Source organism: Microcebus murinus, chromosome 13 (genome assembly GCF_040939455.1).
Source record: "Microcebus murinus isolate Inina chromosome 13, M.murinus_Inina_mat1.0, whole genome shotgun sequence".
Classification (NCBI taxonomy): Eukaryota; Metazoa; Chordata; class Mammalia; order Primates; family Cheirogaleidae; genus Microcebus; species Microcebus murinus.
Genome location: NC_134116.1, coordinates 82,274,326 through 82,550,456, shown reverse-complemented (window position 1 = coordinate 82,550,456; position 276,131 = coordinate 82,274,326). Strand labels below are relative to the sequence as shown.

General features: G+C 56.3%; 11 protein-coding genes, 1 long non-coding RNA gene and 1 other non-coding gene across 18 annotated transcripts; 7 read left to right on the top strand and 6 right to left on the bottom strand.

The window, feature by feature from the left end:
• The first annotated feature begins 36,548 nt into the window (after positions 1 to 36,548).
• On the top strand, positions 36,549 to 46,773 carry LOC105878814 (putative butyrophilin-like protein 10). 4 transcript variants are annotated; one of them, XM_076009584.1, is made up of 9 exons: positions 36,562 to 36,623; positions 36,873 to 36,998; positions 37,782 to 37,974; positions 38,515 to 38,868; positions 39,573 to 39,854; positions 42,095 to 42,301; positions 43,099 to 43,125; positions 46,166 to 46,328; positions 46,510 to 46,672. In XM_076009584.1, exons 2-9 carry the CDS (start codon positions 36,966 to 36,968, stop codon positions 46,571 to 46,573), a joined length of 1,323 nt encoding a protein of 440 aa, XP_075865699.1. In that variant the 5' UTR covers positions 36,562 to 36,623; positions 36,873 to 36,965; the 3' UTR covers positions 46,574 to 46,672. The 4 variants fall into 4 exon arrangements, with proteins under 4 accessions (XP_075865698.1, XP_012634016.2, XP_075865699.1 ...); XM_076009583.1 differs by having other exon boundaries at positions 36,549 to 36,623; positions 42,161 to 42,301; positions 46,166 to 46,773; XM_012778562.2 differs by having other exon boundaries at positions 36,554 to 36,623; positions 46,166 to 46,770.
• Positions 46,774 to 60,707: 13,934 nt separating this feature from the next.
• On the bottom strand, positions 60,708 to 68,406 carry RNF187 (ring finger protein 187). Its single transcript, XM_076009398.1, has 5 exons — positions 68,250 to 68,406; positions 67,290 to 67,858; positions 65,749 to 65,841; positions 62,707 to 62,928; positions 60,708 to 61,757 (listed from the first exon to the last, which is right to left on the bottom strand). The coding sequence occupies exons 1-5, from the start codon at positions 68,404 to 68,406 to the stop codon at positions 61,755 to 61,757; spliced, it is 1,044 nt and encodes a 347-aa protein (XP_075865513.1). The 3' UTR covers positions 60,708 to 61,754.
• Positions 68,407 to 73,893: 5,487 nt separating this feature from the next.
• LOC142874929 (uncharacterized) lies at positions 73,894 to 77,645 on the top strand. Its single transcript, XR_012922513.1, has 2 exons — positions 73,894 to 74,172; positions 77,364 to 77,645. It is a non-coding gene; the product is annotated as an uncharacterized LOC142874929 (long non-coding RNA).
• A 2,234-nt stretch (positions 77,646 to 79,879) lies between these two features.
• Positions 79,880 to 80,482, top strand: LOC105878819 (H2B.U histone 2). The gene has a single exon (XM_076009582.1). The coding sequence runs from the start codon at positions 79,929 to 79,931 to the stop codon at positions 80,307 to 80,309; it is 381 nt and encodes a 126-aa protein (XP_075865697.1). The 5' UTR covers positions 79,880 to 79,928; the 3' UTR covers positions 80,310 to 80,482.
• A 3,213-nt stretch (positions 80,483 to 83,695) lies between these two features.
• Positions 83,696 to 83,839, bottom strand: LOC142875263 (U4 spliceosomal RNA). Its single transcript, XR_012922662.1, has one exon. It is a non-coding gene; the product is annotated as a U4 spliceosomal RNA (small nuclear RNA).
• A 1,863-nt stretch (positions 83,840 to 85,702) lies between these two features.
• On the bottom strand, positions 85,703 to 86,228 carry H2BC26 (H2B clustered histone 26). Its single transcript, XM_020290500.2, has one exon. The coding sequence runs from the start codon at positions 86,178 to 86,180 to the stop codon at positions 85,800 to 85,802; it is 381 nt and encodes a 126-aa protein (XP_020146089.2). The 5' UTR covers positions 86,181 to 86,228; the 3' UTR covers positions 85,703 to 85,799.
• Positions 86,229 to 86,414: 186 nt separating this feature from the next.
• On the top strand, positions 86,415 to 87,352 carry H2AC25 (H2A clustered histone 25). The gene has a single exon (XM_012778573.2). The coding sequence runs from the start codon at positions 86,497 to 86,499 to the stop codon at positions 86,887 to 86,889; it is 393 nt and encodes a 130-aa protein (XP_012634027.1). The 5' UTR covers positions 86,415 to 86,496; the 3' UTR covers positions 86,890 to 87,352.
• A 15,295-nt stretch (positions 87,353 to 102,647) lies between these two features.
• H3-4 (H3.4 histone, cluster member) lies at positions 102,648 to 104,658 on the top strand. Its single transcript, XM_076009581.1, has one exon. It carries the CDS (start codon positions 104,211 to 104,213, stop codon positions 104,619 to 104,621), a length of 411 nt encoding a protein of 136 aa, XP_075865696.1. The 5' UTR covers positions 102,648 to 104,210; the 3' UTR covers positions 104,622 to 104,658.
• Positions 104,659 to 111,485: 6,827 nt separating this feature from the next.
• Positions 111,486 to 117,997, top strand: TRIM17 (tripartite motif containing 17). 3 transcript variants are annotated; one of them, XM_076009580.1, is made up of 7 exons: positions 111,486 to 111,607; positions 112,679 to 113,112; positions 114,081 to 114,176; positions 115,223 to 115,453; positions 116,672 to 116,694; positions 116,779 to 116,876; positions 117,300 to 117,997. In XM_076009580.1, the coding sequence occupies exons 1-7, from the start codon at positions 111,598 to 111,600 to the stop codon at positions 117,851 to 117,853; spliced, it is 1,446 nt and encodes a 481-aa protein (XP_075865695.1). In that variant the 5' UTR covers positions 111,486 to 111,597; the 3' UTR covers positions 117,854 to 117,997. The 3 variants fall into 3 exon arrangements, with proteins under 3 accessions (XP_075865695.1, XP_075865694.1, XP_012634019.1); XM_076009579.1 differs by having other exon boundaries at positions 111,487 to 111,607; positions 116,817 to 116,876; XM_012778565.3 differs by having other exon boundaries at positions 111,489 to 111,607; positions 116,782 to 116,876.
• Positions 117,998 to 118,945: 948 nt separating this feature from the next.
• Positions 118,946 to 128,145, top strand: TRIM11 (tripartite motif containing 11). The gene is made up of 6 exons (XM_012778570.3): positions 118,946 to 119,456; positions 122,959 to 123,054; positions 123,416 to 123,646; positions 124,823 to 124,845; positions 124,931 to 125,031; positions 126,523 to 128,145. The coding sequence occupies exons 1-6, from the start codon at positions 119,049 to 119,051 to the stop codon at positions 127,068 to 127,070; spliced, it is 1,407 nt and encodes a 468-aa protein (XP_012634024.1). The 5' UTR covers positions 118,946 to 119,048; the 3' UTR covers positions 127,071 to 128,145.
• On the bottom strand, positions 127,981 to 149,358 carry LOC109731350 (obscurin-like). Its single transcript, XM_076009397.1, has 35 exons — positions 149,227 to 149,358; positions 148,831 to 148,915; positions 148,370 to 148,645; positions 147,604 to 147,798; positions 146,382 to 146,456; positions 145,793 to 145,982; positions 145,338 to 145,456; positions 144,809 to 144,921; positions 144,391 to 144,655; positions 144,131 to 144,209; positions 143,856 to 144,056; positions 143,231 to 143,291; positions 142,750 to 142,827; positions 142,295 to 142,467; positions 142,062 to 142,088; positions 141,412 to 141,564; positions 141,288 to 141,333; positions 140,816 to 140,893; positions 138,612 to 140,559; positions 138,010 to 138,090; positions 137,605 to 137,715; positions 137,326 to 137,493; positions 136,380 to 136,502; positions 136,053 to 136,223; positions 135,481 to 135,565; positions 135,132 to 135,371; positions 134,816 to 135,039; positions 134,588 to 134,663; positions 134,301 to 134,450; positions 133,789 to 133,957; positions 133,263 to 133,491; positions 131,649 to 131,722; positions 131,233 to 131,457; positions 128,924 to 129,025; positions 127,981 to 128,094 (listed from the first exon to the last, which is right to left on the bottom strand). The coding sequence occupies exons 1-35, from the start codon at positions 149,356 to 149,358 to the stop codon at positions 127,981 to 127,983; spliced, it is 6,636 nt and encodes a 2,211-aa protein (XP_075865512.1).
• On the bottom strand, positions 148,952 to 265,713 carry OBSCN (obscurin, cytoskeletal calmodulin and titin-interacting RhoGEF). Its single transcript, XM_076009578.1, has 85 exons — positions 264,714 to 265,713; positions 263,938 to 264,207; positions 263,569 to 263,829; positions 262,900 to 263,208; positions 262,173 to 262,439; positions 261,477 to 261,758; positions 260,953 to 261,228; positions 259,541 to 259,816; positions 258,016 to 258,291; positions 243,812 to 244,087; positions 242,467 to 242,742; positions 241,157 to 241,432; positions 235,964 to 236,239; positions 231,445 to 231,720; positions 228,594 to 228,869; positions 227,343 to 227,618; positions 226,827 to 227,105; positions 226,449 to 226,715; positions 226,022 to 226,291; positions 224,957 to 225,223; positions 224,476 to 224,742; positions 224,191 to 224,300; positions 223,927 to 224,080; positions 223,631 to 223,792; positions 223,456 to 223,560; positions 222,346 to 222,612; positions 221,810 to 222,079; positions 221,242 to 221,508; positions 220,882 to 221,148; positions 220,533 to 220,799; positions 219,582 to 219,854; positions 218,672 to 218,938; positions 218,256 to 218,522; positions 214,917 to 215,189; positions 214,215 to 214,481; positions 213,487 to 213,753; positions 213,126 to 213,389; positions 212,578 to 212,841; positions 209,998 to 210,261; positions 205,891 to 206,154; positions 205,261 to 205,524; positions 204,556 to 204,819; positions 197,977 to 198,240; positions 197,419 to 197,682; positions 196,790 to 197,053; positions 196,219 to 196,482; positions 195,593 to 195,856; positions 194,762 to 195,025; positions 194,072 to 194,338; positions 193,689 to 193,961; positions 193,098 to 193,370; positions 191,757 to 191,953; positions 191,505 to 191,580; positions 185,405 to 185,677; positions 184,679 to 184,954; positions 183,835 to 184,122; positions 183,429 to 183,707; positions 182,388 to 182,761; positions 179,035 to 179,908; positions 177,688 to 177,966; positions 170,904 to 170,982; positions 170,634 to 170,758; positions 170,194 to 170,391; positions 169,572 to 169,604; positions 169,293 to 169,391; positions 168,912 to 169,130; positions 168,456 to 168,516; positions 168,091 to 168,161; positions 167,299 to 167,421; positions 167,027 to 167,166; positions 166,005 to 166,205; positions 165,779 to 165,861; positions 165,282 to 165,455; positions 164,363 to 164,519; positions 164,042 to 164,158; positions 163,792 to 163,956; positions 163,494 to 163,652; positions 163,184 to 163,361; positions 162,828 to 162,941; positions 157,306 to 157,473; positions 156,967 to 157,069; positions 156,551 to 156,680; positions 155,275 to 155,386; positions 152,453 to 152,495; positions 148,952 to 150,529 (listed from the first exon to the last, which is right to left on the bottom strand). Exons 1-85 carry the CDS (start codon positions 265,696 to 265,698, stop codon positions 149,398 to 149,400), a joined length of 21,048 nt encoding a protein of 7,015 aa, XP_075865693.1. The 5' UTR covers positions 265,699 to 265,713; the 3' UTR covers positions 148,952 to 149,397.
• LOC142874966 (myosin-binding protein C, cardiac-type-like) lies at positions 234,431 to 235,770 on the bottom strand. Its single transcript, XM_076009629.1, has 2 exons — positions 235,714 to 235,770; positions 234,431 to 234,919 (listed from the first exon to the last, which is right to left on the bottom strand). The coding sequence occupies exons 1-2, from the start codon at positions 235,768 to 235,770 to the stop codon at positions 234,575 to 234,577; spliced, it is 402 nt and encodes a 133-aa protein (XP_075865744.1). The 3' UTR covers positions 234,431 to 234,574.
• Positions 265,714 to 276,131: the final 10,418 nt, after the last annotated feature.

Below are 276,131 nucleotides of genomic sequence, written 5' to 3'. Positions count from 1 at the left end.
GGGCACGGAGCGCGTCCCGCGGGAACGGCTGGGCGGGAGGGGCGGGAGGAGCCCGCGGCCGAGGGCGGCGACACCGCGGGCAGAGGCGTCGGGACGGACGGCGTCTGGGGCGGGGGCGCCGGCGCGAGCGCGGGGACTGGGGTCGCGAGGCCGCCGCCCACGTGCGAGGCCGCGGCGGGACCCGCCTGGGGTGGGGGCGCAGCGCCCGCCCCGCCCGTTCGGGGCTGACCTCGGCCACAGCCAGGGGGACCTTCGGAGGGTGGGTGTGACCCGACCGGCCGCGGAAGCCGACCCCTGACCCCAGAGGCGGGAGACCAGGCGACGCCCTCTGGCGCCACCATCGGCCCACCCTGTTCTCGCGACCGGGCGGACTTAGGGGTCTGCCCTGGGGGTGCGGGCACCGCCCGGCCGAGGTGACAGGGCGATGTCCGGGGGTTGTGGGGCCGCTGGCGGTCCAGGTCCGCGGGAAGTGCGGGGTCTAGCAGGGGCCGCAGGGCTGGTGGGGGACGGTCCCTAAAGTGCAGCTCCCGCGGCCCCAGCCAAGCCGGGGGAGCGCTTCAAGTGCCAGCCGCCGGCCGCGGGGCAGAGAGGGGTGGCCAGGCAGGTGGGGCCCGCCAGCTCCCAGCCTGGCAGAGGGGGCGCAAGCCCCTCCAACGCCATCGCGCGGGAGGCCCCAGCGTGAGGAAGGGGGCTGGGGGAGGGCCGGGTCCCACCTGCCTGAGAGGCTCGGGAGGGACTAAGCTGGGACTGGAGCCGCCTCTGGTGGGGTTGGGGGGTCTGCCCAGACCTCCGGGGTCTCCCGGGTGCCAGCTGCCCGCCCAGGCTCTGGGTGTCCTCCTGGAACCTCAGTTTCCTCACAAGCCTGAGAGGCCTGTGATGGCAGCGCTGTTTCAAACATTAGACTGATAATCCCCTTAGACCCTCAGCCTGCCTGCCTCCTGATCTCTCTCTCTCTCTCTCTTTCTTTCTCTCTCTCTCTCTCTCTTTCTCTCTCTCTCTCTCTCTCTCTCTCTCTCTCTCTCTCTCTCTCTCTCTCTCACACACACACACACACACACACACACACACACACACACACACACTTTGTTAAAGTCTCCCAGTGGGGAAGACAGGTGGGGAGGCAGAAAGGCATTTGCCTTGGGTTTCAGGGACCCTTCCCCTTATCCTCCTCCTCTTAGGCTCTTTGAAAATACAAATCTGGCAACACGTCATATACCCCAGAGAGCTAATACTTCTTATGTTTCCAAAACCCAAACGCTTTGTTCCCTGACCAAAGGTCCTCAGCTCACCCCCAAACACAAATGCCTTGGGGTGCCCAGCTTCAGACCTGAGTCAGAATTTGCTGCTTGTTCCCTGGAGTTCACTTAGGCCCTCATGATGGAGCATTGCTCCTCCTCATCCCACCCCTGTGCCTCTGCTCTAGTGACCCAGCACTGGGAGCAAAGTTCCTCAGGAAGGGGACATGGCCCTCCCTGGCACCCTGTGGCCTAATGGACGTCAGTCCTAGGGCAAGAGACCCAGGGCAGGAAATGTCTCTCTCCTTCCATTTTCACATGCTGCAGCCACTTAACGTGTTGGGGTGGGCTTTCTGGGCCCTCAGCCTTCAGGCTGGGATTTTGGCCTTGTGCTGCAGTGGGGGAAACTGAGGCATGGGGCCAGTAAGTGGCAAAGTCAGAAAGACTCTGTGATTGGGAAAAGCCCCCCAGGCCCAGCAAGGCCCCTCCAGGACTCAGCACCCCTTGGGCTGCACAGTGAGCTGTTCTTGGCATGTGGCACCTGGTTAAGGCCAGCACCTTGGGGGGAGGGGGGAGTGCTGGCAGGAGCAGAGGGTGTGGGGCTCAGGGAGAGAAAAGGGACACTTTCCATGCACTTGTACCCTCTCCAGCATTGCCTGTCTCCATCCTCTGGAGGTGAGGAAGTTGGGAGGACAAGGCTAAAGACACAGGTGAGACCAGATTGCAGGCAGTCAGGGATGGCTGGGGTGGGGCCTGCTCCCCACCTACCAAGCCCTGCCCTCAACAGGCAGGTGAGGGACGAACGCCTGGGGAAAGACCTCCCTGGAGTTACACTGAGGATGAGGGTCTCCTCAGGATTGGAGTGTGTGTCCATTCATTGGACATTTTAATCAGTAATCATATTCTATGGCCTTTTATCTCCAATTAATATATTCAATTTCATCACTATGAGTGTCTGGGCTAAATATTGTACACAAAGAATTAAGGTTAGTCAAACAAAATCTCTTGTGGCTGTAGTCCCCTAGAATTTCAATCACAAACATTACTGAAACTGAGTTTTTATTTATTATAAAAAATGTATATTTTGTTAGGTGTGATAGCAATATTTCCAATAATGTTTTTAACCATTAAAAATAGGTATAGAAATACCTACAGACTAAATTATGTGATCTGTCATATATGCTTTAAAATGCCAGTAGGATAGCTGGAGTTGGTCATTGAAAATGATTGCAATATTATGAAAAATTTTTAAGATTTTTATTGGTACTATTTGTGACAGGTTTTATTATATAACTATCTCTTCTATTGTGCAAGATGTTTGAATTTCATCATAATATTTAAATAAAACACATAAGCATTTGAATAAAGATGCCTAACATAGTGCACATCAGTCCCATTCCTTAAGACTTCTCAGCTGCTGCCAGGAGGCCGGGTCCCCACAGCCGCTTCCAGGGGCACCCACCAGCTGCGCCCCCTCCGAGCAGGGACCTAACACTCACCCTGTCCCAGCTTACCCATAGTCCTTAAAATCTTCCAGCAGCACCTCTCAGACAGTCATTAATATCCCAAGAACCAAACTTTAAGAACACAACGGAGATTCAAAATGTATTTTCCTATTCCACTGACAGGACACCGTTTTAGGGTAAGCTTGGTGGTATTTCCCAGTGGTGTGCCCACTTAACAAGACTGCCCCAGTCACTCATTTCCTTTCCTTCTCAGCCAATTGGCCTCCAGCCTGAGAAGGGGACCCGAAATAAGAAATAGCAGACAGCAAAGCAATCTTAAGTGTCAGAAAACTAGGCGTTTTTTCTTTTTGAAATAAATGCATGCTAATAGACCTGGAAGCATTTCTGATTTGACAAGTGCTCTAAAAAAGCAGTGCAATTCTACATAGAAAGGTAGCTGTCACCAGGATAGTGCTAATAAAGCTAACAAAAGGGGGAAAAATGCCTTTATAAGAGCATATGTTTTGTCATCCAGAAAAATACAGAAATACGACGTATTCAAAAAAATCAAAATATCACGCCTGTAATCCTAGCACTCTGGGAGGCCGAGGCGGGTGGATTGCTCAAGGTCAGGAGTTCAAAACCAGCCTGAGTGAGACCCCGTCTCTACCATAAAAATAGAAAGAAATTAATTGGCCAACTAATATATATATAATATAAAAATCAGCCGGGCATGGTGGCGCATGCCTGTAGTCCCAGCTACTCGGGAGGCTGAGGCAGGAGGATCGCTTGAGCCCAGGAGTTTGAGGTTGCTGTGAGCTAGGCTGACGCCACGGCACTCACTCTAGCCTAGGCAAGAAAGTGAGACTCTGTCTCAAAAAAAAAAAAAAAAAAAAAATCAAAATAATACAGCCACATATAGCCATGTTTGTGAAGTCTACATTTCCCTTGTCTTGGATACACACAAACACACATACACACTTCAAGCAGTTGTTTGTTTGTTTGTTTGTTTGTTTGGTTTTTGAGACAGAGTCTCCCTTTGTTGCCCAGGCTAGAGTGAGTGCCCTGGCATCAGCCTAGCTCATAGCAACCTCAAACTCCTGGGCTCAAGCAATCCTGCTGCCTCAGCCTCCCGAGTAGCTGGGACTACAGGCATGCGCCACCATGCCCAGCTAATTTTTTCTATATATATATTAGTTGGCCAATTAATTTCTTTCTATTTATAGTAGAGACGGGTCTCACTCTTGCTCAGACTGGTTTTGAACTCCTGACCTTGAGCAATCCGCCCGCCTCGGCCTCCCAGAGTGCTAGGATTACAGGCGTGAGCCACCACTCCTAGCCTCAAGCAGTTTTAAATAAGGGTAATCATTGAGTTTTCCGGTAACTGTAAAGTCACCAGTCTCTCTTTTTTCACTTGCACACCTCCAACAAGGACAGCTGCAATATCCTCCAGCAAAAAAGGCCCCGGAGTCTCTGGTGCTCACAAGAAGGCATTTTTCCCCACTGAGGCCATAAACATTTCCAGAAGCTCCCTGCTGTTCCATGCTTTGCCTGGAGCAAGGGAAGCAAAACCTGCAGGAAGGCACAGTTGGGCACTGCACAAGGGGCGTGTCCTCCAGCCTCCGTGACAGAGGGTGCAGCACAGGGGAACACTGGCTGCCAGAGAGGAGTCTGGGAGGCTTGCACGGTGCCCTGGCTCCAGCCCTCCTGTGCTGCTTCGTCCCCCACCTTTCTGGGGCCCCGCCTGCTTTGCCTCCTAGGGGACAGAGGGCAGACTGTTGCTACTCCTCCTGGTAGTGGAGTGAACCTGGTTCTCATCTTCTCAGGCATGAATGACCCCTGTATTGTGTGCTGTCAAGTCAGGACTGCGATGGGCAACTGGCCATTCTGGGCCACCCCAGGGGGTGTGGTCCAGTTGGAATGGGGTGAGGCAGTGGGTGGTGGAGACACAAGATGTAGGAGCCATGGGGCTCTTGAGCCCTTCTGTGGATGGGACAGCCATGGGCCAGCCTCTCCAGTGATCTTAGAGGGCTGGACTTTACCTTCTGGTTCCAGAAAGGGCTTCCTTTTCCTCACTGTTCTTGCAACTGCGTTAGACCTGTTGGCCCCATTGGCCTCCAAACCCAACAACCTGCTGCTGCCTCGTTAGGGCTGCCTCCCGCTTTTTTTTTTTTTTTTCAAAAGTCACAGTCTTGCTCTGTTGCCCAAGCTGGAGTGCAATGGCGCGATCCTAACTCACGGCAGCCTCAAACTCCTGGGCCATCCTCCTGCCTCAACCTCCCAAGTAGATGGGACTACAGGCACGCACCACAACACTGGCTAATTTTTCTATTTTTAGTAGAGACGGGGTCTCGCTCTTGCTCTGGCTGGTCTCTAACTCCTGACCTCGAGGAATCGCCCGCCTCGGCCTCCCAGAGTGCTAGGATTACAGGTGTGAGCCACCGCGCCCGGCCTGAATATCATATATGTCAATATTGCTCATAATGGATACAGCCTTATATACATGGCTAAATGCGAATGTCCTTCAGGCAGCGCCAGGGCCGGGTAGGTAGAGGAAGCCCTGTTTGCCGCCATGAATATATGGGACCCCATCACCTGTCACTCAGGGGCTTAAGGGCGGGGCCTGGGGCCCTATCCAATCGGGGGGCGCTGGAGAGCGAACTGTCCAATCGGGCTCCAGTGGGAGAGGAAGGGGCGGCGCCTACGGTGTGGCGCGGCGTTTGTTTCTCGGCGTTCGCGGCTTTCTCCTCAGCTGTGCGAGGGCAGGTGGCCGCGCCGCAGCGTCTGTCGCCCTGCGACCTGCGGGGACTGGAAGGTCTGTAGGGAGGATGCCGGGGCACCGCGGAGGCCGGGAGATGGTGAGCACGCGGGGCCGGGTGTCGGGGAGTCTGGAAGCGGCCGGAGTGGCTGAGGCGGGCGGGCCTCCCGCGTCCGTCCCGGCGCGTGAGGACTCAGTCCCCGCTGGCGCTGCGGGCCTCGGGGTCGGGCTGGAACCGCAGCCACACTGGGGGCGAGGGTCCTGGCTGTCCCTGCCACGTGACTTCGCCCCCCGGAGCCCTGGCTGGGCCGCACCGCGCCCGCAGCCCCGCGTCTCCCCGGAGTGCGCGGTGACCACGCGAGGGTCCTCGGGGAAGAATGCCCCCTCGGTGAGCGGGGCTCCCGCGTGGAAGGAGCCGGGGTCCGTGGGGTCCCCAGTCTGCCCTTTCTTCTTTGAAAAATTAAACTAAGGCATGGTTAAAACATCAAAGAGTTTATTAGAGGAAACAGCAATGATTTAGGAATCGGGGAGCACCGAGCCAGGGTTTGCGTTTGGGGGTCCGCCAGAGGGGCTCGAAGGCAAGGCTTTTTTTTTATAAGGTGTATGAGGAAGCGAACCCAATTCAGTAATTGCTTGGGTACAGTGACGTAGTTTCCTTATTTGGGCGATCCAGGTGGCTACCTTCTGATTATGTAATTGGAAGTTAATTGGTTAAGCCTAAATTTTGTTTCTAAGTTGGTAATTTACCAAAAAAAATATGCATTGAGTTAAATATTGGTATTATTAGGTAGGAACCCAGGGCACTAGAGTCAGTTCGGTCTATTTGGCTCCTATTTAGTTGCTTTTAATACTCTACAGAGGGACTTGTGTTCCCCTGCGTTTTCCAAATCCACCACCCTGTTCCCACAGCCTAACTCTTCTAGGGCTTACAGTAAAATTGTAAATTTCCAGTTCCTTTTTCACATTCCCAAATGCCAACTTCCCCTCACCAATTCACATTATCCACTATTGTTCCTTTATCGTATTTTTTTTTTTTTTTTTTTGAGACAGAGTCTCACTTTGTTGTCCAGGCTAGAGTGAGTGCCGTGGCGTCAGCCTAGCTCACAGCAACCTCAAACTCCTGGGCTCAAGCGATCCTACTGCCTCAGCCTCCCGAGTAGCTGGGACTACAGGCATGTGCCACCATGCCCAGCTAATTTTTTACATATATATATCAGTTGGCCAATTAATTTCTTTCTATTTATAGTAGAGACGGGGTCTTGCTCTTGCTCAGGCTGGTTTTGAACTCCTGACTTCGAGCAATCCGCCCGCCTCGGCCTCCCAGAGAGCTAGGATTACAGGCGTGAGCCACCACGCCGGGCCACTTTATCGTATTTTTCAAAGAGACACAGTGCCTTAATTTTTAATCATGTTTTATGGAGCAGTGGGTGGCTCTTTTTAAAATGTGTTTTCTGTTTCTGAGCATTTCAAGTAAGAGTAATGCAGAGAATATACACTTTAACATTCCTTGTGAAATATCTTTGTGCCACTCCTCCTTTTATCTTCCCAAAGCACACACTGCTTACCAGAATGTCTTTAGGTCAAGTTCTCCTTTGGATACTATACAGGACAATGTATCCTTCGCCATCCTTCTGTCTTTTCATGGTCTTGGGCTTCAGAACTGTCTGGGAGTGACCAAACGTGCCCACAGTGGCCATGTCTTTTGGAGTGTGTAGAGAATATCAGCTCCTGGGTCATCTCCCAGAGGAAAGCCTGAAGTATGGTGGTGGATCCTCTCAGGGGAGCAGCTATATACCCTAGGGCTGAGAGGAATCTCCTGGAGGCCCCTTCATCTAAAAAGCTAACTTTTGGTGACATTACAGTTTTCTTCCCCAACCCCAGTTTTCATTTCCTGAAGGCATAATGGTGATCAGCCAGTTGGATGCTGGTACGAAGGGGGAAAGAAATGATTCTTTCCCTCCTGAAGGGAAAAAAATTATACCAAGCACAAGGAAAACACACCCCAGTGAGGTGGTGTAAGAACTTCCAAAGCAAAATGCACTTGGGGGGGTGGGGGGGGCGGGTGCAGTGTCTTCTGGGAGAAGGGTCGGTCATCTAGTACTTCCGTGAGCAGGATGGGGGTGGGAGGATGTCCCAAATAATAGAATGGCCTGACTTGGCACTTGAGTCAAACACATCTGTGTTCCTGTCACCTGCCCCGCCCAGGGCTTGTCACCTTCAAAAGATTTATTCCAGCCGGGGGCGGTGGCTCATGCCAATAATCCTAGCACTCTGGGAGGCCGAGGCTGGAGGATCTCAAGGTCAGGAGTTCGAAACCAGAGCTCCAGACCCTGTCTCTACTAGAAATAGAAAGAAATTTAATTGGCCAACTAAAAATATATAGAAAAAATTAGCCGGGCATGGTGGCGCGTGCCTGTAGTTCCAGCTACTCAGGAGGCTGAGGCAGGAGGATCGCTTGAGCCCAGGAGTTTGAGCTTGCCGTGAGCTAGGCTGACACCATGGCACTCTAGCCTAGGCAACAGTGAGAATCTGTCTCAAAAAAAAAAAAAAAAGATTTATTCACTTATTTCAAATTAGTTTTTTTTCTATCAGCTTTAAAATGAATTTTAGCTGTAGAGCTTGAAAGATAAGAAAATATTTTCAAACAGACATGGAAAATGTAGATTTCAGGGAAAAAGTTACTCATATATTTCATTTGTTTAAAATTCTTGTTTACCTTTTTTTCCCCCAGACTGAGTATAGTAATTTTCTCAGGTTTGTTCTTTATTTGGAGGTGATTTTAAATGGAATTCCAGGGCTTACCTTTGGGAATGCTACCCAGGAAAGGAAATAGGAAAGATCTCTCTTCTGTTTTGTTTGCAGAAAAATAAATACATTTCCATAAGAAAGTGTGGTAGAAAAATTAGTGAATGACAAAGATTCACCAAAATGTTCATTCCTTTCTTTTTTGCAGGGTGGAGAATGTTATAGTAAATAACTCTGTTAAAAAATTAGTGAATGACAAAGATTCACCAAAATGTTCATTCCTTTCTTTTTTGCAGGGTGGAGAATGTTATAGTAAATAACTCTGTTAAAAAATTAGTGAATGACAAAGATTCACCAAAATGTTCATTCCTTTCTTTTTTGCAGGGTGGAGAATGTTATAGTAAATAACTCTGTTTTGTATACTGTTATCTGGATGTTAGAATTTAATGCTAAATCCTAGGAGATGGGATTTGGCAACTCCTAGATGTGTTTAAAAAATTATTTATCATAGAAATAATAATTAAATGACATGTTTATTATCTAAAAGGGATACTTTTGCTTTTCCTGTTGAGGTATAACGTTTAAGTTCCTTACAATTTCAGTGATATTATGACACATATATTTTGTTTTTTCCCATGATTCTTGTCCCTCATCTCCTATAAGCCTTGTTATTTCCTAAGTGACTAGAGCAGTAAGAATACTTTTGTTAGGCCAGGCGCGGTGGCTCACGCCTGTAATCCTAGCACTCTGGGAACTCTGGGAGGCCGAGGTGGGCGGATTGCTCGAGGTCAGGAGTTCGAAACCGGCCTGAGCAAGAGCGAGACCCCATCTCTACTATAAATAGAAAGAAAGAAATTGGACAACTAATATATATACAAAAAATCAGCCAAGCATGGTGGCCCATGCCTGTAGTCCCAGCTACTTGGAGGCTGAGGCAGAAGGATCGCTTGAGCCCAGGAGTTTGAGGTTTCCGTGAGCTAGGCTGATGCCACGGCACTCACTCTAGCCTGGGCAACAAAGTGAGACTCTGTCTCAAAAAAAAAAAAAAATTAAAAAAGAATACTTTTGTTAGATTATTTGGTCTTTTTGTCCTTTGATTCTGAAGTACCATGTTTCCCTGAAAATAAGACCTACCCATATAATAGCCCCTAGCAGGATTTCTAAGCATTTGTGCAATAGAAGCCCTACCCAGAAAATAAGACCTAGTGATGGGCGTGGCTATGCAGCGCATCTGCACAAACTGCATTTTATCTCAGAGTGGTAAAGAAGGTGAGCAGCACTTCTCATCTGTCCCATCGTGACAGCTACTATCCCAGAGGTGACCTGAGAGGTGCGGGCAGCCCCACCAACAAGGTCAGCTCCTGCTGTCAGGTCCCGGGCATCCTGTGTGTGCTGCAGGCTGAGGCTTTGAGGGGAAAATAACACATCTCCTGAAAATAAGCCCTAGGATGTCTTCTTGAGGAAAAATAAATATAAGACTCCGTCTTATTTTCGGGGAAACACAGTAGCTCCTGACTGGTACAGGTGAAAGATAGTCTTGTTATTTACAACAATCCCTTTTAAACACTTGCCCTTATGTTAATGAGGGGATTTTTTGAAAGTCCCTAGAAACAACTTGATAGGAGGCTGGTTTCCAGGGGCACCAGCCACATACCCAGAGGGATGGAATTTTCAGTCCTACCCCCAACCTCTGGGGAAGAGAGAGAGGCTTAAGGTTAAGTTGATTAGCAGTGACATATGGTTTAATTATGTGAATGAAATGAAGCTTCCATAAAAACCCAAGGATGGGGTTTGAGGAACTTCCAGGTAGCTGAACACATGGGGGTTCTAGGAAGGTGGTGAGTCTGACAGGGCATGAACTGGTACCCCATTCCCCATCTCCAGGTAGATAATGATGGAATCAAACTGGCTTTGAGGACATCTAGCTGGTGTCTCTTGCAACATTGCTTACTTGTTGAGAGGGAGAAGTCCCCACACCTTTGGTCACAGAAATCTTCTGGGTTGATTGTTATGGTGTGAGAGCAGAGGAAAAAGAGTTATGGTTTGAATTTTTTCCCTGTCAGAATTTCCTTTCATCCTATAAACACAGACACTGAGTTTGAGTTATTTTGCTGGCTTCTTTAAACACTGTGCATTTTCTCATTTAATATTATGTAAAGAACCCTGACCAAAAAGCAGAGGCCTGTGCCCAGTGACTACAAGCTAAGGCCAGTCTTGAGCCTTTCATAGGAGGTCATTGGAGGCCCAGTTAGTTCTTCCCGGGGAGCCTCCACTGCAGGTCTCCCAGCCTGCTCACAAGAAAGGTGGAAGGAGCACTTTATAAAATCTTTGCCATATAATTTCTGTTTGTCTAAGTATTTAAGATTTTTATTCCATGATTTGAGTTTAAGACTTTTATTTTCTTGGTTGGAAATATGGATGAATTGAGTGATATTGTCAGAAGAAACAGAGATAACTTTTGAAGTAAGTTTGTTTTATGCTGAGTTTAAAAAATAATATAATCCCTCATGGACTCACCATCCCGGCAAATAAATACGCACTGGGCAATTCTGGTGTGTCTCCCTAGCAGTGACCACACTCCTGATTCTTTTTTGTTATTCTCTGTAACTTAACCATGTGTTTATGATAAAAGAAGTATTTTCCTTGGGTTTGCCTCTTGAGTTTTCATTAACTTAATGTTATCATTAATATACCATGAACATTATGCTGAAAAGGTTTTTTATGGTTTCTGTGCTTCATTCTGTGGCACATGTGCTGCAGTCTGAGTCTGGGTCACCAAATTTACTCACCTATTCCACCGCTTTTGGGACTTGAGTTGTTTCAAGTTTATTTTATGATGTTTTTGACAAGGTCATTCTTGCTTTTGTTTTCAAGTGCTATCACTTTATAAATTTGTCAACCTAAAGAAAGAAACTGTGGCAGAAATTGCAATTTCATTTTATTTTTTATTTTGTTTTTTTGAGACAGAGTCTCACATTGTTGCCCAGGCTAGAGTGAGTGCTATGGCGTCAGCTCACAGCAACCTCAAACTCCTGGGCTCAAGCAGTCCTACTGCCTCAGCCTCCCAAGTAGCTGGGACTACAGGCATGCGCCACCATGCCCAGCTAATTTTTTCTCTATATATCAGTTGGCCAATTAATTTATTTCTATTTATAGTAGAGATGGAGTCTTGCTTTTGCTCAGGTTGGTTTCAAACTCCTGATTTCGAGCAATCCGCCCGCCTTGGCCTCCCAGAGTGCCAGGATTACAGGCATGAGTCACCGCGCCCGTCTAGAGTATCAGTTTTAATTAAGTGAACTTTTTTTTTTTTTTTTTTTTTTTGAGACAGAGCCTTGCTTTGTTGCCCAGGCTAGAGTGAGTGCTGTGGCGTCAGCCTAGCTCACAGCAACCTCAAACTCCTGGGCTCAAGCGATCCTACTGCCTCAGCCTCCCGAGTAGCTGGGACTACAGGCATGCGCCACCATGCTCGGCTAATTTTTTCTATATATATTAGTTGTCCAATCAGTTTCTTTCTATTTATAGTAGAGACAGGGTCTCGCTCTTGCTCAGGCTGGTTTTGAACTCCTGACCTCGAGCAATTCGCCCGCCTTGGCCTCCCAGAGAGCTAGGATTACAGGCGTGAGCCACCTCGCTGGCCTTAAGTGAACTTTTGATTATAGAGCTCTTAAAAAAGTTTATCAGGTCTAGATAAATAGCAAACATTCATGTTTCTTGGCTTTTTGCTTCTGAAGTTTGTACCAAGAAGGAGTTGTGGAGATAGGGCATATTTGTTTATTACAGGTCTAATACAATCACTATTTAAAGTTGTTTTTCTTTCTTTTTTTTTTTCTTTTTTTGAGAGAGAGTCTTGCTTTGTTGCCCAGGCTAGAGTGAGTGCCATGGCATCAGCCTAGCTCACAGCAACCTCAAACTCCTGGGCTCAAGCAATCCTGCTGCCTCAGCCTCCCAAGTAGCTGGGACTACAGGCATGCGCCACCATGCCCAGCTAATTTTTTCTATATATATTAGTTGGCAAATTAATTTCCTTTTATTTATAGTAGAGATGGGTTCTCTCTCTTACTTGGGCTGGTTTCAAACTCCTGACCTCGAGCAATCCGCCCGCCTTGGCCTCCCAGAGTGCTAGGATTACAGGTGTGAGCCACTGCACCCGGCCTTCTTTGAAATGTTTTAATAAACTGTTTCCTGTATTTCTGAATATATGATTTCATTGGCTTAGGAGAGAAGGCTAAAGAAATACAAAACAAAAAAAGTTCCCACCACACTCTAAATATAAACCAATGTTTTAAATCAAAAGCATACCTGAATAAATAACTCAAAACCAACACAAATGAACATGCATGAAAACAAAACCAAGAAGTTGGTTTTGGCTTTAACCCAGGTCTCCAAAGAGAGAGCAAGCAGTTGTAGACCTTCTAAGATCCACACCCCTTCCAATGACAGCTTAAAAAAAGTTTGGCTAGGTGTCTGTGAGGTGCAGCCCACATCTGCCGGCCATATTTTCTAGGGTCTCAGCTTCTCACCTGACCATCACCCTACAAGGGCCAGAGGGAAAATGGAAAGAGATGGTGAGTAAAACAGGAAAACAAAAGCTGTCCGTGGAATCAAAAAGATTACAAATGTAATATCCTGATTTGGAAGTTAAAAAAATTCACCTAGATTAGGTAAGTGATAAAACAATAATGATAAGAATATGCCAGTTATTGTACTGGATGAATTAATAGTTCATTTAGTAGGACTGTCAATATTTTAATCCCACAACAAATTCAATATACATCTACTTGAATACTCTTTCTGTAACTATTCAGTCACTCACCATTAATACTAAAACCTAATCAGTGCTGCCTTCCTGGGTTCACTTAAAAACTAACGGTCCTTAACCACATAACCACACTCCCAGTCACCCTTCCACCTTTGTTTTATCTTGGCTGGTGTAAACAATGGTGCTCTGCTTGTCTTTAAGATACCTGCCTCCATGTCATTCTAACCAATTATTTGAGATTTTCCTCAAAACCTACAAATTTTGTCATTGTTTTCTTATTTGAAATGTCCCATATGTTTACTATCTTGTGGGCACACTATTGGACTAGTCATTTCTAAAAAATGTATCTTAGGTAAAAAATTTTATAACACAGTCAACAAGTAAAAATTGTTGATAGCATAAATATTAAATTACAATTTTGTGTTGAGTAAGAAACACTTTAGATATCATTTTGAAAGATTCAGTGCTCTCAAAGTATATTTGAAAGTAGATTTTTTTTCAGTTTATCTTAATACACTTTTAAAAAGAAAATATAATCACTTAAAAAGGGTATATTTTACCACAATTGATAGAAAACATGCACACAAACTAAGCAAAAACAACAGAATTATATCTTTAACGATGCTCTGATCTCCCTTATTTCCCTACATGGAGCATGATGTCCTTCATGTAGCGTCACATGTGCACCGTGACATCATTAGGGCTTCCGTCCATTCCCACCATGCATTGTTGACCCAGGCTCCACTGCTGCACATTTCTTCATTTTCAGACAAAGCGGGGTGAAAACACCTTTGTTTTTATGCTGTAATAATTCTTGATGATATGCCCTGGGAGATACCCAAAACAAAGGGGCTAGTTTGTGTGCTTGGGTTTCCCAGGACAGAATCTCACTCAGCATGAGTCAGGCAGGGCTGGAGGGCCTCTTTTGAAATTTAAATAACCAGGAAGATAGAGCCCTATCCCAAAGTTTTTGTAGGAAAGTAGGAGCCTACTTTCACCAAGCACCTGGCTCCAAGTTGCAATCTACATCCTGTCATGAAGACATAAGATGTATTTTTTCCTTTGAATATAGCCAAAACAGATAGCTTCCCCATTACCAGGTGAACTTAGGATATAGAAAATATGACAAATGGTGATGTCATGTCTTCTGCTTGAGATGTAATTATGTTACAGAAACAACCCTGTCTCTACAAAAAATAGAAAAATGAGCCAGGCATGGTTGCATATGCCTCTAGTCCTGGCTACTCAGGAGGCTGAGGCAGGAGGATTATTGAGCCAGGCTTTTGAGGTTGCAGTGAGGTATGATGCTGCCACTGCACTCTAGCCTGGGCAAGGCTTAGCCAAGAGGTTCTCAGCCCAGGCTTCCAGTTAGGATCACATGGCCAGTTTGAAGACACACCATCACCTGTGCTGCCCTCCCAACAGATTCTGTTTTCTATGACTAGATTCAGATTATTGTTTAATTTTCCTCACTCATATCACAGTAATTATGGTCCATCTGTGCTCATTGACACTTGATACCAGTTTCCCATTACAGCTGATGGTCACTTCATTTGCTTGATTAAGGTGCTCTCTGCCAGATTCTTTCACTGTAAAGTTAATCATTTTTCTCATTGTCATTAGTGCTACCTTGGGAGAATTTACTGAATGTGTATAAACGCATTTAATCCAAACATTCCCTTTCTTCTTAGTTTCCATTTCCTTGTAGCTCTCACATTTGCTGAATGGAGATACCACTTTTGAAATTGGAAGTTTTAAAATGCCTCAGTCTTGTAGCTTTCCATTTTATTCTACCCTCCTGTCACAAACATGCTTTTTTATTACTTCTCTGTGTTTTCAGATAAAAGGAATAAGAATTAACATATAATTAATATATTTAATTAAACATCATAAAACTAAAATATAACAGGGCATAGAGAATAAATAAAACAAAAAATTGAAAAACACACAAGGCTCAGGAACAATAATAGTTCTTTAGTTTATATCATTATATGTGCTGTTCTCCATAGTAGGTTTTAAAAAATCAGCAAAGAGATTTGTCATTTTTTTTACAGTGAATTCTATTTCTTTATTTACATAAAAACATTCTACTGTATCACTTTTGTGTATGTAGTTACCATTTCTATGTATTTGTGTACATAAAATGTAAGCATTATTTGATCAAGTGTTGCTGCCTTTGTAACTGTCCTCATTACTCTTCTCAGTTAGGAAATATGCTCTGAACATTCCACTGGGGTTGTCTCTGTAGAGTGGCCTGTTTATTCCTTTGAGATAAATTCAAAGTCAGACAAACTGGGGTAAAACCCAAGCTCTATTGTTTACTTGATAATTAGCAAAATATCCTCATAAAAGAGGAAGACCACTATTATTTTTCTCATAGATTATTTTTATTGTTTTATGCATTAATAAATGAAAAACTGGTGGAATGACATCTAGTGTATAGTGAATGTTCAAAAAGGATTGCTACCATTCTTGCTATTATGTTATAACCTGTATATTTCATAAAACTCTCAATTCATGTCTTCCATAAATTCTTCCCACAGAGTTCTACCTCTGTACTTTTCAAAGGTGTGGCTTTTAGACCTGAGGCATTGGTGTCACTGGTGAGCTTGTTAGAAATGAAGAATCTCAGGCTTCACCCAGATCTCCTGAACCACAATCTGCCTTACAACAAGATCTCCAGTTCATTGTTCCCAATAAAATTTGAGAAATATGCTTCTAACTCACCATGGCTTTTTTTTTTTTTTTTTTTTTTTTGAGACAGAGTCTCACTTTGTTGTCCAGGCTAGAGTGAGTGCTGTGGCGTCAGCCTAGCTCACAGCAACCTCAAACTCCTGGGCTCGAGCGATCCTACTGCCTCGGCCTCCCGAGTAGCTGGGACTACAGGCATGCGCCACCATGCCCGGCTAATTTTTTATATACATATCAGTTGGCCAATTAATTTCTTTCTATTTATAGTAGAGACGGGGTCTCGCTCTTGCTCAGGCTGGTTTTGAACTCCTGACCTTGAGCAATCCGCCCGCCTCGGCCTCCCAGAGAGCCAGGATTACAGGCGTGAGCCACGGCGCCCGGCCACCATGGCTTTTCTATTTGAGAAATATATACAACTGATTCTATATAATGTAAATATAGCACTCAAAAATGTTTATTCTAGGCCAGTGTGGTGACTCACACCTGTAATCCTAGCACTTTGGTAGGCTCTGGCAGGAGGATTGCTTGAGGCCAGGAGTTTGAGGCCAGCCTCAGCAAGAGCAAGACCCTGTCTGTACAAAAAAATAGAAAAATTAGTTGGTCATGGTAGTGTGCACCTGTATTCCCAGTTACTTGGGAAGCTGAGGCAGGAGGATCACTTGAGCCCCGGAATTTGAGGTTGTGTGAGCTATGATGACCCACTGCAGTCTAGCCTGGACAACAGGGTGAGATATTGTCTCAAAAAAAACATGTATATTCCTGTGTTGATACTTTAGTTTTATATGTTATATTCTGTATAAGCCCAGTGTCTACACTAATTTTGTGGATCTTTTGCCATTCTGTTTCCACAGAGGTAGAGAATATCTTGAAGACTATTAGTGTATTAAAATGTATATTTTTATGTAATTCAGGTCACTCATATGTCAGAGCCAGTACTCTTAACTTTCATTTTATCTTGAGTTAAATTAAGAACTCTGCCCATGGTAGAATTATTTATTTGTTTGTTGCTTGTTTTTCAGGGACTGCTGACATTCAGGGATGTGGCCATAGAGTTCTCTCCAGAGGAGTGGGCATGCCTGCACCCTGCTCAGCGGAATTTGTATGGGGATGTGATGTTGGAGACCTATGAAAACCTGGTCTTTCTGGGTGAGAATAACTTACCTCCATAATATCTAATACACCCCAAGGGTTTTATTTCTTTCCTTTGTAGAATGTCTCTTGGGAGCTTGTGCTTTTTATGAGTGAGTTTAAGATTTCTGCTTTTAGGAAAACAAATGGGGGTTTGTTTATGTATTAACACAAAAAAACACCTTTATGTTTGACCTCAATATTTGCCTTCTTTCTTGATATGATTTTCAAGTTTCACTGTAGTTTAGTGGTGGTCCAAGAAATTCAGTGGCATAAATTATTATTGCCTACACCTTAAAATCCAATTCTTCCTCTTTATTTTTGACTCAGTCATACTGGAAAATGAAGCACAGGATCCACAAATTTAAATACTTCCTAAATTCTTCCTACAGGGTCTGTCAGAAAGTAGTATTTAGGAAAATAATTTTCTAGAGTCTTCTATAATATTCTCTTCTACTGAGTACAATACTATGTTGAACATTGAAGAATGTCAAGCAAAACTCTTGTGATTCTTTCTAATAAAATAGAACATACTGTCTCTAAGTTGGACCTGGTCACCTTTTTGAAACTAATGAAAGAGGCCTGTAATGTAAAAAGAGACAAAACAGTAGCCAACACCCAGGTAGGTGGGAGTGCATGAAGCAGATGACACAGGTGAGAGGTTGAAAGTTCAAGGAGGAAGCCAGACCTTAAAAGTGTGGATTCAGAAGCTCTGGCACATTGAAACTACTTCTTGAGAAGCCTAGGTTTATTTCTCTTGCTGTCATACAAGAACATCTTTGTCATGTTCTTAAATTATCTGAGAATTGATTCTCCTTAAGATTGTGAAAAACAATCATCTGAGAATTTCTTCTGCCCTTCAGTGATCTTCCGTCAAATTCAGTTAGATGGCCGGGAGCGGTGGCTTCACGCTTGTAATCCTAGCACTCTGGGAGGCCGAGGCAGGCGGATTGCTCGAGGTCAGGAGTTGGAAACCAGCCTGAGCGAGAGTAAACCCTGTCTCTACTAAAAATAGAAAAGAAATTAATTGACCAACTAAAAAAATATATATATACATACATACATATACATACACACAAAAAAAAAATTAGCCGGGCATGGTGGTGCACGCCTGTAGTCCTAGCTACTCCGGAGGCTGAGGCAGTAGGATCACTTGACCTCAGGAGTTTGAGGTTGCTGTGAGCTAGGCTGATGCCACGGCACTCACTCTAGCCTGGGCAACAAAGTGAGACTGTGTCTGTCTCAAAAAAAAAAACAAAAACAAAAAAAATTCACAGTGAGAGCCAAAGTCTTCCTCCCATTGGCCTGTGAGGGCGTACACAATCTGACTGTTCTTCCATTCCTTTGGGGGCCCTGGGAAAAACTTCATATTTCTGACTACCTCTCTGTTAAAGCAAATTTTAAGTTCTGTTTTTGCCTCATGTCAGAAATGTGTAAACATAGTGGTGGGCTTATTAATAGTAATATTTGGTTCAGAAATCCCAGGAATGGTATAGACATGTCAAATATTTTGTTTTATTAATTTCCATTCCTATGGAGGTTTCAAAGGTAATTCTACAGAGATTGAGGCTCTGTAATTTCATCAGAATACAAAGCATCTTCCTTTAATTAAATTACATATTAACTATTGAATTAGATATATAATCTTTAAATATTTATTTAAAATCTAATCATCTATTTTACATCAACAGTTTCTTTTTTCTAGCCTGAACTAAGATTACAAATTTAAGCTATATATCCACAATTTCTGCATCTGTAAAATACTTTAATATACTATTTTCTGTATAGAGGTGTTTTTTTTTTTTTTGAGACAGTGTCTCAGTCATCCAGGTAGAGTGCAGTTGCATCATCATAGCTCTCTACAACCTCAAACTCCTGAGCTCAAACAATCCTCCTGTCTCAGAATCCTGAGTAGCGGGGACTACAGGTGCATGCCAACATGCTTGGCTAATATTTTCTGTTTCTGATAGAGACAGGGTGTCACTGTTGCTCAGGCTCATCTTGAACTCCTGACCTCAAGCTGTCTTACCACCTTGGCCTCCCAGAGTGCTAGGATTACAGGCATGAGCCACCACACCTGGCCTCATAAAGAGTTCTTAACTAAAAAAAAGTTTATGGGAAGCTTACAACATTGTCCACTGTATAGTAACCTTTTTTTTTTTTTTTTGAGACAGAATCTCACTCTGTTGCCTGGGCTAGAGTGCCGTGGCGTCAGCTTAGCTCACAGCAACCTCAAACTCCTGAGCTCAAGTAATCCTTCTGCCTCAACCTCCCGAGTAGCTGGGACTACAGGCATGTGCTACCATACCTGGCTAATTTTTTCTATATATTTTTAGTTGTCCAGCTATTTTCATTCTATTTTTAGTAGAGACAGGGTCTCGCTTTTGCTCAGGCTGGTCTGGAACTCTTGAGCTCAAATGATCCACCTGTCTTGGCCTATCAGAGTGTTAGGATTACAGACGTGAGCCACCGTGCCTGGCCTCTGTTTCGTTCTTTTTAATCTCCTCTATTTCTGTATTAAAATTGTCGTTTTGTTTATGTATGGTTTTATGCTTTCTTTAGTTATCTTTGTGTCCTTTTGTATCTCAATGAGATGAATTCTGTGTCAGCCAGTTCTTATATCTTAATTTCTAATCATCCGGAGATGACTGGTGGAGCTTTATTAGTTTCTTTTACTGGTGATCATGTTTGCCTGATTCTTTATTATGTGGAAGCCTTATGTTTCTGTCTCGGAATCTGAAGGAGCAAGCGTGTCTTCCAGTCATTGTAGACAAGTATTGGGAGGTAAATACCTCCTCTTATTGGGTCCCTGTGCTGATGAGATTTTTTTCTGAGATTGTAGTTGAGTGAGGTTGAAGCCAAGTCATATGACTGTTACTGGGTCTGCAGTGTGTCCCATGATTGGCAGACTTGTTACCAAGGCATCAAACGGTTGTGGATTCTGCCTGTTCCCTAGGAAGACTGAACTTCTTTTTCATGATCTTCATCAGCAGGACTGGTGCTGAGGAAGGGAATTGCAGTTGTTTCTGCAAATGGAGTGCTGATATAATGGATGTGGCCTTGTGTGGCTCCTGCTGGGTCTCTGGGAGTGCTCTCACTCAGCCATTGGACAGGTCCAGCCGAGAAGGTCTGGAACTGATGTGTAGGGCTGTTTTATGATACGTAACTGAGAGCAAAGCCATCAGGTCTGTTTCTTGGTCCATAGCATGTCTCCTCCCAAGTGTCTGGGTGAACAGGACTGCTTCAAGACCCTGGCTGGCAGAGACTGGAGCTGGGTAACAGGGCAATTTGAAGGGTCATGGTGAGACTAATGTTTGCAGGCCTGCCACCATAGGCATAGATATGTGTGCTTCTAGACATGCCTAAGATTAAGCAGAATTGGTCCTGCACTCTGCCCAAGGCCAGGTTACAGTGTCAGTTCAAGATCAACTTTCAGATCAATATTGGTGGATCTACATTCAGAAACAAAGACAGATATTCCTCCCTGCGGTCCCTGTGTAGGCAGGATTTTTCCCATAGCATGGCTGACAAGTGAAGATGTGGATTTTAGGCTAATTCAGGGGCCAAAAGTAGGACCAAGGTCTTCATGCCTGTCGCCTGACACACAGGTGGATTTGAACCCTCCTGTGCATTTTGGCAGATGGTGCTCGTGGCAGGACTGAGGTTAAATGGGCTATAGTTAAGCCTACGGCAGAATGTGGTCATTTTTGTTCTATAGACAGGACTGTTATTGGCCGGTCTGCCACCTGGTTGTGGTTCTGCCTTCTCAAAATGATCCTCCTCAATCTTGGGCTCCACCAGGCTGTCACAAACTCTGACCTGCATCCTCAAACTCCAATGAAGGCTGCTTTATTTGTTTGGGGCTGTCCCATTATGCTGTGGGGACATGAGTGGGAGACCTCCTGTTCTGTCATCTTGCTCATGTTACTCTCCTATATGTTTCACTTTCTGAAATGTATGAGGGCTGTCTGGAAATTATCCAGCCATGTAATATGAAAAATCATATTAACAATAGCTGGATACTTTTCACATAGCCCTCAAGTGTTGAATTTGTCTGTGGTTTTTAGATTCAAAAGTCCTGAAATAAAATGCTAAATTTACATGTCATGCAAGAAGTAAATTAGATTATGGGTGGGCACCACATAGTTATTAAAATGTTTGTAAGTTCAAGTTTATGGCAGGGAACAAGGCATCATTAAAATTTATATCCATTTTTCTCAGCCTATATTTAAACAATGGTATAATTTAATCCCAAATGTTTACTTTTTATTTCAATAATTCACACCATATTTTACAACATTTATTTTGTCCTTCATTTGGAAATATCAAGCTTTTCTTAGAAAAACTATATTATTGCTGCTATAGTTTGTGTAAACACGGCACCAGTCCTCATGAATACACACAATGGAAAATTGTAGACATCTAAAGTATGATATTTTTAGACAGAGTCTTGCTTTGTTACTCCAATTAGAGTGCAGTGGCATCATCACAGTTCACTGCAACCTCAAACTTCTGGGCTCAGGTGATCCTCCTGCCTCAGCCTCTTGAGTAACTGGGATTAGAGGTGCGTGCCACCACACCCAGCTAATTTTTTTCTATTTTTAATGGAGGCTGGGTCTAGCTTTTGTTCAGGGTGGTCTTGAACTCCTGACCTCAAGTGATCCTCCCGCCTTGGCCTCCCAGAGTGCTAGGATTACAGTGGTCAGCCACTGCACCTGGCCAGGTTCATTATTTTTCAGTAGTGTATTTATGTTATCTTCAGTATTTTATGCATCAAAATTTCTGTTCTTCCTTAATACTATGTTTCTTTTTTGAGTGTGTTCCCTTAGATGAGTTAATTGTAGTTTTGATTTTAACCTTAATATCATGAATTCGATGATTACATTGAACTCTCTACATTTTAAGATGATATGGTATACAATTTATATATGCATTAGGCACATGTCTATTACCTATAAAAATATGCATGTGTTTTTGCCTATATAAATATTATAAATATTACCCATACTAGGGTAAGCCGTGTGTGTGTGTGTGTGTGTGTGTATATAAATAAAATGTTGGTTGTCAGTGATTGTTCTATCCTGTCTAGGTGAGTAGTGAAGAAAATAGTCTTAAAGTCACAATATATTTATTGTTCAAATCTGCATTTTGAGAGAAACACTTGTTATTTGATGGTGATTTTTAAAATGTTTTATAATTATCTTATTTTTTTTTCTTCTTTGAGACAGAGTCTTACTTTGTTGCCCAGGCTAGAGTGAGTGCCGTGGCATCAGCCTAGCTCACAGCAACCTCAAACTCCTGGGCTCAAGCGATCCTCCTGCCTCAGCCTCCCAAGTAGCTGGGACTACGGGCATGCACCATCATGCCCGGCTAATTTTTTCTATATGTATTAGTTAGCCAATTAATTTCTTTCTATTTTTATAGTAGAGATGGGGTCTCACTCTTGCTCAGGCTGGTTTTGAACTCCTGACCTCAAGCAATCCGCCCGCCTCAGCCTCCCAGAGTGCTAGGATTACAGGCATGAGCTACTGCGCCCGGCCCTATAATTATCTTTTAGGTAGTCAAATTTTTAGTTGTGGTAAAAAACGTGAAATTTTCATCTCAAACATTTTAAGTATACAGTTTAGTAGTGTTAAGTGTATTGATATAGTTTTTCAACAGGTTAATAGATCATTTTTATCTTACAAAAATTAAGGTAAGCAACCATTAAACAACAAATTGTCCTTTCCACCCCTCTCTGGCTCCTGAAGAACATCATTTGACTTTCTGTTTGTGTGAGTTTGACTACTTTAGATACTTTACGTAAGTATAATAATACAGTTTCTGTTTCTTTTTGACTGTGTTATTTTATGCAACAAAATATCCTCAAGGTTTGTCCTTACTATATAGTATATGTCCAGATGACTTTCTTTGTTAGACAGAGTCTCGCTCTGTCACCTGGGCTGGGGTGCAGTGGCATCTCATAGCTCATAGCAACCTCTAACTCCTGGGCTCATGTGATTCTACTGCCTCAGTCTTCTTTCTGAGCAGCTAGGCCTATAGGCACATTACCACACTGGCTAATTTTTCTATTTTTATATACTCATTTGTAAAGGGACATTTGGATTGCTTCCAGGTACTGTATTTTGTGAATAATGCTGCAGTGTACATAAATGTGCAAATATCTATTCCATGTTTTGCTTTGAATATGTTTGAGATATTTTGAATACACTGATGTAGTACCATGTGTATGTTCTTACTTTTGTTGCCTAATCATTTGATGGTATATCCAAAACCTCATTGTAAAGACCAGTTGTCATGAAGCTTTGTGTATTCTCCTAGGAGTTTAATTGTTATAGATCTTACATTTAATTCTTAGTCTGTGGGTTTTTTTTGAGACAGAGTCTCGCTCTGTTGCCCGGGCTAGAGCGCCTAGCTCACAACAACCTGAAACTCCTGGGCTCAAGCGATCCTCCTGCCTCAGCCTCCCAAGGAGCTGGGACTACAGGCACATGCCACCATGCCTGGCTAATTTTTTCTATTTTAGTTGCCTGTATAATTCTTTTTTCTATTTTTAGTAGAGACGGGATCTTAGTCTTGCTCAGGCTGGTATTGAACTCTTGAGCTCAAATGATCCTCTCGCCTTGGCCTCCCAGAGTGCTGGTATTATAGGAGTGAGCCACCACGCCCGGACTATATTTTTAATTGACACATTGTAATTGTGCATATTTATGGGGTACAATTTGATGTTTCACATATGTTGTAAAATGATTAATTTAGTATATCCATTACCTCATGCATTCATTAGTTTTGTGGTAAGAGCATCTACAAGCTGCTCTTCTAGCTATTTTATATATATATATTTTTTTTTTTTTTTTTTTGAGGCAGAGTCTCAATTTGTTGCCAGGCTAGAGTTAGTGCCATAGCCTCAGCCTAGCTCACAGCAACCTCAAACTCCAGGGCTAAACCAATCCTCCTGCTTCAGCCTCCCAAGTAACTGGGACTATAGTTGTGTGCCACCATACCCAGCTAAATTTTTTCTTTTTTTAGTAGATACACAGTGTCTTGCTCTTTCTCAGGTTGGTCTCAAAACTCCTCACCTCAAGCGATCCTCCCACCTTAGCCTCTCAGAATGCTAGGATTACAGGCATGAGCCACCATGCCCGGCCAATAATCTCAGTTTCTTTTTGCATTGTTTTCCTCCTTTTATTTATTTGTCTGTGTTCTTATTTACCTGATTGAACATTTTTAAGATAGATATTTTAAATTCGTTTAAAATTACTTCATAGATATTCACTTCTTAGGATCACATGAATATTTTGTCTTTTTATTGGACTTTAATTTCTGGGTTTTTTGATGTCTTGTAATACCTGTTCTATCCTTTATGGAATGGCTTTGACAAGGGCAAATTTGGCACCTCACAGCCACAGCAGACATTCTGGGCACTTCTTCAAACTGTGGGCGGAGTGCATCTTCTCTTGAGTACTCTGTGATTTTTCCCATTATAAAGGTTTGCCTGTGTCTTCTTAAGAGCCCTTAATCTTTATTAAGGTAAAGACCTTCCGTGATGAATTTCATATATTCTGCAATCTCTCTGTTGCTGTAATAGTTATTCATCTTTGTGCTCATTTGACTCAGCATCTCTTTAAACTCTATCTGCATTTCTTTTTAGCACTCCATATTAAAAGAAACAATGAGAAGTCTTTGAAAAGCCCCAAAGAAACCCAGGACTTTGATAATAGAATTGCATTAAGTGTTGAGCCAAATATTTCTGAAGCCCAGAGATTTAAGAAGGAAGACAGTAATTCTAAATGTGATCAATTTTATGGGTCCTTTGTTAAAACTTTATTATGCTTTCACAAAAAAATAATACCATCTTGTGCAAAAATCCATAAATGTGATCCGTATGATAAGGTGTGTGCCCAGTCATCCTTGGCTAACCAATTTCAAAGAATAGATAATTGGGGAAAATATTGTATATCCAATAAAGCTTTGATATCCTTTATCCAGGATTCTACCCTAAATAATTACCAGGATATTGACATTGATGAGAAAAATTATCAATGCAATAAACCTGAAAAGACCTTGAACCAAGACTCATACTATAGAAAATATCAGAAAGTTCAAGATCCAGAGATCCAGTACAAATCTAAAAATTGTGAGAAAGTCTTTCATCAATGTTCAAAGCTTTTTAGCCATGAAAATATCTGTGTTCAAGAGAATTCCTGTAAACATAGTGAACGTGTAGAAGCTTTAACTGAATCAGGGAAACATTCTCAATATCAGGAAATGAATATTGGAGAATACCCATACAGGCATAAACTCTATAAATGTAAAGAATGTGGCAAAACCTTCCAGCGTAGTTCATGCCTTACTCAACATCAGAGAATTCATACTGGAGAGAAACCCTACCAATGTAAAGAATGTGGCAAAGCCTTTTACCGTAGGTCACACCTTACTGAACATCAGAGAATTCATACTGGAGAGAAACCCTACATATGTAAAGAATGTGGTATATCCTTTACTCAGTTTTCAGCCCTTAGACAACATCAGAGAATTCATACTGGTGAAAAACCCTACAAATGTGAAGAATGTGGCATGTCCTTTTCCCAGTTGGCAAGCCTCAGACAACATCAGGGAATTCATACTGGAGAGAAACTCCACAAATGTAACGAATGTGGGAAAGCCTTTAACCGTAATTCACGCCTTACTCGACATCAGAGAATTCATACTGGAGAGAAACCCTACAAATGTCAAGAGTGTGGTTTTTCCTTTACTCAGTTTTCAAACCTTAGACAACATCAGAGAATCCATACTGGAGAAAAACCCTACAAATGTGAAGAATGTGGCATGTTCTTTATCCAGTCATCAAGCCTCAAACAACATCAGAGAATTCATACTGGAGTGAAACTCCACCAGTGTAAAGACTGTGGCAAAGCCTTTCACCGTAGTTCACGCCTTACTCAACATCAGAGAATTCATACCGGAGAGAAACCCTACAAATGTCAAGAATGTGGCATGTCCTTTACCCGGTCTTCAAGCCTTAAACACCATCAGGTAGCTCATACTGGAGTGAAACCCTACAAATGTAAAGAATGTGGCAAAGCCTTTAACCGTAGTTCACACCTTAGTGAACATCATAAAATTCATACTGGAGAAAAACCCTACAAATGTAAAGAATGTGGTATGTCCTTTACTTACTTTTCAATCCTTACGCAACATCAGAGAATTCATACCGGAGAAAAACCCTTCAAGTGTGAACAATGTGGCATGTCCTTTACCCAGTCATCAAGCCTCAGACAACACCGAGTAATTCATACTGGAGAGAAACCCTACAAATGTGAAGAATGTGGCAAAGCCTTTAGCCGTACTTCATACCTTAGTGAACATCGTAAAAATCACACTGGAGAAAAACCCTACAAATGTAAAGAATGTAGTATGTCCTTTACTTACTTATCATTCCTTATACGACATCAGAGAATTCATACCGGAGAAAAACCCTTCAAATGTGAACAATGTGGCAAAGCCTTTACCCAGTCATCAAGCCTCAGACAACATCAGGTAATTCATACTGGAGAGAAACCCTACAATTGTAAAGAATGCGGCAAAGTGTTTACTTGTAGATCACAACTTACTCAACATAAGAAAATTCATACTACGGAAACCCTGTAGATGTAATACATGTGAAAAGAGTTTTATATAAAATGTGCAACTTAGAAATTACCAGAGCATTCATAGGAAAAGAAACTTTACTGGTGCAATAAACATAAGGAAGTATTTAACCAAAATTTAAGTCTAAGTGCATTAGAGGATTCACTCAATTCTGTTACTCAAGTAAAAACTAAAGCACACTTTCAGATTTTACATTGTGGAGAATAATGTAAAGCCAAAGCAATTACATGATTTATCTGATCACATTTTTCAAAAGAACAAGAACATTGAAGTTTGGACAGGTATAATTATATTTCATCCATACTTTATCTTGATAGTGTTTGAAATTCTTCAAAAGCAAATATTATTGATATAATTCAATTCTCAAATTAAGTTGATGCTATCTTTGCCTTAAACCCTCATGTTTATATGAAAATATTTGGACTGTTCTTTCTGCATCAGAGCTATGAGAGGTTATTCAGTGTTAGGTGACTGATTAATATCAATTTTTCCATGATAGCTCTATGACAAATGTAAAATTCATTAAGAATATATAGTGAAAGATGCTTTTTTAAATTATACAACAGTGATGTATATGAGCACATGGTGTATATTCAGGACAGTTTTCTTCTATATTAAAGTAAGAAACATTTTGAATTTTCAAAATAAGTCATTTTGTCAATTGCTACTTAAGTAGGAGAAAACTGACCAGTTAGTTAAAATACTGACATCTCTACATTAAATTTGTTTCTCGCTTATAGTACAATGAAATGGAAATCTTGAGTATTATGTGATATGATAGAGGGCATAAAAATCTTGAATGCTATTTGATGTGATATAAATAAAAACATCTTCACAGATATTAGAGGAAAGTGAAGATAACTCTTGTGTGATAGGTTGTATATGTATCCCAACCAATGTACGCTAAATAATTAGCCTCACTCTAAAAGTGAAGAAAGCATCACTCTAAGATCACTGTATTAGACAAAATATAATGCTGCTTTAGTACTTCTGGCTATATTTTGACCAGGGAGCAAAATGTTTTACTTAGCCTAATTTGCTTAGGTTAATTAATTTGATTAATAAAACTAAATGTTTAATGTTTTAACACTGGTGTAAAATGAAGAAATTACCCTGCCACTAATGTTAAGCTATCTTATTGTGTCCAAGATTGTGGTTAGCAGATGAACATAATGTACTATTTATTTGGTAACACATTGGAATAACTTCTCTAGTAATCTCTTATTCCTAAGGACTTAAACTTCCAATAAATTACACAATATTGTTTTCATAGTTAGCATTTTGTATCCTTTTCTCCTTTTTGTAACTGTGGAGGTATTATGATGGTTATAGTAAAGACAATATAGGACTAAAATTCAAAGCCATAACTTTAAATTCTAAATCACTATTCATAAAATTTTGCTAAATATATTTCTTTGCACATGGCTCTTTTCTGGGCCAAGTGAACACATAGAAATTTTTTGTTTTGATTTATATTGAAAGCAATATGCAAATATATCAAACTGAAAGTAAACTTTGTGTCAGAACCATAGAGGAAGAACTATCTTCAGAAGGAAATGGAAATAGTGGATCAAAACAGATAATTTCAAAAGAGTTGATGATTTACTAGCATACTAGACTTTACAAATTCTTAAAGCAAGCTTAGTTTCTGTGTTGTACATTAAATTTATTTCTCACAAATGTCATGTCTCCGGTGTGCAGAATCTCCCCATATCAATCTTTCACTTGTTGCCAATTCAATTAGAGTAATTATGTGATTTTCTTGCCCTTCATTTTGTTGAGTATAGATGGGCTGTCACATGTTCACACCTGCAGCTGGAGCAGCTTCTTCCCTTCCAGCTGCACGAAACAGCAGGATAGAGTTTCCAACTGCAGCTCCTCAGTTTCAAAGTTATCCACAAAGATAGCTGCTAACTTGGATGTGGAAGTTTTCATATCCTTTTCTAACTGTATTTTTTAAATCTAGCTTTTGTACCTTCACTTTAGCTGCTAATGATGCTTCTGTGGCCACTTGCAAAGCTCCTAATAGTGGCCAGTCCACCATTGATGCCACATGGTGACCTTCCTTACCCTAGGAGGTAATGCAGTTTTCTCCTAACTAGTTCTCTAGGCACTCAGGCATTTTAAAGACATCCTTATATTAGCTTAGTAGTTCACAGGCATCTAACAAATGGACACCGCCACTCCAAATAGATAAGGAACACCCCAGATTTTCCACTCCAATACTTCTTCCCTTTGCCCATACTTTGGTTACTGAACTTGTCCTGGGTAGCTCACCACTCGTTTTGTAAAAGGGGCCATATGTGAAAAGTGATACCCAAATGCAAAAGGAGCCATGAAACCAAAGAAAGAGGCAGGCAAATTGAGGTTGTCAGTAGAGGGTGATTTATTGAGTTATTTATGAACAGGAGTGTGGTCATGTGTAGCCACAAGACAGGTAGATCTCCATGGTGTTATATCCCAGATAGCTTATATACTATAGAAAAATCATATACATGTTAATATATGGGACAATTAAAGTTGACCTTCCAGGAAAAGGCAAAAATGCCAATACTATTTACATCATAGCCTGTACTTTGTGTGATAACATCAAGGTTGTTTTGACCTAAGGGTAGGATTTACACTATGTTCTTACACAAGGAACAGTTGATAAAGTAAAATCTGAGAGGCATTCCCAGAGCAGGGGTTAATGAGAAGTCAACATGGCATATTAGCATCCAAGAGGGAGTTGCTTTAGCCTCCTCCAAGCTCCCTCCCCTGTGCCACAGAACCCTTAGGCTTCAGAGGAACCTAGTGGAAACTCTCATCCAGGCAGGTTAGTTCCATTTGGTTCTCAAATAAAAGGGAATTAAAGTTATGTACCTCCCATTATTCCCAGATTTATTCTTGTTTCCCCTCTTCACAGAAAAAGTTCCAGAAAATTAAAAAATCTTCACAAAACACATTAGGCAGGATCTGCTCATCAAGGAAAAGTAGAGGATGGGAGGTGGGAAGCAAGTATTTCGGGGGGACAGAGAAAGAAAGGGGTGAGGTTGGGAGAGGTAAGGGGTCAGGGGTGTTTGTGTGTGTTTACTTTTTCACTGAGTTTACTTGAAAAACATAAAGTCACCAGTCATTTCTAGTCTGGACTAACGGGAAGAGAGGTGTGTTCATCCATGGGCTGTTTAGAAGTGTGGGACTCCAAATTGCTGGGCTGTTTGGCAGACGGGAGGAACTGGCAAAGTCCCCGGCCCCGATGCTGCACCATCCTGTTGTCAGGTAGCTTTCTCCAGGCTGTTGGGTAGATCCGGTAGAGGGGCTTGCTTCCTTCTCCACATTAGCCCAGCATCTTCTCAGGGAGCCAAACCCTTTCTGCTTCTGCTTATACTGCACCTCCACAGGGAGGGCTCCCTGCCTGCACCAGGGCTGGGGATGGCAAAGGAACCCGTGAGACAGGGGGTTCCGATGGGTATACATAGGGCAGGCACGTGTTTGCTGTGACGCCTGCTCTGCTCCTTCGCAGACACTGCAAACCAACATAGTCACAGGATTCTGAGCCCAGAGCCCGGTTAGCATTGACATGTGCTCCAGACACACTCACCACCTTCCTGCCCGGGCTCCCGAGAAGCCTAGAACGGCCATGCCCTCAGCCATGGCCCCACTCCCACAAGGAGTCCATCTGTGTCCATCTGTCTGTCTGCAGTTTTGGGGCACAGATGTCTCCCCTATGATATCAGCTGATCTAAGAAGAGTTATTAATCTTTAGTTTGGATTTTTTTCTTTTTTTAGCTTTTTATTGATTGATTGATTGAGTCAGAGTCTCTGTTGCCAGGACTAGAATGCCATGGCATCAGTCTAGCTCACAGCAACCTCAAACTCCAGGGCTCGGCCGGGCGCTGTGGCTCACGCTTGTAATCCTAGCTCTTGGGAGGCTGAGGCGGGCGGATTGCTCAAGGTCAGGAGTTCAAAACCAGCCTGAGCAAGAGCGAGACCCCGTCTCTACTATAAACAGAAAGAAATTAATTGGCCAACTGATATATATATATAAAAAATTAGCCGGGCATAGTGGCGCATGCCTGAGACAGCAGGATTGCTTGAGCCCAGGAGTTTGAGGTTGCTGTGAGCTAGGCTGACGCCACGGCACTCACTCTAGCCTGGACAACAAAGTGAGACTCTGTCTCAAAAAAAAAAAAAAAACTCCAGGGCTCAAGCAGTTCTTCTGCCTCAGCCTCCTGAGTAGCTGGGATTACAGGCATGTGCCACCATGCCCAGCTAATTTTTATATATATATTTTTTTAGTTGGTCAATTAATTTCTTTCTATTTTTAGTAGAGATGGGGTCTCGCTCTTGCTCAGGCTGGTTTTGAACTCCTGACCTTGAGCGATCCTCCCGCCTTGGGCCTCCCAGAGTGCTAGGATTACAGGCATGAGCCACTGACTGCGCCCAGCCCAGATTTTTTCTTGAGTGGATGGTAATGATGACTCCTAAGATCCTTACCTGGTGGGAGAGAAACTGAGAGTGTCTGACTCCATTCTCTGCAGCATGACAGCTGACACCCTTTGTGCCCCACTTGTATACAAGGTGACAAGAAAGCCTGGGTGCTCCTCCTTTGGTGCCAGCAGTAGAGCCAAACTGTGCAGCCCCTCCTGAGCACATGTGCATGAAAACTTTCACACGGGCCCCAAGCCACATTAAAAACTTAAGCTAGTCTCCTTTACCTGTTCCCTCAGGCCATTCTGTAGCCACTTGAAAGTCCCACCCTCTTCTCAGCTGCTGCAGTCACAGACAGTACCAAGCATTCTCATACCCTCTTGGTGTGATCAGCACCATCAGTCTCAACGTCTGGCCCAGACTTTCTGTTAGGGGCCACCTGGCTCTGTAGACGACCACAGCAGTGACACAAAGGTGACAATGGCGCATACGTTGCAACACACTTTCCCTCTTGTTCCGCTGTTCAAGCCTGTAGGTCTTTTCACATCAGTAACAACTGGCCTTGTTTTTATACAGGTGTGTGAGTCGATGAGGTTATGTAACCATTTTTTTAGGCACACACTCAAATTATTTCTAATCTGCTGCTTCTAAAACTGTTAACCAAAACTCAGATTGTTACTTCATAGGATAAGCGGTAAAATTGTATTATTTTCCAATTTAATTAGCAATTTAAATATATTAAAAATGAAAACACATCTTACCAAAATTTATGGATACAAAGAAAGCAATGCTTAGAAATTTCTAGTATTGAAACAAAGAAAAATATAAATCCCATAATGTAAACTTCCAATTTAGCACATTAAAAATTAGAACACGTGGCTGGGTGCAGTGGCTCACGCCTATAATCCTAACACTCTGAGAGAACAAGGCGGAGGATCGCTTGTTCTCTTGAGGTCAGGAGTTTGAGACCAGCCTGGGGTCTCACTCTTGCTCAGGCTGGTTTTGAACTCCTGACCTCGAGCGATCCTCCCGCCTTGACTCCCCCAGAGTGCTAGGATTACAGGCGTGAGCCACCGCGCCTGGCCTGTGATGTCTTCTTGATAGGTGGCTGCCAAACACAGGTCAACCCTGACTACATGTCATGCTGGGACATAGTCAACTAACCGTTCATGTCTAGTGGACGAGAATGTGTTAGTGTAGGAAGAGATGGGAGCAGGTGGTAACAACCACAACGGGCCGTGTAGGCCCACGTGAAAGCCCATCAACAATCCCCTGACCCAGGGGACTTTCAATGTATCATGTAACCAGTCAGCCATGAGCAGTTAAAGTTGACCAGATGTCATGGCTCATGGCTGGTCCATCCTGTTGCCAATCGTTTTAGTACCCTCCAGTCCGCCCCACTGGTGAGGGCTGAATTAGCACTCAAGGGCCACTGGGGCAGCCAAACCCATGATGCCTGTCACTGGAAAGATTAGGACAGCAGTTATTTGTGACACATACAGTCAAGGGAGGAAGGGTTCTGTAGGTTGTGGGCTGAAGGCTGTGTAGTGTCTAGAAGGTGAGATTGTTTCCTTGTACAAGAAGTGGAAATCCACTGTCCAAAGACCCTCTTTAAGAATGAGCTACAGATAATAACAATATATGTATAACTGGCACACTGTTTCATCCGTGAGAATTTTTTGAGCATTATACCATAATGGACTTGCTTCAGACTTTCCAGGTTACTTACATTTATAAGATTTCTTTCTACCGGGAGGTTTTACATAACTTTTGAAATAGTTACACTTGAAAACTTTGCTTTATTTTGCCCGGTAGGGTTTAAATCCAGTGTGCGTTCTTTTATTTATAAGGTCCATCTCCACTATTTTATTACGAGTCTTTGAATGTATGTGAGAGAAATGAAGGTATTCCCACATTCTGTACATTTATAGGGCTTTTCTCAGAAATGAGTTCTTCCAGGATTTCAAACAGAACTGGAACAATGGAAGGCCTTACTACATGTTCTCAAAAAATGGGAGAATTAAAGGTTTACTTCTTATGGTCAAAGGGCATTTCATGTCCTTGAAAGCACTGGGAAAATTGAATCCTTTACCACATTTCTTACATTAAAGGAGTTTCTTTCCAGCATGAATCCTTCATGTTTTCGTACATTACTGGAAAAACTGAAGCCCTTGCTGCATTGTTTTAAAATTCATAGGGTTTTTCTCCTGCAGGAGTTCTTTCATGTCTTTGAAGGGAACTTGTAATATCGCATGCTTTATCACATTCCTCACATTCATAGGGTTCTCTCCAGTGTGAGCTCTTTCATGTGTTTGAAAACAACTCAGAAAAAGGAATAATTTCCCACATTCCATAGGGTTTCTCTCCACTATGAGGTTTTTTTATGTTGAGAAAAAGACCTAGAAGATGTAAAGGCTTTTCGTGGGCTTTTTTGTGCACCATGAGTCAGTTCATGTTTTCGAAGGTAACAGGAACACCTGAAGAATTTACCACAGTTTTTACACTCATAGGGTTTTTTTTTTTTCCAGTGTGTGTCATTTCATGGCTATAAAGCTGACTGGAGCGGCTGAAGGCTTTCCCACATGCTTCACATTCATGGGGTTTATCTACAGTATGAATTCTTTCATGTCTTCGAAGGTCATGGGAACATCTGAAGGCTCGATCACATTCCTCACATTCAAAGGAGAGAGCTCCAGCATGAGCTGTTTCATGTGTTTGAAGACAACTCAGAAAACAGCAAATAGGATAGTGTTGATGAGGTGGACAGGTGTCTAGAAGATACAGTGTATCAAGACTTTAGATATGAAGAAATAGAAAATTTAAACAGACCTACCATTATAGCATACTGATGTAGTAATCAAAGCCACCCCCAACAAATAAAATCCCAGGGCCAAATAATTTAGAGAAGGAGGAAGAGAGAAGCTCCTGAGGTCAGAGGTATTTTTGTTGACTTTATTCATTAGTGCACTCCAAGGGACCTGAATGCCTGACACAGAGATTGTTTTGGATGAACAACCACTGTTGGGAATGAAATAACCCAACCCCATATATTTCGTTGAATTTAATTATTTTTTTGTCCTTACCGTTGGATGTATGTCACTTTCTCTTTTTCTCCTGAGGTTATAAAGCCCTCCTGTCTCCTGTTGAACTTCCTCCTTATCCTAAGGGACCCAGAGTTCCCTCTTCCTCCAGCTGGATCCTGTCCCAGGAGCGGCCAGCCCAGGGCTTTTCCAGTGGTCGTGCACAAGGCAACGCTGAAGTGCCCACAGAGGAGGTGCTGGTGACAGACCTGCTCATAAGGAGGCTCTTCCGGCTACATTTATGTAGCACTTTACAAAGTATTGAGAAAAATTAATGTTTTGCATCAGGAGTGGGAGGCCTGGGGAAAACATGAGGAGGTGATGGTTGCTGCAAGCCACCCCTGGGGCCTGAGCCAGGCAGCGTGCAGAGCTGTAAAGCCTTGAGGAGCAGGTTTGAGATCCAGGGGGGGAGCTGAGTTCTCCATGCTTTGGGTGGATACCATTTTACATGTGTAGAGGATCCGCAATACCTGTGCACGCAGTCCCGGGGACCATGGGAAGTGGAAAGTTTGTGCAGGGAGTGGGGAGGAGGGGCAGAGATGGAAGATAGAGTGATTTGTCCTCAGAGCCTGCTCCCATGGAATCGGCTGTTTGTAGGAAGCGGAAACCCTGGTCTAGCTGTTTCAGAGGAGTTTTGAGAGAGCAGAACACAAGCCAGCCTTCTCGGGGCCAGGGCAGCAAAGCTGTCCCAGGAACAGGAAGGGGACAAGATGCAGGAGGACTTGCTCCAGACACAGAGAGCCTCAGAAGACACTGGAAGAGGGGCTGGTGTACTGACACGCGCCTTCCTGCAGAGGGCGCCAAATGCCACAAAACACCATTTTCACTAAAGTTGCTGAGACTTTGGTTCTACTTTTTTTTTAATTTCATCCATCCACTAGAGGGCAGAAGTGCAGCTCTTTTTTTTTCCCCTTTGTTTTTGTTCGTTTTTCCTCCCCCTTTTCTGTTTTTATTCTTTTTTTCTTCATTTTTTCTATGTTCTTTTTTCTTTCTTATTCTCATTTTCAATTGAGGTAAAATTGACATAGCATAAAATTGACCATTTTAAAGTATTACCCTTTGGCAGCAGTAGTATGCTCACAATGTTTTGCAACCACCACCTCTATTTGGGTCTGAAATATTTTCATCACCCTAAAATAAAACCCCCAGATTGTTGAGCAGTTATATCTCATTTCCATTTCCCCATCACCTCAGCCCCTGATGACCACAATTTTTTTTTTTTTTTTTTTTTGAGACAGAGTCTCACTCTGGGGCCTGGGCTAGAGTGCTGTGGCATCAGCCTTGCTCACAGCAACCTCAAACTCTTGGGCTCAAGAGATCCTCCTGCCTCAGCCTCCTGAGTAGCTGGGACAACAGGCATGCACCACCTTGCCAGACTAATTTTTTCTATTTTTAGTAGAGACGGGGTCTCGCTCTTGCTCAGACTGGACTCTTAACTCCTGAGCTCAAGTGATCCACCTGCCTCGGCCTCCTAGAGTGCTAGGATTACAGGCATGAGCCACCGCACCCGGCTCGACAATCACAATTTTCTTTCTGTCTCTCTGGGGTTGCCTCTTCTGGTCATTTCAGATGAATGGAATCGTGCTGATGTGGCTTCCGTGTCTTTGGACTCCAAACACCTGAGGCAGGTGGCCCGAATGTGTCTGCAGCGAAAGGCTCTGGGCCTCGCCCATCTTGGCAGGGCCACCCAGCTGGTGGCCGGGAGCCCACTCCTCCAGAACAGCGTTCTTTTATTTTATTTTTTAAGAGGCAGGTCTCGCTCTGTCACCCACTCCTCCTCCTATGGCAAGTGTCACATCTGGCTTCTGCTACCATTCGCCCTCTCTCGATGGTTGAGATTGAAGTCTCCCTTCCTGACTCATAAGGACAAGTGAGTTGAGTTTGAGGTCACGTCCTTGTCTGGAAAAATGCAAATCACAGGACAGTAAACGGACAGGCATAAATAACCCTTCCATTTCAGTACGGAAGGAGGAGCACGGGGCTCGCCAGAAAGACCCGAGCCTGAGGAGGGACGCAGGGGGCGGTCGGCGGTTGGATTTCCTCCACGGCCCGGCCCAGGGCAGGTGCCTGGGAGCCCTCAGTTCCTCTCTGTGGAACCAAATGCCACTCCACCCGCCAAGGGAGCGAGAGAGCCCTTCCCTGGAGCCCTGCCCAGCAAAACCATTCAGGAAAATGTCCAGATTGTCCATCAACAGAGGAAGGCCAGGAGGGACCAAGGCATGACCACTCAGTGCGGGGAAGTCAGGGACAATGTCCTGAGCCCACTGGGCAGGGCTTCCAGTGGAACAGAGTCTCGGACCCCACAGACACGGGGCGCTGGGCAGGGCTGGAGGACGGGCCCATCCGAATTTCTGGACAGGGTCTCCAGGGACAATGCCAGAATTAGGCCCATTTCAATGTGATTATAAACAACTGTCCGGAAGGACCTGGGTCCCTCATGGCCAGGGTGAAGGTCTCAGAGAGCCGAGGAACTCTATCTGAGTCCCCAGCCGCTGCGTCTGGCCTGGATCCCAGCCCTGCCGACCGAGTCTCCTCCCTGGGGCGGTGGGGGGGTGAGGGGGGAGCATCGTGCTGGCCCCACAGGCTGTGCTTCTGGGGTACCTCACTTGGCCTCTGTCCCTCCCTTATCTCCCGCTACCAGCCTCAGTGTGTTCAGTACCGATGATCACGCCCCTCAGGAAACGTTTTTTGGTTGATGCAACTGACAGAAAAGCACAGCTGGTATTTTTGCAAAAAAAAAAAAAAAAAGAGTAATAGGGGAACCTGTTGGAACCGAGGGGCTCGGCTGACTCCAGATTTCCAGACTCCCCTTTTCTCCCACTGCCTGGTGGTAGCAGTTCACCTGGATTACGCTCCACCCGGAGTTGGCCAAGAATTGATCGGCTCCCCCAGAACCACCGGAATTCCTTAGGAAGCCTGCAGCCGCTCTTGGCGTTGGGTGAGTATTTTCTGTGTTTTCTATTCTTTTAGAGACCGGGTCTTGCTCTGTGGCCCAGGCTGGAGTGCCATCATCACAGCCTTGAAATCTTGGGCTCAAACGATCCTCCTGCGTCAGCCTCCTGAATGGCTGGGACTACAGGTCCGCACCTCGCTCTGGTAATACTTTTTGTTTTTCTTTTTAGAGATAGAATCTTGCTATGTTATCCAGGCTGGTCTCAAACTCCTGGCCTCAAGCGATCCTCCTGCCTCAGCCTCCAGAGTGCTGGGGTTACAGGCGAGAGCCGCTGAGCCGCGACGTGTCTTCCACTTTGAGAGCACTCACGGTGTCTTTGCTTTCTGCTCTCTCTCCCCGTCCTCAAGGAGCGGGGAGACGCCGAGGGCTTTCCTCAAAGGCGAGAACAGAACCGGGCAGAGCCTTGTCCAACACGACACCTTGTCACGCTCGTTAGTGCCACCCCTGGGAGGCTGTGCGGGCCCGCATGGCCAGCAGACCTGTCTCCAGACACTTGCTCTCTAAACGAGGTCACAACAAGTGCTGACACTTACTCAGTGTCGTGGCGCCCCATCCTCGCCAAGGAGCCCTGAGGAGTTGTGTCCCAGCCCCTCTCTGTCGAAGTCCTGTGGGCAGCCAGGAAACAGAGGACATTAAGGGAATGCCTCGATGTGGTCCTGGACTCGGTTCGGGATTTCTTCACCAGCGTTCTGGTGTTCCATGACAGTAAACAGCTGGAGATTGGTTGGTAACTCTTTCATAAGTAGGTGCGAAAATCAAACCTGTGTCGCTTAAGGATGTCTTTGTGGAATTCTGCAGACAGACGACAGCCAGAGGCACGTTATTCCAAGGAGACGAGGCAAGAGCGGATGAGGCTTGTTGTGCCTCTTTCCAGGGTTAATACCTTGCCAGGGTGTGAGAGTGAACTAAGTTTTTCTTCTTCCAAGGTGGTGGTTCCTTTGCACCTATTAGTTTCCTGGCGGTGGCTGTGGTCCTGCAAGTCCGAGGTGCATCCTGGCCCGTGCGTCTCTCCGGCCCCGGCAAGGATGGCAAAGACACGCCCTGGAGATGCCTCTGTGCCCACCTGCTTCCTGTCCCTGGTCTTCCTGCACCTCCTGCCTGCTGGCTGCTGTAAAATCGGTAGGAGACCCCTCCCGTCCGCACGACGCGGCTGCCCTGGCACAGGAAGAGGTTTCCCGCGCAGAATGGTGCTGGGAGGTGGCCGTGGTCGCACAGCCCGTGGGGCCAGCACGGTTCCCCCTGTCCCCCGGCAGCCCCAGGGAGGAGACTCGGTCGGCAGGGCTGGGATCCCGGCCAGATGCAGCGGCTGGGGACTCAGACAGAGTTACTCGGCTCTCTGAGACCTTCACCCTGGCCACATGGGACCCAGGTCCTTCCGGACAGTTGTTTATGATCGCGTTGAAATTGGCCTAATTCTGGCATTGTCCCTGGAGACCCTGTCCAGAAATTCGGATGGGCCCGTCCTCCAGCCCTGCCCTGTGCCCCGTGTCTGTGGGGTCTGGGACTCTGTTCTGCTGGAAGCCCCGCCTGGTGGGCTCAGGACATTGTCCAGAGGCCCTTCCATGGCAGCCTGGGGTCCAGGGGCCCCACACACAAACCAGGGCAGCAGTGGGAGCCCCCAGGTCCTTAGCCTGGTGCCTTTGGATCTGCTTCCCCAAGGGAACGCCGATTTCAAGGTCCTTGGGCCCGACGGCCCTGTCCAGGCCACAGTGGGGGGAGTCGCCGAGCTGTGGTGCCGCCTGTCCCCCAACATCAGCGCTGAGAACATGGAGCTGAGGTGGTACAGGGACCAGCCCTCCCCGGCCGTGCACCTGCACACGCAGGGACAGGACATCCCCGGGGACCAGCTGGCAAACTACTCGGGCAGGACGGCCCTTGTGAGCGACCGCGTGGCCACGGGCGAGGCCGGCGTGAGGATCCTCAGCGTCACCGCCTTTGATAACGGGACGTACTGCTGCCGCTTCAAGGATGGCGTCATCTACAGCGAGGCTGCCCTGCACCTGCAGGTGGCAGGTGAGGTCCAGGCGCTCGGACACCTGGTTAACCCAGAGCCACTCTCTCGGTGCCAAGCCCAGGGCCAGACTGTTGTCTCCAGGGCCCAGAGGGCTCAAGGCTGGGGACATTTCAGGGCACACACCTCCCAGCAGGTGCATCTGCCCAAGTGTGCTGCACGGTGGCCCACACGCGTCTCAGCGGAGTGTGGTTCCCAGTGCGGGACTGTGTTCTCTCGCCTTCCTGCCTGGTCACAACCGCTGAAGTGGAAAGAGGCAGAGAGAGAGAGAGAGAGACAGACAGAGACAGAGAGGGAGAGAGACGGAGAGGGAGAGATAGAGATAGAGGCAGAGAAAGAATGAGAAAGAATAAAGAGAGAGAGCAAGGGAGAGAGAGACAGACAAGGAGTGAATCAGAGACAGGCAGACACAGAAGGAGAGCTAGAGACAGAGATATAGGGAGACAGGGTGAGGGAGAGAAGAGTGTTTCTGGCATAAGGGAGTTTTCCTGGGCGACTCAGAACTTGTACTTTGGAGTCAGACAGACCTGGGTCTGTCCTGTTCGCCCCACTTACTTAACCTTCCCTACCTTTTCCATTCTGTCCCCTTTCTTCTGGGGGGTGGGGGTGCTCTGCTAGGCACTCACAAAAATGTCACCCCAGTGGGCGGTCTGAGAACAACAGCTACACCTGCTGAAATCCTCAAGACGTCTTTGTTTCAATCTAGGGCTGGGCTCGGAGCCCAGAGTGCAGGTGGCGGAGGAGCAGGGCAGAGGCGTCAGAGTGCAGTGCACCTCAGAGGGCTGGTACCCGGAGCCGCAGGTGGAGTGGACGGGCTCCAGGGGACAGGCGATGCCTTCTGTGACCAGTCTCTCGGCCTCGGCCACCACTGGCCTCTGGACTGTGGCGTCCAGCGTGACTGTTGAGGACAGGACCTCGGGGAGTATCTCCTGCTCCATCTCCAACCCCGTCCTCCGGGAGATGAAGGTGGCCCAGAGCCACCTACCCGGTGAGTGCTCGGTTCAGTCCTGTCCCCACAGTCAATGGGCACCGGACTTCAGGACGACAGCTGCGGGGCTCATAGCAAGAGGGGACGGGAGGCAGGTCCCTGTCCTCAGCCTGGCCGGGGGATCCCGGGAGGTGTAGTTTGTGTGCTGGTGACTAGGTTGGGACAGAGGTGGGGCACAGAGAGCCCCAGGGGAACTTTGCTTTCAGGGGAACAAGGAGGATGCACCCCAATTACCAGCTTTGTAAGTTTTTTTTAAAATAGACTTTATTTGGGGGAGCAATCTAGAAAAGTAAAAGTGGAAGTTTTTTGTTTTTTTTTTTATGAAAAGTTAAATTTGAAAGCAACCAAGACGTCCTTCCGCACCTGAGCGGATAAATAAGCTGTGGTTTGCTTGCCCAGGGCAAATCCCAGTGAGGAGTGCAGAGACTGCCCACGTCCCCCCGACACACAGACACAGTTTCCCCCGGACAAAAGCCCTGCCCGGGGGCACAGTGGTGACACTCAAGCAACCTGCGCAGACGCACCATTGCCACCCAGAGGGCATGGTTCACGTGGGGCCTCACTCTCCGTGAGCATTTTGGGGGTTTGGATAAATGTACAAGGACTTGTGTCCCCATTACTGTGTCACATGAAGGAGTGTCTCTGCCTTCCGAGTCCTCTCTGCCACACCTGCTCATCCCCCCTCGACCCCCACGCCGCCAACACCAGACCTCTCCCCTGCCCCCACAGAGCCACGTTTCCAGAACGGCCCGTGGTTGGAACCAGGCAGCATGCAGCCTTGTCTGACAGGCTCCTCTCACTTAGTCACATGCAGTTCGGGCTCCTCCTTTCTTTTCATGGCCCCAGAGCTCCTGAATTTTGAGTCCTGAACAACATTCCACTGCCTGGATGGGCCACAGTTTATCTGCTCAGGTACAGAAGGACATCTTGGGTTGCTTCCAAATTTAGCTTTTCATAAAAAAAACTTCCACTTTTACTTTTCTGAATGATGTTGTTGGGACCAGGGGAAAACTTGCCCTTCCCTCTCTGAAGGTTTGCTCAAAATCACTGACAAGAGGCAGATGGATAGCAGAAAAGGCACCCACACTCGTTTGATCATCACATGACACGGAGCCTTCGGAATGAAGGCCCAAAGGCACAGGGCAATCACCCGTCGTTATGCTTGAGTTAAACAAAGCACGGACAGCCGTGCGGGAATACGGTTGGAGGAAAAGGATGTGACCCGACGCTAGCAGGCTGAGGGGGAGCCCAGCGAGGCCTGTCTGGATTCCTCTTGGCCTCCCCGAGCAGCACCCTTCTCCTGGGTGTGGGCAGGGCCCGCTCTGGGATGAGGGTCTCAGGACCTACAGTCAAACAAGGAGGGTCACGGAATCTCTTTATGGCCAGGTAGGGGGGCAGTTAGAGCCACATTTTTAGGTTTTATGTCTGGCTTTGGGGACAAAGGGTTCTGGTTTCTATGACCCACCGTGGGGGAGAGGGACTCTAGTTTCTGTGGCTAGCCCGGGGGAAGAATAGGGCTGAGAACAATTTTGCTTCTGAGGCTGATCTGAGGCCTTCATTGGGGGTATTACTTTCTGAGTCCCAGCAATGTCAAACTTAGAGAAAATTTGCAAGAGTAATAGTGAATTTCCCTAGATTCACCACATTTCCCCCATTTTGCCACATTTATTTTGGTTGCTTCTCTCTGTCTACAAATAGGTAGACATCCAGTATCTGTCTCCTTTGCACATCGCTATATCCAGCTGTCTGAGCCCGTGTGGGCTGCTGTCACACAGCGCCCGCCACTCAGAAACAGCAGGTGTTTAGTGCTCGCAACTCTGGAGGCTGGAAGTCCAAGCTCGAGGTATGGCAGGTTCAGTGTCCCGTGAGGCCACACTTCCTGGTCCATAGATGGCACCTCTTGCCGTGCCCTCACGTGGCAGAAGGGAGATGCAGTTTGTGTGTGTGAGAAAGCTCTTTTATAAGGACAATAATCCCATTCATGACCTAATCACCTCCCGAAGACCCCACCACCTAGCACCATCACCTTGGGGGTGAGGATTTCACCCTATGAATTTGGGAGAGTCCAACCATTCCGACCATGGCACTATCTATATAAATACATATTTTTCCCCGTGAACTACCTCAGAGTAGTGTGTAAAGATCTCACCCCTTGACCCGTAAGCCCCTTAGCAGGTGTGTCCTAAGAGCAAAGAAGCTCTGTCACCCCAACTTCCTTGACTCCCTGAAACCCTCTTCAGGTTCCTTCTCCACAAGGTCCCCGTTCTCAGCGTGGAAAGTATCTGCGCCTCTGATCTTCGCTGCAGTGGGACTCGTGACATCCGGAGTCATCTGCCTCTGGTGGAGATGTTGGCAGAAGAGCAGAAACCAGCTGGAAGAAGAGAGAGAGCCGAGAGAAGAGGAACAGAGACAGCAGGCCAGCAGGGACGGGGCCCAGCCATGGCCAGGTGAGCAGGGAGCCGACAGAGCACGTCCTGCCCCTCACCCCTGCGGCCGCTAAGCAAAGCCGAGAGCCAGGCCTTCTTCCGTGTTCCCAGACACGGCAGTGAGGGGATGGCCCGCGGGATTCCAGCTCTGGGCCTGCAGTCACCACCTACCCAGTGAAAATGTCTACCTCTTGGTGATCTCTGGGTTGTTCTAAACCACGTGATCCTGGGGGGGCCGGGGGGCCTCCCACTTGGAAACAGATCTGAGCTTGAACCCCAAGTCCGTGCTGGCTGAGGGACCTGGGTGTGGACCCTGAGTTAGTCTGTCTGCTGGAGGAGATAACGCTATCCTGAAAGGTCGCCGTGGCGACCACTGCAGCAGTGTCACAGCAGGGCCGCCACGCGGGCGGGCTTGCCGTTGGGAGCATTGTGATCATCTTCAACATCCACTGTTTCTTCCTTCGTTCATTCCACTCGCTTCCTCGGGTGTCAGTTAGGAGCGAGGCACTTGCTCCTAGACTCCAGACCCCTGTGTTGGGAGTGGAGATTGTCCCTGGGCTGGTTAGGGAGACGCCGTCCTGACAGGCTCAGGAAGGTTGGAGGAGGTGTGGGCCGAAGGGCCATTGTATATAAACGCTGTCCTCGGGAATTAGACCCCTTCCTGTGTCCCTGCGCACTGAGGAACACACCTGTTCTCACTTCACAGGGCGACCTCCAAGAGCTCAGCCAGTTCCGTTTTGCCTGAGCTTTCCGGAGTGTGAGCCGTGGCCCGTCCTGCTGTGCTGACCCCACAATCTCGTCTCTCTGTTTCATTGCAGGCCGGACGGAGAGTGGCTTCCTGCACGGTGAGGGCCCCGTTTAGAGGCTTGGACCCTTTGCATCCCAGCCCCCCGAGACTCTGACAGGCAAAGGGAGCCAGACACACAGACCTAATTCCATCGCGTGGGGACAAAAGGATGGGGCGCTTGCTCTGGGGACCCTCAGATCAGAGCTGGTCTCAGAGGACAATAAAAGGGCAGGAAGTTCTTGCTGTGGCACATGGGTCTCACACACTCATTTCTGACAGAGATAAGCAAAGCCCAGAGGTGCTCAACAGGCTGGTGAGAGAAGGACGGATGAAAGCAGCAGGAGGCAACTCCAGAGCATCTCTGGCTTAGTCTGCACACAGATGCATGTTCCTGCATGTGTGTACACATGTGTGCATCTGTATCTGTGTACCTGTGCATGCACACACACGTGAGTGCACATATGTGTTTGCACGTGTGGGTATATGCATGTGTGCACGCATGTGAATGCATATGCATGTAGGTGTATGGCTGTGTGCATGTACACATGTGTTTCCATGTGCCTATGTGTTGTGTGTATATATGTGTGCTCAAGCACAGGTATTCACGTGATTGTGCGTGTGCATGACTGTGCATGTGATTGTGTGCCTGCATTGTATGCATGAGTATATGTTCTTATCTATTCCAGAAAGCAATAAAGCTGTGTCAAATGCTGGTTCATGGCAGCCATGTCCTTGTAAAAGTCCTGTCTTAGCTGTCACTAAAGGCTTCCTTTTTTTTTTTTTGAGACGGAGTCTTATTCTGTTGCCTGTGGTGTCAGCCTAGCTCACAGCAACCTCAAACTCCTGGGCTCAAGCAATCCTCCTGCCTCAGCCTCCCGGCATGTGCCACCAGGCCACGCTAATTTTTTTCTATATGTTTTTAGTTGGCCAATTAATTTCTATTTTTTTTTTTGTTTTTTTTTGAGACAGAGTCTCACTTTGTTGCCTAGGCTAGAGTGAGTGCCGTGGCGTCAGCCTAGCTCACAGCAACCTCAAACTCCTGGGCTCAAGCAATCCTGCTGCCTCAGCCTCCCAAGTAGCTGGGACTACAGGCATGTGCCACCATGCCCGGCTAATTTTTTCTATATATATTAGTTGGCCAATTAGTTTCTTTCTATTTATAGTAGAGACGGGGTCTCGCTCTTGCTCAGGCTGGTTTTGAACTCCTGACCTCGAGCAATCCACCCGCCTCGGCCTCCCAGAGAGCTAGGATTACAGGCGTGAGCCACCGCGCCCGGCCTAATTTCTATTTTTTTTAGTAGAGATGGGGTCTCGCTCTTGCTCAGGCTGGTCTCGAACTCCTGAGCTCAAACCATGTGCCTGCCTCGGCCTCTGAGAGTGCTGGGATCACAGGCGTGAGCCACTGCGCCCCGCCGAGCTCCTTTTTTGTTTTCTGAGACCCTTAGAGAGGGAGGTGTGCAGAGCCAGCGCAGCGACTGTCCTGCATGTGGGAGAACCCGGGGAGTCTGCTTTGCTAACACGGGGGGCTCTGTCACATGATCAGAGAAGAATCAGTGGCTGCCCCTTGGACGTTCCCTCCAAGTGTGGCATGCAGAGGAAGGGCTGAGGAGGGCCGGGGGCCAGGAGAGGCAAACCCGCCCCAGCAGGAGATGGGCCAAGGGAGGACCTGGAGGGGACAGTTGGCAGAATTTGAATAAGGTCTGCAGATTACGTGACAGTTGTTTGTGTGTCGTGTCAACATCAGTTTTCTGGTTTTGATCATTTTACTACGGCTGTGCAAGATGCTATCACATGCACCTTCTGCACGCTATTTTGGCAACTTTTTTGTAAGTCTGAGACAGTATTTTTTAATGTGAGTAAATAATTTCTTTGAATGGCGAGAGCGTTCGGGTGGAGGGAAACCGTTGTTCTGTGAGGAGAGAGGCTGCCGGGGGTGGCCGTGGCCACGCTGGAGACGGGATGGTCACAGCTCCACCCACTGTGGCCGGTGGAGGAGGCTCTGGGTGAGGAAGAGGAGAAGAAAGGGAGGAAGAACAGGGATGTCTCTGGGGGAAGCAGCTAACAGTCTCTGCTGGAAAGCGAGGGGAGCGGGGTTTCCCTTCAGGAAGGAGATAAAGAGGCATTGGGGGAATGCCGGGGTCTTGAGAACAAGGCTCACGGATCTGGTCAAGTCGACAGAGAGGAAGGTGCAGGGAATGACGGATGCCTGGGCATCCACCCAGGACGCGGGGCACGACGGCAGCTCGGGGAACAGCAGCACGGGCTCTGGACGCCACTGCAGCTGCTGCGCTGTCGGGAGGGAGGGAACCGCCCGGCCCCCGGCCGTCCTGGCTGCCTCTGGCTCTGGGACAGTGGGACAGAAAGGGCCCGTCTGGGACGGTGGGGACATGAGGACAGGGCCCACGGGCTTGGGGAGAAGGGCTTCTCGCAGGCGGGCTCTTTGGGAAGACATTCATCTCAGCATCGGGGGCTGCGGGGCCCCTCTTGGGGTGTCTGGCCATTGCTGACTCCACAGCTGGGGACAGCGCCCAGATTAGTGAACAGGCTGTGTCCCCACGTCCTCCGCCAGTGTGGCCCCGCTCGGTCTCCAGCTCTTCTGCTGTGTCTCCATCTCTGTCTCTCTCCGTCCTTGTCTGCGCCTCGCCCGATGTCTCTGTGTCTCTCAGTCCTTCTGTCTCTCCATCTCTGTCTTTGTATCTCTCTCAGTCTCACTGTCTTTATCTCTTTTTCTGTCCCTGCCTGTCTCTCTCTGTCTCTATCTCTGCCTCTGTAGCTCTGTCTCTGTTTGTCTCTGCCTCTGTCTCTCTTTGTCTCCTTCTGTCTCTCTGTCCGTCTGTCTCACACACACCCCACCAGCAAGCACTTCTGTGAAATAAGCCCATTTTCCACCTGGGGGCGGCCCCAGGCCACCCCAAGAGCCCTTCTCCCCAGCCCCCCGCCTCGTGTCTTGGTCACTTTGGGACAGGTTGTTTGTACGGGCTTGGAGCACAGGACACGGGGACAGTGAAGAGATCCCCAGAGACGAGGCTGCCCCAGTATGGGAGACCAACCCGGGATTCCCAACTCCACTGATGCCTGGCCCTCTCCTCTTCCCTCAGTGAGCCCGTCGCTGGACCCGGACACCGCCAGTGCCAAACTCAGCCTGTCTGAGGACGGGAAGAGCGCCACACGGCTGCTCCTCGCCCGGGACCTGCCCCCCAGCCCTGGGAGGTTCGACCCAGACCCCTGTGTCCTGGCCCAGGAGCGGTTCAGCACCGGGAGGTATTACTGGGAAGTGGAGGTTGGGGACAGGAGCGCCTGGACCCTGGGCGTGTGTCGGGAGGACATGGGTCGGAAGGGAAGGATCCCCAAGTCCCCGCAGCAGGGGCTCTGGGCCCTGGAGCTTCACAGGAAGAGGTTCCGGGCTCTCTCCTACCCGCGGACCCGCCTGCGTCCCTCTCAGCCCCTCCGCCGGGTGGGCGTTTCCCTGGACTGTGCCGCCAGAGAGATCTCCTTCCGCAACGTGACAGACGGGTCCCAGGTCTACAGGTTCTCTGGGCTGTCTTTCCTCGAGCCCCTAAAGCCGTTCCTCTGCCTGTGGACACTTGACCCCCGCCCGGTGACCTTCTGCCCAGTGGCCCAAGAGACACAGGAAGAGACTGGCCCTCCTGGAGGCCCGAAATCACACCCTTAGAGGCCTCTGGCCTCGCCCAGGGCACTCCCCCCAGGCGGAGAGCAGCACCATCCTCGACTGACAGGGACCCGCTCAGAGAGGCTCACACTCCCTCGCCAGCCCAGCTCTGCAGGACAAGCCCCCAGTCCCCAGCCCTGCTGGACCGTCCAGCGGCGCAGCTCCGGGCCCGTGACCCGTCACCCTTGCCTCGCCCGTCCTCCTGGGGGAGATGAAGACAATGTGTTCTGCGCCGAACCACGTCCGCAGACGCGCCCAGCAGGGACGTTTCACCGCTGCCTGGGCATCCCTGAGCCAGTCGGGTGGACACAGATCACCCGCCACAGCCGGCGTCTTCCAGCCTCGGTGGGGGGCAGGAGCCTGACTTCCCCAACCACCCTGAGCACGCCAGATGGGTTTCACGTGGGCCAACGCCCCCTCCCCACTCTTGTAAATTTTCACTTCCCTGACTCTATTAAGTCCCCTAGGTTCTCCTCCCTATACCCTACATTCTCTAATTTTTTTTCCCAAAAATTTATTATAATTATTATTTTGGAGACAGGGACTCGCTCTGTCATCCAGGCTGGAGTGCAGTGGTGCCATCATAACTCACTGTAACCTCGAACTCCTGGGCCCCCCACCATGTCAGGCTAATTTTTAAATTTGTTGTAGAGACAGGGTCTTGCTATGTTGTTCAAGTTGGTCTTGAACTCCTGGATTCGAGCAACCCTTCCAACTCGGCCTCCCAGAGTGCTAGGGTCACAGGCAGGAGCCACCACACCTGACCTCCTTCTCCCTTTAAAACGCCCAGTCATCTCTCTACAAATCAAAATTGAGTTCACTTCACATTAGACTTTTCTCTGTTCCAACAGATATTCCTGATTAAAAATCTATCTTTACTGTTCAAACTAGTGTCTGGCTTTATCTTTGACAGGGGGAAAAGGACATAGGCCCCACATTTTACCAGGCACTCATTTCAAAGAACCCTGTGATTTTGTGGCCCTGGGGGAAGAGGTTCATGGCATTTCTTCATGTCCCTATGACTTTCGTGAGTCAGGCAAGATTAAGAAGCAGGTCAATCCTTGCAAGCAAAGGCTGTCTAGGACTGAAAGGACCGCGTTAGCGCCTGGTGGGGCCACACGCATTCGTGAGGACCACCAGCTGTGTCTGTGGGTGGCCTGATGCCCAAAGCTCGTCCCCTGACTGAGCTTTGGAAATGTTTCAGTTAACAACAGATACTGTCTGAAGGAAAGAAAGAAGACTATTGTTTTATTTTAAAATTCAAAGGGAATGTGACAATATGAACACACATTTATGTATGCCATTTTCATTTCCTACTATCCATTGTCATTACCTGAGCCACATATATATATGTGTGTGTGTGTGTATACACACAAACATACACATATATATTTCCTCAATTTGGATATAAATTGTAAATGGAATAGCAAAGAACACACCATAGTACGTGCGCTCTCTGCTCACGCTTGGAGATAGGTGGCTTTTCTTTTAAATTGTGATGTTAGGCCTTGGGGACTTTGCATGTCTAGTTGAGTCTTTCTGTTGGAGGGGCCACTTCTGGTTCAGACCTTAAAATAGTGTAATTTCACCTAGAATGATGTTCTTCGAGCCATTTACATTTGCTCTTTGGGCTGAGCAGGAGCAGATTTCTCCATCTAGGGTTTGACAGCACAGGCCCTGCCCGCGGGCCAGCTGTGGACCGGGCGTGGTGTGGTCAGTGTAACTGCTCGGGCTGTCCCGGTCCCATCGAACAAGCCGCTCTGGGACCAGCTGGTTTGGGATTCCTACACTAATAACGTCTGCAGGAGTGGATATAAGTTTCAAATAAAAGTTAACCCACCAAAGGGAAAAGCATCCTTTTAAATGTGTGGATGCAGAAGCAGATGTTTCAGCAATGTTTCAAATTTAACACATGAACACAGGAATTTGGGAGGACACGAATATACAGTCCATAGCAGACACGCTCTGGGGAGCTGCCTACCTGCTCCTGAAGAAGCCACACTTGACTGATAGAACGAAGTACCCAGGGAGCTCCTGGACTGGGCCAAAATTGTGATGGAGACTGTTTGGGGTCCATAAAACAGTATTTTGGCCAAAGCTTTTTGGGTCCCAGTTTTGGCTGATGGCCACCGTTCTTGTGGTTGAATTTTTCATGGTCTCAGAAGGAAGGAGCCTGGGGCTTCTCAAACTTGCATTGGCAGACAAGTTGGGGGGTGGGGGGAGAATGTGTTGAGATACGGATTCTGACTGGGTGGTCTGGCGTGGTGGGGCGCTGGGGTGCAGGCTCTGACCGGTGGGGGGCGAGGGAAGGTGTGGATGCTGTGTTCCCAGCAACCTCCAGGGAAGATGTTTCTAGTCTTCCTCTGGTCACACCAGGATGGCAGGGGTATTAACAGGTACCAGGGAAGATGGGATTTTTTTTTTCCTCCTACCAGCATGAAAAATCAGCAAAAGCACAGTGACCTCCACAGACGTCTCCAGAACCCAGGTGGGAGTAAGCAATGCCTCTGACTAGAGGGCCCTGCACAATCCTCTCGGAATGCTGTTTTTAACTAAATAAGAAACATGGGACTACTTTATGCTTTATTGAAATGCAGTTGTCAAAATACTTTACAGATAAAATATTTTAGAGTGATAAATTTCTAAGAGTGATATTAGTACCTCTCTACGTCTGCACTAACCTCTACTCACTGCCATAATTCTGCAGTGGTGGTGGGCAGCAACAAGGTTTTGAGATCTTGACAAACACTGTCACACAACATGAAAACATCTACAATTTATGTCCTACTGATACTGTGGTTTGTTGTCTGTATTCAGACTGGGAGGAAATGCTGAATTATACCTAGTTAATGAAAATAAAGATGCAATTTCTCCTCATTCGGGTTCACAGAATGTTTGAATTAATCTGGGTTAGGCAGCCCTGCCTGAGAAGTGGTCTGTCCAAATCCCACCTTGTGTAGTGAAGCGGGCTGGCCCGCAGACACGGGAGAGTTCCAGGATGGCGAGGGCCGTGGAGAGAACCAGGGAGGCTGGGCTCCGCGTGAAGGCCAGAGCCCAGGGCTGGTCAGCCCCTCAGCTGCGTGGCTCGGGTGTCTCACTGCACAGCCATGGTTTCCGTCACAGACATTGGACCAGTGCTCCTACTGCCCTAGCGTGTAACGGCTGGAGGGTGCAGTGGAGCACACCTGGCCCCCAGGTGGGAACTCTCAGAGTGGACCGACCCCGACAGACTTAGGCTCAGTCAGAGTCACCACCAGGCCTGGCCACATTGATGGGTCAAATAACATCTCTGAGCTCCGATGGCCTCTTATATAAAATGGGTGGAGAAATCACTTCGGACAGCACCCTTGGAAAGCATGAATAAAATATTTGCTCAAGGATTCTGGGAAAAGTGACTAAAATCCACATGGCAGGTTTTATTATTATTGTATTGCAAAGGGTAACCAATGCAGAATGCAAAACTAGGGCCAGTGGTAGCTGGGTCAAAACCACGATGGGGAAAAAATAAAATATGTAACTTTTTAAAAAACATTAGACGAAACCTACCTGGGCAGGGCATCTGGCTGCTTGCAGTTGAAACACAGGTGAGCTGAAACCACTCAGAAAGTTCCGGGTCTGGGCGCCTACCTGCAGGGTGCAGAGGGCATCGGGCCAGAAGATGAGATCAACAGCAGCGGAGAGAACCTGGGAGGCCAGAGCGGCAGCAGGATGAGGCCTCTGAACTATCTGCTTCTTAAAAAGCGCTCTTAAAACAAACAAACAATTAAAAAATGGGCAAATGATCTGAAGAGACATTTCTCAAGAGAAGTTACACAAATGCCCAACAGGTATATAAAAAAAGCTCAACATCACTAATTACTAGGGAAATGCAAATCTAAACCACAATAAGATAATCATCTCACCCCAGTTAAGATAGTTTATATCGAAAAGACCAAATAGCAGATGCTGGTGAGGATGTGGGAACAGGGACTTCATATACTCTGTTGGTGCGAATGTGAATTAGTACAGCCAACAGTATAGAGGTTCTTTAAAAAACTACAAATAGAACTGCCATATTATCCAGCAATTCCACTACTGGGCATTTATCCAAAGGATAGGAAATCTGAATATCAACGACGTATCTACACCCCCATGTTTATTGTAGCATTATTTACAAGAGCCAAGATACGGAAGCAACATAATTGTCTATCAATAAATGAATAAAAAAAATGTGGCCGGTGTGGTGGCTCACGCCCACAATCCTAGCACTTGGGAGGCTGAGGCGGGAGGATCACTTGAGGTCAGGAGTTTGAGACCAGCCTGAGCAACAGCAAGACCCCATCTCTACAAAAAATAAAAAAATCAGTCAGGCCTAATGGCGTACGCCTGTAGTCCCAACTACTGGGAGGCTGAGGCAGGAGGATTGTTTGAGCCCAGGAATTTGGGGTTGCTGTGAGCTATGATGACACCATTGCACTTTAGCCCAGGCGAAAGAGCGAGACAGGGAAGGAGGGAGGGAGGGAGGGAGGGAGGGAGGGAGGGAGGGAGGGAGGGAGGGAAGGAAGGAAGGAAGGAAGGAAGGAAGGAAGGAAGGAAGGAAGGAAGGAAGGAAGGAAGGAAGGAAATGTGGCAGACATACATAATGGAGTATTATTTAGTCATAAAAAGAATAGAATCCTGTCATTCTCAGCAACACGGATGGAGCTGGAGGACATAAAGTGAAATAAACCAGGCACAGAAAGTTAAACAGCACATGTTCTCACTGATATGTGGAAGCTTAAAAAAGTTAATCTCATAGAAGTAAAAAGTAGAACAAAAGATCCTAGATGCTGGGGGGGCAGGGGGAAGGGAGAGATAGGGAGAGATTTGTTAAAACAGCAGTCTCCACTTTTTTGGCACCAGGGACTGTTTCATGGGAGACAATTTTTCCCCAGACCGGGGGTGGGATGTGGAGCTCAGGCGGTGGCGCATTTCCTAACAGTGGCCTTCGGGGTTGGGGACTGAAGTGTTAAAAAACGACACAAAATGGCCGGGCGCGGTGGCTCACGCCTGTAATCCTAGCTCTCTGGGAGGCCGAGGCGGGCGGGTTGCTCAAGGTCAGGAGTTCAAAACCAGCCTGAGCAAGAGCCAGACCCCGTCGTCTCTACTATAAATAGAAAGAAATTAATTGGCCAACTGATATGTATATAAAAAAATTAGCCGGGCGTGGTGGCGCATGCCTGTAGTCCCAGCTACTCGGGAGGCTGAGGCAGAAGGATCGCTCGAGCCCAGGAGTGTGAGGTTGCTGTGAGCCAGGCTGACGCCAGGGCACTCACTCTAGCCTGGACAACAAAGCGAGACTCTGTCTCAAAAAAAAAAAAAAAAAAAAACGACACAAAATGACAGCTAGATAGGAGGCATCCGCACTGTTATTCTACAGCACTGTAGGGTGAGTACAGTTAACAATACATAGTTTCGAATAGCGAGAAGGGAGCTATTGAATGTTCCCAACACAAAGAAATGATAAATGCTTGAGACGATGGCTATGCTATTAATAATTACTTTGATCTGATCGTTATACATTATATGTATCAAAACATCACCATATACCCCATAAATATGTGCAATTATTATGTCAACTAAAAAATAAATATAATCCATAAAAATAAGAAGCAGCCTATCCAACATCACTGTGTACCTCATAAATACATACAATTATATGCCAATTAAAAAATAAAATAAAAAAATTTAAAGAATTATAAAGTCCTCTTTTTTGCAGGCTGGTTAGCTGCTGTGTGTTCCTAGGATTTCTCAGCTAACCCCAGGACTGGCTGATGCTCAACTTCTCAGCCACTCTCCAATTCGGACCTGGCCAGCAGGCATCTCACAGGCCAGAAAGACGCCGGAAGAGCTCAGAGGTTTGCTTGATGGGAGATCGGCCGTCAGCCGTAATGAGGGAGGTGACTCGCACAGCAATTTCTGTCTCCTGCTAAAAACAGTTGTGACTCTTTTGCACATGTACACACACACACACACACACACACACACACAAATCCTCGAAGCTGACAAATGTTTCAGCCTCCCTTTCTCTTCCCTGGACTTTGCCTCTCTCGTCCCTACCAGGGCACACTGACCCTAAAGGTCCTCACCTAAAATCCCGAGATGGAGCAGCCACTACGGCTAAGACCTTAGGTCAATTGTGCCACACTTCATTCAGGCCATGGCCACTTTGAAGGACTGAGAGCTCCATCTAGCGAGGGTTCCTAGTTGTATAGTTCAACATGCAACATGGAGAAAGGAGGCGAGTTGTCAAAGTGCTTCATATCCTACACAGGGGTTAAAAGAGGCTTTGGTGGGAAAGTCTGTGTGAACCAGGAGTGGGGTCCTGAAGAATCCAGCACCGAGCCCTCTTTTTTGGAGGCTGCGGTTTGCCCTGTGTTCCTAGGATTCTTAGCTACTCCCAGCACCGGCTAACACTCCCCTATAAGCTGGCTAGGCCACCCTGACTCCCAGGGCATGGCATCCACTCAGGAAGCATTCCCCTGGCAGGGAGGTGATGCGGTGCTTTCCTTGGACTGCAAGCAAAGCACTCCAGGAAAATTCATTCACTGTCCCTGTGGCAACATACCCACCCACGGCCCAGCACCATAGGGGAAAGATCGCAGAAGACCGAGGCACACAGCTCATGCCTGTGGCCCAGATCCCGATGGCTTGCTTATGCCGGCATCAGTTCCCCTTTTGTACCTAAGTGCCAGTTCAACCGCTAACTCAGGTCCCCATGTCCCCTCAGCCTTCGGATGCACCATGGCACAGAAAGCCGGGGGTGGGGGGGTGTGGAGGAGACACAGCAGCTCTTTTCCCGGCCAGGGGTGGCTCTAAAAAACAGCCTCTGCAGCTGTAATTTTGTATCCTTTAACAAATCTGTCCCTAGCTCCCACTCCCCCCCCCTTTCCAGCCTCCAGTATTCTGTCCTACTCTTTGCTGCTATGACATCACCTTTTTTGGCTTTCTGCATGAGTGAGAACATGTGGTGTTTAAATTTCTAAGCCTGATTATTTCAAATTAACATATGTCCTCTGTTCCATCCACAGTGCTGAAAACAGCAGGATTCCATTCTTAGGCTGAGCAGAGCACTGTTCCACACCTTCTTCACCCATTCAGCTGTGTTGAACTCTGGGAGGACTCCAAACCTTCGCTGTGAATTCCAGTGCTCTGTAGTGCTTGAGGATGACCATGGTTAACGACAATGTATTTTACAGTTTCTTTTTTTTTTGAGACAGCGTCTCACTTTCTTCTTGCCCAGGCTATGGTGAGTGTCGTGCATCAGCCTAGCTCACAGTAACCTCCAACTCCTGGGCTCAAGCGATCCTCCTGCCTCAGCCTCCCGAGTAGCTGGGACTCCAGGCATGCGCCACCATGCCCGGCTAATTTTTTATATATATATTAGTTGCCCAATTAATTTCTTTCTATTTATAGTAGAGAGTTCTCGCTCTTGCTCAGGCTGGTTTCGAACTCCTGACCTTGAGCAATCCACCCGCCTTGGTCTCCCAGAGTGCTAGGATTACAGGCGTGAGCCACCGCGCCGGGCAGTATTTTACAGTTTCCAATAGCTGGAAGGATACCGACATTGCCCAACACAAAGAAATGACAAATGTCTCAGATGATGACCATGCTAATTACCCTTGCCTGAGCATTATACATTATATGTATGGAACCGCCACTGTGCGGTACCCCATAAATATGTGCAATTATTACGTGTCGGTTTTAAAATACAAAAAGAGCAAATTAAGACAAAATCCAGAGGTAAAAACAGAACCTTCGATATTGTCCCTCAAAGGGAGGCGGGGGGCAGCCGCACTCGGCCTCGCGGCAGCTCGGGGCCTCCTGTCTCCTCTGCAGTCCCGCCGGGTGCTGGGCAGGACGCCGCGCGCGGCCGTCCCGGGCTGGGCAGCTCGTGGAGCTCCTGCACGCTGCGGCCGGCCGGCTGCAGGCGGCAGCAGACGATGCGCGTATTCCGGCGACGACGTCTTCCTGCGGTTGCGCACCGCGCCGTCGCCGGCTCCAGCCCACGTAGACCGGGTCGCCTGCGCGCCTCGCCGCCCTGCGGCCCCTACAGCCGCCCGGAGTCGCCTGCACCGCAGTCGCGGCTGGGCGCGGCGAGCAGGCTTTTATACCGCGGGCAAGCGCTTCCGGCCTCTGCACCCACCAATGGCTGAAGGCGCTCTGCAGCCCGGCAGTCCCATTGGCTGCTCCCTGGAGCGCTTCGCCCAATCAAAAGAGACCTGGAAAGTCACCTTATTCGCATACTGCTCCGGCGCGCTGGAGCACAAAACCCGGCTCCGACAGAGGCCTCTGTGCGCTTGGTCCTGGCGTCCTTTGCAGCCTGGTGGGGGCTGCGGTGGGTCAGTCGGTCGCTTCCCCGGATGCCCAAGCATCGCTCTGTCGGCTCTGCGGGCTGGAGGGCGGAGGAACCGGCCATTGGGCCCACTGTGCCTCCACCCCCAGGTTGGACGACCAGGTCTGCGGAGCGGACGGACTGCAGGCGCACCCGCAGGAGGAAGGCCGCAGATCCGCGCGCACTGGGGCAGCGAGGGGTGGGGCAGAAAGTGAACTCCTGAAAAATGCTGAGAGTTAGGAGCGCTGTGTAGGAGAGGGGAGAGTGGCGGGGTAGGCAATTCAGGGGAGAGTAAATGATGTTTAGGAGAGAGAAATTTGGCAGAATACACGGGAGGTGTGATAGTTCGTGCCAGTTTGAGTGTGGGGACCAATTCCATTCTCCTTTCCAGTGAGAAGAGGTCATGTTCCCTGGTTGGTGAAACTCCCTGGGAGGGGCTTGATGACAGCTGAGTTTCTTCCCTTTCTTATTTTGTCATAAAATTGGCATTTCAACTGAGTTTCTTTTCTTTCTTTCTTTCTTTCTTCTTCTTCTTTTTTTTTTTTGTCATAAAATTGGCATTTTAACTGAGTTTCTTTTAAAGCAATAGTCCCCACCCTTTTTGGCACCAGGGACCGATTTCATGGGACACAATTTTTCCACGGGGGTGGGGGGTAGTTTCCGGATGAATCAAGCACATTACATTTATTGTGCACTTTATTTCTGTTATGATTACATTGTAACATATAGTGAAATAATTATACAACTCACCATAATGCAGAATCAGTGTGAGCCCTAAGCTTGTTTTCCTGCTACTAGATGGTCCGGTCCGGGGGTGATGGGAGATGGTGAGGGATCTAACAGGAGGCGGAGTTCAGGCAGCCATGCCAGCCATGGGGAGCGGCCCTAAGTGCAGGTGAAGCTTCCCGGGCTGATCACTGCTTACCTCCCGCTGTGCGGCCCAGTTCCTAACAGGCCACAGACAGGTACTGAGCTAAAGGCCCAGGAATTGGGGCCCTAAGTATCAAAGGATCTGTCTTTAGGCAGATAAGGGACATTCAGAGAACGCCTCTCCCTGCACTTGGTGTTTTTCAAATGACTTCAGCTCAAAATAACCAATGTACCAAAGCAGTGTATTTGGGGTGTCACGCCCTGAACTCCCTCACGTGTGGAGCCTTGGTTTCCTCCAACGCTGGTGGCCCTGAGCAACCGCAGGCAGAGAGAGCCACATGCCCCAGAGTAGGGGCCCAGGGCCATGTCCCCTTAGGGTTGTAGGCAGGTGCTGAGGTGTGCCTGTCACATCCAACCCTCCAAGTGGGAGGGGACGCCACCACCCCCACCCTGAGGCACTGCAGAAATGCCAAGCCCAAGACAAAGTGGCCTTTCCCAGAGGATCCTAATTTGTCTAAGAAGAGAAGTCATAGTCATTGTTACTGACCCCCTACCCCAGGAAGTCACCAGGCATCTGGGAGCCCAGGGCCAGGCAGAGGCAAGTGTCTGGGGGGCAATGGCCCCAGGAGATTCCACTGGACCAGGAAGGAGAGTGCTCCAAGGCCTGCGTGGTTTCAGGAGGCTAAGGAGTGGGACCCCGGAGTCCAGCCATGACGCTATCAACCTTTGTGATTAACGAAAGACTCCGGAGAAGGTAACCGGAAGTTGCTCGTGCAAAGGTCACCCCTCTTAGTCACAAAGGAATTCCGTGGCTGATCCAAGGTGTGGAATTGAAGACTTTTACCAGAGCATAGTCTTGTTCTGTTAGGAGTCCCTTCTAGCTATTACCAACATGTTTGGCTTTCTTTTGATTTTTTTTCGAAGTTTTTAATTATTGTGGGTACATAAGAGTTGTATATTTTTATGGGGGTACTTGTGTTTTGATACGGGCTTGCAGTGTGTAATAATCAAATCAGGGTAAGTGGGGTATCCATCACCTCAAGCATTTATCATTTCTTTGTGTTAGGAACATTCCATTTCTACTCTTTTAGTTATTTTCAAGTATACCCTGACTTATTGTTGACTTTGGGCACCCTGTTGTGCTATCAAATGCTAGATCTTGTGCATTCTGTTTTTGCTATATTCTAACTATATTAACCATCCCACTTTATTCCCCTCTCCTCACTACCCTTCCGAGCTTCTGGTAACCAGCAGTCTACTGTCTCTGTGAGAACAATCGTTTTTATTATTTAGCTCCCACATATGAGTGAGAACATGCGAGATTAGTCTTTGTGTGCTTGGCTTATTTCACCTAACACAGTATTCTCCAGTTCTGCCCATGTTGTTGCAAATGCCAGGATTTCATTCTTTTTTGTGGCTGAATAATATTCCATTGTGTATGCACCACATTTTCTCTATCCATTCATCCACTGATGGACACTTAGGTTGCTTCCAAATCTTGACTATTGTGAATAGTGCTGCAATAAACACGGGAGAGCAGGTATCTTTTTGATATACTGATTTCCTTTCTTTTGGATATATACCTGGCAGTGGGATTGCTGGGTCATTTGGTGTGATTTTTCTTTTTAATCTATAGACTCTCATGTGTACAAAAATGTCTTGTAAAACTCTCCAAAGACTGTAGAGATTGTTACTTTGGCCTGTGAGAGTTTAATTCTGCCTGCCTGACTTACACATGTGCTGTATTGCTGACAGTTGGCATTTCTTCATTTCTTGATGTTTTTATAGACACTGAGATTTATTTGTCAAGTAGAAGTGGCTGGCCAACACAGCCCTCTTTGTGGACACAGGTGTTATAGACTTCAGGCCAGGTGCAGTGGCTCACACATGTAATCTTAGCACTCTGGGAGGCCAAGGTGGAAGGATCACTTGAGGTCAGGAGTCTGAGACCAGCCTGAGCAAGGGCAAGACTCCTTCTCTACTAAAAATAGAAAAATTAGCTGGATGTGGTGGCACACATCTGTAGTCCTAGCTACTCAGGAAGCTGAGGCAGGAGGATCCCTTGAGCTCAGGAGTTCAAGGCTGCAGTGAATTATGATACCACCACTGCACTCTACCCAGGTGACAGAGGGAAACCCTGACTCAAAAAACAAAAACAAAACAAAGCAACAATTCAGTCTTTGTCTCATATGAATTATCCACCTGAAGCGAATGAGATTCCTGTTGAGAAATGAAGCATCTCATCTGTGTACCCTTGGAGGGATGTGATTTGTAGAACACAGGGGCTGTGGGTGATTCCCTTTGGCCCAGTGTGAACCCTACTTTCCCAGTAACTTCAGCAGGTCTCTAGTGATTTTGCTACCTTGCAACTCCTCCTTGAGAAAATGCTCATCAGATGCTCTTCCAAAAAGAGGAGTCCTGCACCAGGATAACCCCTACATAGACCAAGGAACAAATGGCCACCACCCCCTTGCCCACCACGCAGTCCTCTGATTCCTTCTTCCACCGTCATTCCCGATGCTGTCCCCCATTCCCCACCCAGAGGCAGCTACTCCGCTGGGTTCCATTTGTTCTATCTGTGTGAACTGTCCTTCTAAACTGCAGGGGTCCTCAAACTTTTTAAACAGGGGCCGGCCCAGTTCACTGTCCCTCAGACCGTTGGAGGGCCAGACTATAGTTTAAAAAAAACTATGCACAAATTCCTATGCACACTGCACATAGCTTATTTTGAAGTACAAAAACAAATGGGCAAAAACACCCGCATGTGGCCTGCAGGCCATAGTTTGAGGCCGCCTGTTCTAAAGACTGAGCAGTTGTTTTGTGGGCAGGCACTTTAATTTTGGGTAAATGGCCCTGTGTTTTGTATTTCACTCACCCACGTGGTGGTGTGTGTGGCTCACCTGCCTCTTCCAAGAGCTGTGGCGTATTCCGTGGTCTCCATCTGCCCCGTCACCTTCCACCCACCACGACGCAGCCGTGTGCGAGGGGGTGTCTTTGGAATATAACCCCCAGGGATGGACCTGCTGGGTCCTCAGGTCACTATGTCCTCAGTTTGACAAAGTTGGCCAGATGGTGCTGCAGAATGAGAGGGCTTGGGGTGCGGGAGGTGGGGGGCAGGCAGCTCATCCCCACCAATCTAATAGTCAAGGCCTCACTCCCGCGGGTGTACCCTTTCGCTGCGCCAGGCCTTTCTGGCTTCTGCTATAGACTGAATGTTCTGTGTCCCCCTAAAATTCCTACATTGAAACCCTCGCCCCCAAAGGAATGGTACTGGGAGATGGGGCCTTTGGGAGGTGATTAGATGATGAAGGTGGGGCCCTAATGAGAGGGGCTAGTGTCTTTAAAGAGACCCCAGACAGACTCTCACCCCTTCCACCACATGGGGACACAGTGAGGCTTTCCAAATGAACCAGGAAGGGGGTCTCACCGGACACTGACTTTGCCATGCCTCGATGGATCTTAGACGTCCAGCCTCCAGAGCTGTGAGCAATACATCTCTGTGGTTTACGAGCTACCCAACCAATGGCACTCTGTTATGGCAGTCTGCAGGGACTAGGACAGCTTCCTCTCTCACAGTGCCATCTTCAAAACCTTGCTCATTTCTTTTCTTAATTCCTTTTTGCTTCTCTGGACCTGCAGGAGTTCCTTGCATCGTCTAGTGTTAACCATGTTGGTTTGGACACTGCAAATATCCTCTACAACTCTCTCTTTATTAACTCTGGCTGTGGGATCCCTGGTTGAATAGAAGAGGGGATGTTTTTAACAAGCCTGACCACTTCGCTGTGGAGACCAGGTGGTGCCAGCCTGTCTGCTGGAGGCAGGAGAGGGTGACACCAGCGGACAGCCTGGGCACCACCTGGTTTCCACAGGCAAGGTGGCGCTCGGCAGCTGTGGATAGCTCTTCCGCGTGTTCTGGGACCCCACCTCCCCACGGCAGAGCGGGGCTGGGGTGGGTGGCAGTCTGTCCACAGGTTTGCAGAGAGGTGAGCCCGGACAGCAATAGCCTGTCTGTCCGCCCCGCCCTCCTCTGCATGCTGCATCTGGAAGGGAGCTGCCTCTGCATCCAGGAAACCATCAGCCGGATGGGCTCTTCCTGGAGCTCTCCGGTAAGTCTGGCACGTGCACACCAAGCCCCGGACACCATGCGAACATCTCATGTGCACACCTCTTGTCACGGGCACCCTGAAAGTGTGCCTTGTGGCAGAACAATTTCTGCTGCCCCGTTCCCCACGGAGGCTCCCGCCATCCTCACCCTTCCACCCTGTCAGCTACAGCAGGCAACGGCTCTGTAACCGTCCTTTGTGTGTCTCCCCAGGGAACACTGTTGGCATTGTCTTGGCCTATCAACCCAAGGGTGGAACTGCTATGTTTCCAAATGTCTTAGTCCATTCTGGCTGCTCTGTCACCCAGGCTGGAGTGCAGTGGCGTCGTCATAGCTCACTGCAGCCTTGAACTCCTGGGCTCAAGCGATCTTCCTGCCTCAGCCTCCCGAATAGCTGGGACTACAGGCATGCGACACCATGCCAGGCTATTTTTTTTCTATTTTTTGTAGAGATGGAGTCTGGCTATGTTGCCCAAGCTGGCCTCAAAACTCCTGGCCTCAAGTGATCCTCCTGCCTCAGCCTCCAAAAGTGCTGGGATTACAGGTACAAACCACCAAGCCCAGATGGATAATTTTTCCTTAACACTGGAGACTGGCAGGCAGAGGGAAGGGGTGCTGCGGACACAGAGACTCGGAGCACACAGCCTGGAGCAAACCCACTTTATTTGGCATCGGGAGCCCGGCCCACGAGCCGGGCAGCTCAGACTCCCAGCCATCACGCCAAGGCTGGGGGCTTCTGAGGGCTGGGAAATGGGCCCCGACCCCCATGGCCTGGTTACCGCCCAAAGCCCCCAAGTCTGCATGTCTGTCTGCATCCATGTTCCCGACCTGGCCACGCTGCCTACCCTGCGCTGAGCTTTGCGAACTGGACTCGTTACTCTACACACGAGGATGCCGCGGGCAGCTGCGCTACTGCTACGTCATGAGTTTCGAGAGATTCACCTACCAGAGAAAACATGAAGAACAAGCCAAAGATACAGCGAGATGAAATGCCACGGCAGGGCCCGGGGCCCCTGGAGGGGAGCCAGGAAAGGGACCCTGCAAGAGAGGGGGACCAAGCGTAGGGAGGGTTCCTGGGTGGCCACATGGGCCAGGAGGGGCGACGGGGAGGAGGGAGGTGGACAGGGCCACCGGGACGAGGCACCCTGGACCCACCCCACCGCAAGGGCAGGAGGGCCCCTCTCGGGCATCGAGTGCGCACTTGCTTTCCCGTCCCCGAGGGGCTGGGTTCCAAGCGCACCCCAGGACTCTTCCTGTGCTCCGTCCCCCAGACCCTAACCCCAAAGCCAGGCACGCTCTACACTCTGGAAGGTGTGGGGTCTGGGTCCCTTGGTGCCAAAGTGACGTCCCCATGCACAGGCACTGAGGCCGCTGGGTGACGGGAGGAAAGTGTGGGCCCAGGCGCCGGGTGAGTCTCTGATGGAGGAGTGAGCCCTGACCAGGGCCCGGGGAGGGCCGGGTGCAGGCGGGGGAGTGACCAGCCGCTAGGGGATGTCTACAGCCCCGAAAACACTCGCGCCTCAGGGAGAAGGGAAGGGACAGTGTGGAAACACGGACGATCCGGAACGATCCGGAACAGCCGCAGGCGGAGGCCCGGAGACGCTTCTCCGCCTCTACAGCTGCCGGGTCCCTCGGAGGCGGATCTGTCCCCTCTGCCTCGGGCTCCAGGGGGACCCTGCGGGGTCCGCGCCATCACTGCACGGGAGGGGAGAGGAGCAGAGACAGAGACAGAGTGAGAGACACAGAGACAGATAAAAAGAGAGACAGAAAGATGCAGAGACACACAGAGACACAGAGATGGAGACAGAGAGAAGGCAGAAAGAGAAAGTGAGAGAGACAGTGAGACAAGGGGTCAGAAAGACAGAAAGAGAAACAGAAACAGAGACAAAGATAAAGAGACAGAGACGAAGAGAGAAACAGAGACAGACAGAGATACAAAGAGACACACAGAGACAGATACAAAGAGAGCCAGAGAGAGACACAGAAATAAAGACAGAGACAGAGAGACAGAGACACAGAGAGAAGAGAGGGAGACAAACAGATGCAGACACAGAGACCAAAAAAGAGAGACAGAGATCTCTACCGTCCCAGGCATGACACACCCAGACTCAGGAGACCTGACGTCCCCACCTACACCAAGCCCCAGCCTCTGTGTCCCCAAGGCCAAAGCCTCGTCCCCTACAGCTGGCCCGGGTGACTGGGAGGTCGCTCGGGCAGGGGGCTGCGGGTTCTGGCATCGCAGCCCCAGGTGCAAAAGGCCCAGCGTGGGTCGCTGAGGGCCTCGGGCCGAGGGTGAGAAGAAACCCCGAGGACCAGAGCCCCAGGCAGGGGTTTCCTGGCCGAGGCCGCGGCCCTCCAGGCTCTGGCACTCAGGGCCCAGACGTGCCCTCCTGCGCAGAGACCGCAGGCACCTGGGACCGGCCTCAGCTGGAATGCCCGACGTCACCCTCCGTGATCACCTGCTCACACCTGAGACTCACACCTGAGACTCGCCCGTGAGGCCGCAGTGCCCGGGGTCAGGCTGTGGCTTCTGGCAAACTACCCCTGGCAAGGGCTCCCCGCCAGGACGCCAGCCAGCCAGCCAGCCAGCGAGGGCGGCCCTCCCCGCCCCCGCCCCACCTGCACGCCCCGCCCCTGCCCCCACCTGCAGCAGCATGCTCAGGCCCAGGTTGCGGTGCTTCCTCTCCAGCTCCGACACGGCCTGCAGCAGGGACCGGAACCGCTCGGCCGGGTCCGCCAGCTCGTCCTCCTGGACGCCCTCCTCTTTCTCAGCCTCCCGCAGGAAGTGCTCCTCCTCCTCAGCGAAGAAGGCCCGCAGCTTCTTGTAGTCAGTCAGGGCCTTCTTCCTGCGGTCCATCACGTGTCCCTACGGGGCGGGCGGCAGGAAAGGACACGTGTGTCCTTGGGCCCCAGCTGGGCACCTGGGGCCACCTCCCCACAACCATCACCTGTCCTTGGGGGAAGAGAAGGCATTGAGAATATGCCACCCCAAGACGTGCTGCTGTGGCATATGGACTTATTTGGGATTAAAAGCATTAAAAAACAACAACATAAAAAAAGAAAAACAGCAGGCACAAGAATGTCACTCTGATGTTCATTCTGCTTCTTAAAAGCAGATGAAGTTCCCACATGGGCCAGGCATGGCAGCCTGTAATCCTGGTGCTTTGGGAGACCAGGCTGGGAGGATCACTTGAGGCCAGGAGTTCAAGACCAGCCTGGGCAATATAGCAAGACCCTATCTCTACAAAAAAATAAGAAAAAATTAGCTAGGCACAGTGGGTGGTGTGTGTCTGCACTCCCAGCTACTCAGGAGGCTGGGGTGGGAGGGTCGCTTGAGCCCAGCAGTCTGCAGAGGCTGCAGTGAGCCGTGATCACACCCCTGCACTCCAGCCTGGGCAACAGAACAAGACTCTCTCTATAAACATGAAAGAAAGAAATTCCCATGTGAAAGATGCCCTCCCTGTACCAACAGAAATGATATTCTTATCAAAGACAACAGGAAGTCAGGGCTCATGGAATTTGCTACAGATTTTGCTAAAATAACATTTTTTTTTTTTTTGAGACAGTCTCACTCTTGTTACCCAGGCTAGAGTGCCATGGCATCAGCCCAGCTCACAGCAACCTCAATCTCCTGGGCTTGAGCAATCCTCCTGCCTCAGCCTCCCTAATAGCAGGGACTACAGGCATGTGCCACCATGCCCTGCTAATTTTTTCTATATATTTTTAGTTGGCCAGCTAAGTTCTATTTTTTTAGTAGAGACAGGGTCTCGCTCTGGCTCAGGCTGGTCGCAAACTCTTGAGCTCAAACGACCCTCCCGGCCTCAGCCTCCCAGGGTGCAAAATAACTCTATCTTTTAAGCCTCCATATAATGTAGTTGTTTTTGTTTTTTACAACTTTCATTGGTCTTTGTCCAGCTTGGTATATAAGCCATTTGACTCTGACTGCCTTTCTTCAGGAGGGATCCGTGCCACGCAGAACTTGCGTTAAGTAAATCCACACGCTTCTCTCCCGGGAGTCTGTCTCGCGCCAGTGGGGCTCCGAGGCCCGCCCTGGGACCTAAGTGGGGAGCCCCGGTGTTCTCTCCCCTGCGCTGCCGTTAACGTGCTCGGCTGTGCATGAAGGCCCTCCGCCTCCCAGCAGCCGAGGGGAAGGCACGTCCCTGAGAGTCTCTGCCGGGTCCAGGGCCTGTCAGGCACGTGACTGTTGAATCACAGCACACAGCCACTTTTCCACCCACCTTCCCTGCCGCACCCCCACCGGAACTCCGAGGGCTGCAAACCATCCCGTCAGCCTTCAGCTAAAAGGGACGTCCACCTGTGCTGCCTCCTCGGCCAGCCTCCAACGCCTGCCTGACCTTACGGACAGGAGACTGTGGCAAGGTGCTCCTCTGACTTTACTCAGGTTCACCAGTGTCTCTGACCTGGTCCCCGGACACCCTGTGCAGGGCGTCACCGAGGCTCATGCTTTTGTGGCTGACAGAGAAATGCAAATGACAGCGGGTCCCGCTGCTTGGCTGACCGTGGCACGCCACTGATTTCTTCCTTCGAATTTAGAAGGCTTCTCTCTTCTCAGGGTCTCCGCCGCCACCCCCAAAACCAGGTTCCATTAAAAGCCCCAATCTGCTAAAATCTGTAGCCAAAACAAGTCCTTCAGGGTAACACGGGGTTACTGAAAACTGAGAGGTGCCCAGAGCCCCCCAGCAGCACCTGCACTCGGCAGTGTGTGCCTCTCTTAGAAGAAGCAGGGGGAAGTTCAGAGGAGCCCCCAAGGGCAGCGTGGGCTGCCAGGGGGCCAAGTAGCACTGTGGACCCAATGTGTCACCTCTCTGCCACTGTCTGAGGGAGGCCTGCACTTCAGGCCTCTGTGGACTGGGCCAAGGCTGGGCTGGACCAGGAGCGCAGAACACCCCAACACGGGGTAGGACCGGCCGCCTCAGCCCCAAGGTGCAGGCCCACAATCCGAGAGCTTCCATAGTTTTTAAAAGTACTTTATGGCCGGGTGCAGTGGCTCACGCCTGTAATCCTAGCACTCTGGGAGGCCGAGGAGGGTGGATCACTTGAGCTCAGGAGTTCGAGACCAGCCTGAGTAAGAGCAAGACCCCATCTCTACTAAAAACAGAAAAATCATGAGGGCGTCATAGTGGCATATGCCTGTAGTCCCAGCTACCCGGGAGGCTGAGGCAGGAGGATCGCTTGAGCCCAGGAGTTTGAGGTTGCTGTGAGCTATGATCACACTACTGCACTCTACCCAAGGTAACAGAGCAAGACACTGTCTCAAAAAAGAAAAGTGTATGTGAGAGCCGCCCAAACACACTAAGACACTGAGCAAGTCCTCCGGGCACACAGACGGTTCTCCTGGGAAATAAAGGGCAGCTCTCGGATCAGAACCAAGAGCACTACAAAAAAGAGCTACACACGTGTTTAAATAAAACACAAAAAGGAAACTGGATGAAGCGCATTACCTACAAATGTGGGGAGAAAAAGAGGACCCCACCCACTTTAGCTAGATTCTACCTGGGAAATACAAACACATCCTAGAAAAAATACCCTGGAGCTCATTAAAGCCCAAAGGTCCCTCCCACAACCAACCAGCCCAGGGTTCGGTAACCGAGCCCTTGGTCTAGAGCCCCGAGACAGAGATCGGGAGTTTCCCCAGACCCCGAGGCGGCCACAGGCCCCCACTTGCCTTCCACACGGCAGCCGCTGACTCTGCCTGGCCGTGCAGGTCCCGGGCATCGTTCAAGTCTTTTTTCATGATTTCCACGGACCCCTTGTTCTCCTGGAGAGAGAGGTTGGTTACTGAGGGTGGGCAGAAGGCCTGGGTCCCCCGGCCACCACACCCAAAGGGAGATCACACCAGCTGCTTGTACTAACAGTCCAACTGTCCCAGAAACAACCCCCAAGCACATGCTCTTTGTCTACTGACAGCAACATGTACCCAGTTAAACGGCTTCCAATGGTACGGGTGCCGGAGCTAAAGCGGCCATCCAGGTGGGCTCTGGAATTCCGTGCTCCTAAGCGGGCCCTGTTTGGTGTGCGCTCTGCCCAGTATCAAAGGCCTGCGCGGCCTTCTCTGCACCCCGCCTAATTGGGACGTGGGTCACTCTGCCCGTAGCAGGAGCCCGGAAGGCAGGAGTGCCCAGTGGCACGGGCTGGCTGGGCACCTGCTCTGGGATCCAGTGGGAGCTTATCTGCCGAACCCCACCTCTCTGGTGTCCACAGGCAGTGACCCTAGGGCACACACCCTATCCCTAAGGTGCAAGGAAGGGCTCACAGCGCCCGGCACTGGCGGGTGCACGAACATACCAGGTAGGCTTTCCCGCTGGTGCGCAGGGTCCAGGCACCACTGCCTGGGTGCCCAGGGACCCAGCTGTTCTCTCGGAAATAAGTGTCCCCTCGACCAAGCCCCCATGAGCGCGATTTCAGGCCTCCCAGGACTCAACTGCAGCCGGACCCTCAAGGCAGGTTTCTGCCCAATGGCAGAACATCGGGGAAGATTCCAGAAGGGGGTGGGTGAGGGGACCCAGGGGGCGCCAGGCAGGCTGAGCAGTGGCTCAGAGAGTGGGCCAGAACGTGGAACAGGCTGGGTGACACGCCATGAACCAAAGGGGCCAACAGCATTGTTCCCAGGACACAGCCGGTACCAGGGTCCAGGGGTCGGGGAGGGAAGGCGGGGCTGAGGCCAGCCTCCGAGTGACGTCACACCCGAGGGACCAGCGAGGGGGAGGGGCCAACCTGCGGGAGCTGGAGGGGGCCTGCAGGGCACATTGGGGTGGGGACCACGAGGATGGGGGAGGGGGAGAAAGACGTGTAAGAGGAAAAAGCACACGACTTCGCAGGGACAGAGGGGGAGGGGTGCGGACGGTGGAGACGAGATGGAACGGGGCTCTGCGGGCCAGGGGGTGGGAAAGACCCAGCGCAGGACGAGGAAAGACCCAGGGAAAGACCCTGGGAAAGACCCAGGGGAGGAACGGTGGAGGTGCGGGAGCACAGGTCCGTGGGCGGGGCCAGGGCTCTGCGGGGACCTTGGGGCGGGGCGCAGGCGCGGCCAGGGACTGGGACGGCGGAGACTGGGAGACGGAGGGCGCCGCCGAGACCCCCCACCCCCAGGGAGGGCACCAGGCTTCCCCGGACGGCGGAGACGGGAAGGGCACAGGCGCCGTGTCCGGGCGGGGACAGGGCTCCGCGGGGGTCAGGGCGCAGGACCCCCGCCCCGGGCCCGCGCACCTTGCCGCGCAGCGCCTTCCTCCAGCGCGGCTCCCACTCGGGCGGCTCGGGGCCCGCGGCCATGCGGCAGGCGGCGCACAGCGGCCCGGCGTCGGCGCGGCACAGCAGCTGCAGCGCGGCCTCGCTGGCCGGCCCGTCGCGCGCGGGCGCCGCGGCCGCCTCCTCGAGCGCCAGCAGGCGGCGGCTGAGCGGCGGGCGGCCGGGCTCCACGGCGCGCTGCCAGCAGTCGTCGGCGCACTCGGGGCACGGGAACGGCCCGTCCTCCTCGGCCCAGAAGCGCACCACGCACGCCCGGCAGAAGCGGTGGCCGCAGTCGGCACGCACCGGCTCCCGCGGCGCGCGCTGGCACAGGGCACAGGCGGCCTCGGCGGGGCCGGCGGGGAGCGCCAGGGCTGCGGGTGGCGGGGCCGGCGAGGGCGCGGGCGGAGAAGGCCGGGGCGGCCGGAGAGCTGGCCGGGGACGGGGACGAGGACCCGGACGACGACGACACCAACGCCGGGGACGCGCGCGCGGGGCGGGGTCCTGGCGGCGCGGTGCGCTCCACCCCGCAGGTCCTGGCAGCTTTGTGCCTCACGCAGGTCCTGGCAGCGGTGCGCCCCCGGACCGGTCCTGGCAGCTTTGTCCAACCGCCCCCCGCCCCCAGCAAGGTACCGGCTGCAGCGCGCCGGGCTCAGGGCCCTGGCAGAGGCGCGCTCCACCCACAAGGTCCTGGCAGCGGTGCGTTCCTCCTACTAGGTCCTGGCAGCCGTGCGCGCCACCTCTCAGATCCTGGCAGCGGTGCGCTTCACTCTTGGCTCGCCTGCCGGCCTACGTCCTAGTACCCTGAAATTTTACTGGGACTATCACTTCCTGTATTCGTGACTCATGAGAAAGGGGGAAACAAAGTATTTTTTATTATTTGGAGATTCCATTTCTAAAAGTATTTTTTTGTAAGCTGCTAGGATCTGAGCTGTGGGTTACCCGCCTCCTCCGCTGAGTGGCACGCCCACGTGGGTGGGGTCGGGGCGGGGCTGGAAAAGGCCTGCGCGTGCCTTCCCTGCGTGGACATCCGTTGCGTGCGCGGATTCCCGCGTGCACTACCCTGCGTGGACGTGCCCCTAGTGCACTCGTCCTGCATGGACCTTCCCTTGAGTGGGCCCTCCGCGCGTGGACAGTCCTTGCATACACCCTCCCTGCTTGGGACCTTCTCGCGTCGGCCTTCCTAGCATGCGCCGCTCCGCGTGGGCCTTCCGCGCATGCGCTCGTCTTGCGCTGGCCTTCCCTGCGTGGACACCCTTGCGTGCTCGGGTTCTCGCGTGCACCCGCCCCGCATGCACCGCCCGCGTGGACGCGCCCCATGTGCACTCATCCTGCACGGACAGTCCCTTGCGAGGGCCCTCCGTGGTACATCGCTTGCATACACCCTGCCTGGGACGCCCCTGTGGCCTCCTGGCCCCTGGGGAGCCAGCCTGGAAGTGGAAGGACTCTGGAAGGGAGGATGCTTTCGTGGACTCAGTCGTGAAGCCTGTCAGAGGTGTATTTGTTAGCGCTTCTTTAAAAAAAAAAAAGAAGGGAGGGAGGGAGGGAGGGAGAAAGGAAGGGAAAGGAACCTTTTTGCAAGAGCAATCTTTTTATTTTGAAAACAAGCATTCGCCTGAAAAAATGTAATTTAACACTACCCAATTTTTAAATTTTAAAAATGTTATTCCATTAAAGGGCAAAATCTAATGAGGCATTACGTTTTGGTTCTATGAGAGCTATTTAATAGACTTGGAAGTGCACTCAATGTGCGGCAGGAAGAGTGACAGGTAGCCTGGGGTTGGTTCTGTGGAGTAGTGGTTAGAGGCCTTCCAGCCCAGCCTAGGGGATTTGTTGGATAAACTAGGAACGTGGTGGGAGGAAAGAATAAAAATGAGCAGACGTCATAATGGACTAACGGCTCTGCGTGAGAAAAATAATCAAGAATGATAGGCCGGGCGCTGTGGCTCACGCCTGTAATCCTAGCTCTTGGGAGGCCGAGGCGGGCGGATTGCTCGAGGTCAGGAGTTCAAAACCAGCCTGAGCGAGACCCCGTCTCTACTATAAATAGAAAGAAATTAATTGGCCAACTGATATATATATATAAAAAAATTAGCCGGGCATGGTGGCGCATGCCTGTAGTCCCAGCTACCCGGGAGGCTGAGGCAGAAGGATCACTCGAGCCCAGGAGTTTGAGGTTGCTGTGAGCTAGGCTGACGCCACGGCACTCACTCTAGCCTGGGCAACAAAGTGAGACTCTGTCTCAAAAAATAAAAAATAAAAAAAAATAAAAAAAAAAAAAGAATGATAATGAGGGTGGCCCGGTGGCTCAACCCTGTAATCCCAGCACTGTGGGAGGCCTAGGCGGGTGGATGTTTGAGCTCAGGAGTTGGAGACCAGCCTGAACAAGAGCAAGATCCCATCTCTACTAAAAATAGAAGTTAATTGGCCAACTAAAAATATATATAAAAAATTAGCTGGGCATGGTGGCGCATGCCTGTAGTCCCAGCTACTTGGGAGGCTGAGACAGAAAGATCGCTTGAGCTCAGGAGATTGATGTTGCTGTGAGCTAGGCTGATGCCACGGCACTCTAGCCCGGGCAACACAGTCAGACTGTCTCAAAAAAAAAAGATAATCAAAGCAGCCAAATGAGGAATATTTGAGCCACAAATATACAGAGTTCATAAAATTTGGTAAAGAAAGGTACAATGGAAAAATATGCCTGCTCAACAACACAAAGGATTGAATAGACATGAGAAAAAATGTACACTCTGACCAGTTAAGATATGAGAAAATAAAGCAAGACTCCTTTTTTCACTATTAAGTAGGCAGACAAAAAGGATTGGAGTGGTCCATGAGTTATCGCTCAGTATTAACATTTCATAGACATAAAAAAAAAATACAGTAAAATATTTACTGGCCTTGGAAGTTTTAGGCTCTTGAATTCCTATCACTTTGGTATCAAAGAACTAAATAAGAGCATGTCTCACCACAAAAGTGGTTCTTCTTCTCAAGATAGTATTTTTTTTTTTTTTTTTGAGACACAGTTTCGCTTTTTTGCCCAGGCTAGAGTGAGTGCTGTGGCGTCAGCCTAGCTCACAGCAACCTCAAACTCCTGGACTCAAGCAATCCTGCAGCCTCAGCCTCCCAAGTAGCTGGGACTACAGGCATGCGCCACCATGCCCGGCTAATTTTTTCTTTCTATTTATAGTAGAGACGGGGGTCTCACTCTTGCTCAGGCTGGTTTTGAACTCCTGACCTGGAGCAATTCGCCCGCCTTGGCCTCCCAGAGTGCTAGGATTACAAGCGTGAGCCACCATGCCTGGCCTAAGATAGTATTTTAAATTGATTAATGTGCTCACACCTGTAATCCTAACACTCTGGGAGGCGGAGGTGGGAGGATCGATAGAGGTGAAGAGTTCGAGAACAGCCTGAGCAAGAGCGAGACCCAATCTCTATTAAAAATAGAAATTAGCTGGACAACTAAAATATACATATAGAAAAAATTAGCCGGGCATGGTGGCACATGCCTGTAGTCCCAGCTACTCGGGAGGCTGAGGCAGGAGGATCGCTTGAGCCCAGGAGTTTGAGGTTGCTGTGAGCCAGGTTGACGCCACTGCACTCTAGCCAGGGTGACAGAGCAAGACCCTGTCTCAAAACAAACCCTACTTTATCACACTCTTATAGAAAATACTCTGTTGTCCGGGCTAGAATGCCATGGCGTCAGCCTAGCTCAGGCAGGTACCACCACAACGCCCTGCTGATTTTTGTTTTAGGTAGAGGGGCGTCTCACTCTTGCTCTAGATGGTCTTGAACTCCTGAGCTCAAGCAATCCTCACACCTCGGTCTCCCAAAATGCTAGTATTATAGGCATGAGCCACCACACCCAGCCAATACTATGTGTTTTTATCCACTATTGAATACATGAATAAATAAAATGAACACCAGCCAGAGATAGAGTGCATACTGGGCAAGGCCCAAACACACTGAGCCCTGCGCTAGTCAGGGGTGCTAATGGAAAAAAGCAAACCCAAACTCTGTAAAATAATTTAAAGAGGTTTATTGAGCCAATGTGTGTGACCTCAACCTGGGAGGGCACCTAGGAAGACTTGAGCAAATGTGGTCCCAAGGTGACTGGGTTATAGTTTGGTTTTGCACATTTTAGGGCAACAGGAATTGCAGTTAAAATCATACAACACATAAGGGAAGCATTGGTTTTGCCAGAGAAGGCAGGACATCTCAAAGTGGGGCTTGCAGGTTATAGGTGGGTTCAAAGATTCTTTGATTTGTAATTGGTTAAAGAAATAAAGCTTTGTCTAAAGGCCTGGATTTTTCTTTTCTTTTTTTTTTTTTTTGAGACAGAGACTCTTCGCCTAGGGTAGAGTGCCGTGGTGTCTGCCTACCTCACAGCAACCTCAAAATCCTGGCCTCAAGCGACCCTCCTGCCTCAGCCTCCCAAGTAGCTGGGACTACAGGCATGCACCACCATGCCCGGCTAATTTTTTCTATATATTTTTAGTCGTCCATCTAATTTCATTCTATTTATTTATTTTTAGTAGAGACGGGGTCTCGCACTAGCTCAGGCTGGTCTCCAGCTCCTGACCTCGAGTGATCCGCCCACCTCCGCCTCTCAGAGTGCTAGGATTACAGGCGTGAGCCACCACGACCAGCCTCTATATATTTTTAGTTGGCCAATTAATTTCTTTCAATTTATAGTAGATTTGGGTCTCACTCTTGCTCAGGCTGGTTTTGAACTCCTGACCTTGAGCGATCCTCCTGCCTCGGCCTCTCAGAGTGCTAGGATTACAGGCATGAGCCACAACACCCGGCCATGGAATGTTTTAAGGTAGATAAGAAAGTCTGTTGATCAGGGACAAGCTACACTGTACAGACTCAAGTGATCTCTTAAGCAAATTGATAGCCTGCAGAAATAACTTTCGCAAAATGAATGATTAAATTTAAAGATGGTGAATATTAAGTTGCCTTTGATATCCGATATGGATAACAAATTTGTACAATATGTTAACCTTTTTGACATAAAAAAAATCACATCACAACCAGTGTCTCGATTTTTCATTTTGTCTTTTTAAAAAACTTATGGTGTAACACCACCGCAGGAAAGGGAGTCAATTTTTCATTTTAATTGCAATTATAATGCTAATCTTTTATTTTTATTTTATTTTATTGAGACAGAGTCTCACTGTGTTGCCTGGGCTAGAGTGAGAGCCGTGGCATCAGCCTAGCTCACAGCAACCTCAAACTCCTGGGCTCAAGCAATCCTCCTGCCTCAGCCTCCCGAGTAGCTGGGACTGCCTATAGGCATGCGCCACCGTGCCCAGCTAATTTTTTCTATATATTTTTAGTTGCCCAATTAATTTGTTTCTATTTTTAGTAGAGACAGGGTCTTGCTCTTGCTCAGGCTGGTTTCAAACTCCTGACCTTGAGCAATCCACAGGCCTGGGCCTCCCAGAGAGCTAGGATTACAGGCATGAGCCACTGCACGAGCCTAATGCTAATCTTTTAAATATGTCAGATGTCAAAATTCCTCGAAAACCACAAGATTCTGAAAATCCAAATATACCTACGATATTTCTAAACTGAAAGTAATCATAATAATTCCAAGGGTTTGTGTCACTATGCGTAATTCTAAAATGAGCCCGAGATCCTGACCCAAGCAAATTGGGGTTTCTTCCCCGGGTACTGGAGTGAATGAATGATAGTGATCCTGGTCAGATCCCAGCACCTTGGTCTCCAGCCTTAACCTGGATGTTACCAGAAACCCCGACTGGAACCGAAAAGGGGCTTGCTCGTCAGATGCAAGTTACCGCTCTCTGCTTTCTTCCGTCTAAAACCTCCCTGACCCCATGGTTCAGGCCGCCCTAACACAATGCCAAAGACTGGGTGCCTCAGGGGGCCTCAAACGGCAGAAATTTATTTTCTCACAGTCCTCGGAGGCTGTAAGTCCAAAATCAAGGGCTGGCCTTCCCCCTGTGTCCTAGCAGGGTCGTCCCTCCGAGTGTCTCTGCGTCGGTCGTAATCTCCTCTTCTTAGGGGGACCCCAGGCCTGTGGGATTAGGGTCCACCCCAATGAACTCGTTTACCTTGATTTCCTCTTCCATGGCCCTATCTGGGAACACGGTCACATTCTGAGGTCTGGGGGACAGGGCCTGTGAAATCCGGAGGGACACAGTTCAGGCCAACGCGACCCCCGCCCCGCCAGCGGCCTGAGCACCAGGGCCTTCCTCTGGGCCCTTCCTCTCAGCCCTTCCTCTCAGCCCTTTCTCTCAGCCCTTCCTCTCAGCCCTTTCTCTCAGCCCTTCCTCTCAGCCCTTTCTCTCAGCCCTTCCTCTCAGCCCTTTCTCTCAGCCCTTCCTCTCAGCCCTTTCTCTCAGCCCTTCCTCTCAGCCCTTCCTCTCAGCCTGGAGCTGCGCCCTCCGCTTTCTCAGGGCGCTTGGAGTCTTGCACACACTGAGGGTTCGTGTGTCTCTGAGGTCACAACGGAGCCGTTGTCAACGACGGCCATCTCTCTAGACGTGGGACACCTAAGGTGACGTGGGTGGCTTGTCACCAGCATCGCCCTCTGCCCACGACCGCCTCCGCGGCCGGCAGCATTGGGCCCAGGGGAAACTTCCCTCTCGCCCCCTCCCCCAAGGTTCTCTGAAACATCCTGCTTTTAGCCCCACAGAGGGCGGGCGGGGACTCTCCCGCCGCCGTTTCTTACTCGCCCTCAGCTCTGCAGCCCGTCTTTGCGGGAGGCGCGTTCTGCCGCCACGCCAGGGAGACGCTGCGCGCGGGCCCGGAGGCGCACAGGGAGACCACAGAAGGCGCGGACCGGGCAGCGAGCGCAGTCATCGTCTGGGCCCGGGAGAGAAGTCGATGGGACCGGGTGTGTGTTGGGGGTGGGGGCGCCGCGTCAGTGAACCGACATCGTAGGTGGCTCGGAGAAAGGCCTCTCCGCGCAGTCCCGGTGCCCGGGCCTCCACCTCCAGCCGCGCGCCTCCGCCAGATGCGGCGCAGGTGCTGGGCATCCTCGGGCGCACGGTGACGCGCTGGCCGAGGCTGGCTGGCCAGCTGGGGACCGTGGAGTCCCTGCAGGCCGCCCAGAGGCGCCATCACGGAAGGGCTGGGTCTTGGGGTCCCGCGCCATGGGGCACCCACGGACGCTGGCCGCGTGACGCCAGGGTGCCCGCTGCAAGGATGCCAGGGTGCCTGAGCGCAGGAGTGCTAGGGGTGGGGGCGGTGCAGGGGTGCTAGATGCGGGGTGCTGTGGTTACCAGGGTGCAGGCGGGCCGCGGTGCGCGGAAGATGCCTGGATACGGAGGGGAGCCGCGGCCCCCCCTCCTTTGCACAATCCCGGCCGAGCCGCCTACGCAAACCGGGAGGGAGCAGCCGTTGCTAGCATTTGTCCCAATTGGGCGGTTTTGATTGGTCCAAATTCAATCCTACCCGCCCCTTACCGCAAACCGATTGGCTGATGTGCCCTCTCCAAAGCTATCCTTCATTCCGTCACCCTTGCGGCGTCCCATCTTTGTTTCTGAGTTTGGAATTTGTGGTATTTTATGCACGTCTGTGCCTTAATGTTTTCTCCCCTGTGCTTGGACATCGTCGTGATTTCCTGACTCGCGTGTGACGCAGGGATGCGACTGCTTTGGAGTGAAGAGTGGCGGTGGGGACCAGCCTGGGATGTCCCTCGTGGTATGCCCGGGTCGTAGCCAACTGGCCGCCCACCCCCACACTCCCCTCCCTGCGCCCGGCCCCCAGCCCTCGGGCTCGGGTCCCTGCGCTCCTCCCGCCTGCCTCTCCTAGGGTGGAGGCCACTTCTGAAAATGTACAAATTCTTCCCATCAAAAGAGCCTTCTGATGTGTGCGTTGTCTGGTTTCCATATCTCCTCCAACCCCCGCTTGAGGCCACTAAATTCGGGAGCCCTTAAAATATCTAATTACCGTGCTTAGGAAATGTAGAAACCTGGGGCGGGGAGCTCACTCCCCCTGGAAAACGGTTCACCAAAATCTACTGGAGAGCCGAGCGGCTGGGCGGGGTGAACGGGGCGGCCGAAGGCGCTCGGGTCGGGAGGGCCTCAGCCCCGGGCAGGAGTGCGCGGCGCGCTGGGACGCGAATGGAGTTTGCGCATTCACCGTGGTGCTCACAAATTTGCTTTCGCTCCTGTTTCGCTCCCGCCGGCACATCCCCTGTCCTTCCTTCCCACCTGCCTCTGGTATTCGCAGCTCTTTCCTAGTTGCTGAAATGCAACGGAAATGGGTACAAAAGCTGCGTCGGAAACGTGGGCGTTGGGAATCCTGCCGTTTTACCGCCTCGCCTTGGTCCGAACGTGGGCGCTTCTGGGCGCCAGGCCGCGGTGAGCACCTGCCTTCACCACGGGAGCCCCAAGGTGCCGGCCCAGCGCGAAGTAGTGCCTTTAAGACTGGGGTCTCCCCAGCGACACAACCCTGAGCCACAGCAGACGTCCGGGTGGAAATGCTCCCCGGCGGGGGCAGGAAGGCCTTTGTACCCGGAATGCCAGCTGGAAGCTGTGCGGAGGACAAAGGCTGCGCAAAGCCTCTTTTCCTTCTTTGCAATCTTGCAAGCATTAACCCAGGTCCCATGGTCTACTCTATGGCACGCCCTGTCATTTCAGCCTCTCCGGCTTCCTCCAGCTCTAAATCTCCAAATGTTCTCATTAGTCCTTTTCCCATCTGTAGGGTGCTGCTGGCCCCAGGCAGATGCCCACCTCCCCGTGGGGTCTGGATGTGGCCTGCTTTTCTTTAGCTATTCCAAGATAGACAGCACTCTCTGGGGGAAAATAACACCACAAAACGTGTCACGTGTCTGCCATTGCAATGTGCCATACCATTTCTATTAAATGCTTATTTGTGAGAATTTTAAAGGGACCTGGCCTCTTGGCTGGGGGATGAAGGGAGTGGAGAGCACTCACTGCAGGAAGTCTTTATGCTAGTAGAAAAGGAAGCACTGTCTGGGGCTGCACAAAAATCTAAGATGTTAAGATGGGCTCATTTCTTGCATTCAGTCATTCATTCAATGCATTTATTGACTGGCTTCCAGCACAAAGGACTCTGAACTCTAGAACCATTAAAGAAGGGGGGAGGAGGTGTTTTTTAAAATAATCCAAACCTCTTTTTATTTTTATTTTTTTCGGAAACAGGCTTTCCTTCTGTCACCCAGGCTGGAGTACAGTGGCATCCTCAGAGTTCCCTGAACTCCTGGGCTCAGGCAATCTTCTTGCCTCAGCCTCTGAAGTAGCTGGGATTACAGGCACACAATCCAACACCCCACTAACTGTTAAACTTTTTGTAGAGACAGAGTCTGGCTATGTTGCCAAGGCTGGTCTCAAACTCCTGGCCTTAAGCAGCCCTCCTGCCTGGGCCTCCCAAAGTGCAGGTGTGAGCCTCCAGGCCAAGCCCTAACCTAACCCTCTTTAAAATTAGTCTTCTGGGCCATTACTCACCTGCTCCTGGTAGCTAAGCTGGAAGCCACTGCTTCTTTTTTTGTTTGTTTTTCTTTTCCTTTCCCCTCTCCTTCCCTCCCTCTTCTTTTTTTCTCATGAGGAAAATCTCAAGTTTATCCCATAGAGAGTGTCCCACCTGTCAAAACATCATGTGGTCTCCATCCCAAAACACTGTCTCAGTGGGCTAAGCTTGCTATAACAGAATACCACAGACTAAGCGGCTTAAACAACAAAAATTTATTTCTCACAGTCTTGAGGCTAGAAGTCTGAGATCAGGTTCCCTCTTCCTGGTCCAAAGGAGGTCCCTCTTCCTGGTCCGAAAGACAGCCACCTTCCCACTGTGTCCTCATGTGGCAACTGTAGGAGCTCAGAAAACAATGCCCCCAAATAAAGGCCTCAGAAGCAGCCTCTGAAGCAAAATTTGCTCTCCTACCTTCTCCTGCCCTCCTGTCTCTCAGTCCCATCCTCCCCGCTGTCTAGCCAGAGAAACCAGAACCCCTTTTCCCTAAAGCCAGACACAACACCCAAAAATATGACTCTAACTTTCCACCCTGCCTTTCTGTATAAAAAGAGGCTGTAGAGAAATTCTGTGACCCACCTTGTTTGACCATAGGTCCTGAAACACTCAACCCAGAGTGGGCCCTGCCCACACCCAGAAGGAAGGATGCTGCTCACAGAAGCCAAGAAGAATCCAGACAGACAGGACTTGCACTCAGCCTGCTAGCATCAGATCATATCCTTTTTGTCCAATCATATTTCTGCACAGCTGTCCATAGTTTGTTTAATCTAAACACAAAAATGGAGTTTCCCCTCTATCTTTGGATCTTCATTCTACAGGCTCCCATGTCATGTAAAACTGTGATCAAATACAGGTGGATGCCTTTTCTCCTATGAATCTGCCTTTTGCAGTTAATTTTTCAGTGACCCTTCAGTGGGTGATAGGGAAATTTTCCCTTGGCGCCTATAGCAGTGAGAAAGAGCAAAGTGAGCTCTCTTGTATCTGTTCTTCTACAGGCACTAATCCCATTATGAGGGCTGCACCCTCATGATGTAATCACCTCCTAAAGGCCCCACTGCCTAACACCATCACCTTGGGGAAGAGGGTTTTCGGCCTGTGAATTTGTGGGTGACACAAATATTCAGTCCATAGCAATGACCCATGAGAAGCTGGGCTGATCTCCTGACACTACCAAGCAGCCACTATATGGGGGGCAGAGCAACTCCTAAATCTTAGCGGCTACACTGAAAGACAACTTCTTCCCCAAAGACCTTCCTGGAAGCACCTGCCATCCTACTCAAAGTTTTGTTCCAAACCTACCCACCCCAGTAGGAACCCAGGATGGCAAGTTCTTGTCAAGCTAATTTACTAGGGCTCTTGGTAACACTGATTTTCCAAGGAAGTGCACGGATGGGCCTAGCAGGAGGACCAGGAGGAGCCTGACTACAGTTTGGCCAAGCTGAGACTCTGACATAGAGCATACCCTGCAGGGCCGTTAAAAGAACTAAATTGAATTAAGCATTTATAAGTATTAAGTCGTTACCTAGCTTCTAGCAAGCACTCTGGAAATGTTTGCTAAACCCATTGCATATTTGAAAAGGAAACATTTTTTAAAATGGTTAAAGATTAGTATGTCCAAAGCAGCTCAGGGAACTCTGAGATTACACAGCTGCAAGTGTGCAACAGGCCTCAGAAGAGAGACTTGACTGCAGAGGGCACTGCCTCGGTTAACAGGCTTATTTACTTGACAAACATTGACTGGACCTTCACTAGGTGCCAAGTTCTTTGCTGGGCCCTGGAGATTCAGACTTGAAAGCCACATCCTCCTTGCCCTGTGCATTACAGCTTAGTCCTGCTGTGGTGGGAGAGAGAAAGGCTCATGCCACACAGTTATGTGATGGAGCTGTCCAGGGCATAAACAGAGCTCAGCTGAGGTAGCCCAAGCTGCTGTGGCTGGGTCAGTCCTAAGGAGGAAAGGAGTTAAGAGGAATTCGGCACAAAATATGTTCTGGGCACCCTGCCAGTTGCTTCACACACATCAGCTCTCCAGAAACCCTGTCAAGGTTGCACTTCCAGCCTCGTTTTACAGATGAGGACATGGGGGATCCAAGAAGGTAAATAATTTGCCCAAGGTAGGGCAGATAAATGACCTCCCAACCAGGACTTCTCAAATTGCAAAGTGCACACACACACACACCTTTTAAAAATGCAGATTGACTCAGCCCTTTTGGAATGGGGCCCAAGACTGCTTTTCTAACCAGCACTGCAGGTGATGCTGAACTTCTTTATACCTTATGTTTCTTTGTTGGAAGTTAATAGAACAGGGGAGGCAACTCAGAGACTAGTGCCTTCCCTAAGCCTGTGTCCTCATGGGTGTAATTGCAGAGCAACACTAGTACCTACCTCTCTCGGATGTATTAGGAGACAGAAAAGATTATGCATCTCAAGCGCTTAGCATTAGGGCTGTCACCTTAAGGGGATTTCAGGGGCCCTAATAATAGGATGGACTAGCATTTCATTTGAAACTCATTCAATTCCTCTCTCCAGTGGAAAATCTGCTCTGTGCCTGGCTACACGTCTAATACCTTAGCATATTTTCTGTTTCCTAATGAACTGTTTGGATCTACTCTTGAATTCTGAAATGAACGTATCACTTTGGCCATGGGGGATGGGGATGACAGGAAATAACTGGTTAAGACAGTTGCAAGCCGCCATTCCCCCGCCCCTGCCATCTCCCTTGCTAGATAAGCGCCAGCTCCCGCTTCCCAGCTGTATGTACGCTGCAGGAAGAAGTGCCCTAGTGTAACTGCCTCACAGCCGGAGAAGCCCGAGATGCGGGGCTGCAAGTTTTCCCTTCTTCCCCAGCCCCGTCCAGACCCGCCACCCACACAGACACACACGAAAGCCCCCTCCCGGTTAGAGACAAAGGGCTTGGACAAAGGTGCGCATCTGTAGCTCCGGCCGGCGCCAGACGTGCTTTTGCATTGGTTGCCCTACCATCCAATTGGAAAGAAGAGCCAGCACGTCCTATTTACATAACTCCTTCCCGTTGGTGGACGGGCGCAGCGGGCCGTCCAATGGGACGCGAGAGATTTGGAGCCTTCATTTGAATATAAAGATGACAAATAACCCCGCTCTGCCCGCCTAGCCCGTTCATCCGGGCGCCGTCGCTGCCTCGCCATGCCGGAGCCTTCGCGCTCGGCTCCGGCGCCCAAGAAGGGCTCCAAAAAGGCCATCTCCAAGGCGCAGAAGAAGGACGGCAAGAAGCGCAAGCGCGGCCGCAAGGAGAGCTACTCCATCTACGTGTACAAGGTGCTGAAGCAGGTGCACCCGGACACGGGCATCTCGTCCAAGGCCATGGGCATCATGAACTCGTTCGTCAACGACATCTTCGAGCGCATCGCCAGCGAGGCGTCCCGCCTGGCGCACTACAACAAGCGCTCGACCATCACGTCCCGCGAGGTGCAGACGGCCGTGCGCCTGCTGCTGCCCGGCGAGCTGGCCAAGCACGCCGTGTCCGAGGGCACCAAGGCCGTCACCAAGTACACCAGCTCCAAGTGAGGCGCGCCGCGGTGCGCCCCGAACCCAAAGGCTCTTTTCAGAGCCACCTCCAAGCTCAGAAAGGAGCGTGCCACCTGGTCTGGCCGTGGCCTGTGGCCTGAGTCAATGGGGTGGTGAGGGGAGGTGCAGTGCGCAGCGGGGACGCAAGTCTTGAAGTAAAACTGGTGACACTTGCTGTGCATATTGGCACGTTTCCCTTTAAAAACGCTTACTGGGGCCCTGCGCCAGTGGTTCACCTTCCTATAATCCCAGCACTTTGTGGAAGACCCAGGCGGGGAGGATCGCTCCAGGGCAGGAGTTGGGGACCTGCCTGAGTAACATAGCCAGGCTCCTGTTTCTACCAAAAATTTAGAAATCCGGGCAGGCGCGGTGGCGCGGGCTTGTAGTCCCCGCTACTTGGGAGGCTGAGGAGGGAGGATGGAGTTGGAGGTTGCCGTGAGCTATGATCGCGCCACTGCAGTCCTGCCTGGGCGACAGAGCGAGACCTTATCTCAAAAGCAAACAAAACAAAAAAGCGCTTGCTGGATTCTGGGTTAGGCCTGGCCACATGTGGTTAGAAGCTGGAGAGGGCGATTGCGCTCTGTGGATCTCAACCCGAGATCCCTCTGCGCGTGGCGTGCGCCGTGCGTGTGAGGCGCGTGAGTCCCCTGCAGATCTTGTGCGGCCCCTGCGGGTGAGGCTGGAGGACGTGCTCGGTGAGGCCTTTGCGTTGTTGTCGCGCCGCCCAGACGGTGGCGCTTGGGGCCTTCCTCCCCCCCTTCCCTCCTCCCTTTGCTGAGCTTCTGGCCAGAAAAAACGAACATTTCAGCAGCTTTGCGCCTAAGCGGCCCTCGGTGCCGCGCGTTCCCGTTTGAAACATCAAGACGGCAGGCGCACAGATCCTGGTCTTCAGCCTTAGCACTCAGCGAAAATCTCCCGCTCAGAAATTCTGGTACTTCTCCAACCCAGAATGTGCGTGTGTTTGTGTGTGTGTGCGTGTAAGCTTGATAAACGGTGAAAAATCCTCTTGAAGCAAATGCTGTGCCTTTTAAATTTCAGCAAATCATAGGCCAAATAAGTATGATGTTCGCTGGATGACACACTAAGTAACAACTAAGGCCTTCCAGCTGTCCTCCCCCTAAAACATCCCCACTACCGTGGGCTCTAGTGAGGAAAAATGCCTGCGAGCGAGCGGCCCTCCGAGAGCTGAAACACTGCCTGGGATTTGGATTACAGGCCCAGGGTCGGTTCCCACTTAGGGACAATGCCGTGTGACCCCACACCACCTCCAGGTACTGGACGACAAGGATGCATTCCTCAACATTTAACCTCTTATTGTCTCACAAAGTAAATTTACTTTATTGTGTTTGTAGTTTCTTTTTAAAAGGACAGTTTTCCTCCCTTCATAATTTTTTTAAAATAAGCTTTATTTTTATAGCACTTTTAGATCCTACAGGCTTTTTATTTTTTTAATTGATGCGTAATAGTTGTACATATTTTGGGGGTGCGTGTGGTATTTTAATACATGCATAGAATGTGTAAGGCTCTCGCCAGGGCAATTAGGACATCTATCACCCCAAACATTCAGGACATCTATCACCCCAAACATTCACCCCCACTTTAGGTTGGGAACATTCCTATTCCTCTCCTTTGAACCTTACAACAAATTATTAACTATACTCACCATACTGTACTATTAAACTCTAAATCGTATTCCTTCTATCAAACCATATATTTGTACCCATTAATCAACTTCTCTTCATCTACCTCCCCACTACTCTTCCCAGCCCCTGGTGGCCACCAGTCAATTCTCTCTGTCCATAAGATCCACTTTTTTAAGCTTCCACATATAATTGAGAACATGCTGTGTCTTTCTGTGCCTGGCTTATTTCACTTAAAATAACCTAACATCCTCCAGCTCCATTCATGTTGCTGCTGATTGACAGGATTTCATTCTTTTTATGGCTCAATAATATTCCATTGTATTTACCACACTTTCTTTACTCATTCATTTGTTGGTGGGCACTTAGGTTGATTCCATTTCTTGGCTACTGTGACTAGTGCTGTAATGAACATGGGAGCGCAGCTATCTCTTTGATATATTGATTTCTTTTCTTTGGGGTATATTTAGCCAGTGGTAGGATTGCTGGGTCATATGGTAGTTTTGTTTTTAGTTTCTTGAGTAATCTCCATACTGTTTTCCACAATGGTTGTACTAATTTACCTTCCCACCAGCAGTACAGTAGGAATTTAACAGTGTAGCCCTATCTCTGCATCCTTGCCAGCATCATTTTTTTAACCTTTTTGAGCAAAGCCATTTTAACTGGGTTGATTCCCTCCAAATTGTTTGATTTACTCCATAATAATTAACAAATTTGACTTGAAATTTCTAGCTGAGATGGGTGAGGGGCAGTTTCTTAAATGCATTTCACATTTTATGTCTCCCACATCCCTCCAGTTCATTCCAGAAACTTAATTTAGGAATGTGGCTTAATTATTTCTGACCCAGAGAATGCTTCCATTTTGTGAAATGAGTCCTAATTCTCCCCAGACTCTATGATTCTCATGTATTTGATGTGTGGGCCCTGCCCTCCTACAATGTTGACATTCAACTTCACATTTGTCTTTCTCTGTTGTAACGATGTGATTATAGACATGGGTTTTGTACACAATTTCAGTTTTCTTGATTATAAAATCGCAATAGCAGGAACCCTGTTTTAGCTTTTTTCCATTTCCCTGAACAGATTCTGTCCTGGAAGGGAGAGAGATCAGCCCCACCCATGCTGGGCCTGCGGCAGCTGGGGTAGCAAGTAGAGGAAGCCTATTTTTACTTTAAGCTTATGCCAGGAGTCAGAAGGACTAAGAAATTGACATTTGGCATCATACACCACAAAATGTATTCTTACAGAATTATTTTTGGAAATTTTGATTACATGTTCATTTTGTGCCTTGATTTTATCTCTGGCACTAACCAATGTTTTTGCCTAGTGCTAATACAATCAATCACACTCCTCTCTCTTTGCCAGAGACAGGTTTCATCTTATTAAACCTGTTTTAAGCCCATTAAGGGAAATAATTAGGTGCATCTATGAGAGCAGTTTCATGACTGCAAATGCTTGTTTAGGATATTGGCTCCAGATTTACAATCTATGATCTACACTGGTAGGAGGGTGAAGGCTTGGCTGTGTCATTCAGCAGGTGCCTGTTTCAAAGAGGAAAGACTGAATTCCATAGATTTTAATGCAAATCCTGTATTTCTTGACAGGATTAAGGGTATTGATAGTTCTCACTTTTGATGATGGATCTAAATTTTGGATTATAACTAGCAAGGCAAAGAATTAAGTAAAATGGCTATGACAAAATTTCCACTCCTATGTATTTCTTTTCTTTTTAAATTTTTAATTCAGTCTCCATAGAGACTGTCAAAAATTGCCAGTGCCGACTATATTGCAAGTCATCGCTGTGAGGTATTGGGAAAAGTTTTCGATTAGCAGCAATAATCATACCTTGGATAAACCTCATGGGCTACAATACTGCCGCTGTGCAAAGCTGTATGTATTTATTTTCATAAATATTTTGTGAAGCACATATCTAGAGAAAACAACGGAATGGAAACCATTCTGGATAATACTGTTCATGTATGTGTATGCATGAAATAATAGACACCAAAAAACACGAGGGAGGGTGTACCATTACCTCATTCCAAGAGTCAGTTTCTTCTGCAAAGATTTTTTTTAAAGAGTCAGTTTCACTAAAATGTGTTTTGTTTGGTAATAATGAACACTCATTTATGTTTTAAACAATAGTGCACTGTCCAGATGATTTTTTAAACACTGACTTTTGGTTACTTAGAAGTGTTTTAATTTACAGACTTTCTTGCAAAAAAAAAAAGGAATATGTAGAGCATGATTAAATATACTATACATATAAATACTATGGTAGGATGAAATTCTGAGGCAAAAGGGGAATGGAAATATGCATTCATCAAGGAAAAATCATCTAAAATAGCTCAGTATCAAAGAAAAATTGGTCATGTATTTATATTATGATATCAAATTGATGTAGGTATCTTTCAAAGACTGATAGGACTTTGTTTTTTTTTAGTCCTATGTGGGGATTTGCATCCTTGCAACCATTTGAACCTATGATAAAAATATTTTAGATGACTTTAAGAACACGTTAGGTTTTCAAAAACTCTGTTTTAGAGTGTACCCACGCTCCTGCGTGGGTAAAGGGGGAGAGGTGACAGCCATTGTGGCCGAGGATGTTCGCGTGGTGACCTTTCCTCCCCTAACCCTGCCCGCCCTAGCTTGGGCACGGGACCGGCTCCGTTTGGAGAGATGGCTAGGAAAAAAATATATATTTTATTGGATTTTATTGAGTTCTTATTTCTTGCTAGAAACGATGACAAAAACTCTCAATAATTATAATTCTCACAACGGCTAGAAGTAATTATTAAGAATCCTTTTTATAAATAAACCAAGCCAAGAAAAAGGCAAGCCACGTCCTTTCCGGAGCGAAACTCTTCATGCCAAAGCGCTTTCCTGCACCAAAATGGGCACTCTCCATAAATGCCACGAATTTGGAGAAAAAACGGGGGATTTTGTGTCGCTAAAGATTCACATAAAATAACGTGCAGCCAACTACTAATACATTTGCTCAGGAAAAGCACATTCTTTTCCTGTTAAATTAACCCCTTCCCTGCCCTCCAGCAGCTGGGGTCGCTTATTATTATACATCCAGCTCCCGCGCACAGAGCGCTACAATATCGCTGCATTTCGATTTCCATTTCAAACCTCCTGCCATTGCAGGATCCTGCCAGACCCACGGTTTCTAAAATGTTAATTTAAACGCCTGGGCATGAAAATGTCTATCAGGTGAAGGCAGGGATAAAAATGTCTTCAGAAAAACGCAGAGCCAGGCACGACCGCCAGGGCAGCGTGACAACACCCTGGGCCTTATGGAGCTCGAGACCTAGCGCCATCCAGACTCCCTGGAGGGGATAGGGGGCGGGGAGGGATAGAGGTCGGCACGGGGGCCTCCTGGGGGAGGCGACCCGCGCTCCTTACGTGAATGGTACACGCCAAGCTCAGGTGGACCCGGCCTTGGATGGGATACAAGCGCTCGAGTCAGAAAAGCATCCTTTGCTATTAAAGGACATTTGGAACCAAAAGCTGTTTTTGCGCCACGATACAGGCTGACAGCTCCGAAGGGAGGCGAGGGTGGACACAGGGGAGTCCTTGATCGCCTCCCACGAACATTACTCAGCTTTTATTCCTTGGTCGCCGTTTGCATCACGAATGTCTGCAACTGGCACTTCCCCCTTGCCATTCATACACGCGCGCACACACACGACTCAGCCCCGGCCGCACCCTGCAACCAGGGAGCCGCCAAGGCGCACGCAAATACAGGAGGTTACGTAACAACCCCTCACCGTGTTCGACACCCTTTCTCGATTGTGTGGGTGGCTCTGAAAAGAGCCTTTGGGTTCGGGGCGCACCGCGGCGCGCCTCACTTGGAGCTGGTGTACTTGGTGACGGCCTTGGTGCCCTCGGACACGGCGTGCTTGGCCAGCTCGCCGGGCAGCAGCAGGCGCACGGCCGTCTGCACCTCGCGGGACGTGATGGTCGAGCGCTTGTTGTAGTGCGCCAGGCGGGACGCCTCGCTGGCGATGCGCTCGAAGATGTCGTTGACGAACGAGTTCATGATGCCCATGGCCTTGGACGAGATGCCGGTGTCGGGGTGCACTTGCTTCAGCACCTTGTACACGTAGATGGAGTAGCTCTCCTTGCGGCTGCGCTTGCGCTTCTTGCCGTCCTTCTTCTGCGCCTTGGTGACGGCCTTTTTGGAGCCCTTCTTGGGCGCCGGAGCCGACTTGGACGGGTCTGGCATGATGGCGAGTCTCTCCGAACAGAAACGACAGTCCCCGGGAGCAACTGTATTTGTAGGTCTTGTATTCAAATGAAGGATTGGCATTTGCTCACTCCTGATTGGATCAAATGTCACTCTACGTCATCGCTGGGCAAGGCATATGCAAATAAGGAGAAGCCGGGCTCCTTTTCTGATTGGTTGCCGTTGCTAACCAATCGAACGCCGCCGGCTAGCCGACCTCCGGACCATATATAAGGGCTCGCTGCGCCCCGCCGCCTCGTTGTTTTCGGTACTGTCTTTCGGTTTTTCTGGGCTCGTGCGCTCGCTCGCTTCAGAGATGTCTGGCCGGGGCAAACAGGGCGGCAAGGCGCGCGCCAAGGCCAAGTCGCGCTCGTCGCGCGCGGGGCTGCAGTTTCCCGTGGGCCGCGTGCACCGGCTGCTCCGCAAGGGCAACTACTCGGAGCGCGTGGGCGCCGGCGCCCCTGTCTACCTGGCCGCCGTGCTCGAGTACCTGACGGCCGAGATCCTGGAGCTGGCGGGCAACGCGGCGCGCGACAACAAGAAGACGCGCATCATACCGCGCCACCTGCAGCTGGCCATCCGCAACGACGAGGAGCTCAACAAGCTGCTGGGCCGCGTGACCATCGCGCAGGGCGGCGTCCTGCCCAACATCCAGGCCGTGCTGCTGCCCAAGAAGACCGAGAGTCACCACAAGGCCAAGGGCAAGTGAGGCCGGCGCCCTTCCGCGGACACCAAAGGCTCTTTTCAGAGCCACCCATCTGCTCGGGAAAAGAGCTGCACCCAACCCGCGCCCGCCCGCAGGCCCGTGGCCTAGTCACCTTGGGCGCGCTAATGAGCGCCTCGGTGCTGGGCTGGGACGCGGCCGGGAGCTGGGACCCGGGGCTGGCTGGGCCTCGCAGCCTCTCGCCAGGTAGGCTACCTGTGCCTCTTGCCGCAGGGAGCGCTCGCTCGTTACCCACAGGCGGCCACCCTTGCTTGTGAATCTCTCACCCCAAAATCTCTCTTGGGGTTTTAACCCCGCCCACCCCAAAGGTGTCCGCATGGCTGCTAGCGATACGTTAGCATCTTTGACTCTGGAAAGGTTCGCCTTTGGACAAGTCCGAGATGGGTTTTCTGATCCCAGGGACAATCGCGTTCATTCATCTGGTATTAAAAGTATTTGCAATCTTTTACGAATTTGCCATCTGCAATTCTAATGGGTAAATCTTGGGGAATTCCATTTAGAATGTAAATTGAGATTGCCAAATTTTAACACTGTGAGGTCTGCGGGAGTTACGATTTGGTTTGTTGGGTTGGAATTGTAAAAGGTCTTGAAAAGGGTTCAGTACTTCAAAAAGAACCACATCATTAGATCTTAAAAGGAGGCGTAAACGTTTTAAGAATTAATTGTGAGCAGGGTAATTATTTGAAGGAACTTAAGTTTATTTTGGGTTGGTTAGACATTAATCAAAGGCCCCCTTAATTTGATTGATACAATTGGGAGAACAAAATAATTTATACAGTGAATTTGATAAGGAAAAGTAGGTTTCTGAGCTTAGCAAATTTAAAATGAATACTGTTAGAACCACATTAAGTAGTATTTGTGGATTTTTAGGAAGATGACCCTTTCATGAACTCCACAATGCAAAATAAAGGAGGGCTGGAGAATTCCAGAGACTTCCAGACTAGATCAGCTGAGAAATGGCCATGTTAACAGCACCTGCCTCACAGGGGAGAAGGCATTAATGGAGTTAATGCACGATAATCCCTTAAAATGCCCAGTCCAAAATCAGAGCTCAGAAAGCGTTAGCTTTATTCCTGTTACGGTTATCTATAGTTTTGTTTTTCAAAATATGGATAAGTTCTTTATTTTAATTTTTTAATGGACACAATTTTGCACACAGTTATGGAGAATGTAGTGATGTCACAATACGTGTAATGTATAGTGAGTAAAATAGGGTAATTAGCCATTTTTTATTGTAATTATAAATACAACAATTTGTATTATTATAAGGTCAGTAAGATAATTCAGGAATATTATACATATGTATTCTACTAAAATTGGGTCTACCCAAACCAGGATTCCTTGGACACCATCTGGAGCTAACCACAAATCTGCTTATCTTTAGAAAATAGCACAGTGCTGTGTAACTATTCACCCCCAAAATTGACAAGCAACTGCCCCAACAGTGTTAATCTAAACAGCACAATATTCACAAAATGTAGATAGTTTGTGCAACACACAGTGGCACCATTTCAGTAAAACAAAGCTGCTAGGATTGGCCAGGGAGTGCATAGCCTTCCAGAGATCTCCCCATTATTTTTCTAGAGACAGACTTCAATTCTAGCTTAAATTTGTCTTCATGTATTTATAGTCACGTAGGTCACTATATTTCTTCAAACCCTTCAGTCGTATTTCAGAAGGTTTTTTTAGGGGCTAGGGACTTGGTCGTTTCAAGTATCACTACGGATTTTCAGATTTTTTTTTTTTTAATTACTTAAATGGAATGTTAAGAGAGAAGGCAGTAGCATTTCATTTGTCACCTCTAAGGCTGAGCCGTTCTATACACAGTAACAAGCCACAGGGCTTATTTAATTTCCAGATAATCAGTGAGGCGTGGTGGCTCACACCTATAATCCCAGCACTTTGAGAGGCCAAGGGGGAGGATCACTTAAGTCCAGGAGTTTGAGACCAGCCTGGGCAACATGGTAAGAACCTGCCTCTAAAAAAAAAAAGTGTAATTAATTTTAAGTTCATTAAAATTTAATGCAAAGATGTAGTTTCTCAGTCGCCATAACCACATGTAGCCAATGGATATACCATATTAGCACAGACAGAATGTTTCCATTATCACAGAGAGTTCAGTTGGACAGCTTTGGTCTTAAGTCTGAGCATCTGTGAGGTTACCAGGTTCAGAACGTAGTAAAATAGCAAGAGCTGCCTGCTTCTGTAAGAGAAAGCTCATCCCTCTTGCAAAAGGAAGAAAGGTACCACAGCAGTCCCACTCTTGGGTATATACCTAAGAGAAAGGAAAATACACATGCACATGAAAACTCATACACAAATGTTCATGGCAGCAGCACTCATAATATCCACAAGGGTGGAAACAACCCGATGTCCATCAGCTGAGAAAGGGAGAAACAAACTGTGGTCTCTCCATACGATGGAATGTCAGTCATTCCAAAGGGCTGAAGCACTGACTCGTGCTACAAGGAGATGAACCTTTAGAACATTGCACCCAGTGAAAGAAGCCAGACGAAGAAGGCCACATGGTGTGCGATTCCATTTCTATGAAATATCCAGAATAGGCAAAATCCATAGGGGAAAAAGCAGATGCGTCGTTGCCGGGGGCTGATGGGATGCGGAGCAGTGGGGTGACTGCTTAAGGGGTGCAGGGTTCCTTCGGGGGATGAGAATGTTTTGGAACTAGACGGTCACACGGCATTGTGAGTGTCCTAAGTGCCCCCTGAATTGTTCAGTTCAAAATGGTTCATTGTGTATCCTGAATGTCACCTCGTCTTCTAAAAAATCTGAATCTAATGAATGTGTACCAAATAGAATCAGAGGGAGAAGGAGAAGGCAACTCAAAGGAAGGCTGGTGTCACAGGAGAGCCATGGAGAAGGTGGAACAGCCACCAGGAGGATGGAGGTCCACTCCAGGGCCTCTGCGCAGGACAGTGCCGGCCCCTCGGGTGGAGTGAGGTGAAGCTGGCCACACTGTCCTTGGCACGGCAGCACTCAGAGGCCGGGCACGTTGGGTCACTCTGGGTGGCCGTGGCAGCTCACCTCTGCTAGGCTCTGCCAACAGTCTTTGGGGGCCTTCCCTGGCTCTAGGTGTCACCAACACACACTCACTTTCACTGGGAGTGTCTTGGTCACTCTCCACACATCCGGCTGGCATTTTATGGAGAAAGATGAGAAAAAGATCCTAGGTCCCGGAGGAAGAACGCAGCTTGAGCCAGCCTCCGAAATACAATCACTTTCGCAGGTAGGTGTTTGCAGTTTTGCTGAACTCTCAGCCGACCCTTCCCCTCTCCTGGGCGTGGGTCTGTGCCCGGCCCCTGCCTGGTCATCTGCAAGCTCACCAACACGTTCCAGAATCTCCTGATTTTGGCCGGGCGCGGTGGCCCACGCCTGTAATCCTAGCACTCTGGGAGGCCGAGGCGGGCAGATCACTCAAGGTCAGGAGTTTGAAACCAGCCTGAGCAAGAGCAAGACCCCATTTCTACTAAAAATAGAAAGAAATAAATTGACCAACTAAAAATATATACAGAAAAATTTAGCTGGGCATGATGACGGCACGTGCCTATAGTCCCAGCTACTTGGGAGGCTGAGGCAGGAGGATCACTTGAGCCCAGGAGTTTGAGGTTGCTGTGAGCTAGGCTGACGCCACGGCACTCTAGCTGGGGCAAGAGAGTGAGACTCTGTCTCAGAAAAAAAAAAAAGAATCTCCTGATTTTTAAAAAAAATTGACCATGCTCCTCCCGGCCATGTTCCCTGAGACGCTAATTAAAGTGTTCTTGTTATCAGAGGAGTGACGCTGACCCTTCAGGGAAGCAGGTTTGGATAGTTTCTCTGACTCGTGTCCAGTGTGGGTTGTGCTGAACTTACTGTCCTTGACTGTATGTGGCCCTATCTGAAAGTGGCCCTAGCTCTGGCCGCCAGAGTCGGCCTCCTGCCTGCCTGGGAGAGTCTCTTGCTCCCAGTGCACCACCCACCACGCCTCAGCCCCGGGGGACGCAGGCTGGCCCAGGACATGCTCCGAAGCCACGTCCATCCCGGCCTCCACTCGTGCCCCCGGCCTCCTGGTCAGCTCCGTCCCCCACCACCTGATTGCAGCTGCTTCTGCACGGTGGCTGCGGACACCAGGCCCACGGCCCTGCACAGCCTCCAGATGTTGGAGGTGGCAGTGCCCTTGTGGAGCGCCACCCTTGGGCACCCAGGTGAGCTCCGTGGGCTCTGGCCTCAGCTCATCCTCGTCACTTGCTGGCCAGGCCCTCCCAGGTCTCTCCTACTAAATAACCACCCAGCTGAAGACGTCACAGCTGGAGCGTCTGCCGCCCGAGGTGGGAGCCGGGGTCCCAGACACAGGTGGCTGGTGGACAGGCTAAAACTGGCTCGTGAGCCCTCGCCACCCACTCAAGCCAGCAGGGTCGGCCCGGGGTTACGGTGAGTGCATAGTGGGTCAGCGGTGGAGCCAAGGAACCTTGAGGCCCTGCCTGGAAGTTGCGCACTGTCCCTGATGTGCCACATGCTGGGGTCACAACGGGTGACAAGGCCAGCTTGACTGGGGATGCTGAGAGCCTCCACTCCAGCAGCCACAGGCTGGGAGCCTGCGTGGGCTGGGGGAAGAGGAAGGTTCCGGTGGCTCCACCCTGAGACTTCCTGTCTTCTGATCTCATCCAATCCACGACTTCAGTGCGTCCGGAACCATCAGTGGAAGGACGTCTTCCCAGAGCTCCGTGCACCTGCCCGGCATTCCCACCCGATGGAGGTGGCCTGACTGCAGCGGCACAGGAACCCCACGGAAGGTTTTCCATTGCCCCACCCCACCCCGCCCCCGTTCCTCTCCCAGTCTCCCCCAGCCCAGGAATTGCTTCTGCCATCCTCTGGTTACTCAGGTAAGTAAAATAGGCAAATAAAAGCACTCTTTCCAGGCTGCTGTAACAAAATACTGTAGACGGGCAATTTATAGACAACAGAGTTTGTGGCTCACAGTTCTGGAGGCTGGAAGTGCAAGATCGAGGTGCCAGCAGATTTGATGTCTGGTGACATGGCGCCGCCTTGCTGTGTCCTCACGTGGTGGAAGAGGCCAAAGGCTCCCGTGAGCCTCTCGCAAGGCAGCTCGCCGGGGTCTCTTCTACAAGGGCACTAATTCCATCACGAGGGCTCAACTCCCATGGCCTCATCACCTCCCAAAGGCCCCACCTCTTGATATCTCCCCAGGGGTTGGGATTTTAACATACAAATTTTGGGGGGGACACAAACCTTCCTTGCCCACAGAGAGACCGTCTGCAAGTCCCGTGAGTGTGAGCTTTGAAACGCTGGGATGCATGTACGTCTCTCCATCTCAACCCCTGCTGCCCTCGTCTTGAGCACCACCTGTGGTCAGCTGAAGGGTGGCCCGTCCACAGGTGTGCCCACATCCTAATCCCTGGGACCTGTTACTATTACTGCGACCTTGTTCGGATAAAGGATCTCTGCAAGTGCAATTGAGTTGAAGCTTTAGGGATGAGGACATCATTGTGGACTGTCCAGGTGGGCCCTCTAATGACACGTGTTCTTGTAAGGGTGGCACCAAGGGTGGGGGATAGTGGCTCACACCTGTAATGCCAGCTCTTTAGACAGCTAAGGCAGGAGGACTGATTGAGCCCAAGAGTTTGAGACCAATCTGGGCAACCCCATCTCTACAAAAAATAAAATAATTAGCCAGGTGTTATGGCGCGTGCCTGTAGTCCCAGTTACTCTTGAGGCTGAGGCAGGAGGGTTGTTCGAGTCCAGGAGCTCGAGGCTGCAGTGAGCTATGATGGCACCACTGCACTCCAGCCTGGGCAACAGAGCACGAACCCATCTATAACAAAAAATTCACACACAGGAGGAGACACAAACAGAAAAGGGGAATGATGCAGCCACAAACCAAGGAACGCCTGAATCCGCCAGGAGTGGGAAGAGGCAAGGATCCACTGGAGCCTTTGGAAGGATCGAAGCCCTGCCAACACCTTAGTTTTGAATTCTGGCCTCCAGAACTCTTACAGAAGAAATTCTTACTGTTTGAGACCACCCAGTTCCTGGTGGTTCATCACAGCAACCACAGGAAACTACTTTGCCCTCATTTCTCACCTGGACTACTTCACCAGACTCCCTGCTGATCTCCCAACTGTTTTGTTTTTTGTTTTATTTTGTTAATCTCCCAGATTTTAGTCCTTCTCATACTTCCCACAACCCATACCACCACATAAATGATTTTTTTTTTTTTTTTTTTGAGACACAGTCTCACTCTGCAGCCCGGGCTAATCCTCCTGCCTCAGCCTTTCATGTAGCTGGGACTACAGGCATGTGCCACCAGACCTGGCTATTTTTTCTATATATTTTTAATTGTCCATCTAATTTCTTTCTATTTATTTTAGTAGAGACAGGGTCTCGCTCTTGTTCGGACTGGTCTCGAACTCCTGAGCTCAATCCTCCTGCCTCAGCCTCCCAGAGTGCTAGGATTCCAGGTGTGAGCCACCACACCTGGCCATAAATGATATTCAGAAACACTTAATTCCCCTGTTTGAGAATAAAATCTGCCTAATGTCAATCAACGGAATCCACCATACCAACAGGCTAAAGAAGAAAAGTTATATAATTATCTCAGTTGATACAGAGAAAGCATTTGACAAAATCCAACACCCATTCATGATAAAAAAAAATTGTTTAAGCAAACAAATTCCCTCTCAGCAAACTATGAGTAGAGGAGAACTTTCTCAACTTGATTTAAAAATAAAAAAATCCACCTACATCTAACAACATAATTAATAGCGCAAGACTGTTTTCCCTTGGTTAAAAACAAGGAAAAGATGTCTCTCTAAACACTCATTCAGCATAGTGCTGACAGCTCCAGCCAGTGTAATAAGGAAAAATAAACAAAAGAAAAAGAAATAAAAGGCCTACTGATTAAAATATTAATATTTAAATAGAAAATTAAACTTTCTATTTTCAGATGACATGATTGTCTACATAGAAAATCCCAAGGATTCCTACAAAACAACTCCCAGAACTAACAAGTGAGCTCAGTAAAGTCATAGGATACAAGGTCAATGAAAAAGTACTACATTCCTGTATATGAGCAATGAACTTATTAAAAACAAATTAAAAACACAATACCACTTAAATCACGTTTAATCCAAAGAAAATGAAATACACATCATTAACAAAACATGTACATGACTTAATATACAGAAAAATACAAAATGAAAGAAGTCCAAGAAGATATAATTAAATGTAGAAATATACCAGGTTTATGGATTGGAAGACTCACTGTAGCAAAGATGTCCACTGTCTCCAAATTGATCTATAGGTTTAACACAGTTCTTATCACAATCCCAGCAAGGTGTTTTGTGGGCACAGACAAAATTTCTATGGAAAGGCACAGATCTTACAATAGCTACAAAAACATCTTGAAAAAGAATACAGTGGGAAGAATCACTCTACCCAGCGTTATAGCCACCGAAGTCAATGTGGTATCAACCAAGGGACAGAGACATAGGTCAAAGAGAACCCATAAATAGGGTCTATTTATGCCCCCCCTCAAACAGGCAGGGCTGATTCCTTTTTATAAAGGTACAAACGCAACTCAGTGGAAGACGGGCAGCCCTCTCAACAACTGGTGCCAGAGCAACTGGACATCCACAAAGGAAAAGAAATGAACCTCAGGTTAAACCTCTCACCTTATCCAAAAATTAATTCATAATGGATCATGGACTTAGAAGGACAGCCTAAAACTACAGAACTTGTAGGAAAAAAAGAAGAAAATCTTCAGAATCCAAAACTAGGCAAAGAGTTCTTAGATTTCACACTAAAAGCATAATCGATAAAAGGAAACACTGACAAACTAAACCTCATAAAAATTAAAACTTTTGCTCCACAAAAGCCCAGGTGAGGGGAATGAAAAGGCAGCCAGCAGACTGGGAGAAAATACCATCAAACCGTTTATCTGACAAGGACTAGAATCTAGGACACATAAGCGATCCAGAGCACACTCGGCCCAGCCAGGCCGAGCCCTCTGGTTTCCCTTGTGCCCTGATGGCTCTGGCACCGCTGGGTAGGGAAGTTTCCTGGAACGTGTCCAGTAGCAAGTGGGACTGTGGGTCTTGCCAACAGAAGGGGATGGGATGGGAGGAGCAAAATACTGAATATTCAGGAGGCAGTGAGTAAACAGGAGGCTCCCAGGCTCTAACTACTGATGATTGCTAAGTATATAAGAGGCACTTAATATGCAGGACACTAAATAGTCATGATCACAAAATATACCAGAAACATCAAATATTCAGCATCACTAAACATATAACAGGCACTAACTATTCATGATCACTAAGTGCCCAAGAAGCACCGAATATTAAGGATCACTAAATATGACAGGCTTTGAATAGTCATGATCATTAAGTATACAAAACACACTAAATATGACATATACATGTCATTAAGTACACAAGAGGCACTAAATGTTCAGGATCATTAAATATACTAGAGAAACTGAATATTCAGAATTGATAAATATGTGAGAGAAGGCACTAAATATTCATGATCACAAAACATACAAATATTTGGGATCACTAAATATACAAGAGGCACTAAACATTTATGATCACTAAGTATACCAGAGGCACCAAATATTCACCGAATATTCACTCAGTGTACCAGAGGCACTAAATATTGAGGATTAGCAAGTACACAAGATGCACTAAATTTTCAGGAACACTAAATGTAGGAGAAACACTAAATATTTATGACCACTAAGTATAGAAAATACACTAATATTAAATATTCATGATCAGGAAGTATATAAAAGGCACTAAACATTCAGGATAGCTAAATACATGGGAGGCACTGAACAGTTATGATCACTAAAGTGATACAAGATACAATACATATTAAATATTAATGATCCCTAAGTATACAAGAGGCGATAAATATTCATGATCACCAAATATACTAGAGACAATGAATATGCATGAACACTAAGTATACAAGAGGCACTAAATATTTAGGATAATACTATACATGAGACAATAGGATGACACTAAATATTTAAGAGGCAGTAAATATTCATGATCACTAAGTATACAAGAGGTGGTAAATATTCAGGCTGCCCAAGTATACAAGAGGCACTGACTAATCAATGTACACTAAATAGGCCTGGCACCCCTGACACACTCAATACCCAGAAGGTCTTAATTCCACCGCCCACTGAGGACACCATTTGGCCCACCGGTTCCCGAGTGGCTGCACCTGTGTGCCATTGTCCAGGTGCCCTTGGTGGCACCTGAGCACTGGTCCTCCTAACGACACTACCCATGGAAACATCTGGCGGCAGAGAGTGCCAACCCCTGTGGACACCTGCACCCAGGATCAGGCAGTGGATTGCCTCCCCGCTGACACCTACCCGCAGAGAGTCAGTGCACCCCCCCCTTACTCAGGTGTGGTCTGCGAGCCCTTCCGTGCCATGACCTGTAGCCTCAAGGTGACTTTCCACGCGTCGCAGCACACAGCAGCTGTTGGAGGTTACCCCAAGGCAAGGGCTCCCGGACACGGCCTTTCCATGCGATCACTTTTCCTCCCTTGGTGGCACTGTGTGTGGTTTGGGCTACTGTCCCGCCTCCTCGACTGCAAGCTGTGCTCTTGGAGGGCAGGAGAAACGCTGCCTGGCTTCATTCCCAAGGACACTGCGCGCACGACCAGTGTACCCCAGAGACCATCCATCCAGGGTTGCTGAATGCCGGGCTCTCGGGTCTCATATGGAGGAACCCATGGGCTGGGGTGGGGTGGCGTGGCGCACTTGCGTATGATAGACCCATCGCTCTCACACTTGAAGATTTCACATCTCTGACCCGAGGAGCTTTACCTACACGGTCTCCAAGCCCTTGAATGCAGGCCACCTCAGATTACTTCTTGGGGATTCTCCAGGAGAAGCACAGAACCTTCCAAGGAAAAACTCCAATCTTTTTGTTACTAATTAATTTTAGATACAGGTCTTGCTCTGTGGCCTGGGCTGGAGTGAGGAGGCGCACTCACAGCTTACTGCAGCCTCCAACTCCTGGACGCAAGCCAGCCTCCGCAGGTGCGCTCGCCCACACCAGACCCATTTCTCTATTTTTTTTTTGTTAATGGGGGGAGAGTGTCTTACTATGTTGTCCAGGCTGGTCTGGAACTCCTGGGCTCAAAGTATCCTCCCACTTTGGCCTCCCCAAAGTGCTAGGATTACAGGATTGAATTACCGGACCCAGCCACAATCTTTTTGTTGTTGAGAATGCTTTACTGATTTATTTTTGTTTTTTCCCAGCTTTATTGAAGTAGGAGCCACATAATTTTTATTATTAATATTGTGATATATAATAATGTCTATGTATCTATACCACATTTTCTTTGTCTATTCATCCATCGATGGGCATTTATTTAGGTTGTTTCCGTGTCTTGGCTATTGTGAATAAAGCTGCAATGAACATGGGAGTGCAGACATCTCCTCCAGATCATGATTTTATTTCCTCTGGGCGCACACCCAGAAGTGAGATGGCCGAATCAACAAAAGTAAAAGGCAACCTGCAGGGTGGGAGAAAATATTTGCAAAACATACATCTGATGAAAGGTTAATCTACTAAATATACTCCTACAACTCAGTAGTAAAAACAAAACAAAACAGAAAACCACACGCCAAAATAATCCAACTGAAAACTAGGCAAAGGACCTGAACAGACCTCTCTCCCCAGAAGACATACCACTTGGCCAACAGCTATGCGAGTAAGGTGCTCGGCATCACCGACCATCAGAGATACGCAGAGCCACCGTGGCGTCATCTCCAAACACCTGTGCAGGTGGCGGCTGTCAGGAGGACGAGCGACAAGGAGTGTGGCCCCTTGCTCGCGCCCGGTGGGGGCGGACACCGGGGCAGCCCCCGTGGGAACTGCACGGGGCTAACCGCGAGCCCCAGCCCTTCCGAGCCGCCTTCTCTTTACCTCTGACCACGCCTCCTCCTCCCACCCCCGCTCCGGGCTCCCGCTGCCGGCCAGAGGCGCAGCGCTCCGGGCCCTGCGGCCCGCCTGGCTCCGCTCCGGCTCCGTCCCCGCCCGCGCCCTGCTCCGGCTCCCGCGCCTCCGCCCGGCTGCGGGCTCCTGCGGGCGTTCTTGTCTGGCGTGCTCACCCCCAGGTACCAAGAGCCATCCTGGCACACAGTCGGTGCTAAATAGACATTTGATGGATTAATTGGGAAAAAAAAAAAAAAAACAGAGCGAGGGGTTCCTGTCCTTTGGTCAGAGGAGGCAGAGAGGGACGCAGAGAGGGACGCGTCGGGCTCCCGCAGCAAACAAAGGGCGGGAGGGCGCGGTCCCGCCGGCGCCCGGCCCCCCGGGTCTGTCCCGCAGGCGCACAGGAACAGACCGGTTTGGGCGGGGGCCGCGCCCCAGACGCGAACTCGTCCACGCAGCGTGCGGGCACCCGCGCGGCGGGCTCCGGGACCCAGCGGAGAGGCGCGGAGGACGCGGGAGGCGCGGGGAGCAGCGCGCCGCCGCTTTGCCGAACGCAAAAAGAGATTGAGGTAGGAGGGCCCCTGAGCGCGAGCGCCACCTCCGGCGGGCTCCGCGGGGACGCGCCGGTGCAGAGGGGCGGTCCTCGGCACCCCGGGACGCGCTGGCCGCGGAGCACTCCCCCCCCCCCGCCGGCCTCGCGCCTCCTGGGGCGCCACCGAAGCCGGGCTTTGTCCGGGGCACCCGCGCGATGGGGCGCCCGGGGCGCAGGGGTGCTGCATGCCAGTAACTGGGCCCGGGGCGCAGGGGTGCCGCGTGCCAGCAGCGGGGCCCGGGGCGCAGGGGTGCTGGGCCAAGGGACAGGCCCGGAGCGCGCCTCTGGGGGCCGAGGGAGCCGCGGCTTTGCAGACTCGGTTTCCCTGCACTTGGTAGTTGGGGACTCACTGCATAAAACGCTGAAGCCTTTGAGTCCCTTATTTATGCCTGGGGACGCCTGTCCATTGGTCCGTTCAAACGCCCCAGGCCTAACGGCATTGGATGCAAAATCCACCTCTCGGTCTCCGGATGCTGACCCCTGTCTGGGACCTCGCGCGCGCTCCGGGTACCCGGGACCCCGCGTCCCCCGCGGTTCAGACCCTCGGGCGCGCTCCTGATTTCACACACGTTAGTCACTGATTTCCCGCGGGATCGCGTTTTCCCAAGGGCTGCAGTTTATTCTTCCTGAAAGTGAAGCTTTCTTTCCCCTTTGCCAGATCTTTCCAAAACCCCGGGCGCTAGGCAGAGAGGGGTGACAGGTCGCCTTTGTTCCTGGGCGCGCACCGGTGGAACACCCCTAGCGCCCCCATCCTCGGCGCGCAGCCTGGGCAAAGCCCGGCTGTCCGCCCGACCATTCCTTCCCAACTGCGTTTGTCCGAGGGCCACTGGGCTCTGCTTTTTCTTCCTGCTCCTCCCTTCAGAGATACAGACACGCCCACAGCTAAACTTTATAAGCAGACATATGCATAAAGAAACACCTGTGTCAACGCACTCCTTTTTACCAAATTCTATAAAAATGCGACACAATCTTCCATCCTTTTGTTGTTTTAGGATTGTAATTGTGTGTGTTAACTTTTCTCCTTTTTATAAACGAAGCATTTTCTAATTAAGCATTTTTATTGTTGGTGTTTGATAATCAAATGATCACATCGCAGCCCTTGACAGATCCTTTCAAATAAATGGCTGTTTCATGCTTTTAAGATAGCCTGTGATTGTTGGAAGCATCTTTGCTTTCGGACAGCAAAAGGCTATTTCAAACGCATTATGGGATTTTGTCTTTTGTTTTGTTTTTATTTATTTTATTTTTTACTCAAGATATGAATTCAACTACACCCCCAAGGAGTTTCTGTTGCTCTTAATGAAAATTAATATCACAGACAAAATTGAAGAGGTGGGAATCGGCTATTTTTGTCTCTTATGTTCACTGTTCCCTTTTTAAATGATGATGTGGGTTTCTATCCTGTGGAGATACATTGATCTTCAGAATCAGTGTGATAATGTGTACATCTGTTACAGAAAACAGCATGGAGGTTCCTCACAAAATTAGAGCTATCATGCGATCTAGCAACCCCACTGCTGCGTATATCCGCCCAAAGGAAAATGAGATCAGCATGGGAAGAGATACCTGCACTCTCACTTTCACTGCAGCACTATTCACAATAGCCAAGACATGGGGTTAACCCAAGTTTCCAGTGTCGGGTGAATGGAAAAGAAAACCTGGTACATATGCACAATGAAATACTAGTCAGCCCTAAAATGGAATGAACTTCTGTCATTCAAGACAACAGGGATGAACCCAGAGGATATTCTGCTAAGTGAAATAAGCCAAATACAGAAAAACGAATTCCACCTGGTCTCACTTACGTGGAATCTAAAGAAGTTGACCTCATGGAAGCAGAGAGTAGAGTGGTGGTTACCAGGGGCTGGGGTGGGGGGGAGGCGGAGGGAAGAGATGTTGACCAAGGGTCAAAGTTTCAATTACACGGGAGGAATAAGTTCAAGACATCTATTGTACAACACGGTGACTGTAGTTAACAGCAATGTCTTGTACACTTGAAAATTTCTAGGAAAGTATATTTTAAGTGTTCTTGCCACAAATAAATATACGAGGTAATGCATGTGTTAATTACCTTGATTTAGCCATTCCACAATGTATACGTACCTATTTCAAAACATCACATTGCACGCCATAAATACATATAATTTTTGTCTCCTGGCTGATAAGGGTCTAGAGTCATCTCAGATGATTAATTTGTGTCCTTCCTGCTAGAGAGAGGAGGGTACACCTGCATAAATTTTTGTCCTGCTTTTAGACAAACAGAGGGAAGGCAGGGAGATTTTTTTGTATTTGCTTCTTCCCAATAGCCTTCAGCTCAAAATAATCCCTATGCTAACCTGGCATGCTTTAGGGTGGCATATCCCGATACTTTTTGAGAGTAATGTATGTTGCATGTGGAATTAAAGAATAGTGTATTTTTGTGACAAAGATCTGGACTCTCTTAGATTTGATGTCATTCAGCGAATAATCACTCTGCCTCACTCCTGTGTGATGAATACAATTGCCTAACTCCTACATTTGAGGTCCCCAAATGAGAGGGGCAATGAAGTACACCTGAGCCCTCCTCTCACTTGGGGACCCTGTAGCCACCCACAGACCCACTGGCAAAAAGGGCCTCTTTGTGGTAGTGGGATTGCCTGTTCTTGGGAGCATACCACCAAAAGCTGACTAACTCAGATACTAATTAGGTAAACTAGAAACATATATTTAGTTATCCATTTATTTTTTAGAGACAGAGTCTGGCTCTGTCACTCAGGCTGGAGTGCAGTGGCCTGATCACAGCTTGCTATAACTTCAAACTCCTGGCCTGAAGCACTCCTGCCTCAGCCTCCTGAGTAGCTAGGACTACAGGCATGCACCACCACACCCAGCTAATTCTCAATTTTTTTTGGTAGAGATGAAGTCTCACTATGTTGCCTGAGTGACAGAGTGAGACCTGGTCTCTAAACAAAAATGAAAGAAAGAAAGACAGAAAGAAAGGAAAGAAAGACAGACAGACAGACAGACAGACAGAAAGAAAGAAAGAAAGAAAGAAAGAAAGAAAGAAAGAAAGAAAGAAAGAAAGAAAGAAAAGAAAAGAGAAACCCCTCTGCCAGCTAGAATTCATTGAAACTAACCCTGGCTACTATCAAAAAATAACTTGGTTTGTTCACAAAGGAATAAAAAGAAGAAATAAAAAGAATAAAAAGCAGAAATAAAAAGAAAATTAAAGTAATGTGCTTGCTTCCATAGCACTTGTGAAACAAGGAACTCAAGTAAATACTTTCTATTGATGTAATTGGTTATTCCATCAAACTCTACAGGAATTCAATCTTCTTCCACCCAATTCCATCAAACTCAGCAGCTGGAATTGAGCTGAGTGTCTCACAAGCTTTAGTCCTGCAAAAAGAGCAGACTCAGCCAACCAGCTTTTACAGACATATAAGCTGCTCCCTTGCAGCTGGGGAACTTGGTGGAGAGCTGCACACTTTTCGACCGGAGATATGTGACCTCAGGGCCTGTCACCCGGCCCTGTTCATTCCGAACATAAACCACATCTGATGGTCAAGTCTTCCTAAGTTTAGAAACGGACCTCAACTGGAGAGAGCGCACTTCCCTGCAAAGGCCAGCCACGCAGCTGGCCTTTTATATGGCTTATATTCAAATGAGGGCTTAGCGAATCTAACATCTGATTGGATTAGAGTGCACATGTAAAGCAGCTGCTTCCAGTTCAGCTCTCCAATTGGTTAAAACAGTACAGGATGTCAGCCAATCGGAACCCAAATACCAATCTGCCCGGCAACTCCCCACTGCAGGACGAAGCTGGGTTTCTCTCAGGCACGCAGTGCTTTTCAACAGAGGGAAATGTACGACTATTCCTCATGGTGTTAATAAATTTAAAAAATAAAAAACCCTTTGGCAGTTTGATGAAGCCCATAGACTTTGTCTCAGAAAGTTTTTAAATACATTAACATTTTTTTAAAGAACCAATTACAAGGGAATCAGTTATACTGAAGTAAGTTATGAAAACATAAAATTAACTTGTCACACGGAAAGGGGAAAAAACAGCTGAGACACACCTGTGGAGGTCACAGCCCAGGGACTCAGGCCCAGTGAGAGGCTGAGATTCAATCACAGCATTGTCAAGTGATTCCTGTCGCCCACACCGGCTGTTAGGTTGTTGGTGTGGACCTGGTCCCTGGAGTGCTGGTACTCACTTAGCCCATGACGGAGTGATCACAGACACAGAGCAACTTCATACAAACAGTTTATCTCACAAAGGGATTAAAGTAAAGGAAGCTACACGGAGGGAAGACACATTCCAGAGAGAGTGGAACAGGTCACACCCCAGGAGTGGACGGAGAAAGGGGAAGGCTGAGCACGTGTTGCCTTTTGTGACCCCACGAGTCCGTCCCGCCTTCCCCCTGGCAGGATTGGTTGCTGTTTCCCGCCTTTGGGGGTGATTGACAGGTGAGTGTTACCAGACAGGTTGCAGCGACAGGGTAGTTTACATAACAGTTTCCCTTTCTGCGCACAGCACCTTTTCTAGAATTTTCCACAAAGCTCCACTCATAGTATACTAATTAGATGGTAATGAGCTCTAGGTTACTAGGAACTTTTTACCATGTATGTACCCACCAGGGAACAGTTCCTAGCCTCAATTTGGTTCCTAGCTACCATTCGGTGCCTGCTCTCCGCCCTTAGCCACGTCCTTGCCACCTGGCTCCCCGCCTCCAGACCTAACAGGGCCACCACGCCCGCCGGCCGCGCTCCGGCAGAGTAACAGTGGGTTCCCGACAAAGTGGAGGAGTTCTTAGGCAAGCCCGGAGTCAGGAGGGGAGCCAAAAACGGGACCCTAAGGGAATGCAAAGCATCTGGTGCCAGTGGCTACCTGAGCAACAGAAGCAGCCCGACTCCCGCGGGGCTGACACGGACGCCCACGCTGACAGCCTCCGCTCCAGCGGGGCTGGGGGCTGGGACGGTGAGGGCTGCCCCTCCAGGACCCCCACACCCCGCTAGGCCCCGCGTCCAGCGCTGGGGATGGAGTTCCAACGTCAGGTTTGGGGGGGCAGCTCCTGCTTCCCGTCCTGGAGGGCAAGAACGTTACTTTCCTTCCAGTATGAGGAGGACATCTTCCACGGGGGAATGTCATCCCCTACTTTTCAGAAACATCACAAGGTCAACGTGAGCTTCTTGCATTTGCCGGCTCATTTATTTTTTAATGCCTTTAATTGAAAATAGTTAATATGCCAGAAATGCATATTTTTTCCTCCTCCAGCATCCTAAGTCTCATCTGAGTCATATGGGGAAGGGGGTTCTTTGTGAGCCATTAAGCGTGAGGGAATCCCTTTAACCCCGGCTGTTTTCCTCATGAAAACTGAACATGGTCGTCGTGTAAAGGTGGAATGCGGAGTGCTGGCTTCTGGAAGGTTCTCCCCACCCCAGCCAGGGTCGGGAGGAAGGAAGGAGAAGTGTTGAGAGGACAGGAGGGCGCCTGTACCCTCCCGCCGCCGTGTCCTACCCTGACTGTCCGATGACGTTCACTTCCACAGGCGCTAGCTGTGGTGCCACAACCAACAGGAGAGAATATAAAGGGCAGGCGTCAGAGCGGGACCCAATCAGAGCGTATCTTGCCATCACGCCACCCTGCGGTGGGCCAATGGGAACGCGGTAGGCTCTATAAAAGTAGGCACCGCAGGAGGCTTGACTGCACTGAGGCAGAGGCAGAGCTAGCGATAGCAGCTGTAACACTCGACGGCATGGCTCGCACCAAGCAGACGGCGCGCAAGTCGACGGGCGGCAAGGCACCGCGCAAGCAGCTGGCCACCAAGGTGGCTCGCAAGAGTGCCCCGGCCACAGGCGGCGTGAAGAAGCCGCACCGCTACCGGCCCGGCACGGTGGCGCTGCGTGAGATCCGCCGCTACCAGAAGTCCACGGAGCTGCTGATCCGCAAGCTGCCGTTCCAGCGGCTGGTGCGAGAGATCGCGCAGGACTTCAAGACCGACCTTCGCTTCCAGAGCTCGGCTGTGATGGCACTGCAGGAGGCGTGCGAAGCCTACCTCGTGGGGCTCTTCGAGGACACCAACCTGTGCGCCATCCACGCGAAGCGCGTCACCATCATGCCGAAGGACATCCAGCTGGCACGCCGCATCCGCGGGGAGCGGGCTTAGGCCCCTTGTGCGCCCTCTGACACCAGTAGTCACCACCCCAAAGGCTCTTTTCAGAGCCACCACCTGGTCATAAAAGGGGCTGTAGCACGTGGGTTCCTGGGCTTCGTTGGGGGACTCCTGCTGCCCTCGCTTCCCTGACTCAGGGAGGTCAGGAGGTTGGCGGATCGAGTCTCGCCAGTCAGTCTAGCTCTAGTTACGTCAGGCTGGAGGTCTGGCTACACCCTCCTGGATACCAGCCCCTCCCCCCAGTCAGGTCGGGCCAGCCAGCGGTGCTGGGCCTCGCTCTAGGAGGAGGACCGCGAGTCTGCCTGTGTGTGTGTGAGAGAGAGAGAGAGCGCGCCTGTGAGCACATGCTAGAGCTCGGGCTGTTTATTGTTAGGTTACGAGGCCAGCAAGTGCTGTGTGTGTTACCACCTTGGCCTATTTTCAGCTAGAAGTACAGCTAGTTGTGTGTGTTAGCCCAGCCTGTCTCCGATTACCGTGGAAGTCCAGTGAGTCATGTGTTAACTTGGCCTATCACATTAAATTCACAGGAGGGCTAGGGGTGTGTGTGTGTCTGTCTGTGTCTGCAGCCTGGGGCTGGACACCTGCCCTGAGCTGGACCGTGAGCCCCTGGGCCTGATCACGTCAGAGTTCAGCTCAGGGGTTTGCCACAGGAAAGTCACAGTGATGAACACCCTTGCATGGCACATGGTGGGTGCTCCAGGTGTCCATCATCTGTTACAGGCTGCATTTTGTGCCTCCAAATTCATACGTTGAAGTCATAACCCCCAGGTTATGACTGGGGGTCACCGAGCATCTTATGCAAAGACCACGGGATGGCCCCGGGGAACAGGGCAGCTCATGCCTGCTGGGGAGCCTGCGACTGGGGGCTGGCCGCTCACCAAGGGCTATCCCTGAAGAAGGGTCAGACAGTCAGGCCAATAGAAGGGTCCTAAGATTCCTCCTGCCTCTCCAGTTGAGTTCTAGAAGCTTCCTGGTGTGCCCCAGTTGCTGGGCTGCTCAAGCTAGGAATGTCCCACAGCCTCCCTGGAGCACCCTCAGTCCCAACACAGCACAGGGCTCTCCAGGAACGCCTGCTGTGGCCTCCCCCTCAGGGATGGCCTGGCAGAGGGGTTCCCATACCATAGACCAATTTTTCAAAGACTTTATATTTTAAGATTAGAGTTAGGTGCACAGCTAAATTGAGTGGAAAGGAATAGACATTTCCCCTATAGCCCGACCCCTACACACACAGCTTCCCCATTATCAACACCCGCCCCCCGCCAGGGGAGCCCATTAGTTATAATCAAGGAACCTACAGTGACACGTCACTGTCACCCAGAGTCCACAGCTTACATTGGGGTTCACTCTTGGTGGTGTGCATTCTATGGGTTTGGACAAAGGTATAATGACCCATATCCACCATTATACTGTCCTGCAGAGGCGTCTCATTGCCCTAAAAATCCCCCGTGCTCTGCCTCTCTCCTCCTACCTCCTAACCCCTGGAAACCGCTGATATTCCCAACACTGTCTCCATAGTTTTGCCTTTTCCAGAATGTCCTGTAGTCGAATCACACAGTAGGTAGCCTTTTCAGATTGGCTTTTCTCAGTAGTAAGCATTTTATGTTCCTTTGTGTCTTTTCATGGCTTGATAGCTCATTTCTTTTTAGAACAGAATCACATTTCATTGTCTAGATGTATTGCAGTTTATCCATTCACTTACTGAACGAGCTCTGGGCTGCTTCCAAGTATTGGTGATTATTCAGAAATCTTTTCATTTCCTCACAAGATTCTCCATGTTTCAAGCACTGAGGATTCAAAAAGGAAAATAAAAATGCTACGGTTTGAATGTTTGTGTCCCCCCAAAATTCATATGTTGAAATCCTAACCCCTTAAAACGGGGGCCTTTGGGAGGTGATTAGGCCACAAGAGTGGAGCCCTCATGGATGGATCCGTGCCCTTCTAAGAAGAGACAGCTCGCAGAATTCAGGGAACACTTGACTTACGTTTGTGGGTGTATTACACAGGATATTACAAAGGAACAGCCAGTCCAGAAGGGTCCCCAGTGCAGGAGCTTCTGTGCCCATGGAGTTGGGGCACGTCAACCAGAAAATCGTTGCCAACCCAGAAAATCATCAAATCTTATTGTTCAAGATTTGATGAGTCTGAGGGCTTTGGGAGAGTGTAATCTCTGGCCCTCTCTCCCCTTCCTGGAGGTGGGGTAGGGTATGGAGTGAAAAGTTCCAACCCTCTTATTTCTTGGTCTTTCTATGACCAGCCCCTTCCTGAGACTATCTAGGGGTCCCCAACTGAGTCATCTCAGTAGCTTAGACTCAGGTGTGATGGGAAGAGATGCCTTGTGAATAACTAAAGCTATTCCTATCTCTTGGGAAATTCTGAGGGTTTTAGGAGCTCTGGGTTTGGGGACAAAAACCAAATGTCATTCTTATTAAACTATGTCATCTAAGAGACCACCACGATAGTTACATAGTAGAAAGGAGAGTTTTATTGGTGATAGAGATGGGTTCAAAGATTCTTTGATTTATAATTGGTTAAAGAAATAAATCTTTGTCTAAAGGTTTAGAACATTTTTAAGTTAAGATAGTCTGTTAATCACAGACAAGCTACAATATATGGAGTCAAGTGATCTGCGAAGTAGATTGATGGCCTGCAGGTGATCTAACCTTTGCCCTGCATGGCCTTAGGTCCTGTTAATAATTTAGCATTTTGTCACAAAGACTCTGTTTTGTCAGTCTTATGATCTGTTTTAACATTAATGCTGATCAATTGTTTTGTCTAAACTCTAAAAGGGAGGGGGTATAATGAGGCACGTCCGATATTCCCCCCTCTCTTCATGGCCGGGAACTCAGTTTTAAGGTTTCTCTGGTCAGGAGGGGGTGCATTCGGTTGATAAGGGAGCTTAGGATTGTAGCTTGGTTGACATTATCTTGCACCTAACTCAGACAAGATGGCACAAAAGACCCCAGTGTGGAATGTTAAATACACCTTTTCCAAAAAGAATACCACCTTGACTAACCAGACTGCATAACTATGTGCTAGCCTGGTGTGGAACATGCTGAAACCCCAGCAAACTTCCCAGACCTCATCTGCATAAATGAGCCCCAAACTCCCCACTTTGGAGCACTAACTCCCATCCTTTGGAGTCTGTGTTCCCAGGTGGCCTTCCTCAAATCTTATGCTGAAATAAACTCTACTTTTAACCATAGATCCTGAATCTGTTTATTTAAGGCTCTGAGAGTTGGTGACCCCTGTCCTGAGGACTGTACTAGGGGAGGAAAAATAATTTCCTCTCTGCCCTTTATAGTCCTTGGTTGGGCCTTCCTGTGGCAAAAGGCAAAGTTCATCTTCCTCTTATGAAAGAGGAAGATGAACAAAATGTCTAATAACCTGCACACCTGGGAGATAGGGAAATCCCAAAAAGGAAAGTCTCTAAGACTAAATCTCAACAAGTGTCTTCGACTTCAGGTATAAATACTGCAATTCCCTGAACCAAGAAGTGAGGGGTGGGGGCAGCCATGGGAGGTGGTGAGGAAAAGTTCCTGAAACAAGGGTAAGCCGCGTTATGCAGATTTGAGTCGAGGCCTTCTCCATTGTGAGAGTCTCCAGCAATTTAGAGACTCTCCCAAGTGCAGAGGGGAGCCAGCCTTACAGATGGAGATCTCTGCAGACGTAAGTTCCCCTGACAAAGGTATGACTCTGCCTTGTTTTCGGAGCATCTTCTGTGTCTGCTGTTTCCAACAGAAAAAAAGAATCAGCTCAAAAGAACCCTCGTGCCCAAGAGCCGTATTTCAGGAAGCATACTCTAGTCTCCTACAGTCACATTTTAGGGCGTGATGTTTTGAACCTCATTACCGGCAGTGTTCCAGATGATACAGGCCATGAACTGGCCTCCTCAGTGAGAGTATGTTGCATAAAAAGCCCCCCAAAGTCTGAAGGGATCAGGATGTCCCCACCCCCAAAATGTGCCACTCTGGCATATCGATTATTTTTCACTCAGGTCAACAGAGAAACAGCAAACACAAAAAGGAGTTCTCTGCCTTCCTTCTTGCTGCCTAAAATTAGGGCATACATTTCCCTTCTGCATTTATAAAGGTGCCTCCTGTCCCATGCCAGAAAGAAAACACTCATCACCAGAGATGCCACCAAGATGAGTCTGAACAAAAAACTCTTATTAGTTTCCCCCCTAAAATCCCAAGTCATCTCACAATTTACCACTAGAAGCTCAAACCTCCTCTTCCTCTGTCCAGTCACTTCTTTTACAATTCTTGTTGCCCTTTGTTAAAATAGTATGGAAGCTCCTGAGCGTAACCTCCTCTTTAGGTTTTCACTTATTTGCTGTAAAGACCCTGGGCATATAAAATTAAAAATGTAAGATGAGGATGTGTATGCCATTTTTTCCTCCATAATCTGTTTTTTTTTTGGGAGGGGGGCAGTTGGTTTAATTTGTAGGTCCCATTGAAAGAATATAAGACGGTAGATGAAAGTTGTTTTTTTTCCTCTCCCTCTCCCATGCAAATGGTTTTTCTCCCATTAATCTGCTTTCTGTCACTATAACTTGTCACCCAAAGAACCTAGAAGGGCTGAGGAAAGCCATTTTGCTCCCCCCTCCACCCCCGTCAGCATTACTAAGAAAGACAAAGATGAAGAAAAAAAATTAAGAAAAATAAAAGAGAAATTATACTAAGTGTTAAAAGACCTCATCACCTTGTTAGGATCCTGATTCAAACAAACCAACGTTATTTAATTTAATTTAATTTATTTATTTTGAGACAGGGTCTCACTCTATCACCCAGGCTGGAGTGCAGTGGTGCAGTAATAGCTCACTGCAGCCTTGAACTCCTGGGCTCAAGCCATCCTCCCGGCTCGGCCTCCTGAGTAGCTGGGACTACAGGTGTGTGCCACCACACCAGGCCAATTTTTCTATTTTTTGCAGAGACGCAGCTACGTTGCCCAGGCAGGTCTAGAACTCCTGGCCTCCAGAGATCCTCTTGCCTCTAGCCTCCCAAAGTGCTGGGTCTACAGGGGTGAGCCAAGAACCCACCAAAGCCAACTTCTTAAACGAATACTTTTGAGGTAATAGATGAAATCTGAATACCCACCAAAGGTCCGATAAAGTAGGATTCTCCTCAGTGCTGGTGGTCGGCAAAGCTGTGTCGCTTTGTAAGGTACACTTTTTTTTTTTTTTTTTTTTTTTTTTTGAGACAGAGTCTCGCTTTCTTGCCTAGGCTAGAGTGAGTGCCGTGGCGTCAGCCTAGCTCACAGCAACCTCAAACTCCTGGGCTCGAGTGATCCTTCTGCCTCAGCCTCCCGGGTAGCTGGGACTACAGGCATGCGCCACCATGCCCGGCTAATTTTTTATATATATATATCAGTTGGCCAATTAATTTCTTTCTATTTATAGTAGAGACGGGGTCTCGCTCTTGCTCAGGCTGGTTTTGAACTTCTGACCTTGAGCAATCCGCCCGCCTCGGCCTCCCAAGAGCTAGGATTACAGGCGTGAGCCACAGCACCCGGCCTGTAAGGTACACTTTTGAGACACTGTGATAAAGCTTGCAGGGTGAAACGGCTGCTGTCTGGGGCTTGCTTTAAAAAGAAAGGAAAGGGAAGGAAGAGAAGGAAGGGAAGGGAGGGAAGGGAGGGAAGGGAGGGAAGGGAGGAAAGGGAGGAAGGGAGGGAAGGGAGGAAGGGAGGAAGGGAGGGAGGAAGAAAGAAGGAAGGAAGGAAGGAAGGAAGGAAGGAAGGAAGGAAGGAAGGAAGGAAGGAAGGAAGGAAGGAAGAAAGAGAAAGAAAGAAAGAAAGAAAGAAAGAAAGAAAGAAAGAAAGAAAGAAAGAAAGAAAGAAAGAAAGAAAGAAAGAAAGAAAGAAAGAAAGAAAGAAAGAAAGAGAGAGAAAGAAAGAGAGAGAGAAAAAAGAAAGAACCTCAGCCAAGATAAAACAGTGCAGAGGAATCAAATACAGCAAAATGCTGATTTGGGCGGTTTGTAGATGGGGGTTCATCGTACTGTTGTGGTCTTGCGTGTGTTTGTTCTAAAAATTTTTTAAGTTCTTTTTTTGTTTGTTTTCCTAATCCTTGATTCTATTTTCTAAATCGAAGGAAACCCTCAGCCCAGAATTCGCTTTCAGACGTAAGCGACAGGGAGAGGCCTGGGGAGGTGGGGGACAAGCCGGAATTAGCAACAGGTGTCCACACTTCGGCGGGTGAGCCCCGACCCGGGTGCGCAGACCGTCCCGTGCGCGGAAGAAACACCACTCCGGCCGAGCGAGCCGTCTACACCCGCACGCTCTCGAAATGGCTAAACCGTGCTGCTTGGCCTTCCCCACCCGCTGCTCCCAGCTCCGCGCATGCCCCGAGCCTCAGTTTCCCCATCTGTCCTTTCCCCAGCCCCAGAGTCAGCGCACGCGCAGCGCCGGGTCAGGACTGGGGGGGACACCGGCCGAAACTACCTAGGGCGCGGGCAAGAACCCCCTCCTCCGCCCCCGGCACCGACCCGCCCCACGCCCCTCCGAACCAGTCTGCCCCAGGACGGGACGCCCCTCCCTGAGACCCCCGGCGCGACGAGGGGAGGGGCTCGCGGGGTCCGAGAGAGACCCTTGCATCGCCTCCCCCCGCGGGCGCCGCCCCCCTCCTACCCCTCGCCCCCTGGAAACCCCCCCCCACCCGCAGACTCCTCCCCATCCCCCAGCCGGGGCCAACCCGGCCCCGCCACCTCCAGACACACCCCCCCCCACCGCCCCCCTGCAAACTCCGCCCTGCACCCCCGCCTGCTGCCTCCCCAGCCCCACCAGTGCCGCTGCACCACTGAGGCACGGCCGCGGGCTGCACGCCTCCTGCCCCTACTCCCCCTGCCCCGGCTGACGCCACAAAGCCCGCAGCTGCTGTCCCCGCGGCCCGCGGGGCGGACCCAGCCCGAGCCAGCCTCCCCTGCAGACGCCCGGCCGCCCTGGACGGGGCGCCGTTGGAACCGCGGGCAGAATGACCACGGGTACCCGGGACGAGCCCCGCATCCACACGGGGACATTCGGGCGGCCCTGAGAGTAGCGCGGGGCAGAGCCGAGCGGCTAGGACACGCCGGCGCTTTAGGGGCTTGCAGAACCGGAGAGGGGGAGGGCTGGGCTCCGGGCTTAGACGCATTTTCAAGTCCCTCCTCTACCTCGGGGTCCTCGCAGCAGCCCTGGGAAGCAGGCCGGCGAAGGCGGTGCTCGCCCAGCGCGTGGAGTCACGAGTGTTCGTCTCCGAGGGCGTCCGTGAGCATGCGTGTGTGCGCCTGTGCGCGCGTGAGTGTGCCTCTGTGCACGTGCACGCGTGTGTGCATCCGTGCGTAGTGTGCGTGCATCGGTGTGCACGTGTGACTGCGCATGCGTGGGCACGTGATTGCCTACATGCGTGCATGGGTGTATCTGTGTGTGCCCAGGTGCATCTGTGCATGCACGCGGGCGTACTGTGCATGTGTGTGCTTGCGTGCACGGGCGTTTGTCTTTTGGGCACCGCACATCCCTCTTGACAATCCCTTTTTCCTTTGGTGTATGGAGATTTTGTTAAGTGATTATTCAGGCACTAGTTGGAAGGCTCTTCATTCAAGCTTCCTGCCCTGGGGGCGTTGCCCTAGGGGAGAATCTCTCATCGCAGTCCCAGGGCAGGGCAGGTGGAGAGGGTCGGGGTGGAGAGGGTCGGATACTCCAAGGGAAGGGGGCTTTGCCTAAACTGACCTAACAGGCTATTCCCGAAAGGTGGGCAAGGACTTAGAGCTCACCCGGGGCCTGCGGGTGAGGACCTGAGTGGACATGGGGGGGGGACTTGCAGGATGCTCTGCAAAGACGCAGCTGGGAGGCCAGAGACGGGACAGGGCGGGCCCCAGACTGGCCAGAGAGCAGTGGCCAGGGAGGGGCTTGGCAGTTTCCAGCGAGACCTTTGTGTCTCCTCAATGCCAGCTAGGGCCCCTCCCCGGACCCGCCCCCATCAGGAAAGGGAGGCCTAAGAGGAGCCGTGCACTCCACGGGGTCACGGCTCACGGGGAGTCCCTGGCCGCGGACAACCCGGCCTGGTGTCCCCCCAGGAGCCATGGACGCCGTGGAACTTGCCAGGAAGTTGAAGGAGGAGGCCACGTGCTCCATCTGCCTGGACTACTTCACCGACCCAGTGATGACCTCCTGCGGACACAACTTCTGCCGCGAGTGCATCCAGACCAGCTGGGAGAAGGCCAAGGGCAAGAAGGGGCGACGGAAGAGGAAGGACAGCTTCCCCTGCCCCGAGTGCAGGGAGACGTCCCCCCACCGGAACCTGCGGCCCAACCGGATGCTGACCAAGGTGGCGGAGATGGCGCGGCAGCACCCGGGCCTGCAGCGGCGGGACCTGTGCCCGCTGCACCAGGAGGCCCTCAAGCTCTTCTGCGAGGAGGACCGGAGCCCCATCTGCGTGGTCTGCAGGGAGGCCAAGGAGCACCGCCTGCACCGGGCGCTGCCCGTGGACGAGGCCGCGCAGGAGTACAAGGTGGGCCGCGCGGGCCGGGCAGGTGCCCGGGAGGACAGGGTGAGCCTAGACTGTGGCTCAGGGTAGGCCAGTGTTGCCTCTCCTTTCTTGGGGGTTTTTGGCTGGCCTTGAGAATTAAACTGATTGAAGACAAATGAACAGGAAAAGGACACCTGACCTTAATATAAGTTTTAAGTGAACAGGGAACCCTTTCAAGGAGCTCAAGACCCAAAGAAGCACGTTAGAGTCGCACACCCATGTACACCGAGTCACTAAGTGCGTGGGGGGTGAGGAGATGCACAGATTTCTCTAGCTTTGACCCTCTGCTTTTGGTGATAAAAACATCACTTTTCTCATGGCGTTAGGAGGGAATCCGTCTTCCACATGTTGGGGTTTTTTTCTCCCCCTCCTGCTTTTAGGCAGAAAAAGGCGAAGGTTAGAGCAATTCTTTTTTTTTTTTTTGAGACAGAGTCTCGCTTTGTTGCCCAGGCTAGAGTGAGTGCCGTGGCGCCAGCCTAGCTCACAGCAACCTCACTCCTGGGCTTGAGTGATCCTTCTGCCTCAGCCTCCTGGGTAGCTGGGACTACAGGCATGCGCCACCATGCCCGGCTAATTTTTTATATATATATATCAGTTGGCCAATTAATTTCTTTCTATTTATAGTAGAGACGGGGGTCTCGCTCTTGCTCAGGCTGGTTTTGAACTCCTGACCTTGAGCAATCCGCCCGCCTCGGCCTCCCAGAGAGCTAGGATTACAGGCGTGAGCCACAGCGCCCGGCCGAGAGCAATTCTTGCACCTGCTCTTTTCTTTACTTGCTTTTAGCTCAAACTGATCTGGACTGGCGTGTTCTGGGGCGGTGTGCTTTGGTCCCTGCCCCTCCCTAGGCAGACGTGTGGGGCGGGTGCAGCTCCAGCGAGCACAGTCCGGACGCTGGGTGGGGGCTGGGGCGCTGCTGGCCCCACAGCCGGAGGTGTTTTGCATCCCACAGTTGAAGCTGGAGAAGGACATGGAATACCTTCGGCAGGAGATGTGCAAGACGGGGGAGCTGCAGGCCAAGGAGGAGCAGGCCTTAGACGAGTGGCAGGTGGGTGCCGGGGGCTGTCAGGGTCCAGGAGTTTAAGACCAGCCTGGGCAACATAGCAAGACCCCGTTTCCACAGAAAATAGAAAAATCATGGGAGGCTGAGGTGGGCGGATTGCTCGAGGTCAGGAGTTCGAAACCAGCCTGAGCAAGAGCGAGACCCTGTCTCTACTATAAAATTAGAAAGAAATTAATTGGCTAACTAATATATAGAGAGACAAAATTAGCCGGGCATGGTGGCGCATGCCTATAGTCCCAGCTACTCGGGAGGCTGAGGCAGGAGGATTGCTTGAGCCCAGGAGTTTAAGGTTGCTGTGAGCTAGGCTGACGCCACGGCACTCACTCTAGCCTGGGCAACAAAGCAAGACTCTGTCTCCAAAAAAAAAAAAAAGAAAGAAAAAAAAAGAAAATAGAAAAATCAGCCAGGTGTGGTGGCTGCACCTGTAGTCCCAGCTAGTCCCGAAGCTGAGGCGGGAGGATCAGTTGAGCCCAGGAGTTGGAGGCTGCAGTGGGCTGTGATGACGCCACCGCACTCCAGTCTGGGAGACAGAGCGAGAGCCTGTCTCAAGAAAGGAGAGAGAGAGAGAGAAGGAGAGGAGAGAAAGAGAGGGAAAGAAAAGGGAAGGAAGGAATGAAAGAGACAGAAAGAAAGAGAAGGCCGAGCTGAGCAGAGGACAAGGGCTTTATAGGCACGACAGGGCTGAAGAAGGCGGAGACAGGCCCAAAAGAGGACTGTGTTTCAGAGGGACTTTCCTTGCAGGGTTGAAACGGAGGGGATTTTCTCACGGTACCTGCCCAGGCAAACCGGAGCCCTCTGACTGGGTGCCGGGACCCTCCTGGTGTTTGTGGGTCTGTTTGCAAAGGGTGTTGAGACGCACGTGCAGAAGTCTGTGGCTGAGCCGGCTGTCAGGGCCCGGCGGCGGGGGCTGCGGGCCCGGCCCTCCGCTAAAGCTCCCAGCTCTGCACGGAGCTGCTGCTTTGCTCCGGGTCACGCCGGAGTCCCTGGCGCTGAGCCACCCACCCGCTCACGACATGGGGCGCCCCCCCCAGAACAAGGTGAGGAGCCGGAGAGAGCGCATCGTGCGGGAGTTCGAGAAGGTGGGGCTCTGCCTGCTGGAGGAGGAGCGGCGGCTGCTGCAGGCGCTGAAGAAGGAGGAGGAGGAGACTGCGGGCAGGCTCCAGGAGAGCAAGGCCCTGCTGGCGCGGCAGAGCCACGCGCTGGAGCGGCTGCTGCTGCAGCTGGAGGACCTGAGCCAGCGCGAGCCGCTGCACATGCTGCAGGTGCGGGCGCGGCCCGGGCAGTGCGGGGGGGCCTTGGGGCTGGGCCGCGGCCGCGCACCTGTTTAAGCTGCCTGTGCGCCCAGGAGGACAGGAGCTCGGGGACCGAAGGCAGCCCCACGGGGAAGGGCCACCGAAACAAAGCCCCACAGACGCGGGCAACCACGCTGTGGGGTGCCCGACGTCCCGCCTGAGCCCCGTGGGTTGTCCTGGATAGATTCGCCAGGTGCCCTGCCTTTGCGTGACTGTTAGTCTTCCGTCGTAAAGCAGCCTGGGCCAGACACGGTGGCTCCCACCTGGAATCCCGGCACTTTGGGAGGCCGAGGTGGGAATAGTGCTTGAGGCCAAGGCTTTGGGACCAGCCTGGGCATCACGGCAAGACCCCATCTCTACAAAAATGTTTTTAAAAGTATCCAGGTGTGGTGGCATCCAGGTGTGGTGGCATCCAGTGACCCTCCCACCTCAGCCTCCCAAGTAGGAGGCTGAGGTGGGAGGGTCACTGGACCCCAGGAGTTCGGGGCTGCGGTGAGCTATGGTGACACCACTGCACTCTTAGCTGGGTGACACAGTGAGACCCTGTCTCTTAAAACAAACAAACAAAAAACACCTTGTTCACAACCCGCTGAGTTGGCTTAAGCCCCATGGCGCTGGTGGGTGGCTACTCTCACGAGCAGGCCCTAAGCGTGTCACCGCGTGAGGTTCCTGTGCCAAGACGAAGGGTCGTGCTGCAGAAATCCCTGGCAACTTCCCGGGCCAGAGCTGCTAACGTGCACCTGGGAAGGCCGCAGGCTCCCAAGGAGGCTGCAGAAAATGCCCTGGCGGCTTGGCCTGTTACCCGGCCCCTCTCCATCCCCACGCCGCACCCAAGAGCCACGGCAGCCCCGCCCCTTCTCCGCATCCTGGGTGGGCCGCCCCGCTGAGCTGGGAGGCGAAGGCTGGCGTCACTGCTCGCTCGCCTTGAAGGGCAGAGGTGCCCTCGGCCTGGTCCGCACTGACCGGCTGGACATCGGGCGTCTGCGGTGGGCTGACAGGAGGGTCGAGGTGGGCGTGGGAGCCCTGCGTGGCAGGGGTCAGGAGTGCCCGGGCGAGGACGGTGCCCGATTCCGGGGAAGGGAGTGCCCGGGAAGGGGACAAGAAAGCAGCACGACAACCTGGAGGGGTGGGCCGGGGTGGCCCATTCCCCACCCACCGGCCGTCCCTCCCTCTCTCTGTCTTTTGCAGGATATCAAGGACCCGCTGGGCAGGTATGTGGTCACCCGGGGTGGGGGCGGCGGGGGGGTCGTGTGGGCCCAGAGGGGACAGTGAGCTTGTGTCCGCTGGATGAAGAGCAGCTTCAGCATGCAGTACCCAGAGGTGGTCCCCCCAGCCGTGCTCAGGACTGTGTGCAGGGTGCCCGGACAGATAGGGGTGCTCAAAAGTTTCCAAGGTAAGTGGGGGCCCCGGGCCGGGAACCCTGTCCCTGGATTCTCTGGGCAAAGCCCCCCGCGCCCCCACACACATAGGGCTGGGGGAAGAGCCACCAGCGTGCGGCCTCAGACTGCACCGCCTGATCCGGCCATGGGCTGGGCGGCTCCCTGCACTGGGTGGGCTAGCAGGGGTCTCCAAGGCCCCGCCTCCCGGCCACTCCCTTATCAACGCCAGTGTCCACAGTTGGGGTGCAGGGCCGTAAGGGAACCCCAGAGACACGGCTGCACTCAGTGCAGGGGTCCTCTGGGGAGTTTGGGGACCATTTGGCCACGAGCCACCCTCTGCCCCGCCCTGCCCCGCCCCACCGCTAGGGCTCTGGCCCTCTCAGCCCTGGCCCTGAGTGGCACCCTGTCTCCCCGCCGCCGGGCCCCACCTGCTGCAGAGGACGTGGTGCCCGACCCCGCCTCGGCCTACCCCTACCTCCTCCTGTACGAGAGCCGCCAGAGGCGCTACCTCAGCTCCCCGCCCGAAAGCACCGAGTTCTGCAACAAGGACAGATTCCTGGCCTACCCCTGCGTCGTGGGCCAGAACACCTTCTCCTCGGGGAGACACTACTGGGAGGTGGGCATGAACCTCACCGGGGACGCGCTGTGGGCCCTGGGCGTGTGCAGAGACAACGTGAGCCGCAAGGACAGGGTCCCCAAGTGCCCCGAGAACGGGTTCTGGGTGGTGCAGCTGTCCAAGGGCACGAAGTACCTGTGCACGACGATGGCCGCCCCCACGCCTGTGACGCTGACGGAGCCACCCAGCCACATGGGCGTCTTCCTGGACTTCGAGGCCGGGGAGGTCTCCTTCTACAGCGTGAACGACGGGTCCCACCTGCACACCTACTCCCAGGCCGCCTTCCCCGGCCCGCTGCAGCCCTTCTTCTGCCTGGGGGCTCCCAAATCTGGCCAGATGGTCATCTCCACGGTGACCGTGTGGGTGAAGGGGTAGACACGGGGGCGGAGACGCTGGCACTGCGGAAGGCGAGGTCCTTCTGCTCACTGCTGGCCCCCTGCTGGGCTTGAGAGCGTGGACTGTATGGGGCTGGTTTCTCAAGGTCCAAATATAGTCCTGATTAAAGCCCTCGAACATTAAGAGGCTGTACTCACAGAAACCGTCCAGCGCCCCTGTTTCCCAGCGCACCAACTTCTAAATGCAGACCTGCACACCACCAGTGTGGGCCCATCTCCTTCAGCTGTGCCTGTCCCCTCCCCGCACTTTGGAATGTCACTAACTCTGTGGCTCCCAGTTCCCAAGAGGTTGGTTTATTTATTTATTTTTGTACATCTAAAAAATTTTTTGTAGAGACAAGGTCTCGCTTTGTTGCTCAGGCTGGTCCCAAACTCCTGGCCTCAAGCCATCCTCCGGCCTCAAGCCATCCTCCGGCCTCGGCCTCCCAAAGTGCTGGTGCGAGGCCCCGCACTGGCCTCGGGGAAGTTCAGGTTACTGTGGAGAAGTTGGTCCCAGGTGTCCTACAGAAATGCGAGCATCCTCCCCGCTGGCTATCGGTTCCTTCGCCGGGGAAACCGGGAAGGGCTGAGCCCCAGGGCTGCCCATCCCGCCCCCTTCGACCCCTACACTTGCACACGCCGCGGCCAAACCCAACGAGGTGAGGATCTTTGGGGGCCTCCGTTCCCTTCCCACCGCTGCAGGGTCGGGCGCACTGACGGCCCGAGCGTGGTCCCCGGCGCGCCAGAATTCGTGCCCCGAGAAGACCAGGGTCTCCGGAGCAGCGCGCGCCGCAGGGCGAGGGTCTGGGCCCACGGGGAGCGGGTCCCGCGGGGCGCCCCGGCCCGGTCCCGGGTCCCCGCACTCCCACCGCGGCGACGCCGGCCCGCCGGAGGGCGCGCGGGCCACGCGAGGACCCCGCCCCGGGCGCGCGCCCGCCCACCCGGCCCCGAGAGGCCGCCCGCGCCACCCGGGCCACCGGCGCGCGGGCCACGGCGGGACGCCGGGTCGCCTTCTGTCGCGTCCTCGGGTCGCGTGACGCGTCGTGGCCAATCGGAGGCAAAAGCGGGTTGTTCCAAAAAAAAAGTCACTTCCTGCTTCCGCCTAGGCTCCGCTTCCTGCCGGCGCCCGGCAGCCCCGCGCCCCGGAGCCCGGTGCGGCCGTCGGCCCCGCAGCGCGCCCGCCGCCCGCCCGCGCCATGGCCGCGCCCGACCTGTCCACCAACCTCCAGGAGGAGGCCACCTGCGCCATCTGCCTCGACTACTTCACCGACCCGGTGATGACCGACTGCGGCCACAACTTCTGCCGCGAGTGCATCCGGCGCTGCTGGGGCCAGCCCGAGGGCCCGTACGCCTGCCCCGAGTGCCGCGAGCTGTCCCCGCAGAGGAACCTGCGGCCCAACCGGCCGCTCGCCAAGATGGCCGAGATGGCGCGGCGCCTGCACCCGCCGTCGCCCGTCCCGCAGGGCGTGTGCGCCGCGCACCGCGAGCCGCTGGCCGCCTTCTGCGGCGACGAGCTGCGCCTGCTGTGCGCCGCCTGCGAGCGCTCGGGCGAGCACTGGGCGCACCGCGTGCGCCCGCTGCAGGACGCGGCCGCCGACCTCAAGGTGCGCGCCGCAGGGGGCCCGGGCAGGCCGCGGAGGGGAGCCGGGCGCAGCCTGGCCCTGCTGCGGGCTGGGGCTAGGGGCGCGGGGGGTGAGCGGGCTGCCTGGCACGGGCGAAGGCAGAGAGGTGAGGGGCGGAAGGCCGTCTGGGGTGGGCACCGGGCAGGTGTGGCCTTCCAGTGGCCGGGAAGGAGCCAGGATCCCAGGACCGCGCGTGGGACAGGGTCTCAGAGGTGACTGGTCTGAGCCAGGGAGGGATGTGGGCAGGACCAGACCTGCAGGGGAGCCAGTACTTAGTCCTGGGCTACTCCCAGGCTGGGAGGGACCCATCCACCGCCTCCCTGGTCCACCTCCAGGCTGCAAGGATTTCTGGATGGGGCATTGGGGGCTGCTTCTTTGGACTGGGACAGCGAGGTTTAACCCATCTTCGCTCCCCATGTCTTCAGCCTGAAAGTCCCGGAAAACCCCGTGCTGAGGGTGCACGGCACCTTCCTGCCCTTGCCTTTCCTCACCGACCTGCGGCCTGTTTGCCCTTGAGGAGACAGACCGGCAGCATCTTCCGAGCTATTCCCACGGCTGCATGCGTTCTGCGGCGTGGCCAGTTGTGTGTGTCAGCGAAGAAGTGCAGCAGATCGCAGTTAAGGGGGTGGTAGAGTCAGTGCGCAGTCCGCCCCTGCCGCACAGCAAACTTCTGGGACGCCAGGGTACATTGGAACACGCCCGCACTTTTGGATTTTAGTGGGAAGGAGGTTTAGAGCCACATCAGTGGGCTAGTGCAGACACAGGTTCTTGCGGTTTTTCTTCTCACTTCGTCCATGCAGGGACATCCACACCTCAGACACGTCGGCCCGGCAGGTTTATACGCCCGGCACCACTCACCCCTGTTGGTGCAGAAAGTGCCAGTAGCTCTCCAGAGCCAACCTGGTAAAAGTCTCACGGGCTAGCACTTAATCCTTTCTATTAGGCCGGGCGTGGTGGCTCACGCCTGTAATCCTAGCACTCTGGGAGGCCGAGGCGGGAGGATCGCTCAAGGTCAGGAGTTCCAGACCAGCCTGAGCAAGAGCAAGACCCCATTTCTACTAAAAATAGAAAGAAATTAATTGGCCAACTAATAATATATGTAGAAAAAATGAGCCGGGCATGGTGGCGCATGCCTGTAGTCCCAGCTACTAGGGAGGCTGAGGCAGGAGGATTGCTTGAGCCCAGGAGTTTGAGGTTGCTGTGAGCTAGGCTGATGCCACGGCAACAGAGTGAGACTCTGTCTCAAAAATATATATATATATATCATTTCTATTGCAAAGGAAGGAAAAAGACTTTCTCTACCCTGTTCAGCGGCTGGGGGCTGCAAATTAAACTGGCAAAGGACAAAGTAACGGGGAAGAAAGCATAGTTTTATTAGTATTTTTAATTTAACATGAACCAGAATTTCACAGGAAGGAAGAGAAAAAAAATCCAAACAAAGCCTCAGACTTTGCAGTCTGCAGCTCATATATGGACCTTTAACAAAGCATGTAAACAAAACATATATGGACCTTTAACAAAGGCCCATAAATTGCGGAGAAGCGACTATTCGTAGGAGAGGGAGTCTGAGCTACTAAGGACAGTAAACTCTGGGAACGTAACTAGAAATGTCCGAGGGGAACTGAGAGGAGCTAAGGATTATTTTCGTAAGGTCCGTTTAGGCAGATTCGTCTCTGGGCCGCACCTTTTCAGTGGGCATTAGTGCCCTGCTTCTAGGCCGACAGCAGCAGGACAAAACTCTTCTATCTTGCTCAAAATGCCCCCTATGCTAAAGTGGCGTGTGCTGGGGTGGCGTGTCTTGTCCACCTTCACTGTGTCGGGGCCTGTTTAAGGTTAGTTTAGTGTTGGGGATGCCCCTGAAAAATGCTGTGCCCGCCCCCAGTGAGTCTAGAAAACTGAGTTCTGACCAGTCAGGGCTGAACCAGACCCAGGCCGAGTTACCCCGGCGGCGAACAGGGAAGTCCCAGTGCGGCCCGGTGAAAGGAAAAGAGGAGACAGCCCTCAGTTCTGTCTGGCGTGTGTCGGGTGGCACCAGGGACAGGGCGCGGCCGTGGGGGGCAGGGAAGGACCCGGGCCTGCTCGGGGCCCGCCTAGGGCAGGAAGATTTCCACTCTGCCCGCAGATACGGCGCGTGGAACCGGAAGTCAGGCCGTGCTCGGTGCTTGTGGCCTGCAGGACGCCGTGTGTTGGCTTCAGCGCCGAAAATGGGAAACGCAGCAGGGAGAACAAGGCACTGGGGGAAAAGTTGAGAGGTCCGGTCTGGGCCGAGGGAGTTTCGCGTGGGGCAACAAGGGGCCGGGCTTGGGTCTCCCAGAGGAGGCCTGGGGGCGGGGACCCCGGTCTGGGGGTCCCGCTGTAGCCCCCAGGAGAGCTGAGCCCGGGCGGGGACACTGAGGGAGCTAGACACAGCCTCAGCGCCGGCGTGTGCCGGCCAGTCTGCCTCCATCTCGGGGCCAGGTGCTGAGCCACGGGGACACCCTGGCGCCGACGGCCGGGTTGGCACCCTGGCCCTGCCACCGGGCAGACTGTGGGACTCCAGCGCCTCGGTTCATCTGGAACACGGGTGGCCGGGGGAACCGAGGTGTGGCCAGCAGGGCGCGGGGCTGGTGGGCGGGGCGGCCCGGTCAGGCCTCGCAGGAGAGCAGCCCAGGCACGCGCCGTGGCGTCCGCCCGTCCGCAGGGCTCCCGCCGTGTCCCTGGTCCCCGAGACGTGAGAAGCCATCGGTGCGAGTTCAGGGCTGAGAAGGCGGAGTGGGACGGTGCCCACCTGAGGCTCGGCCCCGTGGAGTTGAAACTGGGGTCACGCCAGGCTCTGCGGGCTGGGAGGAGACACGGGTGACGCCGGGTGACGTCTTTGCCATGACAGAGTACTGTGGTCTGGGCTTCTCAGAAGCCGCAGAGGTTTCCTGCCCGCGGCCTGTCCCGGGGGGGCGTCATGCCGGGTTCGTGGGCGGCGCCTTCTTGCCGTGTCCCCACATGGCGGGAGGGGCGAGGGTCTCCGGGTCCCTTTCATAAGGCTAGTTATCCTGTGTGTGGTGGCTCCACCCTCACGGCCTGGTCACCTCCCAAAGGGCCCTCCCTCCGTCACCTTGGGGGGCAGGATTTCAACCTGTGGGGTTGGGGACACAGACATTCAGGTCATGGCACTGGCTCGGCCCGGGAGACAGAGCTCCTGCGGCTTGGGGGGTGGTCACCACGTCCCACTGCCTCCTCTGGCGGGAGCCTGGCTGGCAGGTGGCGGCCGGAAGCCCCCGTGGTGGCCTTGCACGGGCGGGCGGGCGGGGTCGGCGTGGCCGTGAGAGCGGGTGCGGGCCGCGGCCAGGGCGCCGCGTCCCCTTGTTCCCCAGACAGCCATCTCCGTGGGGGACTTGGGGCAGGAGGCCAAGCGCACAGGACGGGCTTCTGTGCCGGGCGCAGTGTCCGCCCGAGTCCCGGCGCCGGGCAGGGCTCACGCACGGCTGTCTGGTCTCTGCCCGGCCCCCAGGCCAAGCTGGAGAAGTCGCTGGAGCACCTTCGGAAGCAGATGGAAGACGCGCTGCTGTTCCAAGCCCAGGCCGACGAGACCTGCGCCTTGTGGCAGGCAGGTGCCGGGAGGGCGGGCGGGCGGGACGCCGCGGTCCACACTCGCGCCGGCTCCCTGGGAACCAGGCTGGCGGTCCGGCCGCGTGCAGGCGCGGGCGGATGCCAGAGGGGCAGGTCCTCCCCGCGGGAGGCCTGGCAGCGGCATCCAGGACACGGGGCGGGGGGGTGTGGGGGGTCCTGGCATGCCCGGGTGGCGGCCCCAGGTGGTCTGGGCCTGGGTGTCCGGGCGGGTCTGGGCCGGGCCGGCCTCAGCTGTCCCCGCGGCCCCAGGGTCCCGGCATGCCCGGGTGGCGGCCCCGGGTGGTCTGGGCCTGGGTGTCCGGGCCGGGCCGGCCTCAGCTGTCCCCGCGGCCCCGCAGAAGATGGTGGAGAGCCAGCGGCAGAACGTGCTGGGCGAGTTCGAGCGGCTGCGGCGGCTGCTGGGTGAGGAGGAGCGGCGGCTGCTGGGCCTGCTGGAGGCGGAGGAGCTGGGGGTGCTGCCCCGGCTGCGCGAGGGCGCCGCGCGGCTGGGCCAGCAGAGCGCGCGCCTGGCCGAGCTCATCGCCGAGCTGGAGGGCCGCTGCCAGCTGCCGGCGCTGGGGCTGCTGCAGGTGAGCGGCGCGGGGCGCAGAGGCGGCGGGGTCGCCGGGGCCGAGGGCCGCTCTGGCCTGCGAGGTGCCGAGTTGGCGGCCGTCCCTCCGTGGCCCGGGCGGGCGGCTCTCCGGCGCTGGCCGGTGTGGCTGCGGGTCTGGAGCCGGCAGCCCTGGGGGCGCCTGTCACCCTTCCGTGGGGTCCGCGGTGTCTTCGGCCCGCCCACGCTGAGGACCGGTCCTCTCCCGCGCGGCACAGACACGGACTGGGGTGTGCGGGCAGGGGTCCCCTGGCGGCTCCGGCTCCCGTGCGGGGGAGGCCACACGTGACCGAATACGGCCCCTGGTGGGGGGTGGAGGGCCGGAGGGCTTCCCGCAGGAGGTGACGCGCCCACCGGCTCCAGCGCCCAGCAGACACGGCGGGGACGGGGACAGGCTCCTGGCCGCTGCTTTACCCTTGGGGTTCGGCCGAGCCCCAACCGGTTCCGAGCCCGGGAAACGGGAAGGAACCTGGTGGAGGGAGGAGGGTGGAGAGGGAGTGATGTCGGAAAAGCCGGGAAGGGTTTAGAAGGAGGGACCGTTGACGCAGAAATGGGGGCCCCCCTGCAGGGTCTGCATGAAGACGCGATTTGGGGTCTCCGCTGAGACGTCGCAGGGGGTGGGTGGTGACCTCAGGCTCCCGCCTGCGCCTCTGTCGAGCTGGCAGCTCCACCTGCCCTGCTCGCGCTGGGCCCCACGCGCCCCAGCCCCTTTGCACGTCTCCCCGCCTGCCAGTGAATTCTCCCGGGCTTCACAGCCCTGCCGAGAGCCCCCGTGTTGGGTGGGGATTTTTGAGGCCTTGAGTGCCCCGTTGCCCCCCCCACGTGCCACCTTCCTTGCTGTGTCTGCCTGCGGGCCCAGTCCAGGCGTGCCCGGCGTCCCGCAGCTGGTGCGGAGCGGTCAGAACAGGCGGGCGTGGGGCCGTTGGGTGGCCGGCGCAGGTCGCTGGGTCCCTGCTGCGCGGAAGAGTGTCCTAAGGGACGAGGAAGATCAAAGGGGGAGAACGAAGTTAGCGGGTCTGTACAGAGGGCCCCCACCAGGTGGCCTGAACCCCAGATGCTGCCGTCCGCCACCTGGGGCTCAGTGCGCGGGGGAGGGGCGGGTGTGTCCCCAGGCCTGGGTGAGACTGAGGCTGGTGTTTCCCTCTCCTCCCCCCAGGACATCAAGGACGCCCTGTGCAGGTAACGCCCCGGGGCAGGTGGGCGGGGCGGGGGTGGGGGCCCCCAGCGGGCTGCAGGGCCGACACCCCGGTGCCGTCCCCTCCAGGATCCAGGACGTGAAGCTGCAGCCGCCGGAGGTGGTGCCCATGGAGCTGCGGACCGTGTGCAGAGTCCCGGGGCTGGTGGAGACGCTGCGGAGGTTTCGAGGTGGGTGCAGACGCCGACGCAGGAGGGGACCCGCCCAGGCAGCCAGCGGCCTGAGCCCCGCGTCCCCTGGCTCCAGACTCCGAGTGCCGGGCACCGGGTCTGTGGGGAAACATCCTCTGCTCGTACTTCCGACACCAGTTGGGGGTCCAGTGATTCGGTTCGGTTCTTTCTTGCGGGGGGCCAGCTTCGCTCTGTCGCCCAGGGTGGGGTGCAGGGCATAGTCACAGCCCAGGGCAGCCTCGAGCTTCTGGGCTCGGGCCGTCCTCCCACCTCAGCCCCGCGAAGTACCGGGGTCACGGGTGCGCCTCGCCCAGCCTCAGCCCAGCCGCGACACCTGCTGCCCATTGTCGGCGCGGACCCCACGGTTGAGGGTCAGGCCTGCGAGGCTGACCCTGCTTCAGATGCCATTCGCAACCTCCAGGGCCGCTGTGCTCCTGCCCAGCCGGCTACGAACCGAACCGGGAGTCCCCGAGGGCCCCTCCTCAGGCCGGTCATTGCCGGGACGGCACCCCGAGCCCAGGAAGCCACTCAGCTCAGCGTGACCGGTTTGTCGCGAAGGACGCACGTCAGGGCTGGGCATGGCGACGGCACCGTGGTCCTGGCACTCGGGGAGGCTGAGGCGGGGCGATGGGTAGACCCAGGAGTTCGAGGCTGCACGGCGGCTTAGGTGACAGTGAGATCCTGTCTCCAAAAAAAGTAGAATGAAGAATAAATAAAGGCTAGAGCTCAGGAACGGCCGAGTGGGAGGCTCGCAGGTCCGAGAGTTGGGAGGAGCAGGATCTCCGGCGTGGGCACCGCCCGGCGTCCCCGAGCCCGCCCTGGCCACGTTCTCGCGGAGGCTCCGTCACCTGGGTGGGTTGGTCGCGTCCTCGGTCGTTGGTGACGGGCAGAGTCTCGAGCACGAGGCCCGCCTTCCTGTGCCCAGCCCTTCCCGAAGATGTCTGGGGTCCCCGGCTGAGTCACCGCAGTAGGGAAGACTCGAGAGTCCTCGGGTTTGGGGAGCTCTATACCAGGGCCAGGACAGAAGCCAAACGTGCTTGTCACTGCCCCAGTCGTCCGGGCTCTTGCCGACAGGTCTCAGGTGTGCGTAGGACCCGCACGCGGCCCCAGAGGGGACAGATCAGGGGTCCCGTAGTGGGCGGGCTGCCCCAGCCACCCCTTCCCACTCCCGAGACCGGGTCTCCGTGCCGCCCAGGGGCCGACGGGGCCCAGGGAAGCCCAGTGAGAAAGTCGGTCCAGCACTCGGACTTCATTTGGGGTCGGAAGGAAGTAGAAAACAAAACCAGGATTTCCTCCTGTCACTCAACGGTCACACGTGGACCGATTTCTAGAAGGTTCTGAATTGTAGCTAGAAGTGGTTAGGTGATGTTTGGGGGCCCAGGCGGGGGGAGAAGTCCGTGTGGGGACAGTGGGGGTGGAGGAGCCTCGCATGCAGCCTCTCAGGCGGGCGGCCGCCGTGCCTGGGTGACCTGTCTTGGCCTCTGTCCGCAGGGGACGTGACCCTGGACCCGGACACCGCCAACCCCGAGCTGGTGCTGTCGGAGGACCGGCGCAGCGTGCAGCGGGGCGACCTGCGCCAGGCCCTGCCCGACAGCCCTGAGCGCTTCGACCCCGGCCCCTGCGTGCTGGGCCAGGAGCGCTTCAGCTCGGGCCGCCACTACTGGGAGGTGGAGGTGGGGGACCGCAGCAGCTGGGCCCTGGGCGTGTGCAGGGAGGACGCCAACAGGAAGGAGCAGGGCGAGCTGTCGGCCAGCAACGGCTTCTGGATCCTGGTCTTCCTGGGCAGCTACTACAACTGCCCCGAGCGGGCCTTTGCGCCGCTGCGCGAGCCCCCCAGGCGCGTGGGCGTCTTCCTGGACTACGAGGCGGGACACCTGTCCTTCTACAGCGCCACGGATGGGTCGCTGCTCTTCGTCTTCCCCGAGACCCCCTTCTCGGGGGCGCTTCGGCCCCTCTTCTCGCCCCTGTCCAGCAGCCCAATCCCCATGACCATCTGCCGGCCCAAGGCGGGGCCCGGGGACGCCCTGGCTCCCCTGTGACCGGGACCCCGGGGTGGCCCCTTCGTCGCTCTCGCCCCTCCTGGCTTCCGGCTGTTCTGGGCACTTGGCGGGCGTGGGAGGGGGGAGCGCGACCTTTGAGCCACGCGGGGAACCCGCGGTGCCTTTGTGAACATGCGTGAGAACCCGCATGCCCGCGCTCCGGGGGGCTGGGTCCCCCACAAGCCGCCAGGTGCCACCTGGCACCAACCGAAGCCCCGGGCCCTGTGGCCTCAGCGGCTCTGGCTTCTGGTTCCAGGAGCTCTGCCGGCCCCGCGGCCCGGGCTGGTGGCCCTCGCGGTCTCAGGCCAGGGCCTGGCGGGCCCAGGAGTCTCCTGTCCCCGCCTCCGTGAGCGTGCTGGGGCGGCCTCGGGGGACGGGGACGGGCAAGAGCCCGGCACCACTCTGGGCGCGGTCACGCCAGGAGAGCTGGGGGACAGCAGTCGGTCTTGGGGAAGGATCCTGAGTAGAGGCCCTTCCGGAAACTGCCCCTGCAGAGACTGGGATCAGGCAGGTCGTGGGGCCGGAGGTCAGTGTAGGGCTCAGAAATGCCCCTCAGACCGCCGCTGCGTCTCTGAAGCCTCTTCTGGCTGGTTTTGTGCTTGCAAAGCCTCCGTCCTGGCCTCGGTGGTCGCCCCCAGGAGCCCAGGCTCGGCCCTGCTGGAGGCCGTGCACACCCCACGGGAGCCCGCGCGCCGCCGGCCGCTGCCTCGCCGTCCCCACGCCGTGGCAGGAGCCAGGGTCTCCGAGAGCCCGAAGCGTACGGGACCAGGAGTCGGCGCTTGTGCTGAGGTTCGGGGTTTCTTCGCCCTTGTCAAGAAGTTCCCGTCTTGGTGCCCCTGTCCTACTCATTGGAAGGACAGCGTTGCCATGGCGAGCAAACCTTAGCCTGGTCTGTGACCTGCTGCTCGCCCTAGCGGCGGGTGCTCTGACGCTCCAGGCCCGACCGGCAGCCGCTCTCCGCAGGGACGCAGTGGGGCCGCGCGCCCCCGTGCGCTTTGCCCAGACACGTGTTCATTCCGTGAAGCTGCCAAAGGGATTTTTATTCCAGAAAACCTAATAAACATTTCCTGTGCTCCATTGTGTTCAACGAGTGCTTTCTCCTGTGGGTGCTCCTTTATTTATTTATTTTTAATTATTTTTTTGAGACAGAGTCACTGTCCTCCCGGCTAGCATGAGTGCCGTGGCGTCAGCCTAGCTCACAGCAACCTCAAACTCCTGGGCTCTAGCGATCCTCCTGCCTCAGCCTCCCGAGTAGCTGGACTGCAGGCATGCGCCACCATGCCCGGCTAATTTTTTTCTATGTATTTTTAGTTGGCCAATTAATTTCTTCCTTTTTTTTTTTTTTTTTTAGTAGAGATGGGCTCTCGCTTTTTCTTACTCCTGAGCCATCTGCCCGCCTCGGCCTCCCAGAGTGCTAGGCTTACAGGCGTGTGCCACCGCGCCCGGTCGTTTATTTAACCATTCTCTCATTATTGTACTTCTCTGGGGGCCGGGGAGGGTGTCACGTGTCAAACTGCCTTGAACAAAGCCAGTTGTTGGAATGATGGGCGTAAGGAGAACGTTCTGCACGGAGCCCTGCGTTTCGCCCACGCGCGAGGACGGTGAGGACTGCCGCAGCCCGTGCCGGCCGCGGGCGCCTCAGCAGAGCTTGCGAGAGCAGCGGGCTCGCGGCTGTGGCGGCCGCGCTCTGACGTCTGCTCCCCTCAGTTCCCCGCGGTGGGGAGGCGGCCCCAACACACGGGGAGCTGGTCACACCCTACGTGTGTCCTGTGCTCGCAGCAGGCGAGCCCCTCCTCCCGCAACGGACTGCATGTTCCGTCCCCCCTGAAAAATCCGTGTGTTGAGACCCTCACCCCCAATCGGTGGCGGCAGGAGGTGGGGCTCTGGGGAGGGAGACCATTAGGTCGTACAGGTGGCAGCTTCAGGACGGGGTCAGTGCCCTTAGCAGTGGGCCCCTGTGGGGCACGGTGGCAACGCCATTCCAAGATGGCGCCCGCTTCCTGGTCAAACCCTGCTGTTAGTCTGACAAACAAGTGCTCAGCGCATGTGCAGAGTTTGTCTCCTCCCTTCCAAGTGCCTTATCCAATCAGACAATGCCCAGTGTACTTACTGCCTTTATAAGCAGCCGCCGAGAACGCCTTGGCGTCTTCCGCATGTAACCAGCAAAGCAATCCCCATTAAAGCGCTGTCAGAAGAACTCCGGTTGCCGCGTCTTCCTTGCTGGCGAGGCGGGCGCGACAAGTGGTGCCGAAACCCGGGAACCGAAACAACTTTGAGGCACAAGTGGTGCCGAAACCCGGGAGCCGAAACAACTTTAAGGCACCAGCGGAAGACGACCTCGATAGAGGAGAGTTCAGAACTGACGCGTGGGACGGAACCGAATTCGGACCTTTGCTGACCAAGGTAGACTGTTATTGAGAGCCCGTGAGTTCCCTGCTTTCGTTACAGGCAGGGCAAAAGGTGCTCTTTGACCATCAAGACAGTACTTCAGAGTCAGACAAGAAAGAAGACCAAGGCAGGAGCCAGAGCCAGAGCGCCAGGAGAAAAGGGAGAGAAAGAAGAAAAGGGAGAAAAGAGAGAGAAAGAAGAGAAGGGAGAGAAAGAAGAGAAGGGAGAGAAAGAAGAAAAGGGAGAGAAAGAAATGTAAAGGTACCAAAAATAAAAATGACAAAGGAAAGGACAGGACAGAAGACAGAGGAGATGCCTGCTTGACTACTGATACATTCCTGTTCCTGTTGAAGCTCCTAGCTCTATGACTCTGTTTAGATCTCGCAGAGATTTCGGGATCACAGCTGCGATTCATACTGCTCAGGCTCTCAACAATCTATCTGCTGGAGTAGCCACAGCCCTCGACACTCAAGCCACTCTGAATGCCCATGTGAAGGGTGGGATTATGCTTCTGAATCAGCGAGTGGATTTAGTACAGGACCAGGTGGACACTCTTTGGCAGTTTGTGCAGCTGGGTTGTGAGTGGAGAATGACCGGCCTCTGTGTCACTTCTGTGCTCTATGAGAACTTTACCTTTGCCGCTAATCTTTCTAGACAGCTGTCTAGGCATCTAACAGGCAACTGGTCTGCACAGTTTGATTCCTCACTCAGAGACCTGAGACTGGCCATCGTGCACGTGAACTCCACTCGTGTGGATCTGAGCCTTGCCACAGGACTGACAGCATGGATTCAACAAGCCACCCATCATCTGAAGGAATGGTCCGGTCTTGCAGCCGTGGCCGTTTTGCTGATCGTTGCGGCTGTTGGTGGACTGTGGTGCATCTGTAGGCTGCAGGCCCAGAGACGGAGGGACCATGTGGTATTGGCACAGGCATTTGCTGCGCTTGAACTGGGACAGTCTACACAGGTGTGGTTGACCATGCTTAAGGGTTAGCCTAGGTTTGGGTTGCACCCGCTCCTACCCCCAGGCATTTGGCAGACATGGCCTTTGCACTCTGAGGGATTTCTCCCATTGCACCAGAGAAGGCATGTCCCCAGTCCCACAACCAGCCTTTGCACACCTCAGAGTTTTGCTCATTGCACGAGGTAAGGTGGTTGTTGTTGGGTAAGTGAGGCTCTGCATCCTTGATCGCACTATCGAAGGACGGTGCTGAACGGTTGCTCAGTTCTCATTTAATTAATAAAATAGGGGGAGATGTGGGGCGCAGTGGCAACGCCATTCCAAGATGGCGCCTGCTTCCTGGTCAAACCCTGCTGTTAGTCTGACAAACAAGTGCTCAGCGCATGTGCAGAGTTTGTCTCCTCCCTTCCAAGTGCCTTATCCAATCAGACAATGCCCAGTGTACTTACTGCCTTTATAAGCAGCCACCGAGAACGCCTTGGCGTCTTCCGCATGTAACCAGCAAAGCAATCCCCATTAAAGCGCTGTCAGAAGAACTCCGGTTGCCGCGTCTTCCTTGCTGGCGAGGCGGGCGCGACAGGCCCCCAGGGAGCCCGGGCCCTCTCTCCACCGCCCGCGGGAGGACAGCGAGAGCCCAGGGCAGCGCCCTCCCGCGCCCGCACCCTGTCCCAAACCCCGGCTGCAGAGCCGGGAGGAACCTCTCGCGTGTGAGCCACCCGGTCCGGGGCACATGGTGGTGGCCGCAGGAGAAGCAGCTGAGGAGCTCCTGCAGGAGTGAGTGACAGGGCAAGGACACTGGGGGCCCTGCAGCACGTGCAGCCTTTCCAGGCCCCCAGAAACCCCCCAGCCCGCCGCCGTGTACTTAGCATGCCAGGGCGCCGGCCCGGAGGTTCCGCTTTCTTTCCGGGGTGGGCGCCGGGGCTGCATGCATGGGCTGTTATCCCTGAGCAGTGACGGCCTACAGCCACACACAGACCTGTGCAGGAAGGTCTGTAGCAGCTTATTTGTGACGGCCCCAAACCGGGACAGCCCGATGCCCTGTGGCGGATAAATGGTTAAACAAACCGGGGCCCATTCAAACCACGCGGTAAAAAGGAATGAGCTACTGACACAGGCAGCTATATTTGTAAATTCTCAGAGAATTGTGTCGGGCCCCCCAAAAATAAAGATAAAAAATGCTAATCCCTAAAGGTGACACGTGGAATTAGTCCATCGTAAGACGTTCTTACAATGGACACATCACACAAATGCAGCACAGACTGGCGGGCGCGGGAGACCGGAGGGTTCAGGAGTGTGGCGGGGGCTGGGGAAAGTGGGTGTGGTCGTTAAAGGCGGCAGGAGGGGTTCTTTGGAGATGGGCGTGTTCTGTCTGGACCGTGGGAATGTCAACGGGCTGGCCACTGTCGGGTGCCACAGTTTTGTGAGACGTCAGTGGTGGGGCTCAGAACACAACGCCCCGGAACACGGCGCCTCGGCGTGCCGAGTATTTCAGGTCAAAGGAAATTGAGACGGTCACTCCCTGACCTTCTCCAGCCTTTCTGGCCTCTGACCTCCCTCCCAAAAAAGCAGGTCCTGAGACCTTCATTCCGGAAGGGTCCTGCCTTATACCCAGAGGCCAAAAAGCATCTGCGCAGACAGGCTTGGCCAAGCTGCCCCCAGCTCCCGGGCACGAAGTTGTACCTTCCTGTCCAACAGCAGTTCCACACACGTGTCCACGCGGCACCACACCCGAGCACAAGGGCGGACAGCTCTCCCTCACTGTGGGCCTGCCTTTTTGAATGTGCCTGGTCCTATCGAGCTTCTATTAACCAGCTGTGCTGTGCTTGTCTCTTGTTAACCTGCCTTTGTTTTCAGGGTGCCAGCCACGAACCCCGCAGGGGGCCAGGAAGAGATACCACTTCTCACCCACGCCAGCGTCATGGGAAAACAAATATGCCGTGTGTGGGCCACTAGTGCTGGGTTGCGTGGCGGTGAGTTGACTCTCGCGAGACAGCAAAGCAGGAGGGAGGCAAAATCGGTGTTTGGGCACAGCAGGGCTGAGGCAGCCAGTGCAATTTTGATTTTTTTGTTTTTTTGTGTTTTTTTTTTTTTTGAGACAGAGTCTCACTTTGCTGCCTAGGCTTAGAGTGCCATGGCATCTGCCTCACTCACAACCTCCAACTCCTGGGCTCAAGCAATCCTCCTGCCTCAGCCTCCCAAGTAGCTGGGACTACAGGCATGCGCCACCATGCCCTGCTCATTTTTTCTATATATATTAGTTGGCCAATTAATTTCTTTCTATTTATAGTAGAGACGGGGTCTCGCTCTTGCTCAGGCTGGTTTCGAACTCCTGACCTCAAGCCATCCACCCGCCTCGGCCTCCCAGAGTGCTAGGATTACAGGCATGAGCCACCGCGCCCGGCCCGCCAGTGCAATTTTGAGGATGTCTGGTTCATAATTCAACCTGGCTCAGTAACCCCCATGGGACCCGGGCTCTGTTTGGGTGGCGTGAAGGGGCGTTCACGGAAGCAGGGACTGGCTCCGGGCTGGATGTTGCGGAGAGTGGGAATGACTCCATGATGCGGGGTCCACAATAGTGACTCATTTTAGCCAAGAAGAGGACGGGTTTGGCCTGGTTGCCATCTGTGCTTTGACACAGGTTTCAGCTGGGCTGACTTTGTCTCTCAGACAGGGGACCTCTCTGAGGCGGGGGTCCTGCTGAAGGGCGTGTGTCTAAGGGCAGAGGGGCCTCCCACCAGCTTCCGGATGCCCTGGGCAGCACTCCTGCCTGGAACCTCCTTCCTCACATCAAAGGAAACACAAGAGGAAGAACCTAAGTCCGGTCTGTCAAGGCCGCAGGACACCTAGGCGACAGCTCTTGGCAAGGGGTCGGGCAGCAGGGCCCGGCCGGAGCACAGGCCCTTGACGACACTTTCGGAGGTGGCTTGTCCCAGGGGTGCGCCAGCGACTCCAGACAAAGGCCTGCATGAAGACAGCGCTCCACGGTCCGCGCTTGTCCCAGGACTTTTGCTGGAGCGCGGTCTGGAGGAGACAGGCTCTGGGGACCCGCGCGCCCTGGCGGGAGAAGGCGAGCTACAGGCGGGAGCCGGTGCGCGAGCAGAGGCCTCCGGGTTGGAATAAATGCGCGCGGGAGCCGGAGTGCCGGACGCCCTGGAGACGCCCCTCGACTGCGCCTTGCATGGGGCACGCTGGCCAGGACGGGGAAGGGCCGCCTGGACGGCCCCCCAGATATGGGGCAGGGGACAGGGCCCTCATCCGCCTCCCCCACAGCGAATCGCGCAAGGAAACAGGAGACCCCGGCTGGTTTTGCGGTTTTATTGGCGCGTCCGTGCCGCACCGCGGCGCGCCGGCCGGCGGGGCTCAGCGCACCTGGGCCAGGTTGTGCTTCTTGTACAGCAGCGCCCGCCTCTTCTCGCGCTCGCGCACGAAGGCGCGCAGCCGCGCGGTGGGGAAGGTCACGGGCGCGGGCCGCGAGCCGGCCGGGCCCTCCTCGGTCAGCCACGGGCACTGCAGGCAGCTGGACGCGCAGGGCCGGCCCCTGGAGCAGAGCGCGGGTCAGCGGCCCGCGGGGCGGGGCGGGGCGGGGCACGGTGGGGGAAGGGCGGGGCAGGGGCGGGGCACGGTGGGGGAAGGGCGGGGCAGGGGCGGGGCACGGTGGGGGAAGGGCGGGGCAGGGGCGGGGCACGGTGGGGGAAGGGCGGGGCAGGGGCGGGGCACGGTGGGGGAAGGGCGGGGCGGGGCACGGTGGGGGACCGGTTGGGGAAGGGCAGGGTGGGGGACCGGTGGGGGGAAGGGCGGGGCAGGGGCGGAGCACGGTGGGGGACCGGTTGGGGAAGGGCAGGGTGGGGGACCGGTGCGGAAGGAGCGGGGCGGCGCCTCACCAGGGCTGGGCGCACAGCGTGCTGCGCAGGAAGGCCACGGCGCCCCCGGACAGCCCCGCGTAGCAGCGGCTCAGCCGGACCAGCCCCTTGCGCAGGCCTTTCTGCAGGTCGCGCGTCCACTCGCTGCTCACCGGGTACTCGGCGCTCAGCCTGCACGGGTCGGGGCGCAGGGCACTTTGAGGTTACCCTCAGATGGATGGAGTGTGGGGACTCTGAGGTCACCTGGACGGATGGGGGCGCCTGCCCTACCCCCACCAGGCCTCCCCCCAGACACTAGGAGGACTCACATGATGAAGGCCGTCACACCTATGGCCCAGATGTCTGTCTGCGGAACAGCCCCCTGGCCCTCCAGGAGCTCTGGAGCTGCGGAGAGGCACAGGTGGAGGACACAGGTGTGTGGGTGCAGGTGCGAGGCCAGGTGGTTTGCAGTGGAGCTGGGAGGGGAGGGCAGGCCCGGTGGACAGGGGCTTCCTCTCACCCCCCACAGGTGAAGGCCCCCGCCCCCACACACGCACCCATGGTCTCCAGGTAGTCCTTGAACCTGTCCGAGGGCAGCACCTTCTCCTGGGTGAGGCTCTGGGCGCTGCCCAGGTCCACGACCTTGAGCAGGTTGTACTCGGTGACGATCATGTTCTCGGACCGCAGGTCCAGGTGCAGGATGCGCTGCGCGTGCAGGTACTGGGCGGCGCTCAGCACCTGCCACAGGTAGTCCTTCACCTCGGACTCCGTGTAGGACGCCCTGGGGGCAGACACTGCTCAGCCGGGCGGCGACCACGCCACACACAGGGCGAGGGCTGAGACCAGCACCGGCGGCGGGAGGGGCGCCCTCACCTCTCGGCCAGGCAGGGCAGCAGCTCGGGCCCCGAGCACAGCTCCAGGACGAGCACCAGGTGCCGGGGGCTCAGGAAGGCCGCGTGCAGCTGGGCCAGGTGCGGGTGGCGCAGGCCCTTGAGGGCCTCGTATTCGCACAGCACAGCCGCCTTGTCCTCGGGCCGGTAGGGGACGATCTTGGCGGCCAGCGCCCGCCCGCTGGCCTTCTCCCGGCACTGCCGCACCACGCTGAAGCGGCCCCTGGGCGAGGGGCGCCGGTCAGTCTGGTCAGTGCCCCCCAGCCCCTAAGGCGGGACGGGTCCCAGCACCGGCCCCCACGCGCCCGCCCGCCCACCGGCCCGCCCGGCACCTCCGGATCTGGGTCTGGAAGCTGAAGGTCTGCGTGCTGGGGAGAGGCTGGGCCGGCCGCCCCCCGCCACTCTCCTCCTCGGAGGCTGTGGGTGAGAAGCAGTGAGGGGTGGAGGGCACGTCCCAGAGCCCGGGCTCTCCCCACCACCCCCATCACCCTTTCCCAGGCACCCGGACAGAGAGCCTGTTAGAGCTCCCACGGGCTCCGACCTCTCCTTCCTCGGCCACTGGGGCAGGGGCGGGGAGAAGGGGGCACAGCAGGTGGAACAAGCTGTCACACCTCACCCCTGCCTGAGCCCACAGCAGGCATTACTGATCAACCCCAGCACTCCCCCAGCAAATCCAGGGGAGGCACCACCAACACTCGGCACGCAACCGGATGGACTTGAGTGACCCCCAGCAGGTGCAGGAATGCAGGTGAGTGAAGGGGGCTGAGAAGGACCCCTGAGTGTTCAGGTCTCAAATGCTGAGCCCAGGAGCAGCCTTCTTTCTCCCAAAAGGCAGTGGACGGCTGGGGCTGTGGCCAGAAGCGGGCTCCATCCTCCCACCGCCGGCCCGCATGGGAGCGCTCACCCAGGTGGCTGGGCCCTCCCAGGAGCACCTGCTCCGAGGGGCTGCTGTAGGGGCCCATTCCCGCCTTGCTGACGCAGGCAGTGCGGAACGCGTACGCGCCGCCCCGGGACAGCTTGCCGGTGAGGTAGCAGCAGTCGAAGATGTCAGATGCCAATGTGGTCCAGCTGCCACCTGGGCCACACGGAGCATGTGAGGGCAGCGAGCCCGTCAGGGAGCTGAGGAGGAGAGACCCTTCCCCGAGCCCCCATGGGCGCAAGGCAGGCCGGGCACCTCCCCCACGTGGACCCTGGGCGGGGTGGCCACAGCCTGGGGGCAGGGCCCCTGTACCTTCCAGGCTGCACTGCACGGTGTAGGTCACGGGGCCGCAGGACTCCACGGGCTTCCAGACCAGCAGAACCCCGTCCGCACACACCTCCCCAATGTCCGGGCGCGGCGAGGACGAGGGGCGCTCTGCAGGGGCCACCCGGCGGTCAGCGCTCGGGGTCGATCCCCGCTGGGCCTGCCTCCCCCTCAGCAGCTGCCGGGGTTCCCGCCCCCCCCCTTCCTGGTCATTCCGGGGTCCAGGCCCGGCACCTCTCCCGGCGGGGACTCAGAAGGAGCCCGCCCCGCAGGGCACCCTCCCTCCCAGGCTCGGGGCCCGGCCGCAGCCCGTGGAGGGTCCCAAGCTCTGGTGGGAGGGCCGTGGCCTGCCCGCACCATCGGCCCGCAGGGTCCACAGGGTCAGGCATCAGGCGGGAGGGAGGGCCCAGAGCGAGGCCTGCAGCCCCTTCTTGACTGCCCCAGAGACACTCCCTGGGCGCTGTGTTTTGAGCTTTGGGCTCAACTTTGAGCAAGATAGGAAACAGGAAACGGCCTCCCCCGGTGGGCTGCAGGGATGGGCGCAGGAGCCTTGCGAGGAGCCAGAGCCCACCTGGCTCTCCCAGCAAACAGACAACGGCCAGGCTTCCACCTGTGGTGGAGCGGGGACAGCGGGCTCCAAGCCGTGTCTGCGTGGACAGGTGCAGGGCCTCGTGCCAGCCCAGGGCGGCCCGGCCCACCTGATCTCAGGGTCACCTTCTCAGGCCTCCTTCGGCCCTGCCTGCCGCGTGCGGCCCTGGGCCCCTGGGGAACACGGCTGTCCCAGAGACGTGCACGCCCCGGCGGTCAGTGCTCGGGCACTGATGCATTCCCCGGGCCCCGGGCGGAGGCTGTGGCTTAGACCAGGTCCCAGAGCAGGTGAGGCCTCCCGGCACCCGTGTGGCACAGAGTGGGACCCTCGGTGCGGCCCACCCACCTGCCTTCCGCAGGACGCCCGTAGTGGCCGCCGAGCCCAGCGCGTTGCTCACGCTGCACGTGTACACGCCCAGGTCCTCCGCGGCCACCACCAGGATGGTCAGCAGGTGGAAGTTCTTCAGGGTGGAAGAGATGAGCAGGCGGCTGCTGCTCTCCAGGGCGGCCCCGTCTGCAACAGCACAGCGCGGGCCTCAGTTTCCCTCGGGCAGCGACAGCACCCCAGGAGCCTGCGGTGACCGCTGCTTCCTCCTGGCCCCCAGCCCCCAGGACAGCTTCTCACCTTTGCTCCAGGTGGCCTGGGCGGCCGGCTGGGCCGATACCTGGCAGGCCAGCGTCACCGACTGGCCCAAGACCACAGTCTCATCCGAGAGCTCCCGTAGGAACAATGGCGCTGGAGAGAGAGCACCGTGAGCCATCGGGGTGACTTCCAGGCCCCAGAGCTCGGCCGGGACCCACGGTGGGGATGCTGGGAGAAGCCCCACCCACGTCTGCCTGGGACATCTTCTAAACCACTGCCTCCTCCAGGAAGCCCCCCAAGACTGTTCAGCCTGCCATGCACATTGGAGCCCCTCACCTGGGCTCGAGCCCCTGGAGACCTAGCTTGGCCCTCACCCGTCTGGGCACCATGGCGGGTGGAGGCAGAACCCTGGGAGGCTGGGAACCTCTGTCGTCGTGGGCCACTCACCTCGGTCCCTGCTCTTCAGACCCAAGAGCCCAAAAGAAGCGAGGCCTGGCTTCTTCCTGGGGGGCCCCTCCTTTTCCAGACCTGCAGGAGGAAGAGGCCCCAGGGAGGTCACAGCTGGGAGGCCTGGCCGCTCTGGGCAGCACCTGTCGCCTCCCGCTGCAAAGACCCCAAACAGCCGCCCACCGCCCACTGCCCGGACTTGCAGGTCACAAGGGCAGGGCCGGGACCCCAGGGGGCTTTGCAGGGAGCTGGAAAAAAACACATGGCACAGGCCACCCCATCCCTGTCCCCTGGCCCAGGGCCGGGCAGGGTCTGCTGTCGGGGAAGGTTTAGGGTCAGACAGGGTCTGGGGTCAGGAAGGACTCGGGGTCAGGGAGGACTGAGGATTGGGAGGACCTGGCCCCGTCAGATTCGGGCCCCAGGCTGCACCCCCGCAGCGGGCTCCATGGCCCCTCCAGGTGCGCTGGGTCCTGCAGTGGGGTTCTAGGGGCCCTGTGGGAAGGGGCGTCGGGCTGTAGAGGTCATCCCGGGACTCGCCCTGTGGCCCGTGACGGGGCCCAGGAAGGGGGGCTTCCCGCTGTCACCCAGGGGGGAGGGGTCACCTTCAGGCCTGCCCTTCAGGATCCTTGAGATGTGGGCCACGGAGGCCTTCACCCTCTGCCGCAGCCCCAGCTCGGCCGGCTCGTCCAGCGGCAGGTACGTCCCCGGGAAGTGGAGGAGACCGCGGGTGGGGGAGGACCACTTGCGCTTCCTGCCTGCGGCAGCCCGGACCTCCATGTCCTCCGGCTCCTCTATGATCTGCAGGCCCGTGGGGGGGCCCGGCTCGCCCGGCCAAGGCCATGCGGCCTCTGGGAACTCCGCCAGCCCCACCCCGGCCTCTTCCCCGGGCGAGGGCGGCTCCTGCTGCAGGGGCCGGGGCACCCTCCTGAAGATCATGAACTCGAAGGGCAGGTACTTGATGTCGTACAGGTCCGAGAGGTTGAGGTAGGCGGGGTCCACCTCGGAGATGTCCAGGGAGATGGTGTCGGCCGCCTCCGCGTCGCCGGACAGGTCCCGGATCTGCACCAGCGACACCTCCCCGCTGTCCTCCCACACCGCCAGCTCCGGGGAGGCCCGGGAGGGAGGCCCGCTGGCCTTGCGCACGGGCTCTGCGTCGGCCTGGGGCGGTGGCGGGCTCTCAGCCCCGGCCTCGTCCTGGTCCTCTGAGGACTGGGACTCGGCCCAGGCCATCCGGGCCCACATGGGGCCCTGGCCCAGCATGCCGCCCGCGTCCCCTCCGAAGGCGAAGGTGCCATAGCCCGACACGCCCTTGTAACCCCCGCGCTGCTCCAGGGAGAACTTGCGCGTGGTCGCCTGCTCCTGGGGCCGCTGCAGGCTGGGCGTGGGGGGCGTGGAGTCCGGCAGGTCCGCGGGCTCCTGGGCGTCCGGAGAGGGGCCGGGCTGCGCGTCCGGCTGCGAGGCCGGCCCCCGGGGACCGCAGGGGCTGGGCTTCGGCCACGCGGGAAGAGAGAGCTCGTCCAGCCCTGCCTTGGAGTCGGGCAGGGGGCTTGCTGGGGACGGGGGCGCCAGGGGCTCTCCCGGGAAGAGGCCCGGGGGAGCCAGGGCCCCCGGGCAGCGTCCTGGAGGGAAGGAGCCAGGCGGCTGTGGGGTGACCGCGGGCGGCAAGCCGCAGCCCTCCTGGGGGGCAGAGCTCCACTCGGGGTGACTGGAGGGGCTGTCCTGGGACACCCCGGCTAGCTGAGCAGAGCCTGACTCGCTGCTAGCAGATGCAAAGAGCTGGGGCCCCCGCAGGGCCCCCTCGGGATGCCTCGTGTCCCTGGCAGAGCCCCCGCTGGCCACCCCCGCGGGGGCTGGGGGCGGGCACTGGCCCTGGGGGCAGGCCCCTGCGGAGGGGCTGGCGGTGCGCGGCGGGTCGTGGTCCGGGGGGCGGCAGCCGGGGCCGCCCTGGGCGCCTGAGCCGGGCGGCTGCAGGGCGGTCTCGGGGGGCGGGGCGCGGGCGGTGGGGGCGGCCGGCTCCTCCCCCGCCGCCTCCTCCAGCGCGCGGTGCTCCAGCAGCGGCTCGCGCAGGCCGGGCAGCGCCCCCGCGAAGTAGCCGCCCTTGAGCAGGTGCCGCCGCCGCGCCGGGTGCCGCCTGCCCCCCGCGGCCGCAGCGCCGGGCCCCGCGTCGCCGCCCGCCTGCTGCTGGTAGAACAGGCTGCGGATGACGCTGTGCCGGGGCACGCAGCCCGGGGCGCCCTGCGGCGACGCGGGAGGGGCGGCGGGGGCGGCGGGGGGCGCGCAGGCCTCCTCCTCGGGCAGGCTGGCCGAGGGCCGCAGGAAGCCGCGGGGGTGCAGCAGCGGCGAGTGGGCCACCGGGGAGGGCGGCAGCGACTTGGCCCGGGCGAAGGGCGCGAGCTCGCTGTCCGAGGACGAGGAGCTGGAGGAGCTGCTGGCGTCCGCGTCCGCGCGCAGGTGCCGCGCCACCCCCAGGGAGGGGCTGTCGGGCGGGCCCCGCAGCAGCTCGGGGATGGAGCGCATCACCAGGATGGACTTGTAGCTCATCAGCGAGCGCTGGGCGGCGGGGGGACGGAGGTGCGTCAGGGGGGCCTGGCCGGCCAGGCAGGGGCTGCCCACAGGGGAGACCCCGGGGCTGTCACTCCCCCCTGCTAGGCCCCCGCGATACACTCCCTCCTCACTCCGCACTCAAAGGAGCCTGGACCCGTCTCCCTGCACTCCCAGCCGGGTCTGGAGCACAGCCAGCCCTCTGGGCCTCAGTTTCCCCTTCCCTGGCCTCCCGCGCCCCCTCCTAGAGGCGGGCACAGCTCACCTGCCAGCGACTGCGGGCCAGGAGGAACTTGAGCTGCTTGGTGTTGATGAAGTGGGCCTGGTCCGCCGGCACGGACTTCTGGGGGCGGGAGGGGGCGGCCACGTTGGGGGGAGACCCTGGGGAGCCCCCCCATGATGGAGGCCTCGCTGGACCAGCCCCAGCCCTGAGATCTCGGTGGGTCCAAGAAGCACAGCCCTCACCCCAGATGCCTCGGTGGGGCTGGTCAAAGGCCAGAGGTCAGAGGTGATGATGACTCCCTGCCTCCTCTGGCGGGGGAGGGGGTAAGTGGGGCAATGAAACGCTGTCCTGGCCTGGGGGTCCCAGGGCCCCCTTGCCAATCTGCAGAGACAATTGTCCTCTGGGCTGGGGGATAACAGGCCAGCCCCCATGGTCCAGGCAGGCCCCTGCCCTGCCTGGCCTCAGTTTCCCTCTCTGAACAGCATGGGGTTGTGCCCGAGCTGGGCCAACTCACCAGGAACCAGGAGTGGGCCAGGCACTGGGCGGCGCTGGGCCGGTCCCTGTGGGGGAGGACGGTGGGGTCAGGGGTCGGCTGGCCCCGGGTGGGGCGGGTGGGGGAGGGGCGGGCGAGCACGCACCCCGGGGCCCGCTGTAGCGTGGCCCTGATGAAGTCCTTGGCGTCCTCGCTGAGGTGGGCGGCCACAGGGCTGCTCCACGACACCCGCCCCTCCAGAACGTTCAGGAGGGTGGCACGGTCACTCTCGCCCGCGAAGGGGGAGGAGCAGGTCAGGCTGAAAGCAGGGGGGGAGGGCCCGGCCCTGAGGAGGCCCCGACAGGGACAGGCTCCCCACCTTCTCCCATCCAGCCCCAGAGCCACTGGCCCCAGGGGTGTGGGCTCAGCTTGGAGCAGGGACGGGCCAAGCCTGGGGTGGGGACCCGGGCTGGGGCTGGGGCTGGGGCTGGGGTCAAGGGTCAGCCTGCAGAGGAGATGCCAGGCTCAGTCTACACCGCCAGCACCCTGGGGGCAGTGGCAGGGGTTACAAGTGGCCCCTGGACACCCCCTGGGGGGGCCTTGTGACCTGGCGCGGCGCCCCTGGTGACAGGTGCTTGTGAGACACCCCAGGCAGGACCTCTTATCATCGGGGTTGGCCAGCCGCCTGTTCCCAAGATAGCGCCCCTCACCCACCTCTGCTCTGGGGCTGACCCCGGTGCACGTGGCCTCCCTGGGCCCACGGGCGGGGCTGGGGTGGGCTTTGGAGGAGGCGCTGGCGGGCAGGGCTCTGCTCACCTGAGGTAGGAGACGACACCCATGGCCCTGCAAGAGGAAGCCACACTCAGTGAGTGCCCTGGGCCAGGCCCGCAGGCAAGGGGTGTGGGGGAGCCCAGGGAGCGAGGAGGAGACCGGGGTTCAGACAGGCCCCCCTGGCCGGCCCCAGGGTGGAGGAGGGGCTGGGCCCAGCTGGCTCAGGGAAAGGCCTCCCTGGGAACCCACCGCCCGGCTGCCCGCCCCCCCCAACTCACCAGATGTCGGAGGCCTCGCTCACGGGGCTCTGCTCAATGATCTCGGGGGACACGAACTCGGGGGAGCCGTACTGGCTGTACTGCGGCTCTGCCGGGGTGATGGTTTGGGCGAAGCCAAAGTCGCAGATTTTAATGTCGTCCCGGGCGGGGTGCACCATCAGGATGTTGGGAGGCTGCCGGGCAGAGTCGGGGAGTGGGTGATGGCTGTGCACGGAGGGAGGTGACTCCTGGGGCAGCCAGGCCTTGGCGGGGACACCCAGGGCCTGTGGGGCCAGCGTGGGGTACACCGGGCAGGTTTGGGGACCTGCACCCCAGCCAGAGGGGCTGCTGGGAAGTAGTGAGCTCCCTCTCCCTGGAGGCAAGCAAGTGCTGTCAGGCGGCTGGGCTCAGCAGGCCGTCACCCTCCCAGCTGACCAGGCCCCGAGCTCTGGGGACAGGGGCTGGGGCGGGGGTACCTTTATGTCCAGGTGGAGGACGCCGTGGCTGTGCAGGTAGTGCAGCGCCTCCACCAGCTGCTGGATGTAGACCTTCACCTGCGGCAACCGTGGTGCTCAGGCCAGAGGCCCCAGCCGGCCCCCAGGGCCTCCCGCACCCGGGACCAACCCCCAGGTGCCCTGCAAAGCCCTCCCGAGCCCTGTGCGCCCTGAAGCCGAGACTCCACAGTGGTGGGGAGGGTGTGGGTGGGTGATGGGTGGGAGGAGGGCAGGGAGGACTGGCCCAATTGACCAGGTGGGGTCGTCGGGGCCGGGAACAGGTAAGGCCAGGGTGGGGGTGAGGTTGAGGGCCAGACTGGGGGCCGAGACAACCCTGGGGAGCCACAGGAGGTCCCTGAGCCAGGGAGGCTGTGCCCGGGGCGTGTCCAGGGGACAGGTGGGCAGGGGTCTGAGCCAGGCGTGCAGCGTGGGTAGGGGGGTGGCGGGCGGGCAGTGCGGTCACCTCGGCCTCCGTCACCACACTCTTCTTAAACAGCCGGTCCAGCAGCTCCTCAGAGCAGCACCTGGGCTCCCGTCAAGGAAAAGCAGCCCTGGGGGTCTGGAACCCCCCCGGCCCCCCACGCTGGCAATGAGGCAGCCAGGACTGAGAGTGCGTCTGGTCACCGGGGGCGGGGGTGGGCCAGGGACCCCTCTGGACCCAAGACGGCACCCAGCCTCTCTGCACAGAGCCCGCCCCCCGCACCCCTGCTCAGGGAGGAGGACGCCGACTCGGGCTGGTGGGGGTGCACCGAGATCCCCCCAAGACCCCAAGACAGGGCCGGCCCGGGCAGGCAGCTCCTCTCCTGCCTCCAAGGGGCCACCTGCAGAGTGGGAGGGGACCTCCAGCCGTGCCCACTGAGGACCTCCCAGACCCTCGGGACCCGCTCAGTCACCAGCACCGCCGGTGACCCCAGTCGACGCCCGTGGAACAGAAGGCCCAGTCCCCGACCCACACTGCCCCAGCTGCAAGCAGGAGCCGCTTGTTACGCAGCACAAACGCGAGGAGCCACGCCCACAGCCGTCACCGCGACCCGGCCGGTCCCCTCCTCGGACCGGCCCCCACCCAGCGGGGCAGGACGAGGGGATACAGCTCTAAGACAAGAATGAGGGTCTTCCGGGTCTCGAACTGGTCCAGCAGCCCGGTGACGAGCGGGTGGCTCAGGGTGGCCAGGACGTCTCGCTCCCGGCAGGCCTGGGCCCGCGTGCTGCTCCTCACCGGGATGAACTTGGCGGCGCAGCAGACCTTGTTCCCCTTGTGCTGCACCCTTTTCACGATGCCGAACACGCCCCTGGGACGGAGGGAGGGGTTGGCGGGGCACCGTGCGCGCCATCCCGGGGGTCCCAGCGGAGGGCCGGGCAATACCTTCCGATCTCCTCCTTGACCTCGTAGAAGGAGTGCAGCCTCCTGCGCGCGCTCTGCTGCTCGGGGCCGGGCTCGCCGTCTGCGGGAGGCACGGGCGGTCTGGGCAGGGCCACCCTGGTGCGGCTGCCGATCCCACGGGCTGGCGGGAGCCACTCCCTACACGGGGCCATGAGACCACGCCCACCTGGGTGCCACCCACGGGGACAGGGGGTGCCGCGCGGGGGACAGATCGTGGGCCCGGGGAGTGTCGGCCGACTCACCCCCGTGGACCAGCAGCTCGGCCTTGCAGAGCACCTGGCCGCCGGTGTTTCGGGCCACGCAGGTGTAGACCCCAGCGTCCTGCCGGGCCACGTCCCTCAGCACCAGGCGGCACGTGGGGCCCTCCTGCTGCTGGCTGAGCCGGGCGCCGTGCGCCAGCTGGACGCCGTCCTGGGAGCACAGGGCCGGCGAGGCCACCGTCAGCCCGCCCCAGGGACCCTCACGGAGCGGGGCTTCCGACACCTGCTGTGTCCCCTCCCGTGTGGCCTAGAGGGGACGCTGGGAAATGCATGATGGGGACTGCAGGACGACAGGGACTTTACAGCCCCCCATACCCCCTCCACCCACCCACACACGCGCCTCCCTCCCCCAGCTCCCGGGCGCCACCCACCCTCCCGCACCCCACCGGGACCTTGCTACCTTGTACCAGGTCACCGTGGGCTGCGGGTTGCCCTCGATGACAGCCTCAAACTGTGCCGTGCCGCCTGCCTGGACCTGCACATCCTCGATGGTGACCTGCATGGACGGGGGCCCTGGGGGCGAAGGGGAGGGGCTGTGGGGAGGGGTCCCCAGACTGCCCAGGTGGTCGGAGACACGCCCCGGGGCAGCAGAGCCCGCCTCTCCCTCCTGAGCGCCCAGGCCTCGGATAGGTGGGAAGTGCTTCCTTCAGTCCGACCACCGTCTGTCCTGCTTTCGCCTCAGCTGGTCAAGTGGCCGGGGGACGGCCAGGCCAGGGCAGGCAGCACTCGCTAGCTGAGGCTGTCCCTCTTGGGGACCGGGTCCTATGGGTGCTTGGGGACAGGGTTCACAGCTGGTCTCCTTTGCCCGGAGAGGGTCCTGGCCCTGCCAGGGGGACACAGGGGCTGGGGCAGGGCCAGGGCACGCTGGTGGCCTCTGCAGATGTGCACGCGTCCCCCAGCCCCGGGCACGGGGCGCAGGGATCCCGTACTTGCGGTGCCGGCGTCCACGGCCCGGTACACGTATGTGGTCTGCGTGGTCTCTGTGACCACTCGGCTGTGCACGTCCCAGAGCGGCTGCCCTGTGCCCGGCCGCGCTGCGCCCTCCAGCCTGGGAGGAGACGCTAGCTGAGCCCCACCGCAGCCCCAACAGCCTCCCGCCCAGATGCGGGGCAGGAGGGGTCCCGCTGTGCCACCGCTTGGCTCGGCCGCATGGGGACAGGGTGCACAGACGGGTCCCAGCCCTGCCCCCCGTGAGAGGGGTCACCACGCCGCACCCCAGGGCTGGCTGGACAGCCCGCCCCGCTCCCAGGCTCGGACGGGGGCCGTGAGACCGGTCCCCCACGGCTGCTCACGTCCACGTGGCAGGGCTGGCGTGGCAGAGCTGAGCCCCGACGTCCCCCGGAGGGTCGCCCCCCCCCCCACGTGACCCAGCAGGTCAGGTTACCGGATGGGCACGGTCCGCTCCTGCGCGGTGGCGCCGGGGTCCGTCTCCTGCTCCCGGCCTCGGTGGGGGATGGGCGGCGGCGCCGTCCCGGGCTCAGGTGGTGGCAGGCGAGAAGCCTGGTGGGTCCCGGGGGCCGCCCCCCTGGCCAGGCCACCCACGTCGGCAGGCAGAGCCGCGGAATCTGGGGGGCCTGGGGGCAGAGTGCGGTGAGAGCCCGGCAGGGTCCTGGCCCCCAAACCAGGCTCTCAGACGCGCAGGCAGCCGCCCCACGGAGCCCAGGCCGGGCACCACCCCACGCCCGGCTGCGGCTGCGCACCCTCTGCCCCACGCGCCCTGGCCCTGCGAGCAGGTCGCTGTGTCTCAGCGCCGTGGACGCCGTGGGGCCCCAGCTTTCCCAGCACGCGAGCAATGGCGGGGGCTGGGGTGGGGGGACCCCAGAGGCCGCAGTGTGGGCCCGGCAGGGGACAGGGAAGCCCCTGGACGCACCCAGCGTGCAAGGGGAGCAGATGAGAGATGCCACGGCAACCGGTTAGAGAAGCAGGCTCGGGACGGCCCAGCCACAGCGCAGGCGGCTCAGGCACATGCCAACCTGGGGCGGGGAGGGGCCCGGCGCGGGCATCGGGGCGTGACGGGTCGGGGTGGGCTCGTGCTCGCTCCGCGGCAGCTGGCGGGACAAACACACGGGGCTGCAACGGGGCCGAGATGTGCCGAGTGGCACTGGGGTGGGGCGTCTGCCCAGCTTCCCGCAGGGTGCGCCCCCCGCAGCAGCGGGAGAGAGAGGGGCCAGGGCTGGCCCTCCCAGACCCCGCCCGGCCTCTGCCCCTCTGTGTGGCCCCGACTGCAGCCCTGGTCGCCACAGGGCTCTGAGGAGGAGCAGCTGCCACTTCCTGGGCCCGAAAGGGACACCATGCCCCCCCAGCCCGTGGCAGGACGCAGGGCAGACGTGTGGCCCTGTGGGGTCCTGGAGCACCGCCCACTGGAGGGAGGAGCCTGTTTGTACAGGGCCTCAGCTCCGGGCCGAGGGGGTGAGTATCTCGCCCTGCGGGGGCAGGGGCCCTGGCCTGGGGGGAGGTCGAGGCAGCAGCATGGGGACAGGGCCCTGTGGGTGTGTGAACCCTGCATGCCCATCTGTCCGTCGGCCAAACCATCTGAAACGCTGGCCTGAGCGCGTGCTCAGGGCGGTGAGCAGGATCCCACAGCAGGGGTGGCCCCCAGTGACCCCTGGGGGGCTGCAGCCCAGAGGGGCCACACAGGGCAGCCGGCGGGGGTGCATCGGGGGAGGCGGTGCAAGATGGTGGAGGGACGGGGGGTGGGACCCAGCGCTGGGGGGCTGGGAGGGTTCTCTGGGTGAAGGTGACCGGGGCAGGGGCTCTGGGAGACCCACAGAGCGGGTCTCACCACCGGGTCTGGTCTGTCTGGGGCACAGGTGCAGCCGTCTGTATCCTCTCTCTCCCCCTCTTCTTCCTCCTCCTCCCAGCCTCTCCCTCCTCCCCCTCCTCCCCCCACTTCCTGCCCCCACCAAGGGGCACAGGGCACCTGGACTGGTCATCAAAGTACAACCATGGGAGGCCCCTGGCCCCTCGCTCAGGCTGGGAAGAACCTTCCAGAACCCATCCCGCGCCTAGACGGCTGGGCCTTGCCTGGGGCCCCCAGTGCATGGAGCCATTGGGATCCCAAATTGGGGCCCAGGGGCTCGGTCAGTTCACGCTGTGGGCTGGGGACCCCCCCCCGTGACCCCTCAGGTCGGGCCGCCAAGGCTGGGGTCAGCTCCCCAAGAGGGGTCTTTGGGGTCAGCCCCCTCCGGGCCTCACCAGGTGCGTCCGGGGCTCCTGCGCCTGGGAGCTGGGGGCAGGCCTCCTGCAGAGCGGGCGGCCCCCCGGGGCCGGGCCCGGGCCCCGCGAGGTCCTCCGAGGAAGGGGCGGGTGCCTCGGGGCCGGGCGGTCTCTGCAGGACGGGCGCGACCTCCTGCTCCTGGGCGGTGGGGACGGCGGCCTCCGGGGCAGCACCTGTGGGCGAGGCAGGTGTAGCGTGGTGAGGCCCAGGTGACTGGCGCGGCCTGAGCCCGGGGAGGGCTCCAGGGACCCCTCCCGTCACTGGAGACTGCCCGGGTGTGTGGCCCGGGCTCCCCACCCCTGCCCGCTCCTCTCTCAGCAGGTGGAGGCCCCCCCGAGATCCACGCAAGTGGGGGGCTGCTGCCTCTGCCCGGAGCCCCATCCTCCCCTCGGTGCCTTCGGGGAAAGTCACCTCCTCCAGGGAGCCGCTGGGCCTGGACACCCACCGCCCCGCCCCGAGCCACAACGCCACCCTCCATCCCAGGGCTGGCCTCCCCTCAAGGCCAACTTGGGACCCCGGGTGCTGGGCTCCAGCCCCGAACCTGGGGCTCCGGCAGGCTGGTGCCAAACCGAGGGCTGGGGAGCCTCAGGGAGGCCGTCCGGGTGGCCTCAGCTGTGGGCCTCGCTGAGGACGGGCCCAGGGCCCATCTGTGCTACCTGCCCTTCCCCCCTCCCCCCCCCCCGCCTCAGCCGGGCCCAGGCCACGCAGCCCCTCCTGGGTGTACCGGCCCCCACATGGCCTCACCCGTGTGTCCCCAGCAGGTCCACCTGCTGGGCCCTCCCTTCTGCTCCTCTTCCCAGGTTTCGGGTCCCCGCCGAGGGGCTCCTTCCCTGGCACCCCGATCCTCAGGGTGGAGAGGTGGCCCCCCGGCTGCCCTCTGCAGGGTCAGGGCGGCCCCCTGCCTCCCCCAGCTCGAGGAGCTCAGCAGGACCCCTGGGCTGGCCTCGGGGCTGGCGGTCACCTGGCGTCCTGCCCCCCACAGCTGCCATAACTGTCCCACCAGGGATGACGGGGCCACCCCTAGAGGCCGAGCGCCTGAGCCCTCAGGGGTCACCACACCCCTCTCTGACCCCATGTCAGCCGCAACAACAGGCCCGAACGTACAGACCCAGGAAGGCCTGCCCGGCCCCCGGCAGGCCACAAGTGGCCACACCATGAGCCCCTGCGAGTGGGCAAGCTGCCACGGGTCACCCCGCCTGCCGCACTGGGCACCGGGTGCCGGCAGCAGCCGCCCAAGGCCCCCCAGGGCTGCACGCGGAGGGGCCCGGGCCGCCTGTGTCGCCGGAGCCACTAGCAGAGAAGTGAGAGCCACAGACAGGGTGCAGGAGCCGGTTTATTGTTGCTGTCGAGCGGGCGTCGCCCCCACAGCCCCCGTCCACCCGCGAGGGGCCGGCTGGGTCTGCAGTGCAGGGGCGCACCCTGCCCGGGTCTCAGCCCCCAGCCTGCGGGAGGGGCCAGGCGGTGCGCGGCCGGGCCAGCGGGGCCCCCAGGGGGACGGGACGGATGTCCGAGTCCACGTCTGTGTCCCGAGCCCCCAAGGCCAGTCCAGAGGGTTAAGGGTCCAGAGCCGGGGTCTCTGAGGCGCCCCTGAGCATCCCCACATTGCCTGAGACGCTGCGTCCACCCTCCCGGCGGAAGTCCCAGTGCAGCGAGGTAGCAGGGCCTGGGCGGGCGGACGGGTGGGCGGGCGGACGGGCTCCCTGCGGGTGCGGGCAACGTCCTGGGCACCCCATGTCCCCTCTCCCTGCCGGCCGGCCGGGATGGCAGCAGCTTCAAGGGCGTGTGGCCGCCTCCCGGCCGCCCGGGCGGATGTGCAGCGTGACGGTCTCGCCCACGGTCCCGAAGCCGACCGTCTGCGTGGAGAGCTCCGTGGCGAAGCTGCTCTGGCCGCTGGCCGCAGAGCGCCGGACCCGGGTGCAGAAGGACTGCGTGCGGGGGGTGGCGGCGCCGGCGGGCCCGGCCTGGGCCTCCCGCAGGAGGAAGGACGCAGCCTCGGGTCCTCGGGCTGGGAGCCCGGATGGCGGCGGCCACGGCCCCCGGGGGGGCTCAGGCCCGAAGGGGCCGGGCACGCGGCCCAGGCTGAGCAGCACGGGCCGGCCCACGGTGGGCTCCCGGATCTCCCTCTGGATCACGGAGACCTCGCAGGGCGGCTCCTCGGGGGCGCGGGGCGCGGCCGGGCCGGCACAGCCGAAGGTCTCGCCCTCCCCGGGCACGTAGTCCTCCAGGTCGGCCAGTGTCAGCGCGCGCCCGTCACGCGTGAGGACCTTGAGGGCGCGGGCCCCGAGGCCGCCGGCGTCCGGGGGCTCCTCCGGCATGACGACCGCGGCCTCCTCATCCTCGCCCTCGGCCTGCCCTCCCGGCTCCTCGAGGGGTGCCCCGGCCTCTTCCTGCAGATCGGTGCCGCCCCTGCCCGCCTCGGCCCAGCCCACGCCGCGCCCGGCGTCCACTCGAAGGACCAGGGGCTCCCCGACGCGGGCCAGGGCCGGGCCCCGCACCCCAGCCTCCGGGCCCAGCTGCTTGTTGTTGGAGTTGTTGGAGTTGGGGTCCCCGCCGGGCGGCGGGAAGGGCGGCTCCTCCCCGGCGGGAGGCGCACCCCGAGGGCCCGTCTTCTTCACCCGCACTTCGACGGTCTCCTCCACCTCCACCCACCGGGGTGGGGACCCCGCGCCCCCCGGCAGGGCCTCGGGCTCCGTCACGAACAGCGTGGGCACCGTGCGCTTCTGGCCCGGCTCTGCCTCGGGCCTGCGGGGCTGGGCGGCCCCCCGCAGGGACGGCAGGTTGGCGGCCCTCAGGCCCGGCCTGGAGGGGCTGGTGGGGCGGCGCGAAGGCGAGCGGGAGGGGGACTTGCTGGGGGAGTGCCGCCGGCTGCGGGGGCTCTTCACCACCGTGGTGATGGTCTCTTCTCTGGGGAGCGGAGAGGGCCCGAGACAGGTGGGTGGGCACCCAGGGTCGTGCGAGAGAGAGCAGGTTAGTGTGCCAGCGAGCCAGCGGTGAAACTGCACAAGCAAACTCCTACACATGCTCTGGAGCCCGGCCCGCAGAGCCCCGAGCCAGAGAGGTGAAGAAACAAAGCACAAAGTCCCGCGTGGCCGACCTCAGGCTCTGGTGCAAAGACCTGGAAACGGGAGCCTGGAGAGGCCCACGCCACGTGGCACGGACAAGCGCCTCTAAAACCAGGCCAAGTCCATACTGGCAAGGTGCCCCTGGCCGGCCCCCCTCCCCCCAGCAGCAGGCCCTGTGCTTTGTGTCCCAGGAGAGGGCTCGCCCACCGGCTCTCAGCGGGCGGCACCTGCTGCCCCAGACCCCCGGTGAGGGACGTGGGCACAGAGCTCATGCCGCAGTGCGTGCAGGGCGCTGGGCGGGGAGGGCTGAGCCCTGGCCTGCGGGCGCCAGGCCCGGCAAGGCCCGAGACCTGCATCCCCCGGGCTGGGGGAGGGGTGTCGTGGCGTGTGTGTGGTGCCGGCCAGGCTGCTGCCAGCGGCCTGCTGTGACTGAGGTGCTGTGTGTGTCTCGCTCCCTCGTTCAGCCTCCCTTTTGTCTGACTCTGGCTCCGCTTGGACACAGTCGTGTGGCCGACCCTCGGGGCACACAGCCACGGCAGGTCACACCCCCTGACGGTGGGGAAGCTGGGGCCGGCCGGGAGGCGCGGCCTGCTCAGGTAAAAGGTGGATCAAAGGTGGACCTGATCTGCGTGCGGCCAGGACGTGGGTGCACGCCTCCAGGAATGGTGCTCACCGCCACCCCGGCGGCCCATCTACCGTGGGGCGGCACCAACCTACGCTCGGGGGGAGGGGAGGAGAAAGGCGGGGAAGGGTGAGCCTTCCAGGGTCTCACCGGGCGCCTGGCCGGGCATTGTGCAACCGCCTGGCCGACCGCAGCCCCGCTGGGAGGCTGGAGGTCGGCGGGGAGCTAACGAGTTTCCCATCCTGGAGCTTCTCGGTCCCTCCGGCCTCCTAGCTGTTGTGAGCCCCCCGCCACCTCCACCCGCAAGCGCCTCGTATGGGAAGTGCTGCCAGGTGACCCAGGTCAAAGCCAGTCCTGCACTCCGTGGGTTCGCCTGGCTCTGGTCCCCTGTGTCATCTCATCAGCAGCAGCCTGTGCGGCTTCCCCGGCCTTGAAGGCGCCGGCAGAGGAGGAGGAGACAGTGGGCGTGGCCCCGGGAAACGGGGCCTCCCAGGGCTTCTGTCCTTAGCTCTGAGCCAGCCTCCTCTCTCCCCTGAACCTCAGTTTCCCCACACTCCAAATGTCACCACTGGGCTTGGGGACCTCAAAGGGTCCCAGGACTGTGCTCTCCACTACGGCTGCATTATTCAAGTTAAATCCAAATTAATAAAATACAATTTAAAACCCAGTTGTTTAGCCACAATAGGCACACCCCAAAGGCCAGCAGCCACACGGCGTGGCCGTCAAGTGCGACGTGGAGTGTCTCCGTGACCACGGACAGCACGGCCAGCCCCGGCGTGCGCAGGGCGGAGGGAAGCCGCTCTGAGGCCCTGCTTCACCTTGGCGGGTGTGATTTGGGTCCGAGCCCTGGCCGAGCCCGGGGTGGTGTGCACTGTGAGTGTCCCCAGGCTGTGGGGCACGGAGGGCTGACACCCTGGGAGAGAGACCTGTGAGCCGTGAGGGTCACATCAAGGTCCCCGGCGAAGGTGGTGACGTGAGAAGCTACCCGCGAGTGTCTGCGAGGTGCCGGCCGTCCGCGGGGACAGCGGGGCTGCGTGAGCAGGCAGCAGGGCGGGCGGGCGGCCAGGCGCGGTCCAGGCGGGTTAGTGGCATGCAGGAGGGCACTGCAGTCAGAAGGAAGGTTAGGAACACGCCTGCACTTACATGATGACGGTTTTCTTGGGGACTTTAGTCTCTTGCTCAGTGACTACAAAGAAAACAGTCGGAATAGCGAGGGTTAGAGCAGCCAGCGCGGCGGCACAGGGCCCTGCTCGGCTGCCCCTGGGCAGCGCGTCCCCGCTGGGAGCCTCGGGTCCCTGCTCTCTGGGGTGGGGGACGGAGCCTGCCTCGAGCGGCTGGGCGTGCGGAGGTGGCCGCAGTGCGTGCGGCGTCTCTCTGGGAGGCCCTGCGGGAGCTGCCAGGATGTAGGGACCCTGCCTAGGCTGCCCGCACCAGAACCGGCTTGTCCCTCTGCCGTGTGCTGAAGGCGCCCTTCAGGCCTCAGGTCTGAGTCCTGGAGCGGGGACGGAAGGGGGAAGCCAGAGGCCACGCTGGCACTCGGCGCATCCTGGGAGAGGGATCTGCAGTCCTGAAAGCGGCACATCTGGGCTCCGTGGCACGAGGCCACGGAAGTCCTGCCGAGAACAGCACCAGGGGCCGCCTGCGGGGCCCTGGGCTCTGAGCGAGGGGGCACTGTCTCCCTAGGGAGCACCTGGCCCACGAGCTCGGGGGCCTCTCCTGGTTTTCCTAGCAACTTCCTGCCCGGAGCCGGCGGGGCAGGCCTGCGGTTCCTGTCTGGCAGATGGGGACCCTGAGTCCCAGAGCCGGGAGGGGCCCGTCTAGGGGCAGCCACCTGTTGTGCCTGCAGCTCCCGGGCGGCGTCAGGCGGGACAAAGAGATCTCCCCGCCCGGCCTCGGCCAGCTGGACCCTCTCGCCAGCCTGCGGGGCTCCCCACTCTGCCACGCTGCCACATACAGCTGTTTCTCTGAGACACCGGGCGACTGTGACAGCTGTCTGAGGGGGGGTGCTCCTGAGCTACATGCGCCAGTGGTGTCTGTGTGTGCACTTGGGAGCCACACGTACTGTGCGTTTGCGTGCATGCACGCGCATGTGTAGACACATGCACATGTATGTGCACGCATACACATATGTGTGCGTGCACATGTGTAAACATGTGTAGGCATGTGTGTGCACAGGCTGCCCCCCAGGAAGAGAATGGGGTCTGGCCCAAAGCTCTGCGAGTTAGACTAAGGGGGCTGCAGAGAAAGCCACGTGTGCAGCGCCTGCAGGCCGGCCTGTGTGCCGAGCGGACAGCCGGGCAGCGCTGGGGCTCCTCCCCTGGCACCTCTGTTCAGGACCTGACCTGCACCCGGCCAGCTCCGGGCCCCGAGCGAGCGTCTGCGACCGCAGGCGTGCAGCCGTGCGAAGCAGGCTCCGGGCGCAGCGAGCTCACAGCCGGAGCCGCCGGGTTAGGAGGGAGCAGCGGGACAGGAGTTAGCAAGCGGCAGGCGCTGGGCTCTGACTCCCGGCCCTTCCAGGCCGGCCGACCGCTCTGTCTCACGAGGCCGCCCTCCGCTGTTCCCAGAGAGAGACCGTGGTGACGACCCAGCGAACGGCCGGGGGACCCTCCACCACCAGCAGGAGAGCCTGGGCGTCCCCGGGGGCATCTCCCGGCCGCGAGATGCGAGGAGCTGAGTGCGCGGCGGCAGAGTGTCTGTGCGTGACGCTGCGGGGCCGACGGAGGCCACAGGGCTCCCAGGGACACGTTGGACATGGGGTGCCACGGCCCTCCGGGGGTGACACACAAGGGCCCAGCGAGGGAGGGGCTCCGTGAGCATCCTGGCAGGTGTGAACACCCCGGGCAGCCCAGCCCTGTGACGCTCCCATGAGAAACCGACGTCCAGACCCCGGGCCCGGGCTGGCTCCCCAGTGGCCTTGGAGGCTGCCATGCACTCCGGCCCACCCGCAGCGGGGGCCGCATTCCACCCAGCGTCAGCCGGGCCTCACCCTCATGCCCCGGCTGGGAGGTCTAGGACAGACGCTGGACGCCCCCCCCCACCTGGCTGCCCCCCCCAACTCCTGGTGACCCCATGGGGCTCATGGAGCTGCCCAGCCCCTCCCCAGCCCCCAGGAGTAGCCCGGCCAGGCCAGGCCAGGGAGGCGGAGCCACAGTGTGCAACCCGCAGAGCCTGAGGCTCCCAGAGCGCCGGGCCCTCGTCGCAGCCGTGCTGGCCACCCCACCCAGCCGGTGGCGCGTCTCCCGCTAGCTCTGCCCTGCACGGAGGGCCCCACACGCGCCTGGGAGCCAAGCTGGGGCCGGCAGCCTCACCCTCCGCCCTGGGCGGGGACCGTCTTCCTCAGAGACGTCCTTCCTGTCCGGCTCCAGCCCCACTGGCCTCTGCGCAGAGTGCCATCTCGCCAGGGTGGCAAGCAGGGCTCCCTTTACAGCCTTCACTCAAACACTGTGTTTGTGACCCGCCCTGCGCCTCCCACCAGGTGCCACCTCTGCAGCCTCCTGCTCCAGGAAGCACCTCAACTGGAAGGGAGACGCCTCAGCCTCCCACCCGCAGCCTCCCACCTGTGCCTCCCACCTGCACCTCCCACCTGCACCCTCTAACCTGCGCCTCCCACCTGTGCCTCCCACCTGCACCTCCCACCTGCACCCTCTAACCTGCGCCTCCCACCTGTGCCTCCCACCTGCACCTCCCACCTGCAGCCTCCAACCTACAGCCTCCCACCTGCAGTCTCCAATTTGAACCCTCCCACCTGCATCTTCCAACCTTAAGCCTCCCACCTGCAGCCTCTCACCTGCACCTCCCACCTCAGCCTCCAACCTGTAGCCTCCCACCTGTGACCCCCCCCCCCCCCCGCCTGTGGCCTCTAACTTGCAGCCTCCAGCCTGCAGCCTCCCACCCCCGGTGCCGCCAGGCCTGTGGAGGGCCCAGCCTGGGAGCCGCCGAGCCCGCACCGCCGGGCCGGGACCTACCTTCCACGGCGGCCACGAGCTGCTGGCGGTGGCGCTGCTCCCGGGCCCTCACCGCGGGGCTCTGCATGCACAGGTCCGCGCCGCCTCGCGTGGACCCCAGCCGGTTCACCAGCTGTGGGGGACGGCAGAGGCCTGCTCAGAGCCTGAGGCTCCCCGAGGGCCCGCCGCTCTGTTTGGGGCAGGTCGACCGTCTGCAGCACAGCGGCCCCACCTGGGGACCCTGCCGCCCCGGAGCCTCCTGCAGCTGGGCCGCGTGCCCATGTGCCCTGTCTGGGGCCGCCCGGCACTCGGGGCTCCGAGTCCCTGGGGAGGGGCCGGCGTGGCCGAGGAGCAGAATCTTCCACTGGATTTGCCCTTAACTGACTTATTTTTTTGATTGATTTTTAGAGACAAGGTCTCACTCTGTCATCCAGGCTAAAAGTGGCATCAGCCTAGCTCACAGCAACTTCCAAACCCCTGGGCTCAGCGATCCTCCTGCCTCAGCCTCCTGAGTAGTTGGGACTAGAGGCCCCATGACACCCAGCTAATTTTAAAAATTTTTGACTAAGACGGGGTCTCACTATGCTGCCCAGGTTGGTCTCAAACTCCTGGCCTCAAGCGATTCTCTTGCCTCAGCCTCCCAAAATGCTGGGATTACAGGCGTGAACCACCGCACTGGCTCCTTTAACTGATTTAAATTGAAGTTTAAATCCCTCGGCGTGGCCACAGCGACTGCACTAGGCAGCGTCAGTGCACAGCTCACGTGGGTCCCTGCGTCCTGGGGCCGGCCGTGGGCAGCAGCCACACGGGGAGGCTGGTGGCTGGACAGGAGCTCCCAGGGCCCCTGTAGTCAGCACACGCCCACTGCGGGCCACCGTGGGGCCTCACGCCAGGCCCCAACCCCGGGAGCCCCTGCCCCCACCCTGTGACATGGTGACAGGTGCAGAGGGCAGCTCTGTCCGTCTGCAGGTGAAGCTGGGCAATGCTGGGTGACTGACGCTCCGTTTTTACTGGAACGATGAAATTTAGGAGGTCGGTACCAGGTGCCCCCAGGAAGCAAACGCCGAGTGGCGCCCTGAGCTGTCGCAGGACACCGAGAACAGGCACCCGCTTCCACGTGGGAGGGGTGGGAGGCCTCGGCGGAGGAGGAAGGCCAGAGCGTGGGGGCGGCGTGGCTGAGGACAGGGCGAGAGCAGCCTGGCGTCCCCGCCTGGCAGGAGGGACATGGGTGACAGTGGGCACGCTGGCCCCTGGCCTCTCCCCGGAGCCCCCGGCCCCACTTCCCCCCATGGCTCACCTCACACTCGTAGTAGCCCAGGTCCTCCTTGCTGGCCGCCCGGATCCCCAGCACCAGGATGCCGCTGTGGGGCTCGCTCAGCACGCGGTACTTGCCGTCAGGCGCCAGTGGGGCGCCGTCCTTGTACCACCTGCAAGCCACCCAGACAGCCCGTGAGGCCGGGCCCGACCACCACCCTCTGCCCCACCAGCCGACCCAGCGTCCTCACGGCACCTGCCCGGGCCCGCAGAGAGCCCCGCCAGCGGCCGAAATCCACCGGCCGTGCCCTCCTGGGGCAGGCAGGGCCCAGGCACCCGCTTTGCAGGTGAAGGCCGTGGTCACGTGTCCAGCCTGGCCCCGCCTGGGGAACACACAGCACACGCCTCGCCCCACAGGCAGGGCCGACCCCCTCACTGCCCCGCTGGGCGGGGTCCCACCTGATCTGGGGGGCCGGGGCGCCTTCCACGGTGCAGGTGAGCTGGGCGTCCTCGCCCTCCACGAAGGGAGCCGCCTGCACCTTCTTCACGAACCGAGGGGGCACTGCAGATGCGGCAGACAGGGATGGGGAGACTCAGATGGGGACGGGGACAGGGACAGGGATGGGGAGACTCAGATGGGGACGGGGACAGGGACAGGGACGGGGAGACTCAGACGGGGACATGGAGGTGCCATGACAGAGCCAACCCCGCTGGTGCCCTCTGACCCTCGGCGAGCCCCCAGACCGCGGCTGGCGTCCACACCCTCCCGCTGCCCCGCCGTCTGGCCCTCCCGCCCACCTTGCACAAGGATCTTGCCCAGCGTGCTGGCGTTGCCGGCGGCGCTGGCCGCGAAGCACATGTACTGGCCGGAGTCCGAGCCCGTCAGGGTGTCCAGGATGAGGGCGCAGGAGCCGTCGGCGTCCTCGATGAGGATGTGGTGCGGGTCCACCTCCACTGGCTTGCCGTCTGGGAGGGCGAGAGGGCGTCACCAGTGGGACCCCATGGGGAGGAGCAGCTGGGCCCCCCTGCAGCGTGCTGTCTCCGGCGGGGCCACGGGGCCCGGCGTGCACCCTGCTGGGTGGGCTCCCAAGGCGCCCAGGGGCTCTGGGGACAGGCCAGCCTCCCCCTGTCCCCTGTCTCCATCTGTCTCTCTGTCTTTCCTTGTCTCTGTCTTTGTCTCTCAGTATCTCTTTTATCTCTGTCCTCTCTGTCTCTCTAACTTTGTCTATCTCTGTCTCTCTGGTCTCTGTCTCTCTCTCTGCCCAGCTTGGACGCCAGCTGGAGCCCAGGGCTGCGCCAGGGGACCTGAACTCTGCAGAGGACACCCCCCCTCAGACAGCAAAATCCTCGGTCACCCCACCTCCCCATCGCCCCTGCGACTCCCGGGACCTGCCGCGCCCACCGCACCCCACTCGTCGGGGCCCGCCTAGCCAGAGCCCCGTCTCACAATCACCCACACCCCCTGCGCACAGCCGCCCGCCAGCCCTGCGGAGGCAGACGGGAGGGTCCCCCCTGGCCGACTCGAAGGGCTCCCATACAGTGAGCGGCACTAACCCGGTGCCCGGCCCCTCTTGCACACCCTCCCCAGGCCGCGCCACGGATGGGCGCACATCGCGCCCGGCAGGAGCAGACCCTCCCCCGGGGCCCTGGGGCCGCCTCCTGCCGCCTGTCCTGAAGGCGGATGCCCAGAGCGCCGTATCCGCCCCCCCCCCCCCCCCCCCCCCCCCCCCCCCGCGCAGAACACGCCGACACGCCCTCCGCCCAGTGCCCTTGTGCGGGACGTGCCCTGGAGGACGGGGAAGAAGTCTCTGACGTGTCCCGAAGGCAGGCAGCACCTGGCCTTCCCACGACAACACGGGGACCGGAAACGCGGAACGCACCGCCCTGGTGGGAACGTCCGCCCAACCGCCCAGCCGGCCGCCGCAGGGCGACACTCCCCCGCGGACAGCCCCTCCCCGCGACGCCTAGCTACGCAACACTGCACGGCACACGCCACACGGCTCTGGGCGCTCCCTACGACGCCTCACTCACAAAGGCTCCCACAGCGCTGGTTCTAGGTTGCATCGAACCAAAGAAAAGCATTTTAGATTATTTTTTAAAAAACAACAAAAGAAGCTACGGCCTCCGTTCCCTGCACGTCTCTGTCGCCACCCGGCCTCCAGCCGTCCCCCCAGCCCCTCCTAGACCCGTCCCCACACCCTCGGCCAAAGCTCGGTCCCTCTGGCCTCCTCAGACTCCCCCGTCCACGCTCTGAGCAGAGACACGCACAGCCGGGCTCGGGACGGTCCCCCAAGGACAGCAACGCCGTGATGTCCCCTCCCTCGCTGGACGCGCCCAGGGCAGTGGGAGAAAGCCCTTCTCGCCCTTTCCGGGCAGACTTTGGCATTTCGCATTCCGGGGTAGTGAGTCCCCTGCTAACTCCGGGGGGAGCGGGGGCGGGTGTGCCAGCAGCCCCTGCAAGTTCAGCATCTCCTCAGATTTGGGGGTTCTCTCTTGGGGTGCAGCTGACACCCGGCTCTCCCCGTCTCTCGCTGAGGAGACTGGGGCGCGGGGAACCGACTCCACACGCTGCCCTGCTGGTACGACAGAGTCTACGTCTCTGGCCCCGGAGACTCGTGTCATGTGTCACTCGAGTCTCGCGTCTACACCAAGCCAGCGGGCAGGGTGAGCTCTCCGGCCCCACTCGGTTTTTGATTTGCAATTTTGGTGACAAGAAGGGGAGACTGTCAGAGACACGGCCTGCTGGAAGGAAGGGCAGGGCAGCTCCGTGGGCCTCTTCCTCCGCTTGTCTGGCCCCTTGACGAGAAGCAGCGAGGCAGGCGGCTGCACCTGAGCCCTGGGGAGCGGGCTCCAAGGCAGACCTGGCGTGCCCGGGCGGCGCTCTCTCCCCCAGTGCCCGCCGGGACTTCGCTGGTTCACCGAAGACACTGGGACCACACTGGGCCCGAGGAGGAGTCCCCGTCACGCCACAGCCACGGAAACCCGCACACGCGCTGGGCGCAGGGGACGGGCCAGCACCTGCCATGGCAGGCAGGTGGCTGGACCGGGCTCGGCTAGCTTGGGGCGAGGGGATGGCACCCGGCCGTGTTCAGGAGCAGCAGCCGGGGCTCCTGCGCCTCCCGCCCGGCTTCGGCGGCGGAGGGTTTGAGTCTGGGCCGTGGCCGGGTTGCTGGAGACTCCCCGAGACCAACCCCATCCCATCCACTGCCACGAGGGCAAACGTGGGGGACACGCCAGTGATAGCCTGCACCCCGGGTGCCCTGATGGCATCTGCCACAGCGACTGGGGTGACGTGCCGCAGGAGGCGGCCCGGAGGGATTCACGGCCGGTCCTGCCCCCTTGCAGGCGCCCTTAGCCCTTATGGGGAAACCGCAAGGGCCGTGAGGCCTCGTCCTGGCGCCAGACGCCCCACCACGAGGCCCCGTCACAGAGGTCACCGCCGTGCCAGTCGGACCGCCGGGCACGGGGCCCACAGACCCCTGAACCTGCAAGGCACGGTGACACGGCTCGTGAAGGGACGGCCAGGGGACAGGGGACGGTCCTCCTGCGTGCCCGGCCACACATCCCGCCCCAGCCTCGCAGTCACTCCTGCGCACACAGATGCCCCCAGCTCGCCTCGGACAAGCGGAACAGGAAGGACTGACCTGGGGCAGCTGCTCTAAAACCAGGACTGGGCTCGGCCGTTAGGACTGAACTAGAGACCTGGAGGCTTGTCAGCCAGCCCAGGTGTGGCCTACCTGGCAGCCCAGGTGACGCCAGGAGGGACATGTGGGACACGCAGTCAGCCTGTGCTGATGCACGTCTCCCTGAGGCCCCCAAACTGTAAACAGTAACTGTGCCCTCAGGACCCCCCTGCAGCCGCCAGGCACACACCTGCCTCGCCACACACACGCAGCTTGCACCTTGGGCCATCACGAAGGGCCTTCAGGTGTTTCAGGGACCCCCGTGGGTAAGCCGTGTGGAGAGCTCTTAGGGTGAGGCTGCCCTGGCCGCTGCTGCATGGGAATGAATGAGAAACCGTCTTTGCCTTGGACCCCCCACAGGTCCTGTGTCTTCTGTGTGTGTGTGTGTACACACATGTATGCATGTTTGCGTACTGTGTCTATGTGTATGTATACATGTAACATTTATGCACGTACATATGCAAATATGTGTGTAGTATGTACCTGTGTATATGCATGACTATGTGGATATGCATACATAGTACCTACTAATACATACATATATGTGTATCATATCTATATATCTGTATGTGTGTGGCATGCATACATGCATATATATAAGTATATAGTATTTATGAATGTAAATAACATCTTATGAATATGTGTGTAGCATACACGTGTATCATACATATGTATAATATGTAGATATCATAGATATCATAGATATACATATCTATGTGGTGTGTGTATATGTGTTTGGCATGTATCTGTGTACATATATACGTTGGTGTGATGTATGTGTGTATGTGTGGTATCCATATGTCTAGAGCATGTATTTATGTACATATATATACACATATAGTGTTTCTATGTATATATGCATCATGTATCTATGTATGTAGCATGCATCTAACTCATGCATATGTGTACAGTGCATATCTACGCATGCATATTTGTAACATGTATCCATGTATGCATATATGTAGTGTTCATTACACATATAGTATGCACCCATGCATGCATGCATGCTGTGTATCTGCATGGTATGTATCTGTGTACATATGCACGTGTATAGGCAGGATTGATATGTATGTGTGTAGCATACATCTGTGTGTGCATATTGTATAGTATGTATGTATATGTGAAGTGTGCATCTAAGCATGATTGTGTGTGATGTGCATCTGGGTATATATGTCATGTATCTATATAGTGTGCATCCATGCACATATGTGTCACATGTATGTATATGTGCTGTGTGTAGTGTTAGTGGACATGTGCATATGTACATGAAATCGGTATTGTGCACGTGTTCACACGTGTAATGCACATTTGTGAGTACACATGTGTGCACAAGTGTGTGTAGCGTGTGTGTACACTGGGGCCAGCCAGCCTGCGTGTGTGGCAGGACCGCACACTTGCACAGTTTCTGGGACCCACCCAGCAGTCCCTTCTCCCCAGCTTCCTGGGTCCCTGTCGCTCTGGCTGCTGTCCCCTTCGCTGGTTCCCCGTCATCTCCCAGACCCTGGGAGGGGCCCCCAGGCCTCGAGGCTCGGACGAACGTCTCCACACGCGCTCCACGTCATTTGCACAGCAACTCCTCATCTCCCGTGTCCGCCCAGCCCCTCCCCTAAATTCCACACGAGCTAACGGCGCCCAACACCCCCACCCGAGTCTGTGGGCACCTGGCTCCTCCCAGCCCTCCCTGCAGCTCTGTCTGCACCCCGCCTCTCCCTGGCCCTCCCCACCTCTGTGAGCACAGCCCGTCCCTGGGGTGCTCAGTCCCGACTGCGGGTGTCCCCATGTCCACCTGTCCCCACCCTCGTCCTCCCCACCAGCAGCCGGCCGGCTGTGCATGCAACCCGCACCTGCACCCAGCCCCAGCACGCAGGTCACGGTGGCCCCCAAGGTGGCTTCCCTGTCCCTTCTCAGCCCTCCCCCGTGGGTTCCAGGTATGACAGCCAAGGTGACAGAGGGCAGAAAACAAACTGTGTCCCAGAGCTGCTTGAAACCCTGCATGGTCCCAGCCACTGGAGGACCAATGCTGCCCAGAGGCAGGTCTGTCCTTGTGCCCTGCGATGTCCTGATGACAGCACCTGTTTCCCCTGGGGGCCTGGGACCACATCAGACCACCACGCCAATCCTGAGGTTCCCAGGGCTCCAGGCCACGCAGCCTCAGTGCGGCCCCTGGCAGTGCCGGAGACCGAGGTCGGCCGCATGCACAGTCAGCCACGACCAAGCCCAGCAAACCCACAGACCGAGGAGAAACATGTGCTGCCCACAGGACCCCACTGGGAGGACGCAGCCGGAAGCACATGCTTGGCGCCACCTGAATACTTCCTACACACCCCTCCCTGGGCTGACTGCGCCCTGTGTCCTTTCACTGCACTAACCCCACCCCTGAGTGCAGCGGCCTTGCCAAGTTCTGCGAGACCACCTGGGGACTGCTGAGCTCCCTGCCTCTCTGCACCGCGCCCACATCCCATGGCCCCAGCCTTTGACCGGGTAGGGGACAAGTGACACACACAAGGGCCTGTCCCTCAGGCCCCTGGCCCTACCACCAAAGGCCACGCGGGGCCCTCCCACAGCTCGTTTCTGCCCGGCGGCTCTTCCCTAACGCAGGGCCAGCACCCCCCGACGGGCCCCCGGGCCAGGGCGCACCTTTGTACCAGCTGACGACGGGCTTGGGGGTGCCCGTGACGCGGCAGGCCAGCTTCACCGTCTCGCCCAGCTCGGCCGTGCAGTCGGCCAGCTCCTCCTCGAAATCCGGGGGCCCTGAGGACACACGTGCGGTTCTGAGCACCCTGGGGGGCCGTCGAGCTCCGGACGCCTTAGCAGGCCACCCCACCCCATGCCGGGGGCCCCGAGTCCAAGGGTGCGGCTGCCTCGGGGACTGTCCTTCTGTGCCGTCCTTCACGCAGGGTCCTAGAGGGACCGGGAGCTGCCGGCCGAGCACGGCCAAGCCGACACGGCGCAAGGGGGAGCCCCGGCCCACTCGGCCCTGGCCGGTCACTCACGCCACACGGGCTGGGCCAGGCGCTGCTGGATGCCGCAGATCTCCTTCACCCAGGCATTCTTGGTGATGACGGTGCGCGCCTGCAGCAGGTACTTGCGCACCGAGTCCTCGCGCTCATGCCACACCTCGAAGGCCCGGTCATCCCCCTCCACCTGGTCGTTCAGGTCCACGCTGCTCAGCTGTGGGCGGGAGGGACGGGAGCTGACCGCCGCCTGCCAGGACAGACGCGGCACCCCGCGGGGCCGAGCCGCCACGCCCACCCCGGAGCAGGCGGGACAGGGAGGCGCCGCCCGCCCAGCACAGCCCCGCACCTTCATCATGTTCCGGAACACGTAGCTGAAGGTGTCGGTGCGCGAGTCCCGCCGGGGCTTGCAGATCACCAGGTGGTTGCGGAAGAGGAAGACGTGGCGGTTGTGGCCCTTCCAGGGCATGCGGGCCCCCGGCGCGCCCTCCCACACGATGAAGTGGCCCTGCGGGGTGAACTCGGTCAGCCTGCGGTCGGCCGGGGCCCCGGGGTGCGGGCCTGGCGCCCCCCCCCCCCCCCCGCCCCAGTGCCCGGCGCCCCCGCCACCCGCCAGCGCCACGTGTGCACGCGGCCCCCGGCCCGACCTGGCGGATGGGCTCGCCCAGGGCCTCCAGGGTGCCCGGGTAGTTCTCCATGAGCGAGACGTGCAGCTTGTTCTCGGCGCGCTGCGGCAGGGCGGACACCACGGCGTAGGCCTGCTCCAGCAGCGCGCAGTTCTGCCCGCTGCGGGCCTTGTTGCGGATCAGCTCCTGGGGGCGCGGGGCACGGGGGTGTTAGGGCCAGGAGACCCGCCACGCGGGCAGAGGGGCCGGGCACGGGGCGGGCGCCACGCACCTTCAGCAGGGCCTGGTACCGCTGCACGCGCTGCACCGGCTGCTCCAGGTAGTGCTGCAGCGGCGGCAATGGTGGCTGCGAGGGGTCCCCGGGCAACAGTGCCTCCTCTGCGTACTTCTGTGGGGTGCAAGGGCGGTTTCAGGGCGGGAACACACAAGCTCCCCCCAACCCGGCTGTGCCCCCTGAGCTGGAGGGTGGCCCCGGTGCACACGCACAGCCCCGCACCCCGGTCCTCTCCCTCTGCCCAGATCCCGAGAGCCGGAAGGCAGCCTTCCGACGACGCAGGCCGGGGCGGCACGGGGCCCAGGGCGGGGCGGGCACCTTGTAGAACTCCTGCACGGCCGTGCTGAGCACCGCCGACTCGGCCTGCACCCGGCCCACCAGGAACTCCAGGTACTGCTCGAAGGCCGCCTGGTTCTTGATGAAGCACATGGCCACGTCGTCGTCCGTGCCGCACTGCTGCAGCTCCTGCAGGAAGCTGCAGGGAGGGCATCGGGACCTGGCCGTGGTCCGCCAGCCCGCCCTGGGCCCTCACCTGCGGGAGGGAGCCCCGGCCCAGGGGCTGGGCCCTGTGGGGCTGTGGGAGTGAGCATACAGGCAGGCGTGTGTACGCAAGTGTGTGTGCCCATGCATGTGTGCGGTGTACATGGTGTGCTCCTCCATGTATACGCAGATATGTGCCGTATGCATGTGTGCATGTATGCACAAGTGGCACAGACACGAGGGTGTTCATGTACACATGTATTCAGGAATAGTGTGTGCACGTATGTGCGTGTGTATAACATTTATGCACATATGCACAGTTGTACACATGGGTATACACGTATGCACTTGCATAGCTGTGTGGGTGTGCAAGGGAGCTCAGATGTATGAGACATGTGTATACACGCGCACCCATGTGCACAGGTGTGCGCATGTATGTGGGTGCATATGTGTGTTGTGCATGTGTGCGCCGTGTACAGGGGTGTGCACTGTGTAAAGCCTGCGTATGTGCACATACATGTCCGTGTGCCTGTGTGCACAGGTGAGGGTGTGCGTGCATGCGGGCTGTGCACATGCACTAGCAGCAGGCATCCTGCAGGCCTTCCCACTGCAAGCCAGGTGCGCATGTCTGCGCTCCTGGGGGATGTCTGTGTCACCGTGTAGAGATGAGCCAGCACACGTTCTCTCCCCCCCACCTCCTGCCTGGCCCCCTGTAGCGGGCACACACGTGTGTGTGTGCGCACGCAGCCCTGCCCACCTGCTGTGGAAGCGGCTGATGTCCTGCACGTTGCGGAAGATGACGGCCTTCTGGCTGGCCACGGCCGCGGGCGTGTGGGGGCAGCGGTCCAGGTGCTGCATGTGGTGGCTCTGCAGGAACTGCAGCTTGTCCACGAACGCCTGCTCCGAGCTCAGCAGCTCCCGGATGGCCGAGCTGGGCAGGAGGGGCACGGCCGTGAGCGGAGACCAGCGGGCCAGGGCTCCAGCACGGGGTCGGGGGCACCGCATGGCTGCAGCGGTTTCCAGGGCTCAGCGGCAGGAGCCAGGGGTGGAGCCGGGGCCTGCTCTGCTCTCCTCTGCCCTGCCGCCCCTGACGAGGCTCAGGTGGATCAGAGAGGAGCCCGCAGAAGAAGAGCACGGCCAAGACCCCAGCCCCCAGGGTTGGGCCTGCACCCAGACAGGGACCAGCAGTCGCTGTGAGCGATGACCCAGCCGGCGGGACACCAGGGCTGCCAGCGCGGCCCACCGGCCACTCACCTCAGCCTGGTCTTGTACTCGTCTTCAGACACGGCCTCCCCAGGGAACTCGGGGGCCTCAGTGGGCCCCCACTCAGGCGACAGCTGGGGAGAAACAAGTTCATTGCAGGCGGTCTGGGCCCCCGTCCTGCCCGTGGGTGTTGGGCTCTCGCCCCTCAAATGGGGCAACCCCCGGGCCTCTCCAGGATCCCCAGGGCTCTCCTGCCTCCTCCTCAGCTGTCCAGTACCTTGAGCCTCTTGTCCAGGTAGGCGGGCGACACCCAGCCCTGCCGTGACGGGCTGGACTTGGTGGGCTTGGTGCGCACGAGCCAGCGCAGCGGGTGGGCTGAGTCGAGCACCTCCACGTACTGGCCCTCCCGCAGCGTGATGGCGTCTGGCTCGGCGCCCAGGGGCAGGTAGTCGGCCGTCACCACGTAGATGTCAAAGATCTGATGGGGAGGGGAGGGGCGGTCTGAGTCTGGGGAACCAGGGAGGTGCCAGCCAGGCCTGCAGAGCCCCGGACTGCAGGCAGGTTCCCCTGTGTGTGCCCTGCATAATTTTTTTTTTTTTTTTTGAGACAGGGTCTCACTCCATCACCAGGCTAGAGTGCTGTGACGTTGTCGCAGCTCACTGTAGCCTCCGACTCCTGGGCTCAAGCGAGCCTCCTGCCTCAGCCTTCCGAGTAGCTAGGACTACAGATGCACACCACCACGCCTGGCTAATTTTTAAAATTCTTTGTAGAGATGCGGACTCTCTCTACGTTGCTCAGGCTGGTCTCAAACTCCTGGGCTCAAGTGATCCTCCCGCCTCAGCCTCCCAGAGTCCCGGGATCACAGGCGTGGGTCACCGCGCCCGGCCTCAGAATCATTCTGCACATGCACCTGTTCCCGCCCCTGTGCAGAACAGGAAACAGGGGTGACACCCTGACCCACCCTCCCCCGCTGAGGGACCACCGCAGCCCCTGGCGTTGCCAGCCCAGGGCTGTCTACACTGAGCCTCGTGGTCACCTTCTCCCCATCACGCTCCCACCTGCCACCCCGAGACCTAACAGATAGGAGCCTGGTACACTGGGGGCAGGAGACACATTCTCGAATGAATGAATGAACGAACGAATGACTCCACCGGGAGCCAAGTCTCTGCAGGCACCCGTGCGGGGAGGATCCCGCTCCCACCGGTTCCTGCCTCCCGTGCGCCCAGGGTGGGGTCCCGCCTCCCGCCCCCCACCCCCTTCAGGGCTGAGCCCCCGCCCTGCCCCCGGCCGCCTGCCCACCTCCCCTCGGGGGTCGCCGTCCTCCGACTCCGAGGAGGATTCCTGGGCGCTGGAGGGAGGCCGCGAGCGGCCGTGCCTCGGGGACGCGGACGGCGTCCTGGACTCCTCGTCGCTGTCGCCGCCCGGCACCTGCAGCTTGGCTGAGGCACAAGGACCGTGACACCCCCAGAGGGCCAGCCCGGGACCCCTCGCCCCGTCGCCCGCCAGTGCCCAGAGCCTCGGGCGCCCCGCTGCGGCCCCCCTCCCGGGACCCCGGCACGCCCGGCCCTCACCCTGCGTGATCTTGGCCGACACCATCTCGGTGATCTGCGAGGTGAGTTTCTGCAGGAACGCCTCCGTGCCCACCTCGGCGAGGGACCGGTGGCTGCGGCCCTCCTCGGCCACCAGAAGCTCTCCTGGGGTGCAACGCCCCACTAGATGGCCATGCACCCCCCACACGGTCACCATGCACCCCCACACGGTCACCATGTACCCCTCAGATGTCACCATGTACCCCCCACACGGTCGCCGGGCGCCCGCCGAGCTGCAGGCCCTACTGGGCTCTGCGCCACACAGCGAGCTCGGGGACGAGGCCCCCTCGCGGTGCTGGTGTCCGCAGAGGACAGGGAGACCAAGTGGCCAGCAGGCATGGGGCCAGCAGGGACTTGCTGGGACAAGGAGTCACACTGGCTATGGCGTCGAGCCAAGGTGTGACCAAGGGGACCAAGAGCAAGAGAAATCAGGTCCAGACAAAGGGCACAGTGGACACAGCTGAGGGACAGCAGAGGGGCAGCAGAGGGGCAGCCGAAGGACAGCCATGGGCAGCCGAGGGACAGCTGAGGGGCAGTGGCAGCCAGCGTGGCTGCAGGGCAGTGGTCGAGGGGCTGAGGACGCAGCCGGGTGGAGGCTGTGGGAGGCACCCAGGGCTGTGGGGCCGAGCTGGGTTCGTCCCGCCTCTGTCTCGGCGCCCAGGCGTCCACGCCGCCTGCTGGACACGAGCTCTGGGCTGGGTGGCCGGGCCCAGGGGCCCCACAGCCTCCCAGACCCCCGCACCCCGAGGGGACATGCTCCCAGCCCGACCGTACCTTTCCGCTGCCCGGCAAGGCCCGCCAGACCCACAGGCTCCGCCACCTGTGCCGAGATGGCCTGCGTCGTCCTGCGGGGGGGGGGGGAAGCGTCCTGAGGGCCTGGGCTGCCCGCCACCCTCTGCCCTGGGGCAGGAGCTCCCCACAGAACAGGGGTCTGGGGGCAACGGGCCAGGACACCGCAGCTGGGGGCTCCACGCCACAAGCCCCAGGGAAGCCCTCATTTTACATCGGGGAAACTGAGGCACAGAGAAGGGAAGAGGGCTGGCCCGAGTGGGGCAGAGCCAGGCCGTGTCCAGGGCAGGTGCTGGGCCTGGGGGCCAGCCGTGCCGTCCCGTTCCCCACCCCCAGGCGGCCCCACTCACCCCTGCAGGAAGGTGGAGAGAAGCGCCTCCTTCACCTGCTCCTGCTCCTGCTCCTTGGCCACTGTTGGGGCACCGGGGGCCGTCAGGACGGCGTCCGCACGTGGAGTCTCGCCCCGGGACCTGGGCGCCCCGGGTCCCCTCCAGAGCCCCTCCCCATGCCCCTCTCAGCCCGAGGTCACCCTGACGGTGACGGGGGGACAGGGTCTGTCCTCGACATGCAGCAGGCTCGGGAAGCAGGAGGCCTCGTGTGCGGCACAGACGGGGGTGGGGGGCTCTGAAGCATGAGGCCCCCCAGCACCAGCCGGGCCCGGCCCGCCCCTGGGTTGCCCGGCGCTGTGGGAGAGGGCCCCCGCCCCGGTGGTGGGCACGGGCAGCGTGTCCCGGGGCTCTGGTGCACCTGTGTCTGCCTCCCACGCCCCACCCGGCCCCGCCCGGCCGCCCCGGCCCCGCACTCACAGCCGGAGATGTGCAGGCCGGCGGAGCAGAGCGCCTGGCCGGCGGCGTTGGTGGCAATGCAGGTGTAGGTGCCCTGGTGCTGGCGGCCCACGTCCAGCAGGACCAGGCTGTGCTGCTGGGCGGAGCTGGCCACCGTGTAGCCCGGCGTGTCGGGGCCGATCCACAGCACGCCCCTCCCGGCCTGCTCCCGGAGCCAGTGCACCGCGGGGGCCGGGCGGCCTGCGGGTGGGGGGCGGTGGGTAGGTCCCCAGGGAACGGGGCTCCCAGATTGGGGGGACCTGCCTCCCTGGGGCCGACATGAGTGGGGAGGGCAGCCCCCACCCCACCCCGGAGGGGGTCCCTCTGTGGTGGAGGGGTGGGGGGGTGCAGGAGCCACCCTACCTTCCACCTTCACGGAAAAGGTGATGCTGGAGCCCTTCTTCACCGTCTTGGGCGTGAACCTCTCCAGGATGCGGGGCGGCACCAGCTGCTCACGAGCATCTGGAAGGCCACGGCCCAGCTGCTGGGGACCCCGGCGGCTTCCGCCTCCCACGCCTGGCGGGCCCCGGGCAGCCCCACGCGGCCCCTCTGCCCGGCTGCTCCCTCCCGGCCCTCGCTGGGTCAGCTGCGCTCCCCGCACCTCCCACTGCAACCCTCCGCGCCCACCTGGGGCCGCCTCACCTGGCGCTGGCTTCTCTTCTGGCTCGTCAGGACCTGCAAATGGCGCAGAAGCGAAACGTCAGCACGCAGGGGTCCCCTGCCCGTGGCCACGCACCCCGTGCTGTGGCGCTGCCTGGCAGCCCGGCCACTCGCCTGGACCTCGGCCACGGAGCCACGGAGCCACGGAGCCCACAGTCAGGTGTAACCGAGGCCACAGGCCTCACGGCCCAGATGTGATGTCACAGACACCGCCCACTCTCGTCCCCGTCAGGGACTCTGGGGCCTCTTCAGCATCCAGGGCATTGCGTATGATGAGGAAGTGTGGGCCTCTGTCCCCAAGGCCACCACCACCATCTTGATCCACGTGCTTCTACCGAGCGCCCAGGGCTTCCCCACCTCCCGGGGTCGACTTCACCCGCCTGCCGGCCCAGCGGCCGGGACGAGGGCCCTGTGCTGCCCCCTGCAGTCACCCGTTCCCCGAGTGGCCAGCTCCCAGCCGCCGCGCATGACACTCCGTGTGCAGGCGTGACAGCCGCCGGGCTCTGGCCCCCAGGCCCAGCACGGCAGGGCAAGCCGGGGGACACCAGCCCTGGTCTGGACGCCGCCCGAGGCCCAGGCTCTGCCCAGCCCCCGGAGCACCCACCTCGCACCAGCAGCCGGGCAGAGGAGTAGGCGGCGCCCACAGCGTTGCTGACGTAGGCCGAGTACTGGCCCGTGTCCTCCCGCGTGACCGAGACAATCTCCAGGGTGTGCAGGGTCTTCTTGTCGGCCATGCGGACGCGGGCAGAGGCGGTCAGGGGCTGGCCATCTTTGAACCAGTACAGCGTGGGTGCCGGGTAGCCTGGCCACGGAGCCGTGTGGTCAGCACAGGGCCCCTCCGATGGCCGCTGTGCTCTCCAGATGGGGACAGGCGCAGGCCTGGAGACGGCCCCTGGGGGACCCCCCCCCCGTGCTGCCAGGGACCCAGGGGCAGGCGCCTGGCATCACCTGACCCCCGCTGGCTGGTCTCCTCCCGACAGACCATGGCCCTCGGGGAACAGCCCCCTCCCCCACAGCAGTGCCCCGCCCCACCCTCCCTCTCACCTTTCACCTTGAGCTGGAACTTGGCCAGGCGCGTGCCAGGGGCCACCTGGAGGTCTTTCAGCTCCTCCAGCACCTGGGGCAGCTGGCCCTCGTCCGTGGTCGACTCTGTCCCCTCCTGCTCCCGGCTGGCAGGGAGGACAGAAGACGAGGGTGGCCGTGCCGGGTGCAGGGGACTCCTGGGCCCTGACTGAAGGCTCAGGAGTTGGATCCTGCCACCCACCCCCTCAGCCTGGCACCGGCACTGCCCGCGTCCCCAGGCACGGCCCCTACCTGGACAGGTAGCCTTGGGCGCTGAAGTAGGACGAGGTCTCCGTGGCGTCGGCTGCAGTCTCGTAGTCTGTGCTCGTCACTGGGGAGGAAGAGCGCAGCTGGAGCAAGGCCGGCTGCCCGGCTGCCCGGCACACGGCCCCGCCCCAGGACCACCTCGGCCCCAGGTCCTGACCACGCAGCTTGCCGGGAGCCACGTCCACGCGGGAGCCCGGACGCCGCGAGGGGAACAGCCGTGTCGTGGCCTCTCCACGCCTGCAGTCGGGGCCCGTAACTAACTACGAGCCTCCGCGACCCAGCAGACTGAGTGCCGGATGACACGGAGGCTTCACAGGTGACACAGTGACAGTGGTAGAAGCCTCCAGTTCCGCCCTACCAGGGACCAAGGGAACGAAGCCACAGAGGCCTCAAAACCAACAGCTGGGGACTTGCATTTCTGGTCCGGGGGGAGTGGCAGGAACTGGACTTGCCCTGTGCTACGGACGGAAGATCCGTGTCCCCTCAAAATGCTTACGTTGAGACATTAACCCGCAGCGGATGGTGCCGGGGGGGGGCCTTCGGGAGGTGACAGGTCGTGAGAGTGGAGCCCCCAAGAATGAGATCAGCGCCCTCATGCAAGAGACCTCAGAGAGCCCCTCACACTCTGCAGGCACAGCCTCACACGCTGTGTCTTTTCTTCTGTAACATCTAATCTGCTCTCAGTCTCATCACTGCATTTTTTTATCCCTAGAAGTTCTGTTCGAGTCTTTTTAAAGATATTCCACATCTCTACTTAACTTTTTGAACACATGGAAAATAATTCTCATAAGTGTTTTTATTTATCTGTTCATTTATTAGATGGGGTCTCACTATTTTGCCCAGGCTGGGCTCAAACTCGCAATCCTCCCAACCTCAGCCTCCCAGGTAAGTAGCTGGGACTACACACCACAGAGCCCTAGTAACTGTGTTAGTGCTCCCTGCCAGTTCTAACATCAGGGTTGGATTTTAACTTTTATTTCATTTTGTTTTTGAGACAGGGTCTTGCTCTGTCACCCAGGCTGGAGTGCAGTGGTGTGATCATAGCTCACTGCAGCCTTGAACCCCTGGGCTCAAGCGATCCTCTCGCCTCAGCCTCCCCAAGTAGCTGGGACTGCAGACATGTGCCCACACACCTGGCTAATTTTCCTTATTTTTTGCAGGGACAGGGTCTTGCTATGCTGCCCAGGCTGGTCTCAAACTCCTAGCTTCAAGTGATCCTCCTGCCTCGGCCTCCAGAAGCTCAGGGGTTACAGGTGTGAGCCACCGTGCCTGCCCTGCGTTGGTTTTGACTGATTGATTTTTCTCCACCTTATGGATCATATCTTTCTGCCCTCTCGCATGCCTGAGGATCTCTGATGGGGTGCTTGACATTGTGCGCCGGACCCTGTCGGGAGCTGGCTAGCTTGTATGTCTACGGACACGATGTATCCGAGAAAGACACAGTAAGAAGACCCACCTGCCACTCGGAAAAGCAGGCCCACACCAGAACCCAGCCACACTGCACCCTGATCCCAGGCTTCCAGCCTCCAGAACTGTGAGAAGTAAATCTCTGCTGTTTATAAGCCGCCCAGTCCACGGGACTTTCTTAGAGCTGCCCAAAATGACTAAGGCACCCTCCCACCTAAAACAGTTGGAAAAAAAGACAAAACACATGAAACAATGGTTTTCAAGTCACTGGACACTAAACAAATGAAGGGCATTGATCTCTTAAAGATAGGAAGCAAAGGCAAGCCCTAGGATTGCCTCAGCTTCCTGCCTTGTATTTCCAGGCCCAGGAAGGGGAATCTGAGGCATAGCCAGGCAAACTCCTTGGGCTGAGGAGATGAAGCTGAGAGTCCTACAGGGCAGGGCAGCTGGTGTTCACAGGACAGGACTGGAGGAGAGAAAGCTGTGCAGAGAGGGGGACCCCCCCCACCGAGGCTCTGCAGAATGCTGACTACCGTACGCAGTGGGGAGAGGATCAGGGGAAAGTGCCGGGTGCAGGCCTGTCCCCACCAGTCAGACTGGAAAGGGCCACAGCCCACAGGGCACTGACTACAGCACTCGGAGAGCTCTCGCCTCAGGAGTGGGAAATAATCAGCCCAGACCGAGCACGGCTCTACACTCACCAAAGAAATCATAAAAGCGAGATCTGAAAGAGTAAGAATAAAACTGCTTCCAAGTATCTTAACTGTATCCCTGAACAAAGCTCAGGAATATCTATAGAAATAGAAAATATCATCACAGGGTAAAATTCACAAATGTCAATCATCCAATCAAAGATCCTACATGTGCAGAGAGGCAGAAAACACGACCCATAATGTAAAGAATAATCAACTGAAGCCCCCCAAACTGACTGGCGTTAGAACTGGCAGAGGAGGACACAGATCAGATATTAGAATTCTATTCTCTGCACTCAAAAAGTTAAGTAGAGGCGTAAAATATATAAAAAAGACTCAAGTAGAACTTACAGAAACAAAAACATACAATCAGTTGTATGTTAATAGGTTAGATATTATAGAAAAAAGATAGTGAATATAAAAACACAGTGATAGAAACTATGCAAAATGAAATACACAGAGAAAAAAATAATTTTAAAAAGTGAAAAGAGCACGGCTTCACGTGGCTTAATATGTGACTGAAGTCCACAACTGAGGGCAACAGAAAAAATATTTGAAGAAAGAACGGCCACAAAAACTTCAAACTTAATGAAAACAATAAACTCACAGTTCTGAAAAGCTCAGGAAAGTCTAAGAACAAAGAACACGAAGAAAAATAAACCAAGGCACCTCATAATCAAGTTAATCATAACTATTGGTTAAAAAAATCTTTAAAAATTATCTAGAGATCTTCTGTGCAGAATGTGACAAACTGATGCTAAAATTCATATGAAAACACAAGGGACCTAGTATGGGCATAACAGTCTTGAACAAACAAACTTGGAGGATGCATACTCCCAATTTCAAAACTCAACAGAGAGCTGGAGTAATCAGGACGGTGTGGTACTGACATAATTGTAGACATTCAGACCAACAGAATAGAATTTAGAGTCACTAAGTAAACTCGTACATCCCAAGGAAATTAGCTTTTGACAAGAACTTCAAGACAATTCAATGAGGAAATAATCTTCCAACAAACGGTCCTGGGACAACCAGACGTTCATATTAAAAGAATAAATTTGGGCCCTTACCTCACACCATATATGAAAAATAACTGAAAATGGATCAAAGACCTACATTTAAGAGCTACCATGAGCATAGGTGTAATCTTTACAGCCTTGGATTAGGCAGTGGTTTCTTAGAAATGACAAATAAAGCACAAGCAGTCAAAGGAAAAGTAGATAAATTGGACTTTGTTAAAATTTAAAACTCCTGTGCCTCTCAAGAAACTCTTCCAAGAAAGTAAAAAGGCCAGGCGCGGTGACTCACACCTGTAATCCTAGCACTCTGGGAGGCTGAGGCGGGCAGATTGCTCGAGGTCAGGAGTTTGAAACCCGCCTGAGCAAGAGCAAGACCCCATCTCTACCATACATAGAAAGAAATTAATTGGCCAACTAATATAAATAGAAAAAATTAGCCGGGCATGGTGGTGCATGCCTGTAGTCCCAGCTACTCGGGAGGCTGAGGCAGGAGGATTGCTTGAGCCCAGGAGATTGAGGTTGCTGTGAGCTAGGCTGACGCCACGGCACTCACTCTAGCCTGGGCAACAAAGCGAGATTCTGTCTCAAAAAAAAAAAAAAAAAAAAAGTAAAAAGACAACCCACAGAATGAGAAAGTACTTGAAAATCCTATATCTGATCAAGGTCTCAGATTGAGACCACATGAAGAACTCTTACAACTCAAAAACAAAAAAGACAACCCCGTTTAAAGAAGGGAGGAGGACTTGAGTGGGTATTCCTCCCAAGCAGACATACACACGGTCGGTAGGTGCATGAGAAGAGGCTCCACGTCACCAGTGAGTGGGAAACGCAAACCAAAGCCACAATGAGACGTGGCCTCACGCCTGTCAGGATGGCCACAATCGTAACAAAGAACAACAACGAGCCCTGGCAACGATGCAGAGAAACCAGAACCAACCCTTGCACACTGCTGACAGGAATGTAAATTGAGGCAGTTGTCGTGGAAGAGTTTGGCAGCTCCTCTAAAAGTTAAATGGAGTCACCACCTAACCCAGCAACTCCACTCCCAGGTATATACCTGAGAGAATTAAAAACAGATGGTAGCACAAACACTTGCACACAATTGTTCGTAGCCGCATTATTCATAATGGCCAGTCGATGGATAAACATCATGCAAGGAATGTATAAGTACTCTATATACAATGGAAGATTTGTCAGCCTTAAAAGCGTATAAAATAATAATATAAACCACAACACGGAGGGGCCTTACTGAAAACATTATGCTCCGTGGACGAGGTCAGACCCAGATGGCTGTGCGTCGTAGGATTCCATTTATAGGAAATGCCCAGGACAGGCAGATCCAGAGAGACAGCAAGTAGATTAGTAATTTCCATGGCTGAGGGGAAGAGAGAGTGGGGAGTGACTGCCAATGGTTTCTTTTTGGGGAAGACGTAAATATTCTGGAATTAGATATTCCAGGACATACTATTAGATAGTAGTGATGGTTGAAAAACTTTGTAAAGACTCCAAAAACCACTCCTCATACATTTTTATTTTTATTTTTATTTATTTATTTTTTTTTTTTGAGACAGAGTCTTGCTTTGTTGCCCAGGCTAGAGTGAGTGCCATGGCGTCAGCCTAGCTCACAGCAACCTCAAACTCCTGGGCTCAAGCAATCCTCCTGCCTCAGCCTCCCGAGTAGCTGGGACTACAGGCATGCGCCACCATGCCCGGCTAATTTTTTGTATATATATTAGTTGGCCAATTAATTTCTTTCTATTTTATAGTAGAGACGGGGTCTCGCTCTTGCTCAGGCTGGTTTCGAACTCCTGACCTCGAGCAATCCGCCCGCCTCGGCCTCCCAGAGAGCTAGGATTACAGGCGTGAGCCACCGTGCCCGGCCGCTCCTCATACATTTTTAAATGGTGAATTTTATGATCTGGAGATTGAATATCTAAAAAAATGTAAAATGCCTATATGCAAGATAACTTTCTTACAGAGAGATTCAAAGACAAGACTGACATCTGATTTCTCCTCAGAAACGATGCAAGCTAGAAAGCAGTGGAACAACATCTTTCAAGTATGGAAAGAAAAAAAAAAAAAGAGTGCCCTAGCAAAAATATCGTTCAAAAACAAGAGTGGAATAAAGACATTTTCAGACATACAAAAGCTGGAAAAAAAAAATCCCAGTGTATCCACACTACAAAAATGCTCAAAGACGTCCTGCAGACAGAAAGAAGATGACACCAGATGGAAATCTAGATCTACACAACAGAATGAAGAGCTTGGAAATGGAGCTCCATGGGGAGATACATAAGATCTTTTCATACTAAAGACCCCTGGGCCCCGGTCCTCACACACTAGCTAACGATCTGCGCCCCGTGCCAGCCTGCTGTGCTAGGTGCTTCACCTGAATCAACTCACTTAACCCTCAGGCCTGTGCCACGGGATCATTCCCATGATCTCCCTCGTCCCGACGAGGAAGCTGAGGCATCGAGAGAGGAAGTGGCTTGTCCCGTATCACAAAGCTGGCCGGTGGCAGAGCCAGAATCCGAACACGACTCGCAACACGCCCAACACCAACTAGGCACCCGACAAGTTCATTCGGTTCCGACGTTCACCGCCCAGAGTTGGCACAGACCCCTCCACACGTGGCAAAGGGCTCAGCCCGCCCAAGACTGTCCCCACTTGAGATGCCAGCTGCGAGTCCCAGGTTGCCACCCGGCTTTCTGACCGACGGGCTACAACAGAGGCTCCCACAACCCACTGTGTTTGGCGACTTGCTAGAGCTCATGCGACACAGGCAAGGGCTTTACTCACAGCTACTGGTGTGCTGTGGAGGCTGTGACTCAGGAACAGCCAGACGGAAGAGACACTCTACTCCGGGCAAGGCGTGAGGGAGAGGAGCAGAGCGGCTGTGCCCTCCCCGGGTGCACCAGCCCCTCCAGGTGTTCGCTGACCTGGAAGCTCCCGCCCCCTGCAGCGCGGGGGTCTCATGGGGGCTTCAGCAGGGGGCAGGGCCAATCATCAAACCAATCTCAGCAGCCCCTCCCTCCCCAGAGGATGGGGACGGAGATGAACATCTCAGGCTTCTAATCAAGGCTGGTCTTCCTGGCAACCAGCCCTGACCCTGACGCTATCTGGGGCCACCAAGAGTGGCCTCATTAGAACATAAGATGCTCCTGTGACCCAGGACATTCCAGGGGATTTGGGAGCTCTGCGTCAGGAACTGGGGACCAAGATCAAACACGAAAAGATCTCATGACGCCACAGCACACCAGCCACCACGCCCAAGCTTCTCCTGAGAGGCTTGCTCATCCCCCACCTGCTGTCTCCACACGGGACACTAAGGGGCATCTGGGTTGGCTGGGTTCACCCTTCCTGCCCCTCGCCTCACCCCACTGCCTAAGGCCTACTTACAAAGCTTCCTGCTCCTCTCCCAGCCTGGAGGCCTCTCAGAGGGGTGGGAGCCCTCTGCACGCCCCATGCCCAAGGAGCTCCAGCGGGGCCTGGTGGTGGTCCTGGCTCCCAGGGAGCCCTCTCCCAGCCGGGCACGTCTGAGACACCAAGGCCCCTCCTCCTCCCCGGCCTGAGACACATGCTCTCTGCACCACCCCCCGGCCACAGCGCCGCACACCCGCCCAGAGACGCCACACGGGACGGCAGACTCACGGTCCACCCGGAGCTCAGCCTTGGTGGAGGACACGCCCACGCTGTTTTCGGCCAGGCAGCGGTAGACGCCCATGTCCGCGGGCACCACGGCCGTGATGATGAGCTGGTGGCCGCCCTGCTGGTCCTCGTTGATCATGTAGTGGTCGTCCTCCTCCAGCAGCTTCCCGTCCTTGAACCAGCGCACGCCCGGCAGGGGCTGGCCCATCACCACGCAGTCAAAGCTCACGGGGTACCCGTCCTGCACTTCCTGGTTCTGCAGCTCGGTCAGGAACACCGGGGCTGGGACAGACAGGCAGGGCCCAGGTCACAGCGACCACAGCCGCACATACATGCAGGTCCCCACCAGAGGCTGGTTTGACACACATGCTCTGCATGGCAAGCACCCCTGAGGGGACACCTGCAGCCCCTGACGGGACGGTGTCTTTGCCTGCCACGCCTCTGCCTCTCCCTCGTTCTCTAAGAATCCTCTCTTTGCCAGTGTGGCTCCCAAGCTGCTGTGAGGCCAGAGGGCTAGACGGCTGGGAACGGAGAGGAAAGGGGAGACACGGCAAAGATCAAGGCTGTGTGGGCTGGGGGTCCAGGAGGAGCAGGGGCGAAATTTGAACGAAGGGAGTGGCTCAAAATTGGAAAGAAGTTTTAAGAGGTGATGCTGTCGATCCTTTATCATACTCCTTAACATTCCTAGAGAGACACAAGTAAATAACAGCGTGACTTTTCAATTACTCTGAAATGCTGGGATCGGACCATGAGGAACCCCATGTTTTACACGGGCCACACCTCAAAGGCTCATGAAAAGAATATCTAGGCAGTATGTGCAATCAGCCTCGAACAACATGTATGTGATATTTGAACTGCAGGGGTCCGTGTACACGCAGACAGCTTTCAACCACAGCGGATCTCAAAACACGGTGCTTGTGGGACTCGAAACCCACATGTGTGGGTGGCTGACTCTGTACGGGCAAGTTCTGAAGGGTCACCTCCGGGACTCGGGCACGTGCGGATTTGGGTATCTGCAGGGGCTCTGGCACCAGCCCTCCGTGGATGCTGAGGGACAACCGCGTCTGCGGTTCCATTTCAGGGGAGTGAAAGCTGAGGCTCAGAGAGGCGGAGCAGCTTTCCCCAAAGCACAAGGCTAGTAGGAGACAGAGGCGGGATCCGAGTGCAGCTCTGTCCAGCCCCCAAGTCGGAGCTTCCCGCGGCACAGCGGGCTGCCCCTCCAGAGAGCCTGGTGCGGGGGCTCAGCAACCCCTCCAGCTTTCTGCTGACTCTGGCCACCGCAGCCCCGCACGCCCGCCTCCCTGCGTCTGGCCCAGCTCCCCGGCCCCGCGAGGCAGCACGCAGGCTCACCGGCTGCATCGGCAGTCAGCAGGCTGGGCACGGGCTCCTGGGGCGCCGCGGGGGCGGGGGCCACCTTGCCGATGCGCATCTCCACCCCGCGGGGCCCCTGCTCCGAGAGGCTGATCTCCACCCCGATGCCCAGCGTGGCGAACATCTCCTGGAAGCGCGTGACTGCCCGGCGGGCCTCGGGCAGCGCCTCAAAACGGATGCAGACAAAATGCTCGTCCTCGCGGTACGTCTGCCAGTCCGCAGGCTCCTCGGGCTCCGCGGGGCCCTCGTCGGCACTGAGGAAGAGCTCCTCGTCCGACACCTCGGCGGGGCCCTTGGCGCGGAAGAGCCGGTGCAGCCTCCGGGCGGCCCGGCGGAAGGCGTCGTCCAGCTCGCCGCCCGACGAGCTCTCGGCCTCGCTCTCCGTCCCGCTGACCACCACGCAGGCGCTGTGGGCTGCCCGGCCAAACTGGTTGCTCACCTGACAGGTGTAGCGGCCAGCGTCGGCGCGGCCCACGCCGGTGACCAGCAGAGAGCAAGTGCCGTCCCGCTGCTGGTCGATGTGGTGGTGCCGCCCGTCCCTCAGCTCCGTGCCATCCTTCAGCCAACAGGCCCGCACGTCTGCCTTGCTGGACACCACGCACTCCAGCCGCAGGGCGTCGCCCACCTGTGCCTCAGTGTCCCCGAATGTGCGGGAGAACACTGGCCCTTCCTGCTGCTTCATCTCCTTCCGGACCTTGTAGCCCTTAAAGGCAGCCTGGATCTTCACGGCCGCCTTGTCCATGGAGGGCTCACCCAGGTCCTTGGCACCCAGGTCCCCCGGCGGTGGGAACATGGCAGGCAGCCGCTCCTGCTGCTTCTGTGGCTTCGTGGAGGGGGCTGCTGGGGCCTCAACCTAGGGACACAGGGCCTGGTGTCATGGTAAGGCAGGGAAACTGAGGCCAGGAATAGGGAAAGGGGACTAGTGCAGGACACACACGGGGAGGGGCCAGCTCCAGGTCTTGCTCTAGCACATTGTTCTGCCTCCCGCCCACCGGAAACTGCACGAGGTTTGCCCGGGTGCCTGATGGCACCTGCTGCTGGCATAAAGCAAGCCCCCTCCCACAAACTGCTTTCCACAGTCACCCACACGTGGCGAATGCAGTTGTGAGGATCACCACGGAGAGGCCACTTTCGAATCAGGGAAGAGTTTTAACAGCCAGGTGGGGCAGGGTAGATGGATGGCAGATGGGTAGATAGGTACATGCATGGGTGGATGAAAGCATGGCTGAATGGGTGAGCAGGTGGACGAACGGATTAATGGTCGGGTGGATGGATGGATGAAAGCATGGCTGAATGGGTGAGCAGGTGGATGAATGGATTAATGGCTGGGTGGATGGTTGGTGAATGGATGAAAGCATGGCTGAATGGGTGAGCAGGTGGATGAATGGATTAATGGTCGGGTGGATGGATGGATGAAAGCATGGCTGAATGGGTGAGCAGGTGGATGAATGAATTAATGGCTGGGTGGATGGTTGGTGAATGGATGAAAGCATGGCTGAATGGGTGAGCAGGTGGATGAATGGATTAATGGTTGGGTGGATGGTTGGTGGATGGATGGATGGATGAAAGCATGGTTGAATGGGTGAGCAGGTGGATGAATGGATTAATGGTCGGGTGGATGGATGGATGAAAGCATGGCTGAATGGGTGAGCAGGTGGATGAATGGATTAATGGCTGGGTGGATGGTTGGTGAATGGATGAAAGCATGGCTGAATGGGTGAGCAGGTGGATGAATGGATTAATGGTTGAGTGGATGGTTGGTGGATGGATGGATGGATGGATGGATGAAAGCATGGTTGAATGGGTGAGCAGGTGGATGAATGGATTAATGGTTGGGTGGATGGTTGGTGGATCGATGGATGGATGAAAGCATGGTTGAATGGAGCAGGTGGATGAATGGATTAATGGTTGGGTGGATGGTTGGTGGATGGATGGATGGATGGATGAAAGCATGGCTGAATGGGTGAGCAGGTGGATGAATGGATTAATGGCTGGGTGGATGGTTGGTGAATGGATGAAAGCATGGCTGAATGGGTGAGCAGGTGGATGAATGGATTAATGGTTGAGTGGATGGTTGGTGAATGGATGGATGGATGAAAGCATGGTTGAATGGGTGAGCAGGAGGATGAATGGATTAATGGTTGGGTGGATGGATGGACAGATGTAGGAATAGATAGATGGTAGATAATGGATGGTTGGATGGATAGAGAGTTGAATGATAGATGGTGGATGGAGAATGGATGGTTGTACGGGTAGATGGATGGATAAACAGGGTGACAGATAAATAGAACAGGTAAACAAATACAGGAATGGATCATAAACGAACAAATGGATGGTAGATGAATGATGGGTGAATCAATAATGGGTGGAGATAGATGGGTGAATGGATGACAGATGGTTGCATGATTGTGGGTGTGATAAACAGGTAAACAGGCATGGGAAGAGTAGATGGATGGTACATGGGTGGCTGCACGAAAGCACAGTGCATAAATGATGGATGGATGCATGAATGGATAGATGGTGGATAGATGACGGGTGGATAAATATCAGATGGGTGGATAGATGGATGGATGGATAAATGTCAGATGGGTAGATAGACGAATAGATGGAAGGAAGGATGGATGCATGGATGGATAGATGGAAAGAAGAAAATGCATATATGAAAAATGGATGATAGAATAGTAGACAGATGAATAGATAGAAGGAAAGAAAGCTGGATGTATACAAGGATGGATGGATGGTGAATGAATGAGAGATGAAAGGAAGTATGGATGGACTGATGAATGGATGTGTGGACAGAGGATGAATAAATAGGTGAAAGAAAAGAAGGATTAATGGATGGAAGAAGAAAGAATGGCTGCATGGTAGGAGGAATAGTGGATGAAGGGAAGGAAGAATGGATCGATGGATGGATAGAAAGATGGATGTATGCACGGAAGGAAGAACAGAAAGGAAAGAAGGATGAAAGAATGGATATATGGATGGATAGGTGGATGGAAGGAAGGATGGATGGATGGATGGATGAAGGGATGAAAATAAGGATGGATGATAGAAGAGGGAAGGAAGAATGAATGTAGGCATGGATGGAAGAAAGGAAAGAAGGATGTGTCAATGGAAGGAAGGAAGAATGAATGGATGGATGGAAAGAAAGATGTGTGGAAGGATGGATGGATGGACACATGGGTGAGAAGAAGATGAATGGAAGAAGCAAGGAAGGAAGAACGGATGTATGCGTGGATGGAAAGATGCATGGATGAATGGAAGGAAGGAAGGATGGTTAGATGGACAGTGAAGGTCTCGGACTTCTCCTTGCAGACCAAGTGGGGGCTCACCTTGCTGGCCAGCGGTGAGGTGCCGGGCTTCCCAGCCTTCTTGAGGTAGCCAACCAGGGAAGGGGTCCCTGCCCGGGACTCATCGTCAGAGCTGGTGTGCGAGAGGTCAGCCTCTCCGGTGCGCGCCAGCTCGTCGGCTGTGGAGTAGTCCTCGGAGAGGTCGGGGGCTGCCTCCTCCACCTCCTGCCGCGGGCGGGGCGAGCGGCCGTCCTCCTCGGGCAGCTCGCTGATGGAGTCCAGTGTGGGCTCGCGGCTCATGCGGCGCTTCCGGGCCAGGGCCTCCCACAGCAGGTGCAGATCGCCCTCCTGGGCAGCCTCGGGGGGCAGGCTGGGCTGCGGCGGGGCCTCATCCCCGGACGCGGGGTTCAGCACCACTGGGGGCGGGGGGCAGGAGACTGGTCGGCTGGCCAGGACAGAGCCACCACACCAGGCCCACCTGGCTGCAGACTGGTACATGGACCAGGCTGTGGCCTCCCTGGACCTCTGCTCCCCGCCTGGCACTAGGTACTTCCGACAGCACAGTCTCTGCAAGTCGTAGAGGCTCTGAGCCTCAGCCCCGCCACACGAAGCGGGGTCTCAGTCTACCTCCCGTACAGGGCACGCTAGGACTCCGCAAAGTCAAACTGGTCTTACTTGAGCCCTCCCTGGCCCTGCTGCTGGGCGGGAGACCCAGACCCACAAGGGACCAGCCACCGCCCAGGAAGCACCCACACCAGGCTCAGAGTGCAGGGCAGAGAGAGCATGGGGAGGGACTAAGCACTGGGGGCGGGAGGGGCCAGACCCAGAGTCCAAGGGCACAGTGCACATGGGGACGAGAAGGGGGAACTGTGGGCTGCGTCCGCTAGGACCCCATTGGGGAAGGGGGAGGCCAGCCTAAGTCACCGAGGCCCAGCAACATGGGGCCCCCCGCTTCTCCTCACACTTGTCTCCTGAGGCCTGACACAGGCCCCCCAGGAGGACCCTCCCCCCACCCCTGGGAGAGCTGAGGAGGAAGGCTGGGCCACACCCCCACACCCCAGACCTGAGAAGGTGAGGACATACCCTGGAACGTGGCAGCCGGGGTGCAGGCAGGACCCTGGGTGGGGACGCAGCGGTACTCGCCCTGGTCTTCCGCCGTGAAGCCCCTGATCACCAGCATCTGCCGCTGTCCCCGGGAGACCACCTCGAAGCGCCCGCCTGGCTGGATGCGCTCCGTGCCCCTGTGCCAGACCACCTCGCCGGCCTCGGCTGCCACCTCTAGCTCCAGGCACACGTACTCGCCGTCCGCTGCCTGCCGCGTCTCCGGGGCCGCGGGCACAGGCGGCACGGGCGTCAGCGGCTCTGGGGGGGATAGTGTCCACGGTCGGCAAAGACGCACCCCAGGGTCCAGCCCACCCCCTCCCCAGACTCCCTCTGGCCTCCAGCTCAGGGCCGCTGCAAACGCCCCAGGCCTGGGGTGGTCACTCACCGAGCCGGACCGTCTGGGGCAGGTACACCGGCTCCCCGGCGCCCGCTGGGCCCACAGCGGCCACACGGAAGCGGTAGGACCCCCCAGGGGCCAGGCCGTCCACCGCGCACTCGGGCCCAGGCACCAGTTCGTGGCACAGCCGCCACTGGCCCGTGGCCCCCTCCTTCACCTCCACACGGTAGCCGCAGAGACCAGCACCTCCGTCACTCGTGGGAGCCACCCACGACAGCGTCACAGAGTGGCTGCTGCGGCCCACCACCTCAGCGTCCTCTGGGGGGTCAGGGAGGCCTGCAGGGCAGAGGCGCTGCTCAGCCCGCAGCTCCCTGGCGGCACCCGCTGGTGCCTGCACCCCCCCCCCCGTAGCCCCAGGGTCTGACGCAGGAGGTAGAGTAAGCATGGGTGGGGTCCTCCTCCCTAGACCCTTGTGCCCCGGGGCCCAGCCTGTTTCAGGGATCCAGGGACATTGCCAAAATCCCCGAGGCTGGGGCACTTGGGTCGTGCAGGGAGACTGTGCCCAGAGCCTATGCAGCAAGGGATAGCATGGAGCAACCACAGCAGTCTCCGGGGCTACACCCCTCCTTCCTCCTGTGCCCCCAGGCTGGGCGCAGATCTGCACAGAGCAGAGAGGAGGGAGCCCCAGGCCTGCCGGTTCACAAAGGAACACACCTGGCCAGCGCGGCCCTCCCAGACGGGGCCCTCGGGCAGAGCCAAGCCCCAAGTTCTCCAGCCGGGCAGATTCGCACCGGACCTAGCCCTGGACAGTCACCCAGACACCCAGGAGCTCTGCAGGCGGGGTCCTGCCCCAGACCCCACCTGCAGGGCAAGGACTTCGCCCACCACGCACCCAGCACGGTGAGCCGCGCGGAGGCCAGGGCGTCGCGGCAGGCAAAGGTGACCTCCCCCGCGTGGTGCGGCCGGGCTCTGCGCAGCAGCAGGGCGTGGTCGCTGCCGTCCGCGGTGACTGTCAAGTCGGCGTCGTCCGGCTGCACCGCGGCCCCGTTGATGTACCAGCACGCGTCGCCCACGGGCACCGCCTCGCTGAGCGTGCAGCTGAAGCTGGCCTGCGCCCCGGTGAGTACCGCTGCGTCCCGCGGGGCCTCCAGGACCTGCAGGCGCCAGCCTAGGGGTTGGGGTGGAGGGAGTGAGTGCTGCAGGGGCTTGGGAGGGGCTCCAGAGGAGGGACTCAAGACCCCACCGCCCTCCCCTCAACCATGGTCGAGCAGGAGACACCCCCCTCCAGGCCTCGCAGAGCCCGGGTGGGCGTGGCCTCGGAGACCGCCCCCTCCCCGCCCTCCGCTCACGGAGCAGCGAGCGCCCAGCTTCCTGCGGGAGGCGGTCTTGGAGACCACGCCCCCACCCCTCCAGGCGCCGCAGAGCCTCTGGTGGGAGGGGTCTGGAGACCCCGACCCAACCTGGTGCTGTCCCCTCCTCCGCACCCCCGCAGCGCAAGGGGCTCAGACAGAGACCTCCGCCCACTCTGCAGCCCCCAAGCCCCGCACCCACTGAGGCCAGCCCAGCCTCCTGCGGGAGGGGTCCCAGTGCCTCCCCCGCACCGGCCCCGCGCGGTCACCTCTGACCGTGAGGAAGGCAGACGTCACCATGTCCCCGGCCAGGAAGGTCACCCGGCAGCTGTCCTGCGGCCGCAGGTTTTTGAGCAGGAGCAGGTGCCGCAGGCCGTTCTCGAAGTAGACCACCTCGGCGTTCTCAGAGGTGCGCACCGGCTCGTCGTCCAGCAGCCAGGTGTGGGCGGCCACCTCCGGCTGAGACAGCTGGCACTCGAACAGCGCCTCGCCGCCCTCGGGCGCCTCCACGTTCTCCAGCCCGCGCACCACTGTGTTCTTGGCTGCGGGGAGAGGGAGGCTCAGGGCGCGCCGGCGCCTCCAGGCCTCCCCCACACCCACCCAAACACTGTCCCTTGGAAGAGTCCGAACACTACAAAAGGCCAAACGGAACGCCCTTCCCCAGCGACCTTCAGGAGGGCAGCACCCAGCACCCACGCGGAGCCGCCCTGAGCGCCTCCTTGGTCGCCCCGCGCACCCTGCCCAGCCCACGCTGGCACCTCCCGCCAGCACCAGGCTCCTGACCTCGCAGGCCAGAAACCCGGCAGACCAGACACTGGGCACCGCACAACCGGGCTCAAACCCGGCCGCGAGGCTCGCAGCTGGGCTGTGCACGCTGCCCCGCCTCAGCTGCGGCGTCTGGAAGCCCGCGCCCCACCAACAGCACTGCCCGGCCACCGCTGCCTCCTGCAATGCCCCCTCACACTCTCGCTGACGGGAGGCCGCCCCCCCCAATCCACCGTCCCCCCTAATTCCGTGCATTTCACAGAGACCAGGCCAATAACTGGCCACGCACTTCTCAGGAAGCCACGCGCTCAGCGACTGGACACGCCCTGCCTGGCTACGGCCTGTTCCTGGCACGGCGAGCTTGCCACCCAGGGCCTGTTTCCTCCCCCAGTGGCCGCCTGCCCCACTGCCCCGGCTGCCGCCACCTGCCGTTCCGCCATCATTGCACAGACACAGTCTTGCCAAAGCTGCCAAAGCCACGCCGGCCGGGCTGTGCGCCAGGCGGCCTCACCTCGCACTTGCAGCAGGGCCACCACGCGTGTGCCCGCAGCCTCGCAAGAATAGATGCCACTGTCACAGGGCAAGGCCGGCCTGAAGATCAGCCTGGCCACGTTCCAGTCCTGCTCTATGACGACGCGGCGCCCGTCCGCGCACACCTCGCGCGCGTCCATCTTCCATGTCGCCCGCACCGGCAGCGAGTACTGGCAGAGGAGCTCGGCCGAGCCGCCCTCCTCCACGGCCAGGTCCCGCATGGCACTGACCACCTCCACCACGGGATCTGTCAGCCAACACGCCGGACACACGTCAGCCCCCAGAGGCAGGGCCAACTGGGCCCTCCCGCCCGCCCGCACCTGCACCCGCACCCATGGCATCAGCAGCTTCAGCAGCGGCAGCAAGCGCAGAGCTGCGGTGCACAACGGCTGAGCAGTGCCCGCGGGCAACGGCCCAGGAAGGGGCACCCACCACGGCAGCCGGGGCCGTCCCTGCCGGACACACCTCGCCCCACCCGTGGCAGACAGCACTGTCCAGGTGGGCCCTCGTGGCCCCCTCTGCCCCACCTCCCTCCGACCCAGGGTACACTGCCCCAGCAGGGACACCCCCAGCAAGGTCTCCCCACGAAGGCCCCAGGCCCTGGCTCGGGACCCAGAACCTCAGCCCAACTCGCCCCTCTCCAGGGACTTTGCCGCCCACCTTCGGCCCCCATCCCATCTCCACCTGTCGAAATCCTACGCAACACATGGTTGTTTGCCCAGAACTCGGGTAAACCTTCCATGTTTTCTATGACAGCACAAGCCACCGGGAGGGGCTTCCTGTGTGGCCAGCTCTTTCCCAGAAGGGCACAAGCCGGCACGGAGCCCACAGCGGGGAAGCAGAGCAAGCAGCGACAGGCCGGGCAGGGGCTGCTCCTGCCTCCACAGGGCACTGGGCTTCGTGGCTGGGCACATGTGGCCAGCAAGGCGGTGGCCAGGTGGGCATGGGGTTGGTCTCCAGCCAGACTGCTCCCCAAGCCCAGACTTCTCATTCAGGAAGCAGGACAAGGGCCACCACCCCCCGTGCCCACCTGGGCCGCCCTGGGCAGCCAGTATGCATGGAGGGGTGACCGGCCCATGGCCCTGGAGGCCAGTCCCGGGCACCTGTGCCAGACGGGAGCCCGCGGGAAGCATATGTGAAAAGCAGAGGCAGAAGTGCCAGCATGGGAGGTCCCGCCGGCCAATACCTTTGACCAACAGCTTGGCCGTGGAGACCAGGGGCCCCGCACGGAAGGTGATGGTGCCCGAGTCTGCCACCCCCAGGCCTGAGAGCGTGAGGGAGTGAACGGTCCCGCTGCGCACAGCAATGGCGCTCTCGGGGCTGTCCTGCAGCAGGGTCCCGTCCAGCCACCAGCGAGCCTCCGGCCCACCCGCTCGAGACACCTCGCAGGAGAATGTGGCCACCTCCCCCGCGAAGACGTCCACGTTCTGCAAGCCACGCACCAGGCACAGCGCTGCCTCTGCACGACAGGGCGAGAAGGAGGGCCCGGCCGGGCGCCCGGGTCACAGGACTGGGCCACTCCAGTCCCACTGATGTGGGGCTCACTGATGTGGGGTGTGGCACCATCATGGAGTTGGCCTTTGTCCCTGGCTGCGGGCACGCAGCTCCTAAAACCCTCTGGATTTCCCCGAGAGAGTTGGATCTCCTGTTATGCAGAATGAGCCCCTTTGACCTCACCTGAGTTTATGCTATGAGGTGACTCTGCGGGGCTTCTACATTGGCCACCGGAAAGACAGAAAGTTTAGAGGCCTGAAAATCTCCACCCTACCCCCCAACCTCCAGGAAACGGAGAGGGACCAGAGGTTAACTGTGCTCTACACAAACCCCTTGGGAGGCTGGACGAGGTCCCAGGCTGCGCACACAGAGGGGCGGGAGGACGGCCCACCCCCGGGAGGGTGTGGAGGGCTGAGCCCACTGCCCCAGTCCCTCGCCCCGAAACTCTCTGCCATCGGCCGTTCCTAAGTTGTGTCCTTTATAATGACTTGCTGCACGCAGGTGCTTCTCTGAGTTCTGTGAGCCGTCCTAGCAAATCAATCAGACTCAAGGAGAGGGTAGCGGGACCCCTGATTTACTAGCAAGTCAATCACACTAGAGGAAGGAGCAGTGGGACCCCCAGTTTATAGCTACTCAGGCAGCAGTGTGGGTGGCCTGGGGCTTCCGCTTGGCGTCTGCAGTGGGGGCGGTCTCGGGGGGCTGGCTGGGTTGGTAGCCTGTGGGATCTGACTCTAACTCCAGGTAGAGGTGTCAGAATTAAACTGAGTTGTGGGCGCCCAGCTGCAGTCTACAGAACGCTTAGGAAAACCTGGCGCACATCTGGTCGCGGGAGTGTCCGGTGCTGTTACAGCTCAGTAGGAGGGAAACGGTGCATGTGCTGTTCTCTAGACCTGGTGTCCGAAGAGGGCCTGCTAGACTAGCTCTGAGGCTAGTCACCGGGGCCACCTGGACCGGCAGGGTGGCCTAGGGTTGGGGTCTAGAAATCCCACCCTGATCACAGCAGGAGACTCAAACCAACCCACAGTGAGCCCACAGAGTGGCTCGGCCCCAGGCATAGCCCACACCCCTTCAGGACCCGCCTGGCTTTACCCACAGGAAGCTGAAGACCTGCTCGTTCCTTCTCCGAAGGCGGAATGGACGGCCCCAATCTCCGTGCCTGGGGCTCTTTCTGGCATTGGAGCCTTATCTGACCCAGCGTGGGGGGCAGGGAAGGAGAGGCCACAGGGCCTGCCACTCTGGGAGGGTGGGATGGGAGCCCTCCGTCCCTGGGGGTGTGGAAGCTTACGCTTCTCCCCTCTCGAGAGAGCACTTTGTCTAGATGTGCTCTGCGGTCCCCTTGGCTCTAGGCCACCAGGGCCCAAATACCAAGTGGCAGCTGCTCCCTGCCGGCCTCACACAGCAGGGCCTGAGCCCAGGCGGCCCCCGGACACCGGTGCAGCTGCTGCCTGCCCTGTGCCCCCTCCAGTCCCCCTCTATCCCACCCATCTCTCGGTGGGACCCCCAGGCCACTGCTGCTCACAGACCTGTGGAGAGAGGAGGACAGAGCCAAAGGCTTCTTCCACCACCGGCCGCCCTGCACCCTGCTTGCCTCTGAGCGCGTCCCCACGCCAGCCCGGGAGCCTCCGCATGAAGACAGACAAACCGCCCACAGCTGGCAAAGCCTGGACGCCGTTACCCCGTGGGGACGAGGGTGAGAGGTGGGCAGGAGGGGAGCCAGATGCCAGCCACACACCAGGGCAAGGCGGCCCTGCGCCCCCCCCCAGGCTGTCCGCTGGAAGGCAGCCTCTCCACTCCGGCTCAGGCGCCCCGCCCCCACCCAGCACCAGCCCCCACTCTGCCCCGGCTATCTTTAGCAAGGCCACGTCTGACTGCCACCTCGTCCTGCCCCACCGCCTCTTCACTCTCGTCTCTAACACGCTCCCACGCTCGCCCATCACACCCCCGGCCTGGCGCCCATCCACACGGCCGTGCCGGGGTCTGCCCCCGAGGCCACAGCCAGGCATCCAACGTGAGCCGGCTCACCCAGGCTGGGAACCTCGCCAGAGGGGGGCTGAGGCCAGCCCAGTTCCACGCTGCCCCTGCACAGCTGCCCACCCTAGTGACCACACCAGGCCCTTCCTGCCCTGACCCTGCTCAGGACACCTGGAAACTCTCCCTCCCTCTTCGTCACTCAACTCAAGGGCACTGGCATCTGGAAACATCCCAGCTCCACAGGCCACAGAACTGACTTCATCCATCTACCCCCGGAGACTTGAGGGTAGGGGTGGCCCCTGGGATGCAGGACACACTCTCTCCATGTGCAACTCCCCAGCTGAGTGGGGGCTCCCTGAGGGCACACTGCGGCTGGACCATCTTGAGGTCCAGGACTTGGCAAAAGGTAGGGGCTGTGTTCAATGTTGAATAGATAGCAGATGAAGAGTGGATGGAGGGTGGATGAATAGATTGTGGATGGTAAATAGATGAATGGATGGGTGGATGGATAATCAATGGCAGATGAATGGTGGGTGGATGGAAACGTGGATGGATTAATGGATGGATGGTGGATGGTGACTAGATGAATGGATGGGTGGTGGAAGGGTAGATGGATGGATGGATGGTATACAGGTGAATGAATGGATGGTGAACAGATGGATGGAAGGTGACGGATAGATGGATAGGTAAAAAGGCGGATAGGTGGATGGTGTACAATATGGATGGATGGATGGGTGGATAGATGGCTGGTGGACAGGTGAATGAGTGGATGGGTGGAAGCGTGGATGGATGGTGAACAGGTGAATGGATGAATAGGTGGATAGATGGTGAATGGATGAGTAGATGAGTGAATGGGTGGATGGGCAAATAGGTGGATGGACAGATTGCAGATGGATCAATGTGTGGGTAGATAATGGATGGACAGGTGGATAGACAGTAAATGGACAGATGATGGATGAATACATACATGATGGATACATGAATGGAGAGTGGGTGGATGGATCATGGGTGTGTGAGTGAATAGATGGATAAATGAATGGATGATGGGTGGATGGGGGCACCAGTTTGAGCCCTAGGAGCAGACAGCAGGAGAGGAGCACTCAGGCAGAGACGACCAGCTCCAGGGGCAAAGTATGACCCAAACTGACGGTTCCTGAAATCCTGTTTGTGCGCTTGCCCAAGTCTGCACATGTATCACAGGCATGCTTTTGCTCCTACACTTTTGAGCCTGTCGGGGGGGCTGATAGCATGTGAACACGGATGTGTGTGCACGTGTGTGCATCTGTGTCATGGGGGAGGCGTTTGGAAGGCAGAAGTCGGAAGACCCATGGCTGCTGGGCTCCCCATCTCCCTCCCCTGATCGAATCCTGGACAGGGCCCCCCCCAAGCCCTTGGAACTTCTCAAGGTGATCGTCACCAGCCCACCTAAGTGCCCTCTCCAGTCCATGGCTTTAGTGGCCAGGGGTTGGAAAACTGCCAGCCCCAGACACGGTCACTGCTGGAGTCCTGGGTTCTGCCCCCACCAGCTGCCATGGGTGAGAGGCTGTGGTGCCCAGGAGGCAAGGGCCTCCCCGGGCAGAGTGGCTAGGCACGGGAGAGGCTGCCCACCTGTGACCTTCAGCTGGGCCTCAGAGCTACACGAGCCCACTTGGAAACTGATGGTTCCAGCATCCTCGAGGGTGACCTGCAGGAGTACGGAGAGACATGCTTGGCCCTGGCAGACCCATCCTCACTGAGCAGGGGCCACCCATCTGGCAAGCCCCCAGCAAGAGGGGCTTATCACCTCCCCAACCCAATCCCCTTGGAAGACCTTCCCGAATGGAGCTGGTGCCAGGTGGAGGCAGGTCCCAGGAGCCCCACCTTGTGCAGGGTGAGCGAGTAGAGGTTGTCTGGCTCCACCGTGATGTCGTTCATCTCATTGGCCTGCAAGGGTACCCCGCCCAAGGCCCAGCGGGGCTCCTGGCCGGAGGCCCTGGACAGCCGGCACCAGAAGCGGGCGTCCTGGCCCTCACTGAGCTGCACGTCCCGCAGGGGCTCCAGGATGGTCACCTCGGGGGCTGGACACAGGAGGCACGGGCATCAGCCTCGGTGTCTGGGATGCCCCCTCAATCGGCAGAGCCTCCATGTCCCCGGGGTCCACCCCCAAGGACCCCCACCCCCATTCCCAAAGATAAGCACATGGGGGCCTGTTTTCAGCTCCCAACTCCAGCTCCTGGTAGAGCCTGCAGTGTGGACTCTGATGGCTGGTGGGTGAGTGAATGGAAAGATGATGCATGGATGGATGGATGGATAGGTGGATGGATAGTGAATGGATGGATGGTAGAGGGAGGATGAATGGTAGATAAATGGGTGAGCTGTGGGTGGATCACTGGATCAATGGATGGATGGATGGTGGATGGGAGGATGAATGAATGGTAGATAAATGGGTGAGCTGTGGGTGAATAACTGGATCAATGGATGGATGGATGGTGGATGGGAAGATGAATGAATGGTAGATAAATGGGTGAGCTGTGGGTGGATCACTGGATCAATGGATGGATGGATGGTGGATGGGAGGATGAATGAATGGTAGATAAATGGGTGAGCTGTGGGTGAATAACTGGATCAATGGATGGATGGATGGTGGATGGGAAGATGAATGAATGGTAGATAAATGGGTGAGCTGTGGGTGGATCACTGGATCAATGGATGGATGGATGGTGGATGGGAGGATGAATGAATGGTAGATAAATGGATGAGCTATAGGTGGATCACTGGATCAGTGGAAGGATGGATGGGGGATGGGAGGATGGATAAATGGATGAACAAATGGATGGATGATGTGTGGCTGGGGCCAATTTCAGAGCTAGTGGAATAGCAGAGATGGAGGTGGCGCAGATGTCTGAGGGCTGGGGGTGGGCCACAGTTTGCAGGGGCCCCTTCACCAGGGCCAGGCTATGGGGGCCTAAGCTCTAATACCATAGGAGCCTCTGAGAAGCCCACCACCACCTGCCCCACCAGCCTGACTCAGCCCAACCTCCCCTGACCTCCTGGGGACACCCTGAAACCATCAGCTCACAGGTCCACCTCCCTGCCAGGTCTCCGCCCCCAAAGGCCAGGACTCTAGCCGTCTGTCTCCATCCCCCTAGCCGTGCCTGGGCCTGGACATCTCACCCCATGCAATCTGGGAGGGCCCGCCTGCCACGTGCCCAGAGCGGCTACCTCTGACGGTGAGCTGGGCAGAGGACGTGTGGCTGCCGACGTGGAAGGAGATGGTGCCGGCATCCTCAGGGGTCACCCCCTTCAGCCAGAGCGTGTGGATTCGGCCATCCTGCACGGCCACCTCTGTCACCTCGTTGCTCTGCAGCGGCAGGCCCTGGAGTCGCCACTGCACGTCCGTGGCCCCGGCCCGTGACACCTCACAGCTGAACTTCACGTCCTTGTCCACCTGCACCTCCTCGTCGACCAGACCCCGAACGATGGTCACCTCAGGCTCTGAGGAGCAGGGCGAGGGGGGCCCCTTCACCAGCTAGGTCAAAGCGCCCAGGCCCCCTCCTCCAGGTAGCCTCCCTGGCCACCTTCACAGCCTCTGCCACAGCCTGTCTGCACCATACAGCATTTGTCCCCCCACTTGCTCCCAAGCACAGCCCCCGCGGTGACACTGAGCTCCTTGGGGGCAGACCTGGCTGCGGCACCAGTCTCCCAGCTCCCCAAGTCCTCCCTGAGGACCCTGCACCACGTGGCACAGGAATGAGGAGGAAGAGCTTGAAAGGGGGGGGGTACAGGATGTGGGTGTGGCAGGGAAGGGCTCACCTTTGACCCTGAGGGAGGCCACGGTTTTCTGGCCACCCACCACGCAGGCGTACTCGCCAGTGTCCTTGGCCTCCAGCCCGTGGACCAGCAGCTCACACGTGGTCCCCTGGCTCCGCATCTCATACTTGGGGCCCGAGTGCAGCTCCACGCCCTCCTTCAGCCACTGCACTGGGGCCGCCAGCTCCGCCTGGCCAAGCTGACAGCACAGCCGCGCCACGCCGCCTGCCTCCTGCTCCACGGGCTGCAGCCCCGCCTTGAACTGGGGCCTGGAGGCTGCGGGGACCCAGGAAGGGACACTGAGAGCCTCGCGCTTGCCTCTGGGCCAGCCCCTCCCCACCGGGCCACTGCCCAGGGTCGGGAGAGCAGGGCCCGCAGCCGCTCACCGTGGACGGACAGGGTGGCCGTGCTCTGCGCGAGGCCCGTGTCGCAGGTGTACTCTCCCGCGTCCTCTGGCTCCGCGCCGCGCACCAGCAGCTCGGCCACCGCGCCCTCCTGCACCATCTGGTACTTGGCGCAGGGGAAGAGCTGCAGGGAGCCCTTGCGCCACTCCACGCCCGCGCCGGGCCGACTCAGCTCGCAGCGCAGGCGCGCGGTGCCGCCCTCCGCCACCTCCTGCGCCTCCAGCTCGCGGAGGAAGCGCACGGGTTCGGCTGTGGGCAGAGGGCGGCGTGAGGGCGGTGGGGGGGACGCGGGGGGGGGGGGGCTCCAGGGCGCAGGGGGCGGCGTGGCGTGGCGGGGTGAGGCGGGCCGGGGCAATTTTACTGGCGCAGCTAGGGAGATGAAGCGTCAGGAAGGGGGGACCGCCGGGGTCTGGGGCGCCGCTACGGGGGGGGGGGGGGCAGTTACGCCAGGCTGGGGCCGCCCCACAAGGGCGCAAGTGCGGGATGACGACAGGGCCCGGAGCAAACACAGGTCTCAGACACCTGAACGTGCAACTTGGCGCAGTCGGAACCTGCCCATGGGGACCTCCCTCCACACGCTGCTCCAGGGTCAGCCCAGAGCGCCCGTCCCCTCCCCGCCGCCCCGCACCCCGGGGCCTGCGTCTGAAGGGGCCAGCCCAGCCTGGGACCCACCCGTGACGGTGAGCGTGGCGCTGGTGGCCTGGGAGCCGCAGGTGCAGGTGTACTCGCCCGCGTCCTCACGCCGCACGTCCCGCAGCAGCAGCGCCGCGGTGCAGCCGCGCAGCCGCAGCTCCCTGCGCGCGTCCGCCGCCAGTTCCAGGCCGCCCTTGCTCCAGACCACGGCGGCCGGCGCCGACAACTCGCAGCGCAGGCAGGCGGCGGAGCCCTCCTCGGCCTGCAGGCTCTGCAGGGGCTCCCGGAACAGCACCTGGGGGGCTGCAGGCAGGCAGGCAGGGTCGGTGGGAGCCACACAGGGCACCACTCCGCCCCACGCCGCGTCCCCGTCTCCCCAGGGCAGGTCCCCTCTGTGCCCCCTGTGCCCAACATGGCAGGGCTGCGTCACCCCCAGGCCCCGGGCCAGGACCATGTCCCCTCAGACCCTGAGCTGTGGCGGGCTCTGTCTGCCCCACCAGGCCACATTGGCGGTCGGGGCCAGGGTCTGTGGGACCCGCCTCACCTCCCCGAGACACCAACGTGAGAATCTCCAGCTAAGAGACCTCCAGTCTCAAACAAGGATGGCAGAAAGCTGAGTGGACTGGGTGGCGATGGGAGACAGGGGGGAATCCGGTCCCTACCATAGTGACCAGTGGCATGAGGCCATTTGGAGGGAGATCAGGGCAAACACCAGGGTGCTGTGACTCGAGAGGAGACAGGACAGGGGAAAACAGTGAGGGCCGAGGGGGAAATGAGTGGCCACAGGAGCGGCAGCATGTGGCCCCGGGGCTGGACACACAGTAAGGGCAGACACCCACATGAGTCCACAAGGCCGCATGTGGTCTTTACCCCTAACGGTGAGTGTGGCTGAGGTCCGCTCCTCCCCGCACACGCACGAGTACTCCCCAGCATCTGCCACGGCCAGGCCACGGATCTGCAGCTCACACTGCGTCCCATCCCGCCTCACGCTGTATCTGTCCCCATCTCTGAGGGTCTCGGGCCCCTTCCTCCACTCCACAGGGGCCGCCTTGCTCAGCTCACACCGCAGGGTGACTGTGGCCCCTTCCGTGGCCTCCTGGTTTTTCGCATCTTCTATGAACCTGGCGGGCAGGGCTGTGGAGGACCAAGCGGTCACTGTGGGCATCAGACTGGAGGACTCTGTGTACAGGACACGGACACCCACACGCAGCCACACAAACTGCCACAGGTGCACAGTGTGAGCGAGCGAGTGAGTGAAGGTACAGACGGTGAGAAAGCAGGTGGCCCAGGTGAACAGAGAACACGGGGCGGATGTGAACGTGAAGAGAGGTGACAAGGAGATGGGGAGGTGGGAGACGCCCAGAGGACCCCAGTTAGAGGACCGACGACCCTGGTTGCCACAGGAGTTATGCCACATTTGGAGGCAGAAGTTGGGGACGGGGAGACGATGTGTGGACACCAAGCCACAAGTCAACATGGTCAAATGTGGCCTTTACCCTTCACAGTGAGCCTGGCCAAGGTCCGCTCCTCGCCGCACACGCACGAGTACTCCCCGGCATCTGCCACGGCCAGGCCACGGATCTGCAGCTCACACGTGGCCCCGTCCTGCCTCAGGCTGTATCTGTCCCCATCTCTGAGGGTCTCGGGCCCCTTCCTCCACTCCACGGGGGCCGCCTTGCTCAGCTCACACCGCAGAGTGGCCATGGCCCCTTCTGTGGCCTCTTCGTTCCTTAGACCCTCTGTGAACTTGGCGGGCAGGGCTGGGGGTCAGAGAGACATGGGCACGGTCACACCCTCAGAGCACACAGAGGAGACAGGACGTGGAAGGCACAAAGACACAGAACGCAGCTGGACAGGGCCACACGCTGTTTGTGCCGAGCATGTGGATGGTGGCCTCCCTTGGTCCAACCTGTGCACAAGTCACAGAGCAGCTAGGAACATCACAGAGAGGACAACACGTTGTGGATGGAGAGAAGACCAAGACTAAGAGACCAGAACACAAATGGGGGCAGACAGGTGATGGGCAGCCACCAAACAGAAGTCCCCGTGGCCACTTGCAGTCTTTACCCCTGACGGTGAGTGTGGCTGAGGTCCTCTCCTGCCCGCACATGCATGCGTACTCGCCGGAATCTGCCACGGCCAGGCCACGGATCTGCAGCTCACACGTGGTCCCGTCCTGCCTCAGGCTGTACCTGTCCCCATCTCTGAGGGTCTCAGACCCCTTCCTCCACTCCACGGGGGCCGCCTTGCTCAGCTCACACCGCAGCAAGGCTGTGGCCCCTTCCGTGGCCTCCTGGTTGCTCATGTCTCTTGTGAATCTGGCGGGCAGGGCTGGGAAGGACCAAGCAGTGGCTGAGAACATCAGACTGGATGGCTCTGTGTACGAGACACGGATGCCACACACAGCCACAAAACCTGCCAAAGCACCGCGGTGTGAATGAGCAAAGGAAAGTACAGACGGTGAGAGAGCAAATGGCCCAGGAGGAGCAGAGACGACAAAGGGAAGGACGTGACAATGATGACACCTACTGACGAGGAAAAGAGGACATTGTAAGATACCCAGAGGACCCCAAGTAGAGGATATATGCCCACAGGGTCACCAAAGGAGCTGCACCACATTGGAAGACGGAAGGTGGTGACATGACACAATGCACAGACATCAAGCCAAGGTCCCCATGGCCACACACAATCATTACCCCTGACGGTGAGCGTGGCCGAGGTCCTTTCCTCCCCGCACACACACAAGTACTCCCCGGCATCGACCACAGTCAGGTCACGGATCTGCAGCTCACACTCAGCCCCATCCTGCCTCAGGCTGTATCTGTCCCCAGCTCTGAGGGTCTCAGGGCCCTTCCTCCACTCCACAGGGGCTGCCTTGCTCAGCTCACACCGCAGCGTGGCCGTGGCCCCTTCCGTGGCCTCCTTGTTTCTCAGTCTTCCAATGAAGTGGGCAGGCAGGGCTGGGGATGGACAGATGGACAGAGAGAACATCAGACTCCCTAGAAGGTGCTGGGGAGCAGAGCATGCCCCGAAGGACACAGAATGCCCCAGGACAGAGCCCACAGCGGCAGCCAGAAGGGAAGCAGGCTGTGCATGCTGTTTCCTCTGGTACATGCAGCAGCCCGGAGGCCGGAGTGGTTCCATGGAGTGACGGAGAGAATTAAGGGGACTCCACAAAGTAAGCAGAAATGCACAGCAGAAGTTCATAACTGGACACCAGATGGAGGGTCTACTTGTCCACGCAGTATATTTACCCCTGACGGTGAGCGTGGCCGAGGTCCTCTCCTGCCCGCACACGCACGAGTACTCCCCGGCATCTGCCACGGCCAGGCCGTGGATCTGTAGCTCACACTGGGTCCCGTCCTGCCTCACGCTGTATCTGTCCCCATCTCTGAGGGTCTTTGTCCCCTTCCTCCACTCCACAGGGGCCGCCTTGCTCAGCTCACACCACAGCGTGGCCGTGGCCCCTTCCGTGGCCTCCTGGTTGCTCATGTCTTCTATGAACCTGGCGGGCAGGGCTGCGGAGGACCAAGCGGTCACTGAGAACATCAGACTGACTGGAGGACTCTGTGTACAGGACACGCACACCCACACGCAGCCACACAAACTGCCAAAGGCCACGGCATGAATGAGCGAATCCACGTACAGACAGTGAGGAACACAACGGTCCGGGAGCCACAGAGAGCACAAAGAGGCAAACGTGAACATGAGGACGTCTCCCAGTGAGGAGAAAGGGAGGTGGGAGAATCCGGAGAACCCCAGACAGAGGACAGATGCCCACGGGGTCACCAAGGAGCTGTGCCACACTGGGAGCAGAAGGTGATGACACGGAGACAACGTGTAGACACCAAGGTCCAGTCTACGTGACCACACGTGGTCTTTACCCTTGACGGTGAGCGTGGCTGAGGTCCTCTCCTGCCCACACACGCACGAGTACTCCCCGGCATCCGCCACGGCCAGGCCACGGATCTGCAGCTCACACGTGGTCCCGTCCTGCCTCAGGCTGTATCTGTCCCCAGCTCTGAGGCTCTGGGACCCTTTCCTCCACTCCACGGGGACCACCTTGCTCAGCTTACACTGTAGTGTGGCCGTGGCCCCTTCCGTGGCCTCTCCATTCCTCAGACCCTCTGTGAACTTGGCAGGCAGGGCTGGGGTCAGAAAGACATGGACACGATCACACCCTCTGAGCACACAGAAGACACGGGACGTGGGCACACAGACAAGACACAAAACCCACTGGACATGAGCCACTCCCCGGCTGTACACCACACGGCGTGGCCCGCTCAGGCCTCACATTTAAATGAATGTGGCTGGCAGAAGCTGTGGAGGGTTGGAAACACACAGAGATCATCGGAGGCTCTGCAGAACTTTGGGGGACAGGACATTATAGGATGGAGGACAAGACACAGAACCCAACGGGAACACATGACTCAACCCGCTGTGGCAGTGGTGGGAGGCTGGGGTTCCACAGAGCGACGGGAAGAGGGTGGCATAGAGACGGGGAGAAAAGATGGAATGAGTGGAGACAGATGTCCGGAAGTGAATACTTGGACGCCAGAACGGTTCTGCCTGACCACACGTGGTCTTTACCCCTGACGGTGAGCGTGGCCGAGGTCCTCTCCTGCCCGCACACACACGAGTACTCCCCGGCGTCCGCCGTGGCCAGGCCACAGATCTGCAGCTCACACGTGGTCCCGTCCTGCCGCAGGCTGTATCTGTCCCCAGCTCTGAGGGTCTCAGATCCCTTCCTCCACTCCACAGGGGCCGCCTTGCTCAGCTCACACTGCAGCGTGGCTGTGGCCCCTTCTGTGGCCTCCATGGTCTTCAGATCTTGAATGAATCGAGCTGGAAGGGCTAGGAAGGGCCACATGGACACAAGCCATCAAACGCTCTGGTGGATTTGACGGACACAAGCAGAGCGTCCAGGAAGGAGACGGAAGCCGGAAGGGTGGAGGTATGTGGCACGAGGCGGACCACAGAGCATCTGCCAGTGAGGCCTTCCCGAGTGCCAGCTGCGAGGGCCGGGAGAGCTGGGGGAGGGGCTGCGGTCCAGACCTTTCCTCTTCCCAAGGACATCTTGTCCCACCCACCACCTCTCACTCCTGGGGAGCAGCACAGGCTCCTCCGATTTGCAACAGTGTGATGGACTCCTCCCCCACCCCCCGTGACCACACAGGTGGCACCTCCGTGGTCTCGACAGTCACTGCCCCACTGTTGTCCCTCATGCGGGAGATGGAGGAGACACCCCTCCCTGGCAGGACATCATGCGTCCCACACGCCGGGACTCACCAGCCCCTGTGAGGCCCAGCCTCCTCCACCTCACCTCCCTCTCCTGATCCCACAGACCCATGCTGCTACCCACTGCCCTGGCCCTCGTCACGCAGACACCCGACCCCAGCCGTGGCCTCTGCACCACCCTGACACTGCAACCTGCCACGCCCTGTCCCCCTCCAGGCAGAGCGAGAGCTCTCCTGGGCCCACCTGGCTACCCCTTGTTACGGGGTGACCTGAAGTCAAACGCTGAAGCCCTAACCCCCACTACTTCAGAATGCGACTGGTTTGAAGACAGGGTCTTTAAGGAGGTGACTGAAGTTCATCGGGTCAGGAGGGTGGGTCCCAGCCCACAGGAATGCTGTCCACGTAAGAAGAGGAGGTTTGAATACAAACACAGGAGGACAACCACGAGAAGACACGTGGGGGAAACAGCCGTCTGCAAGCCAGGGGGAGAGCCCGCAGAAGGAGACAACCCAGGCGACACCCAGATCTCAGATATCCAGTTTCCAGAACTTTAAAAAAAAACAAACAAGCCGGGCGCGGTGGCTCACGCCTGTAATCCTAGCACTCTGGGAGGCTGAGGCGGGCGGATTGCTCGAGGTCAGGAGTTCGAAACCAGCCTGAGCAAGAGCAAGACCCCGTCTCTACTATAAATAGAAAGAAATTAATTGGCCAACTAATGTATATATATATAAAATTAGCAGGGCATGGTGGCGCATGCCTGTAGTCCCAGCTACTGGGGAGGCTGAGGCAGAAGGATTGCTTGAGCCCAGGAGTTTGAGGTTGCTGTGAGCTAGGCTGACGCCACGGCACTCACTCTAGCCTGGGCAACAAGCGAGACTCTGTCTCAAAAAAACAAGGCCGGGCGCGGTGGCTCACGCCTGTAATCCTAGCACTCTGGGAGGCCGTGGCGGGCGGATTGCTCGAGGTCAGGAGTTCGAAACCAGCCTGAGTAAGAGCGAGACCCCGTCTCTACTATACATAGAAAGAAAAATTAATTGGCCAACTAATATATATACATATATATGTATGTATATATATATATATATATATATATATATATATATATACAAAAAAAAAATTAGCCGGGCATGGTGGCGCATGCCTGTAGTCCCAGCTACTTGGGAGGCTGAGGCAGTAGGATTGCTTGAGCCCAGGAGATTGAGGTTGCTGTGAGCTAGGCTGATGCTACAGCGCTCATTAAAAAACAATAACAATAACAAAACAAAACAAACTTCTGTTGTTTAAGACATCAGTCTATGATGCTTTGTTATGGCAGCCCAAACAAATGAATACAGATTTTGGTACCAGGAGTGGGTGCCGTTGAAACAAATGCTTGTAAATAAAGAAGCAGCCTTGGAACCGGGTAATGGGACGTGGCTAGAAGATTTTAGAGGAGCATGCTAGGAAAAGCAAGAGTTTGCCATGAAGGCATTCTTGATGAAAATATAGATGTTAAAAATCACCCATTTTTTTTAAAGAAATGGGTGATTAAAAAATATTTTAAAAAATATTTTTTAAATATCCAGATTAAGCAGTGGTGGGAGCCACCACTTCTGGCCAGACGAGGTGGCCCACACCTGTAATCCTAGCACTCTGGGAGGCTGAGGCAGGTGGATCGCTCGAGGTCAGGAGTTCGAGACCAGCCTGAGCAGGAGCGAGACCCCGTCTCTACTAAAAATAGAAAGAAATTAATTGGCCAACTAAAAATATATAGAAAAAAAATTAACCAGGCATAGTAGCGTGTGCCTGTAGTCCCAGCTACTAGGGAGGCTGAGGCAGGAGGATCGCTCAAGCCCAGGAGTTGAAGGTCATAGTGAGCTATGATGATGCCATGGCATGTAGTTGGGCTAACAGAGTGAGATTCTGCCTCAAAAAAAGAAAAAGAAAAAGCTTCTTTGTTTTCCATCAGGTCAGGCCTCAGATGGAAATGAAGAATGTGCTATTGGAAACTGAAGAAAGGTGATCCTTATTGTACAACGGTAAAGAACCTGATCAAATTGTAGTCGAGTGTTTTACGGAAGGTGAAACTGACTCAGAAACACTGAAACTGGATGTCTACCTGAGGAGGTTTCTAAGCAAAGTGTTGAAAGTGTAGCCTGGTTTCTCCTTAATGGTCATAGTAAAATGTGAGAGGAGAGGCATACATTCAAAAAGGAATCGTGAAGCAAAATAATAATAATCAGAACTTGGAAGATTTAGAAAATCTTCAGCATATGGATATTGCATAAAAATGAGACAGTGCGTTCTGGGGAGACAGTCAAGGGTGTGGCTGGACAAGCAATTGCTAAGAGATCAGTGTGTGATTTCTGGATCCATGTGGAACCCCCAGCAGGAGCCAGTAATAGAAATGAGATTACCAAGGAAAGATCTGTGGAGAACCCTCTTGTCTGACGGCTTGGCCCCATGGGTTGCACAGGACAAGCGTTTTGAGAATTTTATACCAGCAGAAACAGCACAAGCTTGGACAGAACAGGGGAGAATGAAGAAAGGCTGCCAGACTCTGAGATTCACAGAGGACGGGCCGAGAGAAAGAGCTGCAGGGCTGAGGCCATGTGTCATCCTTCAGGGTAGATGGTTCCAAGGTTAGCAGGGATGGCCCGGTCTCCAGCAGACGGAGGGCACAGGCCTGGAGGGAGGAAGGGCTGTCCCCTCCTCAGACCCAGAGAGCCAGGCACTGCCACCTGGGGGTTGTGGTTGCAACCCCACCGGGCCCCAAGGCCAGAGCACTGAGCCAAAGAGGATTATTCTCCAGCCTTAAAATCTAATGGATTCCCCTGCTTGTGTAAGACTTGCTCATATCCCATGGCCCAGAACTTCTTTTCCATGCCCCAGTTTTTGAATAGGAATGTCTGTCCCCTGCCTGTCCCTCAGTAGTGTCCTGGAAGCACAGACCACGTCTCGTTCATGCTGCACAGCTGAAGGCTTTCGCCGGAGCACGTCATAGTTGACGTCCCCCTCACGCTCCATGGAGACGATATTCAGATGGGACTGGGACTTAAGAGTAGATGCTGGAATGGGATAAGATTTCAGGCCACCAGGAAGAAGCAGATGTGGCTTTGCCTGTGAGAAGGCCAAGAATTTTGGGAGGCCGGAGGGTGGAGTCTTATGGCCTGAATTGTGTCCTCCTTCCTTCAAAATGCCTGTGTCACCACCCTACCACCTGGTACTCGGAATGTCGCTGTCTTTAAACAGGACCTTAAAAGCCAAAGCGAGGCTGCCAGCGTGGGCCCTGATCCCACAGGACTGGTGTCCTAGCCAAAGGGGTCAGGACACACAGGTGCACACAGAGGGACAACCACGTGAAGAGAGAGAGAGAGAACACAACCACCCACGAGACAGGAGGGAGACCTTCAAAGAGACCAACCCAGCTGGCATCTCGGTCTTGGAATCTCAACCCCAGAACTCTGAGAAAGTCAGTCTCTGCCGTTGGAGCCACCCAGGCTGCAGAACTTGGTCACATCAGCCTGAGCGGAGGAGGGCAGCGTCAATTCAGAAACGTGGCGTGACCACGAGGCCCCGTCAGACCCTCGCACTGCATTCAGGAGGCCGTGGCCTGCCTGGTCACCTCCTCCCCGAACTTCCAAACTCTAACGTGCATGTCCATGAAAGGACACAGGCCTTCACCTCCGTGTCTGGGCCCAGGAACACGTGTGCAGTCCCGGCTCCTGGGGACATGCCAGTGGCCTGGACAGCGCTCCTGAGCCCTGACGTTTGTCTCTTGGTGGCTTCCTTGGGTCCTATATCCCCAGAGCCCAGGCTGGGCCGAGCCAGTGCGTTTTCAGTGCTCGTTAGTGAAACGGGTCGCACAGAGGAGTGATGGAGGGAAAGAGATGACAATGGTCTCAACAGACATGGGGAAAAGCACAGAGTACATGGGTTAGGTGGGAAAAGAGAGAAGTCACTCAGGAGGCCACCTGTGGTATTTACCCATGACGGTGAGCGTGGCTGAGGTCCTCTCCTGCCCACACACGCACGAGTACTCCCCAGCATCTGCCACGGCCAGGTCACAGATTTGCAGTTCACATCGGGTCCCATCCTGCCTCACGCTGTATCTGTCCCCATCTCTGAGGGTCTTTGTCCCCTTCCTCCACTCCACAGGGGCCGCCTTGCTCAGCTCACACCACAGCGTGGCCGTGGCCCCTTCCGTGGCCTCCTGGTTGCTCATGTCTTCTATGAACCTGGCGGGCAGGGCTGCGGAGGACCAAGCGGTCACTGAGAACATCAGACTGACTGGAGGACTCTGTGTACAGGACACGCACACCCACACGCAGCCACACAAACTGCCAAAGGCCACGGCATGAATGAGCGAATCCACGTACAGACAGTGAGGAACACAACGGTCCGGGAGCCACAGAGTACAAAGAGGCAAACGTGAACATGAGGACGTCTCCCAGTGAGGAGAAGGGGAGTTGGGAGATGCCGGAGGACCCCAGACAGAGGACAGATGCCCACGGGGTCACCAAGGAGCTGTTCCACATTGGGAGGCAGAAGGTGTTGACATGGAGACAATGTGTGGACACCAAGGTCCAGTCTACGTGACCACACGTGGTCTTTACCCTTGACGGTGAGCGTGGCCGAGGTCCTCTCCTGCCCACACACGCACGAGTACTCCCCGGCATCCGCCACGGCCAGGCCACGGATCTGCAGCTCACACGTGGTCCCGTCCTGCCGCAGGCTGTATCTGTCCCCAGCTCTGAGGCTCTGGGACCCCTTCCTCCACTCCACGGGGACCACCTTGCTCAGCTTACACTGTAGTGTGGCCGTGGCCCCTTCCGTGGCCTCTGCATTCCTCAGACCCTCTGTGAACTTGGCAGGCAGGGCTGGGGTCAGAAAGACATGGGCACGATCACACCCTCTGAGCACACAGAAGACACGGGACGTGGGCACACAGACAAGACACAAAACCCACTGGACATGAGCCACTCCCCGGCTGTACACCACACGGCGTGGCCCGCTCAGGCCTCACATCTAAATGAATGTGGCTGGCAGAGCCATGGGGGGTTGGAAACACACAGAGATCATCGGAGGCTCTGCAGAACTTTGGGGGACAGGACATTATAGGATGGAGGACAAGACACAGAACCCAACAGGAACACATGACTCAACCCGCTGTGGCAGTGGCGGGAGGCTGGGGTTCCACAGAGCGACGGGAAGAGGGTGGCACAGAGACGGGGAGGAAAGATGGAATGAGTGGAGACAGATGTCCGGAAGTGAATACTTGGACGCCAGAACGGTTCTGCCTGACCACACGTGGTCTTTACCCCTGACGGTGAGCGTGGCCGAGGTCCTCTCCTGCCCACACACGCACGAGTACTCCCCGGCGTCCGCCGTGGCCAGGCCACGGATCTGCAGCTCACACGTGGTCCCATCCTGCCGCAGGCTGTATCTGTCCCCAGCTCTGAGGGTCTCGGGCCCCTTCCTCCACTCCACGGGGGCCGCCTTGCTCAGCTCACACTGCAGCGTGGCCGTGGCCCCTTCTGTGGCCTCTTGATTTCTCAAATCTTCTATGAATCTGGCGGGAAGGGCTGAGAAAGGCCAAGCAGTTGCTGAGAATATCAGATGATCCTGAGGACTTTGTGTACAGGACACGACTCACAAAAAGCCACACGAGCTGCCCATGGACCGTGGCAGGGACAAACAAATGAACACACAGAAGGCGAGGAGCCCAGTGGCCCAGCAGGAACAGAGAATGGGAAGGGATAGACGTGAACATGAGGACATCTCCTGACTATGAGAAGGGGAGATCGGAGATGCCCAGAGGACCCCAGATACAGGACAGACACCATGGTGTCATGGAGTCACCCTGGGAGCTGTGTCCCATTTGCTGGTGGTAGGTGGTGGTGCAGAGACAGCATGTAGACACCGAGCCACTGGCCCACAACCATCTTTACCCCTGACGGTGAGCGTGGCTGAGGTCCTCTCCTGTCCACACACGCACGAGTACTCTCCAGCGTCTGCCACGGCCAGGCCACAGATCTGCAGCTCACACGTGGCCCTGTCCTGCCGCAGGCTGTATCTGTCCCCAGCTCTGAGGGTCTCAGATCCCTTCCTCCACTCCACAGGGGCTGCCTTGCTCAGCTCACACCGCAGCGTGGCCGTGGCCCCTTCTGTGGCCTCCATGGTCTTCAGATCTTGAATGAATCGAGCTGGAAGGGCTAGGAAAGGTCACATGGACAGAATCCATCAAGCCCTCTGGAGAGCTGAGGGGCACAAGCTGAACATCCAGGAAGGAGACGGAAGCAGGAGGGACATGGAGCACAGCACATCCAAGACTGACCGCGAGGCCCTCCTGCGTCCCCCTGCAAGGGCAGCTCAGCCCAGAGATGGGCTCCACTCCAGGCCTGTCACCTTCTCAAAGGGCACCTTGTCCTACCCAGGACCTCTTGTTCTTGGGAAACTGCAACCTCCTCCAACTCGCAACCCACAGACGCAATAAGGTAATGACCTGACCGCTCTCTCCCTCGATTCTCCCTCCCTGTGACCACGTGGGAGGCACCTCCCGGTCAGACGTCACCGCCTGGCCCCACTGTCATACTCATATAGGAGATGCCCTTCCCCCGCAGCGCTTCCTTCCGCACCACCCCTGCGTGGACATGCCCGGCTGGCTGCACCCCTCCCAGCGCACACAGCCCCGTCCCGACGCAAGTGGACCCACACCCCCACCCACGGCCCTGGCTCAGGCCACCTAGACAGCAACGGACCGCAGCTGCGGCTTCTACGCCACACCTGACACGGCATCCTGCCATCCGCCCCCTTCCCTGTGCAAGGCAGAGACAGAGCCCTCGGGTGCAGGCTGCCTGGCCACCCAGCTACACCCTCTTCTGGTCTGACTGTGTGCCCTAAAATTCGCATGTTGGAATCCTAACGTCTGGTACCTCCAAGTGTCACTATTTAGAGATGAAGCCTTTAAAGGGGTAACTAAGGTAACGTGAGGCTGCCGGGGTGGGCCCTCTTCCAACGCGACCGACTTCATTAGAACAGGTGAGCAGACACAGGAGCACACAGGGGGACCCTGCGTGGAGACGCAGGGAGGAAACGCCGTCTACGAGCCAAGGATCGGAGCCTCGGAGGAAGCCGACCTCCAACACTTCATCTTCAGACTTCCGGTCAGAAAACGAATGCACACTTTTCAGTGCCGGGAGTGGGGTGCGGCTCCAACAATCACCTACCAATGCGGGCATGGCTTTGGAACCGGGTAACAGGGTAACAGGCGGGGATGATTGTCGGGTGCCTGTCAGAAAAAGCCTAGACTCCCACAAACGAGCAGATTGCGGAAAAACGGACATTATAAGGACACTGCTGGTCAGACCTCAGCCAGAAATAAAGAACGCGTCACTGCAAACCGGAGGACAGGAGATCCTTGCTACTACAACAAGTGGCCAAGAACTTGGCCAGACCGTGTTCTCATGCTCTGTGTGGAAGGCAGACCGGAAACAGTGAAACCATGTGTGTCCAGCTCCGGAGATTTCCACGAAACACGTCAGAGGAGAAGCCCATTTCCTCCTTGCCGATCACAGCAAAGCACAAGAGGAGAAAAACGAATTGAATCAAATAAAACGAACAAGGACTTGGAAGCTCTGGAAATTTGTCAGCCCACCGATGCTGTCGAATAGCCAGGAAGCGTGTTCCAGAGAGAACAGTCGCGTGGGCCGGACGGTCTTTTATTAAAGGGCAGCTGTGGGGTCTGTGGATGTGAGACGACTGGCTCCGTGTAAGCAGAGGAGGTGACGGTACGGACACACACGGAGGGATGACCCGTGTGAGGACACAGGGAAGGACCCATCTATGAGCCACGGAGAGAGGCCACAGAAGAAACTGGCCCACGGACACCTCGCTCTTCAGACTTTACTCAGAAAGCGCACACACGCCGTGGCGCGAGGGGTGGGAGCTACCGAGACAACCACCTAAAGCGTGCTGCCGACCCGTTTTGCAGCTCGATGACGGGCCGGCATCTCCGCAGAAGCTGGGCCCAGAGATGCGGTTACCCAGGAAGCCCTTCTCTGCCGGCCTGGGCCCCTCACACTCGCACGGGAGGCCAGCGAGGTTTCGAGAGCTGTCCCCCAGCACAGAGCGGCCGGACCGGACCAAACGGGCCCGAGACGGGGCGAGATGAAGGCGGGCTACCAGATCTAGGGTGCCCCCGGCTGGACCCACGGCATGACACGGATGCGAACGTGTGCTGTCCCACGAGAAAGGGAAGAAAGGCTCCAAAGGTCACTCAGGGATCCGCACGGCTCCCACGGCCCACAGGGGCCTGAGAGCCAGGTCACCTGTGCCCAGGGCTGGGGGGGTGCTGCCTGGTGCGAGAGACTGGGGTTGCCGTGGCGGGCCCGGAGGACAGAGTATGGGGCCAAAGAGGGTGATTCTCCAGGCTTGAAATGGCCAGGAGCTTTCCCTGGTAGAGTCACATTTGCGTTTAGAGCCGTGACCTAGTGTTTTTTCTTTCCAGTTTCATCCTTTACGCATAGGGATGTCTGCCCTGTGCCTGTCCCCCAACTGTGTCCCGGTGGCACCTGACTGGTCTGGCCTGACAGCTTCCCAGCTGAGGGGGAGTTCCGCGGCGGGGTGAGTTGCGCTTGGCGTCCCCCTTGCTCTAGATGGGGACTAGATGGGGACGGCATTCACACGAGCCCGGACTCAGTGCTGACGCTGGCGCAGGTCACGAAGTGGGCCGTCGGGAAGGGGAGAATGCATTTTGCCCGTGAGAAGGCCATGAATTCTGGGGGGCCAGAAGGTGGAGTGTCAAGGCCTGAAATGAGTCCCCCAAAAACTACTATGTTGAAGTCCTAACGCCAAGTACCTCAGAATGTCACTGCATTTAAACGGGATCTTTAAAAGCCAACGTGAGGTTGTCAGGGTGGGCCCAGTCCAGTGTGACTGGCGTCCTTCTCAAAGAAGAATAGGACACACACGTGCACAAAGAGGGGTGGCCACGTGCAGACGCACGGAGATGACGGCTCAGGAGACGCCAACCCTGCCAAGACCCTGACCTTGGAGTTTCAGCCTCCAGAAATTTTGGGAGTGAACCTGTGCTGCTGGAGCCGCCCAGCCTGCAGCGCTGCGTGCTGCCGGCCCGCGCAGGTGAGGAGGGCTGCACTGCTGGGCAGCCCTGGGGAACAGGTGTGACGAGACGGAGGACAAGCCAGGGAATCCCACAGGACAACATGACCGAACGGCACTGGCACATGCGTGGGGAGCTGGGTGCAGATCCGGATTTCTCCTGGTTCCCGCAAGAGCCCAGGCGGCTGGGGTTCCGTGCAGTGACGGGAGCGGGGTGGCCCAGGCTCGGGGAAAGCACGGCGGACACAGACAGCACGGAGCCAGCATGTGGACACCAGAACACGGCTCTGCCTGAGCACCTCTGGTCTTTACCCCTGACGGTGAGCGTGGCCGAGGTCCTCTCCTGCCCGCACACGCACGAGTATTCCCCGGCATCTGCCACGGCCAGGCCACGGATCTCCAGCTCACACCTCGTCCCATCCCTCCTCATTCTGTATCTGTCCCCATCTCTGAGGGTCTCGGGTCCCTTCCTCCACTCCACAGGGGCCGCCTTGCTCTGCTCACACCGCAGCAAGGCCATAGCCCCTTCTGTGGCCTCCTGGTTTCTCACGTGTTCTATGAACCTGGCGGGCAGGGCTGTGGAGGACCAAGCGGTCACTGAGAACATCAGACCGACTGGAGGACTCTGTGTACAGGACACGGACACCCACATGCAGCCACACAAACTGCCAAAGGGCCACAGCATGAGCAAGTGAATGTGTAGATGGTGAGGAACCAAGTGGCCCAGGATGAACAGAGAACACAAGGGAGGGATGTGAACATGAGGAGATGTGACAAGGAGAAGGGGAGGTGGCAGGTACCCAGGGGACCCCAGTTAGAGGACAGATGACCACAGGTTGCCACAGGAGTTGTGCCACATTTGGACACACAAGTTGGTGACAGGGAGACAGCGTGTAGACACGAGGCCACACATCCACGTGGTCACACACGATCTTTACCCCTGACTGTGAGCGTGGCCGAGGTCCTCTCCTGCCCACACATGCACGAATACTCCCCGGTGTCTGCCACAGCCAGGCCACGGATCTGCAGCTCACACGTGGTCCCGTCCTGCCTCAGGCTGTATCTGTCCCCATCTCTGAGGGTCTTGGTTCCCTTCCTCCACTCCACAGGGGCAGCCTTGCTCAGCTCACACCGCAGCATGGCCGTGGCCCCTTCTGTGGCCTCTGCATTCCTCAGACCCTCTGTGAACTTGGCAGGCAGGACTAAAAAGGGTCAGAAAACAAATACCATCACACCCTCTGAGCACACAGAAGAGATAAGATGTGGGTGACACAGGGAAAACAGAACCCAACTGGACAGAGGCCACATGCAGGGTGTGCTGAGCACAGGACGTGGGCTGTGGTTTCCCTCAGTCAGGTCTGTTCACATCATGCCCACGGCCCCTTCCATGGCCCCTCCGGCCTCATACTTTGTGTGAATCTGGCTGGCAGGACATAAACCAGGAGAGAACAGTATGGGCCACTCAACAAGAAAACACGCACACTCCAGAACAAACTAGGAATAAAAGCTTGACCACATGGACACATGCGTGGGAAGCAGCACGCTGTAGCAAAGTACAGACTGGCCGGGTACATCAGGGGAGGGACGTGGAGGAGCCGGGACCCCTATCGAGGACCCCAGGATAAGGACAGGTGCGCAGAGCTGGCCACAGGACCCGTGGCGTGGATGGGCAGAGGACGGATGTCCCCTCCCCAGGACCTTCTGTGGCCCGTCCTGGCTCAGACTGCATCTATCACCAGACCTGAGGGTGCGGGCCGGCCTGGCCATGGCCCTGTTCCGTGGCCCTGGGCCTGTTCCGTGGCTACTGCATAGCTCTTCTGTGATCCTAACGGGCGCTGGGAGGAAGGAGACACAACTGGCCCAAAAGCCTCCCTCGAGGTTATAGCCACTCGTGCTTCATCAGTTCCTGCCACCCGAGGCCCGAGCTCAGCCCAGGCGGCACTGCGTGAGCGTGCAGGAGTGCCGCCTGCATCCTCTAGAGGGGAGCCACGTGTGGTCCAGGCGGGCACGCACGCCCCGAGGCCTTCTCAGGGCTGGCCACTCTGGAAGCGGCTGTCTCAGGCAGCCCACGGCTGCTCCCCTCAGCCCCCTGCTTCTCAGCCGCATGACAGGGCGTGGAGCCCCATGTCCCTCCATGGTCTCCTGGTGGCTGTGATGCCACGAGGACCAGTGCCTCCACGGTAGGGACGCTGTGCTCCGTCCCTGCAGCTGCAGAAGCGTGGCGGCTGGGCCTCTCTCCGTGATGTTCACGCACATGGCAAGCGCCTCCTGCTGCAGGCGTGAGCGACCAGATGACAGCACGCCTGACCCCAGGACTCGCTTCTTCAGTGGCCTGGGGACCATCTTTGCTGTGTGAGCAGAGCCCAAGAGAGCCCCGGGCTGGAGGCCCCGCGAGTCTGCAGAGACGCCCTTCCCTCCACTCTAAGACGCCTGGCCTCTCAGCCGTGGCTGGCTTTGTTTCATCTGCTTGGCCCTTGAACCAAGGGCCACCTGAGCACCTGGACCCTCCACACCCGGCCACCAGCCACACCAGGGCAGGAGTCCCGGCTCCATGGACACACACGAAGCGGCCTAAAGGGCCTGTCCCTCCCGTGGGGAACGCTGTGGCTACTCAAAGCCGGAAGCTTCTCCCCAGTGTGACCGTGAGGCCATGGTTGGGCTGCCTAGTGCAGTGGCCTCACCCCCCTGGGCCCCGATCAGGCTGAGGTCTGCCCCTACCAGACACACCTGCGAACACCCAGGATGCACCAGGGCCAGGCCACGGGGCTCTAGAATACCCTTCCTATCTGTATCTGCCCCCGCCTGAGGGTCCGGGGCCACTTTGTCTAGTCCACGGGGGCTGCCTTAGCCCGACCACAGCCCACTGTGACCATGGCCCCTTGTGTGACATGCTCAGGCCACAACCCATGTGCTCACTTTGGTCATCAGGACGTGGCGACACAACACAGCATGCTCTGCAGAGTGTGGACAGGCACCAGCCACGGGGACCATGCGGGCAACACAGGACAACAGCAGGCGGCAGCCAGGGGCCACCCAGGAGCCAGGACAGCCATGCACCCTCACTGTACCCCGAGACCCCAGCACCTGGCCACAGGGCTGCACAGGAGACAGGGTACCGCCTGCGCCTCACCCCAGGCCACACGCCCTCCCTCCCGGGCCTGGGACAGGGGTCCTGGCGCCCCAGCTCGCCAACGCCCTTCTTGGTGTTCCTGTTCGGGGGCCTTCCCAGTTCACGTTGCTCCCTCCTTTCCTCTGTTCTCCCCCATGAAGACCTTCTGCTGCATTTCTTCTATTTGATTCTCCCCATAATCATGTATTCCTGGCTGTGGCCCCCACGGGGACGGGGAAAGGCCCCCATCCTCTGCTGTTCCCCAGCTCCTGAGATGGGTCCCCCAGAGCGGGTGAGACATCCCTGCCGCAGGACCGAGGGGGAGACAAGGACATGGGCACGAGGTGGGGACGTGGATGAGTGCTCAGACGCAGAGCCATGTGCACACGTGGCCAGACGTGGGCTTTACCCCTGACAGTGAGCCTGGCCGAGGTCCGCTCCTCCCCGCACACGCACGAGTACTCCCCGGCATCTGCCACGGCCAGGCCACGGATCTCCAGCTCACACGTGGCCCTGTCCTGCCGCAGGCTGTATCTGTCCCCATCTCTGAGGGTCTCGGGCCCCTTCCTCCACTCCACGGGGGCCGCCTTGCTCAGCTCACACCGCAGCGTGGCCGTGGCCCCTTCCATGGCCTCTTGGTTTCTCAGTCTTCCTGTGAAGTGGGCAGGCAGGGCTGGGGATGGACAGACAGACACAGAGAACATCAGACTCCCTGGAGGGTACATAACATGCCCAGATGGACACGGAATCCACAGGACAGAGCCCACGGCTGCACGGGGTGGGAAGCCAGACATACACGCTGCTTCCCGTGGCTCCTGCAGCAGCCCGGGAGGCTGGAAGTCCTCCGAGGCGCGAAGGGAAGAGCAAGGCACGGGGGGGGGGGGGAGTAGAGATGGACGGCAGACAGTGAGCGATTAGACGGCAGAATGCAGATCGGCGTGGACACGCCAGTCTTACCCCTGACGGTGAGAGTGGCCGAGGTCTGCTCCTCCCCGCACACACACGAGTACTCCCCGGCGTCCGCCACGGCCAGGCCACGGATCTGCAGCTCACACGTGGTCCCGTCCTGCCTCATGCTGTATCTGTCCCCATCTCTGAGGGTCTCGGCCCCCTTCCTCCACTCCACGGGGGCCGCCTTGCTCAGCTCACACCGCAGCGAGGCCGTGGCCCCTTCCATGGCCTCCTTGCTTCTCAGCCTCCCTACAAACTGGGCAGGCAGGGCTGCAACAAGGCCAGACAGACATGGGGACATCACTGTGCCCTTCTACACGGGAGGCAGGGGCCACGCCAGCCTCCCGGGGCAGAGTGCGAGGCTCACCTTTCACGACGAGCGTGGCCGACGTCACCTGGTCCCCGAAGGAGCAGGAGTACCGCCCGCCGTCCTGGGGCCGCAGGTCCCGCACCACCAGCTCCAGCACGGCGCCCTCCTGGCGCAGACTGTACTTCTCACCCGGCCTGAGGACGCTGTCCCCGCGCCGCCACTCCACGGGCGCGGCCACAGACGACAGGACGCAGTGCAGCGTGGCAGCTCCACCCTCCGGCACCTCCAGGTCCTTCAGGGCCTCCCGGAACCGCACCGGCCGGGCTGCGGACAGACGCAGGCTCAGCCCGCCCTCCCTGCCCTGGGCCCTGCCAGGGCCCCAGAAGGTGGTGGACGGCTGGGGCAGGGGCCAGCGCCAGCCCACCCCCACGCCCGCCTCGGGGGCCGGTGGCAGGGACCCCAAGACCGCTGGGAAGGGGCAGATGTGAGTGACAAGGACAATGCTCTAAGCAGCAGGGGGGCAGAGGAGGGTAGACTGTCATGAACTGATTGTGTCCCACAAATTTGGGGACCACAAAATTCACGTGGCGCAGCCCCGACCCTGGACCCGAGCGCGTGGCTGTACTGGGAGACAGGGGGAATCGAGGTAAAACGCGCTCGTCTGGGTGGCCCTGATCTCGCAGGCCTGGTGTCCTCATGAGCAGAGGAGTCAGGACACGGACACACAGAGGGACGGCGGCAGAAGGACGCAGGGGAAGGCGGCGTCTGCGAGCCGGGGCGCTCACCGTGGACCCTGACGATGGCGCTGCAGCAGGCACCCCGGGCCTCGCACTTGTAGCGGCCACTGTCCTGTGGAGTGGCCTCACTGAGGACCAGTTGGGCCCGGCGGCCCTCGTAGCTCAGCTGACACCGGGCGGACGGCCGCAGGGCCTTCCCGTCCTTGGTCCAGCACACGGGGCTGTCGGGGACACTGGTCTCACATGTGAGGGTCAGGTCCTCACCCTCGGTGATGGTGGCGTCCGTGAGCTCCCGAGAGAAGACGCTCGGCCTCTCTGGGGGACAGGAGAGGAGCCATGGTGTCTGGGGAGGCTGCTGAGCTGGCACCGCAGAGGTGACAGCAGACCAGGCCACGCCCCAGTCCTGCCGCCTGCTGCTGCCCTCGGGCTGGGGCCACGGAAAGGGCTGAGAAGGGGACCGGGCGGGCTCTGGGTGGCTCCCACCCCAGCGGGGACACAGCCTGGCCTGCGCCACACCAGGCACCACTGTGCACGTCACACGGGGGGACTCGGCGTGATGGAGCCCAACTCAGCCTGCGGAGCCCCCTGCCCGAGGGCAGCCAATCGCCCCTTCGCCCTGCACCTGGAAACCACGCCCGGCACGTGTCCAAGCCACACCCACCCCCGCGAGAGGCTGCACCCGAGTGACGTGGACAACTCGGAGTCCCCCACCCCCCACGGCTCTGCCCTCCAGGCACACGAGAGACCTACCGGAGACCCGCAGGGCGGCGGACGCCCGCTGGTCGCCTGCCTCGAAGTGGACGGTGCCCGAGTCCTTGAGCGCAAGCTGCCGCAGCGTCAACACGTGGTAGCCCCCGGGCTGGGCCTCGATCTCGTTGAGCTCGTTGGGGTGCAGGGGCGTCTGGTCCAGGAACCAGTGCACGGGCTCGTAGTCGGCCGGGGAGACCCGGCAGCGGAAGGTGGCTGAGGTGCCCTCCTGCACGTCCTCGTCCTCGAGGTCCTCGATGATGCGCACGCTCTGGCCTGCCGGGGTGCAGGTGGGCACGTCAGGGCACCTGCTGTCGGGGGCCCGCTCGGCCTGCCCCCCACCCGCCAGGTGGAGCGAGAGTGGCTTTGCCTAACAAGCTCCTGTTGATGGAACTCCACAAACAGGCAGATCAGAGCAGAACACGTCCAAGGCATGTCTGGGGACACCTCCGAGCCCCGCGCCCTAGGGGGTCCTTCTGCACAGCCTGCCGGGTGAGCCCCCTGCCTGCCGAGAACCACGGGAGGGCCATCCCGCCGCCTCCCACAGAGCTGAGCTTCCCAAGAGCAGCCGCCCGTCCCCAGACTTGTTCTTGTCGTCACGATCGTGCAATGACAGGAAATCTTGTGTTGACGGAAGAAACATGAGTGTTTTTACATGGCTATGTTAAAATTTAATTCAAATGGTTTGGAGGATGGAGAATGTCCATTCCTAGAAAGAAGGTTTTTTTTGTTTTTGTTTTTGTTTTTTGCTGTTGAATTGGCGATGTTAAAGAGAGAGTTTATGAATATCGAGGTAACTCGTGCATTCAGATTCCTTCTGCATCCGTAAGTTCCTCCAAGGAATGACTCCACTTGTAGATGTATGTAGCGCCCAAGACACAAAGCACTCTGATCAGTGGACCTATGTGCAAAGAAACGGCTCCGGCATTCCCGGCCAGACTGGTGGACATCTGTATGTTTTAATTTTTAAAAAAATATCTTTCATTATTTTATGACTCTCGCCTTCACTGATTTTTTTTTTTTTATAAACTATGATTACCAACTTTGTTAAATCATAGGCTTTAACTGTGACAACAAAATGCTTTCACTGGATACACTGAATTCATTGGAGAGAAAAACTCGAAGGGAAGCTTCCTAGTTTATATTATTAGGTTGGTACAAAAGTAATTGCAGTTTTAACATTGTTGAAATTTGCCATTTGCTATTGGAATACGTTCTTAAATAAAGGTGGTTATGTTATACATCATTTTAATGCACATTTCTCGCTTTATGTTTTTTTTGCTAATGACATTACTTGCTGTCTATTTTATATTTATTTTAGACAATGCAAATGATGTTAGACAAAAAGCAAATTTGAACAATGTTCTTACTCAAGTTCAAGATGGGTCATAAAGCAGCGGAGACAACTTGCAACAACAACACATTTGGCCCAGGAACTGCTAACGAACGTGCAGTGCAGTGGGGGTTCGAGAAGTCTGCAGAGGAGGCGAGAGCCGTGAAGATGAGGAGCGCAGTGGCTGGCCGTGGGACGTTGACAACGTCCAATTGTGAGCAGTCATCGAAGCTGATCCTCTTACGACTACACGAGAAGCTGCTGCAGAACTAAAGGTCGACCATTCTATAGTCACTTGGCATTTGAAGCAAATTGGAAAGTTGAAAAAGCTCGATTAGTGGGTTCCTCATGAGCTGACCGAAAATCAAAATCATCATCCTTTTGAAGTGCCATCTTCTTTTCTTGTATGCAACAATGACGAACGATTTCTTGATCAGATTGTGACGTGTCATGAAAAGTGGATTTTATAAGACGATTGGCAACGACCAGCTCAGTGGTTGGAGAGAGAAGAAGCTCCAAAGCACTTCCCAAGGCCAAACTTGCACCAAAAAGGCCATGGGTCCTGGCCACTGTTTGGTAGTCTGCTGCCGGTCTGATCCATGGCAGCTTACGGATTCCCAGGGAAACCGTTATGTCTGAGAAGTCTGCTCAGCAAATCCATGAGATGCACCAAAAAACTGCAATGCCTGCAGCTGGCATTGGTCAACAGAAAGGGCCCAATTCTTCTCCACGACAACAGCCGACCGCACGTCACACAACCAATACTTCAAAAGTTGAACGAATTGGGCTGTGAAGTTTTGCCTCATGCACCATGTTCACCTGCCCTCTCGACAACCGACCACCACTTCTTCAAGCATCTCGACAACTTTTTGCAGGGAAAACGCTTCCACAACCAGCAGGATGCAGAAAACGCTTTCCGAGAGTTCGTTGAATTCTTAAGCATGGATTTTTAAGCTACAGGAATAAACAAACTTATTTCTCATTGGCAAAAACATGTTGACTGTAATGGTTCCTATTTTGATTAATAAAGATGTATTTGAGCCTAGTTATAATGATTTAAAATCAACAGTCTCAAACCATAATTACTTTTGCCCTAACCTAATACTTCTTTACTTTGTTGTTTTGTTTTGTTTTTGAGACAGGCTGGACTGCAGTGGTGTGATCACAGCTCACTGCAGCCTCGAATTCCTCGGCTCAAGAGATCCTCCTGCCTCAGCCTCCCAAGTAGCTGGGACTACAAGCATGCACCACCACGTCTGGCTAATTTATTAACTTTTTTGTAGAGATGGGATCTTGCTATGTTGCCCAGGCCAGTCTTCAACTCCTGGCCTCAGATGATGCTCTCTCCTCGGCCTCTCTGAATGCTGGGATTGCAGGCGCGAGCCACCGCACCTGGCCTTATGGTCCAGCACACTGAGCCCCCCACCACGTCATGCCCTGCGCCACCTCAGGACTCTGCAGGGTCCCCACCAGCAAGAAGGCTCTCACCAGATGCAGCTGCCTGACCTTGGACTTGTTGGCCTCCAAACTATAAGAAAGAAATTCCTTTCCTTTACAAATCACCCAGTTTCAGGTATTCTGTTACAAGCAACAGAAAATGGACTGAGACACCACCACGAGTATCCATGACGACACTATGGACCATGGGCTCTCCCCTGGGAGCACCTGAAGCCCCCTGGCCATCAGCACATCTGGCCTGGCTGCCCCTCCGAGAAGAGGGTGACACATCGTGTGTTCAAATGCATGCAGAATTCACACATGGGGGCAAGGCACTCACTGCACACGCATGTGAGAAACACGCGGTCAGCAAATAAATGTATGAATAAGTGAAGGCCACTGGCTCGTCCACAGAAGGTCAAGCTCGGAGAGCCTCAGAGACCACCCAGGGTGTCCCCTCCACCCTCGGAGGCTGAGGCTGACCCCATCCAGAGCCCAGTCTCTGACCGCATCCGGGTCTGTGGGACCATGTTCAAACAGAGCCTGGGCTGCGCACGCCCGGCCGGCCTCACCTCGCACCAGGAGCCGGGCGCGGGACTGGGCCTGGCCGATGTCGCAGGTGTAGGTGTCGCTGTCCGCCTTCTCCAGGGCAGTGATGGCGAGCCTCAGCGTCAGGCCCTCCTGGCTGGGCCGGTGCTTCCCCGAGGCCCGCAGCTCCGCGGGGCCCTTGCGCCAGGTCACGGCCGCCACGGGCCGCTCCGTCTTGCAGGTGAACACGGCCGTGCCCTTCTCCTCCGCGTGCAGGTCGGCCAGCTCCTCTGTGAACCGGTTCGCCTTTTCTGCAGGTGGGAGGTGGAGGCGGAGTGGGCCGGGTGTGAGGGCTGGGCCGGGTGTGAGGGCTGGGCCGGGTGTGAGGGCTGGGTGGGCCCGTCCCACCTGGGCAGGGGGCTGAGGTTCCCGGGGACCAGGGCATGGGCGGGACCTCTACCTTCCACGCAGAGGCGGGCTGTGCTCTTGGAGCCCTCCACCTCGCACGTGTACGTGCCCGCGTCCTTCAGCGAGGCCGCGTGGACGACCAGGGCGGCCCGCGTGCCCTCGACGAGCACGTCGTACTTCTGCCCCTTGCGGATGGCCTTGCCGTCCTTCAGCCAGCGCACGGGCGCGCCTGCGCGAGACAGCTCGCAGCGCAGCACCGCGTCCTCCCCCAGCGCGGCTCGCTGGTCTTCCAGGGGCTTCGTAAAGTTCGCCGGCCTCTCTGAAGGGAGCAGAGGAGGCGGCCTGTGAGCCGCGGCCACAGCCAGCCGTCACCCCGGCCACGCCCACGGCCCCCGCCACGGCCTGGGCAGGGACAGGGCCAGGCGTCAGAGTGCCCAGCCTCCGGTGACCAAGGCCGCAGCGCCCCAGCCCTCCAAGGCGGGGACTCCAGGGGCCGCAGAGCCCTGGTGCGCTGGGAGCCAGCGCCGGGAGGTGGGGGCGCGAGACGCAGCCTCACTCACCAGACCCGGACCTGTCACTCAGGGCTCGGCTGAGGGCAAGCGCATGCTGGATCTGCAGAGAGAGCGCCCGGCAGGAGTGCACTCTCAGGGCCACCCATGGGGTCTCATGGCGGGAGGGAGCCCCTGGCCTCAGCTCAGGGTCCTCACACTGGCTTGGGACCGCCGGCCCTGGGCTGTGCTGACTGCTCGGGGCAATCAGACCACGGACTGGGCCGGAATCCGGGCCAGCCCCAGGGGCTCAGAGCAGCCTGTCTGGGAGTGTGGCCGCTCCCTACCCGAGTGGGGTCTCCCCAGGGACCCCAGCAGGGCCCCCACAGACGCTAGAAGGGGCGTGGGGAGATGAGCCCCGGAAGCACTCCCTGGTGGCTGCCGCTGCCCCAGCGCCCCGGCGGATGTGCCCACCTTTCACGATGAGCGAGGCCTTGGAGGTGAGGCCCCCCACGGAGAAGACCACCTCCCCGCCGTCGCCGGGCGCGGCGTCAGTGACCGTCAGCAGGTGTCTCCGGCCCTGGCAGGTGGCGCGGAAGCGGCCAGAGCTGCCCACCGTCTTCCCGCCAACCGTCCACACGGCTGGGTCGCCCGTGCTCTCGTGGGACAGGACGCACTCGAAGGCGCAGCTCTCGCCTGCCAGCACCTCCGTCGTCCTCAGCCTCTTGGTGATGCCCACGTGCAGCTCTGCGGGCCACAGACACAGGTCAGCCCGTGGCCCCAACCGGGGCCGGACCCCCAGGAAGGACCAGACCCGGGGGGGCCAGGCCGTGCTGCCTGCCATCAGCAGGTGCCCTGCGCCCAGAGCTGGCCACGCCCTGGCGTCTGGGTGACTGAGATCGCTGAGCTACACTCAGCTCAGGGTGGCCGAGAGCACAGACCGCCGGCAGTTGTCACAGGCTCCTAACATCCCGGAGAGGAAAGATGGGAGCCCGGAGGAAGCAGGGCCCCAGACGGCCACCCTTGGGTGAGTCAACCCAGACGCCTCCGGGGCTAGGATCGGGACCGCAGGTAGCTGGGCAAGGACAGTGGCACACTCAGGGCCCAGGCAGCCACCCTGCGGTTGAGGGACCCGGCCCGGCTGAGAGGGACGTGCCCCAGGGGGACCACACCCCGAGGCCAGGGAGGGGCAGGGAGACGACAGCTCCACCCTGCCAGCCGGGGACCTCGGGAAGGCCCTGCTGGCCAGGGACGTGGCCACCTGCAGCCCCCCCTGGGGTCTCAGCTGCTTCCTCCCCACCCCCAGGAGGCTCCCGGCCTCCCCGGTTCAGCCGAAAGCCGCTCGTCTCAGTGAACAGGGTGGGCTGCCCCTGCAGAGGCCGACCTCGCAGCCACGCACCCCTGGCCGACCTCGCAGCCACGCACCGTGCACGGTGACCTGGGCTCGCGTCTCCTCCGTGCCCACGCGGCAGGTGTACAGCCCGGCGTCCTCGGGGCTCAGGTCGTGCACCACGAGCCCGCGCGTGCCGGCCGTGTGCAGGAAGTCGTACTTGTCGCTGGGGCCCAGCGGCACGCCGTCCTTGTGCCACGCCACACGGGCCTCGGGGTGGGACACCTCGCACTGCAGGGCCAGGGAGCCGCGCGCCTCCGCAGACACGTCGTCCAGCGCCTTCAGGAACACCACCGGCCTCGCTGTGGGGGGTGCGGGCTGGTGAGGGGAGCCCCCCACCTCGGGCGGGCCCCTCAGGCTCCCGGACCCGCGGGGACGGCTCACCTCGGACCTCCAGGCGGGCGGAGGCCGACACCTTCGGGGAGGCGGCGCGCACGGTGCCCGCGTCGGCCAGGCGCACGCTCTTCAGCACCAGCGTGTGGCGCCGGCCCTCGTGCGTGATCTCGTGGAAGCTGTCGTTGTACACGGGCGCCCCGTTGAGCGACCACTCGACCTCCTCGTCCTCGTGGGACAGCTCGCAGGAGAAGCTGACGCGGCCCTCCTCCACGGCCTCGGCGTCCTGCGGCGGCTGTGTCACCGTCACCTCCCGTGCTGCGCGGGGCGAGCAGAGACTCAGCACCCGGGCGGCCGGCCGCGCCTGTCCCCGGAGGCCCTCCCACGCCCGCAGGCCCCGCCGCGCCCCACCTTCCACGGTGACCTCGGCGCTGCTCTGGGCGCTGCCCGCCTGGCAGCGGTAGACGCCGGCGTCGGCGGGCGTGAGCCGGAGCACGCGCAGCTCGGCCATCTGGCCCTGCAGGCTCATCTTGCATTTGTCGGAGGGAGACAGGGGCGTGTCGTCCTTGTACCACTGCACGGCCTTGGGGGGCGGCCGGAAGTCACAGGACAGGACCACCGACTGCAGCTCACGCCCCGTCTTGGGCTCCAGAGGCCGCACGAGGACCACAGGGATGTCTGCGGGTAGGGGAGAGGCTGGACTGAGGGGCCGCGGGAAACCCACCGCCCAGCCTGCTGCCGAGGGCCCACCTGTCCACCTGTGGATCCCAACTGCCTCCTCTGTGCCCTGAACTACGTCCACCCGTGGCCCTGAGCCATGTCCACTTGTGACCTGAACTGCATCCACCCTGGTCCTGAACTACGTCTTCTTATGGCTCTCACCTGTGTCCACTCATGGCCCTGAGCCACAGCGACTCGCGGCCCTGGACCGTGCCCACACGCGGCCCTGCCCCGTGTCAGCCCACGGGCCGAGCCTCACCTGAGACCACGAGGCGGGCGGAGGAGCGGGACTTGCCGATGGTGAAGTGCACGGGCCCGGTCATGGTGGAGCAGGTCCGCCGCAGCGCCAGCCGGTGCACCGTGCCCTCCTGCTCCAGGCCCACGTCCGGCCCGGCCTGCAGCACCGTCTTCCCCAGGAGCCACTTGGGCGGCCGCACGGAGGGGATGGAGGTCTCGCACTCGAACCAGGCAGGCGCGGGCTCCATCACCGTCACGTCCTGCAGGCCCCGCACGATGGTGATGGATTGTTCTGCGGGGCATGAGTGGTCACCAGTGGGTCCCACGGGGACACGGCCACCCCCTCCCGCAGGCTCCAGCTCCTTACGGGGAACCAGCCCTGTCCCGCCACACCCAGCGCACGCTCGCTTCCCGCCCCGCTGCCCGGGAGCGCCGCCTGGCCCCTCTCACGCCGGCCCCCTCCCCGCCAGGAGCGTAGGGCAAACAGCCGGTCAAAGCCAGAGAGACCCTCCCCACTGGCGACCTCGGGAGCTGCCCACCCGCCCGCCCTGCCCACACCTTCCACAAAGAACTGGGCGCTGGTCTTGACGTCCCCCGCATCGCAGGTGTAGGTGTCCTCGTCCTCGGGCTGCACGTCTCTGATGACCAGCTTGCGGTAGACGCCATCGCTGACCATCTCGTACTTGGGCCCGGGCTGCAGCTCCCGGCTGCCCTTGAACCACCGCACCTGGGCGCTGGCACGGGACACCTGACACTCCAGCACGCCCCGGTGCCTCTCCATGGCGATCTTGTCCCGCAGTGGGCGCAGAAGGGTCACCGGCAGCTCTGCGGGCACAGCAGCCAAGGTAGGAAGTCAGGGCCAGCGCTTGGTACTCGGGCCTCAGGCTCTCAGGCAGCCAAAGGCCCAGGGCCAAAGGTCTGGCACCTGCTTGGCCCCAACAGCCCAGGTGTGCCCGGGCCGGCAGGTGGTCAGGCCAAGTGTCCCCTCTGAGATGGTCCAGGATCCTCCGCAGATAATCTGCCCGCCAGAGAGGTGGGCGCACCCCACCCCCGGCACCCGTGAGTGTTCAGGCACGCGCCTTGTGCCCCACATCCCAGCCCACATCCCAGGCACATGACCTGGTCCCACCTGCCCTCACCCACCCTGCGCTCTCCCTGCCCCGCCCATCCGTGCTCAACCCACCCCACCCACCCATGCTCCTCTGTCCGCACACCCCCTCCCTCACACCCCATGCCCACTCTCCCGTGACGGTCATCACGGCCACCAGGACTGTCATCTCCGCCTGCCAGGGCTGCGCACCCTTCCCTCCAGCACTGACTGCAGCCGGGTGGGGAGAATCCTGTACACCTCCCTGTCAAACGCCGGCTGGGGGAAACCCCCAAGGCTGCGCCGCCACCCATCTTCCCACCAAGGAGGCGACACCCCTTGCCCATCCTAAGTGAGTCACTGTTGTCCCACTCCCAAGATGGCCCGGAGCCCCAGGCGTGTCCTGGATCAGCTAGCCCATGAAACTGCACACACGCGAGTGCATGCACATACATACCTGCACACATACACACACGTGCGCACGCACACATACACACTTACATGCATGCACACACAACGCATACACGCACACATACACTCCCACACACATACACGCACACACTGTGCGGTGCCCCCCTCACCTTTCACTCGGAGCTGGGCTCTCGATTCTGCGCTTTCCGCTACAAACTTGATTTCTCCTGCGTCCTCCGCCAGCACCCTCCAGTAGATGAGCGTGTGTGTCCTTCCTGGGGAGACGGGCGCTCAGTGCGGGCGGGAGCAGGCAGAGGGGCCGCGTCCCAGCCTGCCGCCGCCTACCTTCCTGGCGGATGCGCACGTTGTCGCTGGGCCGCAGCTTGCTGCCCTCGCGGAACCACTGGACAGGCACCTCGTCGTGGGACACCTCACAGGAGAAGGTGGCCCCCTCCTTCTCCACCACTTCCACATCTTCCAGGGGCCTCACGATCCGCACGTCGCGGCCTGGGGTGGCGAGGAAGGCCGGGTCGCACCCAGACGCACGTGCGCCCCCAGCGCCCAGCCCGCTGGCACCCTGCCCCGCCCCGCGTCGCATGGGGCCAGCAGGCGCGAGGGGTTGGCCTGCGCGCTGCCCTCACCTTGCACCTTCACAGAGGCGGAGCTCTGGGCGTCCCCCGCGTCGCACACGTACATGCCCTGGTCCTCGAACTCACAGCGGTAGATGACCAGGCTCCTGCAGGCGCCCTGGGCGGCCACGCCCACCGTCTTGCCCGCGCGGAGCTCCGTGCCGTCCTGGGGGGCAGAGGCAGGTCAGGCACCGGGCGACCCACGGAGCGCTCACTCCGCCGTGCGCGGGAGGCAGCGGGGCGCAAAGCAGTCAGTCCCCAAAGAAAGGGAGGCACCTTCAGCCAGCGCACGTCGACGGGACGCGACAGCTCACACTCCAGGGTCACCTTCTCCTTCTGCGTGGCCACCACGTCCTGCAGCGGGCGGGTGAACCGCACGGGCAGCTCTGGGGAGGCAGGAGGGGGCAGGTGAGGGACAGCGAGCACACGGAGCCAGGAATGAGCTCCCGGCCGGAATTCCACGTCCTGGTTCCCTCTGTCCCCACCCGCCCCCCCAAACCCCCTGAGGGACAGGGGCGAGCGTGGCTCTGGAGTGGGTCCTACCCACCGCAACCCACGCACCGGAGACGACAAGCCGCGCGGACGTATGCACGCCCTCCGCCTTGAAGGCCACCAGGCCGCTGTCCTCAGGCCGCAGCCCCGAGAGCGTGAGCGTGTGCGTGGGGCCGCGCACGGCGAGGACGCACGTGGGCCCGGGCTGCAACCGCAGGCCGTCGCGCGTCCAGGTGCCCTCCACGTCGGCGTGAGACAGCTCCACCTCCATGGTGGCCGTGCCCTGCTCCCGCGCCGCCACCTCCTGCAGGCCCCGCACGAGGCGGACCTGGCGCACTGTGGGACCCAGGCGGGGCGCGGGTGAGCCGCTGCGCGGAGACCCTCCCCTCAGAGCCTGTGCAGGGCGGCCGGCTTCCCGCGGCGGCGGCCCCCAACCCCGCCCCAGGACCAGCCCTCCCGGCCTCCTTCCCGCTCCCCCTCCCTCTCCATGACCCACCCCCAGGCCCAGGGCGCCCCGCCCCGCCCCGCCCCGCCCCGCCCCCAGGCTCACTCTCCACAGTGAGCTTGGCCTGCGTCTTGTCGTGGGGCGTCTCGCAGCCGAAGAACCCGCGGTCGGCGAACCCCACGTTGTGCAGAACCAGGCGGTGCCGCGCGCCCTCGGCGTGGATCTCCACATTCTCGCCCCGCGCCAGGGCCACCGCATTCCGCGTCCACCGCAGCTCAGGCCACGGCCTGGTCAGCTCCACTTCCAGGGTCACCGAGCTCCGCTCCTCCACCGTCTGCGGCTCCAGCTTCCTCTTGAACAGCACCGGCGCCTCTGGGGCGGCGGCAGGGGCACGGTCAGGGCGGCCGTCGCCCACCCCCACCTCTGGAAGCCGGCACAGAGGACGCGCCCTCTCCAACTCCAGGCAGGGCGCAGGTGTGCCCACACACAGGCACCCGCCGCGCACCTGCACGAGTTCATGGGCCCAGAGAGGCTTCCGCCCCAGCGCCCCCCACGCACCCCACTTCTGCTGCCCTGCTCTGCACAAGGCGCCAGTGCCCCGAACGCCGGAATGTGGCCCTGGCCAGCAGCACTGGGCTCCGGGAAACCCAAGAGGCGGCGCACTGAAAACCCCCAGACGTGTCTCTGCTTTAACAAGGTTCTGGGTCGCATGTGCACGTTAAGACATGGAAAACAGGTTCTGGTGGGCCTCTCAGCTCTAAGATGCCTCCTTGATCACTCCGCTCGGTGCATCTGCCTACATCACTGCCTCACTCAAGAACCTGCCATGGCTCCCACTTCCCTTCAGGTGAAGTTCTGGCTCTTTGGCTTCAGCAGCATGAGCCGCTCATCCCACTCCTGCCTCCACAGTGCACTGGCTGCCACCCTCAGCCCTCTCCCTGCCATCCATGGGGCTCAGCATGGGCCCCGCCTCCAGGAAGCCTCCCTGGATCGCCTCAACTTCTGCCTGGTGTGCCTGCAGGATTGTACCTTCTCCCTTCGAGAGAAGGCACCCAGCCCCTCAGGCCCACGCAGATCTCTTCTCTGCACCAGCCAGACCTCCTGTCCCCGGAGGTCAGCTAGACCAGCAGGGAGGCTCCCACTGCACGACGCCGCTGGCCCCACACTCACCTCGGACCCGCAGGGCCGCGGAGGAGGAGGCGCCCTCCGCTTCTGCGGTGATCTGGCCCGAGTCCTCCAGCGCCAGGCCCGAGATGGTGAGGCTGTGGCCAGCGCCGCTCTGCGCGATGACAAACTTCTCACTGGGCTGCAGCGCGGCGCCCTCCCTGTACCAAGTGACCACCGCATCGCTGGGGGACACCACGCACTGGAAGGTGGCCTCGCAGCCCTCCTCCGCGACCACCGGGCTCAGCCCCGAGGTGAACTTGACCACGCGGGGCACTGCGGACAGGAAGGAGAATGAGAAGGAGGCCTGCTTCAGAATCGGCGGGTAGGCAGGAGCGGAGCAGCGCCGCCCTGCAGGCGCCGCAAGAAAGGACACCTCCTCCAGGAAGCCACCCGGGAACAAGCCTGCACCCAGGCCCCCGCGCCTGCGTACCGCTGACCGTGAGGCTCGCGCTGGTGCTGTCGTCGCGGCTCTCGCACACGTACTCCCCCGCGTCCTCGGCGCGCAGCCCGGAAATGGTGAGCGAGCGCAGGGGGCCCTCGGCCGCCATCTGGAAGCGCTTGCCAGGCCGCAGCTGCGCGCTCCCGCAGCGCCACACCACCTCCGCCTGTGCGGGGCTCAGCTCGCAGGCCAGCATCACGGTGCCGCCCAGCTCCCCGCTCGCCGGCTCCAGGGCCCGGCAGAACTTGGCGGCCACCTCTGCGAGCACACGAGGACATCAGCCGCGGCTCTGCCCACACCGCCCATGTGCCCTGAGCGCCCCCACTGCCTGGCTTTGAGGCCCCGGGGCCGCCACCGCCCCCAGCTCACCTTCCACCTGCACCGGGAAGTCCTGGCCCTGGCCACCCACACGGCAGCTGTAGATGGCGCTGTCCGAGACCTGGGCACCACGCACAGTGAGGGTGTGCGTGTCACCCAGGCTGGCCGCCTCGTGCCGCTTGCTTCTGCGAATCTCCACGCCATCCTTGAGCCATGTCACCGAGGCCACGGAGGGTGTGGCCAGCGTGGCGGTCAGGACAATGTCTTCGTGTTCCCTGACCACCAGAGGCTCCCTGCGGCCGGGTCTCTCTGGAACGTGAGGTTCAGGCTCTGGGGGCAGGAAAGCCGGCATAAGAGCAGGACCGCGGCGCTCCTGCACCGGGCGCCGCTGCCCTTCAGGGCCACATGGAGGGAGGAGACCAGCAAGCAGACCGCCTGTAGTGCCCACTGCCCTTCAAGTGCCACCCTGTCCAGGCTCAGCAGCATGGGCCACCATCGGCATCCCAGGGACCACGCAGCCCAGCCCACATCCCCAAACAAGGCCATGTCTCCAGCCCTGGCACCCACCTGCCACGTCCAGGCGGAAGGAGACCCTCTGGCCCCCGGCCTCGCAGCTGTACTCCCCGGCGTCCGCCACGCCCGCCTGCGCCACCACCAGCCGCCGCTGCCTCCCCTTCGCCTCCACGCGCACTTGGGAGCTGGGGCTCAGCCGCTTCCCGTCCTTGTACCACGTCACCTCCGTCTGCGCCTGCGCCACCTCGCAGCTCAGCGTGGCGCCGGCCCCCGCCTCGGCCCGCACCTCGCTGCGCTCTGGCTGCTCCTTGGCGAACACCAACGCGGGCTCTGGGGATGGACGGGGAGGGACACGGGGTCAGAGACGCCAGCCCAGACGCAGCCCATCATTCAGGGCCTGGGGCTCGCCCTGCACCCAGCGGTGACCACGGCGACGCTGTCATGGCGCTGGGCAGGGCCCCGCGGTGGTGGCGGGACCGCGAGCTGTCCTGTGCGGACAGTCCACGCGGGGCCCTCTGCGCACAGACAGCCCTCCCCAGCTCGGGTCTCCTGGCGACCCAGCCTGTCACCCCTCCTGCTGCTCCCCGCCACGCAGAGACCCCAGACAGAGGCACGGGGCAGGGGCGGGAGGGACGGTCCCCCTCGAGCACCAGACCAGGAACCTGTGCCCTAGCTGGCCACGGGCTCACAGGGACAGAGAGCCCAGTGCCAGGGCAGCCAATCACGGGCCAGTTCAGTGCCAGGGCAGCCAATCACAGGCCAACCGAGTGCCAGAGGGGTCCTCAGGAGAGCGGTGGCTGAGCTACGTGTGGTCTCCTGTGCCCAGGCTCAGTGACAGGGTGGACAGGACGAAGGCAGGACGTGAGCAGGGAAGGACAGATGGACACGTGGAGATCACCAAGGGCCAGCACACAGGGACAGGCGGGCACACGGGCTCCTGCCACCTGCAGGCCTGCAGTCCAGTCACGGACGTCCCCTCTCCACATCCCCGGACACCACACAGGGGTCACCAGACCTCCTCAGACGCGACCCCAGACCCCGCACACGCCACCCACCGTCCCCACCACGCCCGGCTCGGCCACACCGGGGCGCACTGGGGCGAGCTCAGCCACGGCCTGCTCTGCTGTGTGACAGGACGACACTGGCCCGGGAGCCACCAGGCAGAGCTGGAGACACGGCTCTGGGCCACAGAGGGGGACGCTGCCAGGGCCTCCCTGCACCTCAGGCTGCCCAGGCATGGCCTGTGCCCCGAGTTTCACCCCTGACGTGAAGGGTCCCTGAACATCTGCCCAGCCTGGCACCCACCTGCCACGTCCAGGTGGAAGGAGACCCTCTGGCCCCCGGCCTCGCAGCTGTACTCCCCGGCGTCCGCCACGCCCGCCTGCGCCACCACCAGCCGCCGCTGCCTCCCCTTCGCCTCCACGCGCACTCGGGAGCTGGGGCTCAGCCGCTTCCCGTCCTTGTACCACGTCACCTCCGTCTGCGCCTGCGCCACCTCGCAGCTCAGCGTGGCGCCGGCCCCTGCCTCGGCCCGCACCTCGCTGCGCTCCGGCTGCTCCTTGGCGAACACCAGCGCGGGCTCTGGGGACGGACGGGGAGGGACACGGGATCAGAGAAACCCTCCAGGTCAGGGAGGCATCGCTGGAGGAAGATGGGGAGGCAAGAGGGACAGAGAGTCTCCAGGCTCTGTACCAGCCGTGTGGCCCGGACCAGCCCCACCTCCTCTCAGCACAAGTCACACAGCATATCCACCCATCTGACCCGCGGGCTGGTCCAGGCAGGGACGCCGTCACAGATTCCCCTGCAGGTGTCCCAGGGCAGGGACTGGGTGCCCACCCTGCACACCCGCCCTCACTGCGGGTGCCGCGCCTGGTGTACAGGGCCCCTTGTCCCCACAGGGCCCGAGTCCTGGACCTGCTGCTCCTCCACTGCTCAGCAGTGTCACCTGCTGGCTTCTCCTGGGGGCACCAGGACCTCGGTGCCTTCCCAGAGCCTCTCCGGGTACCTCACCACGTGGGGCAGCTTCTCCTATCCCTTGTTCATTACTATTTGCTTTACCCACGTTGCTAGCCTGCTGTCCATATGACCATTTATCAAACTAGGGAAAATCCCATTTATTGACAGTCAAGAACTTTTTTTTTTTTTTGAGACACAGTCTCGCTTTGGTGCCCAGGCTAGAGTGAGTGCCGTGGTGTCATCCTAGCTCACAGCAACCTCAAACTCCTAGGCTCAAGCAATCCTGGTGCCTCAGCCTCCCGAGTAGCTGAGACTACAGGCATGCGCCACCATGTCCAGCTAATTTTTTCTATATATATTAGTTGGCCAATTAATTTCTATTTATAGTAGAGACTGGGTCTGGCTCTTGCTCAGGCTGGTTTTGAACTCCTGACCTCAAGCAATCCGCCCGCCTCAGCTAGTCAAGAACTTTATGGCATGAATAGATGCTAAATTTCATCAAACACCTCTTTTGGATTAATGATGTTAAATTTCATCAAACATTTATTTCTGCATTTATTGAGCTAATCACATTATTTTCCTCTTTTACTCTGTGAATGCCATGCACTATTTTCTAATATTTCAAATTATAAACATTAAACCAACGTAACACGCTAACACAGTATGTTAGACGTAACACACTGTGCCCTTGTTCACAGCGCATCTTCCTCTTGACACACTACTCAGATCATTTTGAGAAGATTTTCTGGAAGATATCGTCTCTGTTTCCAGAAGAGACTGGCCTACAATGAATTATTCATACACGCTCGTCAGATATTGGTGCCTATGTGAAGCTACTTACATAAAACAGGCTCCAGAGCAAATCTCCTCATTCTAGTCTCTAAAAGAATATCCATGAACAGGAAATAATTTCTTCAGAGAGTATTTGATATAATTGAATAGTAGATCCACTAGGCTTAACCTTACATTAGAAAAATATGTTTTTTTTCCTACCACTGGTTCTATTTATTTAAACGTTATAGGACTATTTCAGTTGTCTACTTCTTGTGTAACCTCTTCATAAAGTTTTCTAAGAAGCTGGTTGATTTCCCAGATCTTATCAAATTTATTACCATTAAATAATTTGTCATATGGTCTTAAAATAGTCTTAGAAAGATAAACAGTTTTTTGGTGTCTATCCATAAGCACAAACCACTGTGTGTTAACAGAATGCCCAGCCGTGAGGCCCCGGCGCCTAGGAGCTACATGGCGCCCCATGCACTGCTTTGTGAAGTTGAGACGCTCTGGACAAAAGAACAGAAAACGTTGTTCTGGGGCGAGGCACGGACTCCCATGGATCACTGAGAGATCATGTGTGGCCCACGGCTTTGCCAGTAGCTCTACCACTACAGCACCCACCATTAACAGAGGGTGCTGCTGTGGCCTGAGCTGTGTATTCCTATCCATGTCTAAATTCACAGATCAAACGTGAAGGGGAAATTCAGTCTGACACAGAATATTCTCACTGAAGACAGAAGGAAAACAAAATTTGCCTTTAAAAGTCAACCCAGAGCCTCACAGGAGCATTCCGCTCCCCTATGCTCTTGGATTCCTTTGCACGGACACTGCAAGAAAACGCGGGTCCAGCTTTTGCCGCATGTGTGTGCACAGAGAGCGTTTAGCTGCACGCAAGACAGAGAACAGGGTCCCCGGGCGCCCAAAGCTTTCAAAACCCAAAGTGCAGTCTGGAGACCACTCCAAGTAAGACCGTGTGGCAAAATCGCCTTGTCTCAGTGCAAACCTGCTCACACATCTCTCGCGAGCAGGAGCCCCGCGTGCTGCTGAAAAGAGCGCGTTTGGGAACTGACAAATGAGCGAAACACAAATATCCACACGCTCCCCGGAGAGACACCTGGTCTCTCCCTCTGGCCACAGGGCCAGACGGGGCCACAGTCCCAGACACCGGGACCACCAGGAGGGATGCGGGCCGGTGTCAGAAACATGTGACTGAGCACTGCTATGTGGAAACTCCCCCTAGGTTCACAGAAACGTCACCTCCTAGAGAGATGAAGCCTCCCTCGGCCCAGCCACGCCAAGCAAATGTGAGCCGAAGCACAGGAAGTGCGGAGAAAAAGCCTGAAGAACACAAAGACCTGTTGGGCTGTAAGCCACAACCACTGTCACCTCCAAACAAGCAAGTCAGTGCCCCTAGAGGACCCACCTGCGACGTCCAGGCGGAAGGAGACCCTCTGGCCCCCGGCCTCGCAGCTGTACTCCCCGGCGTCCGCCACGCCCGCCTGCGCCACCACCAGCCGCCGCTGCCTCCCCTTCGCCTCCACGCGCACTCGGGAGCTGGGGCTCAGCCGCTTCCCATCCTTGTACCACGTCACCTCCGTCTGCGCCTGGGCCACCTCGCAGCTCAGCGTGGCGCCGGCCCCCGCCTCGGCCCGCACCTCGCTGCGCTCCGGCTGCTCCTTGGCGAACACCAGCGCGGGCTCTGGGGACGGACGGGGAGGGACACACAGGTAATACAGGCAATAGACCAATTTGTCCCTTGTGGGTGGCACGTTTGTGTTCTCTTTGTGAGACCTTTTGTTGTGCTGAGGTCACTAGAGAATCTCCATCGCCTGTTAAGAGCTTCTTTGCCTTTCCGCGCTGGGTCTCTACCCCCGGGGCGGACTGCCGTGTGCGTGAGCAGCGTCCGAGTCTACTCTGTGTGTTTCCAGGCTGTAATGACCTCAGCACCACCTGTGGACGCACGGCCCTTCCCCTGCACCGCACGCTAGCAGCACAGCAGAAACAGTCGTAAGTACAGGGACATACAGCAGTCACACACAGAGCTGCTCTGAGGCCACTGTTCTGGTGCTCTCATCTGATTGATTATTGCCTCATTCTGACCCCACTGTCCTAGTCAATGTAGCTTGAAAATAAATTTTGACGTTTGGTGTAGGACATGCTCTCATTCCATTCATCTACAGGGTGGACTTGGCTTCAACTTATCAATTTTTATCCCACTCAAAAACAATGTGTTTAGATTTAGATGAGGAATGAACATCTTTGAGCCTCCCATGGTTTCTACTCCTTTCTTTAGATTTTCATCACCAACTCTCAAAGCCTTTGATAATTTCCCCTATGGAGCCATTAAATATCATTTATTAGAGTTGGAATTGGAATGATCGCACTCTTTAAGCTACTGTAAATCTTTTAAAAATTTATTTTCCAAGTGCTTGTTGCTAGTATGTGGATACAGAAATATTTTCTATTTGTTGATTTTTGTAGGTGGTGAACTTTTCCCAAGTCTCTAAGTCTAATAATTAATCTTTTGTATTTCCTGAATAGATAATGATATTATTTATAAATTCCACTTTTATTTTCTCAGTTTCATGCTTTGTATTTTTAGACAACGTCTTGCTCTGTCGCCATAGGTAGAGTGCAATGGTGTCATAGCTGACAGTAACCTCAAACTCCTGGGCTCAAGCGATCCTCCTGCCTCAGCCTCCAGAGCAGCAAGGACTACAGGTGTGCACCACCATGACCGGCTACTTTTTCCATTTTTAGTAGAGATGGGCGCTTGCTCTTTCTCAGGCTGATCTCCAACCCCTGAGCTCAAACGATCCTCCCGCCTCGGCCTCCCAGAGAGCTAGTATTAGAGGCGTGAGCGACCATGCCCCACTTAGAGTGTATATCCATTTTCTGCTCTGTAGGAGAATCCCCAGGGACATGGTTAACTTCTGTCCAGAACACCTGGTATAATTTACCAGCAGAGCCACTGGACCTGACCTTTCTCTATGAAAAGATGTTTCTTCATTTCTGTTTCTATTTCTTTTAAAATGGTGGGAGTATCCAACTTTTCTATTTCTACTTGTGTCAGTTTTGATGTAAGATTATAGGAATTGGCCAGAATATTATTATTACAACTTCTCAACTTTTTTTTACCATAAAATTATTTGTTATATTCTCTTCAACTAGCATTTCACAAAGAAACACAGCGGGTTTCCTGGCAGCGCCACACACCTGTAAATGGCTGCACACAGACGCAACACCAAACCCTGTTGTCCAGGTAACTACGAGACCAATGTCAAACTGCCGCTCACTCCTATTTAACGTGAAGTCCCTTTCAACAAAAGGAAATGCTTATATTTCTCAGCTTTCTCAGCCCACTAGGGAGGAACGGATGCATACTCCTCCTTACGGAAATGCTCCATAATAACTGTTCCCACATCAGCCAGTGGCTGCTGTCATGGTAACGCATCCTTTCCAAAGCCAAGTGATGCTTCGCCAAGCACCCTCATTCCTCTCCCTTTCTCCATTTATATATCAGACCCCACGGGCAGTTCTAACACAGAATGTTCTACCTAAGACAGAAAGATAGGCCGGGAGCAGTGGCTCATGCCTGTAATCCTAGCACTCTGGGAGGCCAGGCGGGCGGATTGCTCAAGGTCAGAAGTTCGAACCACCCTGAGCAAGACCCCATCTCTACTAAAAATAGAAAGAAATTAATTGACCAACTAAAAATATATATACAAAAAATTATCCAGGCATGGTGGTGCGTGCTTGTAGTCCCAGCTACTCAGGAGGCTGAGGCAGGAAGATCGCTTGAGCCCAGGAAACTGAGGTTGCTGTGAACTAGGCTGAAACCACAGCATTCAGTCTAGCCTGGGCAACAAAGTGAGACTCTGCTTCAAAAAAACAAAACAAACAAACAAACAAACAAAAACACAGAAAGATAACAGGATTGCTTTAAAAACATCAGTCCAACCTTACAAGTGTGTATCATAGGCACGTATAATCCCACAGTTTTTCCACTATGCACAGGCATTGCAACAAAACATGGGTCCAGATTTTGCTACCTACAGGTCACAGATAACTCCATATCCATGCAAAAGGAGGAAGAGTGGCCCCTGACACCTACAACCCACAGTTGTGTCTAGAGGTGATTCCATGTGTGAGCGGCTGGCTGAAATCCCCCTCCCCCAAGTTGAATGAGATCAAACCCCCCACTAGAGCAGCACACAGGGCAGGCACCGGGAGCCCCCGAACATCCTGCAGAAGGAATCCACCCCGCCCAGTACAGAACCCGGGTCTCCCTCAGCCCACGGGGCCTGGGAGCCACAGTCCTGACACCAAAGGACAGGATAAGGTTCTGGGCAGATGCTGGGAACGTAAGACTGAATGATCCTGCCTGGGAACCGCCTTCGAGGGCACAGGAACAGCCTCTCCCTCTGCAAACACCCTTCCCCTCCAGCCTCCCCTGGCCCAGAGGGTATGAAAATGTGAACTGGGAACGTGGGAGACAGGAGAGTAGAGGTCTGAGGGAAAGCAGCCAGGTGCACCGAGCTGGCGGCCACTCATCACCAGCCCAAAACGAGGCAAGACCTTGTCCCAGAGGACTCACCTGCCACGTCCAGGCGGAAGGAGACCCTCTGGCCCCCGGCCTCGCAGCTGTACTCCCCGGCGTCCGCCACGCCCACCTGCGCCACCACCAGCCGCCGCTGTCTCCCCTTTGCCTCCACGCGCACTTGGGAGCTGGGGCTCAGCCGCTTCCCGTCCTTGTACCACGTCACCTCCGTCTGCGCCTGGGCCACCTCGCAGCTCAGCGTGGCACCGGCCCCCGCCTCGGCCCGCACCTCGCTGCGCTCTGGCTGCTCCTTGGCGAACACCAACGCGGGCTCTGGGGATGGACGGGGAGGGACACGGGGTCAGAGACGCCAGACCAGACGCAGCCCACCATTCAGGGCCTGGGGCTCGCCCTGCGCCCAGCGGTGGCCACGGCGACGCTGTCATGGCGCTGGGCAGGGCCCCGCGGTGGTGGCGGGACCGCCAGCTGTCCTGTGCGGACAGTCCACGCGGGGCCCTCTGCGCACAGACAGCCCTCCCCAGCTCGGGTCTCCCGGCGCCCCAGCCTGTCACCCCTCCCGCCGCTCCCCGCCACGCAGAGGCCGCAGACAGAGGCACGGGGCAGGGTCGGGAGGGACGGTCCCCTCGAGCACCAGACCAGGAACCTGTGCCCTAGCTGGCCACGGGCTCACAGGGACAGAGAGCCCAGTGCCAGGGCAGCCAATAACAGGCCAGTTCAGTGCCAGGGCAGCCAATCAGGGGCCAGATGAGTACCAGGGCAGCAAATGACGAGTCAGCTGAGTGCCAGTGCAGCCAATCACGGGCCAGCTAAGTGCCACGGCAGCCAATCAAGGGCCAGCTGAGTGCCAGGGGCGTCCTCGGGAGAGTGGTGGCTGAGCTACGTGTGGTCTCCTGTGCCCAGGCTCAGTGACAGGGTGGACAGGACCAAGGCAGGACGTGAGCAGGGAAGGGCAGATGGACACGTGGAGATCACCAAGGGGCCAGCACACAGGGACGGGCGGGCACACGGGCTCCTGCCACCTGCAGGCCCTGCTGTCCAGTCACGGACGTCCCCTCTCCGCATCCCTGGACACCACACAGGGGTCACCAGACCTTCTCAGACGCGACCCCAGACCCCGCACACGCCACCCACCGTCCCCACCACGCCCGGCTCGGCCACATCGGGGCGCACTGGGGCGAGCTCAGCCATGGCCTGCTCTGCTGTGTGACAGGATGACACTGGCCCGGGAGCCACCAGGCAGATCTGGGGACACGGCTCTGGGCCACAGAGGGGGACGCTGCCGGGGCCTCCCTGCACCTCAGGCTGCCCAGGCGTGGCCTGTGCCCCGAGTTTCACCGCTGACGTGAAGGGTCCCTGAACATCTGCCCGGCCTGGCACCCACCTGCCACATCCAGGCGGAAGGAGACCCTCTGGCCCCCGGCCTCGCAGCTGTACTCCCCGGCGTCCGCCACGCCCGCCTGCGCCACCACCAGCCGCCGCTGCCTCCCCTTCGCCTCCACGCGCACTCGGGAGCTGGGGCTCAGCCGCTTCCCGTCCTTGTACCACGTCACCTCCGTCTGTGCCTGGGCCACCTCGCAGCTCAGCGTGGCGCCGGCCCCCGCCTCGGCCCGTACCTCACTGCGCTCTGGCTGCTCCTTGGCGAACACCAACGCAGGCTCTGGGTTAGGACGGGGAGGGACACGGGGTCAGAGACACAATGCTGGGACACCCCATTTCTCAGGGATTGAAGCTTCAGTTTTCAGTAAATTTTTTTCTCGAGCCCACAGACATCCTGTGTCCAATGGGGTCTTCGACCTTTGTTCATAAATGCAATGTCTCTTGTCGGGGAGCCCCAAGACTGCACCTGGGAACGACCCTGCTCAGGAGCAATTCCAAGGCTGGGGAAGGTGGGGGAGGACATGCCAGCACCTGTACCTGGGGTCTGTTGTCTTTGCCACCTGACAGGTCAGTGTGGTTCCATATTGTGTGCCCAGAGCCCAAAAGTAACTACCACTCTGACCTCGCTCACCATAAATCATTTCTGCCTGTTCTTTTGATTTCACAGAATGGAATTACATACATGACATATACTCTGAGATCTGTTTTCTCTCCTTCGGTGTCATGCACCCATGTAGCTGCATGTAGCAGTAGTCTGTTCTTTTTTTTTTTTTTTTTTTTTTTTTGAGACAGGGTCTCCCTCTGGCTAGAGTGCCATGATGTCATCATAGCTCCCAGCAACCTCAAACTCCTGGGCTCAAGTGATCCTCCTGCCTCAGGTTCTCAGATAGCTGGGACTACAGGTGCTCACCACCAGGCCCGAATTTTTTTTTTTTTTTCTATTTTTGGCAGACACAGGGTCTCGCTCTTGCTCTGGCTGGTCTCAAACTAAGGACTTCAAGCAATCTTCCTACCTCGGCCTTCCAGAGTGCTAGGATTACAGGCGTGAGCCATCACACCCGGCCGTGTTCTTTCTTTTATTATTCTTTCCAACCCCCAAAAATATCTGCAAGTACAGTTCGTTCTTTTGTGCTGGTGTCCTGGATCCAGTGTGTGAACACCACAATTTAGTTTTCCTTTTCATCTTGTGGCTCCTTTGGGACGTTTCCAGTTTGGGGATATGATGAGTGAAGCTTCTAGGGGTATTTTTGTGCATAGCTCTGGTGGCCCGTGCCGGCTGGGACAGAAACAGGCCTGTGTTTGACTTTGGCAGATATTTCCAAACAGTTTTCTAAACCAGTTGTACCCATTTCCACTTTCGCCAGCAGTGAGTGCGGTACCCACACCCAATATCATCACAGTTCATAAACTGCGCGCTTTCTATTCAACTCAACTGAACACACGGTCACGGGACTTGTTTGTGCACCTCTGCTCACCCCCCCACTCACCTATAGGATGCCTAATATTTCATTTCAAAATGTGTCCCTAGTTATTAGAAAAATAATTTTCATGACATGATACCTAACATAAATATTTTTATTAATGACTAACCCTATGTACATAGTCATCACTGTAATACCAGCTATCTGCATAAAATATTCAAAGGAACACATTAAAATGTTTTTAAAAATTCAAATGAATGCATGTAAGATTTCAGAGATTGCATACTGTTAAAGCAATCATTCATTCACTCACTCAATTATTCATTCAATCACCCACACAACCAACATCAGTGCAGGGCCCAGCACGTACAGCACCGCTGTGGAAGGTGGGAATGGTGCAGTGAGTGACACAGACGGTGTGCCTGTCCTCACGACATCCCCTGCTGATGGCAGCAGCAAACAAATCAAAAACCATAAAACTAAGGATGCAATGCTATGGTGAGTGCTCTCTGAAATAAGGCAGGGTGACATGCTAGCGAGAGGGGATTGACGGGCAACTTAAATTCGGTTTTGAGGGCAGACCTTGCTAAGGAGCACGTTTAAGGGGAGTGCCGTGTGACAAGAAGAGGCAGCCTCGAGGAAAGCGGAAGGAAACGCTATTCCCTCCAGGAACAGGCACGGAGTGAGCCAAGAGGGCAAACAGCGTCAGCCACAGCAGACATGGTGCTGGGGAACAGCCAACGCAGTCTGGACGTAGGCAGGAAAAGTCTGGACAAGAGGAAACGTTCCACGAAACTGGTGATAAGGTTGGAGACAGAGAGAAATCAAGACTGAGAGGCCAAGTCTCCAGGATGGTGTAGAACTGAACTCCACACTCAGTTACAGTCCCCTCCAGCCATCCAAATCTCAAACTGCCTGGGGGAGAGGCTAGGAAGCCACGCAGAAACCTCTGAGATCCAGAGTGGACATTTCAGCATCTTGCATTGCAAAGAGACAAAGATTAGAATTGAGGAATGACTGGTGAAGGGGTCCCCACCCACACCCCAAGTCTCTGCAGGAATCCTTGGAGGACTCTGCCCAAGGTCTGTGGGGAACCAGAGTAGAGGACCCTAATCAAACTGCAAGACAGTCTCAAGTTGGCACAGGTCAGGAGTGCATCTATGCTCTCAGGGATCCTCTACCTGCCTGGCAAAAAAAAGAGTGATTCTCTATCTGGAACAAGATAACATCATTTATATTCAATAATTTTTGTCATACAGTGTCGGACAGTCAATCAAAACTTCACAGGCATGCCAAAGACAGGAGTAAATATTAGAGGGGAAAAAAGGAAATGTCACATGATCCAGTTATTATGGATATCAGACCAGGGTATACTCATAATTAATATTTTTTAAAATGCAAAAGGAAAGAAAATAAATCAAATAAGAAAATTTTCAATATGGAGTCTAAAATCTATGGAATCCATAAAAATTAATCATAAATGAAAATTATAAAACTTGAAAATATAATAACTGAAAGTAAACACAGGATAGATGGGATGGACAGCAGATTAGATATGGCAAAACAGAGTATTAGTGAGCTGGAAGACAGTTCCAAAGAAAATATCCAGACTAAAGCAAAGAGAATAAAAGGATTAAGAGGCAGAGAGAGATGCAAGTGATACATGTGAGAAAATGCAAAAAGTCTAAGAGAGTGTAACAGGAATCCTGAGACAGAGAGAAATGGAACAGAACAGAGAAAGGCCAAGAAGGCTTCGCAGCTGATGAAAGACACACACCCACAGACTCCAGATGCTCTCTGAACCCTAACTAGGATGAATGCTGTGGACACCATACCCAGGTTTATCAAAGTAAAACTGTTGCAAATCAAATTCAGAAAGAAAATCTTAAAAGCAATAGAATCAATAAAACATATATGACCTTTGAAGTAATCATGATAAATCTTACAGTTGATATTTCAAAAGAAAATACGAAAACCAGAAGACAATGGAATGATCTCTTTAAAATGTCGTGGGGGGCAGCTGGGAGAAGTAGCTACTACACTCTAATTTGATACCCAGATAAAATAGCCCTTAGAATTGAAGGGAGAATAAATATATTTTCATATAAGCAAAAAGAAAAAAGAATGAGAGAAAGTGTATCATCAGAGGACTTGATAAAATATTTTAAAATACTGAAGACAAGAGTTCTTCAAGCAGAAAAAATAACAATAATTACAGAATATCCAGCATAAATCCTGGCTGTGCTATTTTCTGCCTCTGTGAACTTTGGTGAGTTACTTCCCTATGCCTTATGTTTAAATGGGAATAATAAGAATTCCTCCTCCCAGGTTTGTTGTGAAGGTTAAGCAAGTAAAAAGACAAGAAGCATTTCACCAACACCAGGCTATCAGGACATAATTGATGCCTGCCAGCTGCTACTACAGGAGGCTTTGCGAGAATACAGTCCATTAGGCGGCACGTCCACAGACACCTTAACTCCCTACCTCTCCTAAGGACCTTAAGAAAGACCTCAAGAAACCCACCTGCGACGTCCAGGCGGAAGGAGACCCTCTGGCCCCCAGCCTCGCAGCTGTACTCCCCGGCGTCCGCCACGCCCGCCTGCGCCACCACCAGCCGCCGCTGCCTCCCCTTCGCCTCCACGCGCACTCGGGAGCTGGGGCTCAGCCGCTTCCCGTCCTTGTACCACGTCACCTCCGTCTGCGCCTGCGCCACCTCGCAGCTCAGCGTGGCGCCGGCCCCCGCCTCAGCCCGCACCTCGCTGCGCTCCGGCTGCTCCTTGGCGAACACCAACACGGGCTCTGGGGACAGACAGGGAGGGACACGGGGTCAGAGACGCCAGCCCAGACGCGGCCCACCATTCAGGGCCTGGGGCTCGCCCTGCGCCCAGCGGTGGTCACGGCAACGCTGTCATGGCGCTGGGCAGGGCCCCGCGGTGGTGGCGGGACCGTGAGCTGTCCTGTGCGGACAGTCCACGCGGGGCCCTCTGCGCACAGACAGCCCTCCCCAGCTCGGGTCTCCCGGCGCCCCAGCCTGTCACCCCTCCCGCCGCTCCCCGCCACGCAGAGACCGCAGACAGAGGCACGGGGCAGGGTCGGGAGGGACGGTCCCCTCGAGCACCAGACCAGGAACCTGTGCCCTCGCTGGCCACGGGCTCACAGGGACTAGCCATCTGAGTGCAAGGGCAGCCAATCAAACTCCAGATCAGTGACAGGGCAGCCAATCACGAGCCAGCTGAATGATCCTGGGGCCCTCAGGAGAGCAGTGTATGAGCTAGGTGTGGTCTCCTGTGCCCAGGCTCAGTGACAGGGTGGACAGGACCAAGGCAGGACGTGAGCAGGGAAGGACAGATGGACACGTGGAGATCACCAAGGGGCCAGCATACAGGGACGGGCAGGCACACGGGCTCCTGCCACCTGCAGGCCCTGCTGTCCAGTCACGGACGTCCCCTCTCCGCATCCCCGGACACCACACAGGGGTCACCAGACCTCCTCAGACGCGACCCCAGACCCCGCACACGCCACCCACCGTCCCCACCACGCCTGGCTCGGCCACACCGGGGCGCACTGGGGCGAACTCAGCCACGGCCTGCTCTGCTGTGTGACAGGACGACACTGGCCCGGGAGCCACCAGGCAGAGCTGGGGACACGGCTCTGGGCCACAGAGGGGGACGCTGCCAGGGCCTCCCTGCACCTCAGGCTGCCCAGGCGTGGCCTGTCCCCCGAGTTTCACCGCTGACGTGAAGGGTCCCTTAACATCTGTCCGGCCTGGCACCCACCTGCCACGTCCAGGCGGAAGGAGACCCTCTGGCCCCCGGCCTCGCAGCTGTACTCCCCGGCGTCCGCCACGCCCGCCTGCGCCACCACCAGCCGCCGCTGCCTCCCCTTCGCCTCCACGCGCACTCGGGAGCTGGGGCTCAGCCGCTTCCCGTCCTTGTACCACGTCACCTCCGTCTGCGCCTGCGCCACCTCGCAGCTCAGCGTGGCGCCGGCCCCCGCCTCGGCCCGCACCTCGCTGCGCTCCGGCTGCTCCTTGGCGAACACCAGCGCGGGCTCTGGGGATGGACGGGGAGGGACACGGGGTCAGAGACACCAGACCAGACGCAGCCCATCATTCAGGGCCTGGGGCTCGCCCTGCGCCCAGCCGTGGCCACGGCGACGCTGTCATGGCGCTGGGCAGGGCCCCGCGGTGGCAGCGAGACCGCGAGCTGTCCTGTGCGGACTGTCCACGCAGGGCCCTCTGCGCACAGACAGCCCTCCCCAGCTCGGGTCTCCCGGCGCCCCAGCCTGTCACCCCTCCGGCCGCTCCCCGCCACAGAGGCTTGGACAGAGGCACGGGGCAGGGGCAGGATGACGGTCCCCTCAAGCACCAGACCAGGAACCTGTGCCCTCGCTGGCCACGGGCTCACAGGGAAAGAGAGCCCAGTGCAAGGCCAGCCAATCATGGGCCAGCTCAGTGCCAGGGCAGCCAATCATGAGCTAGCTCAGGCCCAGGACAGCCAATCACGAGCCAGCTCAGAGCCAGGTCAGTCAATCACGAGCCAATTGAATGCCACTGAGGCCCTCAGGAGAGCCGTGGCTGAGCTACGTGTGGTCTCCTGTGCCCAGGCTCAGTGACAGGGTGGACAGGACCAAGGCAGGACGTGAGCAGGGAAGGACAGATGGACACGTGGAGATCACCAAGGGCCCAGCACACAGGGACGGGCAGGCACACGGGCTCCTGCCACCTGCAGGCCCTGCTGTCCAGTCACGGACGTCCCCTCTCCGCATCCCCGGACACCACACAGGGGTCACCAGACCTCCTCAGACGCGACCCCAGACCCCGCACACGCCACCCACCGTCCCCACCACGCCCGGCTCGGCCACACCGGGGCGCACTGGGGCGAACTCAGCCACGGCCTGCTCTGCTGTGTGACAGGACGACACTGGCCCGGGAGCCACCAGGCAGAGCTGGGGACACGGCTCTGGGCCACAGAGGGGGACGCTGCCGGGGCCTCCCTGCACCTCAGGCTGCCCAGGCGTGGCCTGTGCCCCGAGTTTCACCGCTGACGTGAGGGGTCCCTTAACATCTGCCCGGCCTGGCACCCACCTGCCACGTCCAGGCGGAAGGAGACCCTCTGGCCCCCGGCCTCGCAGCTGTACTCCCCGGCGTCCGCCACGCCCGCCTGCGCCACCACCAGCCGCCGCTGCCTCCCCTTCGCCTCCACGCGCACTCGGGAGCTGGGGCTCAGCCGCTTCCCGTCCTTGTACCACGTCACCTCCGTCTGTGCCTGCGCCACCTCGCAGCTCAGCGTGGCGCCGGCCCCCGCCTCGGCCCGCACCTCGCTGCGCTCCGGCTGCTCCTTGGCGAACACCGACGCGGGCTCTGGGGAGGGACACGGAAGGACACAGGGTCAGAGACGCCAGACCAGACTCAGCCCATCATTCAGGGCCTGGGCTCGCCCTGCGCCCAGCGGTGGCCACGGCGACGCTGTCATGGCGCTGGGCAGGGCCCCGCGGTGGTGGCGGGACCGCGAGCTGTCGTGTGCGGACAGTCCACGCGGGGCCCTCTGCGCACAGACAGCCCTCCCCAGCTCGGGTCTCCCGGCGCCCCAGCCTGTCACCCCTCCCGCCGCTCCCCGCCACGCAGAGACCGCAGACAGAGAAACGGGGCAGGGTCGGGAGGGACCGTCCCCTCGAGCACCAGACCAGGAACCTGTGCCCTCGCTGGCCACGGGCTCACAGGGACAGAGAGCCCAGTGCCAGGGCAGCCAATCACGGACCAGCTCAGTGCCAGGGTAACTAATCACCAGCCAGGTCAGTGTGAGGGTAACCAATCACCAGCCAGCTCAACACCAGGGCAGCCTATCACGGGCCAGCTAAGTGCCAGGGCAGCCAATCACGGGCCAGCTGAGTGCCAGGGGCGTCCTCAGGAGAGCGGTGGCTGAGCTACGTGTGGTCTCCTGTGCCCAGGCTCAGTGACAGGGTGGACAGGACCAAGGCAGGACGTGAGCAGGGAAGGACAGATGGACACGTGGAGATCACCAAGGGCCCAGCACACAGGGACGGGCGGGCACACGGGCTCCTGCCACCTGCAGGCCCTGCTGTCCAGTCACGGACGTCCCCTCTCCGCATCCCCGGACACCACACAGGGGTCACCAGACCTCCTCAGACGCGACCCCAGACCCCGCACACGCCACCCACCGTCCCCACCACGCCCGGCTCGGCCACACCGGGGCGCACTGGGGCGAGCTCAGCCTCGGGCCTGCTCTGCTGTGTGACAGGACGACACTGGCCCTGGAGCCACCAGGCAGAGCTGGGGACACGGCTCTGGGCCACAGAGGGGGACGCTGCCGGGGCCTCCCTGCACCTCAGGCTGCCCAGGCGTGGCCTGTCCCCCGAGTTTCACCGCTGACGTGAAGGGTCCCTTAACATCTGTCCGGCCTGGCACCCACCTGCCACGTCCAGGCGGAAGGAGACCCTCTGGCCCCCGGCCTCGCAGCTGTACTCCCCGGCGTCCGCCACGCCCGCCTGCGCCACCACCAGCCGCCGCTGCCTCCCCTTCGCCTCCACGCGCACTCGGGAGCTGGGGCTCAGCCGCTTCCCGTCCTTGTACCACGTCACCTCCGTCTGTGCCTGCGCCACCTCGCAGCTCAGCGTGGCGCCGGCCCCCGCCTCGGCCCGCACCTCGCTGCGCTCCGGCTGCTCCTTGGCGAACACCGACGCGGGCTCTGGGGACGGACGGGGAAGTACACAGGGTTAGAGATAATCCAATTGCTAGAACTGAATAAGCGCCCACCCTCTTGACCTCCAATGTCTGATTCTCCCGCCTCAAGCCTGCCCTGTTCCTAGCTTTCGCAACACAGAGAAACTCCTGGGCTCAAGCAATCCTTCTGCCTCAGCCTCCCAAGTAGCTGGGACTACAGGTGTGCACCACCATGCCCGGCTAATTTTTTCCATATATTTTTAGTTGGCCAATTAATTGGTTTCTATTTTTAGTAATGATGGGGTCTCACTGTTGCTCAGGCTGGTTTCAAACTCCTGACCTCGAGCGATCTGCCCACCTTGGCCTCCCAGAGTGCTGGGATTCCAGGCGTGAGCCACGGCACAAGGCCTCTCATTTTTGAATGATCGTTTAGCTGAGTACAGAATTCAGGGTTGACAGATACTGTCCCTCACGACTTTGGAGATTATGCCATTGTTTTCTGTGCTCCTCGTGGCTGTTGAGAAATCTACAGGAAAGATTACTGTTGTTCTGTCCATCTTTTTTTCTCTCTGTAGTTTTAAGGATCTCTTCTTGGTTTTGGCCTTCGGCAATCCACTATAACATGTACAGCTGGAATATATTTTCTTTACACCTCCAATGGTTCCTTCTGAGTCTTGAATTCATGTTGTTTATCATTTCTAAAAATTCTTGCATGATATTTTATTATTGCATCTTCCTTATTCTCTCTAGTTTCTTCTGAAAGTCCCTTTTAATTTTACTTTTTAAATTCACACATAAAAATGGTATATTATTGCGTGCAACATGTTTTGAGATATGTATATATTGTGGAATGGCTAAATTGAGCTAATTAACGTATGCATTACCTCACATACTTATTGTTTTTTGTGGTAAGAACCTGTAAAATCTACTCTCTTAGCAATTTTCAAGAATACCATACATTGTTTTTAACTATAGTCACCATGTTGTATAATAGATCTCTTGAACTTATCTTCTGTCTAAATGAAACTTTGTACCCTTGGACTAACATCTCCCCAACACCCCCGACCCTCAGCCCTAGCAACTACCATTCCACTCTCTACTTCGATTAGGCCAACTTTTTTAGATACCACATATAAGTGAGATCACGTGGTATTTGTCTATGTGCCTGACTTATTTCACTGGCATAATGTCCTCCAGTTTTATCCATCTTGCTAGAAATGACAGGATTTCCTTTCTTAAGGCTGAATAGCATCCCACTGAGTATTTATACCACAGTTTCTTCACCCATTCATCCACTGATGGACACTTAGGTTGACTACATAGCTTGACTATTGTGACTAACACAGCCACGAACATGGGAGTGCAGACATCTGTTCTAGAAGTCCCTTTAGACATGTTTGACCTTCCGCTTCTATCCTCCATGTCTTTCAACACCTTGTGTTTTCTATCTCTTTGTTAGCTCATTCTAAGTACTTTCCTAAGGTCTATGTTCCACTTCAGTAATTACCTCTTTAGCTATGTCTAATTTGCTATTTATCCTCCACTGATTTGATAGTTATAAATGTTGATGTTTCCCATCTCGAGAAGTCTCATTTTGTCCTTCTTCATCTGCCTGTTCTTTTCCTGGCGTTTTCCTTGTTCTTATGTTTTTGTGTTCCATACATCACTTCAGTCATTTTCCACTTGCTTACTTTATGCTTTTTCTCAGATTGTTGCTACATCATCTGAAGTTCCTGAAGGGCCCTAACCCCGACCTTCTCTGTACATTCCGGCTCTTATTTACATTGGATTGTTTCTCTGATGCTTGGGTCTGTTTTTTATTGTGAGCTCACCTTTATCAAGACTTCTTTATTCTATTGCAATTAAGAATAGCTCTGGCACTCTGGGAGTCCGAGGTGGGTGGATCGTTTGAGCTCAGGAGTTCGAGACCAGCCTGAGCAAGAGTGAGACCCCATCTCTACTAAAAATAGAAAGAAATGAACTGGCCAACTAAAAATATATTTTAAAAAATTAGCCAGGCATGGTGGTGCATGCCTGTAGTCCCAGCTACTCGGGAGGCTGAGGCAGGAGGATTGCTTGAGCCCAGGAGTTTGAGGTTGCTGTGAGCTAGGCTGACGCCACGGCACTCTAGCTGGGACAACAGAGTGAGACTCTGTCACACACACAAAAAAAGAATAGCTCTGGTGGTAGAAATACCCCTTTCAGGTAGAATGTCTTATATTTACTCCTCCCAGGAGTATCACTGTCCTGGAGCCTATTTCTAGGTGAATTTCTTATTCTGGAAGTATTATCAATTCAAACTCCGATCCTATGTGAGGAATGGGTTTCCGCTGCTTCGGGGAAACTTTTCCTACCTGAGCCAAGGCAGAGAAACAAGCTTCCGTGTCATCTACTTGGGCTATAAGGAGATTGTTTTTCGGGTCCAACTTTTCCCTAATGATGTGGGTCTAAAAGGGTCCCATATTTTCACAGAAGTCTCAGTCCCCGCCTCTCTGGAGCCTGTGTACTCCTCGCCTACTCACAAGGCGGTGGTTTAAGTCAGGCCCAGGACCCCACCAGGCACACCACTGCGCCTCAACCCATCACTTAGTGCTCTTGCCTTCCATTCCCTCTCCGTTTCTACCACATGGAAATTTCCCTTTTTTCCTTGGAAGTTCAGATATTAACTTAACCTACTCCATTGCATTCTGCCAAGCATTGGTAGGTGTTTGTGACGGGTGGGTCTCCACACTATGGAGTCCACAGTACTCTCGGAACCAGAAACCCAGACGGGCTGATTTTCACTCCCCTCTTCCACATTAAATCGTTTAATCTCATCTACTAGGGACTGTCTGCTTTGGGAATGCCTCCCTGGTGTCCCAACAGAAGTCAGCAGAAACTCTGACTTGTATTTTTTAAAATTTATTTTAAAGCACATCAGTGTCCCAAATACAAATGGTTCTATTCTTATGCCTTAGGTTTATTTTTCACAAAAGAAATGATGACACGTCCAGCTGCCTGTCTGGCTAGCTCATGCTTGGTGGCCCTGCTAGGACAGGCAGATGGACAAAGGCAGGAGGTGACGAGACCCCTCAACAGCCCATCCTCTCCTACCACTGACGCACCGGCAGGTCCTGAATCCCCTTCGTCAGCTCCACATCGACCACCGAGGTCAAGCCCGGAGAGCCAACTGCCTCCTGGACACCCAGGGGCCCCAAGCTGGCTCACTGAGGGCCCCTTGCGGCCTTGCCATTCCCGAGTTCTCTCCCTGTCCTGACCAAGCACGGAGTGCCCCGGCTGCTCTGTGACCCGGCCAGCCGCACATTCCCCCCGACCCCGGCAGGCTGGGACCCAAGGGGGCCTTGAGCATTCCCAGGCGCCCAGGCACAGATAAAGAAGTCCAGGCTGTAGCTCGAAACACTGAAGATCAAACGTGTCGCTGAACACGCAGGAACGAGCCCTGGCCCTGAGCCGAAGTCTTTCCACCTTCGTATAAACTCCATACCCCAACCCCTCATCGCAGACACGCCCGGGCAGGGCTCGGCCTTCTCGGTGTGGGTTGGGAGGGTATGCTGTGGTCCTCCTCTGCAAGGAGCCCCCAGTAGCTGCCTGGACGCGTAACCCTGGCATTCAGTGCTGCTTTCTACAGAATCCCAACCGGCCCGCTTCGGGACGGCTCAGGGCGCCCCCTTCTGCTTCTCCCCACAACCCCCCGCCCCACAACCGCCCCTTCCCAGGTCCAGCCCCTCCATCACATCCGCTCCAGCCTGCCCTAAGACCCACTGCCTTTTCCTCCTTCCTGCAGTTCCGGCCATCACCCTGCCTGCTCACACTACTCCACCCCTCTCTGCCTCCTGCGTGCCCCTCCATCTTCAGGGCCGCCACCTCTCTTCAGGCCTGGTCCCCCCTCCCCGAACCCAGGCAGAGCACCCTACCTGGTCCGCCTCATCCAAACCCGGTCTCTACAATGACGCCAGAGTCTGTGACCACTCGGCCTCTGTGTCCCACACCTGGGGGGCGGAGGGCAGACGTCCACTCCCCAGGGACACAGGAGGGCCCCAGAGAGGGTCCCCCGCCTTTCGAATGCACTTCCAATTCCAAATCTGCCCTCAAAGCGGACGCTCAGAAGGCTTTGTGTTTTTCAAACCGAGCTGACCAAGCGTCGCCACCTCACGGAGCACACGGCCAAACCTCCAGAATCAGATCTTCTCTGGGGTGAGAATACAGGCACAGGCCACGCGAGAGCCTTGACGGAGGCCCGCACGTTGGCCTGTCCCCGCCGTGTCTTCACCAGGGACAGTGGCACTGTCCCTGGCAAACTGGCGTCTCCTCACAAATGCCAATGCCAGCACAGAGAACAGACACGGCCGCACGGCAGCTGCCGCGGCCCTGCCCGCCCCGCAGTCGGCCGGGCGTCGCCAACAGGGCCGTCACCCAGTTCTCTGCTGCTTGCAATGCTCACTTTAGAGAGAGACTCACAGAGACAGACTCACAGCCTGGAGGGAAATCGTGTCTCGATGCGCACTTCGCAGAACCACACTGTGTGCGTGGGTACGTGTATGCATGTGCTTGTGTTTGAGAGTGTGGGTGTGTTTAAATGTGAGTATGTGTGTGTAAGCATGTGTATGTGTGCATATATGCTTATGTAAATGCATGGATGTGTCTGAGTGTGTGTTTGTGTGTATCATGCATGTATGTGTGTGTGTATGAGGGTGAGGTATGTGCATGCATGTGTATATGTGTGTACATATGTCTGTATATATGTGTATTTAAATGTGTGTAAGTATGTGTTTGTGTATTGTGTACGTGCATACACGTACATGTACACGTATTGTATGTGGATGTATCTGTGTGTATGTGTGGTGGCTGCAGGTATACTTATGTGTGTGCAAGTCTGTATGGGTGTGTGCTGCGTGTATGCATGTGTGTGTTTGTGTGTGTGTATGCATGTTTATGTAGCTGTAAGCATGTGTATGTGTGTGTTTTTCCTCCCCTCCCCCCACGCCAGACCACGCAGGCTGCAGACAAGGAACACGCTGAGCAAGGGGACGCTTCCTCCGACCGAGGAACTCCGATCCCAAGGGGAGGGGAAAGGCCCGCCAATGTTTTCTCTTCCTGTCCTCCCGGTGCCTGGCCCTGGAGCACTCGCGCATGAGTGCAGCATGGGGAGCAGGTGACAGGGAAGCATACGGGAAGCTCTGCTCTTCTGTCTGCAGAACTGAACAGGAAGCCTCAGGGAGGCAGAAGGTCCCGGAGAGACCGTACAAAAAGAGATGCCCAAAGGGCGACTACAGAGTTGTTCAGGAACTCCAGGGCTCCCCCCGTGAGGCTCTCGGGAATGGATCCAACCCTGATCAGCATTCCAAGGACCTGAACTGGGGGACAGACCACTACCCAGGTGCACACACCACTGCGTGGTGCACATGCAGGACAGACCCGGACAGTGCTGCAAAGGCCTGCGAGACAGAACAACCCACAGAAGGTTGGCAGGAACCTGCAGCCTGAACTCAACCAGGCTGATTTCTACCTCAAAAAACAAACAAACAAACAAAAAACCAGCATTTCCCTATGATGTAAAGAACACCTAGAGTCCCATAACACAGTATTTAAAATACTCAAGATACAACCAAAAATTACTTGGCATCTGAAGAACTAGGAAGCTCTCAATTAGCATACACATGAAAAGACCAACTGATACCAATGTCAAGAGGACAGTAGTATTAGAATTATCTGATGCTGATTTTAAAGCAGCTATTACAAAAATGCTCCAAGAAGTAAAAGCAAATTACCCTTGCAGCAACAAATGGGAAAATATTTTTTAAATCTCAGCAAAGAAAGAGAAAATGTAAAGAATCAAGTAGAAATTTTATAAGCAGAAAAATATAATAACTGAAATAACTCACTGAATAGGCTCAATAATAGAAAAAGGACAACAGAAAAGAGAGTCAGTGAAATCTCAGACAGCTCAATAGAAATGATCTAGTCCAAACCACAGAGAGAAAGGGAATTAAAAAAAAAAAATGAACAGAGCCTCAGGGACCTCTGAGATGATTCCAATAGCTCTAATGTTAAAGTCCTTAGTCATAGAAGGAGAAAATAAAGTACAGTTCAGAAACAATAATTTAAAGAAATAATGAGTGAGAATCTCCCAAATTTGCTAAAAAGACATAAGCCAGATTAAAAGGGTTTAGTAAAACCCAAAGAGAATAAACCCAAAGAAACCTATACTCAAACATATCACATTAAAACAGCTAAAAATTAAAGACAAAGAAAAAAAATTAAAAACAGGCAGAGAATATCAACACATTACTTACAGGGGAATAACGTGAATGACTGTGAATTTTTCACAACATACATGTATGTCAAATCATCACGTTGTATAGTTTAAATATATTCAGTCATTCCATTAATCATGGAAGCCAAAAAGAAGTGGAACATCTTCTCAAGCACTAAAAGAAAAGACCTATCCGCCCAGAATTCTCCCTCCACCAAAGATATCCTTCAGGAATGAAGGTGAAATAGAGACATTCTGAATAAAGAAAATTCAGAATTTTTCAGAAAATTTCAGACATTCTGAAATAAGAAAATTCATTGACAACAGACCTCTAAAAGAAGTTCTTCAGACAGAAGGGAAAACATATCACTGAGAAACTCAGAATAGCTGGAATGAGGGACAAGTAACAGAAATAGTAAATATCTAGGCAAATAAAACAGGGTATGCTTCTCCTCTTGAGTTTTGTAAAATAAGATTGATAGTTAAAAGCAAAAATTACCACATTGTGTAATGAGGTTTTCAATGAATATAGAGATAATACATAAGACAACTACTGTAATATCTTAAAGGTAGGAGAGTAAAGGGGACCTATATGATGGTAAGAGTTCTACATGCCAATGGAGTAACATACTATAACATATCAGTAACATACTGATCCCAAGTAGATGATGAAGAGTTAAGTATGTTAAGTGCAATCCCTATGCAATAAAAAAAAAACCTCACAATAGATAAATTAAAACAAAATACTAAAAAAAATTCTAAAGAACCTTATACAGACAGGAAAGGTAAAACAGAAGAACCAAAAAATGTGGAAAAGAACAGAAAAAAAGTAACAAGACCTGAATCCAAACATACCAATTATTACATTAAATGAAAATGGTCTAAACACATTCATAGTAACATAGAAATTGTCAATTGCATTTTTAAAATGACCCAACCATATGCTATCTACAAGAAGCACACTTCAAATATGATATAGGCAGGTTAAAACTAAAAGAGTGGCAAAACACATGCAGTAGGCTGGGCACACTGGTTCATGCCTATAACCCTAGCACTCTGGGAGGCCAAGGCGGGAAGATTTCTTGAGCTCAGGAGTTTGAGACCAGCCTGAGCAAGAGTGAGACCCCAGGCCGGGCGCGGTGGCTCACGCCTGTAATCCTAGCTCTTGGGAGGCCGAGGCGGGTGGATTGCTCAAGGTCAGGAGTTCAAAACCAGCCTGAGCAAGAGCGAGACCCCGTCTCTACTATAAATAGAAAGAAATTGATTGGCCAACTGATATATATATATATAAAAAATTAGCCGGGCATAGTGGCGCATGCCTGTAGTCCCAGCTACTCGGGAGGCTGAGGCAGAAGGATCACTCGAGCCCAGGAGTTTGAGGTTGCTGTGAGCTAGGGTGACGCCATGGCACTCACTACAAAGTGAGACTCTGTCTCAAAAAAAAAAAAAAAAAAGAGTGAGACTCCATCTCTACTAAATATAGAAAAAAATTAGCCGGACATGGTGGCGTGTGCCTATAGTCCCAGCTGCTTGGGAGGCTGAGGCAGGAGGATCGTTTGAGCCCAGTTGTTTGAGGTTGCTGTGAGCTAGGCTGACACCATGGCACTCTATCCCAGGCAACAGAGTGAGACTCCGTCTCAAAAACAAACAAACAAACAAACAAACAAACAAACAAAACACATACAACACAAACATGAATAAACAATGCTGGAGTGTTTGTATTAATGTCAAACAAAGACTTCAGAACAAAGAAAATTAGCAGGGAGAAAGAGGAACATTACATAAGGATAAAGGGATCAATTTAGAGAAGACAAAACAATTCACACAACAGAAATTCAAAACACATGTGGCAAAATTGACAGAACTGAAAGTAAAAACAGACAAATCCACGATCATAACTGGAGACTTCAACACTCTTCTCTCAAGAACTGATAGAACTAGGCCGGGCGCGGTGGCTCACGCCTGTAATCCTAGCACTCTGGGAGGCCTAGGCAGGCGGATTGCTCGAGGTCAGGAGTTCAAAACCAGCCTGAGCAAGAGGGAGACCCTGTCTTTACTATAAATAGAAAGAAATTAATTGGCCAACTAATATATATAGAAAAAATTAGCCGGGTACGGTGGCGCATGCCTGTAGTCCCAGCTACTCAGGAGGCTGAGGCAGCAGGATTGCTTGAGCAGAGGAGTTTGAGGTTGCTGTGAGCGAGGCTGACGCCACGACACTCACTCTAGCCTGGGCAACAAAGCGAGACTCTGTCTCAAAAAAAAAAAAAGAACTGATAGAACTACTGGTAAACAGAAAAGCATAAAAGATACAGAAAACTGAACCATGAACCATCCCAACCTAACTGACATCTGGAGGATCCACCCAACAACAGTAGAATACACATTCCTTCCTGGAACATGTGGGAAACTTACCCGCAGAGACCATACCTGGTTCATAAAACAAATTGTAAAGAATTAAAATGATACAAAATATCTTCTCTGACCAAAATGGCATTAGACAAGAAATCAATACCAGAAAGATAATAATAAAATCTCTAAACACTTGGGAATTAAATAACACACTTCTGAAAAATCTAGACATCGAAGAAGTAGCCTCAAGCGAAATTAGACATTATTTTCCACTGGGATAATAATGAAAATACAACATAAAGCTAAAGGAAATTTTACAGTATTAAATATTCATATTAGAAAGGAAGAAATATCTTAATCAGCAAACTAAATGTCTACCTTAAGAAATTAGAAAAGGAAGAGCTAAATAAATCCAGAGCAAGCAGAAGGAAGTAAATAATAAAGGTGAAAGCAGAAATCAATGACATTGAAAAAACATAGAAAAATCAATGAAACTTAAAGCTCATTCCTTGAAAAGATCAATGAAACTGATAAACCTCTACCAAGACAAATAAAGAAAAAAAGACATGAATTAACAACATTAGTAGGAAAATAAGGGGTACCCTGCAGACCCTGCTGACATGTGATAAGAGAACACTACACACAACTCCATGTACATAAATAAGCTAAAGACACTTGACAAAATGGACCAATCTCTAAAAATCACAAATCACCAAACCCATCCAAGATGAAACAGATAACTTGTATAGTCCCATAACTACTAAATAAATTCTGTATGATTTAAATCTTACAAAAGAGAAATCTCTAGGCCCAGATGGCTTTACTTGCTTAGTCAGTGAAATATATGTAAATTAAAGAAGTAACAGAAATAACATCAATTCTACTACCATCTTTTCCAGAAAACAGAAGAGAAGGAAACACCTTCCAACCCATTTTGTGAGGCCAGCAGTATCTAGATACCAGCACCAGACAAAGACAGTATAAGGAAATGACAAACCAAAATTCCTCATTAACATAAAAATAAAAATACTCAACAAAATATTAGCAAATTGAATCCAGTAATACATAAAAACACACACTACAAACAAGTGGGTGTAACCCCAGGAATGCAAGGCTGGTTCAATATTCAAAAATCACTGGCAGAAATGTCAGCAAAAATGGTGAAATAATAACTTCTGAAAAATCTCTTCTCCACAAAAGCAATGAAACTACTGGCAAAAAAAAAAAAAAGTTGGAATCAGCTTTTTCAGAACTCTGGAAAGTAGACAAAGGCTTACAGCAATCTGAGGAGCATATACCTTCAAGAAAAACAGCTGAATCTCAGTAAGAACAGCAAGATTTGTGGTGTTTTAACTCACCCAATTCTCATACCTACCTGCCTCTAGCTCTGAGGTAGCTTTGAAAAACAATAATCCACAATCACGATGGAAACCAGCACCCCGGCAGCCATCAGAGACAATGCAATGGACTAGGGTGCTGTCAAAACCCCATTCTCAGAGAATTGTCATTATTTGACCCATTTGAAAGTGGTTGCTGGAAAACCTGACTCACAGGGCTGTCTTTATTTGGCCTGAGTAGAAGCTTACTCAGTACAAACTGCATTTTCCCCAGGGGCATTAGTTGAAACAAATCAGAGGTAACTACTGAATGCCAGGACTGCCTGAGGCAGTGGAGAACAATTGTGGCCAAAAAAACAGACCAAAAGCTTAAAATGAAAAGCCGGACAGGGAGGTGTCCCTCAGGGGCTTTGGAAAGCTCTGACCCGCTCCCGGGCACTGGGAAAGACACACATGCGTAGGGCTGTGTGCATACTCGGGCAACAACCGAGAAGCCTAAAGCTCACATATCGGGCTAACCTTAAGGTTCTGGGAAGGCATGAATTAAAGGCAGAAGTGAAGTTTTAGTCTGCCTGGCTGAGTGTTGAACGCAGGGGCTAACACTCACACAGAGCCCCTTGCCAAAGACTGGGAGACTCGTTGTTACAGACACCTAAGGATATCACGGTCCGGTCATTAGCTGGCCAAGAAGCCACCTGATCAGAGGCCTCAGTGACCACCCATGATAAGGAATACAGACTTTTATAGAACTCAGAGCAGTCAAGACTGCTCTCCCCACAGGCGTGAGCAACTTCTAATGGGTATAGGGCTTCTTTTCGGGTTGGAATTAGACTGTGGTGTGATTGCACAACCTGAAAACCACCGAATTGTACACTGTAAAAGGGCAGATTGTATTGATTTTTTTAAAAAATCCATCAATGCAATCCACCATATTCATAACCTAAAGTAGAAACCCCTCATCACCAGGTGCAGAATAAAACTCACTCAGCGCTGTTTTGGACTGCGGCTCACCGAGGGATTGGGAGGACTCGGAGCTCTGGTTTGGGGACAGGTCTACTCCAGTGAGACTTGGAGAGAGGGAACCCACAAAACCTCCGTGGATTGCCATCACGCTGTCTAGCTTTAATCACTCCTGCACGGCACCAGCTCTTAACACTGTCGCATTGGGGATTAACCTTCAACCATAGCAAATAGACGTGATACAACTTTTCAAGAAGACCCTGAGCAGAGAACGCAGCCACCCCATGCCTGCCTAGGCTTCTGACTTACAGAACTGTGAGCTACTCAATGAGTGTGATTTTAAGCCGCTAAGTTGGTGATAACTTGTTACACAGCTGTAAAAATAATAATAATAATAACAGACAAAAACAAAAGAAAAAATGAATACACTCCCATTCCACATTCTTCCCATCTTGAACGTGATGGCTGGAGCTGTGGAAGCCATCTTGTGACCATGAGGCAATAGGCAATTGAAAGAAAAAGTAACATGCTCAGGATGACAGAAAATTAGACAGAGCCTGTCTCCTTGTGACAGATTGTTCAGAAGGTCCCTGCATCCGAAACCCACTAGAATGGGATATGTGACGCCCTCATTGACAGTGGGGTCTACTCGGCTACATCCCTGGAATTAGGCTTCCCTCATGCTTAGCTTTGAGCAGCTGCAGAACACGGAGAAAGGTACATTCTGAGACTCCTGAGAACAGAGCCTGTAGCGTTTACTACTCCCTGGGGGAAACACCCTCCCTCACGGAAACAACTCGGGAAGAGAGCGACCACAGGGGAGGAAGTAGGGACAGAGACTCCAGACCATGGAAACCAAAGTTTAGATTCAGGGGGTGCTCAGACTGGAGCCCGCTGAGGACGGGCCGTCTGTGACGGGAGAACGGGGCCTCACCGGCCAGACTCGGGTCTGTCCCAGCTTCTGCGGACACACGGAAGCTGCGAGAGTCGGATCCGCCAAGGCCCAGCAACAACGTGCGGGCGCTTTGTGCACTTCGCAACGTTTAAATGACATTGCCGAAAAGACAAAACTAACCTATGGGGACAGAAATCAGAACCGCCGTTGTCGGGGGCAGGAGGGAGGACGGAGGGCACACGTGACTTGCTGGAGGGATGGAAACACTCTGTATGTTAGCGGGGACGTGGTGACTGGCAGGCAGCTACATGTTCCAGAATCCCGCGAGCATGCACTTAAGATCTGTGCATACATCACACCTCGAATGTCATTATTTAAAAATTGTTGGAGCCAGGGCGTCCTTAACTTTATAACATTAAGGACAACTTGCCGCATGTAAGCGGACACTACACTGGAAATTCTGACGCAGGCACCAACACAGAGTAGATATGAGACTCCGGCGTGGGAAGCCAGGCAGAGAGACAGGTCTTCTACAACGTTAGCAAAAAGCAAAGACCAACAAAAATAACCAACAATAAATAAATGGCCAGCCCCAGTGACTCACACCTGTAATCCCAACACTCAGGGAGGCCGAGGAGGGAGGATTGCTTGAGGCCAGTAGTTCAAGACCAGCCTAAGCAACATAGAGAGACCCCCATCTCCACAAAATTTAAGAAAAATTGGCTGGGCATCATGGTGCCTGCCTGTGGCTCCAGCTACTTGGGAGGCTGAGGCAGGAGGATCCCTTGAGCCCAGGAGTTAAAGGCTGCCGCGAGCTATGATTGCACCACTGCAGTCCAGCCTGGACTACAGAGCAAAACCCTGCCTCTAAAAAACAAATGTTTAAATAAAAAAGTTAAGATAATGATAAAATAAGGACTAGTTTTGCAAATTTGAACTGTTGGCAACAGATTGCCACATACCAGACACAGAAGAAGGATTTGGGGAAAGGACCTCTCTGGAGAGAGCCGCGCTGTGGGCACCGCCCGGCCCCACTGACAAGCACAGAGGGGAGAGGGCTTCTCCTTCCACCCAAGCACGACAGGGCCTCCAGGGACACGCAGATCACTTACGGACGGGCACCACAGGCCTCAGTGGCCCGAGCCTGCACACTGGCGACAACCTCACATGCGGCAGGGCCACGCGTGTGGCCCGAGATTGGCGGTAGTGAGCGTGTGCACGTCTCGGGAAGCGGGCCCAGCTCCTCACACGGGTAGCGCCGGGAGCCGGCGCCAGGCGTGGGCAGCAGGACCGGCTCCCACAGCCGCCGGTGGCCGGGCATTCTGCCCCCACGGGAAACCTGGACACCACGGCAGGACCAAAGCAGCAGGCAAACCCAGACTGCCGGGGCGTTCCCTCCGGCCAGCTGCAAGATGGCAGGAGGGAGGGGTTGGCCGCAGCAGTAGACAGCGTCTTCAGCAAGGAGAAGGTCAACATGTCACCAAGCTTTAGGAGCCGCTAGGCCAGAGGAAGACACGGCCTGGCCAGTGCGGACGCTCAGCGGGCCGGCGCCGGGCTGCTGCACAACCACGCCCAAGAGGGGTCGCTCTAAACCCTGCTGAGCCAGACTTGGGGTCGTCTGAGAGCAACACCAGTCAAGTGAGAACTTCCAGCACCTTCTCTGACTCCCCCCACCCTCAGGTAGACAGAAACTGCAGGTTAAGCTCTGGGCCAGGAGGAGCAAGAAAAGGAAGATGTCCCCACGCACAGACGCCCCCCAGGGGAGAGGACAAAGCCTGACTTGGGGCTGGGACACACAGGTGGGTTCTCACGGGAGCCAAGGCACCCCGTGGCCATCTGGAACCATGGGCCCTAAATTAAAGGCACAACATAGCACCCTAAAAATGAAGACAAAAACCAAAGGTCTAACCAAAGGCTTAACCAAAAGCTAGGAGAAGACTTCTGCCACTAAATAAATAGAACACGGACAGTGCAAACTGCTTTCGGATTGTGCACCCGGAAGGCAGAGTTCTTTCAAAGTGCTGCTACGAGGTGCAACATCCCCTGCAGGCCAGGAGCAAAGGACAGTACCTGCTGTCACCTGTCACGCATGGTGCAAACTGACAGCTGACACTCTGCTACCGGGACAACACTGCTCATACCACTAGGGCACCCACCTGCCACGTCCAGGCGGAAGGAGACCCTCTGGCCCCCGGCCTCGCAGCTGTACTCCCCGGCGTCCGCCACGCCCGCCTGCGCCACCACCAGCCGCCGCTGCCGCCCCTTCGCCTCCACGCGCACTCGGGAGCTGGGGCTCAGCCGCTTCCCGTCCTTGTACCACGTCACCTCCGTCTGTGCCTGCGCCACCTCGCAGCTCAGCGTGGCGCCGGCCCCCGCCTCGGCCCGCACCTCGCTGCGCTCCGGCTGCTCCTTGGCGAACACCAGCGCGGGCTCTGGGGACGGACGGGGAGGGATGCACAGGTAATACAGGCAATAGACCAGTTTGTCCCTTGTGGGTGGTGCGTTCGTGTTCTGCTTGTGAGACCTTTTGTTGTGCTGAGGTCACTAGAGAATCTCCATCGCCTGTTAAGAGCTTCTTTGCCTTTCCGCGCTGGGTCTCTACCCCCGGGGCGGACTGCCGTGTGCGTGAGCAGCGTCCGAGTCTACTCTGTGTGTTTCCAGGCTGCAATGACCTCAGCACCACCTGTGGACGCACGGCCCTTCCCCTGCACCGCACGCTAGCAGCACCGCACAAACAGTCGTAAGTACAGGGACATACAGCAGTCACACACAGAGCTGCTTCTGAGGCCGCTGTTCTGGTGCTCTCATCTGATTGATTATTGCTGCATTCTGATCCTCGCTAGCCAAGGGCACACAGGAAAGGTCAGAGAGCCGAGTGCCAGTGCAGCCAATCATGAGCCAGCTCAGTGCCAGGGTAGCCAATCACCAGCCAGCTCAGTGACAGGGGCGTCCTCAGGAGAGCGGTGGCTGAGCTACCTGTGGTCTCCTGTGCCCAGGCTCAGTGACAGGGTAGCCAATAATCAGCCAGCTCAGTGCCAGGGCACTAGCCATCTGAGTGCAAGGGCAGCCAATCAAAATCCAGATCAGTGTCAGGGCAGCCAATCACGAGCCAGCTGAATGACCCTGGGGCCCTCAGGAGAGCAGTGTATGAGCTAGGTGTGGTCTCCTGTGCCCAGGCTCAGTGACAGGGTGGACAGGACGAAGGCAGGACGTGAGCAGGGAAGGACAGATGGACACGTGGAGATCACCAAGGGCCCAGCACACAGGGACGGGCGGGCACACGGGCTCCTGCCACCTGCAGGCCTGCTGTCCAGTCACGCACGTCCCCTCTCCGCATCCCCGGACACCACACAGGGGTCACCAGACCTCCTCAGACCCGACCCCAGACCCCGCACACGCCACCCACCGTCCCCACCACGCCCGGCTCGGCCACACCGGGGCGCACTGGGGCGAGCTCAGCCACGGCCTGCTCTGCTCTGTGACAGGACGACACTGGCCCGGGAGCCACCAGGCAGAGCTGGGGACACGGCTCTGGGCCACAGAGGGGGACACGGCTCTGGGCCACAGAGGGGGACGCTGCCAGGGCCTCCCTGCACCTCAGGCTGCCCAGGCGTGGCCTGTGCCCCGAGATTCACCGCTGACGTGAGGGGTCCCTGAACATCTTCCCAGCCTGGCACCCACCTGCGACGTCCAGGCGGAAGGAGACCCTCTGGCCCCCGGCCTCGCAGCTGTACTCCCCGGCGTCCGCCACGCCCGCCTGCGCCACCACCAGCCGCCGCTGCCTCCCCTTCGCCTCCACGCGCACTCGGGAGCTGGGGCTCAGCCGCTTCCCGTCCTTGTACCACGTCACCTCCGTCTGCGCCTGCGCCACCTCGCAGCTCAGCGTGGCGCCGGCCCCCGCCTCGGCCCGCACCTCGCTGCGCTCCGGCTGCTCCTTGGCGAACACCAGCGCGGGCTCTGGGGACGGACAGGGAGGGATGCATTGTGAGAGGCCCCGCCAAGCCAGGTTTCCAAGTCTTCCTCCTTTAATAACGGGCTCTGGGTCCCAGGCAACCAAGGTCCCCGAGGCAACCAAGGTCCCGCCACGGGGTCCTCTGTGGTCCGGGTGCTCAGCTGCGGTAGAGCAGAGGCGGGTGGGACGCCAGCCCCGCCCAGGCGAGGACCCGGGTGTGTGTGCGGAGGGTGACACAACGTGCCTTCGGGCAACCACCACGATGGCCTGGCAGCCTGGCCGTGGGGACAGTCGGGGCACACTTTCTCCCCCAGGGACCCTCCTGGCCTGGAAGGTTGCTTTCTACAGCCACAGGCCTGTCGTTAGGGCAATGTGGAGGCGGCGAGAGTTCAGATTCACAGGCATCTCCGCAGTGGTGACGGAGACATTTAAATGTTCATGTGTAAAATGGGGCACCGGCCTCTGGAAGGCACCAGTGCAAAGTTCCCGGGCATGTGCCCAGGCCTGGGACTGGGGAAGTGTGCGGGGCCCAGCCCAGCCGGCCCGGTCACGGTAAACAAAAGGGCCTGGAGGCCTGGGGATGACCCGGACGCACAGATTAGACACCGGCAGCGGCCGGGCTCTGGGGAGAGGGAAAAGGTTCTCCTACAGCCCGAGCAAAGCCAAATATACGCTTGCCGCTCCTCATTTACTTGTTGTCATTTTATTTTCCATATTCGCATCCTTCACCCACAAAAGCATTAATTTTCTGTGTCATTTCTTTTCCCAAAGAGAGATGCAACCGCCCCAACCGTCTGCTGAAGAAAAGTGGCACTAGGAAGGTCAGTGTCACTGTGCTGCACGCAGCCAGGCCTGCTGCCCGCCCCACGAGAGCCCAGACACACACATGTGCATACACGCACACACTGGCACACACACGCACACACAGGCACACATGCACAGGCACACACATGCATGCACATGTACACACATGCACAGGCGCGCACACACACACGTGCACACATGCATAACACGCATGCGTACACAGGCATGCACACACGCACATGTGCACACATGCACAGACGCACAGATGCATGCACGCACACGTGCGCATGCGTGCACATGCGTGCACATGCACACACACACACACAGGCGTGCTCACCAGACACCCGGAGCCGGAAGTCCACGGAGTCCTCGCCCACACGGCAGGAGTAGGTGCCCTCATCCTGCCTGGTGACTGCAGCTGCCACCAGACGGTGCCGTGTCCCCACGTCCTCCTGCGAGAAGCGCTGGCAGGAGCCACCCAGCTCGGTCCCGTCCTTGTACCAGCGCACACGGACATGGGGCTCCGAGGTCTCGCACTCGAACTGGGCTGGGCCCCCGGCCACGGCGTCCACACGGCCGCCCACCGTGTCCTTGTGCAGAAAGGGCGTGAGGCCTGTGAGGACACCAGGGGGTCAGGGACCGTGCTCGGCCACGGTGGCCAGCAGGCACCGTGACCCTCCCCAGACCGGAGACCCCGTCCAGTCTCGCCTGGGCCTCGCTGCCCGCCCCGGGGGCCGCCACCAAGAAGTCTTCCTCCTCCAGCACTGGGCCCACCCCACTGCTCGGCAGGGTGGGACGACGGCCTCCCTGCCCAGAGCACGGGGACAGAGGGCGAGGACCCCGCCCGCCCGCGGCCCTCACCTTGCACCGACAGCTGGTAGGCGAGGCGGCCGGCGCGGCTGACGCACTCGTAGAGGCCGGCGTCGTCCTGCGCCACGTCCCGCACCAGCAACACCCTGCGCCCCGCAGACGCCTGCGCCTCGTACTTGGGGCCTGGGGGCAGCGCGCGGCCATCCTTCAGCCAGGTCACTGCCGCCGCCTGGTCCGACAGCTCCGCCAGCAGCTGCGCCTCCTCGTGCAGCCGGGCCAGCACCTCCCGGGCGGCCGCGGCTGGTGGCTTGCTGCTGGGAAGCCCTGGGGCGCCTGGGGCCGGGCCTGGCAGACGGGGTGGGGGTGGGGAATGGGCCAGGGAGGGGACCAGGAGACACGGGTGGACACAGAGAAAGGGATGGGAGAGAGATGAGGTGTGGCCATCAGGCCCCTCGGCCCTGCCCCCATCTGCACAGCAGCCCGGCCTGCTGCCCGCCCTGCTGCCCGCCCCACGAGAGCCCAGACACACGCACGCGCACACACAGGCACATACACAGAGGCACACACGTACACACATAGGCACACATGCACACACAGGCACACACACATGCACACAGTGACTGTGCCACCAGCCGGCCTGGGGCGCACTCCCTGAGCACCTGCCACCCTACCCTCCACCCTGGTGACCCCCGGCCCAGCCCCTGCCCTGGAGGAAGCAGGGTTCAGGGTCCCAGGCTACCTGCCTACCTCGGACCTCCACCCGGATGCTGCTCTCGATGCCGTCGGCTACGAACTTGAGCTGCGCGCCGTGCAGGCTGGCCGGCACCTCCCGGATGGTGAGCATGTGCCGGGTGCGGTCGCAGCGGATCACATACACGCTGCTGGCCTTCAGAGCCTGCCCGTCCAGGAACCACTCGCCCGCTGAGGCCACGGTAAGGTCCACAGAGAAGGTGACCTCGCCACCCTCCACCGCCTCCACCGCCTTCAGGGGCGTCCTCACGGCCAGCTTGGGGGCTGCAGAGCAGGCAGCGTCAGGGGGAGCTGGGGCCAGGAGCAGGGTGTGTGCTGGGGGGGGGTCCCTACCTTTCCCTCCTCTTCCTCCAGAACCTGGGCCCAAATGTCCCCAACTCCAGGAAGCCCAGCCCCCACACGCACAGCCACCGTGAGCGCAAGGCAGGCCCACAGAGCAGCACGGACAAGTGACAGCTGCCCAGAGATCCCCTCTGGGGTCCCACGCGCCCGCCAGGGTGGGGTGGCTCTGCATCCTGGGCCCTGGGGTGCTGGAGGCAGCGGGCTCTCTCCCAACCAGGGAGGCTCCACCAGAGGCAGGACCCTGGCAGCCCCCAACTCCCATAAAAACATTCCATGAGGTCACTCTGGCCTCAGTCCAGGCTGAGCCACACCGCTGGGCCCGGGTGATTGAGCAGCGGGCCAGCAGCCGTCCCAGATTGCCGTCACCCGGAGACACACTTACCCAGGTGGACAGTGCCCGGAAACTCGAGGTAGGGACTCTGGCCAAAGCTGTTGATAGCTGACACCCGGAACTGGAAGTCCCCCTCCTCAGCCACACCAGCCACGGTCAGCTCAGGCGTGGCCACCCACTCGGCCTCGTGGCAGCGACTCCAGGTGTAGGTGCCAAGCCGCTTCTTCTCTACCAGATAGCCGTCGACGGTGACCGGGCGGTCCCTGTAGGCTGGTGGGGACCAGCCAAGGGTCACGGAACTCTCCGTCTTGGTCTTCACCATGGGGTCCGCAGGTGGGTGCAGGGGCGGCTTCCTGGGGGCTGGGTGGAGAGTGGCATGAGGTCACCAGGAGGGCACCCCGTCTCTGAGCTCTGGGTCTGGAATCACCCAGAGGGGGCTTCACAGAAGCCCTCAGCCCTGCTGGGGCATGCTGCTCCAGGTCTGGAGCACCGGCCCTCCGGGAGGCTGTGAGCTCACAGGCTCTACCTGGGATCTGGAGCCATTTGTCTGGCTGCAGAGGAAAGGCCGCCTGGGCCTCTGCGGGAGGCCAAGCTTAGGGTTCCAGGGCCATGTTCTCTGCCCCCCACGGCTCTCCCAGCAGGAGGCTGGACCCAGAGAGCGCTGAGGGTGGGCAGGCAAGAGACACTACCCAAAGACCACACTCCCCAGGCGGCCCTCACCTGACACACAGAACTGGGTGGATGTCCGGCTGTCACCAGCCACAAAGGCCACCTCGCCCATGTCTTCGACGCTGCACTGGGAGATGATCAGCGTGTGGCGCGTGCCCTCCGTCGTGATGGCCACGCGGCCACCCGCCACCACCTCCTCCTGGTTCCGCAGCCAGCGCACGGGGCCCTCCGGGACGGCCAGCTCCACGCAGAACATGGCTGTGTCCCCCACGCGCACCGCGGTCTTCCGAGGGAGCCTTCGGAGGAGGTTACCTGGGGTGGATGTGACAGCCCGGGCCAGTCAGACAGATGCCCGCCCGCCTCCCGCTTGCTCCTGCGCGCACCCGCCTGCCCCGCCCTCCCCTGCGCGTCCCCGCCTGCCTTGGACCGCGAGCTCGGCCACCGTGCGGCTGCCCTCCTGGGTCTCACAGATGTACACCGCGTCGTCGTCGGCCGAGACGTTGCGCACCGTCAGCCGGCGCTCCGTGCCCTCCTCCTCGATGCCGTACTTGGCGCTCGACCACAGCCGCGTCTCCTCCTTGAACCACGCGGCCTCCGTGGCCGGCTGGGGCACCTCGCACAGGAACGTGGCCGACTCCTTCTCCCGCACCTCCAGGTCCTGCAGCCGCTTCTTGAAGGGCACCGCGGGCTCTGCGGAGGGGAGGCTGGTGAGGGGCGAGGAGGGCGCCCGAGGACGGGAGCCCAGAACACAGGCATGACGGGTGGGGGTGGGGGGCATGGGAGGGAACAGGAGGAAGGGCCCTGGGCGCAGGAGTGGGGGGTGGGGAGTGCAGGATGGGGGCTGTGCGGAGGGAGATGGGCGGGGCGGGCGCACGAGGTCTGCACAAATGGAGAGGTGGGGGTGTGCGAAGGTTGCTGGGAAAAGGACAGGAGTGGCGGTTAGCAGGAGGCTAAGGGTGTGGGGGCGGGGCAGCGGACCGGATGGGGAAAGCGAGTCAATGCAACGATAGGAGGCGCCCGAGTCGCCCGCCTTCTGCAGACCCTGCACGGACACCTGCAACTCCCGACTCCACCACCCGACGGACGGGGGCTGGAGACAGAAGGCGGCGGCAGCCAGGCGAAATGGCGCGGGTGCGGGGGCTGGGAAGAGGCCTCTGCCGCCGCACAGGCCAGGACTGCGGCCGCCGAGAGCTCACCGCGCACGACGACCAGCACGGAGCTGTAGGTCTGGCCCACGAGGTTGGACGCCGTGCAGGTGTAGAGGCCGCGGTCTGACTGCTTGCAGAAGAGGATCTTGAGCACGAAGTTCTCCTGTTCATCCTCGTACACCACGTGGCGCCGGCCCTCGGTCACCAGCTGCCCGTCCTTCTTCCACACCGTCTCGGGCTTGGGCTCGCCCGTCACGTAGCAGCTGAGGCGCGCGTGCTTGCCCTCGGTCACCGTGCAGGTGCGCGTGCCGCTGGTGGGCGGCGAGGCCGGGGCGCCCTCTGCGCGCATGACCTCGCGCCGCCGCTGCAGGTGCGCCAGGAGCGCGGCCGTGGAGGTCCCTGGCGGGCTGTCCGTGTCGGCGTTGGGGTCCACCACGAGGGCAGCAGCGGCGCTGGCAGCGCCCAGCGGATTCTCGGCGCGCACCTCGTAGGTGCCGCCGTCGCGCAGCCGGGCCGCCCGGATGCGCAGTGCGCTGGCCTCGCCATGCTCCTCCACGCGCACGCGGGGGCCGTCGGTCTCACCCAGGCGCAGCCCGTCCTTGGACCAGCTCACGGCTGGCTTCGGGGAGCCTCCCACGCGGCAGCGGAATGTGGCCTCCGAGCCCTCGCGCACGCGGATGGACGTGGGGCGCAGCAGGAAGTGCGGGGCCTGCTCCGCGCACGCGGCCTCGGAGTCCACCTGCAGACCCACGGCCGCGAAGGCCTCCCCGATGGCGTTGCGCGCGCGGCACACATACTGCCCGCTGTCGCCAAGCGCCAGGTCCAGGATGGTGAGGCGGTACAGGTCGCCGTCCTGGGCCAGGCGGTAGCGCGCGCCCGCCTCCACCGGCTGCTGGTCCTTCTCCCAGCTCACCTGCGGCGTCGGGTTGCCCACGATCTGGCAGCTGAGCGTGGCGTCCTTGCCCACCGACACTACAAAGGCCTTGGGCCGGGTGAGGAAGCGGGGCGCGCCGCTGAAGGAGGAGGGGTCCATGGCGGCGGTGGCGGGAACCTGCGAGGGGTGGGGGAGGCTGAAGTGGGGAGGGGCATGAGCCCTGGATTCCCTGGAGCACCTCGCCTGCGTCCCACCCAGCCCCTCCGCTCATCAGTGCCGCCTGGAGAGCCTAGTTTAAGCCAGGCGGACACCTCCACCGGTCCTTCCATCCCATCCCGGCCCATCTCCCGGGCTCGGCCCCCTTCTGGGCACTTAGGCTACGGCAGCCCCACAAGCCTGTCTTCTAACTGGCAGGGGCATCCCCGCTCTCCGCAGCTGGGAGCGTGCTAGCGCCCCCCGCAGGCAGGCGGGACTGGCGCCTTTGCTGCGCTCCCCACGCAGCCCGCCTGGTGCCCTGCGGGCCACTCTGTCCCCCGTGCGTCTCCTGCCTCCTGCCTGACACACACCGCCGGCACCCTGGGTTTAAACCTCCAGTTGGCCTATGTGCCCCACACGGAGAGGGGAAGGCTCGCTGAGCCACCAGGCCTGGGCACCTGTCCCTGTCTCCTCTGACTGTTCCACCAGGCTCCACCTGGGGGCCTGACCTGCCTGCAGCGCCCTGGGCCAGAGCGGACCTGCCTCTCCTACAGGGCGCCCCCAGTGAGCAGGGAAAGAATGGAAACCACCGGGCGCCCCCACGCCCACGGCCCCTCCGCAGGGTCACAGCAGGGAGGGACAGAGCAGTGCCCGTCAGTAGCCTGGCTGGGGAGGACAGACGGAAGATCCCCATAGCATGGAGCTGGCAATGCCAGTGACATCCCCTGGGAGAGCCAGGGACTTCCGGGCTGAGAGCAGCTGGGCTGGGGCCAGCCAGACCCAGCCTCGTGGGGGTGCCGCAGGTAACCTGGTCACGCCACAGCTCTCAGCTGCTGGCCAGCGGGGCGCGCTGCAGGCCCTGGGTCTTCCATCAGCTCCAAAGCCCGCTGGTGACGCTGGGCTTTGCCCACCCTGGGCTGAGCCCCAGCCGGCCAGTCCCAGCACAGGTGGGTGAGGTGAGCCTGCTGTGGCTCTTCTGTAGGAACGGGGTGTGAGTGGACCCCACAGGCATGACGTGCTTTGACCGTCTCCACCCCGGCAGACATGCCTACCCTACAGGGCACCTTGCCACACCCTCCCTCGGGCTGGAGCCTCCAGCGGCTGGGCCCGGGCTGCCCACTGTGGGCTGCGTCGGCCCATGTTCCCGGGGCCCTCCAACTCCCGGTCCTGTGATTCAGGTAGTTAATCCACCTTAATCCTCTCGTGGAGCCGGAGCCCGGGGCAGGGCCGGGCCGCGCACAGCGGGTGCCAGTCTGCTGACTCACTGTGCAGTCAGCACCTCTCCTGGCCACCCCCCACCCACAGCAGGGTTCTCGGGCTGCAGAGGACCTGGGTGGGGGCCGCCCACGGTGGGGATTGGGACTGACTTTAGCCCCTTCTGGAATCTGCCTCCATGAGCACCTCCCAGGCCTCGATGGGCTACTTTGACATCCGCTCTCCAGGCGCCCTGCAGTCTGGGTTCTCATCACTCCCCCACGTCATGCAGTCGGGCCATGGGTTCCCCAAAGCAGAATGGGGCATGCTGTCCCCCCCGCCCACCTCCAACAGGCCCGGCCAGGGTGACGGGGGAATGACACATGAGGCAGCATGGGCCGGCAGCCCCTCTGCACCAGGAGGCCTGGGACGGGCAGGGAGCTCCTAGCCCTGGGCAGGTGCCCAGGCAGCCCTGGCCGGGAAAGACTGGGTGGAGACTCTGGAGGCCATCAGGGACGGTGTCTCGGGCCCAGGGCCTGCATTCCACCGCCTGCAAGCTACCATGTGGTGGCAGGCCCCCAAAGCAGACCACAGGTCGGGGGAGGCTCATGGCAGCCCTGTCAGGTGGCCATCCCCACCGGTCAGCAGGCCTGAGGCCAGAGAGGACTGGGAAGCCATCCTCCTTGCTTGGTGGCCCATATCACAGATGGGGAAACAGAGGCCACGCTGGGGGGACCCACTCAAGGCTACCTCTGGGGCTCCTGGGAAATCCACCCCTGCACGGGGACATCTGCAGAGGCCCCCTGTCCCTGCCACATTCGGGGCTGGGGGCTGCCGGACGTGCAGCCCCGTGGCCACCCCGGGCGCCTGCTCAGGATGGGAAGCCCCTCCCTCCTTCCAGCCCTGTGGGGGCTCAGGACACACGTACCTGGGGAGACGCCCCCGGGAGCCCCCTTCATGGCCCCTGCACCCTAACTTTACAGAACTGTGCCACTCTCTGGTCCTCCAGGGTCCCGGGAACTTTCTCAGGGTGAGCTCAGAGCAGTAGCCCTTTCTTGGGGTGAGGCCAGCAGGTTCTCAGCCACCCCCCATCTCTCCCATGACAACTCGGAGGCCAGTGGTGCCCACGCACCCATGCCCTTCCAGAACTGACCTCCAAGGACAGCTCCCCAAGGCTGCCTGGACCTCACCTTAGACCCCCGGGGCCCGTGGGCTTCCCGCTGCAGGGGAAATTCTTTCCTGGAGTCAGGTGTCAGTGCCCCTCTGGCTGTCCCCAGTGCTGAGCCAACAGGCCCAAAATAGCCCCAGCTGTCAGCGGGCGTCCATCTCAGCAGAGCTGGGGGCAGGGCCGCCGGACCCCTGGGCCGCGTTCGAGCGGGGGTCAGCCCGGGGGGCGGCGGGTGTGCACGCCCGGGCACAGGCCCCAGTGCCCCTCCAGCCCCCAGCCAGGCGGGCGGCACCTTCCCCACTCAAGGGCCCGGCTCGGGGTCACCAATGGCGCAGAGGCTGCAGCCCGAGCCCCACCGTGGGGAGATGCCCAGTCTGGCCAGACTCTGAAGGTCCCTCTGCTCCTGACCTTCAGCAGAGCCGTCCTCCAGGGCAACAGGACGCCCCCACCCTGCCGGGTTTTCTGCCTCCTCACCTGTCTCTCTGCGGGCTCCGGGCGGTGCCCAGGCAGGGGGTCAGGGGCTGCTGGGTCTCACCTCCCTCCGAGGGCCCAGGACCAACAGGGTTTGCCCCCAGCAGCCCGCACTCTGGCCGGTCCTCAGACTGGACGGGGACGAAAGGACAGGCGGATGCTGTCAGCTGGAGGAGGCTGGGCCCGCCCCCACCCCACCCCCACCGCCAGCCGGGCCGGCCCAGCCCAGCTCCAAAATAGCCCGGGTGTCACTGTCCAGGATTCGGTTTCACCCTCAGCCCCGAGAGGAGCAAAGGGCAGATGCTTGGGGCCACAGCCAGGGCCAGGAGGACGTCTGTGTCCTCCAGCAATGACACGGGCTGGGGGGCACAACGGCCTGGCAACCTCCCCAGATCAGCATTCTGGATGCAGGGCAGGAAGGGGCTGGGCACCTGGGACCATCCCCAAGGGGGACCTAGGACCACCCCAATGAGGAGGACGCAAAACTACACCAAGGGGGACCCAGGACCACCTTCAAGATGACCTAAGACCACCCCAAGGGGGACCCAGGACCCCTCACGCAAGGCCCTGCACCTGGGCATCCCAGGGTCCGGCAGTGGAAGGGGACAGGCAGGAGCTGTGCACAGGCCCCTGGTCCACCCACCTGTGACAGTGGATTCCTCCTCCTGTTGTCACCGCACACCCCGGCCCCTCCTTGCAGCGCACACGCCAACCGTGTCTGTGACGCATCTTTACATGGGAGTCGGGGGTCCCCTGAGAACCCAGCTGCCAGAGGCGGGGCAGGCCCCACCCGGGGAAGACAGGCTTCACCAGGGAGCGCCAGGCCCCAGCCCTCAGAGGCCCAGGTCTGAAGGAGGAGGCACAGCTGAGGGTGTGGGGAGCCAGGGCAGGGCCCCTGTACCTCATGCCCTGGGGGACACCTGCCCTCAGGTGTGTCGGCGAGCCAACTCCAGCTGCCAGCACCAGGGAAGCCAGAGAAAGGGCCAGCCAGGAAGAGGGGCCAGAGCCAGGCATGGAGGACAGCTCACATGGTTGGAGTAGAGGGGACCCCGTGGTTCGGGGGAGACCTGCTCTTTGCCTCCATGCTTCAGCCCCATGCCCGCGACAGCGCCAGGGACAGGGGTCCTATCTGGTTCCCAGCCTCTGGTGACACTCTCTTCCAGGTGACAGCCAACATCTCGTGTCCTCACACAGTGGAAAGAAAGAGGGCGAGGGTCTCTCAGGGGTCTCCAATAAAGACACCAATCCCACATGGGGTCCTATCCCCTGACCTGACCACCCTCCCAAAGGCCCCACCTGCTAATGCCATCACCTTGGGGGGGAGGGCTTTGACGTGTGAATCTGGAGGGACACGTTCAGTCCATCGCACCAGTGAGAAGGGAAGGAGAGCCCACTGCCCGGGAACATGGCCCTGGGGAGCTGCAGGGGTGCAGAGGCGCGTCTGCATGTCCTGTGTGTGTGTACATGTGTGTGCATGTGTGTATACATGTGTGTATTCATGCACACCTTGCCAGCGCCCTACATGCCCTCCTGGAAGAATTGAGCCCACAGCCATGGCCTCTGACCAAACCTCCCTCTGTCCTCCTCTGTGCTGTGACTCCTACCCCCTCCCCGTCCCCCTGCCTGGAGGGCTGGCCCACGTGCGTAGTGAACAAGATGTCTCTGAAACACGATGTCTCTCACCCTCTTTCCTCGTCCCACTGGACATTCAACATCCCCCTCTCGAGCCTCGCAGAGGGGACGCGGGATGCCATCGTCCATTGTTCCGCCTGAGCCCAGAGGCATCTGCCAGTCTGGACACCCTGTGCCCCGGTGCCTGCCCCTCACTGGCACCACCCTCACACCAACGGCCCCTACCGTCAGAGATTCGATGCGGAACAAACGCACCCCGGGAGGACATCTCCCCACCCGCACCCCCAGCCTCTGGCGGCCACCACGCAACTCTCCTGCCATGCAGGCAACTTTTCCAGGTTCCAGCCGTGAGTGAGTCGGGAGGCTCTTGTCTCTCCAGGCCTGGCTTATTTCGTTCATCCATGTTGCTGCGAATGACAGAATATCGCTCCTTTCGACGGCTAAATCTTACTAGTTTTTGGTGTTTATACCACATTTTCTTTATCCATTTATCCATCGACAGACACTTAAGTTAACTCCACGTCATTTTATTTTCCTCCCTCCTCCCCCAGCTTTATCAAGGCAGGAAAATAAAATGATTATTTAAAATAAAACACCTCTTTTGCGAATAACTTAGGATTATGGGGGGGGGGGGAACAGCCCAAGGCAGGTACAGAGGCTCATGACTTAATCCTGGCAACTTGAGAGGCTGAGACAGGAGAATTGTTTGAGGCCAGGAGTTTGAGACCAGCCTGGGCAATATAGTGAGACCCTATCTCCACACTGCAAAAACCAAAAATTAACCAGGTGTGGTGGCTCACCCGGAGTCCCAACTACTTGGGAGGCTGAGGCAGGAGGATCGCTTGAGGCCAGGAGTTTGAGATTGCTGTGAGCTATGACTGTGCTTACTGCACTCTAGCCCAGGCGACAGAGCAAGACCCTGACTCTACAAAAAAAACAGAAGAAGAAAGGAAGGAAGGAGAGAAAGAAAGAAAAGAAAAGATGAAAAAGTTCTGGAGATGGATGGTGGTGATGGCGGCACAACAATGTGACTGTACTGAATGTCACTGAACTGTACATTGAAAAATGGTCAATTCTATGTTCTGTGTATTTTAATACAATAAAGAGAGTTGGGGGGAAGGGAAGAGCTGGTCGCTGAGATGATCAGTTGCAAGACAGCAGGACTTCGCAAAACGGGCCGGGCCGTGCACACGCTCAGGTCTGGCTCTTCGGATTCTGGCTGAGCTTTAGAAGAAAAATGAAATTGTCTTTGCCAAGGTGGTTCTGTGGTCAGAACTCTGCAAAGCTTTCATGTGAAGGAAAAGACAGACAGCAGATCCGGGGACAGAGATGTGTGAGCCAAGGGCAGGAGTGTTGGGAAACCCAGTCCCCCAGGACAAGACTTTCCCAAGGAAGTGGCCCTTTGCTTCAGGGAGCACTTTCTCCCTCGCGCCAACTGCATACCGTCTCAGCAGAGGGTGTCGGCGACGGCTTGGTTTTGAAGTATTGGTGCCTTTTTAAATCCCCTTGGTGGTTTCTGGCTGTGGTCCTACGGGCTGTATCTCTAGGTTATCCCAAGTGTGTAGGAAAAGCCTTTGCTTCGTTTTAAAATCCTACCTGAGCCAAAGAAAGCCAAGTCTTAGATGCCAGCTTTGTTCCTAAGATAGCACTCGGGCCCAGCCAGCAGAGGGTGGTTCCATCACCAGCCAGGGGACCTGGGCTTCAAATGACACCGAGCCCTACCCCTTCCATGGGGAAGTCAACCGTTCCTGGCTCCCGCTCAAACAGGGGCACGTGTGTGTGTGTGTGTGTGTGTGTGTGTGTGTGTGTGTGTGTCTTTAATTTGAGACAGTTTGATGGCTTACCAACCATTTTTCCTTAGCAACCCCAGCATGAACCAAACTTGGGAATCCTTTCATTCTACAGTGAATCTGAGCAAGGCCCAAGGCCCACCGTGCCACACTGACAGGCTCGCAGATAGGTTCACTTTAGACAAAACACTGGCCGGCAACTCAGGGGCAACACAAACACCACACTGGGAGCCAAACCAGCTATCAAGCCAGTTATGGAAAAGGCCACACCCACAGGCTCATAAATGTGATCTTTTGCCTCCTCATAACAGAGCATTTTGTGACATGTTTTTTAAAGGATCAAATGACCTTTAATGGGGGGACTCAGAGGCAAACTCACTGAATCATACTGAGAACCAAGTCTGCACACCACCAAGCCTCAGTAGAAAGCCCACAGCCAGACACCCTGCCGTGGGTCACTGACACAGTTTGAAACCTGTGGCATCATAGAAAATACATGTCAGGTGTCTGAAGCAAACCAAGAAGACCAGAGGCTGCCACTGCCCTGAGAACTGGCTCAGAGGTTTTGCCAAAAGGGAAAGGAAATTCATAAGAACAGAGGAATGGTTCCAAAGCTTTCCCCACAGAGACTGCCTATTCGAAACAGAGCATGGGAAAATCCAGGCCTAAGGGTGCTATTGACAATAATTGCTCCTCTCACCAGCAAGCTGAACCACAAGCCAGCTAGTCCACCAGAGAGAACCACAGAAAGAGACAGCTAAGAAGAGCCTCCTGGGGTCAGACAGACTTCAAAGACTGTCATCAAAATAACTCCTGTGCCTGGCTTATCTCACTGAACATAACGACCCCCAGATCCACCCAAGGTGCTGCAAATGACAGGATTTCATCCTTTGTAATGGCTGAATACTGTTCCATTGTGTACATGCACCACATTCTCTTTATCCATTCGTCCACTGGCGGACATTTAAGTTGGCTCCATATCTTGGCTACTGTGAACAGTGCTGTGATATACACACAAGTGCAAGTATCCCTTTGATATACTGATTTCCTTTCCTTTGGATGAATACCCAGTTATGAATCAGTAAAATTTAATAAATTTTTAAAAATACAACAAAAATGACCCCTAGCCAAAAGACAATGGAGCGATTTATGTCCCCAGGGCATCACTGCCCAAATACTGGACTTAGCAGTTATTTTACCTGTGTTCAGAGAACTTATGGAAACCATGCTTTACAAAGTCAAGGACGGTGTGTCTTCTAAAAACTGCTAGGTGTAGGGAAAAAAAAAGAATAAATATTTAATAAAAATTTTTCTAAAAATTAAATAAATAATAAACAGAGTCAAGGACAGTATAATGCTGATGTCTCATCAAATAGAGAATAGTAATAAAGAAACAGAAATTATGAAAACAACCCAGTGGAAATTCCGGAGTTGAAACGTACAATAAATGAAATGAAACATTCACTGGAGGGACTCAGTGGTAGATTTTTAATTAGAAGAAGAATCAATGACTTGAGGATGGACTGATAGAGACTCTGCAGTCCAAAGAGCAGAGGGCATAAGGAATGAAGACAGTGAACACAGCCTTGGAGAGACGTGGCGCACGGCTAAGCACACCAACATACACGCAAGAAAAACAGCTCGTCACACACAAGGGCCGCCCAGCGAGACTAACAGCTGATTTCTCATCGGAAACAATGGATGCCAGAAGACAGTGGAATCCCAGAAACAGGGTAGGGTAATTCAATGTATAAACTTTTCTTGCCGGAAACAAAATTAAATGACTTTGATAATTTAGAATTCCTTTGTCTTTGTGTGTGTAACTGCCCGTCTCTTCCTCACCCAAACCTTGAGCACCGTGTGGGTGTAGGGAGCAAAGCACAGATTTCCTGGGCGCATCATTCCCTCTCACCAAAACATCAACTAAAATGGAACCTTAAAAAAATGGTAAATCAGATCATTAAAATACATGCAACGTGCTTAAAATTATGTTAACATTATTTATATTAGTGGTCATCAGTAAACTTATATCAAATCATGAGAGATGCTTTAAATCACTTATTGGTGGGGACTGTGATGGATGCTATTGGCTGAATTCTAAACATTCTTTCATCCGTCCTTAATGTTTTCTCATGGTGTTCTAGAGGAATTCAGTTGCAATTATTAATTCAGGTGAAAATCTTTATATGACCACATAATTTGACAGTGTTTCATGAAGCAAAGCTTGCAGAAGAATTTAAAGTAAATGCAATGACTGTAATCATCTATCCTGCATCTGCTAAAACAAAAAGCAGGGAAGGCACTTAAAAAAAAAATTGCCCAAAATGTTTGCTAAAGCTTTGAAAAGGCTCATGAAAAGTCTTTTTGACATGTCAAAAATAAATAAATAAATAAAAAGAACCTAAGGGCACCCTTGTCTCAGGGTGAGCAGTGCAGCTATAAGCCCTCCTCTCCCTGTCACCGTTTAAAATTAGTGTCCACAGGGCCTGGCAGTCACGTGGGGCACAGTGACCCTCCCACCCCCAACAGCTGCCATCTCTCCCTGGGAGCACTAAGATTAGGACTGCACAAATTCCTGGAGTAGAAATTAAGGACCACAATTAACTGGGTGACTTAATTTGGCAATCCTGCAATTCCATCCTGGTGAGAAAGTGGCTCCTGCCGCTGCTGTGACTTTTTGCCACAGAGTGACTCAGACCCATCCCTGCCTCTTCGGTCTTTCTGAGGAACTTCAAGATCCCAACTCACGTCATCCTGGACACTGGGTTCTGAGGATCCGCTCATGAGACATCATGCCATTGTCTTCTTGTCCCGTGGCTGTTCTGGGAGAAGCGTGGGACAGAAGCACTTGTAGGGCACACCACAAAGCTGCCTGGGGCTCCCACGTGGCCACCACTAGTTCTTCAGTGGCCAGGGCCAGGGCTAGCTCATCCAGGACAGTTGAGAAGACGGGGTCAAGTGAGGACATAGAAAGGTGTCAAAGCAAGAAACAGTCTCTACTTTCTACCGTTGACTCTTGAATTTGCTGAGGAAGCTCTCAGGCAGCTATAGTAACTAAAACGGGGGTGCAGGGGTAGATAAAGGGGCCAAGGAAAATAAGAAGAGCCCGGAAATGGGCCCTCACGCATTCAGATACTGAGGTGTCCCTGCAGAACAGTGAGAAGAATGTTCTGGACAACCAGCTATCTTCTGAAGAACAGAAAACTGGATCACTAGTTCACGCCTATTATGGGGTGAGTGCCATCCCCAAAAAAATGTATGTTGAGGCCCTCACTTCCAGAACCTGTGAATGGGACCTTATTTTGAGGTAGTGTCTGTACAGGTGCAGTCATTAGGGTGGCCCTAATCCAACAACTGGTGCTCTCATGAGAAGGGGATATTTAGGCCGGGCGCAGTGGCTCACGCCTGTCATCCTAGCACTCTGGGAGGCTGAGGCAGGAGGATCGCTTGAGGTCAGGAGTTCAAGACCAACCTAATAAGAGCAAGATCCCATGTCTACTGAAAATAGGAAAAATTAGCCGGGCGAGGTGGCGCATGCCTGTAGTCCCAGCTACTCTGGAGGCTGAGGCAGGAGGATCGCTTGAGCCCAGGAGTTTGAGGTTGCTGTGAGCTAGGCTAATGCCACGGCACACTCACTCTAGCCTAGGCAACAAAGCGAGACTCTGTCTCAAAAAAAAAAAAAAAAAAAAAGATGGATGGATGGATATATTATGGATGACAGATAGACAAGTATATCAATCGATAGACTCGCTATAAGGACTTGGCTCACTCAGTCATGGAAACCGAGAACTCCTGGGTCCGCAGTCAGCAAGAGGACCAGGACAGCCGATGGCACGGTCCGGCCTGCGGGCTGGCAGGCCCGAGAGGCAGGAAGAGCCAATGTCTCAGTTTGAGTCCAAAGGCAAGAAAAGACCAACGTCCCAGCTCAAAACAGGCGGGAGGAGGAGGAGGCCCATCACTAAGCATTTTTTTTTTCTTTTTTCTTTTCAGGTCTTCAACCGATTGCACAAGGCCCACCCACCCTGGGGGGGTGGCCGGGCAACCGGCTTTACTCAGCCTCTCCATTCAAATGCGGATTCCGTCCAGAAGCCCCCTCGAGACACATTCAGGAGCACTGTCTGACCAGACATCTGGGCACCCCG

Bases quoted from the DNA above. Each gene is read 5' to 3' on its own strand.
- LOC105878814 (XM_012778562.2), top strand. From the start codon at position 36,966: ATGGCTGGGACTACAGGTCCGCACCTCGCTCTG. The intron at 38,869-39,572 runs GTGAGGTCCAGG...GTTTCAATCTAG, and splicing joins CCTGCACCTGCAGGTGGCAG to GGCTGGGCTCGGAGCCCAGA. The intron at 43,126-46,165 runs GTGAGGGCCCCG...CTCTTCCCTCAG, and splicing joins GGAGAGTGGCTTCCTGCACG to TGAGCCCGTCGCTGGACCCG.
- RNF187 (XM_076009398.1), bottom strand. From the start codon at position 68,406: ATGCAGGACGAGTGCACTAGGGGCACGTCCACGCAGGGTAGTGCACGC. The intron at 67,859-68,249 runs GTAACCCACAGC...GACCTGCGTGAG, and splicing joins CCACTCAGCGGAGGAGGCGG to GCACAAAGCTGCCAGGACCT. The intron at 62,929-65,748 runs GCAAGTGGGGGC...CCCGCCCCGTAG, and splicing joins CAGCGGCTGCCGTGTGGAAG to GGACACGTGATGGACCGCAG.
- LOC105878819 (XM_076009582.1), top strand. From the start codon at position 79,929: ATGCCGGAGCCTTCGCGCTCGGCTCCGGCGCCCAAGAAGGGCTCCAAA.
- H2BC26 (XM_020290500.2), bottom strand. From the start codon at position 86,180: ATGCCAGACCCGTCCAAGTCGGCTCCGGCGCCCAAGAAGGGCTCCAAA.
- H2AC25 (XM_012778573.2), top strand. From the start codon at position 86,497: ATGTCTGGCCGGGGCAAACAGGGCGGCAAGGCGCGCGCCAAGGCCAAG.
- H3-4 (XM_076009581.1), top strand. From the start codon at position 104,211: ATGGCTCGCACCAAGCAGACGGCGCGCAAGTCGACGGGCGGCAAGGCA.
- TRIM17 (XM_076009579.1), top strand. The intron at 113,113-114,080 runs GTGGGCCGCGCG...TGCATCCCACAG, and splicing joins AGGCCGCGCAGGAGTACAAG to TTGAAGCTGGAGAAGGACAT. The intron at 114,177-115,222 runs GTGGGTGCCGGG...CGCCCCCCCCAG, and splicing joins AGGCCTTAGACGAGTGGCAG to AACAAGGTGAGGAGCCGGAG.
- TRIM11 (XM_012778570.3), top strand. From the start codon at position 119,049: ATGGCCGCGCCCGACCTGTCCACCAACCTCCAGGAGGAGGCCACCTGC. The intron at 119,457-122,958 runs GTGCGCGCCGCA...CCCGGCCCCCAG, and splicing joins ACGCGGCCGCCGACCTCAAG to GCCAAGCTGGAGAAGTCGCT. The intron at 123,647-124,822 runs GTGAGCGGCGCG...TCCTCCCCCCAG, and splicing joins CGGCGCTGGGGCTGCTGCAG to GACATCAAGGACGCCCTGTG.
- LOC109731350 (XM_076009397.1), bottom strand. From the start codon at position 149,358: ATGGGGTGCCCAGGACGTTGCCCGCACCCGCAGGGAGCCCGTCCGCCC. The intron at 135,566-136,052 runs GTGAGCGCTCCC...TCTCACCCACAG, and splicing joins GGGAGGGCCCAGCCACCTGG to CCTCCGAGGAGGAGAGTGGC. The intron at 133,492-133,788 runs GTGCGCTGAGCC...TCCCGCCTGTAG, and splicing joins AGAAGCACAACCTGGCCCAG to CTCGCCTTCTCCCGCCAGGG.
- LOC142874966 (XM_076009629.1), bottom strand. From the start codon at position 235,770: ATGGCTGAGCTCGCCCCAGTGCGCCCCGATGTGGCCGAGCCGGGCGTG. The intron at 234,920-235,713 runs GTGGGTGGCGTG...CGTCTCTGACCC, and splicing joins AGCCGGGCGTGGTGGGGACG to CGTGTCCCTCCCCGTCCATC.
- OBSCN (XM_076009578.1), bottom strand. From the start codon at position 265,698: ATGGACCCCTCCTCCTTCAGCGGCGCGCCCCGCTTCCTCACCCGGCCC. The intron at 210,262-212,577 runs GTAAAGCCCACG...GACCCTTTTTAG, and splicing joins GGCCAGGCTCACTGTCAGGG to TCCTGCCTGCCAAGTTCACA. The intron at 183,708-183,834 runs GTGAGTGACCAC...TATCCCCCCCAG, and splicing joins GCCCCAGACGGTCCGGCTCG to AGCCGCTGACGCCCGTGCCG.